Here is a 288,358-nt window from a genome sequence, read left to right on the forward strand (position 1 = left end):
GCTTTGTTCTCTGGCTTGAAAAGTCAGACTAGTTGGGTCTTGTGACTGCAGATCTGCCTCTTGATCATGTTTATTCCATTGCAGATGCAACATAAGGAGGCATAATAAAGGAGCCTCTATGCAGAGAAGGAAGGCATAAAGCCACATCTGAACCTCAGTGCACTTCCATGGTGATGCAGAAAACCAACAAGCACTGAGCCTGCCAGAAAAGAAACCAATTTTATTCCACAGTTGTGTCCAGACATTAAAACCCTTTTTTAAAGTGCATGCCAAGTGGCAATATCCTTCCAAATATTTATTGTGATGGGTAATACCAGTGCCACCTTCTTGTAACACTCCCCAGTGTGGGGAAGGGAAAATAGCCACTATTCTGGTCACTTACCTTCCCACTTTTGAGAGTAGAGACTCCTCCAAACGCTGATTCAGAACCACAGCCTAGTTTAGCTAAACTATGGGACTTCCTTAGTTTTGTTGGATGTTATCCCATTAAACATTTTATTTCATTTCCAAGAATTCTGTCCTTGCTCAGTCCCGTGTTTTACGTGTCTCTTTGGGTGCTTGCTTGTGGTGGGAAAGTCACATCGTTCATTACATCCCAGCCAGTGCACAGAGCCAGCACCCAGTGAGTTATAGGTGACCAAGGAGACTTGCTTGCAGGAAACCCTCTCTACCTCTCAATGTGAATCTTTCTCCTCTTCCTCTTTGGCAGCATGAGGTTGTTCCTGATCTTTTCCCATTCACTTTAACCTTTTAAATCCATTCATTGAGGCACTAGCACACTTTCTGTGAAAGCACACTGGGCTCAGTCCTATGTGGAGTGCTTTACCCAAGCATTTAGCTACATAATGAGTCTTGCTTAATAAAAGCTGACGTATTAAACACTGTTTCTGCTGAAGTACACTGCTCTGATTCTCCTGGTGATTATTTGATTGCAATGTCAATAAATCAGTCACCAGGTTAAAAAGAGAAACCAAAACAAATCGTTAATGTGGTCAGGCATAGGAATCCTAATGTCGGGAGGGAAGACACTCAAAAGGCCTGTAAGGTGATGTGTTGGGTCTTGTTTAGTGATGATCACATTCTAACCTTCACCTGCTCAGCACCAACAGAGCAAGGCAATCTCTCCCACTACCAATGAAGCTGTAAATAGGTGGGAACAAGGATTCCCTCCCTAGGAATAACTGCTAGGCAAAACACACCAGAAGAGTGTTTCAAATTGGAAGTGGCATACACCACTCTGCAGACAGTTACAGACAGGAAAGGGACAGCGCTATTTCCCCCTGTGTTAGTAACTTGCTGAGGTGCAGTTACTATGTGGATGCATCATGAAGATAGATGAGACCCAGTCTTTGAAAAGCAAATGAAAAGTGCATGAAGGATGTTCCCCCTTTAAGCAGAAGAACTCAACTCTGCTATTTCAAAGCAGAACAGTGAAGTAATCAGACAACTCCAGGCTTTGTCCACAGCAGTGAGTTACAAGGACAGCTTGGGCTTGAGGTCAGTACTGAGAGCAAGAACTCTGCTTTCCCAAGTGTGCAGCGTGCTCATTTTTCACTGGAGTGCAGTCAGAAACCCTCATGTTACAATCACAGCCAATGCAAGAGAAAAATGCTGCTAATAAGACAAAGAATCACTGATCACTTCTCTGATCTTGCATCTGCCTAATGACAAAAAGGAAATGGGCATAGATAATCCACCCTGCCCACATGCTGCTTTGTGGCCTGAAGCAAAAAACCGTCTCAACAAAACCAGAAGGAAAAGGTCTTTTACAGACCCCAGCTCTCATTCAGTTTCTCTTCAAATGGGAAGCTGCAGTTCTCAGTTTAGGAACGACCCACTCTACTTTTGCTAAGCTGCAAGAAAAGGCTTTTCATGCAGAACCACTTAAAACAATTAATAACTATTTCTGATTCCCACCCATCGTGGTTGCAGCACAGCACCTAAATTGCATGGGCAAACACCTGGACTACGTCTCCACTAGATCAGGCAGAAGCTGAGCACTCAAAGATGGCAGTGAAGGACACACAAAGCCTTCTGTCATCACTCATGAGTGGCTTTTCTTTGGTGGACTACAGACATCAACCATAGTAACCAAGAACTGCCCATCCTACTACATCCCCTGCAAGGAGGGGAGCTCTCTCAGCTCTACTTCCTCTGGTCTAACACATCACACCTTACCTGGGGCTTCCAGGTGGAAATGACACCACAGTGCTTCCTCATTCTTAACTTGAAACCCATCTGACATCACCTTGCAACATCTCACCCTACCTTTGCATTGGTGGTGTGATCTAACTCTTGCACTACAGCTTAATGGCACTAAGTCAAGAGGGCAGCCATCAGAATGCATCTTCCCACAGCAGCCACCTTGTTACCTGAAGCCAAGTGGGACAATTGACTGAGGCCCTACAGCCCCATTCCCCTAAATATTTGCTGTTTGAAAACAGGTTTGTACTTATCTGTCAAGAAAGATTGGTTTGCTCCCAGGGCATAGCAATGATTTTCTTAGTACCCTTGAGACTTCCTATGGGAACAAGCCTGTAGCAGATGCTGGAGCCCAGCTCACTTGTTTCTTTAATTCTTTAGTTCGAGTTTCCCTTTTATGACAAATTCCCACTGTGTAGTTTCTCCTCTCAAACACATGCAGCCATCTGTATCCACTGTATCACTTCCTTATCAACTGACCTTTCTCAGCGAGAGGAATTCCTTCAGGAAACATCATCTTACTAAATGCTATCTAATGAACTCCTGCAGAAATATTGCCTTGACCTTCAGCTGGCACCTCATCATAAAAGGCAGCTCCTACACAGCATCTACAATACCTAAGCACTCCTTTCCTTTGCAGTAGACAACAAGATGATGTTTCTTCCCCAAGGGAAGTAGTAAGCCCTTTCTCCTATATGCCAATGGAAACAGCATTTAACAGCATGTGGATTAGTCTCCCCATTTCAGGACACCTCCTACACACCTACAGGAATGGTAATTACCATGCTATGCAATGAGATTTGCAATCAGTTGGCCGCCTGTCCTATGTCATGATTAACATGTCTAGCAGTGCTATGTGTCAATAGCTTTCATTCTGCTGGGTACCTCGCTGAAACATGGGACTCATTGCAACAGCCATTACACTTACAGCATGGAACTGAAGTCCTTTTTGTCTGGCTCTGAACCCTTCCTGCAATAACTCAGTGGTGACTGTGCAGAGCTTGTTTCCAAGGAAATACTGCAAGGACTACATGAGCGTGGATATATAGACCACGAGTGAACCCACAGCTTAAGAAGGTCTCGCTCAATCAGTACTCTTTATGCACTCATCCTAAAAAAGAAAACAGGGCCATTTTAACAAGCAATGGTGACAGAGAACAACCAAGTTCTACAGCTTTACACCAGATTTATGGGGAAGTCACTTCCCATACAAGCCCAAATTGCAGCCGTATTTCTTCAAATTTCACTTTTTATCCAATAATTCATGCCTCTGGTGAGGAGTTGGAGCTGCCTTTATAGGTATGTCTGTAATATGCCACAGAAGCTCTCCAGTTTGGCTCTCACAAGCTTGACCCCTGCTCTGCAGACAGTTTTATGTATCTTGGAAGCATAGCAGACTATTCCTGTACCCTAGACCATTAATTGCCTGTTAAATCGCCAGTTTCAGTTTCAGATCCATCTCTTTCTGTTATAGTGGCAATAATCTCTAAACTGCTTTCCATTGCATAAGCAGGCCCTGATGAAATTTGTCTTCAGGACTTTTTTCTAGTTACAGGATTTCAATGATAATGCCTGAATAATTGGCAAGAGGGGGCTGGAAATAAGCGTGCAGATAGGACAACACTTCTGCAGAAGCTTAACATGCAAGAAGAGTGTGATACTAATGAAATATCAGGCTTCTCATAACCAAGTAATAGCATCTTCCTGCTGTCAGTCCAGTCACTTACCTACATGACAAAAATGAGCTAGCAGTTCACATGGCTAGACTGCAATAGTGTGCCCACTGCTCTAGATCTGGACCCCATGAGAGGGACAGCGGCACATGTAGAGCCTCATCTGACATGGAAATGACATGCTGCAAAAGATGTGCTGGCCCCAAAACTCCTTGTGGAGGAAGAACCTAAAAGCATCTGTCAGAACTGATAAGCCTGCTTCTTTGCCTCAGGAAGAGTTTGTATAGTTATTCAACTACATCTTGAGTGTGACACCAATGAACCTGTGAAAGCACAACTGGGTGACAAGGTGCTCTAAGACCTGAAGAGGACAGGAGAAATCAAGACAATTTTTCTATGTTTTGCATTAAAAAGGGCCTGAATAATTCTTAAGTGAAAAACCTGTTTCTTACCAAGATCTTATAAGCTACCTTAGCACTATTAGCCTATAGAAGAAGCAAGGTAATGCAACTTAAATACGTGTTCTTCCTTTGCAAATCAGGCAACAGCAAATGGCTTCCTTTTCCACAGTGACCAGGAATGCACGTACAGAAAGCTGGAGCCCAGTTATCACTCATGCTGTACTTAATGAACATTTAGTCAAAGCCCAGATGTCCTCTGGTATCTTGAGGTGTTGTAGCAAATGTGAGATGCCCATGAGGAGGCTCAGTCACGCATCACACCCAGGGCAGCTCCTTCACTCCTTACAACCTGCCCCATCTCCATGCAGTTAGCCAGCTTTCTGTCTCCAGGACCAGACATGGTGGCTCGCTCAGCATTATTAGCATTACCTAAATCCTTTGCAAGCAGAAAATCAAATTCCCAAGCCAGTTATGCTGATGCTATCATTAATAGTGGCCAATAAGTACATTATCAAAGCTGGCTTAAGCTACAGCTCTGACTGTTGGAAACATAAGCAGGTAGATGCATTACCAAGTACTTTATACATTTGGATTTTGCATGGAAGAGAATGTCAATGTATTTCTAAACCTAGGAGGAAAAAAACCAAACAGAATGCCACGGGTTTTCACTGGTTTTAAGGAAAAAAACAAATGCCTTTTCTTCAATGTTTTTTTCTTACTTTGAGTCCTGTAAGATTTTGTCTAGGAATTCATTTTGGGTCTAAACTACCTCTAATTTTATTTAAGTGCAGAATAAGTATTTCTATCTTCTGAACACTCAAGCGTATTATACCAATTCATCATGTTATAGCACGTGTTCCATAAACTGCAGGAAATACCATCATCTGAAATGCATGCTTCATTCAGGATCCCAGCTTATTTCCAGCACAGCAAAAAAAGATGAAATCGTAAGAACTAATAATCAAAGGCACTTTTATGGGTCTCAATGCTCCTGACTCTCCAATTCTGTAACAACAGAAACTCACTTAGAGAATAATGATGTTCTCAATATTTTTTCCCTGTTGCTGCCATTTATACAGTCCTAAGGGTGCTGTCTGGGAAAATAACAAGAGCTACTACAGAACAGCTCGCTGTCAGCATTGAACATCAGCCTAAGTGAAACAGAGATCAACCTGAAGCGCACTTTACAAAGCCTGTCTTCAGACCTGGGGTAAATGCTTGATGGCAGGAATTGCATCCGTCCTCCTCCCACACCACCCCCTGCTCTCTGCAAACTGAATCAAGGCAGAAACCTTTCAAGCAGCTGCTGAATGGGAACAGTTAACACTTGCCCTACTCTTCCTTTCTGCAGTGTGAAAGATCCAGAGGTACTTCTAGGGATAACAAGTGGGTAGCATACCTGTTCTCCACCAATGGTCTTCCCAGGTGAATGGTGGATGATCGTTGTGATGCCAGGTAAGTCAGACAACTTCAGCTTCACTGCAGTACCTCCTACCTAGAAAGTTATTTTATCAGACATGTCACGAAATACCCATCACATGGCAGATGCCATTAAGTAGTACTGGCTTGCTACGTCCTCTTATGCAGATCAATCAATGAAGTTTATACAGCTAGCAAAATTGTACCACTGTAAACCCAATATAGCTGGGAGGAAAAAGGCTTCTTGCATGCTGCCTGTTAAGCACATGCAGTTAACAGCCCTTATTTCACACGTGGTGTGCTTTTTTCTTCCATGTTCACCAAATGGTACTTTTTTCCCTTTAATGAGCATCCCTCCTCAGGTTTCGGATCCAGGGCTCTTTGGAGAATAGGTGGGAGAAGCTGCTGACTAGCACCAGGGATACATTTTGGATCACAAGCTATTCTGTTGTTCAGGAGGTGCCTGCAAGACAAAGAAGTCATCCCATTGAATCCCACCCCACAGCCCTCTCCGCACAGAGGCATAGTCACTCTGATGGCGTTCTCCCTCCTTCATTGCTCTGGCACGTTCAATAGCTCTACATTAACCTTCAGGGGTCAGTTCACTTAATGAGTTGGATGAACGGTTTCATCGCTTTGCTTTCAATTGATTACGAAAAACAATCTTAGTGAATTCATGAGTCCCTTTGTGCTCCTCAAACTGTAAATTAGTTAATTTATGCTGCACGTACAAGTTACATACTTGTTTATGCACTGGATTGCTAAAACCCTGAGAAGAGAGGGATAAGCATGTGGGAGTGGAGGTGAGTTTATGGACATAATTATACAGCATTTTCCAGCTTGTTTTTCACTATCTGTTAAAGCAACAACCCAGGCACCAGCAATCAATCCAGACAAACCTATGCACAGCAACAACTGGATACTGACTTCAAAGCCCTTGAATTTGAAGACAAGATGATGCCTACTCCATGTAAACTTCAAGGCTTCACCATACACTGCACCCCTCACGGACACGCTTATAGCAAGGGACTTGGCTGCCCTCCTTGCTTCTTTGCCCCTGGAGATGGACTCCTTCCCTGCATCACCGTATAGCAAACTCTTAACACAGTCACCTTGTACCACATGGCATTTACATAGCTAGAATATGAACAGCATGAGATTTAAATGGCCGGGCCAGGGTTTAGACAGCACATCATTTCTGGCAAACGTTCTTGTTAAAAGAGTCACAGTTGGACGTGTGATTTTCTGTGCATTTTCCTCAAGGATCAGGAGACTAAAAAGCCATCATCTCTGAAGGGCAAGACAGGTAACTCCTACTGATGTGTTTCCAGGGGAACCAATGTCCCCACTGACTGCAATATTTCCTCCTAAAATCTGCGATTTCACTTTTCATCACCCAAGCATTAGATGCTTCTTCAGACCTGTAAACAATTCTGTTTGCATCTCATCTCTTCAATTCCATCTTAAACTCATGTTTATCGCACTTTAACAGCACATCACTTTAAAAGTGTTCTTCTTGTGTGCCAAATGTACCCACAAGCATCACGTCAGCTAAAACCTTGAATATATACATTGAGAAAAATAATATCAACTTCTCTGGCATTTCCACTTGGCCAGAGCCAGTTCACACCACTCCAATGTTCAACTATGATGAAATTAAGTTTCCAGACAATTCTTCTCCTTCACAATTCATCTCTCCTCCAAGTCTGCTGTGCTGAACTGAATGAGTTTCAGTTCCCAATGGAATTCTCGTGCTTTTCTCAAAAAATCAGAATAAAAAATGCAAGTGTAAAAATGCAAGAAACACCCCAAAATTTGCACTAATGCTGTGGGGTTTGTTGTACAACCCCATTTATTGGATGTCCACACAGGTTCTTTCCTCCCTGAATTTTCCCATGGAGAGCTTGTCACCTCAAAGCTGTCGGACAACTCCCTCCCTGTCATCTGTGTCCTCTATTGAGAGAGGAGCACACACTGGTCTCATTTCTTTGTCCATATAAAACAGTGTCGACAGCCAAAGTTGCTGCCCATCCAGTCATCAGGCTGCATTAACAGCACAGTTGTATGTACTGCCTGACCAGAAGATGGCCCTATACAGCCATGTCCAGGGGACAACAGCCTTTTTCTTCTCTCATAATTAAGCAGGGACAAGAAGCACACCTGGGGACAAAAAGTGCAGGAAACAAGAAGTTCTCTCCCTTCCCTCCTCCCGATGCCTTAAGTAAGTATTCTCTTTATGAATTACAAGCTCTGGAAGATGAAGGCCTCTCCAAGGAGAAAACAGCAAAGACTTCTCCCCATGTATGGTTGATGAAAACAACATTTAACCAGTACCTGAAGTTCTGCAAGAGACATGAATGCCAGCCACAGAGCTTTTTAGATGGGTGACAGTAAAGATAACTCACAGAATATGTTGGTATAAAGCCTGCTTTTGTGTCACTTGCTTCTGCCTGTAGATCCAAGTCTTGTCAAATTTGCCTTACAGTGCATTGAGTTTATACTTCTCTAGAACCACAATGTTAATCTGTTGAAATCTTGATTCACATGGGCTGGTAACAGCTACAGGACCTGGAGATGCCTGTTCCCAGGAAGGGCAGTCCATAGGCAGACTGAAGTCACTGCTCGCAGATGCTTCAGAGGCATCAAGGGCACTCCACGGCTCATCCACTAATCCATGCAGACCACTCAGCATTAATTGCGTGCTGAGCTATCTAGAAATCAGTGTGGGAAGATGGTATTAACCAAGCCATCATTGGTAGCAACAAGTTATGACTCGAGTCCTCTAAGGATCTCCATTGAATTCAGGACCCTTGGAAAATCCTGGCTTCAGAAATGGACTCCACAAAGTCAGGAAGCTCCAGAAGTACATCTGCAGAGGGATCTGGCTGGCTTTGGTATTTCCTGAAAGCACATCAGTTACTATTACACACATGCACATAATATTTGGATGGATTAAAGCTCAAACCCAGGGCACAGGTGCTACCCAGCTCCTAAACATATGAATCCACTGGCTTGGTACAACCTTGAGGCAGTTTCTTCCTTTTGCCTTTCTTATGGATCTATGGCCAAACACAAACTTTCTTCTCCCCACCTCACTGTCATTTCAGGTTGATGCATTATGCGTATGGCCTTATTTCTGACATGCTTCCTGGGATTAGATGAGTAATAAGAAGTAGTGCACTCTTATGGGTCTCAGACAAAAAGACAATCGCACATGCACAGCCTGTGTTCTGTACAAAACAAGTCACATAATGAACACATGCACACTTTGGAAAAAGCACATAAACCAGGTAAATCATTGCCAGCAGCCTCTGGGGCAAGCCCCTTGCCCAAATTGCTCTATGGACAGCAGTTTAAGTTCTCCCCAGCTGGGTAATAAGACTGTGATTCAGTTTCCAATGCACACAGTTTAATCTGCCCTCCATTAGGTGAGACAGTCAAGACTAAATGAAGTAACATTGGTTTCCCAGGGTAAGCCTGGGTGCTTTGTGCCCTGGGTTCAGCAGCAGCAGTCATTTTTCTCCTTCTCAGTAGCTGGTGCAGTGCTGTGGTTTTGACTTTCAGCCTGGGAACAGTGCTGATAACACCGATGTTTTAGTTGCTGCTCAGTAATGTTTAGTCTGACCAAGGACTTTGTGAGTCTCATGCTCTGCCAGGGAGGAGGGGAAGCCGGGAGGAAGCAGAGACAGGACCTGACCCAAACTGACCAAAGAGGTATTCCATACCACAGCACGTCATACCCACTATAGAAATTGGGGGCAGTTACCTGGAAGGGTCAGATCACTGTTCGGTCGGGCTGGGTATCAGTCGGCAGGTGGTGAGCGGTTGTATTCTCTCCCCTTGTTATTTCCCTTATCATTATTATTATTGGTGGCAGCAGCAGTGGTTTGTGTTATACCTTAGTTACTGGGCTGCTCTTATCTCAACCCGTGGGAGTCACATTCTTTCCCTTCTCCTCCCCATCCCTCCAGGAGCTGGGGGAGGAAGTGGGGGGAGTGAGCGAGCGGCTGCATGGTTCTGAGTTATGGTTGGGCTTAAACCACAACACTTTGTTAAATCAAAATCTAAACACTGGCTGCTGTGAGGAAAACTAATTCCCACTGGAGAGGTGATGATCACTGTTACCTTTGCTGCCAATGAGAGTGAGCATGTAACCTAAGAGAGCCTGGTCTTGAAGCACAGGAGGAGTGCAGCAAGCACCAGGAAGCCCTCAGTCAAAGTACATTAACACATCAGAATCCTTTCATTGATTCCCTAAAAGCACTAAGTTGAAATTATCTTTGAAAATATAGAGAAGATTTTGGGAAAAACAGGTTTAAACATGAGTCTCTTTCCATGCCCAATTATGCTGTACTCCCTTCTGTCAGTGGCTTAACATGAAGGTAGTCACAAGCAGTTTATCTGGGGGAAAAAGGGCTTATATATTAAGGAAAAAGTCATGCCTGGGTTTTATACAGCAAAATAATACTGCTGAAACTACAGTCACCAATTGACCTTTGCTACATGCACACAAACACACCACACCTAGAGGCATTCTGACTTCTATTGCCATCATTCCCCGTTCTTCACAAGCTGCTAGCACCAGCACTTTTCCAACTCAAAGGCAACGTGGCTCATTACAGTCAGAAAGAGATAGGAGGCAGGAGAGCACATGTGTTTCTTAAAGGACTATAACAAGAGGGAATGAAAAATCCTTCAGCTCCATTAAATACATAGCATATAAAAAATTAGCCAAGTTGGAATTACACGGCCAAATTACATACACAGATAATTGGTACAAGATAATTGCTACTAAGTTAAGCTCCCATCTAAAGGGTGGTGAAATCACAGATGGGGGAAGTGAAATGAGGAGGAGGTGTAAAGTTAGCCCTGATTACGCCTTGTTTGACTTGACCATTTGAACAGCTAATCCTCTGCTAACATATCTGTTTTCAGAGATACCTCTTTTTAAAAGGCTGAATCAGTTTGTGCCTAATGTCATACTCAGGACGGTTTTGATGCGATCTTCAGTTTTGGGGGGTGGTGGCAGGTTGCTTTACTCTGCTTCAGATTGATGAATCTTTAATCACATTGATGGGGAAAAGTTAATAGAAAAATTAATGAAAACACAACAGCAGTGGCTGTGATTGTGTAAGGAATAATAATAAGGAGAACAACAGGTGCAGTCTGTTTGATGGCCCAATTTGGAATACTTCATGCCCAATTACAGACACACTCATTTTCTACAAGGCAGACAGTTGGATAAGAAAGAGATTATAATTTTCTGCTTTATGACTACTGTATAGAATACCTAAGGTCATAACATGGATGATTTATGGGAAACAATAGTTCTCATAGGACAGCTGCATGAAAAGGAGCCCAGCTCTCCCCTGCCTTGCAAAGGTATAAGCAGAAGGACCCCAGCGAGGCTTGTGAAGGCAAAGCATCCCAAGTGAGCCTTGGTTTACAACAATCACAACAAACAGAACAGTTTCTCCTTGAATTCAATGCCCAGATGCAGATTTCCTGGTGAAAGAAGGAGGCTGGGGTACAATCATGTCCTGCACATACTCCCCCCCCCACCTTCTCCACTCTTTCTTCCCTCCATGTCCCTGCTACGGGTTATATCCGTGCTCCACCTGCACTGCTTCTCTTGCAAAAGGGATACTCCCCCCCTTGAAAACAACCACCTGCAGGCCCTTCATTTGGTAGCATCCTCTTTTGATGTCCTAGATGGCTCCCTCTTTTACCCTGGCAGAAATACAGTTCTACCTTATACAAGGAACTGCAGGATCTCCGTATTGCCTCTGTCCAACAACCCCCCTGATTTTAATGCTAAATGAGAAAAAAGCCATAAAATGAGGAATGACCCCAAACCCAACAACCCTGTCACCAAAGTCCAGACCAAACTCCTCAGTTCAAAACTGCAAAGTACAACACTATGATTTCACCTTCCTCTATTGGAACCCACAGTTAGTAAATTCTAGGCCAAGCGTATCTGAAGACAAAATCCAACGGGTGGTTTTACCCCTCTGTTTTCCCAGGTTGGGTGGTGGTTGTGCTTATTTGGGTGGTTGATTTGTTCTATATCTTCCAAACTGAAACTTAGTTCAACCTCTGGTGAACCGATACTTTTGAACCAGAGAATAGACTGTTGGGAAGTCTGGAACTGGATATACTTCAGGCACAGCAGAAGTTCAATATGACTTGATGACAGTCTGCAAGATGACAAAGACCTTGCTTATCAGTATAAATATAACTCCTCAGATTGCTGCTGATCCCAATGAGGAAAGTCTTTGAATCCAATGCTAACTGCATCTGCTTGTGGTCTACGCAGGGGCAAAACACCTGAGAGAAACAATTGTTTGACTTATTAAACTCACCTGAAGTTTAAGGTCACTGCTTTAACAGGATCTTGTTTAGAGACTCTCCCTCTTATTGATTTGGGTAGAGCATAAGGGTTAGGAGTGGAGTGCAAAAGAAAAAGCAATATGATTTAAACTAAATTACTTCTCTTGCTACCCAGGGCAAAAATTCAATGAGGTCTGAAATAGGTCAAGTCCTGTTTTATCAGCTGCCACCTTAATCAGTCTGGATGTGGGAAGCTGTTAGCCACCCATATGGCTATTTTAGCTAAACAAGATATTCTGTATGATTGGGAGAGGCATTTTCAGGTTCATAAACTTGTAAATAATAATTTTTTGCGAGGGCTGTATCAGAAATGGGTTTCATGTGTTTCACTGCGTGCCCTACAGGCACAGAAGACGACGTTGATAAAGTCTTACAATTATACACTAGCAAAAAGGGGCACACATCAAGATTCATATCACGTTAGCTCACCTAGAAGGCCTTACCACCAGTTAAACAATAACCTGGTACCTGCTGACACTGAAGGAGAGCACAGAATCAGAGCAAAGCCAAGCCAGCACTCGGTTCTATCTCTGAGCCTGAAAAAAGCACTTTAGGATGAGTACAAGGATGGGAAGGAAGGCATTTCCTGTGCCTTCCCCACTATGCTTTTCCAGGATTTAAGGCTCAGAGGGCTTTTTGAACCAGAGACAGTGCCTTTCTCTACATAGTATTCATATTATTCTTCCAGGAGTTTGCCTATAAATTGTGGTCATCCGTGGCAGCACGGGGCAAAGAAGCCCACAACTTCACTTCGTATGGTTTAAAAGAGCCTTCTGAGATAAACAGGGAATGAGCCTCCAAAAGTTATTCCTAGACAGGGAACTGTGTGCTATCAACCTCCCACTGGAGCTACAGGGTTTTCCACTGTGTAAAGAAATTGCTAGCTGCAGCATTAGAAAGAAAAGACAATGTTATCTGAAGCAGTGCCAGAATAGCTCCTTATCTGTTTGTTCAGGGTGCCTGTAAGGTACACTGAAACAGGCAGGACTTGCATAACCCATAAATGCACGGCAGCAGAGCACTACGAGCCCATGCCACAGCAGTGTGTGTGCAGTATATATAAGTGAATATAGATCTGCAGTCTCGATTCTGTAATCATTGATGCAATCTAATGCACACGGCCACTTTTCAAGTTCTTTTTATATCCTTTGCTAATGTTCTCTCTGCTAAGAGGATGCAAAAAAAAAACCTCACAGCAGTGTGCTTAAAAGAGAAAGCTCTGCTTCTACTTTGGCTATTCCCTATAGTGAAAAGCTAAGGATGCCCAGCATTCAGAAGATTAAAAAACAGAGAGAGAAGCAAACACACACAAATCCCTTAAAGGTCTGTGGGGAGCCAGCAAACAGAGAGAACTTCAGAGCACTGCAGGTGAGCAGTAAATATTGCTCACAAAAGGGGCTCCTATCAGGTTTTCACTGGTCATTATTGCTAGGACACTCCTAAAGATGGCAATGTGTGCACTCACATTAAAGATTTCCACTGCCGAGATACTCCTGGGTCCTATTTAGCACCCATTCTACAGGAATACCTGCAAGGGCACTTCTTGCAAGGGCACTTCTGTGAGGGCAAGCCCACCAGTCCATCACAGCTGGAGAGCATCTACCATGATTGTACACAGCAGGAACCCTTTGCAGCTGATTGCTCTGCCCAGCAGCTGGACTGAGCCAAAATAAGCAAGAGCAATTAAGCAGGGTGTGAACCTGAGTGTGGAATAGCTCAAGGACTGCAGAGGTGGGGTTGACCAGAGGCAGGCTCCACAGCAGTAGGATTAGAGCAATGCTCTGTACTGAGGTCTCATAAGACCTGTAACAGGAGGACCAGTGAACTAGGAGAAAAAGGCAGGGACCCAAATCTGGGGTAATGCAAGGAAAAGCTTTGGAGCATACAGGAACTTTGCACCACAGCTCACAACCCGACCTCCCAGCACCCACATTATCACCTTCAAAGCACCTCCTGTATGGAGACAGGCTGAGGAAGTTGGGGCTGTTCAGCCTGGAGAAGAGAAGCTGCGTGGAGACCTCAGAGCAGCTTCCAGTGTCTGAAGGGGGCCTATAGGGATGCTGGGGAGAGACTCTTCATTAGGGGCTGTAGTGACAGGACAAGGGGTAATGGGTTCAAACTTAAACAGGGGAAGTTTAGATTGGATATAAGGAGGAAATTCTTTCCTGTGAGGGTGGTGAGGCACTGGAATGGGTTGCCCAGGGAGGTTGTGAATGCTCCATCCCTGGCAGTGTTCAAGGCCAGGTTGGACAGAGCCTTGGGTGCCATGGTTTAGTGTGAGGTGTCCCTGCCCATGGCAGGGGTTGGAACTGGATGATCTTAAAGTCTTTTCCAACCCTAACTATTCTATGATTCCATGATTCTATTTATTTCACAATATGAATCAATTCATTAATGCAGTACCCCTGCTTAGTACAGTAGGAAAAGCTTATCTCTGCCATACCAGCATGCAAGCCAATCCCAACCCATCACTTCTCAGATACTAGAATTACAGGACACAATAACTAGAACCAGGACTCTTACCTCTTTATTCAGCCCATCATTTTGCTTCCTTCTGGAGAACTCAAGCTAAGAGGAAGAGCAATTATACACAGCTGCCCCATCAGCATCACCAATGGCTGTAAGCAACCTGCAGCTGCTGCCCCAAGAAGTCAAGCCTTAATCAGAGAGTATCAAGCCCAAGTCCCCTTGAAACAATAGCCAAACTGAAGGATGTTTGTGGAACAGAGACTTTGTGCTTGTTAGTGTTCCTCTGAGGTGTATCTGTTCAAAGATTTAGTTCCTGAGCAAAAGCATAGCAATTGGCTAAGATGTTTCCCCATCTCTTTCTGATTTTGGAGTGTTGCTGTAAGAACAGAGAGGCAGCATGTGGGGACACTGACACATTTGCTGCTAGTTAAAACCCGGTTCTCTGCCTCACTCTCTTGTAGAAGTGTTTGTGGAGCAGGAGCTGCTCAGGAAACAGGGTGCTGGGTACAGGTCAATCCTGGTGATAGGATGCATGAAGTGGGTCCATGCTCCTGATACAGCTTTTCAAGCATCAAGCTGCCTGCTCAATTGCATAAAATGGTGTTCTCGGGGTAGCTGAGCACCAACTATGAAACACAGTCAGGCAAACAGAGATTTGGATCAACTCCTGTTGCTACAGAGGCCCCACCATCTGTGTTTAATATCAGCTCAAATCTCTATGCTACAGTCACCTCAGAAAATCTAGCCAGATGTTTGGAGATTAGATGGTCTCTAAGCACTGGGTGGGCATGGCTCCAAACCATGCACACAGGGGCACGGGGACAGAATGTCTGTATGGGCTTATTGTCATCCCTGGATGAAAGCAAGAGGGTGACACAGTGCTTTGGACAGGATTCCTTGACACAGAAGGTGCCTTTTAAGCTGTATTTCTTCTGTTTTCATGCTTAGGTGATACGTGGATATACTCCACAACTCGCTAAAGTTGTAAAGTAGGAATGCTTTATTCAGCGCTGAGGCGCATGGGGGATAACTCCTCCCCAGCATAGGTTTGTATTTGCACAAAATACCACTGGTCTTCATGATGCTTTTATATGTGCTTACCTATTACACATGCTAAAAATGCACCCACAGGGACGTTGAATTTAGTCACAGGCCCCACAGAGAACCTTGATGTATGTGTCCATGTAGGAGCATGGTGGGAAGTCGAGATGCACGAGCTACCAAAGAGTGACACTGGCATACAGGAAATCACAATGAGCCCTTCTGCGTGCTGCTGGGAGTCAGGAGACCTGAAATCTGTTCTTATCCCTGCCACTGAGCGCTGCCCTCAGCTGGGTCATTTCCCTCTTGTAGTTTCTTCTCCTCTTTCCACTTCTTTGAGATTAAAACTCTCCAAGGGGATAATTTCACAGACCAGCTCTGTTGCTGAATGGAGCCACCATTTCTGCTGCCTTATCCATAAAGCTTGTATAGCTGTGAGCAAACCATGGCATTGACCCTGGTTAAAACAACGTGGGTTTGGGTTTTATTCCTGGTTTTGGGACTGCTAAGGGCTTGTGCTGGGGGAAGAACAAGGGCAGGAGCAAAGGCAGAAAGCTTGTTCTGCCCCTTGGCTGACAGGAGCTGGTGAAAAGACCACCCATACACATGGTCTGCAGCAAGAGGTAACCTCCTGACCTGCCTGGTCTGAGCTGATCTCAGCCTGAAGGTCACAGCCAACAGGACTGCATTCTGCTGGTGCTGAGTTTCTTGGTTTATATGGTGATGCACTTGGAAAAACTAAGGAGCCATAAGGAGCCACAGCTGGGTCCAGATAACGATGCCCATCCGCCCTAAGTACATACCTGGACCCAATACTTTCTGGTGCCTTACAAATCAATGAGCACCTGGAGAAGGCTCACAAGCTGCTGAGGTGCATAACCCCCTCCTCATCCTCTGTGCTCACTGACACAATGCTGAAGAGGGAAGCAAAGGAACAAGCACAGGGGAAACATGCTTGAAATTGGACAAACTCGAGATATACTTCAAAGGCTCCACGGTGCCAGGCAGAAATAGTACTGCTCAGATGTATTTAACATCATATTAACACTCAGCCTCATACCCTAACGAGAAACAGTGTGACATTACTTATTCATTCTGAAATAGTTTATTGCTGTGATGGTGAGGCTGAACTATGGCTCCTGCAGAATCTTATTTTTCTTACCAGCTGTAATGAAGCTGGTTTCACAGGAGCCCTCTCCCAGTTGTAATGAGCTGCCTGTCTCCTGCCACTATGATTCAGTGAGAGAAATAAGACCAGCTGAGAAATACTTTATACTTTGATCTGTCTCAACAAATCAGTTCAAGAGCTCTAAAACAGAAACCCCAGGGAGAGGGAAGGGGAAGCGAAGTTCAAGCAGGGAAGTTTTAAAGCTGTATTTGATTTATTTCACCAGAGCTATGGTGGTTAAGAAAATCATGTCTGTCCATCTTTTTTGAGCTTTCTCAGCTCTCTCAAGACTTACTACACTCCTAACTTTAGACAACTTTATTTCAGAGATAACCAAAAGAACAAGTATCCATCTATATATCTATAGCTGTATCTGTCCTGGGTTGTGACAAGAGTGATGGTATATTGAAAAATGTGAGATCTGAGCAGGATGTGAATGGTATGGAATAAGGGGTGGATACTGTCCTGGGTTCAGCAGTAGCAGTCATTTTTCTCCTTCTCAGTAGCTGGTGCAGTGCTGTGGTTTTGACTTTCAGCCTGGGAACAGCGCTGATAACACCGATGTTTTAGTTGCTGCTCAGTAATGTTTAGTCTGACCAAGGACTTTGTGAGCCTCATGCTCTGCCAGGGAGGAGGGGAAGCCAGGAGGAAGCAGAGACAGGACCTGACCCAAACTGACCAAAGAGGTATTCCATACCACAGCACGTCATGCCCACTCTATAAACTGGGGACAGTTACCCAGCAGGGTTAGATCACTGCTCGGTCAGGCTGGGTATCGGTTGATGGGTGGTGAGCGGTTGTGTTCTCTTCCCTTGTTATTCCCCTTATCATTATTATCATTGGTGGCAGCAGCAGTGGTTTGTGTTATACCTTAGTTACTGGGCTGCTCTTATCTCAACCCGTGGGAGTCACATCCTTTCCCTTCTCCTCCCCATCGCCCTGGGAGCTGGGGGGAAGAAGGTGGGGGGAGTGAGCGAGCGGCTGCGTGGCTGACTGAGCTTAAACCATGACATATACATATATATAAAACCTGACATCTTGAAAAGTCAGGCCCTATAAGCTGCCCAAGTTGGATTTCTCCTGTTGCCAATATATCAACGACCCTGTTATCTACCTCTTAGGAGAAAGAATGAATTGAGAAAAGAAGTACAGTAAGAGAAGGAACGGGTAGAGCCACACACGTTTTGCTCCGTGCCTTTGAAGTTAAGCTGCTCTGAATGAGCAAGGCATGAATCCTACCTCTGGGATTCATCCTGCACCCTCCTTTGCAATGCTGGGGATGAGGAACTCATCATAGCCTTGAGCATTACCATGCTGATGTCTCCTAGCCTTAACATCAGCTACATGGAGGAACTTTGTATTTCTCTTGCACTCTTGCACTCCTTTTGTTCTCTGTTTTATTTTGTTGCCTGCCAACTTGCTGCAAGATCTTGGTCAAACCCCTTCACCCAAGTGGCTCCATCTGCTAAGAAGTGATGAGGCTTGCCTCCTTCCACAGGGAGTGTACAATGAAACATCTGGGGAACATTATTATCAAGAGTTTTGTGCTATTGAAGAGGTTTTGCTGGATAATCAGCACTTCCCTGAAAGAGGGTAGAAATTTTAAGACTTTTAGTAAAAGAGAGCAAGAATTAGCAGGCAAAACCCAGATTTCAGTTATGAAGCTCCACATCGTCAGCACCCAAAGCTATCCTCAGTCTCCTGTATGTCCATGCCACTACTGCTGTTTCCAGCACACACTGGGAGTCGAATCTGTGCTCAAAGATGGCCACAGAGGTGCAAACCAGGGGTGTCTTAATGCAAGTTCACCGCTGCAGCTCACACTGGCAGCACTTTGTGTAAAAGAGGGAATTGTAAGGACTTTGTAAACCCAGCCCACAGTTTTCTTGCCTATGTTTTGCAATGGACAGCACAACTGCACACATCCAACCACACTGCTCTTTCAAGGGGGCACGCCAACTGAAGTCACATTTGGTATGCCATGTATTTTAACCAAAGGCATATTAGCCAGCCTGAGTGCCAACAACATGTAAGATAACTTCTGTCAGGGGGGAAATATGTTTTCCAGTGTGTTGGTTGGTTTATACTTCTAATACCACATTCTATTTCCAAGACCATTTTGTAGCTGTGAATATTGTTTTAAAGAAAAAAAAAACAACAAACCTGAGGAAATTTTGAGTTTAAAATCTACAAAATTCAGAGATAAATTCAGAGATGGTGATAGTGCTTGAAAAACAACTCTGCCTTTCTCTTCTAACTGATGTTCAATGGTCAATGGGATTTTAAGGAAAACGCACAGCTCAGAAAACACATCAGAAGGAGGGAATGAAAACGAGTGAATAAATCAAATCATTCAAGTACAACACTAAATTAACTGATTACTTATACTTGTCCTTGTCGATGTTGGTGTTTGCACTGTCTTACGTGTGCTGCTGTCCCTAAAGATGTGCAAGGCTGGATGTGGCTCTGAGCAACCTGATCTAGTTGGAGTGGCCCTGCTCAGTGCATTGGGGTTGGAGCTGGAGGCTCTTTAAGCTCCTTTCCAACCCAAACCATGCAATGATTCTATGACCAAAGCCCAGTGGATTGCCCGTGCAGAAGCCTCTCAGCCCTGCCTTGCCACCATCCTCAGTTGGACCCATGAGGACACTGCTCCTCTTTGCTGTAGCTTTGGGGAGAACATGCCTGCTGTGACGGAGATTGGAAAAGCAATGCTGGCAAAGTTGTTCTGTCCATCCCCATAGGGCTCTGTTGCTTCTAAAAGCTGAGTGTGTGTGATATTTACACTGCTCACCACACCTTACTTCAGCACTGGGCTTTGCCCAGCAGTTACCAGCGTAGGCTAGGAGGAGGCAATGGTGCCTGCTGAAGCACGGCTCCAGATTCCAATGCCACAGGCACGAGGGGCTCTTAATGCCTGCTTCGGCTGCTGTAAGCAAGCAAGAGACAAATGCAGGCTCAAGTGTCACAGCAGATTACCGAGCTGGATGCCTGCTTTATCATGACTCCAAGCTTCGCAGATGCCAGGACGGCTCGGTCCACACAAGTGACCAGAAGGTCACATAGCTGCATGTCTAGGGCCGTCAGCATTAGGCGCTATTTGCAAGCTAAGTGTGGATGTGATCCAAAGCTGACTGATGGGAATGTGCATCTGTTGAGGCAGTTGGGCCCACAGATGACATTCGTTGCTATCTGAAAGCCACCAACAACGTGGGGCTCTGCTGTCAGGCTCTTAACTCCCTTCATAGGCTGGCGGGGGACCCAGATTCTCTTACAAGCTGCCAGCCACAGTTTCACTCTGAAATGGACCAGCTGAGAAGCCACACACAGATAAATGGCTGTTGAGAAGAAATACAGGGGGTGATAGGTTGAAAACCAGACTGGGTTTGACCCTTGGTTTTCTGGGATTCACAGGCACGGTGCACTGAATTGAAACCCCTCACTTCGTTAGCTGTCAGCAGCAAAGATCACATCCCAGCACTTCCCTTGCTCTTCCCACAGCTCAGGATCTGACTGATCTCTTAGTAAGCCATAGAAATAAGGCGTTCAGTGAGAGAGCATCCCAGACCTCTAGGCTTTTTCTCCAACCGCTACCCATGAGACACAGTGCACTGATTCATTTTTAAGAGGCTGTGCTCCACTTTGGTGAAATACCAGGGGGTAGAGGTGTGTGTCTTAATGACAGTGGGTGCAGGGTGCCGGCAATGCAGCGGTTGTCATTGGTCTACCTGGAATGATTTCTATGCCCTAGGTATCATTTATCCCACTTCTCACTGCCTAGAAGTTAGATGTCAAGCTGCACTAATTATCTTGGCTCCCCTATTGCCAACAGACAGAGGAATGGGGACTCGCTCAGAGCGATTCATTCCACCCTAGAATATTGCATCCTTACAGATCTCTGTAAAGGATATGTCTTTATTGTGAAAACCTGAGAATAATAGCTGTTCTTCTATCGAAATCAGCAGCAGCAAAGGGAAATGCTCTTTGTGGGTAGCACAGGCAGAGAATCTTTAATGGTGTCTTTTCTGCCTGTGTTTCTATGGGAGCTCAAAAGATCGGTCCTCTCCCACAGACCCAGTTCCACAGTGTGGTTATTAGCATCTCTTTCATCTCCCTTCTGGCTCTCAAGGGTGCCAGAGCGTTAGGAATCCTTTTCCTACTGATCTGATACATATTGCTGATACTAGAAATGCCCTCCCTGGAGGGCATACCTTGTGTGTGGCCACCACTGGCTTTTTCATGCTTCCACTGTACAAAGAGCACCACAAGAGTATTCACAATAGGCACTGAGAACAAGCAGTCAGGATCTGACTTCACTTCCAAGCCACACTGGTACCAGGTCACCCATGTGCCTTTACAAGCAAGCACAATGGCAGGCTCCATGCTTTAGCCAGCAGGTTCAGAGACTTGGCCACGCTCATCCCCAGGGGCTCAGCACACATGCCTAGAGCAAACAGCAGCATTTCATCTGCCCTGAGCCTCCCCCCATGCTCCCCAAACCAGCCACCATCACACCTCTCCTACTGTATTCAAGTCATTTGTTTTCTGTGGACTATGTTTGAAAGCCCCTTTAACTCCAGCTCCCAGCAGTACAGGCTTGGAACAAGCAATGCAGTGAGGAAGGGGATAAAAGATGCAATAAAGTTCCTCTTTTAGCCACTCGCAGCATCCACAGAGCTCATCACAGCAGAGCTGAGCAAAAAGACCTTGGCATTCCTGTTTGCTCGCAGGTATTGTGGCCCCTTTGGAATGCAGATTGTTCAGTTCTCACAAGTACAGATGCGTTTCTTTGCACAAAAAGTGTTCACTGATACCTCTGTAGTTAAACCTCACCCATTGTTTTACAGAAACAAGCTTTATTGATGGGATGAATCAATGAGATTACAGCTAAATTGCAGTTACACGAGAAGGGTCCTCTGCTCGGTGAGTGGTTTGGAAGAACTGCAGCTTCCCATTTACACACTTGGAGTTTGTTACTTGCCCTCACTAACAGCCATTTTGGCTAACCAGATACACGTCTGTTCAGACAATAAGCTTTCCCACTCCAAAACCCTCCAAACGGCATTGATCCAATCCCCAACCATATCTGAAGCTAAGAGGGGCCGTGCTTCTAGTTGGGTACCACAGAACATCTCTCTACCAAACACAACCCCAGTCCCGGGGAGCGGAGAAGCACATGAATAAGTAATAGAACAACTCTCAGATCAATTTTTTCCCCTGTGCTTTCTGAATGCTTCCTGTCCGGAGCTCATTCCACTGCTGTGTGACAGCTCTGATGTCTGCAACGGCTTTATTCACACATCAGCAGTAACTCCGTCCACCACATGCCAGCTACACATAATCCCCAAGTCCCAGTGGACTAGGAAGATAAAAATCAAGAAACACTCAAACCAAACCTTTTCCTCCTCCCTCCCCATCACCAGGACACCAGGACAGGAAGGATCCGGATTTACCCAAGCATCCAGATTTAGCCGAGTGTCCTATGTACAGTCTGGACCCCTTTGTCCCTTGTAACGACTCCCTGTTAATTTCAGCTTGGTGGAAGATGGCAGTGAGCCTCACGACATGTGGCTTCCTGATATCCAGGCCAATAAAAGAAGTTGAGTTTGCTGATGACACCGAGCTGTGTGGTTTGGTTGATATGCAGGAGGGAAGGAATGCCATCCAGAGGGACCTCGACATGCTTGTGAGGTGGGCTGATGCCAACCTCATGAGGTTTAACCATGCCAAGTGCAAGGTCCTACACCTGGGTGGGAACAAACCCAGGCACAGCTACAGGTTGGGCAGAGAAGAGATTCAGAGCAGCCCAAGGAGAAGGACTTGGGGGTGTTGGTTGATGAGAAAATGAACATGAGCCGGCTTCAGCGTGCGCTCACAGGCCAGAAACCAACTGTGTCCTGGGCTGCATCAAAAGGAGCGTGACCAGCAGGTCATGGAGGTGATCCTGCCCCTCTGCTCTGCTCTTGTGAGACCTCACCTGGAGCATTGTGTGCAGTTCTGGTGTCCTCAACATAAAAAGGACATGGAACTGTTGCAACAAGTCCAGAGGAGGCCACGAGGATGATCAGGGACTGGAGCACCTCCTGTATGGAGACAGGCTGAGGAAGTTGGGGCTGTTCAGCCTGGAGAAGAGAAGCTGCGTGGAGACCTCAGAGCAGCTTCCAGTGTCTGAAGGGGGCCTATAGGGATGCTGGGGAGGGACTCTTCATTAGGGACTGTAGTGACAGGACAAGGGGTAACGGGTTCAAACTGAAACAGGGGAAGTTTAGATTGGATCTAAGGAGGAAATTCTTTCCTGTAAGGGTGGTGAGGCACTGGAATGGGTTGCCCAGGGAGGTTGTGAATGCTCCATCCCTGGCAGTGTTCAAGGCCAGGTTGGACAGAGCCTTGGGTGAGATGGTTTAGTGTGAGGTGTCCCTGCCCATGGCACGGGGTTGGAACTGCATGATCTTAAGGTCCTTTCCAACCCTAACTATTCTATGATTCTATTCTATGATTCTAAGTGTCAAGCTGTGCATAGCCCATAGTCATGGGAATATGGTGCCCAACAGGCTTATGCACCCAGTAGGAAGCAGGGCTGTGGATGCCTGAAGCAGCTCTGAATTAGAGCACACTGTGTGTTTCATCTGTACAGATGAAACAAAATGAAAGAGTGGCCATTAATGCAAGCAGGAGCTTGGTTCAAGTGCCACGTGTGAGCTCCATGCAAATTCAGTCTGGTTTGCTCCACAGGAGAGAAACCTCACCTCAAGCTTAAGGGGGGTCAGGCCTTGGCTCTCACTGAAAATATGGGTCAGGGAGATTCTGGATGCTCCCTGGCCTCTGTTTTACTTCCTGCTAATGAGATTAACTGAGAGGGTTTGTGTGCATGCTCTAAACTGCTGTTTACAGGAAGCTTACAGACATCCAGCACTTACAGGTGTGATACCCTTGCCTCTACAATGGATGGCGCAGGGTGAGGCACCGACAGTGATTTGTTTTCTTTTCCCTGTGCAAATATCCCCTAATGTATTTGAGGAGCTTTTTTTATCTCAAAGGCAGAATTTGTCCAGATTTACCATTTAAAGCTCAGGGTTTTTCTTCCCTCCTTGGTTCCTAGATAAGACCATTTATTGTGCACATAACTGCATGAAGGTTTGCACATCAAAGGACTGTACGGTGACCACCCACCTCCTGACATCACCGTCCCATGACTAATCATGCCTTCAATGAATCAGCAACCCTGAGCGTGGAAAAGGGGAGCACGAGGTTCACGGGGAATTCTGTAAACCCTCTGTTTTTAAATGAAATGCTTCAGGAAAAAACAAGCAATCCTTTTTATTCCATCATGAAAGTTCTTAGCTACACATATGCATGCACAGGAGCCCTTTGCCCCCAGGGTTCCACCTGGCAATGAGAACTGATCCCGGTGAAATCACAGTTAACAGGAGCCAAGCAGAACATTTCCAGCTTTGTCTACTACCGATTCACTTGGTTTTCCTACCATGTACCTGCAACAACAGAAATTACTAAAGCATTTCCCATTCAGCTGTTTGCCATGTAGATAAAAGCAGGTTTTTATGCTGGCGGGGAGGATCTGGCATAAAAGTGCAAGCAAAACCTGGGTATGGCAAGTGCCTTGATTCACCCCCCTATGATTCACCCTCAGGGTTAAAAACCCCAGGTAGCCTTAGGAGCTGTGAAGTCTGCTTTTTATCTCCAGATACACAGCGCTCCAAGAGGCCCTTTTAAAGTGTTCCTCTTGGGAGGCATCCAGTAGAGTTCAGTGGAGATAATATCTGTACTGGGGGGGGGGGGCATATCTCTTTGCTATAACATTGTCTTCTACTCACATTTCCTTCCCATCACTGCCTTTTGTGTCTGCAGCATTCAAGGCAAAGAGGTTTTGACTTACGTTCCTAAATCTGCAGCCTCCAAAGTTATTCCTTAAAAACCCAAGGATGAACGGAGCTATCACTATATAGCCCAAAGGGTCAGCATGTGCCGTAGCTCAACAGCCCTGCGAGCTGAAAGGACACTGACCAGTGTGTGCTTTGCATCACTTTCGGGAATGCCAGCCAACAGTGGCGCTGGAGCACTCAATGGCTAAGCCAGGGCCACACTGCACAGCAGCTAATGGGGCAGAGAGCAAGAGGCTCTGGGCATGCTACAGCCTCGCCATGTAGTTCCATTCCTTTCTGCTGGGGTAATTCATGCAGTCTTCCTTCAGTAAAGGAAGCTGTTCACACAGAGCTAAGCAGAAACATAAGGGAATGCTGGTTTAGAAGGAAATCATTGACTTCTCGGGCAGCACAAAGGGCAAGACAATAGCAAGTGGCATCTGGGTTCTATTAGGATGTACAGCCTCTGCAAATTACAGCCCAAGTGAATTAGACCCACCTAAAAGGCTGATAGTGTCAACTGATGCAGGCAGCTTAGTTCAGGATACGCCTCTTCCATTTCTAAGGGCAATGTACTTTAAAAGAACAGTGGCAAATTAAGTCTGTGCAGGGCCTTGGGAGAGCTTTCCATCAGCTTCAGCATACAGAACAGGAGAAAGCAATACAAGTATGGAGCAGGTAAAAGGAAAATGCATGCAGTCCCTAGCACTGCAACAGGGCTGAGCATGCCCAATCCCAGGGGAAGAGCAGAGAAAAACAAGGAGAAGAGCATGTCCTGTACATCACTGCTATGAGGTGGACGCTGGATCCAAGGCAACCTATTGCCAAGTTGCTTGAACTAAGTTGGGCCAGGTGAGTGTGACAGCTCTCCTCTTACGGAGCGTGCTATAAAGGATTTCAAAGCACTGAGAACAATGTGTTGAGCTTCACCTACCAGCCTTTGTTGCATGTATTTGCAGGTCACTTCCTTTTTAACTCCTCACCTTTTGACGATGCTGAAACACCTCTGGTTTAACCAAGCAGTCCAGCTCAGAAAACGTCTATCAATGAACAAAAAGTTTAGGAGAAAGACATGAAAATATCGTATGATTAAAAAAAACCAAGGAATAATTTTTGTGCTTCACTTGCTATAGGCACAGAATTACTTCATTGCCTTCCAGTATAAATTCTTCAGCACAAAGCAGATCTGTGCACCACCACGTGAGATTCTCCCCCATGTATGTGATACCTGAATAATTAGGGCACTCTCTACAGCTGAGGGAGATCGAATTCAGTTTCCTCATATGCCTAAGGAGATTCAAACTCTTTGGAGAGTGAGACAATCAGAGGATGTAGGCCATGCTGAGGTGGATGGCTGTGACCTTCTCCTGAAACTGCTCAATTTCACCTAAAAAAAGTCTCATTTTAGCAAGAATGTGCACTAATGTGCAGGCAGGAGCTGCTGCCGCGTGGCTGAGACGTCAGTCAGCAGCATCCCTGTTCCCACAGCCACCTATGGGCTTTACACAAGCTGGCCATTGAAGTGCAGAGACAGGTAAGTCATGGGAGCCTGTGTGTGGCCATCACCATTGTCAAGACCACGGTCAGTCATGGGATATGCTGTTTGCCAAGGGGACATGACCAGGAGTGGCACGAGGATGCGAGGAGGGAGATGCTCTCCTTACTTGCTTTTTGACTCCCTTCCCCATCACTACTGAGACCATCTACAGCCCAGCTTGCCATTGACTGATGATGCTGAGAGCAGACTTTTTTCACCAGACAATTCACTCATAGCTCTCTGACAAGAAGGGAGATCAATAAGGTAACAGCAGTGCTTCAGAGAAGAGATGGGAACTAAATATAGTGATTAGCAATGGGTCTCTTCTCTCCAGACACTGCATTCATAGAGGTTGCCCTCCCTCCATTCTCCTTCAGCCTGACTACACACAACCTGTCCTGCACCAAGTCACTTGCAGGTCCTTCCTGCTGGACTCTGGCACCTACATGGAGAAGGATACCCATTCAATCAGCTGTCAGTCATTCGGCAGCAGCAACCCCATGATGTGTCATTATAGGACAGAAACCTCCATAATATATAAAACATTAAAAGGAAATAAGCCATACAGTGCAGGGCATCTGAAACAAGAGAGCAGGGTCATAGGCAAAATTCAAATGCAGGATGTCCATTTATAAAAGGAAAATCAGTAGGCTCTCCCAAAGCATTTCACATCTAATTGAGGAGTGAATTGTGTTGACTTACCTGCTCGTGTACTTGACTGCCCCATAGGAAATGATGTGATTACACTACATATATTTCAGTGTTTCTTATAATCCCATAGGACTGGATTCCACACTTTGAGACACATATATAAAAAAAAAGATTGAACTCTGGAGGGTACCTGTTCATTGCATTGAAAAGAAATATGTTGGGTTTAATTATGGGTAGTAGCTCTTCCACTTCAACAGCAGAAGCGTGCAAAGGAAAAGCCACCCATCATTAAAAGTAAAGTAAAACCTGTTTCTCATTCAGATTAACAATGATCAACAGCCTTGCAGGCTGCCGTCATCTTGTGTCCACTGTCACACATAGAGATTTCACACATAGAAGGATCTCAGGCTTTTCCATGACACACCTGTGTAGTTCTGTAGTGCTCAACTCGTGTTTTAAAGGTGTTTAAAACTGATCAAAACTGCAGCTCAGGTGAAAAAACAACACAGGTTTTTGCCTGGCAAACACATTTGGGACTCAGATGTTGCCATCACTGAAGCAGAATGGGGAATTCCATGCAGCATTTATGAATGAAGAATAATTTATCAGCACAGGCTGGGAACTGGAGTGAACACGGACATAATAATGAGAAATGACACAGGAAATAAAAGCAAAGTTCTAAAAATTCCTGGCCATCCGCTGTGCTGCTTGTTTTAAGACACAAAGACATTGTTCATCCCCACCACTTGAACATGATGGACCAGCTACTTGCAGCTATCTTTTTGCTGCAAAATGGCTTTATACTTGGAGTATCAATAACTGGGTCAAGTACGGTAGGAGAACATGGCAGGAGAACTGTGCTACATCAATAGCAACTGATCTTCCAGCCAGTCCTTTGTCTTCTTAGATACAACTGTTATATGGCCTCTTTGACAGGTATGACGTAGTAGAGGCTCGCAGCATTGGTGAATTGTGTTTGTGACATTACAGCTCCTAGGGACTGGAAGAGCACAAACTTAGTTGAAGGTGATCTGGTACATGCTGAACTGAACACTTTTTTAGTGTCTACATTGCAGTGGTCTTAGCTCTTACGGTCCCGCACGCTGAGATGCAGGTACATCACCTTCTCACCAAACTCCTATCAGCCCAATAACCATTAATCCACAAGACAATGCAGAACCAAAGGGAAGTTCACTCACTCAGAAACAGAGAGGAGACCAAGCAGGTGGTAGAAACATGACCTTTCTCCATGAGGTCAAATAGCTTTATTGTGATTAAGCACTACAATACAGTATATATCCATAAAAAACCCTCTATAGTGTATATAAATTATTCCTTCCATTCAGTAATGCTTTTTTTTTTTTAATTTCTTTTATTTTACCATTTCCATTACAGCTTTGGTACAATGTGATTTTCTTATATTTTTAAATACTTTTAGCTTCACAAACTCAACACAAAGTACAAAACTAATCCGAATCGGGGATATTACAATCTACACAGTGGTGTTCAGTGGTAGGAAAAAATCTTACCTCAATGAATTCATGTCACTAGCTAAGCTATAAAGGCATACCTAGCAGACATGACAAAAATATGCACCATTAACCAGCAAACATCTTTTTTTTTCATTTTTTTTTTTCAAAATTTATTATATTTTTAGGTTTTTTACAGGATTTTCCAGCAGCAAATCACTTGAGCATAGTCAGTACCTCTGTCCTCAACTGATTATCCTGTTGTGTTCCTCTTCGTTTGAAGGCCATGAGTTGTTAGTCAGGTAATGCACCACTACCCTCGTATATCCACACGGAGCCAGCGTCAGTACTTGACCTGCCAGCCTGCACTGTTAATGCTCGCACAGTTTGTCCTGCAGCTGGCAGAAATAACTGGAACGTTATTGGAGGGGCAGTGTGGGGCGATCAGCCGCAGGCTGTTCTGTGGGGCAGGAGGTATGACATTACAGTAGACAGGCATTCCAGTGGCTGTAAGTGTCCCTTGACCTGATTGATTAGGTAGCATGATTGGTTGTTGGTATGATTGTTGTGGCAATCCTTGAGAACCCTGGGTCATTGGCACCTAGGCAGGAATAAGGGACGTAGGAAACAAGAGTGATTACTAACCAAATGACAGTAGGTCCCATGTATTCCCTTCTATTCCCTTCCTTCTAGCTGAGCTTCAGCGTACAAGATGCTCTGCCAAAAAGTGTCATTGTCTGCTGCTCAGAACTGGTCTCACCCCAAGGATTATGTTAGAGAAGGGCTCAGGAGAAATCCCTCTGCTACCTGGTCTGTCATGATGTAGCTGAATATGGATTTCTGGGATCAGTGCAAGCAGAAGACTCAAGCCTGTTGTACCCAGGCCATCTAAAAGGTCTAAACCCTTTAACGTGGCCATCAACCTTTAAAACACATTTTCAATGTGGCAATCCTGAAGATGTAAGGGGGAAATTTTACCCACAAGCAAGTCCCCCATCTCCACCCGGGGTGCTGCAGTGTTTTCAGAGCAGCCGGGGGAAAGGCTGCTCAGCCAGTGCAGTCTGTTCAAATGAATTTGATGCCGTTTAGAGTCTTAAATTCCCAGAGGGAGCAGCAGGAAACACAAGCACAGGCTCCCGCTCACAGGTTCCTCACCTCACAGAAACCCGGTACAAAAGCTGGGTAAAAATCAAGCCACTGCCTTCCCTCTCCTCAACCCCAAACAACAGAATTCTATCTGGCTGCAGGTTGTTATAGGAGGCACGGTGAGATCCTTGGCAGGACTCTCCCCATATGAATAACTCTTATTGGCTCAGGAAAGCCTCCAGCTTCATTACAGGAAACAATACTGCACTGGCAAAAAAAGAACCCCAACCAAAAACCCCACATCAAACCAACAGCGATGCTTTGTCTTTACTTCCTTTCAAATTCACTTTCTTCCCAGGAAGAAGCAGAACTCCTTCATCCTTTGTGATGCTCTACCTGCACTGCAGGCTGCAAGGAATAGTTCAGTTGAAGTATTCCCAGCTCGGAATGAAAACTGGGAGCAGTTGAAATACACAAACAGGAAGCAAAGAAACCAATTTCAGTTAGAAACCCATTTACCCAGCTGCCACACACTGCCCTAATGAAGTAATAAGACCATTCTGTGATATGAGAGCTTGATTCAATTAAGCACTCGCCAAGAAAAGCAGTCTTCCTTTAGGGCCCCCCCAAGTACCTGATAAGACGACATGGCTGGATACTGCACCATCATGCCTTGCACCTGATTCCCCTGTTGATTATTCATCAGGTTCTGGCTTTGGGGTGGCTGCTGCATTCCCATGAGACCCTGGAACCCCTGCTGCTGGTTCGGCAGGACAGGCTGGTAACCTGGAAGAAGATAAGGCATCTTCAAAGGTCCTGTTTGCTTCGAGGGGCAAGATTAGAACTGTCCCAAGGAACAGCACGTGAACCCATCATTTCTCCCCGCATTCATCAGAAAGTTGTTCTGTTCCTACTGAAGCGTTACTGGAAGTGAAAATGGAAGGGGAATAAGTAAGAGCTTATTTGGCCTTCACCAAGGCTTAATCTGGTAGTCTTCTTTCAGGCCACGTTTTTTCTCTTACCCTGTAACCTTTATGGTAACACAGCTCCCGGGCATCATGTAAACAGAGAAGGCTCTATTTAATCAAGGAGGACATCTGTATACTCATTGATTCCTATTTGGCAAGGGCTTTTTATACTATTAGAGAGCATTTCCCACCCTACTAGTTTTGTGTTTGGCAGAAGAGGAAAACCATCAACCGAGGAGTGTCTGGTCCTCCCCATTGCTTGCTGGGAACACTGCTGACACACAAACGACTGCGCAGGGATGAGAAGTTGGTGCTTCTGCTTCAACCTGAGACTGGCTCTGGGTCCAAAGTCACCACAACAGTGCAGGTTTTCTGCTTGCATAGGACTAAGTGGGAAATGGGCAAAGTCTGGATGATGGGGAGGGCAGGGTGATGTGCGAGTGAGGTAGGAGCATGGATGGGGAGGGCAGGGTGATGTGCGAGTGAGGCAGGAGCATGGATGGGAAATGAAGTTTGGGCAGTGAGCTGCTCAGCAGCGACACTCTCTAGCCTGAGAATGGGCCTTGCTGGGTGGAATTGGGCTGGTGGGGGATGCTGCTAGTTAGAGATGGGGGATTTTGCAGAAAAAGTTGGGAAAGGGGGAAAAGGGGGGGAAGAAAGGGGGGGAGGAAAGGGGGGAGGAAAGGGGGGAGGAAAGGGGGGAGGAAAGGGGGGAGGAAAGGGGGGAGGAAAGGGGGGAGGAAAGGGGGGAGGAAAGGGGGGAGGAAAGGGGGGAGGAAAGGGGGGAGGAAAGGGGGTGAAGAAAGGGGGGTGAAGAAAGGGGGGAAGAAAGGGGGGAAAGAAAGGGGAAGGGAAGAAAGGGGGAAAAAAGGGGGAAAAAAGGGGGAAAGATTCCATCCTTGAAAAATGCAGCCAGGCACAGGCACTACAAGTCCATGAATAATTTCTCTCTAAGACATCCTGTGCCCTTTATTTTTTAGCACGCAGCAATGCAGCGCGCTGCTAGCCCTGTGGGGATGGTCTCAGAGCAAGCAAGTATCTGGCAAAGAAGAATTATCAGAAGGAGCAACGCTGTGTTGTGCTGTATGAAAAATGCATGTCACGTCCGCTCCGTTGATACTCATGACTACAGCACACAGCCCACTATACTGCACAAACTGGAGAGCATCACCTGGGTATTTCTTCATTGTGTAAGAAAAATAAAGTAAGGAATGCCTCTGTTTCTGCCATCCCATTGGCAACTGACAGCTTCCCTTCCAAACCTCCCTGAGGCCAGAGGAATGTCAGGCATCTCTGGTCAATGTTTTGGCATTAAAGATGCTTTTCCTCGGGTATGAGATTAATGCCTCTGGTCAACTGAGCAGAAAAAAAGGATAAATTAATTCCACGAGTGATTAACTTGGCTGGGATATAGCATCAAACATCTCCCAAATGCACCAGATTATTATACATTCAGATTTGCTCTTTTCCTATGCACAAACACAGAGTCAGCAGCTTTTTTAGTCACAAAAATTACCAACATCAGAAGTGCTGTAACTGAGTTTCCAGAAGGCTTATGCAGCAATAATAAAATTACAAGTCCTCTTCTGCTCCTGTGCACCAATTATGGGGTGGGAGAGAAAGGACAGAAATAAAAGATTTAGCACTACTATTCTGGTATTTGCAAGACACAGTTTAAGCAGAGAGGAGTCAACTGACAGCAGAAGCAGCAACAGATAATTCATCTTGTGTCACATGTGCTCGTCAAAGCAAGTCCCAGATGTTGGAATGAACGGCTGACGGTGGGCCACGCATCAAGTGATGCTAAGTTGGGGGATGCAATCAAACATTGGGTCTGGGCTCGCAGAGTTGGACCGTGATGCACAGGCCCAGGAGGACATTGCTAGAGTCAATCAGAGCGAAGTCCCTCTGTTACCTCTAGTAAATATGATTGCATTACCATGACTTTAGTGATAGAAACATCATCATGGTGTCATAGAGTGGTTTGGGTTGGAAGAGACCTTAAAACTCATCCAGCTCCAACCCCCTGCCACAGGGCAGGGACCCCTTCCACTAGAGCAGCTTGCTCCAAGCCCCTGTGTCCAACCTGCCCTTGAACACTGCCAGGGATGGGGCAGCCACAGCTTCTCCGGGCACCATGTGCCAGCGCCTCAGCACCCTCGCAGGGAAGAGTTTTCAGTGCACAGCCCATAAGAAATCACTGTTCCCCCAGAATTACTAATCTTGTCCACACACAGTAGTTGCAATCCTCAAGTCAGCTCTGCCAAGCTTTTGACATGCGATCAGCCTTGGGAACTGACCACAGCACATGAAAAGCCATGCACTGCTGGGCAGAGGTGGGCATTTTGGAGCTGGACACCGGTGCCAGGAAACAAGTGAGAGCAGGAAGTGGCACCATGGTTTCTGCAGCAATAGTTTGCTTCATACTTGCTCTTTTGCTCATTAGCTTTCATACTACATAAAGTGTAATCCTTAAAAGCCTCTTTACTGTCCCCTGAGAACATACATACGTGGGTTATTTTCTAATGGCAGTACACATCAGATGAACCACCCTATTACTGCAAGCTCCAGGGCCTCTTTACTGCAATTATGCCATCCTGCTCTATGTTATCTCTGCTACAAAGGAGGAGTTTTTAAATCAGGGCAAACATGAGAGACATTGTTAAACAACCAGAGGAACAAATCATGCACAGAATTTCAATGAATGCCTCTGAGGAAAAATGAGCCTTGGAATGCAGTCAAAATGGAAGATGCTGTCATTGCATCAAGGTAATTCTCTGAACCTTTGCAGCCTCTATCACCATGCCTACAGCCGGCTACCTTAAACATCCCAGGGGAGAAAGACCCACATATGCTTTAATTTCCTGAAGAGGCTATGGAGCTCAAAACCCAAAATGCAACAGTCTTGCATCTCTGCCAGTAACATCACTGTAGGCTGTCATTAAAGCAAGTCTGGTGCTGTGCTGGACGCAGCATACAGCCTTCCCGAATGGCATATCCCTATTTGGAGGTGCTATTCCATTGCTCATTTTAGATTTGAAGCATATATTGGGAAGAGAGCTTTGCAGTATGTGCATCAGCACTCCAGGTAAAGAATAACCAGCACTGAGCTGATGAGTGTAGCAGCCTGGCACGAGTCCCTGCACTCCAGATCTTACTGTAGTCTGACCACTTGAACACAGCCCATGCATCTAAGCCCATGCAATGTAAATGCATAAATTCACAGTGGTTTTGATGCGATCTGACAGCTCACCTGCTTCCTTCCCACTTCACTCACTGCAGTGCTGGGAGCAGCCAAGCCATTGCCACCACCAAACCCCAAACACAGGTACCTCGGCCACACACTGCGGTGGTGTAGGCAAGCAAAGCCCAGTAGACGTTCTAAAGGGAAACCTCAGCACAGCTAACTGGGCTGGGTGCGATGCTGCATAGACCTGGCCATGCTCCTGCCCGCTCTGCCACCGCTGCAGTGACTTCCCAGTATAGACCAGCTCAGCCTCTTCTGTGACTGCTACCAGGAGCACCTTGAAGAGACTGAATCTGAGCTCCTATGGGAAAGCCAAGGGGAGCAAGCACCACTTCTTGGTGCAGATGCAAGGGAACACTCTGTGATGTGCTGAAACCAGTGGACCGGTAGGGTCTGCATCCAGTGCTGTGCTCGCTGCAAGGGTTTACATCTACAGAAGGCTCCCCAAAAGTGCTAAGGGCTGAGAAGAGAGCTAAACAAATGATCTGAGGTCCGAAAGCATGCCTTGTCCTGGGAGACATAATGAGCTCATTCTGCTCAATGTATTCAAAAGATGAAGAGGAATCTGCAGGCAGATACTTCTTGAACAGAACAGAAAATGCTGTAATATAATTAAATGGTTGGAAGTTAAAACTAGAGCTCTTCAGATTAGAAATAAAGCACAAAGTTTCAACGGACCCCGTAATTAACAAGGAGGCAATTTATCCAGAGAGGAAACATATTTGCTATCACCCAAACCCTCTAAAATGAGGATGGACAGCTTGCGAGAAGATATTCATCAGTTCAAGAGAAGTTCTGGGGATAAAGATATAATTAGAGAGCTGTGTCCAGTATTATTCAGAGCATTAAATTGTATGTTCCAGGCTTGAAATACTCATGAAAATGTTAGCCAGTTAGCTCTTAACACTCTTCTTATCATCGCCCAAGGAAAAGGACTAATCTTTCGCATGCGAGACGGGATCTTCTTCCCAGTCTCCTCCCTTTGGTGATGTACTGACAATGACACCCAATTCACTGCACAAGCAGGCAGTTCATCTCTGTCTGTGGAATATCTGTGCAGATTCCAAGGGCAAATTCTGTCCTATTTTAGTTTCCTCTGCCCTGGAGCAGTGCTCAGTAGGCTGAAGAATGCCATTGCTATCTATTCCTTTTTGCTAGGCTATCGTTTTCTTTACTTTTTGAAACAAGCTATGGGTAAAGTGTAAGAGGGGCTGGGTGTAAATTTTACTCCATAATCACAGGAACTTACAACCCCCATGCTAGTTACTAACCAGAAAAGAAACAATACTGTTAAAACTGTAAATCAGTCATGCATGTATCAGTAAGCATGGTAAAGCTCTTGGCAAGCCATTTGCTGAAAGCCCTGAGCTGGTCCATCCTAAAGTACTTGCAAAGCTTCACTTCCTAGGTGAGGCAGGCCTTACTAGGAAGGAAAAAACAAAGCAGTTCAGCAAGATCAAACACTGTATCTTAGAATCATAAAATAGAGCCATAGAATTGGTTAGGTTGGAAAAGACCCTTACGAGCATCAAATCCAACCGCTAACCCAGCACTGCCAAGTCCACCACTGAACCATGGCTCTTAGCTCCACAAAGAACCTTTTGATTCTCAAACAGACCCTAAATGTTACCTGTAAAAGATGAGGAAGGGAGGCCATGCTAGGGAACTTTGAATTTAGGATAGTTGGCCAAGCTGTGGAAGGTGCATACTGCAATCCCTTCCCAGCAGGAATCTGAGGCAAGGGGTTTCCAGCAGCTGGAGCAAAGCATTCCAAGGGGTCCCTCATCTCACCTTCTACATGAGCAGCAGAATTGCCAGCTACAAAATACACTGCTCGCTCTAGAGAAGCAACGCTCCGGTGCATCGGGCTCAGGATTCAGTGTTCCGCGCTGGATTTGGGTGGCTGCTGAGGAAACAGGGGGGTTCATTGTGCGCTTGGGTCACTACCCAGGCAGTTTCACTGCAAACGATGGACTGAAAGTCTCACGGAAAGCATCAAATTAAGCTATAAATTGAAGCTGATTTTGACTGTAGCCTCACCCCACAGTGTCTGCAGTCTGGAAGGCTCCCACAGAAGATGTGCTAATTAATGTGTCCCTACTGGTGTGTTATTTCCTATGTGAGTCTGAAGATTTAAACCGCGTCTTGTGCAGCTGGAATCCAAACCACTTTGTCAACGATTCTGTAGTTTAAGCTTGGATCTCGCACCCAAGGCAGGCTGCAAACCCAATCTGCTGCAGTCGATCAATCCACTCCTACTGTGTCTGCTTCCTCACTGCAATGCACATAAAAACGTCTTGACCTGGTGAGACAGGCTTTGTGCTCCGTTTGAAGACATCACTTAGAATTTATGGGTGTGAACTGGATACCATGTGAGCTAGAATGACAAATACTCAATAGCTTAATGCTAAAAATCCATCCCTTTCCCCTCAAAACATGCAATTATTTTTCACATACACACAAAAGGAAACCCAAGAATACCCATGCCTGAAATAAGTCTTAAAAAGCAACAACGAAGTTGGAGGTATAAGGTGGCAGCACACAGCCTCCTTTCTTTCCCCACTGCACTCCGTAGGCTCAGACCCTCCAAACCAAAGGAAGCCTTTTCCCATAAGTGACTTACAGGCTGACTTCTTTCATTTCAGGCCAAAGAATGTCCCACCCCAGCAGTGCAGCCCCAGGGGAAAGCATGGGGCATTAACACCAGTTTTGTTCTCAGTATTTAAAACTAATGACATTGATCTTTCAAGTTGGGTGAGATTCAAACAGTTTTGCTGATGGCGCTCCAGTTACATTCCTGACAACACAGTCATATATTCCTACACTGATTACAGTGACGGTGCCTCGAACCATCTTCTGCAGAGCTGGGGTTATAAAACGGCAGGATTTTGAACTCGGAGCCTCAACATGTAACTGTTGCCAAAATTGAGCCCTCTGGTCCCCTAAATTTGCTGTAGCTTTGCTAAGAGCACATTCGTGCTTCCCAAACCTGGTACTAGATTGACAGCCACATCTGTTGGCAGACCCACAGAGCAAGAGCCATATTCAGCTGCATTAGGAACTCAGCACGATGTATATGCATCAGAGAGATGAGCCAGTAAGATCTGTGCTCACAAGAAGAAAAGTACTGGCTAGAAGACAGCTTGTCTGTCTTCCCCTCCCCTCTCTCCTTGGTTTACAAAGCTATAAATCCCACAAAAGCAATAGCACAAAAATATCTTCATCCAGCTCCAGAAGAAGAAACCAGATTGGGAAATTTGCTGCAATTTTGTGTTATTTCAGAGCGACCAGTTGTTGGATTTAGTAAAAACTGCTGATGGAAACGCTCTGATACACAATTGGTTTTGTGGTAGGTGATGGCTCTGAAATGCCCCATCTGGCTAGTTCTGCTGGAGCAGGATCTGTCTTCTCTTTGCCCCTCTTTGTCTTCTTCATTCATTCTCCCCCCAAAAGCCATAGGAAATCCTGGTTTTACTTGTTTTGCAACCCCACAGGCTGGCAGAAACCCAAAGCACAGAGCATCTGAGGCATGGATGGTTTCATGCGCTACTTAGAGACAACACTGCCAACCGGGGGCACTTTCCTACTGCTAACAAAATGGGGAGAAAATGAGGGGAATAACCCACCCTCCCAGTTCAAAAGCTGCACAGGATCAAAGCCTCACAAAGCTGTTATAACTCTGCCTGCCCTATATAAACCAGAATAAGGTACACCTTCACAAAAGCTAAGAGAGGGTTGCTTTGTGCACAGATGTCTCCTCAAGAATAGTCACCACGTAAACCAAATGGCCTTCTCTGGGTGGTGGAGAGCCTCTTGTTACGGTGGTTTAGATTCTGCTCATGAGAAATGATGAAAGCAGCTACCTTCAGGGCAAACATACAAAATCAAGGATACAATCGCCTTAGGAATCGCACAGAGATGCATACCCACCCCTCCGTTACTTCACAACGGAAAAGAGTCGTTTTAAAACTCGCTACCAAGTAAAAAGGCTCAGACAAACAAGCAGCATGATTAAATTCTTTCATTATACACCTAATGAAATCACATACTGTAACACCTTCTGAGACTACAGTTTTAATTAAGGCAGGCTGGCATTTTGGCTTCCTCCCCCCCCATGCCCATGTTCCGGGGGAACAGCAGGTAAGGTCAAACAAAAAGCTTATGTGATAAAACTGCGTGAGAGTGCTCCTGGGGGACCTGGCATTATTAACAAGAACAAGAAGAAGGGCACAGTTGAACAGTTCAAAAGATAAACGAGCGCGTTCAGTTTACTTTTCGCTATCAGCTGGAGAACTTGAGAGAGCTGTTATTTGACAAGAAATGTATATAAATAGGCAGCAAAAAGAGCTTGAAGGGATACGAATAAAGGAGATTCAAGGTTGGGGGAATGTTTTCCTTTGGTTTAAAATCTAGATCTATTCTTTTACTTCTCTGCACAAAGGATTTCCAAATTACAGGGACGGCTTTAAGAACAACATGCTTCTAGTAAGTGGCTTGATGCTGAAAATAAACCTGCTCTTGCTGACAACGTAAAACCGTATCATTACATGCCACTTTAATCACTTATTTCATCTCCTTTTCAATGCACTTTATGTTTTGAGGCCGCTGAGCACTGTGTTCCTGTTCTTCAGAAATTATGACACAAATTATTTGCTCTTCTCCTTGAAGATAAATCTGAGCTGAAGAGGGGCACCTCTTTCGGGCACGGTTTGGAGCTCACAGCTTCTGTAAGATTCAGAAAAGAAAATTCTATTTTTAAGACAAAATCCTTTTATCTCACTTCAGTAAAAATATCGAGGGATCAGCCAGCTGCAAGCCAAAATAATTGCAACACAATAATGCAGGCTCCATTACAGCAGCGTAATTCTGGTAAAGCAGCTGATCCAGGATCTTGGCACTTACCCAGACCCCTGGAGCCTGACTTAAATGCATTAACCCAAAGCATGTGCAGCTGTTTGGTAATCTGAGGCTTCTGCATTTTATTGGAGAGCAAAAAAAATAGCCCCTCAGCCAGCAAATGACACAGGTGATACAGAGACAGGAGGGAAGTATTTAAGCCTTTGAACTAAGTTAACCCATGGAGTGACGTGAACAGGCTGGGCAGCTATGGGGAGATGGCCTTTGGGAAGTGTTTCCCTTTGGCCAGCAAGAGGAGCAAGGGTTGACAGTGGAGCAGTGCATGCCCAAAGCTAGCTGAGGTGCCTGCAGGGAGGGTACTACAGGACCTGGAAACCATGGTTCTGAGAGGGGTGAAGCTGCTCCATCCCCACAGAGCTAAGCACTGAAGGCACGCACTGCAAGCTCTCACGCAGCTCTTGTGGCATCATGGAGGTCCCGAATAGCACTAGGCAAGACCCAAGTGCTTTGAGTCCCTGCCCACCAACCCTGGTGATGCTAATGAGAATCACCCATGGGCAGACAAACAGATCACCCTGGAGAATATGTGGGTTGCTCTTAATAGAGCTTTACTGCTTAAAGACCAAAACAGATGCAACTGGAGAAGAGAAGCTGCGTGGAGACCTCACAGCAGCCTTCCAGTATCTGAAGGGGGCCTATAGGGATGCTGGGGAGAGACTCTTCATTAGGGACTGCAGTGATAGGACAAGGGGTAACGGGTTCAAAGTGAAACAGGGGAAGTTTAGATTGGATATAAGGAAGAAGTTCTTTCCTGTTAGGGTGGTGAAGCACTGGAATGGGTTGCCCAGGGAGGTTGTGAATGCTCCATCCCTGGCAGTGTTCAAGACCAGGTTGGATGAGGCCTTGGGTGAGACGGTTTAGTGTGAGGTGTCCCTGCCCATGGCAGGGGGGTTGGAACTGGATGATCTTAAGGTCCTTTCCAACCCTAACTGTTCTATGATTCTGTGATTCTTCTTGTCTTTACCATGGACATCGACTGTTCTACTGCTGTAGTCTGCTGCAATTCCTCCTGATGGGATTTTTGAGTAGCTAATACACAACTAAACCACCAATGTAAAAACTTGTTAGTGGTGTTGGTGTTGACAGGAAGATTCCTTGAAAGCAAGATTCCTTTGGCATGTGATGTGCTGTAGGTCTTGCCTCGGGTTGAAAAGTGGCCTCTAGAGAGATGCCCTTGCCAGCAAAACATTCCAGTTTTCATTTAGAATGACTATATAGCATTAAGTTCACTAATTCTGCTGAATTCAGAGACAAAGTACCCACACACTGTCGCAGAAAACCTGCGTTTTCTTTAAAGCTAAGATTTACAGTGAACTGGGATGAAAGGAACCATACGAGTAACTATTTTATTACTATCCTTTTTGGAAAAACCAACCAAACCCAAACCAACACGTCTGGCTAAAGGCTGCACAAGCAAATGTCTCTTTTCTCATCCCTCTGCCCAGAAAAATCTACTCTGCAGAACTGCAAAACGTAACCTGGGTTAAAGATTTATTCATTTTCACATGGGATATTTTTCATGTGAAATGGTAACTTCCTGTAATTCAGGGCAGGAATATGAACACTGGAGCTGGGACAAATTTACACTTGGTATTAATTAAACCTCTGATTTAAACCAAAATGGCACTAATATAACTCTTGGCATGCAGACACATACACACACCTGTACCTGAATCAGTGGAAATGAGCACCACATATCATGTAGAGCTCAGAAAGTTCCATAGCAGCCTGTTCATTGGGATTGCTGAGCTCTAGCTAACCACCCACTTCATCAGTGGGATTCACAGCTCTCATTTCCAGCTTCAGGTACAGGCTCCTGCCCACATCCTATGCCCTGGAGGAAGGCTGCAGTGATGCATGGTTCACCGTGCTGTGTTACACTTTACTGAGGGCACAATAGGGTAAATAACTATTTATTTAGTAGCACCATCAATTCCCACTAACAGTTTCTGCTTTTCACACTCGTAACCTAGGCTTCATTTCGTGGCTCAGCCCCAGGAAGAGTCTTCACAAACACATCACCAACTGGAAATACCACCTGCAAGAAAGGCACGGCTTCTGTGTACACCTATAGGTTAATGTACCACAATGCTGAGCAAAAGGACTTGTATTTGTTTCTTTACCTATAACATAAGGGCACAGCAAGTTATGGGCTGCATCCCCCAGCTAGAGGCGAACAGACGCAGGATGATACTGAAGCCAACAGGACTTTGATGGAGCATATGTCTGCCCATATGGGTCCAACTGCAAAAATCTCATCTTTTCCAAGTGTGCCCATGCAGAACGTAATCCAAAGACTATTGGGGTTAGCAATCAGCTTTAACTGGCTTTGTACCATATTAGGAGCACTCGCCTGCAACACAGCGATTACACTGGCCCCTATACAGCAGAGCCCTTAAGCATTTGCTTAACTTTAAAGCATATGATAACCAATATACCATCTGATAACCAATAAGCAATTTCTTGATTCAAGAGCAATGACTTGCAGGCTTGAATACACTTCTGGGCTGAGGCCAGGGAACTCAGCCCCTTAAAGGAGGATATCTCCAGTAGGAGAGATACCAGAACATTTATTCATAGTGCATTCTTAGCATCCTTTAAAAGGCTTCTGACAAACTCCTGACCAGGCAGGTAGCAACACACCTAAGGAAAGAGAGGCCCCATTCCAATAAAATTCAGTTCTACTCTTCTCAACTCTTCTTTTGCACAGTTACTCCTTAATTCACAAGCTGGAAAGTGGGACAAGATGGCACTGAACCTACGTTCACACATGGCCCAATACACATCTATACGATTGTGTCTATGAAAGTGCCATTAGACTAAGCACTGGCTGTGCCCCAAGAGGTACTGCCAAGTAATAAGACAAATGGCAACCAGGGCTGAGTGTGCCCACTTCTGTGGCACAGGCACAGAGCGCTCCCAGTTGTGTTTGCCTTGCAATTAAAAAGCCTTCTCGTTTACTGGCAGACCCTAGTTTACTTCTCTTGTCTTGCTTAATTAAAAAGAGCTGTTAAAGAAATTGGGTTAGGACCTTTTCTTCTATTAAAGCAATCATCATCATCAAGACCTTCCATTCCCATTACCCCTAGAAGCACAAGGCAAAAGCAACGTCAGGTACAGATGTACTTTGTGTCTCTGTTGGAGGCACCTACTCCATTCTGTATCACTGCAGAAATGCGAACACCAATTGCAATTGCGCCGTAGGTACAAAAGCAACATCCCCGGTCCTTTCCAACCCTAACCATTCTATGATTCTGTGATCACTGCACCAAACCTGGGCTGTACCTTCCAGCTAAAGCTTTTTCTTGGAAGGAGATGAACAGCAAACCCTAAGTTGTAGTCACCCCAGTACCTGGTTTGCTTCACCTGTGCCCAAATCCTTTATCTTACAAAGGAGGAAATAAGTGAGTAAAAGCCAAAAATGTCTGAAAAAGTACAAACTTTCCCTTTTGACATTGCAAATAGAATAGAACCAATTCCTAAAACCTCAACAAGTTTAATTTCCACTTTAAAAAACATTTTAAACGCAATGAAGCGGTTTAATTGTCCATAGGTAATGTAAAGCCTCTGTTTCATCTTTCAGTTTGCCTTTGGAGGGGGCAGGGGGAGAAGTCTCATTGCACAGGACTTTTAGGAGGCTCTGCTGTAATTGGCCAAGAAACCTGCAAAATAACTTGTTGATACAGTTTTATAAGGTCTTTTTATAAACCAGGCAGCTCAATCTGCAGAGCAAGCCTATCTCCACATCCCAGACAGATGGATGCTCAACTCCTGCGTTGGGTGGGCAGAAGGATGCAAACATCTCATTCACAAAGGGAATGCCCTGAGGATGAAGACTTTCACCTTTGCCGTTTCTAAGAAGGGTTTAAGGGGCACTTTTGAAAGTGTGAGGGTTAACACCTGGAGACACCACAGAAGAAATGAACAGATACCAGCCCCACTGTCAGCAGCAAGCACCATGCTTTTCTGCAGAGCTGTGCCAAGACATCTTCACCCCAAGAGAGAAAAGGGAGGATTGAGTTGGCTTCCCAAGAGCCTGCTTGGTTTCTACATCGATCCCCAAGTCCCTGCTGAGCTGGTCAACAGCAGTGCCTGGGACACAGTCACCTCACCAGTCCCTGCCTCACTTGCACTAGTGGCAGTCTTTATGCGCACATGAGCAAGCCTGGAAGCAGAAGCACAGTCGATGGATGTCAGATATTCAGCCAGAGCATGGTTTAACTCAGCTACATAGAAAAAAGCCCCTCTCTGCCCTCACTCATCCCCAGTTGCCACTGTAGAGCACATTAGCTGGAAAACTCCCACTATAGCTAGCCCAGTGTTATTGCTGCAAGGGTGTTTTGGTTAACCCAACCAGTGCACTAGCCCGAGAAGGCTGATCTGCCAAGGAAAAGTGTTTTATGCAGACCCCATAGCGTCAGTCCTGATGCCCTTACCTGTGCTCAAAGTCTCTGCAGCTGTAAATGATGCAAAATTCACTTCACGAGCAAAAATCTGAAGCACGGCACAAATGTAACGGTAGGGAAGTCTCCTGAATGCTTGGGCTCTGTATGCTGTGGGGCTCTCCAGGGTGATGCCTGCTACCAGGAATCACTGGGGGAGAGCTGCAGCAGAGCATTCACTGTCACACAACACACTTTTAATAGTTTGCAACCCTAACAGAGCTGTGTTTAGAGTCTTCACGGCCAAAGCTATCTACAAAGTCTGAACTCGTGCTGGATGCCAGCTAAGCATTCAGAGCTATGGAAAATGCACAATAAAGACCCTAAACATCTGGAGCTTTAAATGCAGCATAAGTACTGAAGATCAACCCGGGTGTGTGGCCAAGGCAGATTTGAGAGGCAGCAGCAGAACTTTTTCCTTGCATACATCATAAATTTTGACGGCTTTTTGCTTGCTTGGGACAGTGCAGACTGAGCGCATCACTTCTCCCTGCATATTAGTTTTCCCACCTGTAAAATAAGGTTTTGAGGGGGGACTTCTTTGTGAGACATTCTGAAACCTGGAACTGCTGAGAAGTGCTACGTGCTTCCTAGACAAAGGCAATGGAAAAACAACTGATCTCCAATACAATATATCATATGAAGAGACCTTTGAGTGCTGACTTTGCTAAGAGTTACATACAGAGCTTTGTGGAATTTTCTGTTGGATGAAGAACCCGAATTTGATCCAAGAAAGCACCTGCAAAGGTAGGGCTGAATTCCCAGAGCTCCAAAGTCTGCCAATGCTGGCAGAAAGGTGAGGAAGAGGGAGAGCATAGTAAGAGCCATTTGCCAGGGAACAAGTCTTAACTACAGGTCTCCCCAGCCAACAATACAAACGGGCATTTTAAAATGAACCTGGAAGGGTTTGCAAAGGCTCTGCAATGCTCACTAAAGGCAGCTGCCAGCTCCCCAGGCTCGGCAGAGGTGGGAGAGATGCCATCTGTGAAAGGAGCAGGTTGCTTAGTGGTTTTTCACAGGCTCCCAAGCATCCTGCACATTGGGTTCCTCTGATCCCATGGAACGATCCACGCATGTGGGCAGGAGTACGCATTCCTACACGTGCAATCGCTGAACTTCACACAGAGCCGTCATCCAAGCCGACCTTCGGCTAGAATACCTGCTCCTCGCTTCCGTGGTCTGTCTGGGGCAGCTGATTCCACACACTCCTTCTGGGGCTGCTCAAAGTCAAACTGCAAAGCAGCTGCCAAAAATGCCTCTCCCTGCACAATTTCCAACGCGCGTCTCTGAAGTGAGGAGCCAATCTGCTGAAAGCGCTAAAAATCACTGAAAAGAGAAAATCACAGGATCCGCAGGCACATCTGCAGAGCGCTCTTTAGCAGCTACCGCTCGTTCCGAGTGCAAACCTCCAGCACAAGCACTGGAACTGAAAAAGGACAGATGTAAGTCAGCCTTTTAGACTGCTCCTCATGACCAGGAACTCGGTCTGCTCCTATACACTTTCCTTACAGTAGAGCCACTGTTCAACTTCCCACAATTAGCATAACTTCTTCAAGCTAAAACCCACCAAATATATCTGCTGCAAATAAATAATTTTCTAATTATAAAGCCTGACTACTTTATAGACCGTCTTCTCATATTCTGGAATGAGCTATTGCATCAATTAAAAGAAAAGCTCTTTTTTTCCCCCATCATAGAAGAAGCCATGGCAAATTGGTTCATAAATATTCACTGGTATTTTAGGCATGGCCATAAAAAGGAGACATTTTACTGGCTGTCCTGGAAACAGCACATTTAATGTCGGAGCATCCCTGAGAAAGGAGAGCTGAGGAGAGGCTCTTGTTGCAAGCAGTAACAGCGAGGTCCTGAAGCAGCCGCAGGACATGCTCACAGACAGATCTACCACTGTTCCAGGAGAAGTAAAACAGGATGGATGAGCTTGTGTCTGCCCAGAGCTTACAGTGATGTTACCAGACACATGTATAGGGAGAGGCTGTGCTGACGGATGGGAGCAATCCCACCCAACACGCCTGGGACAGGGACAGCACAGTTGGTCCGTGCCCAGGAAAGTGGGTTTAGCTGTGCTAGGACACAACTTTCCCTCTCCTCAGGTCACCACATCCCAGCTCCGAGTCCTCATACCACGCATGCTCCTGGCTGTTTGCTGTAATTCAGGGGGAAGGACTCCTACAAGAAGGAATTAATCAGACCTTATGCACAATTAACTACTTGTGACTTCCCTGCTACGCTAATCCTGCAGGTTTCAGGTAAGAAGGCTCGTCTGCAAGTGCTTTCAGGATTTGAGAAGGTTTCTTACCTTAAATCCACACAAAGATCAGCTTGGTGGGCATACTGCACAGAACAGCAAAGAAACTCTATGAGGCAGGGATGCTCCTGCACCCCCCCGCTGTCCTACTCACTGCAGAGACTCTGAGCAGGACAGAGCCTACTATCGCTATGTAGCTGCTCTTCCTGCTGCACAGAAGAGTGGGAGAGGAAATGACCTACAGAAACCCCCTACCCCAGCCTCATGAACTGCTTAAAAGAGTGAAAATTAACAAATCGAAAACCAACTGCAAGCGCTCTGAGAAATAATAATCACAGCTATAAACCACATCCCATAAAAATGCTCTCTTCTTTACAGAGCAAGGCAAAGTTTCCATTAAAACAAAATCAGGGCTGCTCAAATTTGTCTGACAAACTAAGTTATGACGCGTTAGAATCTACACATATAAAAGTCCCGAACAGTATCAAGACTATAAAGCATGAAGATAACATATTGCTCCGCAAGTGATAAAACTGCTTGCAGTGACAGCTGTGATTTATTGGAGCAATTCAAATGCACTTTGTAAAGTATATTAGCTTTGCCTCTGCCCACAAAGGGCACGTTTTAGCAGGGTAGGCCATGCGGGTGATAAATTACACACCAGCAAGGACTGAAGGCAATTGGCAACACCAGATGCCCAAAGGCCCTGAATTGCTGCGATAATGTGGTTTTTGTGATAATACCTCATGCAATGGCACCCGAGCACCTAAAGAAACACATCAAAGCTGTGTTTCTGTTGGCTTTTTTGGAAGATAACATGACAACGGTGAGAGTGGCTGGGACTCCCAGCTAATGCTGACACACAAAGCTATCACAAAGTGGCTCTGGAGCAAAGTTTGACACAGAGGGTCACAGTTTAGACATTACCTTTAAGGTGGAAGCTGCAAAATAACTGCCTTTGGCTTCTAGCTTGTAAGGCACAGAAACAAACCACAGGCTGTGGACCTACAGGCTATCAAACTACTGTAGACCTTGCCTGCTGCAACGTACCTGCTGCACCACTTTAACAGGACCAGTAAAGTGACCCAAGTGCTGCTGCACTTCAGTAGTGCTAATACCCAGAATGGGATGGGGACTTGGCCGTATTGCAGTCACCATGGCCATCCTGGCACCTGCATCACCAGTGCTGTGCAGGAAGCGCATTCCTGGGCACTCTTGTTCACTGGTCACACCAGTTCAAACCCATGCTAAGAGCCAGGCTTTTCCCGTGGCTCAGAGTAGCACTGGAAAAAGAGGACAGAAAAAGCACAATGCCCAAGTCTCCTCCCACAGCAAGATTTCACCACTATAAAAGCACAGAAAAATTACTTTATTTTAAGACACTTTGGGCTAAATTCTACTCTTTAATGTACCAGCACAGACCAAGATTGACTTCAGAGTTAACGTGAACTTCAGAAGGTGTCCTTTGAAGAGAACATGCCCTGGACAGTGCCATGGAAAACCACAAGGCAGACTCTTCTCCTTGTGTTACCAGGGACAGTTTAACAAATAGTATCTGCCCTCAATTACAGTCCTCTCATTCTCACACATGAGGAAGTACATCTTTGTGTCTTTACAGCTCCTAAATTAAGAGCAACAAGAGAAATGAATGACCTGGTGTCATGGCTTAAGCCCAGTTGGCGACTCAGCCACGCAGCCTCTCGCTCACTCCCACCCGTTCTTCCCCCCACTCCTGGAGGGATGGAGAGAAGAAGGGAAAGAATGTGACTCCCACGGGTTGAGATAAGAGCTGTCCAGTAACTAAGGTATAACACAAACCACTGCTGCTGCCACCAATAATAATAATGATAAGGGAAATAACAAAGGAAGAGAAGACAACCGCTCACCACCCACCAACCCATACCCAGCCCGACCGAGCCTCTCCTTTGGCAGCAGAGTGCAGGCCACAGTTTGCTTTTACTTGGAGGGGCGTCCAGTACACTTGGCACAGACTACCTCAGGAGAGGGTACTTCAAAGATCCAAAAGGTTACCTGGAAGGGCTAGGTCACTGCTTGGTCAGGCTGGGTATCGGTCGGTGGGTGGTGAGCAGCTGTATTCTCTCCCCTTGTTATTTCCATTATCATTATTATTATTGGTGGTAGCAGCAGTGGTTTAGTTTGAGTTGCCAACTGGGCTTAAACCATGCCACCTGGCCAATGCAGTTACATCTTGCTGTGGATTGGAAGGAGTTTATCAGCAATTAGACTGTAACTGGCTCATCTCCAAAAGGTAAAGAACACTTAAAGAGTTTGCTTCTGGTGGGCATTTTTAACTTCTATTTAATCCAAATACTCCCTTGAGAAGTGACAATGAGTATCTGTTTCTATGATACCCATTACCATATCACATAAGGACCTCAGAAATACTGCATATTATTATAGAATGAGTTCGTGTAACTTTTCAGATGAAGTTGCCCGCTTCTTGAGTTTATGCCAGTAAATACCTGAGAATTGTGTTTCTGTATTTACAGTCTCCTTATGGAAAATGCTCCAGTGACACCGTGACGGTAATGGTACAAAATACCTATATACAGGTTAATGTTTTAAGACTAAACTAGCTGAACGCTTTCTCCACAGGTGGAGAAGATGCAAAAAAAGGCAATACTTACTGGTTATTTTCCTAGTTTCCCTAAAGCAAAGAGCTCAGCATGGTTTTGAACCTGCCCCTTCATCTGTTTTTGCAGCTCTAATCTAATGATTAGATGAAAGCACCTTTTTTTCTTGGCTTGAAATTGTGGGTAGTGCAGATACAAGAGCACAGTGCGTGTTATCGCTTTCGCTTATTTATGGCTCTTCAGCACCATTCTTCTTCAAGAAACATTTGCAGGAATCAAATTGATTCTATGTTAAGTGTTATTCTTAATAGTTTTTTCATTGCTACCTAATGGAAATATGGATTCATCATTATTTTAAGCTTAATGCAGTGTAAAAGAATAAGTTTGGTACACTGTAATTACGATTTTTTTACAGCACTTAATAGACAAGGCAGAAATAGATTTCTGAAAGTAATGGAAAAGAATGGAGCATTTTGTTTTCTTCAGTAACAACAAGCTGAATATCAAAAGCTGTAACAAGGAAGTCACTCCTCCCCTTTGTTTTTCTTGTCTATACTCATCAGATTTACATTTGTCACTTATATAAAGGAACGTATTTGCAGCATCCTTCAATTCTACTGTACCAACAGACCAGAAATACATCTAAACTGGCTAAACTACCTCTGAGCAGGGGAGGGATTCTCCTCCCATAGCAGCAAATAGTAATTTCCACAGCCCCTGACTGAATTCAAAGACAGAAGAAATAAGAACACCCTTCCTTGTCCCATCACTTGCCTGTGCCTGTTGTCCTGAAGCAATGAATTAACCCTCAGAGCATTCCAGTGATGGAGGCAGTAAAACTGACCACAAGTTGCTTATTTCTACTCCTCCCACACCCTCTAACCCAGAACACATCCACTTTACCCCCTGTTTCCTGGAAAATTTAACTCTTTAATAGGTTCCAAATCTCGCTCCTTCCCAAACACCCATTTCTATGTTGCAGTGAGCGTGATGGACTGAAGAGTTCTTCACTCTTGCAATAAGAACACTAACCAGAGAGCATCATGCAAAGGAAAGGAGAAGAGGTGGTCTGCGCTCTTGCCATTTGCTCCTTGCTGCCTTCCTTTCCCCATTTTCTCCTTACTGCTCAGAAACTTGCTAAGGTACATAGGTCCCCTCACCTCCCTCCCTTTTCCCTAGGTGTTCAAGAATACTCAGCCATGGGTCTAGCAATGATGGCAATACAAACAACGTGTTCACATGAAAACTGGAAATACTCCATACATGCCAGGTTTCTTAGGGCTCTGAGGAAAACTGCAGCAGGATTCCCCAGGCCTAAGTCACTGGCTCTGGAAAGCTGCCATAAGAGAGTATATGAAAGGCATAAAAGCGAAGTATTTTACCACCTGCTTTGACAGCCTAGGAACTGTAAAGCATCTTTTGTAGTGCTGCCCTTCAAATGAAAGGAAAATTCCCCCCCAGTACATTCAATATTTCAGTTTCTGTTCTGTCAATATAAGTACCTTTTGTAACAAGAAGACAAAAGCTTCTCCATCTTTTTGGGGATCAGTATTATTTCTCAAGCAAGGACAACCGGTGTCTCTTTGTGAAGGCTCTATTTTAAAGTACTGCCAAAATACAAATACAAATACAATTCTAACTCAGTAGATGATAACCAGCTTTCCAGACCTAAGGCTGAAGTAGCCAGGATGGGAAACCTACATATACACTTGCATCATGCAGCATCCTTCTCTCTCAAGCCCTGCACGCAAATAAGGAATCTGATGGTGCAGGATGGCCTGTGCAGATGCATGTGTCCCAGAGGTCAGCTTACACCAGCAGAAGGTTAAGGATTGATGTAAAGAGAAGTTTCAGACTCCTTAAGACTCATTCCATGCTACCCCCACTCTTCCTCACTGTGATCAAGCAGTTTCACTACTGAAGGACCCTTCAGCAGGGAGCTGCAGTTGTTCCTAAAGCTAGGGATGCATGACTTGTAAGAAAAAGCCTGATAAATAAACCTGCAACAAACCACACATGGACATCTGTACAGAGACCAGCAAAAGTCACCCGTACCACCTTATTTCCAGTAACTGGGCTGTATGTGAATGAGATGCAATATTTAACTACCTAATAATCATATATGCTGCAACAGAGTTTGCCCTCCAGATTGCTGAAGTGCCCCACTCAGCAGGATTTCTAATCTTCGTATTTCCTATGATGCGAACCACAGGAGGACTTCAAAATGGTTTTGAGCCCGACAGCTTATAAAGACTTTACCTTGGCCCCTACACAGGTCTAGACACTGAAGCCTGACAAACCCCATGAGAAGTATGCTGAGCAGGCAAAATGAAGATCAAGCCTTGCTGAAATCTGCCTCTGCTCTTGCTGGGACACCTCGAAAGGGCAGTCATCTTATCAAGGGTTAACCTCCTCCCCTGGGGAGAGCTGGGGCTTGAGGCCCCAGGTTTTCTTTCCTCCTTGTTTAATTGTATGAGGAAGAAAGTACTGCCTGTGTATGTTCTCCTCATACTCGGAAGTCACAAATGTGGGGTACTGGTCAATCTTATAAAGGATGCTCATTTTTGGAAAGAAGCAGATTGACACACAGCATCCTGAAAAGTAAACAGGCAAAAAAGCTCCACACATACTTATCTGGTCTTGGGGTCATGCCAAAGCACAGGAATTGAAGATGTTAAGAAATCAGCTGCTGGTCGATTGGGATCAGAACAGAATCTGCTGTCCCTTAGGAAGCAGTATTGCTCACTTCTGCTCACGCTCTTGCCCCAGGTACAGGCACATCAATCCTGGGACTGGAACTGAACAGCAATTTCTACATTATGGCTTTTGCTTATCTGCAGCAGAACCCAACACTACACACATGACCCCTCCTAACTGTTGGACTTGTGGGTTTCACTCCAACAAGTTAGCTCTTAAGATCTTTGAGGAGAAGTCAACTCTTGCAAGTGAAGCAAGTGGTTTTCTGAGGACTGATTTCTGTAATAGACACCCAAACATTCCCCTCTTTTCCATATCCAGGAAGTCCTGCCTTCCCTGCAAGTAGCCTTCTCTAACCAGGAAGCTCTATGGACCTTGCACTGAACAATGGTTAACTGAGAGTCCTTAGATGAGGTATTATAAAATAAACCTCCCTCTCAAATTGCTGAACGAGAAGAAAAAGGAAATATTCTGGAATCTACTAAAGCAGAGCCTAAAATCAACCGCCTGCAGAGCAGATGCACCAACATCCACCCCTGCTCCATCACCAGCACGACAGGTCTGTCACCAACACTATATATATAAAAATCAAGCCGGATCACACTTGTGATGATCAAAACTTACTGAGATTTTCAAATTATCATAGAACGGTTTGTGTTGGAAGGGACCTGAAAGCTCACCCAGGTCCCACACTCTTACCATGTGCAGGGGCACCTTGCACTAGATGAGGTTGCTCAAAGCCCCGACCAACCTGGCTCTAAAAATCTACTATCATAAAAACCAGGTTATCACTTTTTTCACCTCCAGATTAAACATCCCCAGACCCAAAGGATTTGAAAACACTGAAGAATGCCGCTATAAAACAGGTATTCGCAAGTTTTTGACAGCCACCCTTTGGCTTGGTGAGCTCAGCAGGATTAGAGCTACTACAGTAACTACCAATGCACTTACACATCATAACCTAATGAAAAGAAGATGAGAGAAAATGGGTGAGATAACCTAAGGGGTTATCAGAGAAAGGTTCTGCTTTACCTGCCCATTTGTTGTGCCGTTGTTCTTGACTCACCTGAGCCATGCAGTAGCCTTTCACCAGCCTGTGAGATATGGGAAATGGAGGATTTCTTTTCAAAGCCACCGTTGCCATCATTCAGCAAAGCATCCTGCTGGGATCGCTTCACATAAACACAAGCAGTTTGCTCACTGCAGACTGAAGCTTTCCCCCCACCCCGTCTCATTTCCTCAGTTTCTACTTGATGGATGTGCTGAGTCTGTTCATTTACAGTAGGAAACTCAGGACAAGAGTTCTTGCTGATTAATTATGGCCTGCTTGGAAACAGCATTTTACTAGTCAATTAGAAACAGCTCTCCGAGGCAAACCGTACTGTCACGTGCCCACACACGTTTCTCCAATAAATCATAGCATTCAGTACTTCCACAACAGGCCATATTATAGCACAAATGAGCTGCCTAATGCATTCTGAACGCTGCCCTAAAGTCATGTCACGTATTAATCAGGACCAAGTAGAATAAGCAAATAAACTGAACTAACTGCGCCCTCCTCCAGTCTTCAAATGCTGCAGTACCACCGAAAACCTTGTGGAAGGCAGCACTGATGAAGGTGCCCTGAGAGAAGAGCAGGAAGTTGCTTGAAAGGTGTTAATACACCCGTGCACCTTGGGCATTACCTTCTCCCTCCATATAACAAGTCCTATCATGAGAGACTCGATGTCAGTTGAGCTGAGAGAGCTCAAGAGCATTTGCCTATGCCTGCACTGCAAGACAAAGCATTTGGTGATAGCTTGGGTATAAAAGGTGCTTTGTAAAACCCAACTCCCGAATTCTACACACAAATCACAGTCAAATTCACTCTTTCCTGGAATAAAGAACCTCAGGAAACCTAATTCAGATTTGGTAATTCCCTGCATTAAACGATAATTCTATTTCACCAAATTACTTTTGCCTTGCGATGTAGCTGCATTCATAATTATTTATTGCCCAGCTCAAGGTTAAGTGAATGAACAGCCTCACTGAGATCCCGTATAAGCCCTTATTTTTCACAATGTACTACACAAGATTAATTGCTTTGTATTTCTCCAATAGAGAGAATTAAAATTGCCATTTCATACAAACTATTAACACAGCAACCGCTTTGAAGTAGCCCATTGCTTCTTGCAATCTAATACATTTCCCCTCTCCTGCTTACTCTATAAAGTGCTACCTGGCAACCTTAAAAACGTAGTTTCTGGAAGTTCCTTTGCAAGACCTGTGTAAATCCAGGCTTTTGCACTCTTGCAGACTCGGTACCAGATGAAAAGTAGCTCTTGACAAAGAGCAAACTGGAAGCATAGCTTTGTTGAGCAGATGGCATTGAAGATGCTGCTTCAACAGCATGCTACTTGCAAACCCTGAGGACAGTGCTGAAGCATATAATAAGTTGTTTTGATAGCACAGGCTGGCAAAAAGAGCATGGAAATATATATATATATATATATAGATTACACATATATACACACACATCCCCTAAACATTTACAGGCAAAGTCCACTACTCAGTTCTCAAGATGGTTCTGTGTTTTCATTGCATAAGCAACTACAAGAAACACTGAGACTGAAGATGATGAGAAATCCAAACACTTGCAAAGCCATCCATGAATTACTCCAAGTGGCATTTAGGAGTGCACACTTAGGGATCCTACATGCCCGATCCCAAAGACTACAGCAGTCAGTGGAACTTTGGGTGCCCAAAGTCTTACAGAGGGTGAATGAATGAGCAGCTGCCATAGGAAAAGCTTTTCCTTCTTCTGATTTACCTAAGCTGTCTAAGGAACTTCTTAGAGATGGACAACAGCCCTGAATTGGATGGCCACCACAGTGCCTGCCTTAATGCTCTTTTAACAAGCTCTATGCTGGGTCCCAGGAGAGGAAAAGAAAATCTCTTCACATTGACATATCCAGTTCTTAGCACAGAAGGCTCTCAGGGCGAGCTGCGGCTCCTTGGTATGACTACGGGACAAAAAACAGCATTGGACAAATAGGTGCAATAATGGTTTTTCTGCTCCTTTACTTGCTCTTAGGTGCTTTTATGACAGGAGTCAAAAGCCTGTGTTTGTCACGAAAATATCAGGCTACTGCATTGAAAATAAAAAACAAGCCTATAAAAATACAGAAGGAAAATCTGTGTTTACGTACTTCTAATCCCAGCTCTTCCCAGATACACTGGGCAAAAAGCTTAGCTTCCAAGTATTCAGGTATGGTCGGGTCAGGCATTCAAACTGCTAAAAAACCCCATTGTGTAAAAAGGAATTTCAGTTCCACCTTTTAAACACTGTGCCTATTTGTCTCTCTATCCTGAAAACAATATTCCTGATGAGGGTATACTCATGTCTTGTCAGCAGCACACAAACAGAAGCTCTGAATAGCATTAACCAACCTCTATTCGTCAGTTCTGGAGTGAATTAATGTAAAATGACTTGCGTTTACAGCTGGGTCTTTAGACTGGCAGCAAAGGGGGAGTGAAGAATCACCTCGTTCCCTTCTCAGTCTACATCCTATCAGCCATGAAGGAACCCTCAGAAGAGTCTGCAACAAGAAAAGCTGCGTTTATCCTTATCATTCATAATGATGAATGCCAGCGATAACCACTGGAAGTGAAGCCTCGGCGGGGACTATGCATCACCAGTAATAACAGGAATAATCAAGCTGTTAGAACCAGACACGCAGACAGCAAACTCAATTCTTTTCATTCTCTGTCCAGTACCAATGACAGCTACCAGCCACCATGCATCGCAATTAGCTCACGCTGCAGGAATGCTCTCTGCTCTGGTACATAATGAGTGAGCTGCAACAGGGAGCAGGACCTGGGGAAGAGGCGAAGAACTAGTTGGAGAAGCATCACATACCCTTGCTGTTGCTAAGGAAACCAGCTCAATTCTTTGGGAAGACCCAAGGCCTGCCTCCTTCACACCCCCACTCCATCAGCCTTATTTCACTCGCAAACAAACAGAAGAGAAACTGAGACAACTGCTCACGAGCTATAGAAATGCATACATTCTATATGTTTAATGTTGGTGAGTCAAAATGAAAATGTCCCTTTCATTGCAAAGGGGTGAATGGCTTGGGTCAATGGTAACTGACTGTAACAAAGGCTTGAATAAAGTTCAGCACTGGGACCTTTTTACAGATCAGGTCAGCCAAACAGTGCTTCAGTGACCAGGACATGGTTCCTGAGTTCCTCTACCCTAGCACTGAACACATAGATTCATAGAATCAACCAGGCTGGACAAACCCTTCAAGATCAACAAGTCCAGCTGTTACCCCAGCGCTGCCAAGGCCACCACTAACCCATGGCACTGAGGACCTCGTCTACATGGTGTGTGAACACTTGCCCGTTCCAATGCCTGAGCACCCTTTGGGGAAGGAATTGTTCCTAATATCCAGGCTAAACCCACATGCTGTGGCCCTTCTTTCAGGCAGCTCATAACACGCACACACATTTCTTCTGCTGCATCCCAGTAAGCGTCCTGTTCTATAAGCTTTACAGCTGCAAAGGGCACTTCAATTCCTAAATTCTCCATCAATAGCAATTACAAGGCAGAGGCCCGCTCCTCACCCCCCAGTGCAGATCTCTGGTGTACGTTTGGGGTATCTCTTCAATTCTTAGCTCAGACCCAACTGCCCTCCTGCACTCCTTCATCCCACTGCATGCTTCCACCTGCAGGGAAAACCAAGCCCCAGAGCCTGTATCCATACTGTGAGCAGCATGCCTGAAGCAATGCTGGAGACGGCCTCTGCCCCTCTGTCGATGGTGGGTCTCCACTAGTTCTAGCCTAAATCTGTCTTTGCTCTCGAGGACTCCAATATAAACCTTTGAATTATTCAGAGCTGTAAAATTCCATCTCAAGAAGCGGGAGCACCGTGCATTGACCCAACACAGAATTAGCGAGTAGAAATGGTGTATGACTCTGTCTGGCAAAGAAAAGAAACATAAAGATCCTTTGTAGACACCGTTGAATACCTCAGAATGTTCCCTACATCCTAGTGTGGCCTTTGCAACTTTTACAGAGCCTATTTTGAAATCCTACCCCCCTGCACAATGCTCTCAGAAATCTTTTCTCTCTATGCTTGCTCCTGTACATTGACTTACATGGCATTAAAACATACTAATTCTCTAAAAAAGAATTAATCTTAAATCTATATTTTAGTGGGAAACCCCAGGGATGCTCTCAGAAATGGCTCGGATCTCAATTAGTGCTAGAGAAATTGCACAGAACTTGAGAAGCCTTGAAAGAAAACCACAAGTGAACGCCTGTCTTAAGATGCTTAGGGCTGTTGAGCCTGCTGGTGTTCTCTTCCCTCAATATTTGCTCTCTCTTGGTGTGAATGCTGAATAATTAAAGAAGTCATCCGAGGAAGAACAAAGCTTTTTGACAAAAGTGATTTTGCCTTTCAGCTTTCAGCATCAAGTGTGCTGCAGGAGTGTGATAGTATTAATTCTATTACTTTAAATTACAGATACTCTGTAAAGCCAAATGCTGGTTCATTACCGGTGCAGCTCTATTGCTTAATGTCAGAAGGACAGCAGGATTTAGTGTTCCTAAGGCTTCGAAGCCCCAGGCCTGGCTTTCTCAGCAAGCTTCTGAGAAGCCTTGAATGCAGTATTCACTCACAGCATCCTCCTCCAGCAGTACAGGAATGAAATCCAGGGTGCAAAACTCTAGGTGGGAAACTCCCTGTGGCTAGCTAATAGGAAACACTGAGGAGGTGGATGGGTCTTGGAGCTAATCTTAATCACACACCATACACAACAGCGAAATACTGTAAAAGCAAGACCTTAAAATTGCAAAAAGGAACCTGAAATATATAATCAGAACTACATTTCATGCTTTATACCCTTCTTTGTCATGCTTCTTTACACCTTTAAAGAAATCACTGTAAGAAAGATGGAGAACACCCCTGCACAGCAGAGATCCCCAGGGAGCGTGTTCCCTGCAGTGCACCACATGGGTTAAAACCCTCTCAGGCTGAGGTACCTGGCTTTCCCACACAATGGGAATGCCTCACATTGGAACCACATCTCTAAGGCAGCTAGCTGGCAGGCGCTGTGCTCTGCCTTGCAGATGCTCTTGGTCTCAGACACAGTACTGTCCAAACAAAGAGCTCACAGGTAAAGCTTAAAGTTTCTGGGCAATTTCAATGTAAAATACTTGCACAGAAACCAATGATATCATCAGGGATCACTTCCAAATCACAATTCTCAATTTAATCCTACAGCAATTGCTGCGAACTCTTCCCTGATCCGGCCCTACTATTCCATAAAACGCCCTTAAATTTCAAAGCCTTACAACAACACTAATGAACACAGCACTACACTCAAGTGTCTAACACAGTAGGGCTTTGTCTGTCCCCTTCCTATCAAGCCCCTGTAAAAAGGGATGCTCACCCCTTGCAATGCAGTATCTGTTAACCCACCCCCTAGCATTGAGCACAGATGGGACACCTTCAGTACAAAGCTGTTTCGGTAGTGCAGTAAGCAATCACTGCTGGAGAAATAGTTACTTTGGGTAATTAGATACCCACATATTGAAGTCGTTTATGTTTACATAAGCACAGACATTACAGGGGGAATTAGGCAAACAAATCTATCAGGGACCAGGAGCGCCTGTCGGGTTGCTAATGAAGGTAGAAAGCGGCAATCTTTCTTTATCAGGTTTTCTAATGGCCATGCTAACAAACCAATCTTCATCTCTCGCCCGGTTCCTTTCCTCTCTGTATCAATTTACAGGGACAAATGCTTCCAGAAGACAGAGGGGATGATAACGCTCCTCAATGATGCTGACACCTAAGAGATTAAATTAAGCAAAACCTCAGTATTTCACTGTCAATTTGACTCTGATTTCTACGTAAAGAGATTCATGGTCTCTGTTAAGGTACAGTTTGTCTTTGCTTGAAATTTGTTTCAGAGATGCATTAAAAAGACAATTACCTCTTTTTCCTTACTGGAAGCTGCAAAGGCCAATAACACCGTACTCCAGCAGAAGTATTACCTTTCCTTCAAGACAAATATTTGCTACTTACAGAAGTAAATACTTAATGTATACTTATGAAGAAAGCATTCTACACCCCGGCAGTGCTCAGCTATGTACTTTCCTCACGTAACAGCCTCCTTTGCCTACCGTACACAACCAAGTAGAACTGGAATTTTAGGAAAAAAGCAGAGATTTCCTATGCAATTTGAGCCTTATGCTATCTGGGCACTGAAACAGGTTATAATGGCCACATTTGTGGGTTCTCAAATGCACGGGAAACCCTAAAATCATTACATTAACTGCAGAAGTGACAGACCATCCCATTATGCCAAATACCATCTTATTTTCTCTGGAAACACTGTAATGCAAACCTTTGGCTGGAAGATTGGTTTACCAAAGTACTACAAGTCTTAGCTTTAATCTCCTCAGAAGATGATCTTCATCCCTGATGCAAAACACACACCCCAGATTTTTACCTTACAACTGTGTGATAAACCAAGCTAACTGCCTTTTAGAACCATGATCTAAATCCTTAAACAAGGATCTAAGTATTATTGTAATCTATAAGGTGCACATCGAAATTATCTGGTACACATAAGGTGGAGACAGAACGATGAACCAAAGCAGGAGAAAATCACATGATTTGTTGCAGGTTGTTCATTTGTGAACAGCAATAAGACCAGTTGCATATCCCAAAGTAATGCTCATGTACTTATCAACTCATGTTTATGAAGCACATTAAAGATGAAACGTCCTTGCGGTGCACAGCACTTGTTATACTGAAAGTAAACAGATACAGCGGTATAAAAGACCCCATTGCTGATTATTTCTATCATAATAAAATACAAAACGTTACTGATTTAGCAGCAATATACCTCTATTTTTCTATTCAAACACAATACCTAGGAGTGAAAGCTTTCAAACTATCAATACAGAGGTAATTACTGAAGAATGAAATACTGATGATGCTAGACGTGCAATTTACAGTGTACTGTTAGATGAAGACGCGGAAATAACATCTTCTTCTGCCTGGTTACAGAACTGGGCATGTCACAGGATGTTAAGTATCGTCTGTTAGAGAGGGCAGAAATGACTGATAACAATATACCCCAAAAGTATTTCTGTTTACAGACCAAACTACCACACTGTCAGAGGCCACATTTTCACCCTGGAGAAGAGTAGGCTCCTGAAGGGGAGACCTTATAACAGCCTTCCAGTGCCTAAAGGGGCTACAAGAAACCTGGAGAGGGGATGTGACAAGGACACGCAGTGACAGAGACGTGACAGAGGGGAGATTTAGGTTAAACATCAGGCAGAAGCTCTTCCCTGTGAGGGTGCTGAGGCGCTGGCACAGGGTGCCCAGAGAAGCTGTGGCTGCCCCATCCCTGGAGTGTTCAAGGCCAGGTTGGACACAGGGGCTTGGAGCAAGCTGCTCCAGTGGAAGGGGTCCCTGCCTGTGGCAGGGGTTGGAGCTGGAGGAGCTTTAAGGTCCCTTCCAACCCAAACCAGTCCGGGATTGCGTGATTTTGACTCGACACAAACGTAATTCAAACAGCAGAGATTTTTACAGAAGCTTCATGGAAACCTCTGTTTGTGCCAGGCTGATGCCAGAAATGGGTCATTTACATTCCCATCCGAGCCTGCACTTAAGGGGGGAAAAAAAACCAGCAGGAGGGGTAACCAAACCCCCACAGAAGTTCACATGCTTCTCTCCAGATGATCTATTGCTGCCACAGCCCTAATCTAATTTTGGGTGAGCTCATCCTTTTTGCTGCCCTGGAGCCGCTTTAACTTAATATCGCTCTCCTTGCAGAGCCACGAGAGAGCACAGGCTCCCTTTCCCACCGCAGATGCTGTGCTGACATTTCACTTCAGCTGTTTGCTGTAAAAGTCATCAATATCGCTCCGCTCCTGAAGAGACCTTTTCTGAGCAAAATGAAAACAAATTGCTGGCGTTAGAGCAAACTTTGACCTCTGCAGCCCAGAGGTGGGGAAAATAACACCTAAAGTCCTTGCAGCGGCTTTGAAAGCTTCCAAAAGCTCCTCCAAGCATGCAAACTTGTGTATGGTAATAAAACACCTCCTGAGGTGCCAGGCTCCCTGTTCACACCGCAGCGCATGCCAGCCAGCAGGTATAGGCAGGCAGTATGTACAGGTAGAGAGCCTGGCCTCCCATGGGCTCTCCTGCGCTGCACTCATCCTCCCTCTGAAGCATCAGCAAGTGCTGTGAGGTCTTTGGGGAGAGCATTTCCAACAGCATTGTTTCATCTGCCTCCTTCCCATCTGTTCCCCCTTTCCATTCACACCATTCCTGACCTGCTCTCTGTTCCACCAGTCCTCCTTCATTTCCCTGCCCTTTGCTATCCCCAGCTCCTGCACAACCTGCTCACATTCTGGTCTGAAGCTAAGTCTACATGGGAAGGGAAACCATAGCCTGAAACACCCACTTGTTGCTTGTTATTTTCCAGCCACGTACAAGCTTCTAGGAAGATTTTAAAGGGTTTCTTTTGGTTTTTTTTTTTGTTTTGCTTTATAAAAATGTTTTTTTTTAAGGGAAAAGTAGTGAGGTTACTTGGCCAGTTTTGCTCAAACAATCCTCATAGCAGTAACATTTTAAGTTCATTGTCTAATTTCTACCCCATTTGACTGAGAGGTGAAAGCTGCAGAGAGATGACACGTCCAAAGTTTCATAGCAATCAGTGTCTTGGAAGAGGAGAGATGCTCCCCAGCTCCCCTGTCGAAAGGCTGCAGTGTGAGCTCGCAGGGATTTGCTCTGTTGAGCTCCCACCACTCCATCTGCTGCAGTGGCAAAACACCATCTCTTGCCCAAAGAGATGAGGACTTTGCAGAGGGGCTGAGGGCACAGGTCACATGAAGAGGAAAATGTATGTGTGTGGGGAGGCTGATGCTAAGGAAAGCAGATGTGGTGACACAAAGCACGAAACCACCTGAGATCATCACTGAATCATCTGGGGTTTTGGAGTCTCAGTGCTTATAGTGAACCTTCTGCAATAAATCATAGCATGAATAATCACAGAGCCAACTAAGTTGGAAAAGACTTTTAAGATAATCAAGTCCAACTGTTACCACGAGACTGCCAAGTCCACCACTAAACCATACGCTTTCCTATGCCTTAATTTCTCTTTAATTTAAGTATAAATTATGTGACATTTTAGAAAGCTAGCTATTCTCCAAATACCCATGGATGCAGTGGAACATAAATACACATTATCCTTCCAGCATCTCCACGACAAGACCTGTAGAAAACTGCAAAGTGCTTCCTGTCATGCCTATTGTACGCTCAGGTGACGGCTGTGGGAAAGGATGTATCTGAGCCCAAAGGGATGGACCAGCTTGAGGAATCTATTCTCAACCAAGTCTCAAGATCTGAAAAGAGTTAAATGCTTAACATCACCACCCCAGCAGGGAGCCTAAACCGTAGTCACAATGTTTTCAGTCTTAAACAAGAGATAAAAATAATGTTTCCAACCGAGCAGGCAGCTGAAAGAGTGAATTGCAGGGAAAGGCTGGCATGCTAGAGACTGTACACAAACTCCTTGACTCATGTTTGCCAAACACGAGTCGTAAGGAAAACGATGCAGTAAACACAGAAACAAGATTAGCATTTGCATCTCTGCATTGTCTGTACCCAAACGTAACAGCTCCTGTGCTACAATATACCTTTAAAGCCAGGATTTTCTTAAGATCAAACAGCTGGATCTTCTCCAGAACATCACTCAAGTGCTTTAGACCATCCCTTGTGCACTTCATTTACCATAATCTCCGTTATGCTATGGATGTAGCATTAAACTTATAAATATAGCTTTATAACAACACAGTAGACCCAGATAATGTCATCTAGGTTGATTTGCACCGAGGTTCAAAGACCCACTATATAGAGATAATAAACATGGCATAGATTGTCAGGTAATAGAAGCTAGAGGAGACAGATGACCTTTGTGCAATATTTCACCCTCTTCCCTCTCAGGGATGTATAAAGATGAAGGTATGAAAGCAGACACAGTCAGGCACCACTGACACTGACCAAAATGCCACCATTTTTATTAGAACAGCTTAAAAAACAAAGCCAAAACCCCAATCGATTGCTTACTTATAGCTGTGTTTGCTGCATCTGTTTCCCTGAGCGTGGACAAAATTGCCAGCAGCCACATTACAGAGACAGGTTGATGGCTGGCTGACCCCATAAGTCTTGTTCACATCTCATGTCTGCGCTGCTGACTTGCATCTTAAAAGACTTGTGTATCGGGGCCTCTGCAGGGAACCTGCTTTGCCATTCAGAGTGGGTTTTACCAAACCCAGACAGAACAATGAACGCTTTGTCCTACCCGGCATGTCTGTAATTGCAAGCCCTACCAGGAAACAACATCCCCTGCACCTTGGAGTTACTGTCTGAGACACTGAACGAGGAGAGATGTGCACTAAAGAAACAGACAGCCAACAACTTAAACAGAAAAACCTCCAAGACCAGAACTCTTTATTCCCTCGAAAGGTGAGGACCCCTTCACAAGCACAACCCCCAACATGCACCAGCCCAACTCTGCCTGTGTCCCTCTTAATGTGGTGTCATCAGGAGTGGCACGACACAGCAGGAAAAGAGACCGGTTCACTGTGAGACCTGCTACTCACTCTCTTACAGTGTAACGGCCCCCCTTCCAGCTGCACCCTTCTGCGGGGAGCTGGTGCCGATGGGCATCAACCACATAGACCGCCGCGCTGTTCCTCAGGCTCAGGGGGAGCAGAAGGTGATGGAGCACCTTCTCCATCACTGCAAACCTGCCCTCCTTGTAGAGCCTTATAAATACTTGGGGATTTTGCATGAGGAAGGACAAGCTCCAACAGTCGGCTTGAATATGCAATGTACTGCTCACATCAGTTCCCCCCCACTCCTCCCTGTGCCCCAGTATGTGGAGCACGGACACTGAGGACACAACACCGTGTCCAGGAAAGCAGTAGTGAAGAACAGAACCTCTGCTCTTCCATTGCTCAGCATCCCCAAGCAAAGAGTTTCTCAAGTCGTAATTTCCCCCGCTATTTTCAAACAGAACAGCAACCAGCTTTCTCCTCTGCTGTTCAAATTCAAAATGAAACCACAACCAAGAGGTTTCACCAGCCAAGGCACTGTGAGCCGCTGAAGAAATGAGTAACAGATGCAAATACCTGCTTGCTGTGCAGTCTGTGGGATCTGTTGACTCCGCTGTGCATTGTACTGAACTGAGGCAATGGGTCTGTACTGCTGAGTTCTTGAGGTAGGGTACTGACCAGATGGGTAATAATACACTGGCATCTGCAAAGAAAGAGAACAGCAGCTAACTACAGGCCCTAAAGCTCCAAGATTCACAACATCAAATGCAACTGGAAGGGGAGCAGCAGTTCAAGTCAAGCAGATTAGTGGTAACTAATCGGAGGAGGGGGTTGCACGGCATCACTTCAAAACCTGCTGTTTGCTTCTTAGCTTTGCTAGGAAAAGGACTACTGGTGCCCAAATTTCTTCTCAGATACTTTAAGAAATGGGAAAAAAAAAAAAAAATTTAATTGAAAGAGACAAAACCATACAGGTTGCATAAAAAACATGTACCAAAGAAATCACAGTAAAGAAGCAATTGCTGCAGAAAAGAGGATGCAAACACCACCTTCCATATCAACACAGTACACATAGAGAGCATGTTGACCAGGAAGTGAACTCTGGCAAAACCAGTCAATTCACAGCAAAGAACAGCCTGGAGTAAAAACACATAGAAGCAAGACAGAGGCAAAGATAGAGAGGGTGCCCTTAACACTTGTAAGAAACAACGATTAAATCCCTGTTTTTGTTGAACAGCTACATGAACGTTTCCCTGCAGCCTCTCCCAAGGCTGGTGTGAATACAATTACAGTTCAAAACACAACCGTAACTTCTTTCTTGCAGGAGCTGAGGGTAAGCACCGAGCCAGCAAGTTCTGCTAGGTGGGCTTCTTTTTTGTGTTGTCATTGTCTTATAGAGCAAGGTGTACTACATCACTGCATCACGCAGAGGAACGTGGACGTTTGAGGGCGACTGGTGCTGCACGTTTGCTACAGCACTGTACTGAGACACTTGAGCTGAACAGCTTTCCACTGACCTTTGGCAAGTTCAAAGCACTCCAAGTCTTTCATTTTCATCTGCAGTGGATGCTGTAGTTACCTGACAGAGGTTGACAGCATACGGTATCATCAAACTGCAGAGAGATGCAGGTCTGGTTGAACATCGCTTCTCTGTTACATCCCTAGGCATTTCTTTATACAATTTACTGGTTTATTTTTCCCCTTGTGTGTAGCATTTATCCTACTCAGACCTATGCACAGAGTCCTACCAAATGCTTTTGGGTTGGGTTTTTAATTTTCATACAAAAATAAGAACTATTTTTGCCACTTTCATTTGCCTGGAGGAAATGCTCGCGACACAGCTCATTCAACTTGATCATGCATAAAGTATCAGCAGAGTAAAGGTAATAGCATCCTTGAGCATACTGCTAGGACATCAACAGAGACACTAGAAGGTTACTTAGAGACGCTGTCAGATGAGAAAGCACAGGCATAGACACAAAAGACTAGGTAAGAAGGGGGTATGGATGGCTACTTGGGCAAGCAGAAGACTGCTGAATGGCTAACTGGTGGGAAAAGTGTCAGGATCAACCAAGCTGAATTTGGTCTGGTTGGTGAAGTGAAACCCTCAGACCGACTGAGAGTCAACATCCCCTGTCAATCAAGAGCCTGAATACCAATTCATTCTTCAAGGTTGCTTCATTTTCCATTCAATCAATGGAACTCTTCCCCTCACTAATAATAGCAGCCAGCTTCAAATACCAGAAAAACAAGAACATTTTGATTGAAAAATGTAAGCTCTCCTCCCTCCAGACCTACCAAGTGGCACATAATAGCTACAGCCTGCCCTTGAGCCAGTTGGGTTTTTAGAGACTAAAGTAACCAAAGCAAAATGCCTTTGTAAAATGGACAAGACCAGGATGAACTTTGCTTCGCTCAAAGCAAAGCCACAAGGTATAGGAAAGCTGACCCAGGCGTTTAAGGTGCAAAATCATTCTTTAACTATCACAGCCATGTAAACTATGGATCAGGCAAGTTTAGTGTGATAAACTCATCTTGTGGAAAGGGGACTGCTCTCAGCAAGACTCTACTATAGGAGACTGGAAAGAAGCGAGAGGACTCAGCTTAAGTAAATTCAATGCAAAGAGCTGATCCTGCCTTGGAGCAGGGGAACAGAGCAGACATTCCAGCAACTATTCTGTATTTTCTATTACCACCTCCTACAAATCAAAGAATATTAAACCCCTGTGGAAATACTCCCACTTCTCCTGGCAGCAGCTTAATCTCACTTAAAGGATTTAAATTTATTTGATTTACCCTCAACTTCCTCATTTTCCCTTGTACAGATGAGCCCCTAGATAGTTGAGAACACATGAGCATATGAGAACAATGTGAATTATTTCTTGTGGAAAGGTTCTGTGGGTATTAACTTTAAAACGCAGCCTAAAGAACATAGGTTTTGGAGTGACGTTTGTATCTGAATAGGCTCAGCACAAACCCATCTATGCACGCTGAAGCATTTAGGGTAATTTGGAAATAGGTATTTATTTTTACCACCCAGTTAACACCTCAGTTAGTCAAAGGGTTTTCTCCCTTGCTCTCATTTTCTCAATTCATTGGAATACAGTGGCTATATGCCTCCAGCTTGTCAGAGTGCAATCTATCAGCCTGAAAAATGACAGTAGTAGGAGTGTTGGGTAAAAAAAAAATCATCATTTCACTGAGATTAATGGATGAATATGTCACTAATCGCACATGCGTGACTTGCAAAGGAGACGTTTAGGTTTTCCTGGGATCTTTTTGTTGTTGCTGTTGCCTGTAGTTGGTTTGGGGTTATTTATTTGTAGCTGGAATTGACTGGGTTTCCTGTGTTTTGTTAAAAGGTCAGCCATTAAAAGAAAGGCTTGGTGTAAAACATAGACATTGGGTAAAATAGGTCTTTCATGGTTGAGGGGCTTGCAAGGATCCATTTTCATTTATCTCGAGTACATCTCTGCGTCAGTAGTCGAAATGTGTTATTTGTCCTTTCTGCTATTACTTCAGTGTACAGTGGAATTAGAGGGATCAGAGATAACCAGTATCACTTACACCACCTGCCCTGACCCTATTGAATTTTTTAGTTTCTCATTGCATTGGCGTTACTAACACCTTGCTTATGTGCTCTTCCACAAAACCCGTCACGTTTCTGTAGCAGCCTACTGACACGCTGCATCAGACTTGAATTGCTCCCCCATGTGAACGCACAGTCTAGCCTTGGACCTGTTGCTCATGTAACATATTTCATTTACAGAACCTGGAAGTCTTTATTGCACAAACAAGCATGCCAACGCAACTATACGGTCATCCTAGATTTCAAAAAGCCCTTCTAAGACCACACTTTGATAAATGCTGCCTTCTTCAGTCTAAGAGCAGTTTCTTGATGTTAATCCTTGACACTGTAAAAAATCCCTCCTTTTAAATAACCACCATAGAAACAGTTGACAGATGATCCTTACCCCCTTGGATATGCTTATTTTGAAGGTGAATACCTTCCTTGCTTGCAGGCTGACTGTTCCAACACATACTGCTTTTTCTCTCATATGCAGCTTTTTCTGACTGGGCACACCACTTCAGAGACACTCATGAAATGGCACAAACAGGCATTTCTTCTTCCTCCTTCTAATGTGCTTTGTCCCTAGATGATAGGCAGGGACTCAATACAGCACTGGCTTTCTGCTTTGTTCTGTCCACATACTGTTTGTTCAAAACCCATTTCCAGGCTGGGTCTCCCTGGACAGCTCTCTGCAGCATCCCTTAAATTCACAGAGATGTTGTACATCTCCTCATGGTAGAAGCAGGATTCCACAGATCTTTCAGGTTGATTTTACTTCCCCAAACTCTCTTCCTACTGACTTACAGCTTGATTCTGACATCAGACAGATCTTCTGTTTTCTCTTAACATTGCTGATACCCAGTTAGGTTTGGATTAACAAATTCCTCCGGATGATTAGCGATGCTGACGCTATTGCTAACAGCAGCATAAATGGGAGCAAAGACAACAGAAACCACAGTGATGCATAGACACATGGAGGTACCATTTCTTCCCAATACCTAACTGACTGGGATCAGTCATCCTTCAAGGATTTTTCTCTTCCTCCCCCCCCTTTCTCTTCCCTCCTCCACTCCCTCCATAACATAATGGCCTGTGTACAACTGTAGGACATCCTCCAATATCATTTTCTAAGATCATCACTAAGACCCATTCACTTGCAGTGACTCACCAGCCTTCTTCACGACAAGCTTCCTAGAGGAGACATGCTATAAATAAAGATTTTGTCTTAAGGTAGCTAGGGACTCTCTTGGAGCGGTCTTATGGAAAGAGACAGCTAAGACACAAAATGAACTCAGATGAAAAATACCTGCACATGTGCATTACTTCTCCAAGGCTCTCCAAGGCTTCATGCCACCTCATTTCTGGACATCACATTGCCAGTTTGCTTTTCAGGAAGAATGATTCCATGGGGAAAGTAACTTTTAAGGGAGCATATCCTTTCCCATTGGCAGGGTACTCAGAGTTTTCCCATTTCTTCATTTGCAGAGGCAATGACAAGCACCACGGAGAGAGTGCTGCCAAACCCAAATGTGGACCCTTGTTCAAGTGCCTGGGCCCAGAAGTGTTACAGAAGTATATGTCAAAGAAGCAAATTGCAAATAGAAGAATGCAGAGAAAGTAAAGATGTATGTTTCCTATTTGTGATATAGAAAGCAAACAGGCTTTAGTTTCTAAAAGTCCCTTTCAGCAAACCCTGGCTAATGGTTAAGGTTTGTTTGTTTCATTTTGGTTTGGATGTTTGCTGGTTTTCTCCTACTGGCTGAGCAAAGGTCATTATTTTCAGGTTATTAAATCATTACTCTGTCTGCAAGCTGGGGAATAGCTGTGATGAAAGAATCAGCAAAAGGAAAGTAAGGGGTCCTCTTGCCACTTCTTAGGCATCTCATTTCAAGCTCAGCCTGATGCTGCTTTGATGCAGCCTGGGAGAGAGAATCTTGGAGAGCAGCCATAGAGCCATGTTTAATTGAACTTCAATACAAACCCTAATAATTTAAATGCAATACCCTAGGGTTTGTAGGCTTGGAGAGCATTTTTTTCTCCTCCTTTAAGATCCCAAAGGAAATGACCACACTCACAGGACCTCTACTAATTTCCAACAGCATACAGGACACCACAGCCAGCCCACTAGAACCTTATCAGCAATGCATTTGCAGGAACTAATTACATTATGACATTAGAGCCAAGCCTCTTTTTTACTGGTTTAAGTTCAATAGCAACTTTTAAGGTATAAAAGTGCTTTTACATTGACTGCATTGATGAATACATCACATAATGTTTTGCACGCATTACCATCTTAACTGCACTTGTTGAGCAGCCTCACTATTGCATTTAAGCCCAAAACAGTAAAGGTAAAGCAGAATGCCAACAGCCACCACCACAGTGAAGTTTTGCCATGGGCAGGATGGAGAGATGGGGTCTAAGTGCCCTACACAGAAAGCTAAGCTATTAGGGCAAAGGAACTACTGTTTCCCAAGGCTTTGCACATCTTTTTATACAAGGAACCTTCCATTGCTGTACACATGCCACAAGTAGTACACAAACCAAAGTGCCAAATTCTAGCTGAAGAGAATGAATTAAAGCTGGAGACATCGATCAGGGGTTCCTATCTGTGCACGTGAATGCTGCGACCTGCTGCACCCTCTTCCTTCCCTGCAGACTAAAGCCACTATTTCACAGTACAGGGACAGAGGCAGCAGGGACTGACATCCCACACACCCTCTTCCACACCAGTATCTGACAAGGATCTTTTAGAATAGCAATCAGCTGGAGACGGATGGTGCATGTAGTGCAGTAGACACTGACACCGCTGAATTTCTCGCCTTTCTATGCCCCTCTGAGGACAAACCATTCCCCAGTGAAATAATTGAGTTTGCTGCAAACCCCAAAGATATTTTTCTGCCCTTGGCAACTTTTCACTTTGTTATAACATAGGAGGAAAGTGCCTGCAAATATATTATTTGGGGTACAGAGACACACTGGCCATTGGACACAGCAGTACGGTACTGGTCCTACAGCATCCTCTACATGAAAAGACACCTCCTCATCGTTTGTCCTCTGAAGAAGTTCACCTGACTCTCCAGTGGTACCAGAGCAAGTATGAATGAGGGAAAACAGCCTCATAAGGTAACGCTATGCCAGACTGAATGAAAACTCAGATGCAGGATGGGATGCAGGATGCTGCAGCCCCCCCACCCAAGCAAACCCCATACAGCAAGGCTGGGAAATGTTATCGCTTTGTCTGCTGCAGTGACAGCTCATGAAATGGATGTGCTCACATTGATCCGGTTCACTAGGAGTGTCGGGAGGTTTGATTAAATGATGTCTGAAAACACTGAGGCCACTGGGGGGGTTGGTTGTACGTGAGGAGAGAAGCCCAGCCAGCTTCCACTTGCCCACTAAGGAGGCTGAGTCCAGGCGGGGAGATGGAATCTGCTTGTCAGGTCACCTTTTTCTCCCAGATATTTTAAAAACATGCTACATTTGGCAAACATTGAAATGTTTTTCTACCAATATTATCATTTTTGTTTTTACAAAAATAATCACATTACATTGAACTTCAGCTCCTTAGAATTATTTTTATTACAAGCCTTCTCTCAGAAAAAATGGCTGCGTAGGTTCTAACTACGGACATCACCATCCTCTATGGGGTGGCAGCATCCAGCAGTCCTCGGGTTTCTTTTGTTTTTAATTAGTGATCTCATTAACTGGATCTCTAGCTCACTTAAAACATTGTAACAGTATAAATTCTTCATTACTCTGGCAATACAGAATCCCATTAACAAACACAATTGGAGATTTTTAGTAAGAAGCAGCCAACAACCAACCCAGTAGGATTTACACTACTTCTACGTTAAAAGAAATGGTGATTTCTTTTTCCTTTATTTTTCATGTTTTCTTCCAAAGGATAAAATGAAACCAAGAAAGATACTATTAATGCCATTTGAAAGTAGAGTTTAAATGAAGTTACCCATAATTGCATAAAGAAATTCATCTTTTTAAAGTGTATGCCTTGAAAATGGGCCAGAAAGTCATCTGTGCATTTTACTTCTTGACAGTAATCACTTTCAATATTCCGTAAAGGTACCCAGGAGACAAGTGGAGATGTTTGGTAGTGAACAGTAAAACATAATCAGTCTTCAGGAAGACAGTTAAAATTACTGATCTGTGACATCTCACATGTTCAAGTCAATTAAATATGATTAATGACTACCTGGGCTGATGTGCGTGTTGCTCTTTTGGTGTATATATACAGGGAAAAAGGACTATGGATATTTATTCACCTCCTTCATATTCATAGAATCATTTAGGGTGGAAAAGACCTTTAAGATCACTGAGTCCGACTGTAAGCCTAGCACTGCCAAGTCCACCTGTAAACCACGTCCCTAAGTGCTATCTTAGTTGTACTTTGGATAGGGAAACAGGGTAAGAACAGAACAGCATCCAAGATCTTCCCCCAGTTCTTTAACCACTTTTTAAACAAAGAAACTTCTATATCCACAAATCCTTTTTTCCCTTTTTATTATCTCCCCCATCTTACATCTCTAATTGAGCTGAAATTGATGTTCATAATCTGAACACTTATGCCAGTCAGAACGCCAACACAACGCCCTGACAGAGGGGAACTCTTCCCTTACCATATGCAGGCATGTCCTGGAGTACAAACACGTGTTCAGAAAATGGTGTGAGGATAAGGAAGGAATTGCTGAAACCCAGGAAATGACAGAGGTTTTGCAAGTGTCCTGCTACCTAAAACTGTTATAATGAGCAACACGCCAAACCAATAGCAAGGGCTATGCGTACCTGAGCAGGTGGTGGTGGTTGTTGCACGAAGCCCTGGGGTGGAGGTGGTGGCTGCAGCACTGGTTGGGATCCTGGTGGACCTGAACCTGTAAAGCCTCCTGGGGGAAGCTGCTGACTTGGAGAAGCCATAATGTAACCCGTCTGCTGGGCAGGCTGCTGCAAGATAGGTGATGGGTACACAGGACCAGACGGCGACTCGGGGTTGTCTCCTGATGACTGACGACTCAAGCTCATCTGGTTGAACTGTGTTGTCATGTCATCTCGCTGCAGGGCAAAAGGCAGTAGAAGATGATGCAGGCATGATGTCTGCAGTAGGCACGCAAATGGGCAAAACAAAACAGGCTCAAACAGGACACAAAGGGGGAAAGGAATCACTTGGCTCAAATACCAAACTTTGCAGGGGGATCCATAAAAGCGGAGGCAGTTAGAATCACTATAAATGCTTTGGAAAAGACTTCCAGACTGCACGGGGAATGGCACCACATGGCACAAAAGCCAATTATTTTGGCTCTTACCCTGCTCCTCCATATTATTCCAAAGTGACAAGTGAACTTTACAGTGTTCAAAAGAAGACATCCTGAATATAAAGGGCACGACAGTAATGTTATGAATACCTCTTCCTCCACACACTGAATTCCTCAGCCAAACACAGGCTGGTAATGACACCTGTGTTTCAAAACCATCCCAAGAGGGAATCAGTAGGATTCAGGTGCAGACCTTTACCTTTCTGGGCTGTTTGGAAAACCCAAGGTTGTAAACACAGAGAAGGTAAAAAAAGCTGAGCCTTTAGATGCTATTTTAAGGCTTTTTATTCAGCGTTAGAAAGAAACAAGTACTTTATTTGACTGAAGGGGAAAAAAATAAATCTATGGCAGGATGAAAGTACCAAGTAAAGTCAATGGACCTGAGGCTTATTAGTGCTGGTAATGATACAGGGATTCTAGACAGTATCTCTTCAGTCTTGCAAAAAGATCCATACTAATCAACTCTCTCAAGTTTATTCTGTGAAGGTTGAAGATTTACAGACATGTTTCTATGCATCTTCACTTGTATCTGTATCACAAGACTTTTAAATACTCAACATACTCTATACCACAATGAATCCAGCATAAAACTCCTTTACGTGCCGATATGCAGATTATGGTCCCTTCCTCATACGCCCTCATGGATAGGGAATATGCACTACAAAAAGGCTTTTCACTTAGAACATCCATGCTATTTGACTTAACCTCCCACTCTGAGAGCAGATACCATGGGAGAACATTTCAAACACCCTCAGGTGATGTAAGAATGCAATGCTATTAACTTCACCATCCTCCTGCATCCATATTTAGGTACAGAAGCTGTTTGCCTGAAATAGTCTCTTATAAAAGCTACCTGGATGGTGAGCAACTGCAAACAAACCCTTCATTGAGCCTGGAATGTCTCTGGTTTTGTACAATAGAGACTAAGCTTCAAAACCCTGTAATTAATACCTTGTGTGTATTATGCAATGTGCCTTGAAGACATTAATTCAGGTGAAGTTTCGCTATTAAATTAGCCATTGAAAATATCAGCCTTCCTATGACTACCACTAGAACAACCTGAGATGCCTGCAAGACGCTTTTTGAGTGAATTAGCATTGAGATATGCAACTTATGTTCAGCATGGACCATTTTTTATTGTCCTTTAAATGGTACTGCTCATCCACTGGGCATTAATAACGTTCTTTTAGCTGCAAGGATCCATTCAGCTTTGTTTCCATCTCTTACTATAACTGCATGACATCTCTACCTTGGGAAAAAAAAATACCAGTCATAAACAAGATTACCAGAGCAAGAATAAAAAATAACATTAAAAAAGGAACCTTGCAATGCCTCTTCAAATGTGAGCTTCATTTTACAACGGCATAATGTTAGATCAGTAAGCACCAAGCCAGACACAGGCTCCAGGAGAGCACTCTATTTATCTTTCTTACATGTGTCCATTGGTGCTTTCTCAGGACACACAGTGTACCACACCTTCTGCAGCCGGTTCACCACTACTCTGCTTCCCAAGTGCTCTGGTACCACCAGGGAATGAATCCAGGCAGAGGGTTTCGTGTACTGAGAAAATAATATACAACACAAAAGAAGGATTTCTGGAGTTCTCTCCTCCAGTCTTTATGGATATGAGAGGGGAACAGCCCAAATCTCCAAAGCCCAAGTTAGCAATTTAAGCTTCCTCGACACAAAGTGGGAAGACACAAGTTCCTATCACAAGCACAAGAAAACATCTATCTGGATGCTCTGCTAACCAGGTAGACAGCCCTGCTCTTGCCATCATCCTCCAGGCTGGATAACCAGAACCAAGGGAAAGCTTGTCAGGACCAAAAGTGTTATGGCAAACGGGGCTCTCATGTGGGACACCCCTCTTATTGCCACCCAGAGGCTCTTGGGGATGGATATTCATGCTTACACACCCAACTCCAACATCAAGGAAAGGAAAAATGAAAGGAGAAATCTTCAGTACCACAGAAAACTGCTGCGTTGGAGAGACTGGCAGGAGGTGCTGGGGAGGATAAGAAACTGCTGGATACTGGACTGACTGAGAAGATGGCTGCATTGCCTGAACGGGCTGCAAAATAAGCACAAAGAATACACATAACACCGACCACCCCTGCCACCTCTGTTATTGAGAGCAAAGGTCTCAAACACAGCTCTGAAAATGCAAGCGGCTCATTGCCAGCCCAGGTACAAGAGGTCAGGTACTGCAATTTTCATCTTCATCTTAGCCTTACACCAAACTATTCTTTATCACAGATTTTTCTGCCTTTTCCCACGTATTTGATGGCTGCCAGATTAAATAAAGCCACAGCCACACCTTATTACTGATGGGAGGCAAAGCCACATTATGATTCTACATTTAATTTATAAAGATAAAATGAGAAAGCAGCACAGTGTAAGTGCATATTTGAATTCTGATAACGGCTGATTTAACTGATGAGGGTGTCATAGGCAAAGGAATAATGACTGTAAAGCTGCTTTGGCAGAACACAATAGCCAAAAAAGGAACAAATGATAAAGAACAGGTTGTGAGTTACCAAAAGACAGATCTGCTGTGGATGTTTACCTAAGTGTAATTTTCTACAGCACTATTACCTTGGAATATCTTTATTATTCCTTTTGGTTTAATCTCTCATTTACCATGAGTCTTACACAGGTTTGGTACTACCTCTGTCTTCAAACACTGCTGAAACCAAATCATGCGGTAAGAGCCACAAACACACAAATCCAAACCCAGTAAAATCCAAGCAACTTCCCCACATTTTAGCATCTTATTTCTGGGTAGCCTGGGATGAACTGTGCCACATTATAAAGCCACACAAGAACCACAGCAGATCCTGGCTGCTCTGCGAGTAAGTAGGATGGAGGGTTCTTGCTTGAGTAGTTCCCCCCCCCTTTGGGAGAGCAGACACACAATCCATCAAATTAAGTCTGCAGCAGATGCTGACCATGCTCAAACACATCTGGCCACGTGCCATGTTCAGCCAGGGGCCAGAGAGCTGATACACCATGGCACGTGCCCAAGCTATGCTGCTCTGTAGATCCAGAGCTTGGGGCTCAGAGCAGGGTCATGGCCAGAGCATGGGGTGCAGGCAGAAGACCCACGACGTTGGGCAGGGGTGCACAGAGAGGGGGCTTCCCATAGATCAGGCCTCATGTAAGTGGACACAGAAGGGTTTGTAGAGCCCTGTGCTGTACTTGACTCTTTGACTCAAACCCACTGCTGTCGGAAGGGACAGGGAAAGCTCCCCATCTCTTTGCAGAGAATTACAGACCGTGCTAGCTTGAGAATTAAATGCTTCAGCTTTCACCTGTGGGCAATTTTTGCAAGATAAATATATGTAGATATGCACCAACTCGCTCAAAAGTCCTTTGCAAAATGAAACCACGCTTTAGATGAAACTGAAAATGGAATCTTCCCCTCTCTACCCATGTCATACACATTGAAAACACAAACCATGGGCCCCACTTGTTTCAGAAGAAAAGAACATCCTGATATTTCATCTACCTGCATCCTTCCCTCCTACCCTTTAGGCCATCCTTCACATCCACAAGAGCTTCCTCGCTTTTTCCAACGGCCACCACACCTACCTGTGTGACAAGGTGACTTGCCATTTGCTGCTGTGGCTGTTGAACCTGCTGAGGCTGCTGGGATGAAGGCTGCTGCTGAGACTGCCCCACCATCTGGCTCCTCATCGTCTGCTGGCCACTGGGAGGATTGTATATTGCCGGTGTCCCATCAGGATTTACAAACGGTTGACCTGAAACAGAGCACCCTGCCTTTGCTCAGCACCTTTGAGAATGTTTTCTGTGTGAAAGCATGCAACCTTGCTTTAGCTGATGGCTGTTTAGCTGACCTGCAATACCAGTACTCATCACTCTCAATGCCCCATTAGAGGATCAGCCATCCTTTTCCTTTCTTTCTTTTTCATCTGCAGACAAAGCAGGCAGCAGGTATCTGTTTTGGCAGTATGACTTCCCAAGGAATGGGTGGCAGGTTACCATGGCTATGAATCAGATGCAGTGGTTACTTGGAATCATTCAATGATGAATCAATTAATGCTAAAAGTGAACTCTGAATCAAACACTGGAGGTAGAGAACATTTCATTGCCATGCAATAGCAGTCAAACGTGCACAACCACTCCTGATACATTATAGGTTGTAATGAAAGGAAAAAAATCCAAACCCATCCTCATTACTAGTTGATATACACATTCTAATGGCATAGTGCTGTACTTTCGAGAGCTGTGCCCTGTGTAATTAAAGGAGGCAGCACTGGAAGTTATCAGGAAGCAACACTTAGGCTGTCTTTGAAAATCTCTTATATACAGGACAAATCCTGGCCAAAGTTCTACTAAGTTGCTGAACATCTCTTGCTTGAGGTATTTCAGCTGGGCAAGAGCAATGTTTGTGGAAACAGAAATAAATTTACCCAAGTCATTGTTTTATGTACAGAAAAGAAATGGTATTTTTCTGTAAGGAAAATGTTTTCCATGACCTCAGTTCTCTTCCATCATAAATCGGTAAACCAAAGGAATTACAGATGTTTCCTTGAGAAGAAGGAATTTTGGCAGTGATAACATGTAGGTAACTAAAGTATGAATATTTGAGAGAAAAAGGGAGATCTGGAGGAATTTGGTGGCTGAGAGCAGTAGTGAATTAATGAATTTCTGGTCTGTACATCACAAGCATCTCTACCTGTTCTAGGTACTCCTCAGCCTTTCGGTTCCTCCCTCTTACTAATCGTGGTCAGGAACATATGAGGAGCACTGGCTAAAGAAACCCTGCTCGATCTCTAGAGCATCAGGACTTTGAGGATGAAGTCTTACTATACTGGGCACATCTCACACACTGAGAAAGGTTATCATTAGAGTGAATGGAAGCAAAGCACAGGGCAGTTCTGTCCACTAGCTGATCTCATGCTGTGAATATACTGGGTGGCAATGGCATAGACTCCCTAGATTTGGGAGTCTCAGGCTCTAGAAGTACTTTAGGAGACTGGGGAAGTCAGACTGCGTGAGCAGAATAACAGGCTCCCAAAACCTGTGCCAGATGCTCAAGGGAAACTGTAAAGAGCACTTCCTGTGTCTCAATGAAGGATGGCAGAATTGGAAGAGAAAAGGTCTAGAAATGCTTTTAAAGATGAAAAATAGACCTTTTACGAAGAAACCCTGAAATAAGAAATGAAAAGGAAAGATCATATGGTAACAGGGAAGACATTTGTAAGCTACGAACTGTGGCCCAGAGAGAAGGACACAGATTGTGATGCCTTTTAAAGGAGTAAGAATGAAATGTAAATGCTCTTAAATTGTCAAAGGGGTTAAGTCAGAGAATGTGGCAACAAGAATCCTTTAAAGGGTAAACCAGACTGCTGAAGTGGGTGAAACAGAGCAAAACAGCACAGCCACATAAATGGTGTTTCCCAAAGCAAGCAAAAAGTATCTTCATCTGGGGAAGGAGAAGGGCAAAGCAGAAGAGAGGAAACAAAGGAAACTATATAGACATGGAAAAGGAAGTGTGGATTGCCACCACCTGAGGAGGAGCTGAGAGGTATAATCAGAGCAGGGACATACTGACAGCATCTGTGGATGCCATTAGGGGCTTGCAGAGTCAGTGACTATTCAGTGTGAAAGGAAACAAGGGCCTTTAAAGGACATGGTGCTATGATCAAAAGAGAGAAAAAGACTGGAAGTAGCCACTCTGCAAGAAGAGAAGAAAGAGCTAAAGAATGGTGTTAGGGAAAGAAAATCTATTCATTACAGGAAACAAAGCTCCTTTCCCCTTTTCTTTAAACTGTCTTCTCTTCAGCTATGTTTTTGACAGCATCCATCACTTTGATAGTTGAGCACAGCATCCAGCAATCTAAGCCTCCTCCCTACGGAGCTTCTTTTGTAGTGTTACCCTAATAAGATGCAAAGATTCTGAGCCCAAAGAGTGGCAAATCTGCAGCATGTATTTTGCTGCATGTTAAAACCACAGCAGACACTGCAGTACACCCTGATTTCCAGCACAGGTAGCAGGGCGAAGCTATACATCTGAGACAAGAATTCCAACTCCAGAACTGCTCCCTCCATTGTCTTTACCATGTATGTAGTTACAAGGGAGCTACAGAAACAAAACAGAGTCTGAAAGAAACACTAAATTCTGTTTACACAAAAACCAATTGCTCCCTGAATGTTAAACACACTAATGCACATGGATCTCCCCATGATGCCTCTGCACACAATGAGGCACGCTAGGAGGGAAGACAAGGTGCTCTGGTCTAGTGACAGCACTGAAGGGCACTATTACCTATAGCAGAAAAAGATTTCCTAGGTACCATGAGCTAGCTGAGGTAAATTGCTAAATGGACAGTTCTATCACCTGAATTATGGATGACTTCTGTGTGGAAGTGGACCACATAGCATGCAGAATGCTGTCTTCTGTACTGGCCAAGGAATTCCAGTGTTACAGACAGAACTGCCAACTGCCAAACCAACAGCAATGATGGGTTTTGTCTTACGCCCATCTCCTACTCTGTCCTCTCCCCCGAGTGTTTAAGAAATGCCCCAAATCCCATTTACGCTGACTGTATTAGGCTCCCATGTCAATACTACAATAGCTTGGCAAAAGCACACGTAAGTAGTAAAAGCTTTAAAAAAGGCACTGATTTGAGCAAGTTACTAAGTCACCTCTCTGGAAAGAATGTATCACATTGGAATCTAAGCAAACAACTACTAATGCCTGATTTTACGCATGCTGATGGATATTGATCAGCCCCAGATACTGTCTCTAACTGCCTGTGGAGAGCTTGTTTTAATGGATTGTCAAGGCTATGTTTTTCTCAAATGCTGCAATTTTCAGTTTTTCTTGACCGAATTCTGACCAAAAAGAAAAGTATTTTTAGTGTGAGCTTCATGTATTTGCACCAAAACATTGGAACACAGGGGCGTAAGAGACACAAAATACTGGCTAGAAGCAAAAAGCTCCACATAAAAAGCTCCCAAATGCTCCATTAAAGACTTGGAAAAACTAGTTTGGAGTTCACTCTCAGCTCCCAGTACAACAGAACACATACTACACTGTAGGCTTTGTTATTTTAAACACGGAATAACTCAGCTAAGGTTGACAGCACAGCTAATCATAGTCACTGAAATAACCCAAATCACTGCAGAACCATTACGGTCTCAACCTCCCTGAGCCTTTGTAATCTTAGAACCATAGAACAGTTAGGGATGGAAGGGACCTTAAGATCATCCAGTTCCAACCCCCTGCCATGGTCAGGGACACCTCACACTAAACCATCTCACCCAAGGCTCTGTCCAACCTGGCCTTGAACACTGCCAGGGATGGAGCATTCACAACCTCCCTGGGCAACCCATTCCAGTGCCTCACCACCCTAACAGGAAAGAATTTCTTCCTTATATCTAATCTATATCTAATCTTGCAAAGTACAACACTGTGGGGAGTAATAGCAGAATGCAACCTGGACTTCATCTGGACCCAGGAGGTACCAAATTGCCTGTATCTTCCATCAAGCACTCCAGTTCAAGCTGAATAGTTTCTGAAGCATCCACAGCGCTGGGTGACTCCAAGTGCCTCACTTGTGTGCCACAGTGCTGCTAACTACCAGGAATTGCAGAGGTTACAGCTTGCTTTCAGCAGATTTCCAGTTTCAATACAATGGCTAATCACAGAGCTCACAACAAACTCTGATGTGCTAATTCAAATGCAGCCTTTTAAGCCTTTTGAAATTCTGCTGTCAAGCACAGTGCCTAAGACTTTGACATTACATTTCGGTTGCACCGAATCTCAGCATGCTTGGTATGGAAAAGTATTTGTTACTGAAATCAACAGAATCTCAGAGGATTCACAGCCAAGGAGTACTAGGACTTTACAAGAGTAATATCCTCTCTGGAACTGCACAAGTGGGCTTTGTATCACTTCCTACTTGCCATGCCACAACAGCCTCACAAAGCCAACCCAGCTGTGCCTACGGACATGAGAAAACACCCTGCCAAACGTCACTCCCATGTGTACATGCTTCCTTATCAAGTGTCTCAAGGAAAGTATCTCCAGAAACAAGAAATCTGTCAACTCCCCAGATTACACTGGAAACGCCAAAGGGCAGCATCAGGCAGGAGGGCATTGTACTGACCTGTGTGCGGGTTCAGAAGGATGCTGCCAGGCGGTATCCCTGCAGCTTCAAGTGGAAGAATGATATAGCTGGTGTTACTGGGGGCCACCTGGCCACTCATCCCGTTCTCAGGGTAGGACACGCTGCCTGAAGAGCTGGCCGTCACCCCGGGGACAAGAGATGCACTTTGGAGAGGCTGATGTAACCGTGACAGTGACCCTGAGGAGCCAGCGCTGCTGGAAGACTCTGAGCCTAACAGAGAGACACAAACACGGCAGAGGGGTTACAAGGGACCGCAGTCCCCATCAGACATGAGGGCAGCCCTCACCGGCTGCAAAGGCAAGCACTGGTCCATGCCCAGCAGGCAGGAGGTGGGGTTCTCACTCCCTGCTGAGCTCAGCATCCAGTGGCATTTCTACAGTTCAATGACCTCCCTCCTCCAAGAACTGCTTCCCCCCAGCCAACAAACAGCTTTATCAAACAACGCAAAGCACTCAGCATGTATTTATCATTCAGCAGTATTGGATCATAAGGTATAAAAAGGTATGAAAACTATATATATAAAAGGTATATTTATATAAGGTATATATAAAAGGTATAAAACCACTATATAAAGGCATAAAACCTAAACATGTTGGTTTCGAATGAAAGGAAAACCAAGCAACCAATTAAAAAGCCTACACAAGAGCAAATGGAACATCTTCTGTAAAGACAAACAAAACCCCAACCCAGCAACTGCAACTGTCACAGACAAGTAGCACAGAGGCTGTGCCATATGTATTTTAACTTAAACCTACCCAAGACTTCTGCCACTTGGGTGTTTCGGCACCTAGCCTATTAAAATGGCTCAATCAAGATGGATGAAATGTGCTAAAACACACTGCTGCCTGGGAGGATGGGGAGATGCATTATTTCAAACAACAAATACTATTTCCAAACTTCAGGGCTTTTACTTGATGAGATTTCAGTTTGCTTCGTGCAAAAATGACATGGATCTCTGAGAGCATAAGGCTCAGGTGAACGGCTTCCCTGAAGCAGCATGTTAGGACAAATACAAGGGAGGTATGAAAGCAAATACCCCTATGGATGCTTCCTCCCAAAAATAAAGTATATTTTAATTGCAACTTCTGTTACTTTACTTCTGTGCATTGACTATGCATCTTACAATAATTACTAACCTCCTTAGTGCCTTTCTGCAGGTGCATACTCAAAGAAAACCCAGAACCCAGACTTAGGTTTTAGCAAACATTTTAAAGAGCAAGTTACATCCTTCATATTAGGGATGCCACAGGAGGACTGCAGTGGACTGCTTAGAGCCTTGGATTCGTTTTCAGTAAAATGCATATTGAAATCGATTTATTGCCTCATAATTAGACCAAAATAGGTTTCTTCTGAAGAAAGCGCACCAGCATCTTGTTACTTAACAGAGGGTCTTTCCACAGACTAATATGGATTATTGTGCAAAACACATTTTTATCCATCTTCTTTAAACTTTATACTCATATGGCAGCTACTATAGACAGTCCTCTTTATGAGCTGTGCATTATTTGCCATCAGCAGGAGCTTAAATCTGCTTCTCCGGTACCTAATTGAGAGACTGGCAGAGATTTTAGATGAAATGTTTCATTCTTATATAGACACATCAAAGTTGTATTAGTTACTGTATTTTTCCCCCTCCTTGTGGACTGAGGCTGGGGAGTTAGAAAGATTATTCCTGCAGGGATAGTTTCATTTATTGGATCATTTCAGATTCCAGTGTTTCTACAAATTGCAGAGATATTCCTGGTGGTCATCCTCAGCAAGCTGCAAGCAGTATCTGCCATCTCCCTTGCTTCTTTGAGTTCTTGCTTTACTTTCTCCTCTCTTTCATCACCTATTGAATTCAACAGGTTAGAAGGCTAACTGGAGGTGCAGGAGGGGTGATGAGATTACATAATCCCTTTTTTCCTAAGCATGTATGCGGTATCAAACCCAAGTTCAGACTTTTCTCTCCCCTTTTCGTGCTATTCTGGAGAATGCCATGAGGATAAAAGCACATTGCAGCTCTGACATTCAACTGTTTGCTGCTTCTCCCCTTTTCAGCTGCTTTCATGGCAGAATCGTGGATTGATCTTTACCAGCTTCTGAATGTTAAAAGCCAAAGGACTGCAATGAATTCAGATGTACCCATCAAAGGGTAGACAGAAGCAGTGGAAAAACCTCTGGAGCTATCACTCCACCTTGGCCAACACAAGAGGTATGAGATGTCTGCCTTAAAACAGAGATCTGTTTTCCTATGTCAGCAGATCAAGGTGGTGATTCTGATAGACCCCAAACAAGACACAAATCCATATCAGCAATTTTCTGAATCTAAAAGAAAAATCCCAGAAATTAATACTTAACCAATTTTGCCTTATTTCTCATGTATAAGAATGATCTATTTTCAATTTTTTCCACCACTACAACTTATTTCCTATCATTTTAAGTCTACACATATTAAGCCAAGTAAATTCCAAGACTACTGTTTAGAAATTAACACCAATTAATCTTGTCTTTGTAGCTCTGATTAGCTGCTTTCACAGTGTCTAAACGTGGAATAAGAACTCACCACATGATGAATCCAGTACTGTAGCAAATGAAAAAAAGAGTGAACTATTTGACTTTATTCAGATTCACATTAAGAGATGTCTTGCTAAAGACTTCTGAAAGGAACTCGGGCTAAATGAGGTTTTTGCCCCCATTACACAACCCAACCTCTTCTTTTTCAGTATGGAATGATGGCTACTTCTAGATTCTTCTGTAATTTTCTTGCTGCTTCACAGCTGACATAATAATAACCTTTATATTTTCCATCGCTTTCCATTGCTCTAAAGTATTGAGAGATACAGCAGTTCAAAAAGAGTGACAGAAGAAAAAGAGACAGAAAAATCACCACAAGCACTTAATAGTTGAGAGGGTTCTTGGAGGGAAGAGCACAGAGGTACCATTAACTTCCCAATAATCTGAGTGCCAGTGAGTGATGTGCCATATCTTGCTCTGTTTTCTTTGGGACAGCATTCAGTATCTGATGACTCTGCTCATCCCACCTTCCACGCCTGAGGTATTTCCTTTCTTATCAACTGGACTCTCAAAATCTACCCACTACTTGTTCCAGACAGTCAATTCTTCAGGGACAGCAGAGCACTGACCACTTCTGGAGATGTCTTAGATGCAGTTTCTTGGCTTGGGAATATTTATTTACTACTTTTGTAAGGCACTTGCATTTCTGTGTATTACAATATACGTAGTCTTTAGGATAATGGTACCTGCTCATGTGAACACAATCATTTCTCTGCAAGTTGCACCTCTAAGAATAGGACTGATGCTTCAGTACAGCCAGTTGGTGCACAGAGTATGACCGGGAGCAGTTGCCTTGGGTTTTATTGCCCATACATCAACATTCCTAGAGTGTCTCCGACTCAGAAGATCCATCGGGCTAATGCTAAAAGGGTTAATATATTGCAATGCCTGCGTATAATGGTCCTTCCCCAACAGGAGTGTCAATGAACATCTAACAGGAGAGATTAGACTGGGGCTCCAATTACTTGGAGCCCCTCCAAGGAAGTTAATGATCCCTACAGATCTGTATCAACACAGCTAATGCCCCAGTGCAGACGGCTTTTGGTAAATGGGGAGGAAAGACACCAGCTCTAACAGACGTGCATTCCACCGAATGGAAAACACATTAAGAGAAGCTAAAGATGCAATAGTTACATCTTTTGAGTCTTCCATCAATTAAACAGATATGGAGATACTCAGAGGACATCTCTTTGAAACATATCATGTCTTCCCTCCTAATAATGTGTATTAAAACCTGTTGTTATGTGTCAGTGACAGTAACATCAGAGTTGATGAGATAGATTTTCTCTTATGGGTGTGTTAGAGACATCTTTTATGCCTACAGGGACATCTATTTCACTTGCCCCTCAACATGCTTAGTCAGCCCTGGGAAGTCTACTATATTACTGCAAGTCTGAATTAGCCAAGGTTTTTTATCACGTCCTAAATTGTAGTGTATGCAATCTGACTGCAATTTGTTAAATTATTAAGACTCCACTCAATATTGAATTATGGCTCAAAACATCTCTCCATACCTACTGAGCTTCAGAGCAACAAAGATGACTTTATTTGAGCTATATGGTCTGTGATTTGCAGTGGAATAAGGCTTTCTAAACCATCAACAGGTGCAGGAAAGCAACCATCAGAACCAGTAAGATAACCATGTAATGGGTTTCAAACAGCCACGTTTGTGAAGTTTGCAAGAAAGAAACAACATCATTCCTTTGCTAAGCTCTAATTCCCAAGCAGCTGGATGCAATTAAAGTCTAAGACTAATTGACACCACTGCGGGAAACAGCATGTTCTGTGATCAGTCTTTGCCTAAGGGGAGGTTAACATCTTTCTATGCCTCAGTTTCTGTTTGTCTGCTATGTACCATCAATTACTCATTTATCAGATGTTAAGGTTAAGGGCAGAACATTTAGTTTTGGTGAAAATATTAAAAATGGACATATTAATGCTGACACTGCATTGCTGGATATACTCTAAGGCAGCTGTGCACCATCTGCGAGAAGCCTGAAAGGTTTAGTACTCCCATGCTCAAGAAGGATGCTTGTCAATGCTTCTGCATGACTGTCACGTATGCAGAACAGCTTTCACATTTCAAATGTTCACATTTGCCATCATTCAGCCAGTGAAGAACATTTTGACCTACTCATGACTTCAGACTGATTTCATACATACTATATGCAACACAAAAATGTGTTAAATTTATTGCTGTGAATCATAAAGCCCTTCAGAGATCAGACTAATACTTTCTGCAGGGGAGAACAAGGACAGAATTGGTGCCTACCAGGTTCTGCCACGCTACCAGGGCTGCACGGCTAACATTTGTAGCTACACTTCTGCAACCCCATTTCAGCCGCTATAGTGAAAACAGCAGAACATAAACAAGATCCTCCAAAATGAAAACATGAGCAAGCTTTAAACGTGCAGTGAGCCTGGGGACATCCAGTGCTGCCTGCGACCAGAACACAGAGTAATGAAGATCGAATGCAAAACATGCACCCTGAAGTATCGCTTGGTACCTAATGTACCTTCGAAAACATATGCAAACAGCATGTGGGGGCTCTGACAGCTCTGAATGCACTCAGCATTTGTCAGTAAAGAGAGAACGCTTTATTATCAAGACATATTTCCCCATTGTTTTTTGAACAGTCATTCTTAATCTGCTTTAATGCCAATTCCATCATATTTTAGAGAGAAGGACAGAAATAGTGATTCAGATATTATTTCCTATGACTTTCCTCAGGCTGATGGACAGGTTGACTGAATGAAGCCCCCATGATCTAAGAGGATAAGGTCAGCAACCTCCTGCACCACTTAAGACACACACAGGTCTATAGGGCTGGATGTGATCCATCCTAGGGTGCTGAAAGGAGCTGGTGGAAGGGCTCACCAAGCCGCTTTCCATCATTTATCAGCAGTGCTGGCTACCCTGGGATGTCCCATTCACTCAAGGGATTCATTCACCCATCTAACCTAAACGATTTTATGGTTCTATAAAATTTTAAGCTGTGTTCAAGATACAGAGGTCCAAAATGTAGTTGCCAAGTAAAAAGCTTTATCGATTTATCCTGAAAAATAAAGCATCCCTTCCACTGCATCCTGAATCACGGTAAAATCACTGTACAGTTTTGGGAACAGGAGTGAAATCTGACCAACCCAGGTTTGATAAACTGGGTTTAAATGAAATACTGTCCATAAAACACTCTCAAGCTGGAAAAGCACTAAGTGCTAAGTATTGATTACCACTTGTCCTGTACTATATGCATCAAATGAACCAAACTGATGGAATCATCTGATGGGCTCATTATTTATTATGCACTTCTACACATAAATATAATGGAGTGGCTTAATGGCATGGCTTGAAGTTACTTTGATCTAAGCCCTGTGACTCACTCCTATGTTAATGTACCCATGAAGTTAATGCAAATAAATGCAGAATTCCCACCACGTTCCCAGTCTCCTGAAATGGTGCTTTCATTTAATGGGAACTAAACAAGAAAACCGAGAGATGAGGGGACCTCTGTGAGCCCAGCACTGCTGCCTGCTCCCACCGCAGCACACTGCCTCATCCACCAGCAGCAAGGGAGAGGCTGTATGTACTCCAGGATCCAGCTGGTCTGAATTTTAGCAGCGACAACAAAACGTTCTTGGATTTCTCATCGGATACACGACATTTAATTCCGCACGATTCAAAAAGCTTAACAAACAGGTTATGAACTCCGTGCTTTGTCTGAAAGGAGTGCCACCTTTTCAGGCTACAAGTGAAGACAGCGATCAAACAGACACGTACATACTCTGCTCCAGGAAAAGCCTAACTCACCGATGATCTGCAAACCTCAGGCACCAGTTTTCTTCTTGATGCCTAAAAACCTCAATACCGGGTACCCAGGTAGCTCCGCACATAGACGGACATACAGGCATACACATCTGCCAGGCACAGGGAATGCATCTGTTCATGTAAGCCACCATCTAGTTAAACAATGGGCATTGGACTCGATGATCTTTGAAGGTCCCTTCCAACCCAAACCACTCTGTGATACACCACACTCAAGCAAGCAGCAGCACAGCCATTCATCACCGCAGAACAAGTAGCCCTGTGAACCCAATACAGTACTAGCTACCTGTTTTAGACAGTTTGCCGGTACTTCTGTTACTTGATGAGCTATCTCCTCTCGTCAGGACGGTTATCCCACCAAAACTGGCTGTCTTTGTTATGGCTGGCTTCAAGTTTCGATTTGAGCTGTCCGAGTCTGTGCTGCTCCACGGTCTCTGGTGGTCTGCCCATTTCAGTTCGTTCTCTGTACTGCTCTGTCGACTGCCAGATGTCTTCCCCATGCTGTCCCTGTTACCCCTACAGACACCAGGAAACAAAGGTTTATGCACCAATAAAACCGTATCAGGGCAAAGCGTATCCTTGGGTACCGTGCAGTGAGACTAATAAAGGAAATACTCTGCATTTACAAAAGCATGCCTGAAATAGGGCACCTGACTCCTGTACCCATCTGCCTTCAGCAAGTGAACACTACTATACCCTTTTACATGCACAGCACTTACCACTGCTTCCCCTTTGCGTACATCCTAAGAGGACTCCACTGCATGGGGCTGATGCAGCGTTTCTGTTGCCTGCTGGCCCGTGTCTTCCCTCAGCAACCCTCTCACTACTTCTCCCTTAGCTGTTGCTATATTTTTCTCACTAACTTCACCTGCCCTGTACCCTTTGTCTTCATATCCATCCTCCTTGCTTCTATCACACCCATCATCTGCTCTGTAGTTATCCAAAGCCTTCCCCTAACCATGTGTCTTCCCAGAGCGACCCCAAACTGGCCTGTGCTAATGCTCCACTTAGAGATCCACCAGTTGGATGGGTTTTCTGCTTTCTGTTCCTCTGCATACAGCAGCTGCAAGGATCTCTGGGTGGAGGCTGTCTGTCCTTGTACAGCCAGTGTACTGTGAGTAACAGCACAGTAAACTGTGAGTAGAACGTGGAGGTGAACTGCTTGCAGTGTGCGGCCGAGATAAAACCAGCATGCCTACCACAGCTTAGTGCTCCACCACTGTTAGCCCAAGTGATGTTAATAACACTGGCTTTAGGATGGCTTTTAGAAGACTGGAGAACCTGCCAAGCTCTGTCACTTGGTACACGAAGGAGCAGCGTATCACAGGCGGGATCAGGCTGGCGCGTTCCTTGCCTGTGACCAGAGCCCGTCACAGATGGGATCAGCAGTATTAACCTGGTGACCTTTGCTAGACCCAGACAGTGGGGAAGAGAAACAGCACAAAAGCAGCAACACAAAAAATAAAGGAAAAATCTTTTTTAAATAAATTGTCTTCAAAATTTCACTGGAAAATAAAAAAAAAAACCAAACCAAAGTATATTATTTCCAGACTGTCCTTCTTGTGCTTAGAAATTAACAATGCCCTTAGATCCTAGTGGAAAAGAGAAACAGAATGCTTCTGTATCCCAGCTGTCAGTGGTTTGGGCTTACACAAAATTCCTTTCTGTTCCCCAAACCCAAGCAGATACGGGTTATTAAGAGTGTCTGCGCATAAGATGGCTCCTTAATCCTGCACGCTCAATCCAAGACTCTCAGATCACCAAGGCTAGCCCAAAAATGCATGGAGAAGAGTTTTTCTGCCTGCTATCTGTGGCCGGCATGAGTTCTCCATGAAAACATGGACTGACTCCTGCTAACTCCCTGTGGCTTGGGGCACAATTTGGGATACAGGACACATCTGAATGTTCTCTGGGCAGAAGGAATTGAGTTTGGAGTACAAAGTTCACAGAGAAAGCATTTCAAAACACTGCTGCTTTAGAGAAGGGAACGTCTTGCTTCTATTTCAGCTTTTAATAAACCAATGAAAGGAAGAAAGGTCAGTCTGGGCACTGGTCTGTGCAACGTGCCTGTTGTATAGACTAGAGCAAAATGAACTTCCACCAGTCACGGTCACCCCCAGACCAAGCAGCTGAAAATCCCATATGGCTCCTGAGCCAAAGACCTGTAAAATCCAAGGAAAGGGTCTCGTTGTGAGCTCCCCATTCACGGAGCATGGGTCAGATTTCTGTTGTCCATTCTTCTTTTCATCCAGCAAACTGACATACCCCCACCTGTCCGAGCCTCCCTCGGCGAGGACACAGAATCATGAGTGAGAGTTACTGGGAATTGAATATTAAATAAAGCCATACAAACCTAAAAAGCTGTCTTTTCTTATGGGTATCATTGCATATGCTATTGTCTTCCAACAGCCTACTGAAAAACGAAAAGAAAGATTATGGTAACAGACATGGCAATTCAAATTGATCTTATCTGTAAAGCTGTATTTCATTTCTAGCATCATCTTCCAACTTGTGCTAGATTCATAGCTTAAACAACCGAGGCTAAAATTGCACGCCCCGTAAGCGTGCACAGTCAACTGAACACAGACATGTCAGCCAGGGAGGCTGAAGGCCATTTAACATACCCTGTTACTGAGCAAGGTAATGCTCAGAAGCCAAGAAACCATACACCTGCATCCAAAACCCAATTCATTAAACTATCACCCAATAAGAACATAAAAAAATGCAAACCAGCAAAACTGTGCATTTATCATCTTAAGCACTTGCTAAGTCACTTGGAAACCTCTGCAGCTCAGAGAAGTGCTCAGGTTCTCTGATGAAAAAGAAAGGCAAAGCACTTAAACACATACCCCGCTTCCAACACAGCAAATCAGCAAGGCTGCTCACGTGCATGGAGCCAAGTACACATGTAAGTGCTTCACCTGGCCAAAGGCTGTAAGGCATGCAGCAAGTGTTCTGAGGAATACAGTTGAAGAATCCCTCTTGACAACGAGAGGGCAGGCAGTAACAGCAGCCCAGTTTCCATCCTGGCCTTTTACTGCTCTCCGCCGGGTATGCATCCTCACACCAGCTCTCAGGTTCAAGCAAAAGGAACCACATGCAAACAGCAGGACTGGCTACATTCTCCTGCAGGCAGGCGTGGGATGGAACGCATAAACCGGTGGAGGGCTGGCTAGGAAGTTCCTGGTTCATCCCATAAAGGTCCCCACCTTACCCTCAGCAGTGCAGTACCCGAGCACTTTCCATACTGACATGGGAATGGGAATAACTGCATCACGCTTCCTGTCCCAGTCTCTCCAGAGAGGGAAAAGGAGGCTTATGGGAGCATCTGCCTTTTACTTTTTGGTTTCCTTTGTTCCAGTTTTGATAAAACATATTTCCATAGTCATGATACAGAAGCAGCAGCTGAGGAAATAGCCTTGGCTCTCAGAATAGGAGTTGGTTGGAGGATAGTGGCCATTACCTCCTGAGGGCCTTCCCTCATTCCACTTACACGACTGTCCATCGGAAAAGCTGGTTTATACCATTATTGTGGAGTCATTTCTGTGAGAACAGCCTCACCCATAAATGCATCTGACAGACGTAAGGATGGACAGAGATAGAAATACTATAAAAGATAACCCCCCTTTCTGCAAAGGGGATGCTAAACAGCTTTAAAACCTGCACAGGGCAGACCTGGGCTAGCACTGCTCAAACTCTCGCCAGCAAAAATCCCAGTGTTTTGGTTAAAATCCTTACTTGCCATAAAGGTGCACAATTTCCAAGCTTTTCAACGCAGTTAAGCTAATTTATGGCTGCTACGGATCCAATACTTCACATTTTGTGGATCTTAAATAGTTTCTTCTTCCCTTTAGGTGGATTTATTATAATGAAAAACCCCATCCATAAGAACCACCACACAGTCATGCAAAGGAACTGCGTGTCAGGTGTCAGCATTTCATTACTACATAATTACTACAACATAGCAGGAAAGCAGGTCTGGGGCATTTGGCAACCTCCAAGAGCACGAGATGAAATCAGTGCTGCTGCTCAGCCCCACAGGAGAACAGGTTAAACAGCAGAAACACAAGCACGATGGTTCATACACACCATCAGCCAGAGTGCTTTTTAAAGATCAGTGAGTTAAATGCTAAAAGCACTCCAGAGATAGAGTGGGCATTGGAGATGAAACCTTAGGTGGGCTCCCCCCTCCCTCCCACAACCTGCTTTCTAAACCAGAACACCCCGTCTTGGGAAAGCAGCAGTAGCTCCTTATCTGCTCAGATACAATCTGCAAGGCAATCTCTTTCCCTCCCCCTCTTACAGCCCAAAAATCACTGCAGATAACACGGATTACAAATATGCTCAGTCTTCACATTAACAACTCTAGAACTAGAGAGAGAGAAAATAATAGAAGAAACAGCTAAATTTAACATTAAAAAAAAAAAAGCAAGCTATTTTTTTACCTGTTTTCCACAAAAAGGTTTTCCTGGGAGCAAACTGACTGAAAAATAAAAAAGGCATTGTATCAGACGTTCTAGATATGCTCTGCTGTCCCAATTCTTTCCTTGAGTTTAGAATTACCTCCCCTGTTCAGGCTTAAGGGGATTTCAAATCATGCATCATTTGCATTTGCAGAAGACAAGAGGGGTGGGGGAAAAAAGGTCAAGAATAAGGTCAGGCCAATAAAATAAACTCCATGCATTACAACACATTGCCAACGAGGGGTCTCAGTTTGGAAACAAACTGAAACTGCTCACTCCTGAGATCAGAAGAAGGTGGGGTGTGCAAAGTACTGGCAATTCAAAGGGGAAAAAAGGCTTTTCCTACGTAATGAGGCTCCAGTGGTCTGCCCTACCACCTCAAAAGGAGCCTGCAGAAGAGCACAGAGCCGCAGGTAGGAAGGACAAACAGGAAAGCATGCAGAACTGACAAAGCTCTTCAAAGGGAGAGAAGATACTGCAGTACTGAAAATACTGTCTGCTTTCACATTTTACAGCTGGAGAGGAAACAGTCGTACCCACATTGAGATACAAAATGGTGATAATCATGTTAGTAATAATATTAACATCAATAATAGCCTATTTCAAACAAGTTCTCTGCTGGAGGAATTTGATCCTGTGGAAGGTGAAGGGCTCGGAAGAAATAAATCCTATGGGCAACTGCGTAACTCTTTTAGCATTACTTGGTTTTTTATTTGGAGAAATGAAGCTGTGCTCAATTTCCCATGAATAATTCTCCCTCTTTGATTTTTTCATTCCCCTCCTATTTCATGTTCACTACACAAAGTGCCTCGTAGCTGTCACTGGATTATATCTCCGTGATGTAGAGAAGAAAGAACAATCAGCACTTGCACTGATTTTAAACAAAAGGGAGGAGGGCACCAGAGATCGTGCCCTTTACTTCTGTAACAGCAGGACTCAGCTGGAAGAATAATACAATGCCATCATTAGCTGTGTCAAATTTTAATGGTGTGGGATATGCAAGGATTAGGAATGTTTCTGTTTCAGAAAGGGCGAGCTAATGACCTACTCAGCACCAGCCAACACCAGAAGCTCATTCCCAGTGCTCAGCAGATGATGGGCAAAGTTTCCCCTTGCACCACAGCCAGTGCCATCCCATCTCTTCATACAAGGAGGGAATTTAGCTCCGAGAAGGAAATGTGGTTTCTCATTAAAGCTGTAATTCCCCATGTCCAGCATCCACACCAGGGAACATCTGACAGCTCAGTGGGCTTCCCAGCTGAGCTCCCACCCTGCACCCCTAGTAAACATGCAAGGCTCTGGGCAGCATCTGTGGCGAGTGCGTCTCTCCTTAGCACAAAGCCTTAAGATGTGAGGAACAAGTTCTTCGTTCCCAGGGATCAAATTCCCACCATCAACAGCAGACCTAGGGTTTCACCCCAGTCCGAGAGGAGACACAGTCTATTCCCTCTAAAACCACTGGAATCCTTTGTACCACTATGACTCTGCCTCTTCTCTCCTTTTATGTACCTTACTCACAAGGGTTCATGAACAAAGGTGGCTGTGCAGACTTCAGCATACTTTAAGTACCTATGAGCACAGCAAAATCACCCCGTGGGCTTCTACAGCCTCAACTGTGGGGCTGCCTTCCCTTTGAGGTTCATGATGGACACTTGTGCATTGACTTCACAGCTGTCACATTTCCAAAGCAGCACTATAGCTACTCTTCAAGGACAAGCAAGTAATCTCTTGTTAGACCAGAGTACTGGTCTGTGTTCCCACAAAGTCACAAAAGCAAAGGGGCACGCACCTGTCTGGATTTCTTTGCCAAGGTTTTACAGGGATTGGGGCACCAGCAGGATAAATATCTAGGGTTTATACTTCAATCAAGCAAGTGGAGAGGTCCGCTCCCTTTTCACTATCTCAATGGGTATCACTATCAACTGCATTACAGACTTAAAGACAGTGCCCGTAATAACTCCATTTGTCTTCCTGACTAATGCTGATGGCACAGGGCCACACCATCCCTGGAAACTATATTTCTGTACAGGTGTGAGGCAGAGAAGACAGGCACTTCTTTATTATGTTATTCTTACAGTTAAATATCAGATAGCTAAGCAGCTCTGGGTAGCAACTGAGCTACTACAAGGTCAGGACTCGCTTTCCTGATCTATAGCATCAACAGAGCTCAATTTAAAGCACCAGGAAAGCTTAAGTAGCCAGCATGAGAGCTGGAGTCAAAAAACATTCTTCAAATGCTTGGCTCTTGGATACTCAAAGACACTGGAAACAAACCTACAAAAGGAACAGAGTTTTGCAAGATGACCTACAAAATTCACCTCCCTGGAGGCCTCTGCAGGCACAGTTTCCATTCGGGTGCTCTGGATGACTGTCATTTATGAGATGAGTATTTCACTCTTCCAGTTTCCTAAAACCTTTTAAAGTCTCCACTGGAAAAGGTGCATCAGCTCTGCCAGGGCATTAGGTATACTGGGGGTTGCTGCTCTTAGTTTTAATTACGTTAACCAACATAGATAACTATTAACATGCAGGAATATCCTGCTCTGGATACCATCAGGTAATCATTTTCACATCAGTTAACAAGATGTGATGGATCTCAGGCTTCCGACTAATGCTTATTGCTTGCTCTGCAACCACAAGCAAAGGCTCTGTACAGTAGTGAGGGGGTTTTAGTACCTATAGGTTTCTGGTTCCCAACACAAGGCATGTCTTTGTTTTGTTTCTATTTGTTTTAAACCTTCTTCTTCCTAACCTTTTCCTACTAGAAGGATAGGAAAGGCTGAAGCCATGTTTTCAAATATTTCTTTCTTGAAACTCTTTAATCAGAGCATGATAAAGATCCTCAGTGGTTTCTTAAGAAGAGGAGTCATGATTATTTTGTCTTAAGGATCTGGCTCTTCAGAATACACTCCTAAGTCAAAACCAGGCATTGCAATTAACAAGACAAAGGAAAAAGCATGGTGTATTCCCTTTAACACATCCCATGCGTGCCATGGGCAATTCCAGCGTTTGTGCAAGTTATAAAACATGGTCATTTTTCAGTGAATACACAATGATGACTTGAGAATAGAATTATGACCAGTGGATGGTCCTTACGTGATTCTGGCTCATGAGGTTATGCGCTGTGTTAACCTTGAAGAATGACATTCCCCCCACATAATCCAATTGCTAGTCTTTAGAATCAATTTTCTGCTTGCTTAAAAGCCAAACGCAGTGTATCATTTACACACGCATTTGGGATTTTCCGTTAAATCTACAACTTGACTTATCAGAGAGGGAAAGAACATCTACCTTTTATTCCTTCAGATCGTTCTTTGTCTTTCTTGGACAATTACTTTTCAACCTGCTCAAAGCAACTAAAGCAGTTCAGACAAGAAGCTTCTCCTCTGCAAAGACCCAGGTACTCCACCTCCTCTGTTCCAGCGCACTTAGTTGTAAAATTCATGAACTGTTGTAAAACGAAGTTTCCAATGAAAAACGTGTTTTAAGAAGGAAGGTTGTAGGCTTTGTGACATAAAAAAGAAACCCTTGAAAACAGCTTTGAGCATAACAGAGCTCCTGCAGTGCTGCTTTACTATTAGCGCCTGAAAAGCTGGAGGTGCGTGTTGTAGATCTTATTTCAATAAGCTGGAATGATTGCGTTTATTAACTATTTATTTCTTCACCAATTCTTTTATTAAGATATCCCATTAACATGCTTCTCGATCCCTGCCGCTTGTTACGACTCTACACGACAGGAGTCATTAAAGCCTCCAGCTCCCCTTATCAAAATTTATGATAGCCAACACAGCAGATGGAAAGCTTGCCAGGAAGCGTAATTTAAACTAATATCAGACTAATCATCATAAGGACTATCATAATGATGGCATTATTCATGAACGTATTTATTTTGCTAAAACCTCCCCACTCGGAAAGGAAGCTATGTGATGCACTCGAGGGCTGCAAACTCAAAGGCAGGACAAGCAAGCCTTCTGTTGGCTGGGACGTGGGGTCCGGGGTAAGACATTTCTCACAGCACTTGAAACATGCACAGAAGGTTTTGTGGCCATACTCGGAGTGCCTCTTCCTCCTGAATTTTATCAGGGATCTGACTCCGGGGCTGATAACGTTAATCCAAGGAGTTTTGGGTATCTTGAACATGTTTAGAGAGGGGGTGCTGCGTGCAACATGTTACAGCAGTATTCTTGACCTTTGTGGCTACCCTTTGGAGACCTCTCATGCAAGCTCTCTTCATGCATCCTCTAATTAGAAGTGAAATATCTACAATCCATTTGCTAAGGTTCATAAGCAAGGCACTGATCAAGGCTTGGCTACGGCAGTGTAAACAGTATGGAGGTAATAAAAATGCCACGTAATTGATCCCTCTTTGCCTCTCTTCCTACATATATAATTTGCAGGATGACAAAGCTTAGGTACCTACCTCAGAGGAACCTGGGGAGAACTGGAATGATTAATTATTGCAGAGGGGCTTACAACTATAAAAAGCCTTACATGCAGTAAGTGGCTACCTATAATAGGAAGCCATTGCGCTCTTTCCTAAAGCTGACAAAGCCACCACCACAACCACTGTCATCCTCTTAAAAACCACCGCATATCTGGGAGTGCTCCACTCAAACCAGCTCAGCTGAGACATATGTTCCTAATAGTATTCATATAACTTGCTGCAATTCATCGCCCTACGATGTTCACTGACACCTGCAATAGCAGAGAGAGAGCTCAATGAGTGGATATGAGAGAGAGAGGGAGAGATATCTAACAGTGCTGATCTTTAAAAGTGCCCACTCCCAGTGCGCTTGACATGCTTGCCACAAACCACACTGTTACTTAGGTCTTGCCACTTGGAGATACCAACCCAATGGACCACAACGACCCCCTACTGTAGACAATGAAAATGCTCACTGCTCTCCCGTCTTTAAAACTCAAGTATCTAAAGATAAAACCAGCAGCACTCACATTGTGGAGCGAGTTTCAGCACTGTTCTAGCCACCTCCGTTTCCCAGCCTCGCATGTCTAGCTGCTGCTTAGGAGAGAAACTACACTGTATGGGCAACAACTGTCCATCTGGCATTTTTAAACAACATTTTGCCTCGTTTGAAGTCTGCTTTAAAACCCAAAGATTTCTTGGGTTTGCACAAGCTCCTCTGCAACCTGTTTCCTACAGGAAAGTTGCTGCTTCTAGCTTATTACAAAAAGGCTTTTACAGCCCTTGAACTACCCAGTTAACTCTACCATGTATACTGTGACAGTACATATACATCAGAGCCCCGTGCTGAAAGCAAAACACAAACTGAAGGGCCTCTGCTTTTACTGGAATTGTCTCAGCCAAGGAAGAAAAAATGAGGCTAAAACCATCCTGATGGGGCAAGCTACTTATTAAACAGCAAGCTTACTTATCGCACGTCAGACAACGTACACCTTAACACAATGCAATGTATTCTGCTAAAGAACTCGGACACGTGCAACTCCAAAACCAGAGCAAAAGAAAAGGATATCTAAACCAATACTATTAGACCTGCAACTACGAACAGCTTTAATTTAAATGGACACTGCCAAATATGATTTTCAGGAACAGTTTTAATCAGGTTTATCCCCATATTCCTCTAAGCGGCAGAGCTCCCGCTGAAACAGTAAAATGATAAGGTTTTTTTTCCCTTTTAGGACCCCATCATTACAACATTACAGCAAACTATGATTTTCTTCCCTTTTCAGGAACAGGAGGTATTGCTCACAGATGTTTCACATTTAAATGTTTTCCTCTCTCTAGCAATATAGCTTCTTGTGCATGTTCTGATTTGTTTGGTAAGGGCAGGAATTAGAATGCCTGTTTCACTGTATTCCTTTCAAAACAAAATCAATAATGTGACTCTTTCTGATGGCAGAAACACAGCTCCTTAACTGGTCATTTAAATAAAAACCCCACGCAACTCCATGTTTAACCTCTGGCTTATCTTTGTTCTTAGTGTTGTAGTGCTACAGCACTGGTCCAAAGAAACAAACCCATGCAAAAGGACACTTAGAAAATCTGATCCGGCTTGAAACAAACATCATAGAATCCCAGACTGGTTTGGCTTGGAAGGGACCTTAGAGCTCACCCAGTTCCAACCCCCTGCCATGAGCAGGGACACCTTCCACTAGACCAGGTTGCTAGAGCCCCATCCAACAGCCAACCTGGCCTTAGTTTACATGGCCTTGCTTTATTGAGAGTGTCCATTTAAATCACTGCTCTGCCTGTCAAAAGAGATGGCAAACAGAAGGAAACCTAGACCACACGAACATGAACAGTCAAAGAAATGGGATAAGCACTCCCCAGACAACATGCTGGGCCTGATCTTTCCTCTACCCTTCTCCCTGCACCGCTCATCATCACCTCCTTCTCCAGAAGCCAACCTCCACATAACTCAAGCTCCTCTCAGACCCTCTGCACCAATCTCCCTTCCCTGTCTCCTCCAGCCCCACAGGGCAGGTCCTGCTGCAGTGTTGGTGTTGGAGGGGGGCAAGACTGTCTGACTACCGGCGAAGGTATGGCACTAAAGAGGCAATTAAAACAACTACTCACATCTTGTGCAAATATTCTCTCCCTCACTCTCTGATACTCCTCTTCTCTCTCTTCAATTGATTTACTTCGTCTGTCATCTCTAAATGGAAGAATTCTGTTTTGCTGAGCAGAAAGAAAACCAGGAGGATTATATAAGTTGAGCTGTTAGAAACTGCCGTTAAGTAACTGTCAGCTGAGAATAATAAATGTTCACTCAAACAAACGAAGCATGGAAACAATAGCTGTAGTCCCTGCACGGAGCACCCTGCGAGGATGGGCACCCAAGGGCTTCCAGTCCACACAGCCAGGTGGCCAAAACAAGGCTTCCTGCATGGCTTGGGTGGACCCACCATCCTAAAACTGGGTGTTCTCACCCCAAGCCTAAGTGCCTTCGACCACTAAGACTTCTCAGCTCTCCTACTGCCACAAGGAGCAGGAGCACAGGCAGCGCTTGCAATCTGTGGAATCAAGGAAGGGAAGAGGGGAAACTAGGCTGGAAGAGCTAAACTGCAAACCCTAGAAGAAACCCACCAAAGCCTATGTGTAACAAGGAGAAGTCCCAGATATTTGGCACAGCACTCCCAACCGTTTCCGCACGGCAAGGAACCCTCAGCTTCAGTCTCGTTGGGAAAAGAAGGGCAAAAAGCCTGTGCCTCTCAGGAAATGGCTGTGCCATGGGAGAGAAGGACCCTCAGCAAGAAACACTTGGTTGGCAATTGGGTTTCAACACTGCTCCTTCTCCCCCTGCACCCCAGCTCCCCGTGAGAGAGGTCATGTTGCTTTCCTTTGGCTGATGCCCATATTCGCCGTACCCTAAAAACGCTTGGGGTTTGCTTTCAAAGGATGCAGCACAACTGGCAAGGCTGCTCTGGACCACTGGAAGTCAAGGGGAAAAGTTAAAAATATAAAGGAAAAAGGAAAACAAAAATCAGTCCTTTGCTGAAAACACGGAGCGTGGCAATGAGAGACTCAATGGCAGCTCCCTCCACCAGCACAACCTAAGCAAAGAAAGCAGAGGCTGTCTTCTTACCTGTGAGACTTCTCTCATAAAAGCGATACACGTAAGAAACCCTTTTTGATTGGTTCTTTGGGTTAATATATTCCACATAGGCAGCTTGCACTGGATGGGAACAGCCCAGCACCCGCTTTTCCAGGCAGCACAAACACACTCATCTCCCTGGCACTCCCCTACTCATCAGGCTCACCTCAGGTAAGGGCGTGTTATAGCACAGGCAACACAGAGGGGAACGTCTGCCACAGTACATGCACAACAAGCAAGTTAAGTTACACAGACAGTAAAAGGTGGCGAGAGCACAGGAGGAGAGAGGGAGGGAACGAGAAGGTGAAACTGCTTGATTTTGGGTCAAAGCTTAATTTAGGATGGGTTTGTTGGTTTTTTTTCAAATGAGCCTGGCCTCACCATCACATGTTTGTTTGGGGGATTTTGATTTGAGTTTATTTCCTCTCTCCTTTTTTTGGGCTGCATCAGTTTCTCATCAGTCCTTACTGAAATCCATCTCTGCATGGGTACCACAGAAGGAGGAAGCTGCAGGGAGCGGCACGACTGCCATAGTTAGGCGAGACATTGGGAAACGCGACTGACACAGCCTTCCACAGAGCCCGGAGCCGCCGGCATTCCCCCATCCCTTTGGCATGCAGCACATCCTGCGCCAAGCAAACCACCCATGCAAACCCACACACTGCCACGGCTGAAGCGGCCACGCCAGGGCTCAGTGCTACCCATGGTACGGATGCCAAAGGAGGCGGGAAGGGAGCAGGGAAGGAGGAGAGCAACAACAAAAGAACAACAATAACATCAGTCAGCCCACCTTCGAAAACAGAACAAATTGCAGCAACTCTCGAACCGAGAACCAACCTGATTGTCTTCTTTATCAATACTAGAGTTATCTCGCTTCAAGATAAATCGCTTCTGGGATTCTTCACCTTTTTCATCTTTTAAATGTTCAGAAAACCTTTGCTCTGGTCTGCCAGCAAAGTAAAACATAGCAATAAAAAAATCTTTCTTTTGGTTTCGCTTTGACCTTTATTTCTCAGTGCTCTTTTGTTTTCACAGAGGCATTCAGTGCAAAAGCAGTTAACAGTCGCGGTCATGGTGAGACGCTGCCTGTCGCTGTCTGAGGCTGCTGTATCGCTGCTAACTGTTATTGCTATAAATAGCTTTTGTTGTTGTTGTGTAGCAAGGAGCAGGAATCCAAAGTCTCGGTCACTGAAATATTTAGACTCTCCTCACTGTGACTGAAGGACAGGGAAAACAAATTAACATACTGCATGTTAATTTGCTTCCTTCGGTAGCTGTGGCCTCCAGCAACACTGCTGCAAGGGAAGCCTGTCCACCTTTGAAAGTAAGGAAAACCGGAGAGAAATCTTAACACAAACCCTAAAGTTCCCTCACTTCTAATAAACACAACCGGTAATGGGAGGGACTGATGGCACATTGCTTAAACAACTATTGTCTCATCACCATGAAGCAAAGAGAACACTCCAGAACAATCACAGAGTATCAAACAGTTCACTGAGTTAAACCCATCCAGACATTCATTCATTTATCCACTTGATTTTAAGCCAAACCCCACTGCTTAAGAGGCTGAAGCGTGTCAGGTTCGGAAGATGCCGGGATGCTGGTTCCACATTCCCACATTGTGCAAAATGCAGCACCTCACGGCACCTAACCTGGCACAGAAAAGCAAGTTTTAAGAAGTATCTATTGTCACCAAGCTGGTCACTGCCAATGCTTTGTGGCTGTCAATAAATACCACTCCTGTCTGCACCACCCCCAGAGCCAAACCTGTCACGTTTTAAGCCCCAACGATGTCAAGAAGCAGACCAGGGGCCTCGAGAGTTGAGCTGGGATTCAAACATTGCTCTCAACCAACTGAGGGGCTGCCAAGGCACAGGCTGGGTTTTAAAAGCAGTAATACCCTGTGTCGTGCTGTGAGGTTTCTATCAGGGAACACAAACTCTGTCCTCTGCGCTGAAGGAGCTGCTAACAGCAGTCCTGGCGGCAGATGCTCTTGTCTACAGACCTACATAAACAAGGCACAAAACATCCCCTGACATTAATGGACCAAATGTGAAGAAATCAAAGGGTGGAATTTACAGACATCAGTGCCTTTGTAAATAAAAGCCCTCTGCTTTGTCTTATTTCAGAAAGGAAAAATCCGACCAGATCTGTATATCAGCCACCATTTTGTTGTCAAAGCATTCAGATTTGCACTTAACTAATTAGCAATTGATGTGAAATCACAACACAGCGCATATTCACACCCTAATTACAGTCCATTCCAATTCATTGTCAGATGTGCAGAAAACATTTGTAATGAACTGGTAGAAATACCACACTGAGAGACAGAAGCTCTCCCGCCCCTCTTTCTGTGTGAATTTGAGGGACTCCCACTTCTGCTCACAATTTGCTTTCTTCTGACAAAGTGACAGAACAAACCAGCCCCATTTCCAAGGATTCGGAGCATTCAGGAAACCTTTGTCCATCATCTGTAGGTGCTAACAGGTACAGAGCCCAACGCAGGAAAGACCGTCCAGATGCCCTACTAGCCTTCCTTTGAGCAAGCCAAATGAAACACGGCTCTCCACACAGTTCTCGAACTCAATGGATGATTTCTGACATTTCCTCAGCACCAGCTGAGGTTTGCATCCTGAAGCACAAGCACAATTTCTGCAATTATACTAGCAGTGCATAAATCTATAGCTGTGAACTATGTGCTGAGCATCTAATACACTGTATGCCAAGTGCAATAAACTACTGGGATTTTAACGCGCAGAAAGGGAAAAAAAAAGTCATCAAAAATTAGAGAAAAAAGCTTGAAAAAGCAATTTGGGAAAATGTCTCCCCTAACTTAGTTACACAGCAACACAGCTTTAATACTTCATGGAGTTACTTTAACTTTTAAATCCCATTTCCACTTCATTTACTATTTATAAGATGTTTCCACTTGACAGCAGGCAAAAGGAGAAGCACAAGAACAAGGCACAAGCCTCAACTAATGATCCTGTATGTGCCTGTGAATAAAATTAATCAGGTGGCGATCAATGTCCAGTTGGGAAAAGAAGTTTGCTTGGGCAGAGGCTCTGGAAAGGTGCAGGGTGTTTCGGAGCATCGTGGTAACACCAACACCATGAGAAGGTCCTGCCCTCCCCATTGTCCCTGCAGTTCCGGGTCACCACTGCCAGTGAGGCTGTAGTTGTCAAGACAAGCTCGGTTAATAAGGATACAAAGCCTGAGGGATAACTCTCAGGTGAGGAATAAGATGCATAGCAACAAATAACTTCAGGAAGGCCTCCCTTAAATGTCAGTTGAAATAAATGCAACTTCTTATAAAGAATAGCGATGGTTACACACATTTGTGCTCTTTTCTTCAATACTTTTTACTGCCTTTTTTAAGATCTATAGCAACAAATGTATTATTAGTAGGATGCAGACGGCAAATAGCTTAAAACCATTAAGTGGAACCAAATGCTCTCATCATTTAGGTAGAGAAGAGGTTGACTCTGTAAAGGTTTGTGTCTAGCTCTCTGACGGAAGTCAGTGCTAGCTCCACATTCACAGCTTTCAAGTTCCCTGTAACCATACAATGCATTTGCTAAAAGGAAGCACAGACATTCTGGTTGTCCCAGGGAAATCTGCTGCATCGGTTTATGAATTTGCAGGTGAATCAATTGCTTGAAAATGGAAGAAAACACCAGGTAACTTTGTGTAAGATGCAGTACACTGTCAATGTACTAATACAGTACATCATTACAGTAGTACAGCAGATACAGTGAATTTATCTCATGTGAGTCCTAAATTAATAATAATCACATTTACTGCTCTTCTGAGCTTTTCTGCCCTGATACTATCGTTAGCAGAGTCTGCACAACCCACCAAACTGTGCTCATGCATGTAAGGGAGTGAATTTATCATGCTTATCTTCAGTACTGGCATAAATAAAGATCTAACTCAAGTTAAAACACAGTTTACAATTATAATTACAACTCAGTGTAAAATGAGGAGAATATTCACTATTACCCCACTGGGTATACCATTACCTAATCTGCATCTTCAAACCCTCACCACAGCTCAGTTTAATTTTAAGTGGTAAAAATGTGATTTGCATAGCCTTTTGGGAGAGTCCCTGAGCACTTCTGAAGACCTCATCACTAACCAAGTACGCTAAACTATTTAAGGAATCTTCTGCAAAACCACACCCAAAACATCCTCCAGTACCTATCCCGCACTGCTGCATTGACCCTGGCCACATGGAGCATCCCTCTGCATGCTAACAGCCATGTGCAAAAAAGCAGACACAGCAATACGTGCTTACAGAGTGCTGCCTGCCTCTATGAGATGCAGCATCTCATTTAGCCCCCATGTCTGGCATCAGTGGATCACTGGAGAACCTCAAACCCTGGTACTCCAGAAAAAGCTTAGGGAGGAAATAATTCCCTTTTAAGTCAATAGGATTTGTGCACTGAGAAGACCAGACAGTTTTCCAACTTACACCTTAAAGGCTCAGAAACCAACACATGGGGAGGGGGAAATCACACAGGCTAAAAGATGGAATGTTTGGGGGGGTTTCTGTTTGCTTTGGTTTTATTAAATATAAATTTTTGATCATCTAACTTTTTATTGCCCAACAATAACGGGTGGAAGCAAAACATCTGTGCCCTAAAAATGCAACTCCACCAAAACATGATCGTGTATGAACCCCTTTCATATTTCATACAGTTGTCAGGTCACAGTCAGCGCAGCAAAGTGTGCTCCCATCACCCTATCTTTGCAAACATCTTTCTCACCATCTTCTTTCCCAGTGTACAGAAGGGAGAGGATGGATTATGAAATAGCCTTTTGGTGGGTGATCAGTTTACCCAGTTGCCAGACACATGAAACAGGCATCATTAAGCTTCCCACCCACTGTTCTTCCCTGGTTCAGAAGCACTTCTGAATACTTCACTGCAGTATTAGGAGCAGACTTGGGAAGAGTATCCAGGCAAAACCTCAGGACAATAGTGCTTTGCCATTTCTAGTGCTTGTGATCCCTTGCCATGCAGCCAATGGTCATTTTGCCTCTTTGAGCCCCATCTGTGTATTGGGAAATCATTCCAACAGTTACCTCAAGATATGCATCAAGTTTCTTGTTTGTGTGCTTGGAATCCTTTCACAGTGAAGGTGATCAAGAACTGGCACAAGAGGCATCCTTGGGATGGTCCTGGGCATGGTCCTGAGCAACTGGCTCTAGATGGCCCTCCTTGAGCAGTGGTGTTGGACCAATAGACCTCTACAGGTCCCATTCAACCTCAGCCATGCTGTCGCCTTGTCAAACACTGAGTCAAATATATAGTAACAAATCCATAGCAGAACAAAACTCCATCAGTATCTCCTAGATGCTGTGTCTGCTTTCTCTGTTAAAGTTGGCTACTATCATTTACCTTTCTCATTTTATAGGTACTTAAAAGCCATCTACAGTCCTTACTTAAGCAGAACCTGAACAACTTTTCTGGGCTCATTCCTTACAATGAAGCCTGTACTTTGGAATGGTAAACTTGGGGTAAGCAGCAAAATATCTGTGTGTGTCAGAAAGCAAAAAGAAAGTTAAGATTTTGATAACATCCGATATAAGGTTTTTCCCTACTATCATGATGGTGATTTTAACGGGAGCTACTTCCATTCACTTCGGTAGTGCTCCTCTCAATTTATCTCTCTATGACAGAAAACAGAGTTTGCCCCTCAGGCTTATTTTCTACATGGACTCTTTAAGGAGAATTCCCCATTACATGCCTGTTTAATGCTTTGATTGTGAATCAACCATTGTAAGTAGTAATGAAAAAAGAGACCCAAACCTTAAGTACCTTAACCGGGTATTCACTCCTCAATCAAATTCCCTATTTTTGTAACACATAGCAGGGTGGCAATAGCTATCAGGAGACATGGACTACGGAAATAACAAGGCATTTCCTTGTATCTGCTGTGTTTAGAAGCAAGCTAATGCAGTTTTATAGACCTCTATTTGCACGGGAGATAAGAAATGAAATACCGGGGGGGTGGGAAACCTTCACTTATTTCAGGTAAATTAATCAGCTCTGAAATAACTGCCTGAGAAAGAGGAAGCACAGACACCACACCAGAAGGACAAATGGAAAGAGACAAGCACGGGCTTTGAACGTGATGGTTCTGAAGACTTAGTCACTGTATGAGCAGAGCACACAAAGAGCCTGGTATTGTCAGGGCTGACATATACAGCACATAAATCCTTATCATGAGGCGTATGTTTCTGACAGCACCGTAGCGCACAGGCTGTTGCAAAATGCCTTTGGAGAGCAACAGCCTCACCACGTGTGAAAAGATGGGTTTGCCAGTACAGCGCCCGATGCAGGTAAAAGCCTAGCAAGTGCTGCAGTGCACGGCACCTGCGAAAGCTCCCCAGGTCAATAGTGAAGCAGCAGTCCAAAGGAACACAAGGCAGGAAAGAGAGTTCAAAAGTGGAGATCCCTGCGGTGTGATCAGACAAGAGCCTGAAAAGATGAACTTGGTATTTACAATGCAGTGGTGATCTAGCCCATGTAATATGGGACAGCATGGGAATATCTCTCTCCTGAACAAACAGCAACACCAAGTGAAAAATAGGAAAGGTAATGGGGCTAGGAACAGGCAAAGTAACACCCTGGGTGCCTGCAGGACCATCATCTGCCAAACAAAATGAGCAAGCAACAACATGCTCTTACACAAGGATGCTGTCAGAAAAGCAGTGGGAAGGTGAGAGCAGAGCAGCAAAGCTGCTGACAGGGTTCAGGGAAGTTGTGAAGATTCAGGGCATTCTTACGCAGGTGTTCTGATGGTTTAACGGCGTTTCCTTGTTTTTTGCACTTGTCTAATTAAGCTTACTGCTCAGTCCAACATCACATCGGTCTCCATTCTGAAGGCCTGCTGTGCCACAGTGTGCTGGCCTTTCTTGCTTTGCTAGTTTCTGAGTATCTACATCTGCCTGCTGTGCTTTTTTGGTTTGATGCTGGAGGCTTTCCTAGGCCTTTGCATTTAGCAGCACAGCAAATCTACATAAGCATTACTCTAGCTTTACTCTACCTTGAGGGCTACAGCTCTGCTGTCTGCACTACAAACAACTGTTCTGATTATGCAGGCATGGGAATATATTCTGAGAGCTCAAGAATTCACAGGACTTGGAAGCAAGTATCATCGTTGTCAATGACAAAAGGTACAATTCCAGCCCTACACGTTAAATTATTTGATTAAATTATCGCAGAATAATGTTTTTCAAGAATGAGGGCCTGAACTGCAGCCTTCAAATAGGTTTCGAGGATGTAGGGGCTGATGGATGCTAAAACGTGGTTTCAAAAAGTCAGAATGGGAATTTAAATACAGATAATTGTTCAAGTACAGTGCAGTTATATTATCACAACTTAAAACCACTCAAGATGGCATTTCAAGCATTCGAAGGTAAATGCCTCATTAACAGATTGCTGCTTTTACAGTATGAGTCACTAAGAACTTCTGTTGCAATGATAAAAGCACATTAAAAGCCATCAAAAAGAAAAGATCAGCCACGTACAAGACAGTTCCTTTAAGGTGCTGCCTTTTCTGTGCCACAGGACTGAAAAAAATCCAAACCCTCAATTGCCAAATGCCACATTGTTCCTGGCTAAAGACTGTATCTTCATTAACAGCATCTGAGCTCTAAGCATGTTCTGTATTTATTACTAAACAAGGATGTGAGAAGTCACAAGCTATTTTGACAGGGATTCTCCCCCTCAAATTGGGGTTGAGGATAAGCCTGGCAGGACTGAAGAGCCAGTAACACTGCATGGCAGCGATACCTCCCAGTGCTCTTTGTTCAGCGAGCGTGAGGTTTATCCTGTCACCCTTGCTCACTCACCCTTCCAGATGCTCAGCTCTAGTAGCCCCCAGCAGCACGATGTCAGTGGGGCTGGCACCAGCAGCATTTCCCATGATGGAAAACCATGGTGAAGCTGCAGATAAAAGTCAATGCACACCGAGTCTCTTCCATGCCAAGTTATTCTGTGTGTGGTTAAAGCAGGGGCCTTATCCTTAAGGCTTTCAAAGTAGAACAGTATTTAAAGAACAGAATCTAATGTTGAGATATCACCATACAACTCTTGGCCCTCACAAGCTTTTCTAAAGCTGAATTTAAAAACCAGAAAATCATCCTAGTTTAATGTATGGATGCAAACTCACAGTGTATCTTGACCCCCTTAGAGTCTGCCTGAGTATAAGCTTCAATATTCAGCCCAGTGTTCTGGGGCTAGAACATGGAAATCTAGCTCTTAACTCGGGGAAGAAGCTGGCAGGCCAAGGCACACTGAGATACCTGCTCTGTTGCTCAATGGGGCTGAAGTGCAATGCCCCAGACAGAGACCATTTTAGGAGCTTCAAAATGCTTTGCTGCCCTATGATCAAGTTAAGATGACTTCTGGACCTGAAGGACCCAATTCTCCTGCTCCCACTCTCCTGGATTGGATTGAATTCTTGATACTCAGGGTGTCAGCTGAGACTGAACATCTTGCACAGCACCGATTTATTTCTAGCTAGTAGAGGCTCGTCAATGGAGGCACAGTTTGTTACCCAGTTCATTAATATTTGATGGCAAGGATGTGGCATACTCGGCAAGTGGCTGAAAATGACAGCGTTGCATAACTGCTGTGATCTATTTAAAATGACATTCTTCTACCTTAGAATCCCAAAAATGAACAAGAGAGAAAAAAGGAAGGAATTCAAGATTTGAAGGCTCCCAATGAAGGTAAGACAGCTCCCCAAAGACAAAGGGCTAATGAAGAAACTACGAGTCCTCCTGAAATGCCCCACGCATACAACTTGAGACCAACACAAGTTCTTGTGCTTAATTCTGCTTCAGCCCACGAGCGTTTTCCCCCGTCTCCACCAGGAAGACTCGTGGATCAGAAGTCATCCCCTGATCAATCAGTGGCCTGAAGCAGTTAAACTGTCAGAGACAGCGCTCACCTTGGGCACCACCAGCAGAAACAAGAGACTTTGCTTATACAAAGGTTTGATAAAACTCACCATGCTTCTTTCATTCCTAATGCACCTATTTCCTATGTTAAACAGTGGGCAGGCAACAGCAACGCAAAAGGCATTTCTAAAACCCATTTGGACCACCTCCAAAATTGCCTTGCTTGCCTCTCAGCACCTCATTTCTGAAATGCCCAGATTTAAAGCCGTTATTTCACCTACTACTGATGCACAATCACAGCTGAGGAGAGCACAGGAGGGCCACTGCAGATTTCCAGATCTCTCTCCAGTGGTTTGAAAGCATAAAATGACCAAATAGCATCTTGATTAACGGGCACTTTCCTACTACAGCTTAGACGAGCATGTAAAGACACAGGTTAATTACTCATGCAAGGAAGAGCTTCCCTCAACTGAATTACCTGCTTCCTATTCTATAGCATTCTCTTCCTGGCTCACCTCCTATATGCACTCAAAGCAGGTGACAATAACCTTCAAGGTTTAGCAAAACTTACACCGTTAAGTGGTGCGATGGTAAAGATTTAATAAAGAAATAGAAAAAAGAAATACTATAGATATATCCTGATTAACATCTAACTAATATTTCATTATAGTATAGAACAGCTGTAAAGAACATGTCCACCTTAATTATAAACAATTTACTTCTGATAAATTACACTAGATGAAAATTTAATATTGGAGCTATTAGAACCGGTTCATTAACCCTAACATCTCATTTACAGAGTAAGTCATTTCCATGGGTCCAGCATAAGGCTTACAGTGATTGAAGGAAGAACAAAGCCAGGAATCAAGGCTTTGTGAAATTCGGCTCAACTTCAAGCGTACCAAGTATTTTTTTCCCCTCTTGTATCTTCCATTTAAAACAGGCATGTGACTAAAAGGAGAGAATGCTTGCTCAGAAAAAAGGCTGTCCTAATGCAAGTATCATTAAAGAAAATAAACGCTAAAAATAAAGGTTGGGAGGGGAGGAAAAAAACCCCTCTATCTCTTCCAGATGAGCATCAAGCACTGAAACGTGGAATATGCACAACCTCAAACAACGCATTTGGAAGAACAGTGGCAACTTTAGGTCTGAAACAAACGCCTGTAGCGTAAGAGCAAGATATTGCTAAAATCCCCACCATTTATTAACATATGTGCATCCTGAATCACTTCTCCAATCACCATGTGACTGGGTAAAAGAAAGGCAACTCAACTCCTCCACATCAGGTGCTTCTCTCCTGGGATAAAAAGCCAAGGCACTGTAGTGCAGCAGTTCTCAGGAAGTTCCCCGCTCTGTTTGGGATGTGACAGCCTTCCCCTGCTCGGCATACAGGGATGCGCTGCCCAGCTCTGGGCTCCAAAAAGAAAAGGCAGGTAGGAGCTAACGGCCATCATCTAAGCATCACATCAATGACTACTGGGACACTGGGCTCCTGCATCCTAAACCCAATTCCTATTGCACTGAAAAAAGGTGGTTTTGTCTAATCATGTTCCTAATTTAATCCCAGACTGAAATAAGCTCACAGTTACTGTTATACGTTCTTGGTTTATTGATATTTCTACCAAATTCTCAGTTGTGTCATGTGTTAGTTCATCTTAAACTGGAACAATGTCTCAGACAATTCCAGTGTTAGTTCCCAGTTAAACAGTTTTTCCATGTTAGCTGCATACTTTCACCATGCACCCTTATACCTCTCTTCACATTTGTAACAGATGATGCTCATATACTGATTGGGCAGCAGCAAGTGTAAACCAAAGGGAAAGCACAGATTATCTCCAGTACAGATAGCCCCAGTTTCTGCTTGCTTCTTAGCAGTCAAGGAGCAAACATTCTCTAGTAAAGATGGGAAAGAGGGAACTACAATAGGGAACAAAGGAATTGAGTTGACTCCACAGCCCACTGAAAAATAGTAATGCAAGACTCCAATGAAAAAGATAAACTCAGAAATAAGGGTATGCACATGTTTTCCTGCTTTATGTGGCTCATAAAAGCAATTCTGCTCTCATGAGATCATTACTCTGTGTACATATATGATAATCAAGGATAGCATTAGGAGCTTAAAAGCAGATGCAGTACCATACAGCAAACCATTTGCCAGGTAACTGCTCTGTATTACAACAGCAGGCAGGGAGCCAAAATTGTGCTTCAAACACTGGCAAACATTGAATTGCTCTGACTGAGATTTACAAGAGACACATGCATTCAGGTATGAAGTTGTAACCACCACCATATACCTAGATAAAAAAGAGCCATTACAAATTGTATGTGGAAAACACCCCATCTTTCCCATCAGCAAACAGCTGCTTAAAGAAATTGAATTGACACTGGATACGTGATCCAGTCAAAGGGAAAGGCATACTTTTCTGCATGCTCCAAAGGCTGTAACAGTGGGCATCTCAAGGAAATCTTCTTGGCACTTCAGCCTGGGATAACAAACATTTCTAGATAACATTCCTTATGGAACCTGCCAACGTTCAGTGAATGCCATGTTAGTGGCATGCATGTAAGATCCTTATCTTACGGTGGGGAAACGGGCACAGTACACTTCTATTGGCATAGACATTATCTACAGCAAGATCACTCGCTTAATAGAAACCCAAAGAGAATTTGGCTTGCATTTCAAACCACCCTTCCATAGAGGAAATAGAATAATACAGCTTACACGTTGTAACGATGAAGGTCTTAGAGGTTATCCAAAGGATATAGTGTATGCTATGCCTCCTTCTGCTGATACAGTTAGAGCTTATAAGGAACCCTTGTAATACATATCCTATGTGAGTACTGCCCAAAGTTTTGGATGTATCTCAATGGCACCAGAAAAACCTTTTGACTGGGCCAGTATTATATTAACACATATTAACAGAGTAGGAAGAAAATTAGATATTACAAGGATCATAACTCACGATGCTCTTGAAGAAAAATTAGTCATAACTGAAGATGAGTATAAAGTTCATAATAGGTGTGTTACACCCTCAGAATGTATGAAAATGTCTAACTACAACCATTATATATCATCAGCACTGCACCACTCCACCTTCTCAACTCTGATGAGCCCTGTCATTCATGTTGATATAAAAATGTACATGAATGCCCACGTGGGCTGTGGTACAGACATACTTGTCACACGGATGATGAGCTCAACTAAATGAAACCCCTTTCCATTTACCAAGCACACCAAACACACTTCCCCTGTATTTCTCCACCTATCTACAGCTAATGAGATGAATGAATCTGACTGAACCAATATACATAACAATAGGAACAGTGCTGCAAAAAAACTCTAAAGTACTTCCAGTTGTTTGATAGGAATCAATAGGCTCCAGTTTATGATGCCCCATCTAACATATTGCCTCAATTCCAAACTTCTGCCTATATCATATTTCACTGCCTTAAGTTCCCCTTCCATTTCTGGGTATCTCTAGATAGATGACAGGCAGACACAGGTGACAGGCAAATATACATTACAATGGTGACACGAGCAGTTTCACACTGAACCAAGCAGACGGCCCGTTTTAAGCTGTATTTGAGCTCTTTGACTATAAACCCAAAGCAACAACAACAACAAAATCCTCCCTCATTTTCTGATGAGCTTCTCTCGTGTATGGTGCTGAGATTTCACAAGCTGGACAACTCAGGCAGGACCTTTGTCATTACAGATACGAGACCATGAAAAATTACACTGAAGTTCTTTTTCTTCACCTTAATTTCAAAAATCATGCAGAAAGCTAATGCTTTTAAACCTACTATCCTGTAATGACAGAGAGGACAGAGACTTCCCTTTACAAAGGTTACAAACATTTGGGCTGTGGAGCTCATCCCTGTGCTTTAAAATTTCGTTTCACAAAAAAAGCTTATAAAATACACATCCCAATAAATTTCAATAGGCACCTTAGAGTAAGCTCATCAATGCTCTTCAGATGGCTAAATTGCCATTGTGGTCTGAGCGGACTGTTAAGAGACACTTCACGGAGAGTCCACAGAAGCTACAGGGTTGCAGTCCCACAGACATTCAGGTCCTGATGTATTTTTACCTCTCTGTAAAGCAGCACGGGTGGCCAGACAAGCCACAGCCTTACTTCCAGCTGCAACCTCTTCAATAAGCCCTTTCTGCAATACCAACCCCCTGAAAAGCAGGTACTTGATAGGCACAGGTATATAGAAGTGGATATACATCGCCCTAGGATGGCAAATCGATGAAAGGAATGAAATGCTCTAATGCCCTGCTCGACAGAGCCTACTGCACCTCGAAGGCAGCATTACCAAATCTTCCCAACCACTCATTCATCTCAAAGCTATTCACTCTTCTGACCCTTGTACCTGCAGGCAGCAAGATGTGTGCTGAACAGAATAAATGCACCTCATTGCCTGGAGGCAGGGACCAACGCAGGGTCTGCAAGTGTCAGCAGGGATGTACACGAACTCTCGCTCAGCCAGAGGAAAAAAGGCCACAAGCTGCTTATTCAACCCACTCGGTGACTCCACAGAGCCATCTGCTCTTTCCAAACAGATACACACACACATAAGACCCAGCCTGTGCAGGCTTCATGAATTCTTGAGCATGCAGGAATATTCCTGCCTCTCCTCAGCGTACAGCTGAAGTACTTTGGAAACCATATGCCATAAAGAGGAAATCCCTTGTCAAAATGCAGACCTTCAGGACATTTGTCTATGGAGGCTCTCCATAAATTCACATCCAACTACCAAGGCTCAGGCTTGCAGCCCAGCATGACCACCTTGAACAGCGTTCCAGCAGCTCTCCACATCCTCCGGTATTCTGGGTACTGCCCAAGAAGTAATTAATAGAGTCAACACGTTCCTGGGATTTGGTGGTGATTTTGAACCCACAAAATCGCTCCTGTGAGTAGTGAAACGCACAACACATGAAATCCCACCGGCCACTTCCAGATGTAGGGCTTAATGTTTGCTGCAGATACTAAAACCTCATCAGCTCTTATTCAAGCAGGATAATCATAGAATAGTTAGGGTTGGAAAGGACCTTAAGGTCATCCAGTTCCAACCCCCCCTGCCATAACAATCTATTTCAAGTCAGAGCCATGTTTAAAGAACCATGCCATCTCCTCCGGTTATGAGGAGAAAGAGCTGCTTCTACAAAGCTTTATTTTACAGCAGTACCAAAATAGCACTCTGGAAGCACCACGTTGCAAGGAGAGCTTCGCGTGATCCAGTTACCTACCACCAAATCACTGCAGATGGGAAAGAACCTGCAGTTTGTGCAGGGCTTACAAAACAGCTTCAGATCACAGTCGACAGAGGGGCAAAGCCCTGTGCTTGTTTCTGGAAGATCTACCCAGGAATGGTGTCAGAATCGATTATCTGGCTGTGCCTCATCTCCACAGCTGAAAGGGTCATTTGATCCATTATACCCCTGCAGTGTCCTGCCTGCTGAGCTTGCCAGGTCATGCCTGGTGAAGAGCCTTGCTTGCTCATCCCCGCCATGCAAGAAGCCCCAGCTTCACTAGAACACTCAGAGACAGTTCTGACTGCTGAAAACAACTTCAGGGGCCTCTCCGGAAGCACCGCACAAGCATTTCCAGCAGCGCTTCCAGCACTACCCATCCCTGCGATGCACAGCCACCCAACCCAGAGAGGCGTTATCAGATATCAATGTGATATTATCACATTATCAAGCCAACCAGGAGAAGGCAATGCTGCGAGGAATGAGCTGTAGCAGCTGGTGCACTACAGAGGTGACACAGATGTGAAGGGAAAAGGGAGGGCAGTGGAGAGGAACGCCTAAAAAGCATTCAAATATGATCGACTGTGTTTTGCTTGTGAGGAAATGTTTCTTTTTTCCCCCTAATTTACTGCTCAAAAATGAACATCAGTTTGCTGCACACCCAGCTTTTTCTTACCCATACCCAAAACATAGTCCTTGACAAGGGGCAGGTATCCCCAGAGCCTGAGGCTAAGCCTTCGCAGCCTGAGTGTTAAGTTTTATCGAGCTACTTTAATTCTCTTGGCATGTGAAAATCACACTGTTGGTGCATGCTTTATTCCGACCTTTAAACACATTAAGGCTCAAGTGTTGTTTCTCAGGGAAAGCCCATGAAAAGGATCTAAAAATAAATTGTCCGTGATCTACAATTTACTTAACACACATGGAACACGTTCAGGACTCGGTGAAAGAGCAAGTACCAATGTGTTTGGCTCAGGGCTCGATCCTGCAATATTAGTTACTGCTTCCAGACTTTTACAGGAGAGGCTAATACCATTTACAAGAATACTCTCTGCAACAGCATCTAAGCAACTCACCTAACTATTGGATATGTAAACGAAACAAATGGTTTTATCTCTCCTACTAACTGAATACAGGAAGTACACAACTTTCAAATGGGGCTTTCCCGTTCCAATGTCTTGGTATCACCAAAACTCCATTACCCAGCTGTAATTATTTCCTCTTCATTCATAGTTTATAGATAAAGGAGGAAGGCTTCGGTTTCCTTGATGGTTCATACACACGTGGCACTGGGCAGAAGTGATGCTGGTTAGACGAGGCCACACAACTGCATCTCGGCTGAATTAGCCAGGGAACCTGGTATGGAGCTTTTGCTATCTTGCTACAGGTTCATGGAGGACAGCCTAAAGCATGCCAGCACCTGCTGAGCCTGCCAGGAATTCCACCATGCCTTTGAGCCATCAGAAGGAATTTGTACCCACAACAACTCTGTGGTCAAACAATGAGGTTTGGAGAGAAAATAAAGTGGAACCAGGAGGGGAGAAGAGGAGAAAAAGGGAGTGGATGGTGGCAGGTGGTGGAGGGGACCCAAATCCTAAATAAGCAGGTTGGGCAGATAACTACTCTTGAAGCAGGGAGAGTCAGAACAAGGGAAGAGGCAACCTTCCAAATGTATCTGGGCTATTTAAGAACATAGCCATATGGTATTAGGCGACGTGTACAGCAACAAGCTCATTTCTGTAGCCTACCAGTGGCACTGAGGTGGCAGGGAACAAACTGGATTGATTTCCCCTTTTGCACCTTTACATCCTTAAATAACCTCACAGTGTGAGCCCCACTGTCCCCTCCCACCCTAGAAAGCGATAAACAGCACTCCTCTTGCTACAAAAATCAATAATAACAGCAAAGCAAATGCCACACAGCCATGGTACAAACCAGCTCTTGTGAAAGGGAACAAGTGAAAACACAACAGCGCTGCTACTTACATTCTGGTATTGCTGGTCTTGTTGATAATGACAGACTTCCCAGTCTGATCCACATTGTGGTCCATCCCAAAGTAAGCTGCCACTCTGTGCACCAACATCCTCTGGTAGGACGACATCTGAGGGAACTTTTTATAGTGATTACTGGAAAGAGAAAACAAACCACAGTGATAACAACATTCCCCCTGAGCTATAATTAAATGAGAAGAGCAACACATTCAATAACTCTGTGGGCAGAAATCTAACCAAAAACTTGCCCTTTGTGCATCTACATCTGAATGTTTGCTACAAGAAGGCAGAAAATAAAAAAGGAATTACTTTTTGAATATCTAACAAGGACATTTCCATGTGCTGCGCCGAGACAAAGCTCATGCTTCATGGTATCACCAGTGTTCTGTCTATTGGGAAGAGCTTGCCTCCTGACCCCATGCACCCACTGCACAAACAACCCTGCAGATGTGAGAGACACTGACTGCAGCTCTCTGCCTTTCCCCCACAGGACAGATGCAGGGTGATGCTGAGAACATCTAGCTTGGCAAACGCTCCTGTTTCCTCTCTTATTGATAAAAATGCTTATTTCCTATCAGCATAACTTCTCCTCTGCTATTATTCTGACACTCTATTCTCTAAAGACACAGACACATTTCATTATACAGAGCACGTGGCAGCAAGAAACCCTCTACCCAAGTTCAGCTCTATTTTACAATGATTTAGAATACCATTCACACAAGGAACCCATGGGGCAGCGTATCTGATCCTCCTCTGCACTGAAAGCTTCAATTATATTTTTGGACCTAATAGAGCAGGGCCAATGCAATTACAACATCATGAAAAGCAAAAGGTATCTCTTGTATTTTAAGCAGTACCACCACGTGTCAGGAAATAAAAGCCTGATGGGGTCCGCACGAGTGACTTCAGAACCAAGTGTGGAAAGTCGACTTACTTGTTGTCACTGATAAAATCAATAATTTCCTGCTCCATTTTCAAGAGAATCATTCTGTCCCTGTCAAAAAGAAGAGCAAGGATTTGTAGCATCAATGACCCATAGACATTTTGGTTGAGCAAATGAATACATCAATGTTCTTAAGGCAACTTTGCAAAGGCTGAAGCCATCTTGATTCAAAATGAAAGATGCTTTGCCCTGGCACAAGTAGAGAAGGTTGCTGCCCGCTTTTGCTGACATACGTGACTGATTTTGATCTTTCTGAAGCTCAACTATGGGGCTGAGAGTGCTTCTACCCACACCAGGCTGCGAGCAGCAACTACATAGTAAGGCTGACTGCTATGGATTGCTTTGCTTCACCTTTTTGTTTGCTGGAGAAGGAGGTTTCCAGCTCACCCAGCTCTTGGTGAATGAGAAGAGCTGTTACCCACAGCAACTTCCAACATTTTGTCTGAGACACATCTCCCAGGAGGCATTGATCTGCAGGTGAGAAGACTGGGCATACCTAACCTAGATAGAGAGCACAATACAGAACACCTTCGGATTTTGGCTTCCCACGAGGCAGTGATGCAGCATTCCTCAGTCAAAATGTTCTGGTTTCAACTGGAAGTGCTCAGATGTGCTTTTTTCTCTTTCTTTTCTGCCAAAAACATCCCAAAATTCCCACACACCCATTTTTCCTAAGCTTCCAGAGTCCCTCACTCCTTACTTCCTCTGAATGGTCTCATTTTGTGCAGATGAACCAAATTGAGGACCTTTGGTCATCAGGTTATGCAAGCTGTTAGGTACCCAGTTATCCCTAGCTCTCCTATCACTGCAGAATCATGTGGTACCTATTTAACAGATCCAACCAAAATGAACGTTGAAAATAAACATATAATAATGGTAGATATTCTTCCTTAAGACATTTATAGGCAAATTTATCACTGAGATAAGCTTGTTGATCCAAATGGAAACCATGGGAACAGCAAGAACAGGAACTGGCACTGCGCACAGAAACAGAATTGTGTACAGCACTGCCAAAAGAAAGCTACTTCATATTCATACACAAATCTCCCACTGCAATGGCAACAATACGTTACTGCTAACATCACGCAGAGCTATGGGCAAGAGGTAAGGACGAAGACCAGATGTTGCTGAAAGTGAAGTGAAGCAATGGGTGACTAGATAGGGAAGGAGGAGCTGATGACTTTTTATAGCTTTTTGCTCAGTTATCAGCCTACTTCCTTTACATTTTCTTTCATAACCATCTCCAGAACTAATAAAACACCGCTCACAGTTACAGGAGCTCCAAGACTGCCAGCTATAATTTCAGGAATGCCAGCTCTAATGCAGAAAATACCTACCTGGGGTTATTCTTTAGTGTGTTAATGAGAAACTCGTGCAAATCTATGCCTGTTGAGTCCGTATACTCTTGACTGCAATCTGAAAGATAAAAAACAAACACCCCCCTCTCATTGATTTCATTTCAGCAATTACGATTAAGCCATGCTATAAACCAAAATCCATTTTCCAGCAACAATCTGAGAGCGCATGCTTGGAAAGAAAATGTTCATTTGGAGTTCCGCCAAGGAAGGTCCTTGCTTGGAAGCCTGGGGTGGACTCTCACAGTTCCTCTGTGCTGCTCTACTGTGAGCACGGCACCCAAAGCAGCCACCGACAGAAACCTCTGGTCATTGGAAAAGCATGGGAAACCTTCAATGCCTCTGCCAAGTTCTTCCTTTAAACTACTAAGGAAAATTTGATAAAATAAGAATTAAAACCCACCCTTTATTCATCAATGTCTCTCTGAATCACTTAATAAGTGCTGTACATGTGGCAAATGAGGCATCGCGCCAGCACGGATTTTATTTGCATTGACAGGCTGAACTCCAGTCACGCCTGAGAGTGGGTGGGTAGGAGGGATGTGTGACAGTAGGCAGAATCAGTTTCTCAGCCTTGCTGTATCACTTGACTCAAAGGCACACACACATCCTCACGCTGGTGTGAGCTGCGAGAGCTCCATTGAAGCCAAGCGACAACTCACACCAGCTGCGGATCCACACCCAGGGTAGCAATGATTATTTCTGGAGAGGTTACATTGCACCTTCACACCATGGGCTCATAAAGAGATTATGGGGTTGTTTCAAACACCAAATTTAGACACGACATCTTTTCTGAACAAGTAGGTGATAACAGTAGACTGCAATGCAGGTTACATGTCATTAATGGATTTCTTTATAGCATCTAAGAGAAATTCTCCATCTCCTCCACAGTGAAGATTACTCTCTATTTGAATTGCACAAGTGACATGCCAATATGTTATCAACGGGGAAAAAAGCGCATCAGTTTTGCACTTACCTGATAGAATCAAACATACATTACCGTATACAATCACATTTACATATATATATGTTTATACCAACACAGTTAATGTAAAATCATTCCTCTGAGTACTTAATAGCCTCTAACACCAAACCTCAATCTGAAAGGTTTCCTCACTCTCAGAAGCCAATGTTTGTATGTAAAACACTCATGCATGCACATTCCAGGTTCTGAATTTTCTCACTGTATGAAAGCACTTCTGTGTATGTACACGTAATAAAGAAATACATGCTTATAGAAACATACCAGCAGTAATTACAACAATATAAATACTGTTAACTTCACCTTTTGATAACATTCTGATCTTGATTTTTTCACTGTTTTTATCTTTATTTCTTTCCTTCTCTTTTTCTTTCTCGGACTCATCTTTACTAGATTTATCTTCTTCTTGCAAGCTAGGAAAACTTGAAAGGTGTAGCTGGATTGATTCCTGTTGGGAAAAAGAGAAAGATAAATTCAGGGGCAGAGTCAGTAAGCTTCCCATGGCTCCCAACCTGCAGAGAGTTGTGTTTAACTGGGTGTAATTGTAACTAGAAAAGCTGAAGCCAGATACATTTCTTTCCTATTTGACAAATGATTTCTTTTTTCCAGGAGAATAAAGATGTTTTCAATGCCAGATTCCAGTGGTAAGTGTATCTCTTCTCTCATATTTGAATACTATCAACTTTTAGTCCACCTCTGTTAAAGGCACCATATTGTTCTACACTTTAGTACTTCTCACTAGAATTAAGACTTATAACAGTGAAATTCACTTTATATGGGCTTTAAGGAAGTCTAATTTAATTAATACTACACGTTAGGTGATGATCGATGGACAGATGTCTGAAAAATAGAACTTTCTCGCCCCTCACTAGAAGTCCTGCATGTTCATATGAGCTGCTTAGACACTGCAGTATGAGTTAGACTGAGCTACTGAGCTCAGATAGCAGAGGAATGCCTAAAAATTGTAACTCAGTTGTATACAAGAGGGCTTGCTACCTGATCAGGTACTTTAAATACAAAGGCATGTGCAGGCGTGCCTTTACAAAAGGGATGAAATGTGCCCTGTGATTTTCAGACAAGTTGTGCTAAGTGAACTTCTCCAAGACATCACAAGTGTGATCCTCAAAAATGCAGTATTTCAGAGACTCTGAGTCCCTTTGAAAGCATACTCTGGCTTTCCAAAGCTAATTAAAATGGAGAATTCAAGCTGGTTTGCATTTTCTGATTTGCTTTAAAGACGTTGTTCCCCACTTAAACCATTACTTTAACAAAATACAACTTGTTTTCTTCTGCAGTTACCATGGCATTATTTAGATATTCCAAGAAAAACCAGTCTGGTTGGTCAAACCTGAAGGAAGCATACTGTGTGGTCATGTGCTTTTGGAGAAAAAGATGGACAAAATAACACTATATGCTTAAGTAGTGTCAAAACGCGCACTTGAATTAAGCTGTGCCAAAACTCCCTGATAATTCAGTATTCCTTAATAGAGTCCTGCATGCCTGATAATTATTCTTTTTGGGCATCACTTTAATGAAAACCAAATTCAGCAACACTGGAGAAAATCCAGTTTCTTGAATGCTAGTAAATCCCTTTCTCCCATAAGCTTTCAATGAATACTAGCATACCAAAATACCAACACAACACTCTAAAGGGGATGGGTTTGTTTTTAAGCAACCAGACCATTATGAATTCAAAAGATGCTTTCAATCAGTCATTATTACAAATATTAGGTTTCTGATTTTTTTTCTACAACTACAAATCAGCCACCACAACACACGGAAGACAAGCTCCTAACAGAACGAGAGCAGCATAAACATGCCACAGGAAGACAGAAATTCATCAGTCCTCATCAAGTGACTTTGTGTGAGGTTTGAATGTGGCACAAAAGACTTGAGATGAAAAGCACTGTAAAAGAGAAACAAAGCCCTAGAGCCAAAATTTATCCTGACCTACTGCCCTTCATTCCTACTCCTGTTAGTTTTAGCTGACAGCATCAGAAAAAATGGAGCCTACAGAGGGAAAGAGTGGGAGCTCTTGGTCATTGGAGGCAAGGATCATCGGATACATAAAACAGTGCTTGCTAACCTGCTTGGTTGCACTTGGAGGACTAAGGTTATGCCTGCTTTCTTTCACTTCAAATGGCAGTTCTATTTCTCATTCAAACAACAAACTTCGGATCAATCCCTGGCAAAAGACCCCAAAGGATTACTCTGATTCCTGCACTGCCTGGAGCAGAGCTTTTCAAAACAGGAGAAAAATGTAACTGGCCATGCTGTTCCCAGGATATTAATCCTAACCTTGACAGTGTCCATTAAGATGCGCTTAGGAAAGGAAAAACAAGACTTGACATATAAGCACACAGAGGAACATACAGTAGCTACTGTCTTACATATAACGTTACTTGTATATAGGCACTAGATGAAACACACAAAAAGGCTGTCGCGTCGTGAAAGCAAAGCTACTATATATTTTCTTATGTTTTTATTGATTTTTTTTTCTCAATAGTAAAATACAATGTTAATAAATACATTGATACAAGGTAAATATAGTGAACAACAAAATAAATGTTCAAATTGCAATAATACACTTCTTGGTCAATAGTTTAACATGAAAGGCAACATTCCTTTGAAGTAAGGACATAGTGAACCATCAGGTAAGCGTTCAAGATCAAGTAATACAGGTAAACAAGTCTTTTCCCTATACAGGAAAATGAAGGCAAGTGTTCAAATATAAATACAAACATCAGGTCTGCAGTACAATCCATACTCAGTCGTTCTGGCAATGTACCGTACATTCTCTGGTAATCAGGTCCCTGTGCTTTGTAAACCATTAAGATAAAATAATAACGAAAAAATAAAGAAAGAAAACCTAAACCGAATCATGAACTACCATGCGCTGCTTAATACAATCTCTTGATGCTATTCTCCTTTTCATTCCCCACCAAACAATAGAAAATACAAATGAAAGCAGAACAAAAGCCACACATCTTGAGGAACGCGAGTTGAGCAGAAAGCGGATACCTACAACAGAACAACTGATAAAATAACCTGCCCGTCTGCTGCATAAGCATCATTGTAGAGCAGTAGAACATCTACGTGTCCCCCTGCTAAACAACCTGGTTTTTTGGTCTTTAAAAAAGCAATAAATTAAAAAAATAGAAAAATCTCTCCATACTTCTGAGCCAAGAGGAGAGCTGGATTTGTTCCATTTCAAGTCAATAGAAGAACAGTGAGAAAGTACACTTAGATGTGATATTTTGTTTTTGTGCTAAGCTCACAAGAAGTCACTTGCTCAAGCTCTCTCGATGGTTGATCTCATTTGCACACAAACAGCTCATAAATTATAGGCAGTGCTCTTAATAGTTAGCTTTGGGTTCTTTTAATCCTTACCCGTACCAGGCAAGCAAAGAGTATTTGAGGTTTTTCCTTTTGCTTTTTGGGCTGTTTTTTGCAGTTGGCCTACAAAGACTGCTACCAGTCTGAGAGGAGGGGGGCAGGGGACAGAACTCTGCCAGCTGCTGGGAATACAACACTACCAGCACAGATAAAAACTCATATACACGCCTTTTGATACCGGGAAATCTACACCAAGAGTTGAGAAAACAAGTGCCACTCAGGAGGAGGCATCCTCAGCTCTACCAAGGTATTTCAGAGAGCAAAGCACCTGTGCGTTATGTGTGAAGGGGGACACTGATATGAACTGGAGTCTCAGAGGAACCAGAAACCAGAGCATATTCATAACTGTATCTGGTGCAGCCTCGAAAGAGATAACCTTAGAGAAAAGATCATATTAATATTCTGATTGTCACTACTTTTTTAATTTTAGAATCTGAATTCTTTTCCATTTGGTGAAATTTTCAGGGGGTCTGGAAAAAAAAGCAAACAACACCCTGTGATATGGCATAAAACTGAGATTTCAAAATAAAATTCACGCTAAACCAGACAACTTCATAAAAATCACATTCACTGTCAGATGTCATTTCCCCCCACCCCAAGAAAGACATTGTTAAATGCCCAATTAAGTCACGTAATCATGCAACTGAACATAGACATCAACCATGCAGCTAAGGGCAATGACTGCAAGCGTACCTGATTGTCATGAAGATTCTCCGCCGCCGGGCGCGGGGATGACTCTTCACACACAGCAAGGCTCCGGACAAGTTTTCCTTTAGCTCCTGACTGAATGAGAGAGAGAGAGAAACCAAACCAGAGAATACTGCTACTGACCCCAAGTCACATCAGCTGCACCCCTCAGCTGTCCCTAAATACCCCAGATAACAACTACCCACTGAGCCAACAAAATTGGATCTGCCTTCGATGCGCACAGAAGAGGATTCCAAGCAGCAAGTCATTTGCACACAGGGGAGGTGGTGGGTTCCAGTTTGGCTTTTAATAAATCTCTGCTACCGTTCACCCACTTCCACCAAAAACTGTAACAGCAAAGAACAGATAATCCAATACTGAAGGCAATTTAACCTTCACTACTCTAGTACTTCAGTATTTGAACTCAAAGGTTCCTTTTGTAATCTGGGGTTTGGTTAGTTTGTATGCTTGCTTGCTTGGCCTCCCCCCCATCTTCTTCTAGAAGGGTTATATCCAAGGAACTTAGACAATAAAATGGGCAAGCTTTATGGATCTACACTTGGAAAATTAAAAGAAGGTTTTTAGGGGTTTTTTGCTCCTAACAGTTCTTCCTTGCCCCACTTAGGGAGCTCCTCAGTCTCTGCTTCTTTATGTCAAGATTAGTCCATTAAAATAAAATTCAAACAAAACCCTTAATTACTAAAGCCCAAGGAACAAGCTTTTCCCTTCCCCAGTGGGTACAGAAGCACACATCCCATGCTGTCTAACACAAGTGCACGGCGAGCCAGGCAGCATGAAAGTACGATGGATAAATAAAGGGGAGCCTGACACATTTTACCTAGCAGAAGTCCTTTGTGCAATGAGATTATGGGGTTAAGGGAAGGAAAAGGACCACAAAAAAAGAACCACGAACCACCACACACGTGATGAAAGGCCATCATTTCAATGGCAGACAGACATTAGATCGACATTCTTTAGCCTACCAAGGCATGTAATGCCAAACAGAGACTGACCCTTACCTTGGATCTCTTTTTCTGCTGGTTCTGATTTCCACCTCGTTTCTGGGGATAGCAAAAAAAGAAAGCAGTTATCGCTTCAGTGGAAAATATGCCCGACAAGAGCATTACCAATAAAGAAAGACACTAAATCACTCCAAACCAATACTTTAATCAGTTGATGCTGCAAAGAGAACTCTCCCAAACCCAGTTTGGAAAGCAGGGAAAACCAAGAATCATCTCTGCTCACTTTATTCATTTTAAGAACAGGTATAAACAAAAGCCACACTGCAGAGTGTTCTGTAATTTTGCATATAATAAACATGTAAGAAAAGGCACACTTAAGTAAACACTCCCCCCCTCCAAATTCCTCTTAAACTGCAGTCTCTCCCTTTATTCTTATATTTGTTTGAGCAAAAAGGAATAAAACCCCCTCATCCGATAAAGTCTTCTTCTCAAATTACCTTCTTAGGCTTTGCATACCAACTTTTTGTTGGCAGTAACACCTACAAACCAAACCACACATTAAGTAATTATTCAGTATTATTACCTGTAAAGTCACGAGATCAAGGCAGCTTTCTAAATCCCCAAAGAGGGAAAACAGCCAAATATTTCACCAAGCTCTAACACAGACATCTAGCACTTAACTTCTCAAACCTTAACGACATGGACAGCAGCCTAAAGAGCTTGAAAGGTGTAACAAATAACAGTATTTATTTCACAGGGAGATAAAAGAACCAGAAAGAAAAATAAATAATTAAAACCATAAAACAAAAGGGTCTCAAAATTACAACAGAGAAACCAGGGGAATCGTAGGCAACGAAGGATCACAGAAACGGAAAGGCAACGGTAACACACTGATATGTAATGTGCCCATTCACTAGTCCCGTCTCACCTGCAGCTCTGTCTTGGCATCACTCAGCTTCTCCTCCTTCTCGTCCACTTCTGAGCTTTCAGATTTAGTGAGGATACAGTTGTCCGGGTTCGCCTCCAAGATGGCAGTCTCCTGCTCCTTCGCAGCTTCCTCTGCCGTCTCCTGGTTCAATTTACCTTGCTCAGACATTCTTCCAGACAGAAATGAAAACAACAAGATTTGGTGACCTGAAAGGTCGAGATACCACGACACAAACACACACACAGAAAGAACACCGGAGGTGAATTTTCCCTTGAATTCCCAAGCAATTTCATTTCCTTTGATGAACAAATCAAAACATGCAGCTCAGGAGCTGAGAGACAGACACATGTTCCAGTTGAAGAGCTGTACTGAAACGACAATAGTGCCTAACGTGGGTTTTGTACATGGTAGAAGCCCATGGTGCTCACTACCAGTTAAAAAAAACCCATACAATTTGAAGAGGTAATAATTCCGTGTAAATATGAAATCTAAATTTGGCAATAAAGCTCTCGGAGTCAACGCTTTCAGGCATCAAATTGACAGCTCCATTATTAAAATCCTAAGCTTCTTCCCAAGCCCCACGTTACTCTCCAGTACTATGAAAATCCTGCAGGAAGCCCTTGGCAGGTATTTCTAATGAAGATATCTTCACGGAACTGCATTTACTCTCAGCTCACAATGGGTTGTTGTACAGAAGCTTTAAAGGCTTTTCAAAGTTAAAGCCTATTATTATTTTCTCTCCCTTTCTCTCCCCCAGCTCCCTCTTGAAGCCTCCCCCACTGATCAATTGTCAAGCAAGGCTCATGAATTATTTAACTTTTCTTTCCCCATCCATTTGGCTTAAGCAGTATCTTCAGGAAAAACAACTGCAGTTGAGAGAGGGAGTTATTTCAGAAAGGGTCTTTTGCAATACCTTGCTGCTTCTCAGCAATGAAACAGCGGCTATGAAACAAAGCCACACTTGGCCATGTTTCTTTTTGCAGCCTGTAATTAACATTCAACAGGTCTGGTAACACTTACCTTCATTTTTAAGTGATGTTTAAGTAAAAAAAAAAATAGGACACACCAAGTTTTACAAACTCACATCTTCCAATTTTTGCTCTGGCTTTGGATTTGTACGCAAATACAACAATAAAACTTTCCCTACATCTTCCTTCCATTTGAGAAGGGTTGTGGGTTTCACAAGAAATGGAGCTGCATGGCTTGTAAATGAGCCAACCGAACTCTGAAGCTCACAAATTAGCTCGCAGCAAGACAAGTGGAGCTTCAAGTGGTTCTCCTCCTCCCACCGCCCTCCCCAGGAAGTCCCATGGCATTGGCTACTCTGCAGTTACTACTGAGACTTGGACGCCTTTGCTACGAATTCATGAATGGTGAGACCTGAACCTTGTCTGTTAAATAAATAACCCTTCCTTTGTTCATGATTTCCACCAAGAAACACACACGCACGCACAAGCTCTTCACGTTACCCCATGCCTCACCTGCATGCTTACACAGGGTTCACAAAACCATCTGCACTTAACAGTTTATCAGCTGCACCAAAGAAGCCCTTTACCTGAAAGTCTGCTATAATTCCCACTGTCTTCCTATTGTCTTCTGTTGCTCTTCGCTGGTTAAGTCCACACAAGTGATCAATGACAACGTGAGTCCCATGTCCCCATTAACAGTTCAGAGTGCCAATCTCCATGCTGGTCCTTCAGAGAGTTTGATGGATCATAGTCAACCTGGAAAAAGACGGAGAGTGAGTAACAATGGCAACAACCATGGCACAAGGTAAGGACGCAATAGAGAGAACCAGATTTCTAACACGAATGACCAGCTTCGAGCAAATCACTTTCACAGCTTGATCCAGCTCCACCTGTCTCAAAACTGCCTGCTTCTTCTCTAATGAAGGCTAGAGCCGGCTGTTCAAGTCATAACAGCTCCTACGCAAGGAGCTAAAATTAACAATTGCATTATGCACCGAAGATTACTCACTTCAATTTTAACCTTTTTTAGTGAATTCCAACACTTTTCATTAAAAAAAGCATTTATACATATTTATATATAAGCTCATCTGTTTGCTTCAACAGAAATCAATGAGGGTCTGAGGAAAAAAGGACTTGCTTGCTTTTTAACCACGGCTTCTGCTCCAATTAGAATTTCAATAGCCAAACACTACTGGAAAAGTGGTTGGAAAGAAGCCGGGTGGGTGCTTTTAGAAAGTGACCTGCTTTGCTGGGATAACGAATCGAGATGTTCCTTTCAGAAGCTCAACAGAACTTGGAATGATCCAGAATGGGAGCACAAGAAGGAAGAAATCACGTTCCCCAAGAAATGGCCACCAGAAAAGCTTTCTTTCGAGGCACTGTCTGAGGAGGAAAAAGCTCCAGGCTACAGTTTGGAAAATGAACCTGAGGGAAGAGTTGCCTCGGCAATGCAATTGATGCCGCTCATCAGACTCTGTTGCCAGCTGAGCAGCTGATCTGACAGGAAAGGAGCATTTTGGGATGAGTCGGACTCATTTACAAGCCATGGCTGTGTGCCGAACCGCCTCAATCCAACAGGCACCTCTCCTCAAGGCTTGCACATGAATCACAGTTGAAGCAATTAGTGCAAATACACAAAACCAGCAAACAGGAGGAAACGTGTATCCTTCTGCTTGAGGGAAGGATATGACACAAAACCAACATTAGACCCCATGTTTCTGAGGCACGTTTTCCATCCTGTGCAGTTGTCATTGCTGTACAGTATGTGGCATGCACTGGAACTCACCACACTGGAAGAGCTGAATTTCATGCACCAGAAATGGAATCTAGTCTTTCAGAAACCACTCTCTCTATGAGCTCAGGCACAGGGAGCAGTCCAGCAGGCAGTTCAATAACCTACCACTGCTATCCTTCATATTTACATACATAAAAGTATTTCTTTTCCTCAAACCACTTAGTAATGTACACAGACTAATACAAGTCAAGCCTTTCCACTCACTTTTTGGTATATCTCAAAGGGCATTTTCCGAAATACTATCTCACTGACAAGCAGAGGATCATGATGGGAGTGGAGGAACAACATGGAAAATTCTGCCTAAGCAGATGTATTTCATGGAACCAATACACAGAGAGGAAAGAGTGAGTAAACCTCAACTGAAAGAAAAACTTCCAGCACAACCATCTTCTGTTAACCCTTTCCCTCACACTTCTAAAAAGAGATTTAGGGCAACCAAAACCAACCACACACAAAAACCCCAATGAAACACAGCGCATGCATTAGAGGTTGACCTGGAAAAAGACAGCCAGGGGACAGACCTTTGCAATCAAAGCCCTTCTAAACTAGGAAATGGGTATCTGTACCAAAATGGGGACACACAAAAATGATTTCAGGATTCTTCAGTGTTACCATGTCCTGTGAATTAACTATTTATAAGGAAAACAAACAGCAAAACAAAACCATACCAACCAATCAAAGCGTATCATATCCAGCCAGGTAAGAGACCTGCCAAGACTCCAATAAACAGCATTTATGGTCTCCTGCCACAGATGCTTAAAATAATCTTACCATGCTTTACCAAAGACATATTTCTTCATAAACCGAGTTCTCCATATTGTTACGCTTAAGATCTCCAATGCCAATATCATTTTTCATGGACAACGTACAAGACTGCCACTGAATCTCAAATTAAAGCAAAAAAACGCCATTAATTTCCCCAAGAAAGCATAAAGCAAGTGGAAAAGCAGCTTACAGGGTGCAGCAACCACTTTTCAAACCCCAATGACAGTGCTTCTTAGGTTGATGCTCTTGAAAAATCTTTCATAATTACCTTATCAAGGGAAAAAACCCCAAGGCAGGAAGAACTGAGACATAAAGCAGCCACACTGAAGCTCTTCACCTTCCCTCAATATAAGTTTCTTCCTCCTCCTCCTCCTCCATTAGGTAATTTACAAGTGATGACTAATCATTTACATACTACAATACGTAAAACATACTTCTGGTTGTTTGGGTGGGTTTTCAAAGGGACTTGGGTTTCTATAAAATACTTCAGGGAGAGCATAAATAGCAAAAAGGAACCAGTCAGAAAATAGCCATTGGGAGTGAGACGCTTTGATTGAAAATAGGCCTGCTTCTGGGATATCTGGTTATTCAGTGATGAAAGAACTTGTTACTATTGTCAGTCCCGCACGGACAGCACTGCTATGGAAAAACATACTGGATTGTTCTCTTCCTTGTACATCAACGGAAACGTCAGCAATGATTTGACTGTCAAAACCTTCAGTGCCAACGTTGACGCAAAGGGCTGAACAAATGCTCTTGTGGGTTTGATCCTTAGGTAGAAACCACAAAGCTTGTTGCTAGGTAAAACCCACCTTCTTTATTTGCAAGTGAGCACAATTCCATAGCAGCGTTGGGATCTTGGAAGTGGTCTACAGGAGCTTGAGGCAAAATTGCAGCCCCTAATCTCTTAAAAGAGCTTGAGTATTGCACGCTGAAACGCAACAGAAAATGCAGGTGCTCACCAAGCCATTTGTAGACCCACTTTAGTGGAAATAGAACCTGTTAGTACAGGATTTGCAAGCCCTAGCTGATCAGCATACTCTGTGGGATGGAAACGGTAGGGTTTTTCTTTGCCTGCTTTATTAAGGGGATTTGCACTTTATAAGCTGAGGGTACTACCCAGCTTGAGCAGCTACTGCCAGAGCTTAAAAAGGACTAGAAGAAGGCACATATGGTCACATACATTCATACAACACATACCACGCAGATACCAAGAAAAGTCAGTGGGAAGGAATACATTTCATTTAATGAAGGAGTTTAAAACTATACCCAGAAGAACTGTCAAAAAAGCACAGAACAATGAGCAAAGACATTAGAAAACCCTCCTCAATTAACATCTGATGGCTACCCTGAGAGTATTGCACTTACCACCACAGGCAAGTTAAGCCCCTTCTCTACTATGTATCAGGAAACGTTTTGATGGTCTCAAAGGCATCACATACTGAAGCAGGAATTTTGAGGTCCTCATGCTTCCAGTAAGTTTCAACATGCTCTCTCCAAGAGAGGATGAGCAGGCTTTAAGGCCAAACAGCGCACTCTTAACTGAGAACAGGCACCCTGTCAGAGGGAAACCCAAGGGCTTTTCTCTTCAAATAAAGCTGCTAAGCAGAGAGGTAAAATCATTTGAGCCTGAACAGCTCCTGCAACTGAAAACTGCCTGATGTTGGCAGTACCTACATGTCAGGATCCTGTTCAGCCCACAGTGATTCTCCCCTCACGTGAATGGCTTGCAGATACAACCCATGAGCTGGGAGCTGAGATGTCAGTCATGACTGCCACCACGTGACATACACCTCATGCAGAGATATAAAGACAGCTTTGACTCATTATTGCTAACCTAACAGATTCCTGGAAACCATTGGAAACGGACTACGGCACTATCTTATCAGTACACACAGGCAAAGCGCCCAAACTCTCATGGCTTAAAGCATAAACTTCCTGTTATTTGATTGACTTAAAATATTCCAGTTCCTATCATCAAGCAAACTGAACAGAATCTCAGGTTTCACACTGAAAACAAAAGCTTCAGCTCTCTGTGGTGGCTTCGAAACAAATCTTCAGGATAGAAACCCTACTGTTTAAACACCCTCCTCCACCCCAAAAAACATAAATCACCATTAAACCCCCCAAGTAAAATAAATCCTGGAGTTTTACTTTGAACACACGACTCCTCCATTGTCAGCCCTAGACTTCAGGACCTACATCATCAGTCAGGCAGTACTGTGTGCTCACTGTTTCCCATATATCCCACAGAAATACGTGTATGCATTGTGAAGCTAAGTGTGCTGCTGCATATTAGCATAGCAGGGGAATAATCCATGCCAAAATGCTTTAGTATGGAAAAAAAAAGCCAATTAAAAATAAGATAAAAATTAAGGCTGTGAAATACACAGAATCCCACAAGTTGTTAAGAGACTGAAAACTAAACCTTAAAAAACAAGGGAAAAAAGGTCTCTTTAAAGGAAATGTTTGAAACCACATTTCATTTCCCACTTCCCCTTGACTTCATGTTGCCCATTCTCCAGCTTCACTGCAAAAACAAGTACAGTGATTGACTACATCTTCTGCTCCATATGTGCCACAGACCTCTATGGGTAAAGGGTTATGCAGACCTCCTGTCAGCAGATGCAGTTGTTAATCCCAGGATTTAGAGGAACATGAACATTTGTGTGCAAGCAACAGCACAAAGCCCACTGACCCACCTTGAACAGGCCAGCAAACAACCATCAGCATCAAATTTGATGAGAACAGGGTGGACTGGGATATACTGGAGACTTCAGGTCTTATACAACAACCAGCTGTCTTTTAAAAAGGGGCGACTGGATGGCATATGGAGCAGCACCCCAGCTGAAACCTCTACCTTGGAATAGCACTGGCTTTCCTCCTAACCTACACATGAAACCCAGGGAAGAGAACAGGTCAACAACTAAAAAAGAAAGAAAAAACCCAGAATCATAGCACTTTTTTTTTGGGTGGTTTGCACCTATATTCTTCTTCTCAAAGGGGTCCTCTTGTTCCTAATGGATTAACACCAATATTTTCCACTTCAGTCCCCTGTCAGAAAACCTCGTGTCAATGTCATCATCCTCAGCCAAAGAGGAATGACGATGATGTTCCCTCTAGCTTATTACATTTCTCCAAAGCTAGAAGCTTTATGCAGGAAAATAAATACAGATGGCCTATAGGAGAGCCTGTTTTGTTTTAACACTTAAGAAAAGGCTCACAAAAATGCTCTTTTATCTGTCACAATGACCACTTGATCTCTTCCAGGATCAACAGACTCAACCTATGAGCCTTTGAACCATTTGGCTTTCAAACACATGTGCCAAATTGTATCTCATCCCCAGACATAAATCCGACCAATTTCCCTACAATCAAAGCCATTAAACTAACTGGTCTCACTGGTAGGGGGTGGAAAACAACTGTGCTCCCATGACTCAAAACACAGACACGCAGTGCTCCCAGCCATCCTTCAATGCACACAAGTCTTGTAAAGCACAAAGTAATTTTCCTCAAATCCTGTAATGAAAACCACAGCCAATAAAGGCAACGCACAATTCAAAGGGAACTGAACCTCACCTTCCCACATAATCAGCTCGATTTCTCAGCTATCAAAGATGATTGTATCACAAATTCCCCTTTAGAGACTGATAGCTTTATTTTGGGATTAGAGGGGGTCTAGGGAGGACGCTTCAGTAATCTCACTGTAAGGATGTTCAAGAACCTCACTGCTTGCCAGGACACTTTCTCCATTACCCCACTGTATATGTCAAATACTTTGTACATTTTAATTCATGTGTCAATAGCTATTCTTTATTTTAAATAGCTTTCCTGATTTCTCAATAGCTCTCTCCTGTGGGAAACAACTGTACATCACCTCATTATTTACTATTAGGCTTAAAGAAACCAATTCCTTTTAATTGTCAGTTAACCAGGTATATGTTATTTCCATTACCATCTACATCTCGTTTAATTGTTATCAATTATCAGTCTGCTTCCACATTTCCTTACATCTCTCTCATGCTCTTCCTCCATGAGGACCACACTCTGTGGGAACAGGCATCCCACCACCCATCAGTGCACAGTGGTGAATGCACTGGAGAAGCTCTGTTTTCACAAACACCAGAACTGGTTTAAAGACAGTGACTACGACAAGGATAATCCAGAAGGAATACTATTGTTTCAGTATGAAATACTGATTAACAACAGTATGAAACACTGGGGGTCGTCCGTCCCCGCCTCCAAGCGGTCTTGGCAGTGCTGAAGGGCAATCAGGGCTACTGCAGTGTCTGGTGGGATGGCGGATTTCCAGCACAAGCTAGATAAGATAATTAAAGCCATTTGTGGAAGGCCATGATACGCTGTTATACATAATGGAATCTGGAAGAATATAGAGCTTACACGAATTTTAATCTGAACAAAATATATATTTGAGTTTAATGCAGATGTCCTAGAACCACGTTTTTGTTCCTCTAAGATAAGCTATCCCTACTCTTTCTTCCTTCAATACTTTTTCTGACGTTTCTGTTCTCTCAGGTAACCATGGATAAAGTCCATTTTGCTTTACACACAGGGACTGTAAGATCAACTTGATCTATTTCTTCATTCAGTTTAAAGCTTAAGGATTTGACCAGAAAACCCAAGCCCCACACATCCACATTTTGAGCATACATGACTTTGAAGAATTCAGTCCAAGCAGACTGCAGGTAAAACAAGTGGCCAGCTTAGCCATCGTGCTTCATTGACTGTAACTAACTGTGCCAAACACAAACCAGTTGAGACCCAGGAGGAAACAAATAAAACCCCAAACCAATGCTAACACAGAAACAATATTATACACTACACTGAGTCTTTGCACAGAATTTTCTGGGCAGCTTTTCCCAAAGCAAGTTTTAAAACACATAATAGTCAGGACATGGATGGCCCATAAATTATGGCCAATTGCTTTATACTTCTTCCATCACTAAGGGATGGACACATAACTACAACGCAAATGCTGCAAGAACAGCCTGAGACGCACTGAGGTTCAAAGATGCTCTTGCTGATTTTGTTCTTTCCCAATTTACATCATGGTCCCTGTATTTGATCCTGCCATTTCTTGACAAATGAGGTGCATTTTCACTTGTGCGAGTTTAACTGGCAAACCCTGAAAGAAAATAATTGCTCAGAGCAAAGCAGCATTATGCTGATGGAACAGACCTGCGGTCAACAGTTAGAACTGCCTTAGCAGACACTGACTGCAAAACAGCACAAAGCTTTCCCCTAACAACCAGAACACAAAACTCCCTATGTTACTTTCCTCCAAAAGTCTCTTTTGATTACTGGAATTCAACCTAGTAGCTACTCCTGTTTGTCCCAGTACCATTGTCTGGAACAAAACCAGTCTGCAGCTAAAGAAAAACCCTTCCTTCAGGAAAGTTATACATCTATTGGGTTGGGGTTTTAAACCTTAAATCACACACAAACACACATAGATATACAGTACTAGAAAATACTAAGAGATATTTCCTCCCATTTAACTTTGCTGCTCTGAAACCATGCAATTACACTCTCCATATCCAAAGACAATCGGTCTCAAGCTTATTTTACTTCAGAGTAAGTTTGCCAAGCTCATATTCCAACCAACTTGTATAGCTATAGCTCACGTCTCCTCTAGCAAAGGCAACAAAAGCTGGACCTTTTGAGAGTTCCCAGTACAGTATTACCTTCTGATTTAAAATATATTATTATTAATAATTTAGCATCAGGAACACTTTAATATTTATTCTTCATTGTGTTTAACAGAAAATACATTGGAATACAAATGCTACGTTGATGGCTTCTTTAGGATATTGCTCCCACTGAAGGGAGCAACATCAGTGATAATTTACATAGACAAAAACCTCATCAGGTTAAGTTTCTGACACCACTCTGCTGTCCAAAACCTTGCAAGAGTATAGAGATGAGATTTTGGCTATTTTCAATCAAATCTGGAGATAATTGCTGTTTTTAACTTGGACTCTCCTAAGGATGACTACTACTTCTTGTTAGAGCCAGCTCCCCCTGTTCTTTCATGGTCTGAAGCTCTTACAAAGGAAAATTAAGGCAGCTCTTACTGTCCTAATACTATACAGAAATAATAAGCACAGATGCAAATATCTATATATTAAAATGTGCATTTTATGTATTTAATTTATGTATCTTTGCATTTTAATATATGCATATTTGCATTTTCTGTAAATACATTAATCCCATTTCGTTGGCATCATTTTGGCTGGTAGCAGGCAATACAGTGAAGTATTAAACACCACACATTACAAAAAGAAGCCTTAAGCATGCTATGGATTGCATTCAATGCTCTATATTGCGAAGGCTTCAAAAGAAAAATGTCAATTACAAGTATAAATTAGAAGTGAAAATGCCCAATGAGTGAATGTATGTTACAGAAGCCAATGAAACCATAACACATTTCCACACAATGCTCCAAGCCCTTGAGTGTCAAATGTCCTCAGCTTATGCTCACTTGTAGAAACAGAAACCAACATTTAGATCTTCTGTAAACGCCCTTGCCAGCTCTAAAAACATTAAAAGGTTCTCCCTCCGTGTTAAAAGCCTTATTAAAACATGTTCTGATGATGGAGGCACCTTACATTTCCTCATTGCAATGTATTACACAACCCAACTCCTGAACAAAAAAGCATCCAACAATAAAATACCAATCAGGTATCTTACACTGGTCACCCTAATGGCCAACAAGAAGAAATCCTCTTCAAAAGCAGTTGCAAGAGTCAAGAGAGAAAAGGCAGAAACACAGTTGACACAACCAGCAATGCCAGTTCATAGATTTGCAGCTTTGGCTCCTGCTAATATCTTGCCAGAAACCCTGTGGTTTCTGCATTATGTTTGCCTTTTCAGTGGGTAGCTCCAGGCTCCAAGCGATCCTGTGCACAAAAGGAAAGGCAGGAAAAGCGTTTCGATGTCTGTTTGTGTTTTTCAGGGAAGAAATTATGACATATGCATGAGAGAGGGCCAAGCAGTTCGGTTAAAAATGTAATTGGCCACTCCACATAGGCCTAGCCAAGCAAGCTTCATGACACACAAACTAATAAAAGAGAGCAATGAATACACAACAGAAATCAAATATTCAAGCCAGTATCTTCAAGGAATATGTCCTATTAAATTTAAACAAGGAAAAAAGAAAGAGATATATTTAATCACAAAGGACATTCAAAAAGCAATCAGAAGAACAGTGAGATTTTTGACTGCTTTAAATCTCATTACACAGATTGAAGTCTCCACAAGTTCAAATATGATTTTAAGAAAACTTCTATAACATCCAAAATTGTGTTTACCTGCTGAGAAACAATCTGTCTTACTTGGCACTAGGAGCCACTAACTACATCAATGATCTAAAAATACTGAGATTCAAATTATGGGAGAAGCGCGGGACTGAAACACATTCAGTTTCCATTGCAGAATGGCCATAGCATCACTTCTTCCCATCTCTGTGCTCAGAGGAAGAGAGCAAACAAAACCACACTTAGAAAACACAGCACTGGAATGGTAGAGGGGAATATGCTTTATGAAACGTGAAGAAGAAAAATGGAGGTGGTGGGACTTACTATGATGAATTTATACATACACACAAATATATATATATATATATAGGCATATATATACGCAAAAATAAGAGATGGCTCTATGCTACAGATTCTTTAAAGTAAAGACGTATTTCCAGGCTTGAGTCCCAGCCTGGACCTTAAACAAGGCTGTTAAATGGAACCTTCATTTAATAGTTCTTGGAAAAACAAGAGGCTCCCATAAAATTTCAACAAGGCAATGCTGAGATTTTGGAATTTAATGACTGCTTTGGAACTTCAGCTGCCCCAAATTCTTCGTATTGGCTGAGTGATGAATATTTCAGTAGTATTCAACCACATAATCCAGTGACTACCCCCCCCCCCCCCAAGCATTTAAGGAAGTCCACCTGTAAATGAAGTACTTTCCACCCATTTAACCATATATTGGGGTCTAGGCTGACCTTCCCCATCCAAGAACCAAAGCCATCATTTTGTGTAAAACCCAAAGCCTGTTTGGTCAATGCTTCTCTAACATGTAATGCTATGCCATTGGAGCCTCAGGATTTATTTTGATACCTTCAAGATTTTTAAGGCTGATGAAACATGACACAACAACGAGAAAGGGCAAGTCAATAACCACTCCTGTCACTGTAAATCCAGCTCTGAGGAGCTGCGATCCTGCTTGCAAATCACCCTTCCTAATAAAAAAGACCTTATCCTTTGCATGTCTTATTGGAACCTGTCAGAGTGCAATGGCAAGAATTTATGCCCTTGTCTTTCCTTCCAACATTAAATACTATCTGCCCGAGACCTTCCCGCAAAAGACAATAAATGAAGCAAAACGAGCTTGCTGTAGGGTTTGCTTCATTTACGACACACTCTATAGCAAAACAAACCTCATTGAATACTGATTAAAAACCTGTCTCTTCTGATTGAATATTGATTAAAAACCTGTCTCTGCTGTACAACTTGAAACCCTGAGAAGAAGGGAAGGGGAGAATCATAGTGTCATAGAGAAGAATAAACCAAATGAACCATTCCAGGGTATTATAAGTGCCGCAGTATCTCAAAACCACACAAAGCAATGCTGAAATTTCACACAAACCCCCAGTAAATGCTTCCCTTCAGGATATGGTTAAAACACACAGGGACCTGTTACATACCATTCTACTGTCTATTCTAATGCATATATGTGACAACTGCAACCAAGCTCGCAGGAGCAAGCATAAATAATCCCACACTACCAGCTCTGCTGGAGAACCACTGGACTTTGATTAATGCATGACTTCCATACAGAGCCATACGGTGGAGTGAAATCTTTCACTCCTTTATGAAAGTTAAATTATCCCAGCCAAAAATATCCAAACTTTTAATAAGAAACTTTTCTCTGTGACTGAGTCATCACCTGAGGGTCTAAAACCGATGGCAGTATCTTACGGGAAGACTTGACAGAAATAATCTTAGAATAAAACCTCTCTGAAGTTGGCTTCAGCTGCCTCAGAATTCACTTATTTTCCACATTTCTTCACTTAAAGTAGTTGTATGCGTGCAATGTTCTCTATCTTCTCCTTAAACTTCAGACTTCCAGCACATCACTTGGATTTCTTTTTGCTGAACAGGGTTACTGGGCTAAAGTTGCTTCCTTTTCCTATTGCCTAGGCTTCCACGTTGCACAGGTGATTTTTCACAGCTCTTGCAGATGGGCACTGGCTTTGATATGTATGTACCATATATACAGAACAACCTGATGAGTTTCATTTGCTTCCCCTAAAAGTGCAACAGACGATAATGTTAATAAAACTGTTGCATAAGTCAAGACTAAAGTGTTGGCAGTAACTTCAGTGCTGTAATTTGAGTGGGTCCATAGTTATCCTGAATCACAAAACTTGTTAGCATAGTATCTAAGTAACTTATCTTCAGGAAGGACCAAGAACAGGCCCGCCACAGCTCATGGTACTGCACCATGCAGTCCAACATCTTAAAGGCTCAACTGAACACCACCAGCAAAGCCAAGCTTGTTTTGAGACCTGATCCTCAAGCTCCTGCGTGCAAGGAGATCTGAACCCACCTCAAGACTATGATCCCAGCGTTAGAGCAAAGGAATACTTTCTGTGTCAGAGAACAACTACATAGACAAAACCTCAAAGAACAGTAGTATTTCTGTCTTCTTGCTACCCCTCTTCTGCACCCAGGTTCTCCTGGAGATGGCTGTTGGGTCAGACAGCCAGCTTATAGAAAACAAGCACACAAGTTAGCACCTCCCTGCTAGTATATGACCATAAAAATAGCTGGTTTCATTAAGAGTCCACGTCCTCTTGACTTACAAGCAAGAAGCCTAGAAGTTGTAGCTGCCACGGCTACTTCCTCACAGGACAACTTCCAATGCAAGTTTACCGGCAGCTGCAAAGTAGCACCTGTAAAAGCAGCTGCTTTCCAAGTATCCCAGCTAACACCACGCTGTTAAAGCCTAATTTCCCATTTCAACTGGACCTACAAAATGAAATGCATTGTGCATCCTGTCTGATGAGGAAAACACTTATTAAATCAGTGTTTATCCGGCAGCCTCCATGTTTTGACAGGACCTGCTTGGAGCTACCACAACACAGGAAACAAAACCACCAGGCAAAACCAAACAAGAATGTGGTGTGTATGCTCAGGGACAAAACCAAATCTCTACTAAAAACTGTAAAGTCCTATCAGCATCCTGTTAATCCATGTTAAACCTCAGGTTCTCAAAATGCAGGACAATAAGGACTCTAACACCTTCATTAACCTCCAAGGAGAGTTGAACACTAAAATATCCTTATGACAATCCAGCCTCTTAAAATAAGATACAACTAAACAGGATTTCTGCATTTCAACTCCAATTACAGCAAATTAAACAAAATCACTGTAAATGCAATAGCCTGCTGTTGATTACAAACGATCCTGCTGCTCCATCCGAACTCCTCTTGATTTCAGTGGGAGTCAAGGAGGATGATGGCAGAAAGCCTGAAGCACAACGCTAACACAGACACAGAAAAATGGAGCTATCTTCTTCAGCTGAGCAGAAATAATCAGACCTTTCCATCACCAGTTGCAGGTCAATCCTCCTGGCCCTGTAAGTTGCACATTAAAAGCTGCATTGGGCTGACAGCTCAAACATACAAACATCAGAACCAAGTCAAACACGATAAAGGAAAGATGAGACTGGGAGCAGACTAAAAGGAGACGATGACGTCCCACCACTGGACAGGGTAGGGCTTGCTATGCTGCTATAGCAGCTTGGCGATGTCTGCTTCAGCAATCACCCAGACCAGGTCAGTGTTTAAGTAACCCCCTGCCTTCTACATGGTGCAGCGCTGGCACTGGAGCTGTGAGTTGGACAGCAGTACAAGAACCAAAGGCTGCCTGGACTGCAGAACAGTACAGCACTTCCCAGTCAGCAGAACAGAGCTGTATTTTACGTATCCCTTTCCGTGCGTCTGCAAACCAATATTTCAATCTGTTTTTCTAAAAAGCATTTATCAGAGGTTAGTTGGAATGTACTGAGATGCAACGTGGCCGTAATGGGAGCTCGCTGCTTCACGTTTTTCATTTCACTGCATGCTGTTATTTATTTCTTCTTCTATCAGCTTTCATTACAGAAACCTTAAATGGAGGACTGGTTGCTATGCAGAGTTCACAGGCATAGCAAGGTGGCACTCATGGCCTGAGCTTTACCACCAGTGGGCACAGAAAACAGTTTATATGCAGAAGGAAAAACACATTAATGTTACATTTTCAAGGAGATTTTAAGAACACAGAAGTCAAGATTTTCAAAGAGATGGCTCCCACAGCATGCATAATGTGTTATAAGGAATATGGCATATTGCTATATTCTGTGTTTTATGCCTTAATACATATGTGCAACTTAGCCTAGTTATGATTGTTGTGGGAACCATAAGCAGCCATCCTGACAATTTCATTCTCAGCTGTAATGTTGCACTAATGAAGTTTTGGTACTTAATCTCCTTGTTTGTTTCAAAAATGAGGGAAGAAAAGAAAGGAAAAGATACAGGGAAATAGGGCAAAAAAAAAAAAAGGAGAATATTATCATTTCTATGTGTTCTAATTATTCGAGTCCACGGTGAATTTGGAATGTAAAAAAGAGCTGAGCCTGTCAAGTATTGGGAAAACCAGTACCTACACTAATGTACTTCAAAGACATCACTCAGGCAAATAAACCCACTATCCCTTCTATGTATTACTTTGCTATGACAAGTCCAGGGTGCATTATCACCAACACAGATAGATCCCCTTTACCGCACTCCCAGTGTGATGCAGACAGCCAAGACAAGACCTGTTTGCCCTCAGCCAGCTTAAAAACCTTGCATTTTCCATTAACAGGAGAGATGCAAACATAAAGAACCTCAGACCTCAGTCCTTTAACTGGAGACTAGCATGTCTCTCGTCTCCAATTAGACTAGAGGCATGCTAACATTTGTCTGGATTTAAGATTGTAATGGTGCGGATATGGATTTGGAGGAGAATTTCACTTCGACCAGAGATGGGAATCTGTGTTTGCTGCGGCCAGAGACAGGTGCAAAAGCTGCCAAACATAATTGCTGGCATGCTGCTTTATGCTTAACTGTGCATTTTTAGCTATACAACCAAAGGTTAGGATGTAAAAGATTAATGGTCTCCTGAAAGATATTATCTGATAGAAGTGCCCGAATTTCAACTGTCAGGTTCAACAAAGGGTCCTTCTCCTTTCCTGGAAACCTTACTGCTGGGAAACATTTAGGTCTCACAAAATCAAAACACCAAGGCACTGACAGAATACTGAGGCAGACTAAGCAGCATCCATGCTGGTTGCTTCATGACTCAGAATGAAACAACGATGCAGGACTCAGAGTGCTAACTGAGTCACACTAGCCTACCAAACCCAACATCTCTCAAACATACTTGCCTTGACCGATAGAACTTCAACTTCCAGAAGACCAACAGGTCCTGAAAGATTCACCTACCTATGCACAAACATGTACAGGATCAAGCTTCTTTCACTTATCACCAATTTTATAAAATCAAAGGAAGGACAGCCATGGCAGAGGAAAGGCAACGATGGATCTCTGCAATTGCGGTTTTAAAACCAACAGTGAAGGAGAAGCTCAACACTTGTAAATACTCCACCTATCAAGCACCGTTCTGATCCAAGCTGTGGATCAGAACCAGCCTGCAGCTGGTAGAACTAGAGTGCCACAATGAGAAAGAAGCTTCCGTACTTATCAGGTTTCGCTCAATTCTTGTCTACCTTGTCTTCAACCCCAAAATCTTGCATCTCTCATGTTTTGGCTACAATCAGAGCATGCCAAGAACGTTATTGTTCTGCAGGCGATGGCATACAGCCGTTTTCATACTTAGGACAGCCGAAGACATGAAGTATCTGACATTTCAGTATATTGCATGTGTACACATGGGACACGATAGTTTGCAGTCTACAGGGCTGCCTAGTAATAGTCATCATATTACGATATATAGAGCTAAGGCTATTGATCAGAATATTGGGCAGTACTGAAAATAAAACAAACCAGGAAAGAAAACACCAAGCAAAACATAAGTTTCAAAGGTATTTTTACTCCTGTAACTTTCCACAAATCAAGTTTAGGTCATCATTATCATCCTATGAAGACATACTTCATTGGGAAATGCTTTCTTACTATTAGGAAGAATGTGATTTACCTTCACCAAAAAAAACCCCAACCAACACTGATGCTACAAATGCATTTGCCTCCCATGCTCTGTCTGCATGAACACTGATCTCTGTTTCTCCATCTGTCTCCCACCTACGTCTGTTCAATGTAAAGGACCCTTTTCTCAGTGTGTGGCACTAAAAAGGGAGAAGTTTAACCAGCTTTTGATCTTGGCTGTAAACTCTAGGCACAACTACAAAGTATAACTGCTACGGCTACTCATCTCAGGAGGCTCAAATCAGTCTTTTGAAACCATTTGTAAGACTTTTCTCCTCCTCAAAAGGGCTTCTCAATACAAAACTTCTGAAGCACAAAGTCTCAGGCAGAGCAGGGGTAATGAAGAGAGGCAGTTACCATATTTTTGGTGGCTGTCATGACTGGCATTGTAACTAATAGGCTACTCCCTGAAGAAGGACAAAACACTTGGCTGTCCAAGCATCATTTGTAGAGCCTTGTCAGCTGGCTTGCATAACGTTGGTAGTGCACGTACCAGAAGACCTCCTCCGAGGGATAATCTTTCCCTTCCCTTCATTATCAGATGCCTTACTATTACCCTCTGTAGTGTAAAGAAAGGTCTCTCAAGTATTTAACTTCTGGATAGCCACTTTCTTTGGGCTGCCAAGGGCTTAAATGCAATAGGAGAAACCCGTTTCAATTTCAGGGGAAGCAATTTTCTCAATATGTGAACATTTAATATCTCGTAACAATTGATTCAAATATCAGGCTGCACTGACTGCTTGCCACAACAGAATCAGCAGCAGTTCAGCTGAAGTTGTGCTTGGCAAAGCTACAACTGAAGCCCTCCCACAGCACGGTCCTGTGCGGCTGCTGGCTGTAATTCCACCCATGTGCTGCACACCCTCACGATCAGCTTACCTCCTTCTACACTGAAGATACTCTGCTGCCTTCTACTGAAATCAAAGCTCTTCTCTTTCAAGTCCCCACACTAAAGAGTTAGCATGAGCAACCTAACAAAACTGACCGAAATAGGACAAACTTTCTCTTATAAAATAATACAATCATAAAAACGTCTTCAGGTTTTATAATCTCTTATGAAGAAGGCTTATTGACTTCACCTGCTAAATAGCTGTATCAATCCAAGTACATGAACCAGTGCTGTACAAGAACAAACTTCCTATACCTCATTGGGATCTCTGGCGATTCAGACAGGGGAGAAAACAAAAAATGAGTTATAGTAACACAGAACCTGAGGTCTGAAGGGATAATTTAAGTACATTAAAATTCCGTTTCAAGAGACACACCATAAAACTTTTCAATTCTCTTCAGTTCCTCTGCCAGGCACTTCTCTGAGTACGTTCCAAACTCAAAATTACCTCCCAGGAGAGCATCTCAGGTTGGAGCTTTCTTTCATTGTTTCTGGGTTTGCTCCTATATTGTGGATTATTGCTTCCAGATGTGAACTGGGGATGGTAAAAAGCCTTACCACTACCCCAAGTTTCCTTGGTCTTTAGGAGATTCTACAGGAATTAAAGGGAGTTCAATTTGCTTTTCAGCTGTGGACCGTCTCTTGGGGAGGTCTCAGAGATGTACCATGTAACTCACAGGCCTCTTTCTCTCTCAAAATGCATGTTTGTGGATGCTTCTTACTGTTCAGTTTGGTGAAATCACCAAGTATTCATGCAGTAATTTGGAGCCCTTGACCAACCCTTCCGAAAATAAAGCCGCCACAGAACCTGACTGGGGCCCTTCTTTTTTAAATGAAAAGTGGTATTACAATACTGATGTTTTTTTGCCTTTCCTTCGCAAACACCAAATGACAGGAGTGCAACTAGTGTGCAAACCTGACTTAGGAACTGGAAACATCATTGGCTTACCTGGTTAAATTTAACCAAGCATTTTTATACCCTCCTTTTATCTTAGCTCTATTTTACTGCTCATGACCACAGTGAACGCAAAACTTTAGTTACAGTGAAGTACAGGTGAGCATTCTACGTACATACCTGTGCATACATACAAGAAATCAGGGCACGAGTAAAACAAGCAAAACAAGCCACTGAACCCTGACTGCAGTGGTGTCTCCTTTCACATGTGGAAGCTAATGGCAGCTGAGTACCATCCTACTGGGGACAAATGGGTAGCAATGTCCCGTACCCACCGACACACACGTAATTTAACACTAAACCCTTCACAACTGCTCCAGCAGATCAGACCTAACTATTTGCCAGCATTAAGTCCTAAAGAAACATGGATGCAAGGCTAACTAGTGACACTCGTGGAAGGCAGCTTCTGCTTCTGACACATGATGTAGAAATTTACTCAATGCACGTGCACTTTTAATTGCTCAAGCATTGGGTACAGGTTCTCACCAGACAATCAGAAAGCCAACACAACAGCCTAACTCAACCTAGGACAACACCATCTTTCAGCTTGCTGGCTGACAAGGTTTAGCAGGCAATCTTACCTTTCAAAGAGCAAATTAATGCTAAAAGCATTAATGTTTTACTGCTGCCACGGGCTTATTTGATTACCAAGCCTGGCTTTGGGCTTTATGCCTCTGGGTATCTGGGTTTTGCAAAATGTAAAACGCACCACACGTTTTCAAGCACGTAAGATGCTATTAAAAAGGCAAACGAAGCACTCTGCATGCAAGGGGAGCTGCTCTTGCATAGACAGGGAAGGCACAACTGTCATAGGGGTGCTCTCTCATTGACAGCAGAAATACCAGAAAACGCAAAGGAACTCAAGGGCAGGGACTCAGGGTGTTACTCAAACCAAAAAGAGAATGGCTGGAGTCAGCTGCAACTGCAGCATTTCCAGTAGTAACAGAAAACTTGGAGACCAGGGCAGGCACAATGCTCCAGCTGGAAAAGAGAAAGGATAACTCCTGGTTTAAATTAACCCCCTTTTTAATAGCGCTGAAGACAAAAGTGGAAAAGCAACCAACACGCTTGTCCCAGCCACCTATCCATGGCTGGTACCTCAGTGCACAGAGAGAGGGGATGCAAACCCTGGCACAAAGGAGGGTATCTGCATCACAGCAGTCAGGCCTGCTCCTCAAAATGAGTCTTCAGCAGCACTGAGAAGGATTGTAAAAAAGCCTAAAACTAATGGCATGGAGCAGTTACAGAAGAAATAGGAAGTGCAAGAAGAAGAAGAAAGAATTGTATTTTTTTATTGTTTAATAATTGTATTTTTATCCAAAAGCCACTGATTTAAGCAGCACCTCCACATACAAGCCAGTGGCACAGAGAACTGGTCATCTCAGTGCACAAACTGCAGTGGTGTCCTGGTCACATCCAAGAGATTCCCTGATTCTGCAGCATCAGGGGTAGCTTTACAGGTAAAAGCCAGGACCTCTCACGTACACAGAGCCCAGCAAACCAGACAAAGCCTGGGCTTAACCATAAGCCAGCTTCCAGAAAAACCCTATCAAGGGAGTATTTTTCCCTCGATATTAGAATCCTTGCAGATTCTAATGCAAAATAAGAGCCTCAAGGTCAAAGTCCACAGGGAGATGTAAATGGCGATTAAACTCTTACGTATACCTATACAATCACTACAGCATCATGCTTAAACTGTTTAGAGAAGCATTTACATTCCAACAGTAACACACATACATAAAGGATCCAGCTTAAATAGCAATTATTCTCCAGCTGTGCCAGGACAAGGAACAGGTTTGAAACATTCAGCAGAAGATAGCACAGGCAATTCTAAATCATCACGGTTCATTAAGGGGGATGACCTTTGATAAACACACCACCCCAAGTGCAGATATAGGCACAAGAGAGGAGTTCACACGCCTGTAATGGAAAAGCTCAAGTCTTCTTTGTAACCATTTCAAAAGCTTCTTTCTGGAGATGCTCTGTCTCCTAAACCTTGTCTTACAAAACAAACATCTGCCCCCCCAAGTGAACGCTGAGCGCAACGCTCACAGCTGGCATCTGTGGTTTGACTTGTAGGTACCATGGGGGTTTAAAAACACAAACAAAAAGCAGCCCCACGCTTGGAAACCTCTCCTGGATACAGGCCTGAATGTATGCTATAACAGAACAAGGGGTTTCCTGTGAGACCTCACCTGGAGCATTGTGTGCAGTTCTGGTGTCCTCAACATGAAAAGGACAAGGAACTGTTGGAACAAGTCCAGAGGAGGCCATGAGGATGATCAGGGAACTGGAGCACCTCCTGTATGAAGACAGGCTGAGAAAGTTGGGGCTGCTCAGCCTGGAGAAGAGAAGCTGCGTGGAGACCTCAGAGCAGCTTCCAGTGTCTGAAGGGGGCCTATAGGGATGCTGGGGAGGGACTCTTCATTAGGGACTGTAGTGATAGGACAAGGGGTAACGGGTTAAAACTGAAACAGGGGAAGTTCAGATTGGATATAAGGAAGAAGCCCTTTCCTGTGAGGGTGGTGAGCCACTGGAATGGGTTGCCCAGGGAGGTTGTGAATGCTCCATCCCTGGCAGTGTTCAAGACCAGGCTGGATAAAGCCTTGGGTGCCATGGTTTAGTGTGAGGCGTCCCTGCCCATGGCAGGGTGTTGGAACTCGATGATCTTAAGGTCCTTTCCAACCCTAAACTGTTCTGTGATTCTATAACATAAATCAGCTGAGAGAAACCTGACAAATCCTTTTGAAAGAGCCAGTTTTGAAAATCCAACCTTTACCTGGGGTACAAATTCTTCACCGTTATCACCTGCTAAAACTCCAAGAAACACGTTATCACATCATTTGTCTGGAAAAGAATCACTGCATAAAAGCAGGAACACCCAACACTGACAGCAGCAGCAACAGGAAAGCGAGTGTCTTTGTATCTGCAGTGGACTGAAGGACTACACACAACTAACAACTGTGACTGATCTAACTTGTGAAGGTACCATAACTTGGCTGTATCTGCCAACAGTAGCGCAATAGAGGCAATGGGTAATTCCTATAGTGCCTCTTTTATAAGAAGTGCCATAATCTCTAATTCATACAATCTCAGCCTGGTTTGGGTCAAAAGGACTTAAAGCTCATCCATCTCCAACCCCTGCAGAGCAGCTTGCTCCAAGCCCGTGTCCAACCTGGCCTTGAACACTGCCAGGGATGGGGCAGCCACAGCTTCTCTGGGCACCCTGTGCCAGCGCCTCAGCACCCTCACAGGGAAGAGCTTCTGCCTAAGGAGAAAAGGCCCATTCAGGCAATGTAAGTACAAAGGGCGAGTATTTCCTTCCTTCCAGATGAGGACTATGAGGAATACAGAGGTTAAATGAGGAACTAAATTGGTCAAAATAAGACCTAGAAGGGTAACCAGCATCCCCTTTCCCAGGTCCATGGCCATCACTCTCCAGAGTCTTCCATCCTCCAGTACCTCCTTTAAATCCAAACACTTCTGTGGCAGGCAGCAAACGTGTACGTGAAAAGGAGCCACTAACCAAACTGTATGCACATTCAAAACTGGTTTTTGTCTATACATGAAGATGCAGAGCATCAAGAAGTAACAAGAAACCCAGAAGTTCAGCACTTTTAACTGTAGTAATACTAATGCAGAAAAGCCTTCCATGCTTCTTTTGTACGGCCTCCTGAAGCACGCTTCAACTTCTGGACCAAATAGTTTAAGGAACTACTACTACTACTACAAGAAAGTAGGTTGGAAAGTGAAAGAGTGGGAGAAATGGGTTTATTTATGCAAAATTCTGCCTACAATATCTGTTTTGCTGTGAATCTATTAGACTGAAATAGCACTTACAAGTAATTTGTAATAATGGCTCATTATTACACATGAATGAGCTAAGAAATAAGCAGTGTACAAGCCTGCATCCTAACACTGACAATAAACACGGGGAAATACAAGTAATCACACCAGCACCTAAATATCAAAGTGATGGCATTTTAGTTATTTCCAACAGACGCAGTATTATAATTGGACAGCTATTCTTGATGTTTCTTCTACTGGCCTGATCAGCAGTGCCTACACTTCCTAAACCAGCTTTTCACATCTCATTTGCACAAAAGGGATATTGCTCTGGAGTATCTTGAGGCTCAAGTACAGCAGATGTATACCCATTAGAGCACACGATAAAGCATCAGTGAAACTCAACAAGGCAATCAGCTCCATTTCACTGCAAGTCTGTGTTCATTACCCAAGTTAGAATTCACTCCTGGCGCTTTCCTAAGCCTTGCTGGGAGCATTGATTTATATCACTGGGTTATCCTCCTTGTACTAGCACGTAGTACAACCATCACCATACTGTACAGTCGTGCTTGGGATCATCAGCTAGCGGCTGGACACCTTGCTTTTCACTGGGGAGCGAAAACGATGCCCAAAGTGCATTTTTTGCTTAAAAACACTTCCTTCTGCTTTATTTTCTTCCTCTATTCATTCCCCAAATGAATGTTTGGTAAGAAGTTCCACGCTGAGGAGAGATGGCTGGGTGCCTAGCCTCCTTCCCAAGGGACATCCATGCTTCCTAAAGCTGAGCGTGAGGAAGGGAAATTCAGTGCTTCAGAATGTTAGGAAGAGAAACAAGCAAACAAATCTGAACAACAGGGATTCCTATTGCTTCACTGTCTTTCTCCAAGTCACTGTCTCATAGCAGACCACTCCTGAAGCTGTTCCATGTTAACTCACAACACCCCCCCACTGATCTTTTCTTCTTGGGAAAGGCCTTTCTTGGGGAAGCTGTGTTTTTTGTGAGGATGTTGGCACAGCATACAGCTCCCCAACTGGTACCACCTGTGGCACTGGAATTTGAGGCTATTCCCACTGTCAGAAAGGCCCCTTTTTAAGACATAAATCTTTTCCAAGAGCCTTCATTGGTAAAGAATAACCCAAAATCTCCCAAATAAGCTCAAGAGAAGCATTTGGAAGTACTGAAAATCTGATAAGAATCCCAACAAAACTGACACAGTATTTCACCACAAAAATCCTTTAAAAGGCAGTGGTGCCATTGCTCTGCAAGTGACTCAGCGAACACATCCTCTCTCTTGGCAGACTAGTTAGCCCATTTATACACTCTTATTCACAGTAACAGGATTAGCCCAGTGTCATCCTCCTCACCTTAAAGCTTGGGGTTTCTTGTTTGGTTTTCCCATCTCGTCTTTATTGGAATGCCAGCAAAAAGTAAGTTTTGAACAATAAAGCTTCTTTTCATTAAGCTGTCGCTGGTGAGCACGAGAGCAGGGACTGTCCACGCTGCTTTCTGCATCTGCAAGTCATTCTAGTGGGCTTAAGACCACAAAGCAAGGTTACCGTTATAGCAGCATCCCTTACCACAGCACAGGATGTTCAAATGTCTGAATTTAGCAGGAAGCTGGAAACAAGTGTTTTGCCTGTTTTCTTCCAAAGGCAGTCTATGGTTCTCCTACCCGCTGCACTGCAAAGGCACTTCAGCAGCAGGCCAGTAATTCAGTCCTTTGGGAACTATCCCTACTTAGTTTTACTCAGAAAGACAAACATTGTACCTTCAGAGACCACAAAATACATGAATGCACACCTTGGAAGGATCTGCTAGCAATACCAGCTTCCTCCTACAGAAACAGAATCCACTTGCATGCGTCTCCTAGTTACAGCAATAGAGTTATAAGGGCTGACAGTTTCATGGCTTTATTTGCAAGCATTAAGACTGGATAATTAAGTAAAAAATAAGCAAGAGCTTAAGCGTAGGCTACGTGAAAAAGCAAGCCCACCTCACTGTGGTCCAGGTCTGCGCTACTACAGACATTCACACACGTGCTTCAAAGCCACCAAAACAGAAAGCCCCCCTTCTCTTTAGCAAACAACCCAAGAACACTGTTATCACTGAGGAGATTAGCATCATTAGTTGTGGAATAAGCGATTTGTTAGTATGACATCCCTCTGAAACATGGAATGACTCCACACAACACTGGATTTTGCTCATGAGAGACTTCTGCAACTATACGCTGCTGGGGGATAACTGACTGTCCACCAGCGTGGAGATTAAGCCATCAAAATACATCAGTTCGTAACTACTATCCATCATCTGCTCAGGCTGCTGCCATCATTTCTTTATTAGGCTTTGGAATACTCAGAATGTTACTTTCATCATAAACTGACAGAGTACGGTGGGCAATTAGTGAACTAGGCACTAATGGCAATCAGATTACTGAAAAACAAATAAGGGAATTAAATCCGTAATTGGCAGCTGAATACAGGCGCTCATCCTGCTCTATGCGAGCAACACAAACACACGCAAGAAAAAAAGAGAAACAAAATATAGACGGACAAAAAGGATTAGATTTTCAGGAAAAAAACACATTTCAGCTTTCAGAGGAGGGCAGCAAACCATGCTCCTTCGAACACAGCAGTCTTGTGCTCCAACGAGGCATGCCAGCCAACAGCTCCTTTACTTCCCTGTCTACACAAGGAACTTCTATATAGGTATTCCACAAAAATGGATTATGTATGCAGTATGTGTCCTCAAAGGCAGACAGCTAGATACCTTTATCAGTAACCATCTTTACCATCAACCAATCTCCTCCACTTCTGACCACGTCTGTGGCTATGCAATCGTTCTAATCACAGCCATGAGAAGAACACATAGCCATCAGCTGTTGGGGCTGTTGCCAAGCTTATTCGACAAGCGCACAGCCATGAAACCAGAAATTCTCCATATAAGAACTCCATCCGTTTTCCCCCTCTTTTCATTGTACAACCCAGCAGCGCAGTAAACTGCGTCCAGCGTAACGCAGGAGGTGCTACGCTGGCTGTTGGGATCTGCTCCCATGACACACAGCTGCCCATACAAAAGGGCAGAGAGCCAACGTGTAAAAAGCCTTTTGCAGCAAACACGCCACCAAAGGCATTTAATTCTGTGCCGTTTCCGTTACGCTTTATTTTCTAAGCGACTGCCAAACATGAACTTTACTGAAAATACCACTAATCCAAGAAAAAAAACTCTACATAGATGGAGAGTTCAGGACACAACATTTTCCACGCGCACTGAACACACACACAATGCCACGGAGCTACTGAAGCTGAACAGAGGCCCCAAAGAGACCCAGGCAGACTGATAGGAGCTGCTTACATGAAGAAGTTCAAAAGCACGAGGTCTTCTAGATTCCACCACAAACCCTTTTGGTTCACAGATGCAGTCAGAGCTGTTCTGGCGTTCCCTCCTTAGGGGATACCAAAACAAAGTCCAAGAGATCTGGGAACTGGCATGTTTAGAATAATGATAGCATGTTTTATATAACGTGTTTATCATAAACTGACTGCCCAAATACCTATAGAATCTGTTAATTTTAAAAGTGCAGTACTATATGATGAATAAATCACTTTTCAGCCATTTCAAACAGGGGCAAGAAACTGATATAGACAGTTAAGGGAAAAGAGCTAGAAAACATGAGCAAAAGTTGAAAACCCAAGAAGTCAGAAGGGTTGGTTTAACACAGGGACATTCACACAAGGGGCACAACTTACAAAAGGCAAAGGTCCGTTACGGAGAATGGTCACGGACAACTGATGCACACGTGGAAACGGCCAGGAAAGAGGCACAAACCAAGGAAAGAGTCCCAATGGACTGCAGTCATTTGTCTAATTCAACTTCCTGCACTTCCAGGCTGGTTTTAAGGAAGATCCCTTGTTTGTATGTTACACCTAAGGATGCAGTAAGTCTCCTAACTTCTAAGTGCTTTACTTCACACGCTGCTGTTGCCAGGATAATACAATACCAACTCCCCTCCATATCTTTTATTTTCCCTGATAATGTTGTCAGGCTACTTGAAATTCTGCTTTCCAGTTTTCCAATGCTTAACAGCAACAGCATCTTGAGTGACTTGCCCCCAGATAAGGTCAAAAATGGAGCCTCTGAATTCCTTTTATTAGAATCATCTGACTGGCAGTGAACAGACACTGAAACATTTGCACATGCAGCTGCCATTCCCAGCAGCACTGGTACCTTACACCATCATCTGCCAGTCCCATTCAAAGTATCAGGCACAGGTAATAAATTATACATCCCAGGGGAACATTTAACTGTGCATCAGAAGCACTCGGACCACTCCTCTGCCTCCTTTGCTATGATCTCGAGTCAATGCTAATCTAGCAAACACATTCCCGTGCCACGGAATTTGCTCATAATAGAGAATCACAGAATGGTTCGGGATGGAAGGGACCTTAAATACCAGGCACAACTGAACGGCTCAGTCTGCTGTCATTCTTGAGGCAAGCCAAAGACTTGCAGGTGCTCTCCGAGTACTGAAGTGAATAGAAATGATTTCCTTTTCCACATGTTGAAATTGTGCCTTTTCATCAATAGAATGTTTTATTAAGAAGGGCCGGTATTTCACTGTCTTATCTTGTGACGCGCTCGTACACCGATGCAATTTCATTACAGAAACCTTTGAAGTGTCTGGCAACAGCAATAAAGACGTGACACAAGTGTGCATTATTAAATAGACACAAACAGGAATAAGTGCCAAAAGAATCTGCATTTTGACTCTCATTGCCTGGACACGGGACACAGCTGTAACACAGAGCAGAGTTCGCAGCGATTCTTTGAACATACAGCTCTCGAAGAGAGGAAAAATCCATCATCGGCGTTGGTGAGCACCAATTACGTTATGCGTTCTCCTTCCCCCAAAAAACCCTGAGGAGCAACGTGCACATCAAAGAAATCCGTGGGCTTCGCAAGAGGCAGGTGCTTGCCGCATCTTCCTCCCGCATTGCGGAAATGATCACAGCAGAAGGAGGAGTGGGCAGCGTGTCTCTGGGAGCCACAGCCCCACCACTATGGCTGTGTGGTCACCAGCAGCACAAGCACAGCCAGCCAAAACGCTGCGTCAAGGCTTGTCTCTCAGTCTGCTCTTTTCGACAAAGCCTTCCCCGTTAACACAGAGCCCTTCACAGTGAATCTGTGCAGTCACAGGGCACATCATGCTATTTCAGTAAATACCTGGCTAGTTTATGAGGTTACTGGCATGGCAAGAGCTATTAAAGCTAGAAACCAATTTATTCTCATAGAGGAACTACCTACATATGACAGTCCAGGATCTTACATGCCTCCCCAGGACTCGCCCACCAGCTTCACGCACTGACATTAAGCCAGACCAAGCACCACCTCCCACCCTCATGGATGCTGCTGTGTGGCTGCCCTCGAACCCCGGCAACAATATCACCTTCCTTTCTCTTCTGCCAGGCAGGTGGCAGAGAGGAGCAATTCTGCAACAGCAAAATTGGGAGACGCAGATCATTTGCAGTTCCTGTAACCTCCGATTTGAGGAGACCAAGAGCGAATGCAGAGGAGTTGTCACTTGGTCCCGATCCTCCATACTGAGACAGGGATCTCATGTGCACACATTAGGGTCTTTTTTCAATCAGAAAACAAATGATGCTATAAGGCAGTCTATAGGTTTATATCTGTATGCTCATTTGATTCAGCATCATTATAGACCATCTATAAATTTTCTCTGGGTGATCCAAAACTCCAACTATTTCATCATCAGGGAATATCTCCTTAAAGTCCTCCTTCCCTTTGCTGTCCTCCTACTTATGATGCCCCATAACTCGACTTCACATTACAAGCAGTACTTCTGCTGTTAATCCTCCATTATGCCCCCCCCCCCCCCACTCCCTTTATCCTAGCCTCTGGTTTTGAGATGGTTACTTCAAGAAGCAGGTCATTCAAGGACTTCTTCCAAAGGCTGTCATTTCCATGAGTACACAGATTAAACAAAAGTTACATTATCCATCACTAATAATTAATTGTCTGTAGTATCTAACATGATTCTTACGCTGCTTGCCACAGTTCCTGTCACTAGAGACCACTCCATTTCACTGCTCAGATGCAGAACAGATTGCAGTACTGTAGTGGAACAGCACAGAGGTACATAAAGCTGGTAAGTACAATGCATTTTCCATATCGACTTGTTTTCTGTGAATTAAAGCTTCCTCAAAAAACATACTCAAATCAAACATGGTTTCATTATCATTTTTCTCATGGTACTATATGTAATGAAATACGGTACTTAAAGATGCCTTAACTTACTCGTTATGCTTCCCTTTTAGATCTAACGTTCACAATTTTCCTGTTTTTTTTTTGTTGGTAGGAGAAAACTCTGATTTTTCTTAAAGGAAGAAAACCCACAAGCATGAGAGTCAGACCTCCTCTCTTTAGATTTCATGGTTTATAAAATACACAAATTATGACGCTATCAGACATTTCCTGGCCTTACATTAAAATCTGTAGTGAGCCTTCGGAGTGGAGCAATTTATTTGATGTGTTTCTCCTAAAGCTTTTATGGCACCATACACATTTCTGACTCCATGACAAACACTTTATAATACATTAAGCAAGCTCAAGCTATTTTAACTGTTATGCCAGTGGCAATGTATTTAGAAACAGAACAGTCACTTGAAAATGGAAAAACCTTAAAGTCTAGCTTGAACCCCTGCTATTAGGATTTACTTCTGTGCTGCTGAAGGCACAGCATTCCAAGTTCAATGGCACAAACACCCCAAAACCACAAAGCAGGCATATTCTCCACAAGGACATTGTGCTGTACCTATTCTACATGAGAGCAGATTCCCTAGTAAAACAGGAGTTTACTGGGGAGTTTGCCCTCCCAGTAAAACTTGCTATTGCATTCAACAGTATTTAGCACAGAGCATTTAACTGCAAGAATTTAACTGTACTTGTAACATACTTCTAATCGCTGCAGTTAACTGCATTAGCTTCATCCGACTGAAAAGCCTCCTTTACTCAGGACCACGTTGTGGTAACTTCCTTCCCAGTAAATAAACTATCACACCACGAGAAGCCCTGCGAGTCACCAAAGATGCACGTGCTCCCTGCGAAGAAAAGCACCACAAGCTGACTGCTCATATTTAATGACAAATCAAAGCTTACAAAATGCTTTCTGTATTGAAGGCACAGGGAAACCTCGACTCACCAGGCAATAAAAAATGCAACTGCTGCAACAGGGTTAATGACAAAATTATTAGCTGTTCAGGCACGCTTTTGATGACGGAATTCAATTCCTAGGGCATAAAACTGGCTCTGATGATTTTATGAATCCAATAAAAATCACTGCTGCGTGGCTCTTAAAACGGGGCTGAAACAGAAGCCTGAAAGGAGCTGGTTCGTGTATACTTGATTTTCATGTGTTAGCACAGATTAAAAACAGAAGGCAAAACCTTTGCTAAATAAAAGCCAGAGCATTCAACAGTGGAGGAAGGGGGATGCTTAGGGGGTCCTGTTTAATTGCTTATCAGTTTTTAATACCATCCTGCTGACCATTTAAGTTTTCCTTTGACTCAAAATCCTGAAGGCATCCAATTTAGGAAAGAGACAGTTTCATCACTTGGAAGATGTTACTGAGCTTCTACACTTTTAACACGAGCCCTGTATAAACAGCTCATAAATAAATCACGTTATTGCTCCAGACGAAATGAGAAATACACTAAAAAGCATTAAGTTACAAGAATACTTTACACAGGACTTGGCTTTCTCGTGGTATTCTTCTTGTTAGCTGGGACTCTTGGCCTGAAAAGCTCAAGAGCAGACATCTGATTTGGAGAAATCAGCCTAAAAGCGTCCCAGTTTCTCCGGAGCAGTATTTTCTTTCACTTACAAAAACACACTCCTCACCTTACATACTTCAACATAGGCTACGTGAACGTGCCTGCCCCAAGAACAGCCTTATGCGGTTACTGCCTCCATATATTGCCAGAGACTAGAAAACACTCTTAAACCCGCTTCAGAAAGTCACTGGATATCCAAATCATCAGTTCCAAATTCCCAGCTGTCGCTGCCTAACTACGCCTTCTGCATTTCAGCTAAGTCATGCTGTATGATATTATCACCCTCACACTGCATAGCTTCTTCAGCATTAGCAGGAAAACCTGTGGGCTCTCTAGGATTGGGTATTTTTCACCATGTTCATCACAGCAGTTACCTCATCTAAACAGCCCGTATGTACTCACTGCTGTAAAAGAGGCTGTTTTGTTTACTCCTTGTTTCTCTGCATTTCTCCTCATATTCAGACCACTTCTTCCTCTGAGGAACAGGGAATTTAGGTGTAACAGGGGAGGGGAGAAAAGCGGCATAACGTTTTCATGTACCGGTTTATTACTGATTTAGGAATCTAGAACAATCTAACGTGGGCTCAAAATCTCACCACAGATTAAAACCCGATACATCTGAATGAAAGGAGACCTCCTCAGTAACCCCTTTTTCCAAGGGACCATAAAATAAGCGTACTGATGATGGATTGCCTGGAAGCCACAACAGTGAAAAGGGAAGCAGCAGTAAACACCAGCAACGTTATTTACAGGTAGAAGAGGGCAATTGTGGTAGGACATTATGGAAGTGTTTGCTCAGGGCTTTTTCCCTGAAGTTGACACAGAGCCCCAGTGCTCTTCCTCTGGAATTAATGCAGTTTGTCATTTCAGATCGCATACGCTACACCTTAAGTATCAATATAGATAATTCATGTATTCTTATAAATGAAGATAAGCTAAGAAAAACCATAAAAGACCTCTATATAGGGAGCATTCTTACACAGGGCCATCAGCAATGCATCACCACGTTTAGCTACTGTAAAGCAACCATATGAGCTAACGTGAAGTTTCAAACCTCTAAGAAAACGACGAGCAGTTTAGCTCTTAAGTCCTGTAATTAAGTGGTTTGGACCTCCACTGGCAAATGAGGACTTCCTTGCCAAGAACTCACCATAGATGTTACTTATAAAACAAAGAGTTTTCATTAAAGCAGGCAGTACTGGAGGTTTATAGCGTAATGTCTGGTTGATTTTCTAACAAACTGTGTGTGCATGCACACTGATACGCTCACGCAAAGCAGGGTGGCCATTGTTCTGATCTGGGTTTAAATCTCCTTCTTAAACAGAGCCCAAGACAAAACACATCCCGTCCATGAACAGTAACCAATATGTCTACCTGCACTTACAGGCATGTTTAATATATTAAAAAGCAAAAAAAACCCCAACAAGTCCAGACATGAGTCATTCCTCACACTTGTTCTGAAGGCACTTCCTTGCAAGAAGGGCTTATCATTAAATTAAGCAAAACCAAAACATTTGCAACCATTAAAAACCAACAGGTACAGTTTATTTAGATCTACATGTTTCTGAAAGTCATCATTTCATGTATGAGGTGGGAAAACCCGAAAACAAAGCCAAGCCCATCAATCAGTCAGGGGTGACCCGTGTAAGGCTGGAGACTGGAATAGATCTCATTTTGATGGTGGTCAAACACTAGATTCATGACCTCACATGGTTTGCATAATGTATCCGCAGCTCAATTCACTCAGCATTAAAATGGGGAAAATCCTACTTACCTGGGTTGCAGTTTGCCATCAAAAGAGAACGCGCCCTAGAAACGCATGTTACCAAACAGGCACAGAAATGTTCATACCCAACACTTTTAAGTCTTCAGAACCAAGTGCTCTCCACCGGAACACACAGACTCTTTACCATGTATTACTTGTTTGATGACTCTTTCACTCCTCTAGAAGAGAAAGTGACCCATTTGCTTGACTTACTACCTGCTGACAGTATTAATGAAGACCTTCAGATCTAATAAATGAACGAGCAGGGGACAAACTGATTTTGCAAGTTTATTGCACAGTAATTACATTGCTTCTCAACTAGCCAACCTTTAATTATAGTTTTTAAAATAGATTCCTCAATACCAATAGCGTTTCCTTTAAACAATCACGGAAGTTACAAATTCTCTTTACCACCGAGGGAATAAATGGAGCTGGGAGCACTCACTGGATCAAGCCACTCATTTGTGAGTGGTACCTATAAGCAAGGATTTGCCAGTCTGCCAAAATCCTTTTCCTACTCTGAAATTAACACCATCAGAACCGATAATACCACTCAGTGCAAGTTACAGATCCTGCATGTTACAAGCAGAAGGGCGTATCATCAGCTGGTGTAAATCTACACTGGTCTTAAAGCCAATGGAACTACATCAATTTACAGCTGCTGAAGATTTGTCCCTGCATCTGTCTGTAGCACTGATAAAAGGATCGAACCAAACCCTGGATGCACTTCCAAATTTAAGGCTCCCACTGATGGTAGCAAGAGCAATGCCTACGAGAGGAAATACAGGCTGTAAGTAAGCCATCCTAGGATCAGTGCACTTCTCCCCATTTCCACCAAGTTTACGGTTAGTTGTTAAATTCATAACCAGGGAAGATGCCGAGAGCGCAGCAGATCCTGAAACTTTCTGGGTTTCTTTTATGTACCCCCAGAAATTCCGTTTAACAGCAGAGATTTATCAGGCCAAGTCCAGTTTACTGCAACCGTGCCAATAACCCCAGTAAAGCCCAGGGGGAACAGCAACACCACCAGGATTTGGCACACAGCTTTACTCCAGCAGGATGAAGTTTCCAACTGACTGTTGCACCGTTCTCTCCCCGAGACCTACCATAGCACCTGTGTTAAAACCATCATTGCGTTCCCCCTACCATCCCAATGCAATTCTTCCTTCATGGGTACGATACAGCACAACACTTGCCTAAGCAACCCTCGCTTGCACGCTTAGCCCTGGGGCAATCAAAGAGCAAAAAAAGAAACAATTGCTTGAGAAAGGGCTTTGCAGGATGGGCACACAGCCATTTCTTAGACCTGCATCATGTAAAACTGCAGGCAACACAGCAAATACAGCTGGTTTCTACAAGACATCTTTAATCAAGGCAAGTTTCTCCACACGATTCTTAGAGCGTGCTACTTGCAAATAGCTCATAAATGCATTTCTGACTGCAGATACACAGCACTAAACAAGGCAGGCTTCCAAAAGTATCTTCAAGCATCATGCATAACGGTGTACACTGCATTCATCTAGAGGTATTTCCCTTTACACATAGATTGCAAGAGGTTTAGAGCTGCTGGCACTCTGCGAGCTTTACATGCAACAAGGATTTTTAATATCAACTGAAATAACTTTTAACTGTGGGGAATAAAAACTCTAAAGTCCTGCTTCAGGAGGCTACTGATAAGAATATAAATACCTCACCATTGAAACCAGTTAGCGCCAGAACAAATTCAATATTAAGATGCTTCTTAGCACTACTCCATTGGAAGACACACCAACATTAAAAAACCCAAAAAGAATAAAAATGGCATATTCTCCTTTGACTTCAGCATACCCACACACAGTCAGATTTGCCAACAGCACAAGATCAGCTCCTGTCTGCAGTTTGTTTCATACAACTTTTGAAATCATTTCTTCTATCATCTTAGACACCACCAAACGGTCTGACTAACCCCAGCGAACCGAGCACCCTTCTGCACAGCTGCATTTTATTTCATTAATGGAATAGAAATATTTCAGGGATTTCCATTTTTACCTTTGCATCTCTCCTTTTCCAGTATCCATAACCAATCACCGCTCTGCTCTTCCATTATGCTCCGTATATTGCAGAGTGAGAAGCATCTTCATTAAATAGCATTAAAACCAGCACACACCCGCTCTCCCCACCGGAGCATGCTCCAGCAGTGCTGATCCCACAGCTCTCAAGGTAACCATGCCCAACTGGGAGCCGAGAGGCAAAGGCACTGCGAGATTACCAACGTGCAAGCCTAATTGTGCACACAAACTTGCCTCGATCCGTGACGAAGACTGCTAAAACAAAAACCAGCGTGCAGTTAAATTATGCGACTGAAGAGTTGCAGGTCAGTTTACAGCAATTTGGGTTGCCTTTTTTTTCCCCTCCCCATCACCCTCAGCTTCAATTTGTACTTGCCTAAAATCTACATATGCCAGTTACAAGAGTGCATGCATCTACCTCAGCGCAAGGGTAGAGAAGTCAAAGAGAGGATGAGCAAATGGTAGAGAAGTCAAAGAGGGGATGAGCAAACACTTGTGCTGCTCCTGAACGCCTTTATGTGTATGTGTGTCGTCGTCCCCCCCCCTCCCGGCACATTCACAGCAATGAATTCAAGCAAAACCGCACACACCTGGAAGCGCAGGGATGGGAGAGCAGAGCCACAAAAGCACACCTAGCACGGGAAATAACGCACCCGAACCGGGAGTGTGTCTCCCCCACCAGCCAAAACGGTGAATGAATGCCCAAAACCAGTTAAATAAAAAGAAAAAGAAACACCAATTAAACAAGGCTGCGCAATGGCTGCTCTGGATGAGTTGGTCAGATCTACAAGAGCTCTCGCTGAAAGGCACAGACAATGATGCTAAACAGAGCAACATGAACTATATTTTTATGAAAGCAAGCTGCTAGGATACCCAACAATAACTCCCGGGCTTGCGCTCCTCCTTCACTGCATGCAAAAAAGAAGAGATGCTGAGGAAGCATCAACTACATCCGCCGCCCGTAAGAACAATGCCAGGCAAACAAGCCCGGGCTTTCCCCCACCCAGCTTTTTAAAGCGGATCCTTCGATGCTGTTCACAAACCAGCGAGTGGAAGCTGGGTTCTGTGGGGCTGCTTTTTCCCCACACTTCGATGCATTTCAGCTCAAGGGACCGCTGGGAGGAGGGAAATGTCCCGTCCGTCCCCCCCCCCGCCCCGTCCCCAGGCACCGCCGAGCTCCGGCCGCATCACCTCACCCCCGTCCCACCGCGCACAGAGCAGGGGCAAGGCAAGGCGGCAGCGCGGGGTCCCTCCGCCCGCCGTACCTGCGTTCCGCCACCCCGGCGCTCCGAGGCTCCGGCTCCAGCACCGCTCTCATCCTGCCCCACCGCGCTCTCCCCTTCCTTCCTTCCTTCCGTCCTTCCTTTCCCCCCCCCCCCCCCCCCCCCGGTAAATACCACATCTCGGCGCCGGGCTGCTGCAACTGCTATAAATAATTGCACATCGCCCGTCCCAGGCGCACGCCCCAGCGCTCCATGCACGGCTCCTCGCTCCCGTTCCCACCGCTCCACATGCTCAAAGCCGCCCTGACCTCCAAAATTAAAAGCTCGCGGGAGGGAAGGGTGGTGGGGGAACGATCCCAACGACATGACAGAAAACACATGCTGGAAAGGGGGGGGGAGGGGATACACAGTATACAAATCACCGCAACAACAAAGAGCATCACGCCACACAGATCCTGGGTTTGGCTTTTTCTTTCCATTTTTCTTTTTTTTTGGCTTTCTTGTTTTTTGTTTTTTTTTTAAAAACTTGCCTGCAAACGCGATCTGCCCGCAGCGCCTCGGGTTAATTTTTGTTTGTTTGGTATTTTGGGGCTGGCCGGTTAGTTTATTTTGCTGCAAACCACGCTGCTGTTACAGTACAGTGCCTGGCTTCCTGTAAGGCATCGTCTCTTCCTCCTCCGCCTCTCCCGGTGCCCGACCGGGTCCCCTCACGCTGCTCTGCCCCCGGCCTCCGTCCTTTATGTGCCTCGCTCCCCGGCTGCGCCGCGCCGCGCTCTGCCTGCGGGTCTCTTCCCTCTCCCTTCCCCTCTCCCCGCCCACGTTGCGTGCCGCGCCTCGGACCGCAGGCCCCGCCGCCGGCCCCGCAGCCATTGCGGGCACCCCCCGAACCATCCCTTCCCCGATACCCGCCCTTTACCACCCGCAGCCGGCAGGGCGCTGTGCGGGGTGGGGATGCCTGTCGGTCTGCCTGCCCGGCCCTGCGTGTGCTGGGTGGCTTCCTGCCCGCCGCTCCCCCTCGCGTCCTCCCCGTCAGCCCATCCCTCAGCCCAGAAGCACAGACAAAGCACCCGGGAGCAGCGCTAATAAGGAGAAAGCTCGTTAATCTCCTCAGATCCCTTGTTATCTGCTCCCACCCACTCCATATCGCTGCCTCCCCCCCCACCCTCCCAGAAGAAAAAAAGGAGGAAAGAAAACGGGCCCTTGGCTCCAGATTTAGTGGAGGGTGGTTTTGATTATTATTGCTGCTGATCCCCACTGATGGGTTGAGCTGATGAAAGGGGGGGAAAAAACCACCAACAAAAAGGCCTGCAGCAGATTTGGGGTATAGGAGACGAACCACTTAAAATGGGGCACATGATCCCTTTCCCCTGCCCTCCCCCTTCCCAGCACATCTCTATCCAGGATCTGCCGTGATGATGCTTATCCATCAGCCTCACTGCACACCATCAAGGCAGACGGAAACAGACAATGCACATAAACCACATAAAACCCCTGCTATCCATTTAAAATCTGAGCCTCGCTTTACCCAACTGAATGCATCCCGGCGTTCATTCTGCACTCAGCTGAGAAAAGGGCATTTACCTCTTTTCTAGGTGGCTATTAATATGCAGTGAAATTATAGCTGTACAACACCAAATGTAATTGCCATAGATCACTTAGAGCAGATCCCGCCATTCAGCTGCTGGAAATGCATGCTCTGTGAATAACCATGCATCTGGTACAATGCCCTCTACTACAATAACCTGAGAGGAGACAGAAGCGTCTGGTACTGGCTGCAATTAGTAATCGTAAGGATGAAAAATAAACAGTCAATAAGTAAAAAGCAGCAAGGTCCTAGGAAGTGCAGTCATTGTTTCTGTCTGCAGCGATACAAATAATCCAACTCCCACAGACAGACACTCCTGATTTAAAACACACGGCTGAAAACGCACTCCTTTTGTTATGTGCTTCCAGAAGGTCCTTGGTACAGAAGGCAGTTTGCCACAATTAACCAGTCATGTACCAGCCAAACACAGACAAATGCATGGGAGGCTGGAGGGCACCACGTCTGCTTGAGTGGGAATTCTCCAGGCACCCCTGGAATCCCTCTTTCCCCTTGGAAGCAAACCCTTGCTTTCACCAGGGACTGCTGAATGGCATCTGACTGGAAGAATACAGTGAGCAGTGAACCACAACAGGGTGTGCATCAGCAGGCTCCTGGTGCACGCCTCGAGTGATCAGTGGCGTTCAGCTCTGTGCACCAAAACCTGTTCCGCTCATGCACCTCCTGATGGGGCTTAGCATGGGCTCCTAGCATGGGCATGTGTGGCTCCAGCTGCTTTTCATTTCATATCCCCACCCGATGTGCTACAAATTGCATCTGAAAGCGCAAAAAAACCTAGCAGAAAGGCTCTAAATGGCACTAGTATTCTACAGCACACGGGGGAAGGACCAGCTCTTTGCTTCTGGAGGATTTCTTTCAGCCATCTCCACTGTGGACCAAAGCTTGTATCCCAAAATGACCATCTTGAACATGCACTGGAATGCAGAGGACCTCTCCTGGCTGCTGCACATCATCCCCCTCTCTCCCAAGCGAGGTACCCAGTTAATGACAGGAACGCAGGCTTGATCAGGATGATCAAGCCCTACTCACTCATGCCTTTGCTAGACAGCCTGCAACTCACCTGCAAAGAGGAGAGGGAGTGAGGGGAGTGAACAGCACCTTACCCCAGTCACTGGACACGATGAACATGGGAATCAGCCACGTGTGCACAGCTTGTCTGCCACCGCTGGGATACTGGGGTGTCTTCAGAGTGGGGAGTGCCAGAGCTGTGTGTCAGATCTGTGAACAGACAAAAAGGCATCGAGCTGTAGTCCTGGCAGTTCACTCCACTCCCTCCTGCGGGGCAGGATGCGCTTGGGGCAAGTTAGCAGATGCTAAAAGGTATCAGCGACAGCAACATCAAAGGAAATACTCAGAAAAAAAAACCAAACCCAAGTCTCACCCTAGTATCATGCAAGCTAGTATTTCCAGTGAGAATGGCAAGCAGCATCAAACACAGCATGTGCAAAGAGGTGAAACTGCCTCCCTTTGCTGAGATATCACCTCAGACCTTCGCAGTCAGCTACAAACCTAAGGGAATATGGATTCTACATCCCCTCTTCAGGGCTTTTCTTTGCAGAAAGAAAACTCACAATCACTGCACAACCATAATACTCAAGAGGTGGGGAGCCACGGCAATGCTTTGCAGCTGCATGTGCTGATTTGTAAGCGTGCAGAAGGACAACTGTCCATTAGAGCTTCATGGAAGTCGGTAGAAGCTCTGTGTTCAAGCACAGGCAGAATTTGATGAGCTCCTCAGACCTCTGACACCTTTTTGTGGCTGTTGCATTGCCAGATTCTGGCAGTCATTGGGGAAAAAAAAGAAGACAGGCAGACACATGACCTGCTTGTCCAAATACTTTCTGGAATAAAGCATTTAAGTAACCCCCAGCACATGCTTTCTGGGACTCTGGTCCTGCAAAGTGCCCTTGTGCAATAAGGACCATGCTACAGCAGTGAAGCAAAGGTGTCACAGAATAATCACAGGGGGGTTTGTGTCCCATGGGCAAGGACCCCTTCCACTAGAGCAGCTTGCTCCAAGCCCCTGTGTCCAACCTGGCCTTGAACACTGCCAGGGATGGGGCAGCCACAGCTTCTCTGGGCACCCTGTGCCAGCGCCTCAGCACCCGCACAGGGAAGAGCTTCTGCCTAAGAGCTCATCTCAGTCTCCCCTCTGCCAGTTTAAAGCCTTTCCCCCTTGTCCTGTCCCTACATGCCCTTGCCAGAATCCCTTCTCCAGCTTTCTTGTCGGCCCCCTTTAGGTACCGGAACACTGTTACAAGGTCTCTGCAGAGCCTTTTTTCCTCCAAGCTGAACAAGCACACAAGAGGCAGCACCAAACCCTTCAGCTCAAGGTGTTTTCAGAGCACGACAACAACAGACTGTATTACTTGCTCACTGCGAGCACACTTTCTGACTCTGTTAACTCAATTTTCACTTAGGAATCGAGGAAAAACCTTAGTGGGCTCTCAAAAACCAGCATCAGGGTTTGTAGGGGATGTCAGACAACCATAGGGAGCTTCATGCAGTTCTGCACTCACAGGAGGTTCCTGGAATAGAAGGTGTGTGGTGTTACTGAACACATTAATGAAAGCCTGCATGAGTGGCTGCACATTTCTTCTACCTCTAGTCATTTCTCAGTGAAGCAAAGCTAGCGTATGAAGTGTATTGTGTTTTGGAGTTATGGAACGATTCCGATTGAGGCACAACAGTATAATAAGCTAACTGTTGATGGATTTTACCATAACCTGTACGAGAGATCAGTCTTAGTTGTTTGCTTTCAACTTTTATTCCATTTTTATGTGTGACAAACAAAATAACCAGGAAGAATTTGGAGAGGAACTTAAAAATACTGTGCTTTATCGGGAATGGCACTTTACAATATGGAAATACAGCCAAATTGCTGCCGTTCCAAACACTTCTCGGGAAGAACCCAAATATTTATTCCACCTATAGCATTACCAATAAAGGAAAATTAAGCAAGCAATTTGTGTGCAGCTTGTCCTGGTAGCTCAGATTTGATGCAAAAAGAGAAGCTTTCTGCTGTTCCCACTGAAGTCAGTGGGAATTTTGCAGTGGACTTCATTAGGATTAAGATCAGGCACCTAAATCTGGGGCTGTCTCTTTAGAGGAAGATCAATGAATAACGCTTTACAACTATAATCTGTTGCTAGAGGGGCTGAGGAAGGTGTTTTCCCCCCACATCATTTCTTCGTGTTTAACATTTCAAATCCCCTCTTTGTTTCTTTTGGAAATCCTGAAGTGTTTGACGTGCCGTATCTGTGTCCCTTCAAAAGGATATTCCAATGTGGACTTCCTCACCCCATGAAGAGTTCTCTGACCCCAACTCAGACCAGAAACTAGCTCCGAATCACTGCTCAGTTGTGACTCTTACAGGAAGATGAGCAGGAATTGCAACCCTAGCTTGGAGAGCTGTAGCACTGGTGCAGAGGGACTCTTGTGTTGTAGCCTTTTCCTTCCTTTATTCTATAGGCAGAAGGACTGGAGGACTTCCAGGTCAGGGTGTTGGGGGGGCAGTGGACTGGTTCTGAAGTAAGTCAAATGCTACCCAGAGGGCTCAGCCTGGCATCCTTCTGACTCAGTCATATGGCAGACAGCATTCAAAGAGCTATGACAGGTTGGGAGATCAAGGCAGTGGGCAGCTCTCAGTTGCTCTGGACAGAAGCACATCTCTAACGTAGGAATTTAGCATCATAGTGGTTTTTATGATATATATATATATATATATATATGCAGTGTGCACGTTAGGGCAAAGAGACAAATAAAAAGCAGTGGTGAGGAAGAGCAGTGAGAGAAGAAAGTCAGCAAGAATGTTGTGAGACGCGGTGTTAGGATGGGCCGGAGAGAAAATGGTGATAAAAAGAGGAGGAGGGAGAGTCCCAGGCTATCTTGGCTATCCTGAGATCTGTGATTCATTGCGGGGAATGTGCAGTACCTACACGTATTAGAGCACTGTAGGGAAGAAATCAGGCTGAGGAAATTCCAGTCTTTCAATAGGATTTATGAGCTTTAATAATCCAACGGCTCAGGGTCACCCAAGAGCCCAGGAATTGCTTGGCTTACAAGTATGAGTGGCTCTAAGGAGATATATGACAAAGATAGCATCTGCAAGAGGGTAGTTGCACTCCTCAGCAATAGGAATCACAAACAACTTCACTAGCACAAAGCAGTTTCCCATCAGAATTTTAGCAGGAAAAGGCTTTATTGCAGCCCTTTGTCTACAGCAAAGTACAAAACCCTAGCTTTCCTCCTGGCACACCTAGAGAGCAGGCAAGCACTGGTCACGAACGCTGCTCAGGAGGAGATGAGATCATCCACAGTGAAAACCATCACAATATTCTGGCTAATCAGTTCCCCTCACAATCCACGTTAAATGAGGTGGTTGCCCCCTTTAAGGGCCTGTGATGCTTTATGTGCAAAAGAGCGTGCAGATGTGCCAAAGAACAGGAGCAACCAACAAGAACCCCAACCCAACCCAAAACTCAACACCTGGGCTAAACCACGCTTTCCAAACCCAGCCCTGTACAAACTACTGGAGGCAATGGCAGCCTCTTTCTACACCTTATGTATTGTCACATTAGTTTTGCTTGTGCTCAGCAAATATGACCAGGAAAGGCACAGACGTAGCCATAATTCAGCATAGTCAGTGTGACTATGCTGAAAGATCCCAACAGCAGCCCTACAGTAAACAGAGAGTAATTCTTGCTATGTGTCACTTGAAAACCCTCTCAAGTTCTCTCAGTGATAAAAGTAGCAAAATGTGGCCTTTGTCATGTGGGTGGGAAGCGTTAGGGGTCTTCCAAGGAGCTATGGGTTAAAATCCTACAGCAGTAATCATTTGATAAGGTGTGGGGATTGCTGTGGTGCCCTTTTAGCAAGTTGCAGTGTTTCTCTTAAACACTTTGCAGTCAACTTTAGTGTTGGTTTAGTGAGCTGCAGAAAAGAGGCAGCAAAGAGTGAATGACTGCTTATGTAAAGATAGAATCATAGAATAGTTAGGGTTGGAAAGGACCTTAAGATCATCCAGTTCCAACCCCCCTGCCATGGGCAGGGACACCTCACACTAAACCATGCATTCACCATGAAGGGATGGATGGGGGCAGTAGGAAATCCCACAGCGTTGTACTGCAGGGACAGAACACAAAGGCAGATACTGAAGCTTCCAGCACTTTGAGGTCTTGGACCTTTCAGGTCTTGGATGCTTAAGCATAGTTATTTCTCAGTCACTGCCCTTAAAATAATGCAGTTCCCCCCATTTTTTTCCAGCTGCCTTCCTTTTGTTTCACATTGCCTTACCCACTAGACATATTTAAATTTTCCTTTGTTTGGAATCTACATTTTTTCACGCCCTAAAATTACAGCCTTTGCGATGTGCAACACTGTCGAAAGTCCCTTCACTGAAAGAGCAGAACATGGTACAATTTTAGCATTGTATAATTTCCTGCATAATTGTTAAATCATTCTCTCCCTTTCCTCCCTCCCCCTCTCTTATTTTATTTTCTTTAAGGAAAGAAGGATTCAAAGTGCATATCCAGAGAGAGGGACAGCCAGAAAACGGCTACGCCGCACCTCACCTTTATTGCAACAACAATCCTGCATCACTGACAAGACATCCCCTACCTATTGCTTCGATTGCTCAGCACTGGACTCTGTACTCTGCAAGGCACCATTGGCTCACGAACACAAACCTCCCCGTGTGTTTGTGACGCTGTATTCCCAAATATCATAACCATGAAAACATGGAAATGAAACCGTTCGTGCCATTTTCCTGTGCACCATCTGGGTCTTGCAAGAAAGCTGACATTATCTGTCAGCCTAAAGATAACCACATTTTCCCTCTTTTGTATCGTTAATGTTTGTCATCGCAAATTTCACTTTAATGCTCCAATTACGTTATGACATTCTTACAAACTGAATGGCACTAATGACTTTCATTATTATTTACACACTTTCTTAATTATAAGGCTCTCCCTCTCATTCACAACACGTTCTCTCGCATAACACTCGCTCTGATATAAAGCTAATGAATTTTAAACTTTCTGTTACATAAAGGCTCATGATTAATTACCCAGCTTCCCAATCTCTTTATGATGCACAATACAGGGCTCTCCTGCAGTGCTGCAGCAAAGAGGAAGAAGTATGGAACTTTTACACCCTCCTCAGTGAAAGCAAATGGAGTATCTTTCTCTTTAAAGTGTCATATGCAAATGTAACTGAAAACAAATACGCATCAAACCATTCCTCGGGAGAAATCTAAATCTCCCCATATTAGCAGCATGTAGCAAACAGGATGATAATGCCTATTATTATCATCTTTAATTTTTCATGACAACAGTTTTTTAATCTAGTTCAAGCAAATGAGACAGTAGAAGTAAAATTCCGTGGCTTTTATGTAAGACATCACAGTGTTATATGCTGTATCACCAAGATCAACTATTTATGTCGGTTTAATTATTCAAGACACCGGACTCCTCCACTGATAAAAAAGACAAGACACAGAAGCCCAAGGTTGCACCACACCAGATGAAGGGCAGTCGTGACAAATACAAATTACTGCGCTTCAGACTGACAAAGGTTAATACAATAAACCAGAGCCTGGAAGACCCTGAAAGACGTTGTGGGGGCACCGAACAGCCTAACAGTGAAAGGCATGGCTCAGGATGCGCTAGGCACAAGCTCTACACGTCTCAGTGCCTGCGCTGCCAACAGAAGCTGGGTTCCCACAGCCAAGAGTAAACTTGCTGACAGCCACAGGGGGGAAAATGGGGTAATTAAAAGGAATGGCTACTGTCAGCCCTTTTGTCGAGTACCGAACTTGACCTTAAGATTATGGGGAACATGTGCATATAAAAACCTATTTCCTGCCATTCCACAGCAAGTTCCCTTTTATGCCTCTCCCTGTTAGTAAAGCAGGAACCAGTATCTGTGCAAATACATAACATAATCCAAATAGGGATATAGTCTCAAATGGGACAGAAGCACATTCTGCCATGCCTGAATCGATGGAAAGCAGGCTATGAATGACGTATTTGCTTAAACCAAGCATGGAACACCTAGAAAGATGAAGATTCGTATGCTAGAGCCATTTACCTATCTGTTGCCTTTGTATTAATTCTTACTGCTGATTTGCTGCTGGAATAGATAGGAAAATCAGCTTTTTTTTTTGTGACAAAAGACTGTTCTCTTTCAAACCCAGTTGGTTTTCTTTCTAATGCTGTCTGCTTTAAATTTCTAACCAATTTCCAGCGTCACTGAAAATCCCTGTGCAATTTAATGATTTCATTAATTACATTCAGTAATTCCCTGAAACACTTCTTGGTGAATATGGCAACTGCGTGGTCCCACAGAGCAAACAACTTCAAAACATTCTTTCTCAGCATCGCATCCAAGGCCTGATCCAATATGATTATCCTGCTATATTCAATTAAGATCCCATTCCAAGGCTGCTATTCTACCCACCAGCATCTCAGTTATCTGATTTATGAAACTTTCTAACATCAGGCAATGTTCTGTAGGGGGAAACAAGCAAGCAAGCAAACAAATAAAACCAAACCTGAAGGAACTGAAAATTGGTCCTTCCATGCTCTTTAATGTATTCTTACATGCTATGGACTTAATGTTACTAGGAGTACATTAGGAAGCAAAACATATAACCACTCCTATTGTTTCTTTAAATCCAAACCTAGAAAGCAGGCTTTGGAGGCAGGGAGGCTCTTGGCAGAAAACAAACAGAGGAAGAAGAAAGAGAGAGAGATGCAGAAAGAGTAGGTCTCAGAATGACATTACTTTCCCAATTCTAATAAAGTTCCTTTGCTCAGCATCCAAAAAATCTGACAACTTCAGTGCTATTCCAGATTCAATCCACTTGTAATGGAGGAAAATACAGTATCTAAGGGCAAATGGTGGGACTGTGTAAATAGATGGAGTGCTCCTGAAATCTGTTTGCCTCGACACTCGGCTGCTCTCTGTGGCTATTGCAGTGCTTCATCTTCTGCTGCTGATGCTGGGGTCAAAAGCACTGGGTTAAGGTACCTATAGGATATGCAAGTTCACATTCAAAGCCTCCTGACATTGTGGGCAGAGAGCGTCAGGCGTTCACAAGGGGTCAGATGATGCTCCTCAGTTACATGCTTATCATGAAATTTCAGAACAATCCTGTTGAGAGTCAAGTGAATGCACACACACAAAAAGTCCTTTGACCAGCATCAGAGATGTCCTATTTGCTCTTGGAAGGTTGGACAGTGACCCTAAGCTCTATGCTTTTTGTTGGTGGTTTGTGTTGAAGACAAACTTCCTTAAAATACAGTGAATACTGAGCCACAGTAACTGTTAATCTTGATTGTTTTTTACATGTGAAATAGTTTCTGTATTTAGACACATTAATCATTTTCCAGTATCATCAAGGAATAATTGTACTCTAAACACAATGGTGTAGTCCTTGGACACCTTCATGTGCTTGACTGTTAGTAACAGCACTTACACAAAAGAAATGAAGCATCAAAGTCAGACACAAACACAATAAAACAGTCAAGCTGATCTTTATACAGAGACATAAAAACAACTGGAGAAGGTTGATAATAATGTCAGAATAGGTAAAATGAGTCACAGTTTAGTAAGTGGCATGGAGATTTGCAATTATAATCTTATGGCCCATTCCTCATGCAGACCAAGCTCGTGCTAAACTTACAGCCCACTGGATCAACTGGTTAATACGACAATTAAAAGACAAATGTATTTTAATGACATATGGCAGCATCCTTATGTTGTGTAGCTTTCAACAATATTTTTGTTTATTGTTAATACTTGTGTCATGAAATTCTAGCTGTTTAAGATAATTAAATGTGTCTGTATCACCACATTCCCCTTACGAGGAGTTAGACACAGGCCCTCCAAGATTCCTCATGAAGAAGAAAAGATTTATTAAGCAATCTGGAAGTGAGATAGGCATGGCAAACAGGAGCCTTGTTTCAAATCTGTAACTCTATTACATGGTCCTGTGATCCGCTGCGTAGATGAGTATGTGAAGCAAAGAAGCCTTCTCCCTCTCTTGCCTTTCCTGTCAATGTCAGGAGAGCTTCCTAAAAGAAAACGCCAGCAAAGGGAAGTGCTTCATGAACGTGGAGATAGGGCAGAGGGAGAGGCGAGATGCCACTAGGAGAAGTAAGTAGTGGTAGTGGGGAGCAATCTGCTGAAGCTTGCTCTTACAATTGAGTTTGTTGTTGCACGCTACGTGAGATCTCCACAGCCCAAGAAAGATGAGCCCTGCATCACCTGGGAAAGCTGCATGTGAAGCGGCGCCATGAGGCAGGAGCCAGCGCGTCAAACATCTGATCCCCGTTCTACCTGTTGTGTAATGGATAATTTTGAACAATTCAACCCATCTCCCAGTGCTTTTATTTATTCTCCACACCTGTTTCTTCTGCTCTTTCTTATGGCTATTGTAACGCAGGGGAAAGAGCTATCCATCACTGCGAGTTTACGTAATGGCACTCTGCAAAAATGGAACATCCTACATCCCCGTCTGAAAATAGCTCCATGAAGATGATGGGAACACTACACTGATCTTGGCAGCAAGCTCGCTTGCCGGTAGCATCGTCTCGATGTATTCCTTCAAAACGTTTGGTATTGATTAACGCAGGGTTTAAAAGCACAAACAATAAACTACTCATTTTGATTTATAAAGCAGTTCTAGTGTTTATCACAGGCAGAGTATTTTCATACAAATATGCTTAGTAAATAAGCCAAAAAAAAACCCCAACAGATCAGCTCTTCCCTGCATTGTAACTGTAATCGCTTTCCTATAAACAACACTGGGAACCTCTTTCCCAAAACACCACAGGGAAAAAAAGATGAGCCTTGCAAACCAAGAAAGCCAGTGAAGCCCATAAAGATAGAGCCTGCACGGAGAACGTCTCACCTGCATTGAAGGCACAAGCACATCTGCCTGTTTATAATACAAGGGCATTGGACAGATGGTACTAAATTTGCAGGAGCAGAATTACAAAGCTCATCAATTTTTGATAGACCTGTACATCATGAGGACCTGGATGAATTGGATTCAGGGAAAATCAAGATAGACCCAGACATCTGGAAATACTGCAAATAAGGTCCTTTAGTCATCACAGCCTGCTATGGAGGGAAGAACATTTTAGGGACGTGAATTTTGGGGACACCCCCCCCCAAGGTAATGCAGTAAAATCTTAGCTGTACAAATGATGTCTTCTCACGTCTATCCTCATTATTTTTACCATACTTGCATCTTCTGCATCCTGCCTTTCTCCTCCTAGGAGCTGGCAGCTTTTAAGATTGACCACAGAGATGGGGCAGGTGCCCAGCCTTGTATACCTAAGCATCGCGGCCAAAAGTGGCGTGCTTACTTCCAAAACAGCAGCAGGGGACTCATAGCATGGCCACCAGTACAAGCATCACAAACCCCTAAATAGCAAAGCTCTTTCCTTTTAATTGCAGTGCCCAGCATTATTTTTTCAGGGGTGAGCAGTTCTCCAGTGTCCCCTGTGGGCCTTTTGTCAGCTTCTATGTACTCTTGGTTGTTTTGCTGATGCTCCTCCGCAAACATGATGATAGCTGGTAAAGCCATACATATCCACCTGAGAAAATGGTCAGAATTAAAACCAGACGGCGTTTCAATGCCAGTCCTCTGCATTTGCATCTGACACCTGCAAGGGAGGTGACTGCCTCATGTCTAGAGCAAGATGCCATGCTAAGAGAACAAGAAAAATTTGATTCTCCAGAGATGTTGGAATTCACTCACAAAGCATGAGGGCAGCACACCCTGGGGTCCTCCAGCTCCATGATTTATGCTGTCTACCTCTTCTTCATTATCTCCAGTACCATTTACCTCTAAAAAATGAAGCTTTCAGGCTTTCTTTGCCCTTCTATTCCTCCATTCTCTGTCCTGTGTCCCATGTAGTTTCCTCTCTCCTTTTTCCTTTCCCTCTGTCCGTATTCACGCCGGAGGGTATATCATGATGAGGCTCTCTAATCAATCGTCTGACTCATTGCCTGATGGCAGAATATTGCCATGGCTAATGACTAATATGACTGCAGGATTTCCAAATGCTGTCTTATAAGATCTTGCAGACAGCCTATTAACTATTTTTCAGCCTTACCAGGATGAGCTGGGTAGCAAAGTAAACCAGTATGATGTAGCACAGGAAACTAATTTCTTAGCAGCTGACTTCTATTTATAGGTCTAACCTAAATAAAACAGTATAGGACAAAGTATTTCCAAACTGAGAAACGCTCCCTTTGTGAACAGCTTTTCCAAAGGTACTCCAAGTGTTCGTTTGCACAACGAATGACAACAAATAGTGGTTGAAACTTTCTTATTCCCGAGAGATGGCAATTGATATTTACATTCATATTGTGAGTCATTATGAAAGCAGAAACGTGTGAAACTGCTAAGACAAACAGCTACATGCATTGTGTTTGTTGATCTGTATTATGCATAGCAAACACTTTTCCCTCCGCATTATAGTTTTGTGATGAGCAAAGGAGTAGCAGAGCACTTTTTCTCTCTGCGACTCCCATGTCCCTGTAAGTGAAACTATTTGCCCTTTCAGTTAAATGCAGTTATTCTAGGTCAGCAACCGAGTTTCATTTCAGATTGATGTGAAAGCCATATACTTAGTTTCAATAGTAAGAACTTTTCACACTGGTAAGGCGTTATCACCAAAAGCAGTAAGAATAGTCACAAGGAGGATTTGCAGATGATTTTGAAACCTGACAGTGTACAGAGGATGCTTTGCTGAAGTCCTAATGGTGCCTAAGAATATCCTGTATTCTTTACAGACACATACATTAATCCTGTTATTCTTTCCTTGCCATGGAGCTGCAGACACACTCATCCATTTGCCTTTTCCAGATTGCTGCACTGGCCTGAACAAAGAACTTGATAATCACAGGATTTGGATACTTCCTCTGGGCAATCAACTGTTACCCTCCTGCAGTTTGTCCATGCCTGAAAACACAATGATGTTTGACCAGTTCTCTTGCACAGAACTAATTTCAGCACTGACACATTTCCCAGATACCCATTTATAAATACTGATGCCCTCTTGATCAACTCATCTGGTCACCTTGCCACTGACAGTAAAATGATGTCGATGTGAAATGAACATCCTCAGAGGTATTTTGAGAAGGGTGAAGTGCTGCTGATTGTCAATGGATTAACAAGAAGCATTGTCTTGGGCATAAAAGAACAGAGCCTATAGCTAGGGAAGGAGATACAGCATCAAACTGGGAACTATACTATAAAGATTAGTGTTAGAAAACTAATGAATAATGTCACAAGACCTTAAAGTGGCTAATCTCATTGAGAGAGCTTGTTAGATCATCAGATTGCCTAGCAGAGAAACCTGCTTCCATTACTGCTGTGTTTGCGGTGTCAAACCCAAGTAGTGTTCCTCCACTTGAATTTTCATTCATTAGAGTTGGAAAGCCAAGCAGAACAAAATGCAGGGGCACTGAATTTGTTTCCCTTTCGCTAGCAGAGTTTTCTCAGTACTCGGGTATCACATACAGGAGAAACACACACTGAGCTCAGCTCGAGTCGCTGTCACGACTCGGCCCCTTCCCCACAGCCCTGCAAGCTTTAGCTGCTCTAACACCCAGCCTCTAGCACAGAAGCAGTAAGGAGTTCCACCATATGAACCTGAAAAATCCAACATAGCAGGAACATTTCCACCTCTCAACCCTCAACCCAGCCAGAAAAGGGTAAGCCCTCCTCCAGTCTGACAGTGTTTCTAGTTCATTCTCTGTATGTGGCTTTGGTTCTTTTTCCCCCCGAAGCTGAATATGCAAAGGTAACCAGTGCTGACTCTATCCTGTGGCTGCAACTTAGCATGCTCCCATCAGGTTACCACATCTGAAGATAAAATAAGAGTCGTTTCCCTACCTGTATTTCCTCTAAAGCCAGCAGCTGGTAGAAGAAAACAGAGTTTTGGCAGCTGGGTAAAATCAGAGCCTTGCTGAATTCGTGCACTGATTTCACCTGAGCCTAATTCTTACCACCCATCCTTACAGGAGTGTTGTACAACACTGGCTATGTCTTAAATATTGCTTCTTTCCTGTTGGGTAAGGAAAAGCTTCTGTCTTAACTTCATGCAGTGCACCTAACAAACTGCCATAGAAAACTGCTGCAATATGAAGGCTATTATGTTGTCTCAGTTTTTAAAGAGCAAACACTGCAGTCATGTTTGGTTTTTTTAAACTCAAATGCAAACCCTTCCAGGCGTTGAGTTTATAGCGGCATTTTCAATGTTCTTGAAGCGTTAGGAGGGGAACCTGTGAATTTTAAGTAGTGACAATCAATAAGGTTTGAGAAATATATTGAAGATTAAATCTCAAGCCCATGATCCTGACAGAGCTGACACTTGGTACGCACTCAGTCATCATCATTTGTATCATTTTTCCTCCTCTGTGAAAACAGTGCTGATCTTGCTTTCGCTGTTGTCTATCCAAGCGTACTCTGAAACTCCTCATGTAATAAGATAAGCAGTTTTTAATGGGATTTAAAACTAGGTGCCATGCAGTCAACATCAGACACTGGCATAACTCTCACATTAAAGTCCGTATTTGTCATCAGAAGTTGGGGAAAGGGTTGTTTGGTTTTTAAAGCATCTGATAGCAAAGGTTCTCTATTCAGGAACACGCTTTAAATTAACTTGGGGTGCTGCTAAAGAAGCCTACTCCCTCCAGCTGAACTGAAATTAGGTTGATCCCTTCCAGTATTTTAACAGCCAGATAATCTGAATGTTCGGTTTTGCATCTGTTACACAATTCCTTCTTTATTCTGAGTCATTTGGTAACCTCTAAAAATAGTTCACTCTTCTTGAATTAGCAGCACACTGTTATAGATCATGTAGACAGAAAAGCCTATCTCCTGGCTTCTGCATAGCCAAGATGCTACAGGGCTCCAGCATCAGAAAAGTCATTGCAGTGTATTCTAACTCCAACAGATGTTATTGCTGGCCTCTTTGAGGGGCAAAAAGGAACATAAAAGAAAGAAAAACAACGGATTACAAGCCAACCCTATTGCTCAATTCCAACAATAAAGCGCTATGTCCATGGAGGTGGACTGTGACATAAAGATGTTTGCTTAGAGCAGCTCGCCTTGGAGGCACAATAACTGATTTTTTCAGGTCAGTATTTGACTGCCTTATTTTTGCACCTGGGATAGAAGTTGATACTATTTTGGCAATAGAGGGACTATTTGTTCTGCAAACAAACCCCAGTTTCTGATGGAATCAGATGCTTCGAGCTCCGGCTCTGCCATGGATGACGCAGGACATGCACACGGGAGTCCCAGGAAGAGAGGAATATATTCATTTGTTGCTCTGGAGTACTGCTAAACTATTATTTGATACTCAGCAGTAGGTGTTCTACGACTGTTCCTCAGCTAAATTAGATTCTCTTTTTTTATTAGCTGTATGATATGTCTCCAGAGAATTATTTCCCAGTAAAAACATCTGAAATAGCCGCAGCAAGCTGGTGAGATGAGAAATGGCAGCTGGGAACATTACAGAAGTCCAAGTGGAAGTATGGGTAATTAAATCAGAGGCAGACAAGATCCGTCAGGAAGTTAGAAATGACTTTCAGATGAATGACAGGTCACTGTTACCAATCCAAGCTTTGCTGGGTAAACAAAGCAATATGAGTACAAAACAGAACAAGGTGCTGGAATGTCATGCATGCGGTATAAATACAGTCCATGCAGTTAATGCACCAAAGGAAACAAAACAGGTATTTTTTGTTGTTCCAGCTTGTGGGAAAGCCTGTTTTCCACCTAATTCTGCAGAAAAAAGAAACACTTGTGTCTCACCTTCCCCTTGCTCATGTTCTAAAGGGGTCAGAATGTTCCTATACATTTTCACTGAGAATGCAAACTGGTCCATTCTCCTCCTGAATCTCGGGCTTCCTCAAAGTGGTGGTGGTGGTTATTATTTGCCATCACTCACACCATATGAAAGTTTGCCCCATCTCTGTTCCTTTTTACTAAAGGGTGTGCTTCAGAAACAATTTTAACTGAGATTTCTTCTCCCTCTATGTAAAAGCCTACAAAAATAAGGCTTCTCCTAGAGTCTGCAGTGTTAGGGTGGAAAAATATTGTTTTGTTATCAATGCACTTCTTATTTCCTGTACAGGAAGGGGCTTTTGTGAGATGTGCATAGAAATCACAATAGTGGATGTGATCCTATCAGAATCCTACCTCTGAGCCTAAAGCGAACTGAAAGAAATACCTGAATAACTCTTCCCAAGCTCTTCCCTAGGGCTAAACTTGAGGTGTTTTTCTTTACCCGTAGAAATGACCAAGATTGAAGTGTATGAATTTCACTAACAATGTCCCATAGAACGTTGATGTCATGCTGAAGAGTTTCTTTTCTTATGTTAAACATCCCCATTTTTACATTCTACCCGCACTGCAATCTACCTGTTTGCAACCATTCACTTCTTCGTGGGCTTCTTTATTGCCTTTGCCTCTGAATCTCCTTATTTCTAAGGTAATGAAGTTTTTCACTTCATATGAGAGCCCAGGCCTTTATTCACTGTTGTCATTCTTTTCTGCAATACCCTCTAACCCCACAGGATCCTCTCTAAGATCAAGCAACCTGTTCCATACAGGTTACTCCAGCTGAACATATATTTGCAAGCCATGTAACAACATGTCAGCATTTATCTTTATTGTTCCCTATCACATTCCTAATGACTCTTAATCCATCACATTCCTCATTGATATTTTTCACATTCCTAACTAATATTTTTAGCCACAAATGCACACTGTCAATAAGCCTGCATTGGTGCCCATTTTCCCATGTTCCTACTGGTAATGCAGAAATCCTGTCAGGGCTGGCTAGGAAACAAGAGACGTGTTTTGGCAGATTGCAAAGATTCCAACATTCCCTTTAAAACAAAGCTCTCAAACACTGCAAGGAAGAAATGTGAGAGGAAGTGTGCACAAACCCCACACAAAAGCTGGAATCTCTCCCTGTGCTCTTCACAGTCTCCCAGTGCCCATGAAGCCACCAAGTAGCTCAGCTGCAGAGGATCACAGCCTGAATTGAGCCAAGCCATCATGCAATCTCCTCTCTTTCTTCTCTGTGATAAAGACTAACAGATGACTGAGGTGTAATTTTGTTTTTCAAGAGATTCTGGAGATCCTGTATATGTTGCAATTTCAACCCGAATATTTGGAACAAAGATTTTCTTTGTCTATACATTTAGATATATACATTAGTATTGAACATGGTGAAGTTGATAATGCAATAACATTTGAGTTTAACCTTCATACAAAACACAATTTTAAGTGAAATAGTCAAAATGGCCTTTTCTTTGACCAGTCCGGTTTGGATAATTAGAAACCAGTGACAACCCTCTCTGATTTGGATAACCAGAAATCACTGAGAACCCTCACATAAAGCCAATACCCTTTCGTACAATCGCGCTGTATGTCGAGCGCTCTCCACTTCCTAACTTCTTCACATTGGTTCCCTATTTTGGTCAGTTCTTTGTTTCATTCTGCAAGGCAGAAGAGGAAAGGAAAATGAACTCACAGCAAAGATTGAGCTCGAGTGAAGCAGTTGATTGTCTCCGGAGAGAGTTACTGAGAAAACTGCTAGCTTCCAATTGTTTCCTGAAAACTAATTATTGCTAAATGACACTGTAAAATCTTCTGTGTATAATCATGGTGTACGTACGAGGTAACCTTCATTTAAGGCTGGAGGAGCCTATGAAACAGCTTAGGAAAAGAAACCAACCTGGCATGAAGCTGTACCCTTTTACTTTATCCTTTTTATGACTTACTGAAACATCCTTCACCAAAGGCAGTTAGTAGTATGAGTAGCAACGCAGTGGAGTGCTTATGGATATGGCTGAAGGCTGCAGCCTCCTAAAGAGATGCTCAGAGCTCCAAAATGAGAGTATTCCAAACAACCTCTTTATGTTTTACATAAAGGAATGCATCTCTTGTTACTTTCTGATTTTCAAACCTTTCGGCGCAGGAGCACATTTGAAGACCTACATATACAAATGTGTGTGAACACATACCCATAAACCCATGTAACAAACTCAACGTAGAAACTCCCCCTTCCTTTTCTTGCTTAATCATATAATCCCAGGCAACATGCAAACATTTGACAGCTGCCTCCCTATGTTATCTTTTCCATCCAGAAAGGAGAAGGACTTCAGCTGAAAGTCTTGCCAGACACGTCACAAAAGTCTGGTCTACTTTTGCTTTCAATGTCTTATTTCCTCTTGCAATAGAAAGCAAGCGGATGGATCCTGCATGGAATGAGGCATGCAGTTGGGATGTACCCCAGGACCTTCTTTTTAATAGCCACCTCTTTTATGATCTTTTAAAGAATAAAATCACCATTTGTGAGAGCTTCACAAGAGCTTTAGCTTTCACCAGCCTTAAAAAGTCCAATGCAACAGAAATGTTACAGATACCTATAACAGGTTTTCATCTCTTTTAAACAAACTGCTTTGTCTTTAAGCAATCTTTGCTCAAAACCATTTCGTGTCCTTCTCGGAATTAAGATGTGCTCAGATTTCTGAGTTCAAAACATGAAATCTGACTTGAAGCTTCTGTTATTCCATAGTCTATCACAGACTCGCAATAGGCAGCTCTATGCATACGTGTTCACTTACATTAGAAGATTACAGGTATTTATTGTCTTTTTATTCTTTCAGGATTGCAAAAAGCTGGAGAATTCAATTTATACCCAAATCTGCCAGGAATGATGGCAGAGCCAAGGGTGTGAGTTGCTGGGATTTTCCATTGTTTAACTTTAGAACACCCTTCACTGGGATATTTCCTGGAAAATGCAGAAAAATCTACCTGGAATGGTGCATCTCAGCTGGGGTTTTCTCCTGCTTCATGAGAGCAAGGCAATATAAAGAAGCTATATTCAAGGAGGCTGCTGAGTTATTGAATTGTCAGTTAACTTCTATAACACATAACCTTAGAAAATAAATCCTATCAATGCTTTGGCCTGCACTAGTCAGAATGTAAGGCTGCAGTACCTCCAGTGTTGTATTATAGTGACTGATTGATGCTTCCTTTAACAGCAAAACCATAGGCATCAATACACAGTTGGCTGCAGAGATTCACAAAGAGCAGGCTTGTACAAAAACCTGCTGCTTCATTCGTCAGTTCCTGTTATTGTCTGCTTTAAAAATTCCATCAAATTAAGGCTTAATTATAAAGAGAATATATAACAGGACACCTGTCCTAATCATCTCCATTATCTTACAAATGAAGGCATGAACATGTGTAATTGCTGCTGATAGCAGGGTTTCTCTTCAGGCTTTTTATTTAGCACTTCTGCTGCCCTCCATTTAGGTTCATTATTTACCTGAATCTCCTTGGAAACTTTCCTGCTGCTCTTTGAATTTTTCCAGCAAGACAAATTTCCTTCCTGGTATCTACAATCCCCTGCTTTCAGTCGCTCACTGTTACTGATGTTTTCTTAATCACAGCTTTTATTCAGCTCCCACCAAATTCCTGTTATTTGCCCAAGTGGGATCATTACGACAGCCAGATGCTAAAATACCAACCCCTTCCATTAGAAACACCTACAAAATATTTGTTGTGTTGTAAATCATTATCTTGGCAGAGCGAAACGCAACTTTAGGGCACAAAAGCACCCACAAAAAGATGCATGCAAACATACGGCAACTGCACATTAAATGGCAATCGAGTATTTCATGGTATTTTTCCATCAGAGATATACTTCTTCATCCATCCACAACCTTCCAGAGAACAGATCAGGATGTGAGGGAGCAATGTGCGAAAGACATTGGCAATGAACAAGATGATAGAAGACCTTCACTGAGAATCCTGCACTCGCTGTGCCGAAGGAGAAGCCCAACTGTGGGCTTCAGGTAGCTGTGGAATGAGGGGGAAAGGGCCAGGCAACTTTTCTTGGCGTCTTCATTGGATATGGAATGGAGGAGGGACAGCTTGATTGCCAAAGACATGGAGAGGCACTTGGCAGCACAAGGAGAGGGCAAGGTGCACATACACCTCATGGTCTTCCTCAACTGTTTTAGTGCTGCACTTTCCTGATGCCATTTGCCAATAGACCCAAATTCTTCATTTGACGATAAAACCATGCTTTCACCTTGTGATTGTACCACCAAGTAAAACCTTACCTTTCACAAAATGACCACTCTTTTATTTCTTTCTATCTCCTTGTGAACTGACACCTCACACACCCCCAGTCTCCAGCTATTTAGATGCAGCATGCCCTAACATGTTAATTAATACTGTGATACCGCTTTGCCTCCTGGAACAACTAAAAGCACTTGAAGCTGTGATCTGTTTTCTTCCTTTGTTTTTACTTTCAGGCATGTGCCTCTCCATTTGTAACTCCATTACCCAATCCGTTTCCAATTAAACTTCTAATTGATGGAGGTGGCCCTCAAAGCATAGCAGGCAGGAAAAATAAAGCAGAGAGAACTTCATGAATGGCAGCAGTAGCACAGAACTGCAGGCTTGCTAAGAATATCCACATATTTTGACTTCCCACCGTGGCCTCTTCATTTCCAATGGTTTTTTTTAATGTACTGATTACTACTACGCACCATATTGTAGCACAACACCACGAAGAAATCACACCTGCCACATGAATTATGTATGCTGCTGCCAAAACCCCAAAGAAAAAGACAGAAACAGCAAACGATGTGCCTGGAATGGTGATATAAAGGTTACTTGATGTAGCTCACTAGTCTTGCCAAGAAAAGTAAGCCCCAAGCGAAAGGAGTACTGATATCAGTGGACAGGAGGCCTTACAGATGCTCTAGGATGGAAAAGCCTCCCTGAATGCTGTTCTAGCAGAAGAGGGGGGAAAAATTTACCTACACATGAATTTCACTGCCAAGTCACTGAATTGTGACAAAATAAAGGATGAAAGGGGGTTTCATAGAAGTTCTGGATCTAAAATGGCCCCATACATTGCGGAACGCCAGTAACTGCCTAAATACAACCTGCAGTTTCCAAGGAAGCCCTGCAGAAGCTCAGTGACAGATCCTAATTGCTCACTCTGGCTCACACTACTAGGGCAGCCAAAGCCATGTTGTATATTAGGCTAGGTCTGCTGTTGAGAGCAACCTCTAGAGCTGTGAAAGTAGAGAAATGAAGGATCCTAGACTATTCTGAGGTTGTAGTAAAGACTCATTGCTAAAGGCCAGGTTTTTAAGATCTTTAGCAGAGAGCCCAAATACAATTACATCCTTCACATTACGTTAGTCACACTGTTCGACAGCACCCACCTCATGGAAGGGGTGAAAGACCATATTCGAACTAGGCTTGCCTATGAAGGTATACAGCCCCCTAATGAGGAATGCTGGATCCTGTTATGATGTTGAACAGTTCAGGTTAACTGAAACGAGGTCTTGTCTAAATTGGGCAGAGATTTAACTACAGCAGAAAGATAACTGGATTTTCTGTGGATTGGTGTTTTGTCGTTGGTTTGTTTTGTTTTTTTTTTGTACTTTACTAATCTTAATATCATTAAGGTCCACAAATTCCCTAGAGAGAAATCAGGAAGGTTCAGTGTATCTTGTAAACTGGTCACTTAGACTCTTTTGCATGCATTCTTCTTAAGCCCCTGTGTAAATGTGTACTACAGGCTTCAAGGAGCACCTGGATGATGCTCTTAGTTATATGGTTTAGTTTCAGGTAGGCCTGCGAGGAAGCAGGGAGTTGGACTCAATGATCCTTATGGGTCCCTTCCAATTCTATGATCCTGATTACTATAAACTCTTAAAACATAATTAAAATGCAGCCATATTAATGAACAATTGTGCTATGACCATGCTGGGCCATCAGAGAGCATGTCAGATACCTAATCCTTCTACACTATCAGGTCTTCTGCAAAGAAATAGTTTCTCAGAAAAGCTGTTAACTGAAAATAAAACGATTTAACTTGCAAAAGTACTTTTCAGTACATTCCTCGTGAGACCCTTTTTTCTCTTGTTTTCACTTGGCAACAAATTTCATTACAAAACTCTGGCTCTGCTTTTCTTTGACTTGGCTTCTCCAACATTCTTCATATGACCAGAAATGGTTTTCTCTATCATGAGAGAAGACAGCTCTTAGGAGAGAAAAAAACCCCACCAAGAGAAGCGTTGGCTTACTATTGACACCCATATAGTGCCTGCTGTTTCATGTGCCTTAATTCTCCCCTGCTAACCCTAGACTCAGTGGCAGAAAGCACTCAGGTGCTCCTGACTGCAAATCCAACCAAACTTGCAGGACAGCATTACTCAAGGCACTTTCACAGCAAAGCACAGGCCATGATCACTCCTGGCATATTAAGCCCTGCTTTGCTTGGCTCTCTAGATCACCAACAGGACTGGAATGCTCGCAGCCTTGTCAGGGAGTTCTGACACATTCCACTAAAGGAATTAGAGCTGCGTAAAAAGGAAAGAGGATTCAGAACCAAAAAAAACCAAACCCAGAAGCAGAGTAATGTTGGTTTATATTGAATTTGGATTACAGTTTCCTTGAAAAAGAAAAAAACAACAAAAACTTTAGATAATGAATTGAGTAAAGATTGAGAATTTTTGATCACAGTGAGCTGAGTACTGGTTGTAAGTGTACATCTGGTTGTAAGAACCTAGCGTTGTGAGTACCAATATGCTTCTGTTGTTTAATAAGAGTAGAAGGCCCCTTCATAGTTCAAAGGAGCTAAACAAGATTTTGAGCGCAGGCTAGGAGGCGAGTTTAAGCGCTTAATAAATTAATTGATCTTTTCTGATGCACTCCAGCCATAATAGACCATTCAAAACAGTCTCCTTAGGTCTGACTCAACACAGGAGGTACGGGAGAGCCTCCACATCTGCACATCTGCTCCTGCTTATGCTTTGATTTGATGCTGAGAATTCTTCTTTCCACTCACGTACCCCGCGTTCCTTTGTGTTACCCACAAACCGAGCTCGCCGTTCACATGAACAAACCCACTCCGTGGATGAGCTCCGCTGTTTCTAACCGTTAGCACCAGCTGCTCAGCCCCTCCAAGTGACTGAATGCACGCGTGTGATGTCTGCTGAAAGCGCGTTTCACGGGAGGTAAAAGTCAGCACCGAGGCAGAGGTATCAGTCACAGCTCACAGTGCACCACGATGATGCGCTCTTAGCGAGACTACTTGTAATTAAAACAGTTTGTTACAAACCAGCCTACAGCGGAGATGGAGCAGGCTCTAGGATTCATGATTAGAATAAAGGGTAAATCTACGCTACTTTTTTTTTCTTTCCCAAATAGATCAGTGAATTTCATTTAGGAACAAACCCCATTTTGAGTGATGCTGAGAAGCAGCACATATTAAAAGCTCTCCACGAAGAGTCACAATTAGTAAAAACCAATAAACAAGATAAATCACAGTCATTCTCCTAAGGAAAAAAAAACCACAACCCTTGATCTTATGGATAAGTTTTCTGCAGTTACAGATAAGTCCGCATTAGCATTAGCAAAGAGTTTTTAATCACATGTCACATACTACTGCTTTGCAGATCCTTGCACCATACACAACACACAGGGTGGATGGTACCCACTTTAGGAGAAGCTGCTCAGTATTTTGTTTCCCATGAGTATTAACGCTTCAGCTTTGTACTCTACTCTTTACTCTGAATATAACAATCTGCTTACAGGCTTTTCTTTGGCACATACCGCTATAGCATTCAATCAGTTTTGGAACTACTACTTTTTCTTTTCAGGAGCCTGTGGAATTAAAAGGTGGTACTACCTCCATGTTCCTGAGCCGAAAGTGAAAACACTGCACTGCACCAGCTACCAAGGAGGAGAAACATGACTGCTACTGCTGAACCCAGGACACTCCATTTTAAATTACAGCAATTGAGGCTTAGATTTTAATAACCGAGGCTAAAAGAGGCATTCGGCTTGCTTAGAGAGTTTAAATGTACTTAGCATTCAATGGCATCTTCTATGTCCAAAGCACATTTCCCACCGATTTCATTTGACACTGTGGGTCCTCAAAACCCCATAGAGATGAGACCCTCACGTTTCTGTTACAGCAAAGCCTTTTGATTCCAAGTTGAAAGACTGGTTTCAGTGTGGTGCTGCTGCTGCTGATCCTGGAAGCCTTTCTGACATTACTGTCTCCTGACTCCCAGTTACCACAGCTTACATGGAAGTTATTATGCCTTTAGGTGAAATGGAGTAAGTGACCACATGAACGTATATGGATCCTGCTCAGTGTAATGTAGAAAAGCCTCACTGAATCCATTACAGAAGCAACCAGCGAAACAGCATGGAAGCTTTCATGTAATCAGGGACTGAATCTCAGTTAAGGAGACAATATTTTCCGTGTTACAGCAACAGTTTATGGAACTATTCAAATGGGACTTGTAAAAGCTTCCTGCCTTTGCCTTGATTTAATAAATACTGCATCCGAACAACACGGCAAAAGCAAGGAAAGAAGCCTTCAGGAAAGCATTTCACCAGGAGAATTTTCTTTCCCCATTTCCAGCCCTGCTAGCCAATTCCTGATTTCTGCAACAGGTGAGGCAAGGGATGTGCGGATAAACAGCATCCTTTGCAGCACAGTGCGTATCTGTCACTGCAGCAGAGCTATTCTTTGCAATGAGTCCAGAGGGAAACATTTGCTCATGCAGTTAAATTCTGTTTTGCAAAGAGTAAATTATTTATGTGGAGAGTAGGGAGGGGCTAATTAAAGGGACACAGCAAAACTAATTCTATCATTTCCTAGTGGGGATGAAGTAGGTTAGCGTCGGCGTTCAGGTGCAACACCACTAAAAGGGAATAAACACATACTTTGCTGAAACAGAAGTTTCTAAAAGCAAAGCTTGCATCCATGAAGAAGGTTCTAGAAATACTGCATGTGCATGGATTCAAGCGTGATGCTCTGTTGAAAGCTCCTGGCTGTGAATTTATCATAGAATCCCAGACCGGTTTCGGTTGGAAGGGACCATAAAGCTCATCCAGTTCCAACCCCCTACCTTGGGCAGGGACACCTTGCACTAGAGCAGCTTGCTCAAACCCATAGTGTCCCACTAACCTCCTGTAACACGTTTTTGGATGGGATGGGGACTGGGACCCACCTTCCTTATCATTTGACCTATGTCTGGAGGACAGAGCTCCAGTTGGGATAGAGACCTGTATTCACCAAAGTCAGTCTTTTGAGCCAAACCCAGAATCAAAGTGCCAGGAGAAGCAGATACAGCTGTTGGGTTGTCAGTGACTTGAGCGATCAACCGTTCCAAGGAAATTAGGACCAATGGAAGATCTGTGCAGGTAATTAAACATGTTATAGGCAGCAATGCATGCTAGAGAGCTGGTAAGACACACAGTCATGGTGTTGAGAAAGCCATAGCTTGCAAAGACCCTCACGAGAAATGTGGTATACGTGATCTGTGCATGCCAGTTTCAGATACTAACAGCATAAGCCAAAAACTTCTGTTATTATGACCCAAAATAGACTGAGGGGGCAGAAAATCCATAGTCCATTAGTATTTCCTTAACAGATCCACAGCAGCGCCAAGGCTGGCTGCTAAACCCCCCTGTACAGCTGCAGCTTCAGACAGCTAAATTATTTAGAGGATTTAGCTTACAAAATGTAAAGGCACAATGAAAATTAGCTCCTGGAATTAAAAGCCATCTTGCCTGCCCATGCCTGAGCGGTAGTTAGAAACCTTGCAATCTCAGTGCGTGCTCATGGGAAGAGCAAAAATGCACTTCTCCAAAACAGCCGCTGCTTCCAAAGATGTGAATCGGGTCCTTGGGGAGATGAGGATTTTCAGGAAAGCCTGGAGAGTGCCTCTCCTCTTTCTTTGGTTTCAATAAGGGAAAATCAGCCAATTTTTGGCCTAGCTTTGTTCTTCGAAACAGCCATATAGTATTGGATGAAAGCGCAATGAAATTTAGCCCAGAGCATGCACTTTGGAATGTTCCTACCCAGGGAATGGTGGATGGATAGGCAGATCTATTAGTAACTGAAATAAGAGAGAGTTTTATTCAGGTGGTCTTGTAGTTTAAGGGTAGTGTCTGGCTGTGCTACCTGCTCTATCTACAGCAGAATCTAAGCGAGACAACAGCCACACATCAACTCTAAGGGTTGTCTTCCTCATGGTATAAGAAATAGAGTTTGTGAAGAAATGCTGTTCCAGTTTTAGGCTGGTGTTTTGAGGGCAGCACTAGAGAAGGTATTGTAGGTATTAAAACTTCGATTCCTGCTTTCTTTTTCTATTAGTCATTAGATAAAGGCGATGCACATATAAGCACACGCACCCTTCATATTCCATGAATATGTGTATAGACAACAATAAAGTGTAAGGATCTAGAGGTCTTTCTGTAAGCCTTGCCTCCATCTTGCCATATTCATGATCTGCATCTATACAGATCCATCTCAAGCACTGCCTGAAGATATATTTGTTTCTAAAAGCCTGTTAGGTCTAAACCCTCATAATTTTACAAGTTTGCTGAATTAGGAAGGAATTGCTCCCTAATTCTTAATATATATTGCTCAATAATCCAGCCTGGCTCTTCAGCTTCGAAGGCTGCAAGCAGGTGTTTCTAATAGCATGAAGAAACACCAGCAGCTTTTGTGCTGCTCAATCACACATTCCTCCTTCCTCCCCAGGCTGGGATATGATGCTGCTGGGCACACCACTAGCGCATCACACCGGTTCCACTCAAACCAACTGGTTTTCTCCCCAAAATAGTTACTGGAGCAACATCTTCCCTGGCAGCTTTGCTGTCTGACTGTCGTGCTCATTTTATATTTATAGTGCTCTCAAACCCCTCATTTTTGTTCCTGTTTGAAGTAACGACAGTAAAGCTTACAAGATCCGACCATTACATATTAATGAGTAACAACTGTAAAATAACTGCAAAGACCTCTCAGGAGCTCCATTTGACTTCAGAAGCTGCAGCAATGCCAGGTTAGCACTTTATCTTGAATGGGGCAGCAATAGCATAAAACCTTCCTAACCAGTTATCTAGGGTCAGCCTTAATGGTACCATAATATTTCTTCAACATGAAGCAATTTTTGCTACCTGAGAGTAAGTTTGCTCTACGTGCATTTATACATCTGAGTATCTAATGGAAATAAATTAGCAAGAAGTACCTATTTGCCCAAATGTAATACAAAGTCTTAACATTGCTTACTAGTCTGATAAACCCCTCTTACGTCAAAGAAACATTTTCAAATAGAGGAATGAATACGTAAAAAGCACCAGAGTACCCATTTATATAAACTCTTCAAATATACATTTATATGTATAGATTATGTTCATGCCCCCTTACTCAGTTTGAACTGGCTTGCACTTCAAGCTGCATTTAACCACATTGCTGTGTATGAAAAACACTGCTCAGGCTCGTAATACTGATGCACTTACACTTTCTGAACACAATTGATACTTCCATGTGTTTACAAGTAAATTCCTTAATTATTTTCTAAATTAAAATATGATTTGAAATGGAGCCTTCAGTAAATGCAGCATCTCGCAAGCACCTCCTGCGTTGTCCCAAGCAATTCTGATAACATAACATTGAATAGACTTTGTATTTCCTATACAGTTAACAGTCAGATGCCTCCTGCTGTTTCTACCTGGCTAGAATGAAATGGCCATTTTCTTTCCATTGTTTTCCACTTCTAAAGATTTATTTTTCACTATGGGGCTGCTAAGAATCAGACTAGCAGAATTTCAGTGTCTCTAGATTAACACACAAAGCAATGGTCATTTTGAAATGGGTATCCTAAGACAGGCTAACGATTGCAAGTTAGCTAAGAACAATCTAATTAAAGACAATGGCAGAAAGATGCTGTTGTGAAAACAGGGGCTTCTCTCAAGCTTCCATAGTGGAAAAGCCCATCAGCCTCTGCAGAAAGATGCATATTCAGCTACATGCGTAAAAGATTATTATATATCATATTGTTAATCTTTGCCATAAGATACCGCCAACAATATTTAGTGTAGAAATCACGTACAAAGACACCATTGCACTGTACTGCAGTCTAGTGCCCGTGAATATAGGAGACTTGCATTTCTTACCTATCTCCCTTTCAGCACATCCTTAAATGAACATGTCTTTTATCAAACGCACAGATGGTGCAAGGAGGCTGTGACTGGAGCTCTGCTTTGATACAATTCCTGTCAGGCACAATTTAATGCACTACCTTAGTGCATCAAGTGAGCCTAAAACCTGTGAAAGCCTTTTTGCCTCTAGAACAGGAGCCTTTGCCAGCTGCACACAGAAAAGACCTCAGCAGGAAGAGCAGTAGGCTTTCCCCTTTGACAAAATACACCTGAGGCCAGATTAAATGATCCCTCTGACAGTTGTCTCCATAAACAAATGGGCATGAAGAAGTTCATTAAACCTTAGTGGCTGAACACCGAAGAGGTGACAATTTCATATGCAGTCAAAGGCAATGGGCACCTTCCCAACAGCAGGTAGCTTTTACTTACGTCATCAAGGGAGAGGTATTTAGTAGGAATCAGTGTTACTACTTTAGAAATCTATGGTGGAAGATGTCTTTGTATTTACAGAGAACACTACAGGCGCTAACAAGGTCAAACATAAAGGATTTTCCAGGTCTATTACTATTAGCTCTGTCTCTTCCTTTTTGGAAGGCTTAGGAGAAACTGAATGTTAAATTCCTCCTTTTCTCCCTTCACTGAAAAACAAAATTAATAGACAAAACACTAATTCCCGTCACTTACTGTTCAGAAAAAGAATGTTAAGAAGAGCAGAAGTAGAGTTACAAGCTTACATGAGCAGTTAGGACTCATGGGCTTTCTAGCTGACACATACTCATAGAATGCTTTGGGTAGGAAAGGTCCTTAAGATCATTCAGTTCCAGCCCCCCAACCATGGGCAAGGATGCCTCACGCTAGACCATGTCTCCCAAGGCTCTGTCCAACCTGGCCTTGAACACCACTCTCACAGTAAAGAGCTTCTTCCTTATATCTAACCTGAACTACCCCTGCTTAAGCTTGAACCCGTTACCCCTTGTCCTATCACTACAGTCCATGATGAAGAATCCCTCTCCAGCATCCTTGTAGCCCCCTTCAGATACTGGAAGCTGCTATGAGGTTTCCATGCAGCCTTCTCTTCCCCAGGCTGAACAGCCCCAAATTTCTCAGCCTGTCTCCATATGGGAGGTGCTCCAGTCCCTGAGCATCCTCGTGGCCTCCTCTGGACTCACTCCAACAGTTCCATGTCCTTTTTAGTTGAGGAAACCAGAACTGCACACAGTAGTCTGAGTGGGGTCTCATGGGAGCAGAGTAGAGGGGCAAGATCACCTCCTTTGACCTGCTGGTCATGTTTGTTTCAATGCAGCCCAGTGCACACATTCAGGTTCTTAAGATGATCTCAAACCTGATGCTCTCCTACAGTGGGCCTAAGGTCTTCATTCTCACAGTCCCTGTATCTGCCTTCCAAGACTTGAGCAGTGTGGCCACAGCACTTGCTGGTGAAGACTGAATTCACTGAGAACCTCAGCTTTCTCTAAATCCAGGCTAGCCAGTTCTCCCATTTCCTCCTGGAGAAGGCCCACATTATCCCTAGCCTGTCTTCTGTTTGCGATATAGCTATAGAAGCCCTTCCCAAATACCCCCAACTAAATACCTGCAAATACTACATAGATCTATTCAAACTCCAGAGGAGTCAGGCTTGAGTTCACAGCAAAAGCCACAAAGCCCTCTTTGCGACCACAGGTCCACTTGAATCTTTCCAGCACGCTGCAAATTCCATCAACTCAAGTTCCCAACTGGAATTCCTGAGGTTGGATTCAGATAATTCAGAGGGGCCAAGTTCACCGTTCTGTGGATGCTCTTTGTAGCTCTAATCCCTCCAAACCAATCTGAGCTCATTTCCAATTTCATGGGGCCAGTTGGCTCCTGCAGCTGAGCTTTAGGAAAGTCTGTGAAGTTGAAAATTGCCATTCTGCTGAACGCCTGCAAGTATAATGATATATGGATATTCCTACCTTTCTGCAGATAGATATTACTCACATGTATTCTTTGCATATCAGCCAACCTATAAACCATAAACAATGAATTTGCTGTGCCAAGGAATTCATGCTCCTGGTTTTTAAAAAATACCTATTTTATATTTAGCTATAACTCCAGCACTGACGCGCCACAATAAATAGAAGCCAACATTCAGGAAGCATAAAATCAAAGCTGAAGCTGAAAAGAAAACAATACAATTAGTTTTTTATTGCCTGCTCATACTCCTCTATCCCTCACTTACAACAGAGGTAACTTTTCCTTATTAGCGGGTGAGTCTCCAAAGTTCAACTTTTTTGTTAATTCATTATTCATATAAAAGCCCACTGTCTAGCAATGATGTTTTCCTCTGCTTAACATTTATAGAGTGCTATAAACATTCTGTTATGTATGACATTCACGAGTTCAAAATGTTTTCTTTTAAAACTGAAGGCAAAATGTATCTGTCAGTGGACTTCTGACACCAATTTGATCACACAACTGAGTTGCCTGCACCCTGCTTAGTGTCATTCCCTTCTCCCCTCTGCTCCCCAGAGAGCTGACTTCTGGCTGCTAGGACAGAGCTCTCAAACTTATAAGGTCTTACAAATGTCATAGACAAGGGCAGGTAGGCAGAGCCTATGCCATTGCTCGTAGCAAGGAAGACATAGGTAAACGTCAGCCACTGTGTGTTCTTTCGGCATCTCTTCCTTACCTGCTGGGAGCACCAGTGAGGACAGAGAGAACACTTTGATGAAGCAAGAAACAGAGGATAAAAGAAGAAATCCAGAGCAAAGCCATTCTGCTTTTCAGGAACTAATGAATTTGCTGCAATATCCAACACTTTAGGCTCAATCTTTCTATCTCCAGGTTCACAGAGGTGCTGTTGGAAAGGACAGAGTGCAAGGGAGGGACATGCTATAGTCTAACCTCCATCTCTTCTGCGAAGGAGATCTGGCCCCATGCTCTGCTGCCTTTCCCCCATGCTGTTCTGCCATGCCTGCAGTCACTGATCATGGGGCTCAGCCCTGGCACTAGATCTCTTGGCTGTCTGTCAAATACAGCACATACCCCTCATTGCTTTCTCTAGGCTGCAGCAGACATGTCCTAGACATTTCCTGCACCTCATCTTGCTCACATCCAGTCTCCAGAAACGAACAAGGTGCAGGAATCGGGGTATCTTGGGCTGAACTCCCTGCAATAACATGGCAGAAAAGCATGGGTCGCAGGCTGGACAAAGAGTCCTTCAGTCACATCACAGTCTCTGGATACAGGTGTCTGGAAAATATCAAGTACCCATGGGTCTTACTTCAGTGACAGGAATTACTTTATTATTTATGAACACGACATCCTTGGGTTTAATTTTCAGGTTAGTTTGCCTGCAGACAGGCAATAGACACTTCAGCGCCAGCAATTGGGATGCTATCTGCACATTTACTGAGGAGCAGCTCATCCTGAGCCACAGCCTTCCTTACCTTTTGTTTTCCTTGACAGCTCTCAAACTAAATATTCTGGGAACCTGGCCAACATACACAAACTAGGATACAACGGCTTTGATTTGGTCAGAACCCAGGAGCTTAACATTTAGTTGCAGTCAAATGTCTTTAAAAATCAGTCTTATTACAAGCAAGACAAGAAGGGCAGAGTATTTGGGCTTTATTTCCCTTCAAAAGGGAAATAAAGCCCAAATAAAAACACAACACAGAGAAGTAAATTAATTTTAATTGATGTCAAGTAATTAATTTATTGAATTTCAAATAAAGGTCTCTCCAAACCAGGTCAGAACAGGAGAGAAGGCTAATGCTGTATCATTATATTTCCAATACTTTTAGTGCACCTTTATGGCTTAGGCTGCTATAATTGCTTTTGAAAGAGAGCCTTTTCACTCTGACAGACAAGTCGTTGAAACTTGAAGGGAAGCCAATAACTTTGACATCAATGTCTTATCGTAGGGGTATTTCTCATATCACACTGCCAATATTATTAGTTTATACAGACTGTCACAGAAGTGGAAGAAGGTGTTATGAGAGAAGAATCAGAGTTCAAATATTAAGGAAAAAAAAGAATCTAGTATTGGGAAAAAGCTTGAATAAAGGAATGCTGAGGGGAATCTTCAGTGTGCTGAAAATCAAACTTCCTAAGAGACAAGTGCAGCTTCTTTATAGTCATCATCTACAAAGGTCCTACTCCCACTCCCAGTGGATCATTGTGTATTTTCAAGCTTAGACCCAGTTTTCAGTCACTCTGAGCAGACGGGGTCAACGCTCGGACTGGTTGGTAAGAAACATCTTCAGTTCAGTCTTCTTACGAGTTTTATGTTTAAAGGAAATATGAGAGAATAGGAGCCGGTAAAAAGCATTCGAATTATCACTGTGTTGTAATGTCACACTGTGAGATAGGAACTGAAATTTTATGTCTTTCAAGGCAACCAGTACTTAGTGCTAATCTTAACACTACTTTCTTTTTCTTTTTCAAAGTATTCCTGTCTGTGTAGTACTGAAACATGTTAATATAAACCAACTGACTTGGAACTGGAAAGTACATGTCTGAAAGCCTTGAAGAGGACTTACCCATGCCATCAGGTTTGGCTGTCCCATTAAAAACACTACTGCAATATAATGAGAAATAAAAACATTATCTTCTTGTGGTTTAACTATCAATGTTATGATGTATATAGCTCACTAAAAATCGAAATAGTATGGCATTAATGCACAAACTGCCATGGTAGCTGCTGCCCGTGTGTTTTCAAGAGATGTTAGACTGTGATACGTTTACGCTGGGTTTACTGTCAGCACCTCAGGTAGGTCACAGCCAAACACATCAACCACTGACAGTACCACTGGAGCTCCCTGGGGTTTGCAGGATTACTGCTTTGCTCATGCTTTGCATGGTTTGAGCTATGGTTTTCCTCTGTAACCATTCTCCCATCGCAAGGTAGAGGCAGGCTGCTCTCTACTAATTCACTGCTGATCTTGGGCACTTGAGGCTCTCTCCTCCTAAACCACCCGGTAACGGCGATCCCTCAACATCTGACCAGATCTAACACATAAACTCTCTCGATGGATTTTATTACGGGATGTTTTCATTTCCCCCTGTGCTCAGTGTGCTGCAGCATTTCACCTTTCCAGGGGAGGGGGGAAAGAGGAGCGCAGTGTAATGTGCTTTGATTTAAATTATTACCCTGGTGCAGGGTTTCTCCAGGATGCTATTTTCCCTGCCTGTTCTGACTGCTGAGCTCCATCGCTACGGCTCAATTATTAAAGGGAGTCTAAATACAGTGGCATGCAAAGCTGTCTACAAAGAAAAATCATTCAAACACAGCAAGAGGCATGGCCTGGGCAGTGAGCTTTCACTGCTATTAGATTCTTAATTCTTTCTTTTTTAATCTGTTGCTCTTTTCCCTCTACCTTCCCATTTTTCCCTTCAGCAACAATAAGTAAGAGGGACCTCCGAGACCTTCTCTCTGCTACCCTAGAAACTGGGGTTGGGCTACACATGCATTGATGCAACAATGCACTTCCTTTTTAGTGAAATGCCAGCGTTCACTGACTCAAGTTTTGAGAGAATCGTGAACCTGCATGCACAGAATAGCCAAAGAAAAGAAAGAAATGCCAGCACTAGCATTTCTAGCTGTGATTTCTTTTCATGCCCTCTTCAGCGAAGCTCAAAACAAGGGCATGGTTAACCATCTGGAAACCTCAGAACTAATGTTCCCCTGCCAGGGATGTTCACAAGGCTGTGATTCACTTGATGATGATTCCTATTTAGGAAAGCATTTAGAGCTATCCTCAAATCTCTAATTAAGCACAGGTAAGCGCTCCCCTCGAGGAAGGTCTCTGTTGTTTTGAATCACTAGGTAGGAGGGGAGGTGGGAGGGAAGGTGACTAGGGGGCATCAAAGAAGGTTCAGCTTATGGGTGATGTGGGTATCCTCATTCCTGGCTACACTTTCAAAAGACAAATAAACTTTAAGAATTAATAAGGAACTTAAGGCTGGTGCAGAATAGTGATGTAAAATAATGATGTTAGTTTCTTTGTTCTGAAAGTTTCCCAAATGCCTTCAAAACAAACAATGGCAATTACAACCAGATGCAGAGCTGTGGGAAGGAGGGAGGAAAGGCAGAAGAGGAGGAAGAGACAGGAGGAAAGGTTAAAGGCTTTTTGTCCTCCAGGGTGAAGGCAGGGTGGATGCACAGTGTGCATGTGTGCCTTTCACCCCGAGGCAGAGGCCACGTTGCTGTTTCTGCCAGCAAACTGCAGGACCTTTTTCACACCAATTTCACCTGGCCAGAGGCATCTCTGGTTCGAAGGAAACATCTTCCTCCCCCTTCCCATGTACATCAACCCCACATCCATTAATATTCAGACTAAGTCTGCAGCTACAACCTCCCCATCAGGCTTCACCAGAGCTGTGAGGACTGCAGACGTGTCGAGGGACCCAGCCTGAAAATTGAAGTCTGGGGGCTATCAGCTTAGAGGTTGCACGGTGAGTGCAGGACAGAACAGGAAGGAGCGAATATGAATCCTGTGCTACTGACAGCTTTGAATCGTTTCACTCTGTTTTCGCAGTGATCTTAGGTGGCCATACACCTCTTTGACATGCTCTGTCATGCACAAGAAGGGTGTTAACTGCTAATGCCAACAGTGTGAAGCTGCTCAGGAATTTTTCTGCCAGCTTTTGCAGCAAGGCAACCTATTGACGGAGCATAGGATCCTCAGGCCCTGTTTGGCTCTGCTGCCTCTAAAGCACGCACAAACAGACAAATGGTCATATACGTCCCTTAGGAAGTTACTGTCCACGGTCAATCTGAGCGAGGCAGCTGGAATTGAACACATACATCTCCAAAGGAAAACACAGAGAAATACAGGCTCTTTGAAAGCTACTCGGGTATCACCACTCAGTCCTTATCAGGTTTTAATACCAATTCCAGCTATCCAGGCATGAAGAACAACCATTTGCTAGAACAAATTATACTTCGCATTCAAACTGGTCATTTGGGATATACAGTTGCCATCGTGAAGAATATTTGAGTTCACCAGAAAACTACCTTTGAGGTGAATTAGTATGGGGGTTTTTAACCATAAAACAAATATAAACAACAGCTGATGAATATTTTCTCTGGGGTCAATTACACATTGATGAGGCTAATTCTTGCGCAGCAATGTCTACATGGTCAATTAATAGGAAGGACCACTTAGGTCAAGGGAAGCAATTGGATAGTGAACTCAGTTTCTATAGAGCTTATATGCTTTAAGTTCAGGAGGTGACTTACATCACAGAAGCAGCAAAAGCACTGAACCTTAAAGCAGAGGAACTGAAATTCACTTCTGCTCGAGAGCACCCAAAGTAATTTGTACACCACTGCCACAAGCACCAATATGACACGGCCAGCATCTCCCCATCAGGCTGACTGTGTCTTAAAAACAGGATAAAAATATTTTACTCAATTATTCCACCTCGAAGTGGAAAAAATATGCAAAAGAGCATTACAAGGAACTGAGCATAACGTCTGTGAAGTACTGCTGATTAGTAAAAATAATAAAAGTCAGATATAAAATACAGCATCCCTTTGTTAATTACAGATTGCTCTCTCTAATTAAACCACCATAACTAATTATTGGCACTTCCTTTAAAAAGGCAGAGCTTGCCAGAGGCACTATAAATACTAATCATTCACTCCACAGATACTAATAATTGCTTTCTACCGAGGTTTTCCTCCATCTGATCAGCACACCAATGGAAACAAGGGCTGGGAATGGTGTTTGGTATGTGCTGCGAGCAGGGCGAGGGGGCTGACCTCCCCTGACCAAGGCTGCAAGGAAGGCTGGGGGCAGAGCAGAGGGATGGATGGCTGCTAATGCCATAAAGCAAAGAGACTTTTGTGCCAGTTTTCACAGCGATACGCAAAGAGCAAAACACGTTTTCAGCCTGAATGGCTTCAGTGAGATGAGGGAAAAGGGAAGTGCTCACCATGCCTCCACAAAGAGGGAGCACAGTGAAGAGCACCACGTGCCACAGCCACCGTGAGCCTGCTCCAGCTCTTGCTGCCAGCCTCTTTGGAGACACACTGAAGCTGCCTTGCATTTATAAGGCGCAGGACAGGCAGCGGAAGAAGGGGTCTCAGGACATCTCCCCTGTATTTACATAGCTAACACTACATCAACTCCATGCCTGCCGTTCAAGACCAGCCGTTAAGCACTGAATGAACCAAAAGGAGCTAATCTGCAATACTTTTTCGTGCCATAATTTAGTATGATTTGTTGGAAGTGGCCTCCTTTGACAGGCTCATTTACTGCAGAGAAGTCATGCCTTTCAGATGTTTACTGTGAGCGATAGATCCGTGCAGCAGCATCAGCCTTTGCCGATTTCATTATTGCACTGCCAGCAGAACACAGATGTATCCTTCAGGTTTTATGAAAGGATGGATGAGAGGATGAAAGAACTCACCCAGCAGCACTTTACCTGGGTATTTTATATGTGACCTCTTCTATTTCTCACACTTCCTTTGGAGACCAAGTTTGAAAACAAGAAAGCAAAGCTGGGAATCACTCACACAGGGAATAGCTGTCCTACCAAACCCATGCACACGACATGGAGCCTGATGTTCTTCTGCCCATCTCCCTGCCCACAGCCAAATTCCCAGTGCTGGTCAGGGTGGGTGTTTTGGGGGCATTTGGTGGCTTTTTGAACCGTCATGAATTCTAACAGAAAATGAGCTATTAAAGACGGACAGCTTTTTCTTTTTTCACTGTTATTTGTTGGCTCAAGTGTGATACACCTGCACAGGACCCCACTGGGGGAGCGGACAAACCTGCTCCGGTAAGAAATCCATGTTGAGTAATGCTGTATTACTCCTTTAATAATCTATATAGAATCACAGCCTCGTTGGTGTTGGAAGAGACCCTAAAGCTCATCCAGCTCCAACCCCTGCCACGGGCAGGGACACCTTCCACTGGAGCAGCTTGCTCCAAGCCCCTGTGTCCAACCTGGCCTTGAACACTGCCAGGGATGGGGCAGCCACAGCTTCTCTGGGCACCCTCAAAGGGAAGAGCTTTTGCCTAATCTCTAACCTCAGTCTCCCCTCGGGCAGGTTAAAGCCATTCCCTTTGGCCTGTCCCTACATCCCTTGTCCCAAGCCCCTCTCCAGGTTTCCTGCAGCCCCTTCAGGCACTGGAGCTGCTCTCAGGTCTCCCCTTCAGGAGCCTTCTCTTCTCCAGGCTGCCCCAGCCCAGCTCTCTCAGCCTGGCTCCAGGGCAGAGCTGCTCCAGCCCTCACAGCATCCCCATGGCCTCCTCTGGCCTCGCTCCAACAGCTCCACGTCCCTCTGGTGCTGCTGCCCCAGAGCTGGATCAGGGCTGCAGGGGGTTCTCCCCAGAGCACAGCAGAGGGGGAGAATCCCCTCCCTTGAACTGCTGCTCATGGGAAAATATGGAGAAATACAGAGAATACAGAAAATACAAATATAGAGGATACACAGAGACCCCAGAAAGGTTCATTTTTCCTTTTCAGCTTCCGATATACATACACCCCATTCCCACAATAAAGAGGAATTTCACACTGCTACGGGAGTACTGGAATACCCAAAAGAAACAGGAAAAAGCACCCCAACCAAACAACAAAACATGTCACTATTGCCCAATGCCCATGATATTCTACACTGAATGAACTACCTCGGCTGCTCATGAGGACAGTACCATACAAAACACTTGGCAACAAGGAGGTCACTGAGAGCACTTCAGGCTGAAAGCACCCCCAGTCTATAATGCGTGACCCATCTAATACACCTGGCTGTTCGCTGGTCCGAGTCACAGCAGGGGATTAAAGGTTTCTGTATAGCTCTTGGAATGAATTCATCCTGGCTGCAATATGAGGGATGAATTACATCTGGATTTTGTGTGTATTTGGTAAACTGGCACTCCAAAGCCTCTCCTTGCATTTAACGTAACTGTGGACGTTTTCAGCTTCCCAGGCTCTTTGTTTTAAAAGGAATAATAAGGTTTTAAAAGCATTCAGCACCTTTCAGCGTGAATTCTCCTTTGGCTTCCCCCTCTTTCTCATGTTTTAATAGATAACACCTATTTTAAACTATCCAGGCCAGAACGATGATCAGCAAACACATTAAACACTGACTCAGACTGAGCCTCGTGCCAAATGGCAAACAGCCCCATAGAAAGGCGCTTTTAGCTTCTTCTATTTATCTCTCTCTGCATTGAAATCTTCAGTATTAAAGAGCAATGAGATTTTGGGGACAGCTAGGTAACATGCTGGGAAAAAGGAGCAAAAAGACCATTTTATTTTCTTGGCATATCCTAGCTACAAACAGGCTGCCTACAATAGAAGAAGAACAAATGAGCAGCTTCAGAAGAAAACGGACAGCTAAAGTCTTATTAAGGGACTATTTATGTCTGGGAAAAAAGATGAAACTGATGTAAAAACAGCATCTGAAATAAAAATACGCGAGGGAAATGCAACACAGAAAATGACTTCCCAATGTTAACAGTTACCACGTCAGTCAGAGCACCTCGCTTTTTGGTGCTGTTTTACTGCGATATTCCAAGCTGTGGACAAAGTGATGTTTCATTATACTGATGGTTGCTGATTCTGTTCTTTATAGCACTACATCTACCAGCCGAGAGCTTGGACAGCTCAGGTGAGGACTTGGAGCCAATAAAACAAAATGAGCTTTTTCCCAAGACATCTTTTGCAGTGAGAAGGAACTGCCCTGTACCTGCCAGCCATGGGTACATGGGTGACCTTCCCACCACTTCAGTCCCTTCCTTCAGACTCCTTTAGACTACTTCTGTCTTCACTGGTTGCTGCTTGGTCTCACATGCAGGTCTGGGCTGACTTGCAGGGTTCAGAGCTTACCAGGGCATTACTTGCCTTATGGAAATGGGGTTTATCACCACTGGCTCATCTGATGCTTCTTTTTTACAGTAGCCTGCATGCCTTTTTGTGGGACCCCTCCTCACCATGTGTGTTCTCACTTCAGTCAGCTCAGTTGATGGAGACTGCTGCAAACCTACAGCTGCTTTTCGTACCATATCCTTTGCTGTCCCTGAAACCATGGCTTTTCCAAACCCCCAGCATCCCTCTGCAACCGGGATTGTTGCCTTAAACCAGTGAGCTTTAGCAACCCTGCCAGCCCCAAAGCCTCCCGCACAACTCCAAGTGCCACAGTCACGACGGTCCCATAAATTCTATATGGCTCTTTATCAACCCATATTTTCATCAGTGCCTAGAAACATCCCTGTACTCTGTTCAGCCGAGAAGGATCTGAACAACTGGTCTTTTTCTTCCTCTGTCAGAGAGATTTGGGGTTTTATATGCTGAGTTTAGTCCCATTGGTACCCATCAATGAACAGTACTCTTGCCTTTCAGCTGTGATAATCTCTAATTAATCCAAACTACCCTGTGGTTTTATCATCTGTCTGCACATGCCCACTTGCCTCAAGGTGATTCTCTTGGCCATTACAAGCATCTGATAGCCCAAGCTCTTCCACGTTAGCTCCAGGGAGTGCCTGGTTTACCCATCAGTCCCGCTCCCCCATCTCCCAAGGTCTCACCCACCAGCCCACAGCACTACACCTCCTGTACCCCATGGTGAAGCACAGCACGGCTCCACTTGACGTCTCTCAAACTTCAGAGAGAAAAGGCTTCCTAAGGTTTCTAAACTGCAGTCACACTACATCCAGACAGCTTCCCAGAGCCTCCTTCAAACTGTGAGATCCTCGTACTGAGCTCCGTATACGCTGTCCTCACCTCCCCAGCTGTAAATGTGTTTTTTTGGGAATCTGTCATGCTCTCAACACTTTGCCAGTCTCCAGACTGGCAGATGCTGATGCTCACAGATTAGCACAAAAAGAGCAGGGACCTGGAGGCTGCAAGGCAGTTCTTGGGTTTCATCCTAACACACTGCGTACCTCTCACTGGGAAAATACATCACAAGGAGAGGGGAAAAATGCATTCTTCCTTGCTTAGCATATGCTACTCAAACAACATAAATAGATAGCATCCCCCATGCTGCACAGCGCACGAACGTGACTCAGGGAGCCAAATGTCTAAAGCAAATGCCAGTGAAGGCGCACATCACTGAGCTGAAGGGATGCTGCTGGCTGGAGCATCAAACCAGGCAGGGCCCTTTCCTTCACACTCAGCACAGCCCTTGAACGCTGCCTTCCCAGGATGAAATCCTGAGCCTGGGTGGGCACCGAGAGGGAAGGGAGCTGCTGGGGCTGGGGAGGGAGGGGAGGCCTCGCAGTGCCTCTGAGCACTGCTGGTGACATTAAAGGGCCATCAGCAGCTCGCCAGCAGAAACCTGCATTTATTACAGCATAGCAAATCTTCAGAGATGAGCTCCTTTCATTTAGGTCTGCAGCTGCTTCTGACATCTCCCAGCTGAAAAGGGCTGAGCGTCCTCACCATATTAAAAACTCAGCTTCTTTTCCTCTGGAAGCTGTGGAGGGGAAGAGCAATAAAAAAAAAATGAGAGAAAATAAATAGCCTGCTGTGTCCTGCCTGTTTACTCGCAGGCAGAGGAGGACTGCATCAAATATAACGCAACAGAAAAACTGGAGCCCAGGTATTTGTTTCTAGAATCCATGCTCTCACCGAGTGCATATAAACCTTATGAAACTGAGTACGTGGCTCTGTTTTTTAGGTAATGCTGTGAGTCATCGGGTAATGGTCAGTGTCCCCCGTTTGGAGCTCATTATGGGGCAAGACTCATTACAAATAAATCCTTTCATCAGAAGAATTTCAATTCCCACTGCTTGTTCCAGGTGCCGAAATAGCCGGGCTCTAATTAACTAATGATGCTGGCCAAACTGCAAAACCAATTTGTTTACCAGATGATGACACCATGCATACATGCAGCATCCTCTGGCAGCAAACTGGGCAGGATAAATGAGAGATCATGGCTTTAAAAGCTCGTTTTCCAGAGGCACAGGTCAGAGATGGCAGGGAGACCACATTTGTCATATAGCCAGCTGGTAAATGAGACTGCACCGTACAGCAGCCTAGATGTACACACAAAGTATGTATTAATGGATCAAAAGATGACTCTTGTCTCTGTATCACGTCACTCTGCTCTCACGGCTGTGGGGTTGCTGTTTGGCTCTGCAAGCGCCTCGTTCATCAACACTTGTTGCATTTACCACCTTAATGCCACAGCAAGATGAAACCCAGGAAAACAACACCACTGGATCAGACAGAAGCATTAATATCTCTCGACCAGACACAAATTGCCCAAGGGGTCTGCCTGATGCCTCCAAGCAGAGGAATGCTTTGACTGAAACTAGGCAAGGCATGTGTCTAAAGAAATGTTTGATGCTGGATTATACGGTCTAACAAAATAATGCCGTGAAAACTAAACTAGAGAGCCTCCTTTTTTAAACAGATATAAATCCAAATGTATGGTACCTAAATAGACACCTACAGAAAAGCTTAAGCAGAGTGGAAGATACTTTCAGCTATAATGTAGAAAAGGAGCTCCGTGATCTACAAGCGATGATGCTAAAACGTGCCAGTCGACACCGAGTAACAGCTGCTCTTATGATGTAAAAAAAGAATTCATTAAAATGAGTATTTCAGCTATGGCAGAAAAGACCAAATGGAAGAGGGAAACCAGCGCTGTGTGCTACTGCCGTAACACAGGAGAATACAGAAAATACATTCCGCACCAAAAAGCCAGTAAAATAGGATGTTAAGTGAATCCTTAGAATTCTGTGCCTTGAGAAAGTCAAGAGCATTCTTGTTCCCAGTTCAGACTGAAAACAACGCTTAGGCTTTTCTCTCTGATGTAAACGTGGAGCTCTCCCCCCCAAATCTGGTATCTGTGTTAACAAAGGCAAAAAGACCAGAGCGAACCTGAAGAACCACATTGCTGTCTGCTTTGCTTTCCCAGTGGAGGGGTATGTTATTATGCTCCTTGCTTCACCTGACGTGTATGGGGGACTCCAGACAGGCACCGTGTCCCCAGTCCCTGGTAGGGGACAGGGAGAAGGCTGGGAGAAAGCAGTGAGGATGAATAGCAGGTTATGAAAAGCACTGCAGTTGCACTCCCTTTCACAACCCTGTTGTCTCTGCTCTGGCAATGAACTCCTTGTAAGGACATTTGTGGATGAAGAGAAAGAGCATCTTTGATGTTACCCTCTCCTTCAATGCAGGAAAATCATGGTGTGTAGGTCCCAGGCAGGGCAGATCCTGACATCTGCATCTTAAAAGGCCCTTTCCTTCTGAAGGACGGTTCAAAATGCATTCATATATGAAAATACAGGCATATATATATGTGTGTGTGTATATACATATATATAGGGTTGGGAGGGAGGTATGACAGGAAGTGAAACGTGCCAGAATCTTCCTCACCCAGCTCTCACCAAAGGAAACAAGACTCTTGGTTCAAAGAGGAGGCTGCACTGACGCATCTCTCCAAAGCTACATTGCAGATCCAGGTGGGTTTGCAGCGAAGCAACAGAAGGCTTGGTTATCGTGGGGCAGCTTCATGTGCTGCTGTTTACAAGTTGCTATGTTGCTCAAAGAAGAAAGGGCTTTTTAATGATTTTTTTTTTTTTATGAAACCATCACATTTTGCAACTGCAGCTTTTTCCCCTCTCTAATTAATTGAAAGAGAAAATCAGACAGGAAAAATCTTTTCTCCAGACTAAAATGAACTTTTTTCCCCCCATGTTTTTGTAAAACCCTACATGGTTTGAGTTTCCTTCTTTTTTTACTTTCCTATCTCCAGAAGAGGAAACCTACATTTATCCATCTTTGCTGGTATTTTAGGCCCTGGAATGCCAAGAGAACATTAGCAGTTGATTATTCTGGCTCTCTTGTTTGTTTAAAATTCTTCATTACTTGCCTATTACACAACAGCTGAAATGTTAGGACCAGATTAAACACAGTTTTTCTTGTTAAAACAATGAATACATGCATTTTTATTGCCAAAGTCTTTGGCCACTGAAGTACAGCACATTCACAGCTGCCATTTCTCCTCTCCTACCACACAGTGATTTTCAGTATCATTTATCATGTCAAAGTACTATCCTTAATATTTATGAATTATTTGACTGAAACAAGAGTTTTTCATGATATGCATTTTCTGATTTAACCCCATGCCATGGTTTAAGTCCAGTCAGTAACTTAGAACCACGTAGTCACTGTCTCACTCCCCCCCCTTCCTTCCCCCAGCTCCCGGAAGGATGGGCGGGAGAATCTAAAGAATATAACTCCCACGGGTTGAGATAAGAGCAGCCCAGTAACTAAGGTATAACACAAACCACTGCTGCTGCCACCAATGATAATAATGATAAGGGAAATAACAAGGGGAGAGAATACAACCGCTCACCACCCACCGACCGATACCCAGCCCGACCGAGCAGTGATCTAACCCTTCCAAGTAACCCCCCAGTTTCTATAGTGGGCATGATGTGCTGTGGTATGGAATACCTCTTTGGTCAGTTTGGGTCAGGTCCTGTCTCTGCTTCCTCCCGGCTTCCCCTCCTCCCTGGCAGAGCATGAGGCTCACAAAGTCCTTGGTCAGACTAAACATTACTGAGCAGCAACTAAAACATCGGTGTTATCAGCGCTGTTCCCAGGCTGAGATTCAAAACCACAGCACTGCACCAGCTACTGAGAAGGAGAAATGCTGAACCCAGGACACCCCAGAACTCCTACTGCTATAGATAATGTCTGTGTGCTGCAGTGCTCAGCTGAAAGCGCTCAATAGAGCTTTTGTTGAGAGGATTTGGCACCGGGTTTAAGTCATTTTATAACACACCGCTCTTGTAAATGTGAACCCAGTTCCCCTCCTGCTCCACGGAGCAGCACAGCCACCCTCTCCCGAACAGAAGAGGCTCTGCTTGGACATTTGGAAGCGTCTTGCTCGTTTGCACCACCACAGAGAATCAAAGCCTCGGTCCTCCTACTTCTTTTCTCATTTCAGGGGCAGATCAAAACCATTCACAGTTCCTAAACAGATGGCATCATTTTAAGTTGTGACCGCGTTACCCGCGTGTGTCCCGTTTACTGCACGGATTATTCGACACAAGGGCTTGCTGCTGTCCTTGTGCCTTTGTTCTACTCCTTGGAGCTTCCATAAATGTGTCTCTTCCGGAGCAGTGTGGGCTGTCTGTTGCATCTATGTCAGCGGAATGTGTGAAGCCCTGCCACGTTTTAATGGTCTAAATAGGAAGGAAAGGCAAAGCAAATACAGTAATAAATGAGGACACGCTCTCCCCCTGTTGCTATTGCCAAGGTACTTCTCTCTTTTAAGCTAGGAGTGCCTGCTAGAAAGGTGATCTGACGGGTGGAGGGGTTAAAAGGATGAATGATTATTGTTTTAAAGCACCTATCCTGCCAGGTTTGCCAAGCAGATGTGTTCACACCATGAGATCCCTACCTACCCCTCCCAGACTACCTGACTGGAGTTCCCATCAAGGCATCACCATGAACCACAGCACCTGAGTGGTCACAGCCTCCAGCAGCTAAACTGAAGGGATGTAGTTCATCCAAACTAATACACTTGGTGTGTATTTTTTGAGCTCTAAACATGATTTGGGCTAATTGCAAATAGCAGCTTTGCTTCAACTGCAATCTGTTTTCTGTTACTCCTTTCCTGAACATTCATGTGCATTAAGTATATTCAAGGGACTCTGTCCACTTAGCACATGTATCTGAATGAGCAGAGGAACTCCCCTGTAGGTAGAGGGCTGTTCTGCTTCCTTGGAAGTGGTCTCTCTCTGCCTGTAGGGTGACAGTCGTCAGGCTACAGGGATCTTCCGGAACCAAATTTACCTACCTATTTTATAACCCACTGACACAAAACGAAGAATAAATGCCTTAGAAACCAAAAGCTTTTTGGAGGAGTATTTTGCAACCAGAAGATAAGAGGCAGAAATTGTCAGATAAATTGTTTGAGTAGTTCAGCCAGCTCCTTTCCCTGTCTGCCCTTGAAGGAAAATGCTAAGACACTGAGGATAGATTACCTTCAACTTCATCAACTGTGCCTGAATCAGATCATCACCCCCCTAGTACTAAAGTAACCCAGGGTACTGAAATCAGTGGAGGAAAGCTGCTTTGCACCAGCTGAAAAGGCTTCTTATGCTTGCACCAATAATAGCTGTGAAAAAAACCCTTCCTTAAGCAGGTTTACTCATGGGAGAGGGAACTGGGGTGGAAGCAGTTTCTCGGCAAATCCCAAATCCTGGCCGAGGATCCAGAAGGGGATTATTCTTATGACAGCATCCCTCTTACGGGCTGTGCTGAGCTGAGCTTGTCAGAAAGGTGTTAAACCTCCCTCTGCCAAGAGCACTTTGCAATAATCAGTTTATGACAAATTCAATTTGGCAGCAAACCCCTGGCGGTCTCAAACCAACCGTGCCTCTCCCACCCCAGCCACAAGTGGATGGGCAAAGGCGGCTCAGCGCATCGCTCTGTCCTCCCCCTGCTCCATGGCCTTGAAGTTTGCTCAGGAGGAGGGGAAACGAAGCAGTGTTGTGTAACTGGTCTCCAAAACCCAGAAAGCCATTAAGGACAAGGAGGAGACTAAGAAGAAGTCAGAAGCAAAAGATGACCAGCTGCAAAGCTTCTGGCAGGAGCTGCCAGGTATAGAGTCTGTATGTGCAGGGAGCAGCCTGTGCCCTGTCATGACAAAATACCCACCTCGACTGGGAGAAAAGGTAGATGATGCTGAAGTGACAATGAGCACTCCAGTGGGTTTCATCCTGAAATGAGTCCCTGTTGCTGCCAAAGCTCTGTCAATTTGATTGCTGTCACAGGACAAGGAGAAAGCTCTCAGGAATGACACCCTATGCCATGGAAGAAGAGATCCACCAAGCCCAAGCAGTGCAGGCAGCAAGAACATCTTCCCCATCCGGCTGGGAATGGGGCTTCCAGCTGCCTCCTCCAGGGACATGCAGCGGTCCCTCTGTGCACAAAAATCACGGTGTTAGGGTGCACTGCTCTGTGTTAAGAGCTTCATAACTGTTTTTCCACTAGAAGGCATTACTGGGGCCAAGGAGAGTAGGCTGAAGAGAAGACAGATGGTATTTTCTCTCTAATTTTGGTGTCTGAGAACAGACTTCGCACAGTTTGTTCCTCAGTGAACCCTTACTTTCAGGATAAAGCACTGTTACCTGCTAGAACATGAATGGGTTTGAAACATGCAAGAAAGAAAAGCATGCAGAGAGGGAGCTTTCATCTTAAAGAGCTACCAAATTTGCATTCCTGAGGTCTGATGCTATGGTTATTAATCAGATGCTTTGGGGATATTAAAGACTCTCTGGCACTAATATCAAATGCGAACATCCTTTCTTCCTCACAATTTCCCAACAGATCTTTAAAGTCTTGGAGTTCCTTTCATTCTTAATATGCACCGTGATGATTACCTGCAAGGTCTTCTTTACACCTGGAGTTTAATATCTCCCACTACTCCAGCAGATCTCCTGTTCCTTTAGCTAGGGCTACATTTTAGATAGCTGCTACTCTAAAACCCCATTGCCCATTTATGTCAATATGTGCCCTTGGAAGAACAGAATTTGGAAGCTCAACCTGACATCTGCTGTGCCCATGCTCTAAGTTACACAACATTATCCTGTCGTAGGAATGTGCAGCCTAAGTAAAAGCCCCAAATGCAACTAAGTGAAATCTCTTGCTCCATTTGATGGGGCCAAATGACTTTGTGTTGCTGGTTCCCATCTACCTGGCTGTACTGAGAGATAGACAAGGAACACGGAGCCTTCTCTTCTCCAGTCTGAACAAGCCCAACTCCCTCAGCCTGTCTACATAGGTGAGCAGGAACTCCTGGTCGTGCTCCTCCGACTCTTCCTCACAAGCACACACACACACACACTCATTCACAGACATCAGCTTAATTCAAAGCCTCCAAAACCAAAACTCAAGCATTCCATGTGGCCACAGTGAACCAGATCAGCAGCTGGGGTTCAGAGAGAAACAGGGGTTTTTAATCGCTCCAGTGCCAGGTAGCAGGAGGTGTGTGGAACCACGCTGACAGTACCCAGCCACCTCCTCCTGCTCATTGGCGACACAGTGCCTGGCATGAACCCCTTCTCCCCTTGAAACCCTTATCTCCAGGCAGCCCCCCATCATGGGGTAGCGCTGATGAAAAGTACATTTCACATGGAAAATGTCTCTTAGCATCACCACCGCAAGCACTAATTGCCACTTCCAGCACAGCACTGAACCTATTCACACAAGGTGTAATTAACTTGTGACTCACTGCCACAGGATGCTGCAGAGGCCAAGAAGTATAAAATAAGCCTAAAAGGGACTAGACAAATTCATGAGAGAATGTCTAGCAAATAGGATGGTCGGGATGCTGCACCATTTGGGAAGCTGCTCCTAAAACCCTCGATGCTTGAAGGAGAGAGCTGCAGAAAGGAAAGAAGTTTTAGGTACTTTGTGTCCTATTTCTTTCCCAGAGCCCCTGCTGTTCCCCAGGATCCCAACCCAGATGAACATGTAGTCTGTCACCTCCTCACTCTGCATACCAAACAGCAAAATTAGGATGAACTGTGGAGCTGATGGCTCTGAAGCTGAGCAGTGCAGAGGTACCTCTCACTTTAATTAATGATGCGGAGGGGAGCACCCAGGGCACCAACATGACCAGCCCTGTGCTGCATTTGACCGTTTGTCACAAGGCGCTTTCCAGTTTCTGATCTTCTCCTGTGTGGTGAAGTGTGGAAAGGGTTTTAATTTCAAGGCAGAATTCCTCAAACTTAATTGTTATGTGAGGCTTTGTATTTAGCCTCCGGTCTCTCTCAGAACCTGAAAAATACATGTTCCCAGCTTGAAAACATTGATTTTCTTCCTCCTCAGTATTTCTTTTTCCTAAGTGAAATGAGAATCAGCAGAGATTTCCTTGTTTAACACCATAAGATCTGGCACAATATACAAGTATCACCTTGTCATGACAAATAAGCTTTACTTATTCATGGGCATTAGCAATGTCCACGCAGCCCTGGGAATAGCGTGCTGTTTCAGCTCATTACTGCACTGTCAGCAAAAAGAGAGAGCTGCAAGGGCTGAAATTCAACCCCCAGATACGTGTGTGCTGTTTGGAGCCTGCAATGAGAAGCAGTGTTATGGGTGGCTGTAAAAATGTCCTTCGGGAAGTCAAAGAGGACACAGCAATAACATGGGTGGCAGCAGACCTGGTGCTCCCCTCTGACTGCTCTGATCTTCAAGAGGTTGGATCCCTTATCTGTGAAGTGGGGGTAACCCTATTCATCGAGAATCTACAAGGAAAAACAACAGTAGCAAACCAGATAAACCCACTGCTATTGGATAACTGTCTTCTGGGGAAACTTCCTTTATCTCTCAAACAGGTTCTGGTAATTAAAATGAAGATGATGTTGGAACCAACGTGTGTTGTATATGATTATCTATTCTCCCCCACCCCATGTTTCCTCCATTCCCTTTTTTTCTTCTATGTAAAACTGGGTACTCTTGCTTCCCAACGAGATTTAACCCTGTTGGTGTTATCTGTCATCATTGATCATTAAAAATACAGGGGTTAAGGAACAGTGGATTAATGAGGATGGAATGTAATGCAATATTATGGAACCTATATTTCAGGATTTAATGTTGTATATTCCAGTTGTCAGAAGTCCTGCACTACAATCATAGAACTAACTAGGTTGGAAATGACCTTTAAGATCATTGAATCCAACCATTACTCATCGAGTCCAACCATTGTATGCTTGAAGGAGAGGAGCTGTAGAAGGCAGAGAAGGTTTTGGTACTTTGTGTCCTATTTCTTTCCCAGAGCCCCTGCTGCTCCCCAGGATCCCAACCAGATGAACATGTAGTCTGTCACCTCCTCACTCTGCCCACCAAACAGCAAAATGAGGATGAACTGTGGAGCCGATGGCTCCGAAGCTGAGCAATGCAGAGGTACCTCTCACTTTAGTTAATGACGGGGAGGGGAGCACCCAGGGTATCAACGTGATGCCAATGCTGTACTGAACAGCAAGTAATCCTAAAATCCACTTAGATTTAGCTCAGTGTACTGCAGCAGCGAAGGAAATAGCAGGATTCTATCCAGTCCCATTGAGCCACCATAGTTACGGGACATGCTCAGGAAAAAATGCTTTGCTTTGTTTTGCAGAGATCACTTTCCAAATGTTGGCATCGGTAGGTCTATACAGCAACTGTTGGGCCATTGCCTAATACTGTAAGTCAAATCATAGGTCACTGCATGCCTATTCCAAAATAGTCCTCCCTCCCTGCCAAGTCTTAAGTCCCAGAAACACTTATGGATGAGAAAACAGGAGACATGCAATCCAGTGCACGAGGCAGCGCTGAACTGACAAAGCTTCTATAAATACAAATGTATGGAAACACATGCACATGGACAGCAGGAGAGCTTTGTTACACGGACTGGGATTCACAGTGGGGAAAAAAGCATAAGAAGTCCCTCCCAAACCACAGAAAGCACTTTGAAATGCATTGTACAGGACCTTAAAGGTTGAGGCCAGGCAGATAATGTCAGTACTCTCATTCCCTGGCTGCTCAGTAACACTCAGACACAGACTGGGGAGGGAGGAAAAGCAACGCTGAGATTTCTTATGCATTCCTTAGGTGTTTATAAGGAAAATGAAAAGGAGGGGACGTTGTTCCACTGCTTGCAGGGGCTGTGGATAAGACTTCTGAAGCTACCTTGTAATGGTGTAAATACAGCCAGGGTATTCTCCCCACTCTGTTGTTATAGTTGCTAACCTTTCTCTTGAGCAACCTCTTCCTGATCGCTACATCAGTTAATAGATTCCTTAATCAAAGTCTTTATTATTTTGCAATGCTTCATCCAGGTAATATATCTCTACCCAGCACAAACTAGCCCAGAGAACCTAACGGACCAGTGCAGCAGCAGCACAGGTCTGGTTTCTAGTATTCAAACAAAAAAGAGCAAGAGGAAAATTCATACAAAAATGGGAAAGAAAAAAGAAGTAAAATGCCATAGAAAATAATAAACAGGAACGCTTGGAAACTCCAGGGCAGCAGCTGAGTCTGTGGCCCTCTCCTATGTATTACCATGTATCACATATAATGAGTCAATGCCTGGGGCAAACTGTCTGATTGTCCTGATCTTTGTGGCAGCCCTGATAACAAGTGCAAGGAAAGAGGATGTTTTAACCATGGATACAGCAGTGGCCCCTCAGCTCCAGACAGTGACATGAGACGAGCCACAAGGGAAGTTGCTTTGTAATCTTAGCTGTGACAACTGAGAACCTAGAGCTGAAGCAGTACTTGACTGGGATCTGGATCAGCCTTAGATTACACCAACTGTATGCAGCAAGCACAGTTCTATTCATGCCTGGCTATTACGAGTCCCTGCCTCCCTACCTTTTTCCCTTAGAGAAAGAAAATCAGAAAGCATTTCTGCTCCAGCACTGCCTGGAGGATTTCTGGCAACATGATCTTATTTATTACCCATCACTTCTATGCAAACATTTCCTACTGTGTCAGACCAGTCATTTATTATATCATTTTTCTCTGAGATCTCAACATCATCCATCACCAGCAGTCACCTACCCTGCTCCTTCCCTGGGCCTTTGCTCTGCTTAGGGCTCCACCAGGGAGCCTGGGAGCTGTTTTTCACCGTTTCATCACTCTTCCATTACCACCTGACCTACCTGGGGCTGCCAATGTGTTGGGAAGGGTTCAATGGAGCACCTTCTCTATCAACATCCTCTTAATGTAGCAGATGTCAACCTGCCTGCTTTCACCTAAACTCTCTTCCTCACTGCAGGGAAGGGGTGGGAATTGAAGCAAAAGTGCAGTTGCCATTGTAGCAGTAAGGGAGAGATGGCTGAACTCACCAGAAAAGTAACAAGGGAAATTAGACAGATCTAAGACAGATCTAGATTCAAGACAAATACATCTAAATGTAATCACTTACAGTAAGAACACATTACTGTTACCCTAGTTAGCCAGTGAAGTTTGTCAATAACAAGTGAGATGAGACCAAGGGATACCTTGCTTGCATGTCCAGTTACCACCAGCTTTACCAGGAGTGGTGTCAGGATCCATGCTAACACGGTCAGTTTTATGAGTCACTAGCTTTATGCTTTTATATGTTAAATAAATCATATACTGAAATGCATACACATACGCATAGGTAAACGTTTGTAATAGTTGAAGCAGCAAAAAGGGATTGCCCTCCTCACTAGCTAGGCATGTACATCATTAGAGTATATTCTTCTATTTCCTTAACACCAAATTAGAGTAGCTCTGACCAGGTAACATGTTTACAGTAACGGTGGTGATTCCAATCCTGCTCGGAATTGTAACTGGATTTTCTCACTGTATGTTGCAGTGACATGGCAAGCTAAACGCCCAAGAAATTACTGGAATGATGGGAGGGTAAGTTATAAGTACAATGTACTGCATAATGTAATATGGGAACCCCTAAAACCATAATGCCAGTTTCTCATGAAATGATATATAATTGTATTTTTAATAATAATAATAATAATAGTGTAGATACAGCAATAATTGCACGACCTGCTTGGATATGAAAGGTCAACTGTAACACTTATTAGGATATGCCCTCTAACTGCTATCCAAGTTCACTGATTCATATACAAAGGGGGAGAAACATGTTGCTCTTCTCAAGCTTCTGTAACACTGTGAGCATTTTCTCACAATGGCTAAAAGAATAAATAGCCATTTTTATTAATGTGCTGTCCTGTCCCAGCGCCACTGGAGATCAACATGCTCATTTATACAAGAACCTTTGCAAGGCAACAGTATTGCCTCTCGAGGGACGCAGATGGCAGCACCTCCTGCGAGGGACTCTCAGCTGCTGAGTTTAGTGGCAGTGAAATCCACTTTCCTCTTGTATTTAAAAACTAGCACCAAATGTACAAATGGCTTCTCTGTGGGCTCTTTAGAGAGGCACTTTCAGCGTCACACGTAAATGTCTTTCGGTGACAGATGGCCATGCATTTTCCCTGCACCTTGGCATGTGCAACCTTCAGCAAAACATCAGCGCTGGCCCATGCCTGGGCGCAAGCTGCAGCTCGGGCATGGCTGAAGCACTGGTGTGAGCTGCAAAATCTGCTTCATCTAGCAACATAGGAGGGTGGGTGGTGGAAAGCCAAGAGGGAGCTGGATAAAGGTTTGGCTGGGAGCACGAGTCAGGGCATGACGAGCTGGATGGGATTAGCATAGTTTACATAGTGTACTCATTGCCAACCAACCACATCAACTCCCCAGTGCGGAGCTGGCTCTAGAGAGGCCATGAGCAGCAGGACTGCAATAGGGTTCCAGCAGCACAGTGTCCTCAGGCAGAGGTATCAGCCCAGGAAGGATTTCACAACACCCAAAATGTTTCAGTTCCTGCAGTAAAGAGCGAGCCTCCGAGTGCACTTTGAGGCATGACCCCATATGTGACTGTCACGCCTAGCACTGAGAAAATGCATTTTCTCCTTCTATTATCTGACTGTGTTCAAATATTAATGACCTCAACCAAAAGCCTCTTCTGGAAGAAATTTAGACCTAGACTATGCCTGGAGACAAGTGACATGGGTGAAGCTGGACCTTTCCCATAGAATCATAGAATCCCAGCCTGGTTTGTGTTGGAAGGGACCATAAAGCTCATCCAGTTCCAACTCCTGCCACGGGCAGGGACCCCTTCCACTAGAGCAGCTTGCTCCAAGCCCCTGTGTCCAAGCTGGGCTTGAACACTGCCAGGGATGGGGCAGCCACAGCTTCTCTGGGCACCCTGTGCCAGCGCCTCAGCACCCTCACAAGGAAAAAGGCAACAGAAAGGGAACAGAAAGGCAGAAAAGGATGTGAGAGACCCTAAGATGTTGTCCCTGAGCATTCAGATCAGATACTTTCAGAGCACAGCAACAGCACTACTACCCCTCCCCACAAGAGCAGTCAGCGCATTTGATGTCTTTTCCTCTATCTCTCCCGTGCTTGTTATTAAACCACGTCATCGCCATCTAATCCCCACTGGAACTGAAAGTAACTTTGCACAGGAGCATTCCAAAATGAGAGAACGCCGGCTGAAATGAGCGCGAACCCAAAGCGCCAAGAAGCTACGGCCAACAGACAAGCAAATGCAACCTGGATCTGCTCATCTCACGGTGCTGACACTTGGCTTTCAGCGTTTGCTTGTGTGCGTGTGTCTCCCTCCTCTAAGAGCAGCTCCGCAAGGTGCCAGCCAGAGACCTCCTCCTTACCCCATCCGCACAGCAGCAGTCCCATCCAGGAGCCGCCTGCGTTCCCCTCCGGAGGAGTCACGGCTCCCTCCTTCCCAGGCACCCTCCACCCTGCTCCATGTCCCGCAGACAGCCCAGGGCATCGCGGCCCTTCCTGATATAATGGGAATGCCGGTGCCAGCGCCGGCATTGGAGCAGGCGGGATTCCAGCACCGTGGCTGCCGGCACCTGTCACAGGGCACCAGCCGGGACAACCAGCTGCACGGCTAATATTAGCCACCCGCATCCAGGGACGCACAGTGGGAATGGGGAGTGGGATCCAGGCGCAGAGCAGCTTACAGGGCAGTAATTGTGCAGCTTGGACTTAAGTAAAAAGGAAAGCAGAAATAGGAATGAGTAAGAGTGAATAAGGCTGAGAGAGCTGGGCTTGTTCAGCCTGGAGAAGAGAAAGCTTCCGGGAGACCTTGTAACAGTCTTCCAGTACCTAAAGAGGAGCTACAACAATCTGGAGAGGGATTTTTTACAGCTGTAGCAACAAGACAAGGCTTTAAACTGACAGAGAGGAGATTTAGGTTAGATATAAAGAAGCAGCTCTTCCCTGTGAGGGTGCTGAGGCGCTGGCCCAGGGTACCCAGAGAAGCTGCGGCTGCCCCATCCCTGGCAGTGTTCAAGGCCAGGTTGGACAGAGGGGCTTGGAGCAAGCTGCTCTACTGGAAGGTGTCCCTGCCTGTGGCAGGACCGTTGCAACTAGATGAGCACTAAGGTCCCTTCTAACCCAAACTATTCTGTGATCCTACGAATATCCCACCAAACAGAACCAGCACAGAAGTCCTAGAACCCTGCACAGTCCTCTCTCCTTCATCACATCAGCCTGCTTTTCCTTTTCCCTCCAGCAGTGGTTTTGGTCCTTCCCAAACTGCTGGCTGCAAATAGGAAAGGCTATGTTCACATTTACTGTCTCTGCTACCCCAGCACCAGCCACCTCAGGTCCTTCAATGGCCAGAAGAGAAAGGCCAGGCTGAGCCTCAGGTGATAGATGCACATCGAACCCAGTGGCGTGCTTTGATTTGTGCCTTACTGGGAAAGCACCATGACAGACGGTGCTGCTGCATACAGCAGGAGGGTGAAAGAAGCTGATGCTGTGAGTGAGTCATAAGAAAACAAAATCCAGAGAGCCCTCCTGCCCAGCAAACCCCGCAATGAGAACTGAGCGTGTTCCTGCCCTGCCTAAAATAGCCCACAGAACTGGGCCACCTTTTCTTCTCTTAAGGAATTCTTGCGCCGTGTGATGTCCTCTGCTCCCTGGATGTCACAGGGGTCTCCTTGGCACCAGGGAATGGGATGAAGGCATGCACTGCAGCAGCAGCAGGCACCAGAGGGCAGCTTAAATACAAACGTGAGCTCCAACTCCAGAGCCTCTGACCGAGCAGCTTACAGCAGATCTCGCACAGTTTGAGCTGTAAACTGCTCTGATGCATCCATTTTGCTTCCCATAAAATGACTGTTTTAGACGAAAGGGATGGAAAAGCAAGAGGTGCAAGGCCCTGCTTTCTGCAAGACCTATCCGGAGGGGACGGGACCCAACGGTGGCAGCGTTTGTGGAGCAAGAGAGGTGGAGAAACTCTCGCCCTAGGCTGTGAAAGGTCTGACTGCTGGCTTCGTGCTGGCTGCATTGTTATTTTAAACCGTGTCAGGGACCAGATGGTGCCTTTTTTAAAAAAAAAAAAAAAAGTGATTATAAGCTAAAATTTAAAAATACACCAGAAGCATTTGTGAAACCGTGGCAGAATTAAAGGGACAAACACCAAAAGTAAATGCGGCGAGACCCTGGCTTCTGAAGGGGAAAGCTGCTGCAGTCTGAGGAAGATAAATTGAAATTGGATGTTTCCACTTCTGCCAAACGTGGGAGGCTCCCTAGACAGCTAAATTAGAGAGAAGATGTGACACAGCTGAATCCCTGCATCCTCTGAGTAACCCCTTTGATCCTTGGGGAAAAGAAACTTGATTAATTTCCCCAGCCAAGTCTCTCTGTTGATAGCAATATATAGATCAGGCCAAGGTCTGGGCAGGTTCTCTCCTCCCCTACTAGCTGCATTGTTTCTTTTCCCTATTGCCAGTCTGCAATAGTCAAATAGTGTCTGCTTATTCCTTGACTAACCATTGGAGTCATTCAGTTTAAGAACAATATTCTCCTTTAGCCAGAACATCTCTCTTTAGACTGAACCTTTAAAACAAATATTTAACGTTTCCATCTTTCACAGAGCATTATTGGGAGATTTGGAAAATTTTCTTTTTGTTTTACAGCCTTTCAGAGAAAAGATGTCAAGGGATGAAGCTACACGATCCAGCCCTCTAAAGAAAGGAACAGTTCTCTTAAGGAACGTGGATTGAGACTGACTTCTTCCAACCCTTATAATAGGCACCAAGCTGGGACATGGGAAGCCTGCTTTGGCCTGGTGTGACACGCTCTGTGAAGTGACCACGTGCAGCCACTGATACAAACCACTAACTTTAAATTGATCCTTGCTTTGTTTGGTTTCTGTCAAAGACATCAAGCTCACTGGGGAAGAAAATCACAGCTCTCCTTAAGAGAGCAAGATCAAGTGAAGCCCACATCTAGCTGCACAGCCTGAGTGCAGGTAAGAGACTACCTCACCTCTGAGTGTATTGGGATTTGGCTGTCTGCTTTAAGCCCCTATGATATACAGGAAAACATGCCAGCACATGCCATTAGAAGGTAAAAGCATACCAGGACAAGAATCTGGCATGCAAAACCATCATCTCCAAGATAATATCTCTAATAAACAACAGAGGGATCCAAGAATGTACTGATTTCTTTTTCAGCCTCTGCTTCCAGCCCTCTTGCTTTTCAGTCCAGCAGCAGCAAGCCAACCATTCCTGCAGGCACAGTGTGTCCCCTTATGGCCACCAGCGAGCTGTAACTCAAGAACCCGAGCACAGCTGGTATCATCACTCAATATTGCACAAGCTGTTTCATGCACAACATGAAACAAGCTGCTTGGACCCTGGCATGAGGCTAGTGTTGGACCTGGATGTGCCTGCCTGCAACTCCCACAAGAGATTTTACCCCACTATTGAGTTTTCTCGTGTATATTGGGGGTTTTTATGGTATTACAGATATCCTAACGAGTGTGTGGTCCCCTGTGATGCTGTCTACCTCCCTTGCTGTGTACTATCATAGGAATCAACACTACAATGATGAGAAGAAAAGCATTTTTTAGTCCAGCCCCTCTAACCCCTGTACTTTGAAACATACACCCAAGGACACCAGATGACAAAGATAGATATGCTCAGATCCACCAGAGCTGGACACTCAAAAGCCACACTTGGCTTCTGCCTTGCTGTGGAGGTGCCTCCAGGTGCCCTTCCAAATAACCTGGGTGTACTAGGTTGTACTTTGTCACAGCAGCACAGAGCAGCTGGGACTGTAGCTTATATTGAAGATTAGGCCAATCAAGGGCACAGATGATGTCTCTCCTTTGGTTTCTTTACATAATTTGGGTTTCATTCCCTGCTAAAGGGAACAAAGAGGCCACCAAAATGCCCTACCCACCAAGCCACAGCTACAAAACTCTCCAAGGGAGATGTCTACCATTTCAAACTGTTGCTACATTGGTAGAATAGGTAGAATAAATTCTTGTAAGACAAAGGCAATATGCAAGTTTCCAGCCAGCGTGTGCATACAAGGCAGTATTTGCATCCTTCCACAACAGATCTTTAGCAAAATGCATTAATCACTAGACCAGAAGCTGTCAGCCACCCTTTAATTACCCAAACAAAAATGTGACTGTTTTGATGCACACAGATCTGTTCTTATCTTTGCTTGCCTATAATCATCAAGTTTTTGTTCTGTTTCGGTTTATGCATATCAGTTCATCTGAAAAACAGTAACACAAACACACCCAGCTCTCCAGCCAGCATGTGTGTGACGTGCAGGGCTGTGCTGTGGGAGATAAGGCTGAGCAGTAGCTCCTCTGAACTGCTTGGGTCCTGAAGTGAGGTTTCCAGAGCATCCCCACTCCATCCCTATGGAAGTCTGTAATTATACCGGCTCCACCAACCCGGGGAAGGCTGGATTGATCATCAGGTCAGGACAAAACTAATTCCAGGTCAAGCCTTATGTGGCAGATTGGCTTAATAGCCCCTAAAACAGCTCCTCAGGACTTTGGTGCACCTATGCTCAGAGGAGCAGCCCCGCGCTCCATCAGAGCACAGCGCTGCTCCAGCGCAGTAGCTGCGAACACACATCTGTCAGCATCCTCATGCTTCCCTCATTAGGATTCACCATTGCCACCAGCAGAGGTCAAGGCAAGAACCTCATCGTAGAGTTGCATGGACCTGTTATTGAGATAGGCTGAAGAAATTCACACAGCGTGAGCTGAAGCAATGACAGTCATGGAAGGAAGACAAGCACATTCAAACGTACGCTATGTATTTACATGCAGGCGAGAGCACACCTCCCAAACAGCACAGAGGTAAAAAGCTCCAATGCTTTTTGCTTCCAAGCCCAAATAGAAAAGGCCCCCGAGTCATGCAAAAATTAACTGGAAAATAAATGTTTTAAGTCAGAAAAGGAGTTTAGGACAGCGTAAGGAGTCTCACTGGAGGAAATTCATGTCATGCTACACAAAGAATATTCAGGTCCTAGACAAGGAATGCAATATACTTAATTTCTATGTATATTTTGACATGCTGTCTCAATGCTGTCTCAATGGCAGCAGCATCACTGACAAAGGCAACACCTGGTTCAGCCCTGTCCTGTGTACTGCTTTGCAGCAGCTTCTGTACCTCCCATGGTGGTTGTGTCACCATTTGGGAATCCCTGTGCTTGACTAAAACTTTCCGAGGCACAAGCTTGTGCTGACCACAATAAGGTCTCCCAAATTTCCTAGCAATTAACATCACGGAATCATGATTAACAAAACTGGTGACGTGCAAGGGCAGGGAAGCAAAGATACACAGGCAGGGAATAGATAACCAAACCTGACAGGAAATTCAGGACACAAAGAGAATGGGGGTCGAGGAGGTGATACTGGATTGTGACCCAGTTTGTGAGCTGTGATGCAGCATCGGGTAGGGGGGAAAACGATCCCATTGCCTCACATCTTTGCTCTTCCAGAGCACAGCTTCCCCAGCTGCATCTCAGCCACCAGGGACGTGTGCACCTTCTGCTGTTTGACAAGAACCTAGCTGTGCTGAGGAGGTGACAAATCCAAGCTGCCTCCCGCCCCCAGCCCCTGCTGCGTGCCAAATTGCTCTGTGTGCGCCTGTGAGCCGCTTTGGATCCATCTTCCGTGCTTGCCAAGCAGGCCCCCCTCCCCGTCTCTCCAGCAGCAAGAAGCAAGCAGAGAGAGGGAAGTTGGGGGGGAGGTGGAGAGGCAGAAAGAGAAGGAGTACGCTGTGCGCTTAGAAAGCCAACTTTTATTTTTAGAGACGTGAAGCAACGCTCGAGCACAGCTTGTTTTCACCCCAAACGGAAAAGACTGAAAATCAGATGGCAGATTGGTATTAGACAGGTACCTAAAACCGCCCTTGAATGATGCAAGAGGCTAGCTGAAACAAGGGGGAGAATTAAGCTTCCAGGAGTAGAGATGAGGGCACGCATAGCCTGCTGCAGGTTCCCATGGCCCTGCACCCTGCCTGCTCCGCAGCGTTCATAAACAGCTCCCCCAGAACACAGGCAGGCAGGCTGCTGTGGCAGAGGTTTTGGGAAAGACCCCTTTGGTTTGACTCGCTCCAGGCACCATGGTGCTACCCCAGATTGCCACTGAGACCCAGGTTTAGGGAGCACTGCAGTCCTGCCAGGAGGAGGAGGAAGCGCAATGAACTGCACCAGCTGAAGAGAAGAGGAGGCAGCAGGAGCAGAGGGAGTGGGCAGCACAAGCGTGGCATAGGAGCTGAAGGTGAGCTGCCAAAGGGTCAAGGGATGAGGCAGCAATGATTAGAGATTAACAAGAAAAGGAACACCTGAAATATGCCTGGTGAAACCAGGACCGTATCATTGCTACGTGAGTATATTTATCTGTGTCCTGGCTGCTTTTACTTATACGTTGGCCTGCTTGACACAAGGAAGCAGGTTCAAAAAGAAGCCATTCTGACAGAGTTAAGAAATACTTCAAGCCAAACCTAGCTCGGCCCTAGTTAATTCTCCATCTCTCAGAAAAAACATGGTTGAATGGCTCTGAGGGTGATTTGGGGGAACCTTGAGACTTTTCTGTCTCTTCCTAAAAGAATACGGACTTTAAAACAACACTAAAACCAAGAATACATATCTCTCCAATTGCTCTCCCGATGTCCATACACTGCAATAGTTTCCTCCTTCATTCCTTTTTGGTAGCACAGAACAACTGTCCATAAGTGCTGAGGGGAGGGGTGACACTGAAGACTACCAGGGTAGCGACAAGTCAGAGGTGGTCCTCTGCACAGCACCATCACTTGGCAGGTGACATGCGAGTCCTCGGAGGTCCAGCTCTGAAGGGCAACTTTAACTTCCAACGCCTGTGTTGGGCTGCTGTCTGGGTACAAAAGCAGCAGAGCATCGGGAGCTTGTTAAGGATACTTGACTAGATTCATCATCATGGCTTGTACAGTGACTCCTATTTATAAGCAAGATGAGTTTTCCTGAAATATAACCACTTCCAATGTATTTATGTTTTTCTCCCCATTCCCAAGCAGCAGAAAAGGGAGCTCTGTAATGAAATGAACAAGCCCATCTTCGGATGGCAAGGCACACTGGGCTTAGACCTCTTCACCACTGGGAACCTTAAAAACACCCCGGGTTCATATTTGGAGGAATCCTTTGGAATCTTCTCATTTGTGCAATGACACTACTCACGAGGTTATCACTGTCAGAAGCTATCAGCAAGTACAAATGTCTTACAGATGAAGAGCCTTTACATTGTCTTTTAAAATGACAGTGGTTTTATATTCTCAGCATTCACACTCACATGTCGGTTAGCAACAGCCTTTCCAGCTGCACTGAAAATGTCTTCACAATGGAGGGAGGAGAGCAACTTCCAGGGAGCGTTAGCAGTCAGGAAAGCCACAATTATATTTCACTCACAGCACCCCTTGCACCCCCAAATTGTGTGAGGCTCATCCCCTTCCACTCCTAGATCCACCCTTAGCATCACTTATCAGGGCTAACTTGCATTTTACCACTGCATTCCCTTCTTAGAAAGCTTCCTGCTTCCAAGCAAGAAGCAGAGCAAACAAAAATGATTCCTAACCCTAATCCCTGTTTCTGATCTATCACAATCGTCTCCCACTCATTAGCGACTGCCTCCAGTATTGGATAGAATACGACATCCTTGTCTCCAAAAAAATCACTTTTCCCCAACTCATGGCACTATTCCTATCACATGTGTATTTATAGATCACTGCCCACATCTTTATCTGGCACTAGTCAGCTTAACCAGCAAGACTAACACTGAACTGGACAAACACAAATTAATCACCAGCCTGGAATACATAATACTGTCATTCTGGTATTCATATCTCAAGGCCAGTGAATCCTTACATGGAATCAGAGCATCTATTTAAATAGCCCTGTATTCTCCTGGAAGTCGGCAGCACAAATTAAAGTTTACTGTCATCCTCCTGCTGAAGCTGGTTTTATGAGTGACTGTTTCTGTGAAAGTCCCTTCTGAAGGCTGTGATTTAACCACTGAAGTCATAATAAAAGAAGTATCATGCTGCCCAACTGGTGATGCTCTCTTTCGGATGTTATTAGTTTGCAGAGCAGCAGCACTGTATTACAGCTTGCTTTCTCAACAGCTCTGTGTGAGTTTGGGGATCGGCACTGCACAAAAAGCATGGCACAAAGGATACCCTGAAAGCTTGGCTCGAGCACACAGAAGCAGATGTTGCCCCCTCCCCTTTCTCTTTGCATTCTCAAGTTTGCATAACAAAATATTTATGCAAAAGTACTCGCTGCCAAAACCCACAGTTCCAATGATTTTCAGACAAGCAAAAAGGGGAGGGAGGTCGACCAATACCCGGCTATTTTCAAAGACAGCACTTTCGGTCCCCATCCATCCCCACAGTTCAGAAACTCAGCCACAACAAGTGTGGCATTGTCTGCTCCCAACGGTAGAAACCCATCTGTCAAGTCAGCTTTATGTGTTAAAACAAGACCATGGACCATATTGTGCCATCCTTTTTATGCAAACCACCTCCCTCCATCTAAATTTCAGCAGCAATGAGAAGGGAGCTCAGCTCTAAACCGAGAGCAGGATACAGTCTGTGGGCTTCTGCATAATGCCTAAAGGGTATCCAAAATGGGAAACACTGGGACAAATCTACAAGGAAACTGTTTCCTAATGCATGATGGGGCATTTTACAAGCTGCTTGTGATTAAAGAAAACCAAAACCAAGCAAACAAAACAAACCATCAAAAACCTCCATCCACCTTCCCCTCTTAAGCCCCCTTTCCGTACAAGCTGTCTCACCCCTTCATTGTGTGTTAGGGAAAAGGACTGTTTAGGGCAAGCAGTGGACAATCAACTTTGACTCCCTTTATGTCTTCTTATACTTCTTGAGACACCTTTTCAAGGCCAGGTTGGATGGGGCTTTGGGCAAGCTGGTCCAGTGGAAGGTGTCCCTGCCTGTGGCAAAAGGTTGGAACTGGATGAGCATTAAGGTTCCTTCCAACCCAAACCAGGCTGTGATTCAATGGTTCTATCACACCCTTAGGGTTGGTGCAAGGAACTGGGATTGTCCTTCTTGTGCCTCGCAGCCCTAGTGTAAGGAACAAGCTCTAGGTTTGAGTGTGAATGCATTTCTGCAACCCAGACCTGGTCCATGTACATTACACAGTGAAGCCGTGTTTAAGAAAGTAACTGTAATGGGAAATGGGTTCCACTTGGGAATACAAAGTGCCAGCCAAGGGGGAATGGAATAGCATGGAGTGAGGCAGCCTGAAATGCCATGGTAAAACATGGAGAGGGAAAATGAGCCCAACAACAAGGTGGGGCCAGCCAGGGCTGGTGCCCCTGCCAGCCACCTTGACTGCCTTGTGATCCCGTGCCATGCCTTTCTGGCTGAGTATCTAGGGAATCAAGAGGGCTGTATCTCATTGCAATCCCTGCCTGCAGCTGTTCCATAGAATCATAGAATCAAGCAGGTTGGAAAAGACCTTTCAGATCATCAAATTGAACCATTGTCGCAGCACTGCCAAAGCCATCGCTAACCCATAGCACTGAGGGCCTCATCTACATGGTCTATGAACAGTGATTTCCCCCACTGCTGGAGGCAGCCTGTTCCAATGCCTGAGCACCCTCCTCTCTGCGAAGAAGTCTTTCCTAATATCCAGTTTAAACCTCCCCTGGCACAGCTTGAGGCTGTTTCCTCTTGTCCTATCGCTTGTAACTTGGGAGAAGGGACTGACTCTCATCTCACCACAACCTCCTTTCAGGTAGCTGTAGAGAGCAATAACATCACCTCTGAGCCTTCTCTTCTCCAGACTAAATACCCCCAGTTCCTTCAAGCCATCCCAGTAAGACTTATTCTCGAGACCTTCACCAGTTCCGTTGCCCAGTGACTCCAGCCCCTCAATGTCTCTCTTGCAGTGAGGGACCCAGGATTTGCGGTACAGCCTCACCAATGCCCAGGACAGGGGGACAATCACTGCCCTGGCCCTGCTGCCACACTGGCGCTGATACAGGCCAGGATGCCACTGCCTTCTTGGCTGCCTGGGCACAAGCTGGCTCATGTTCAGTCGTCCATCAATCAGCACCCCCCAAAAGGAAAAGAACCACCATGAAGAGCCAGGATGGATGATGCACTGATGTTTTAGAAGTAAATAGCGAGCTCTTTATTAGAGGAACACCTACCATATAGGTTACTCAGGGGGGCTAATAGATCATGGGCTTAGTGGCAAGAGAAACCAGGACTCATCTTTTTAAATGAGAAACTATGAGTGATAATCCCTCTTCCCCATACTACACTTCACTGCCCTTGGTCTTTAAATGACAGTAATAAAGGACTACAGTTTTGGTTGCTGAGCTTTATCAATGTATTGGTATATATTTGTATTCTTTAATACTTTTTAAACACTACAGTATCAATTTATTCGACATCCTCTCATGGCAGAGCCACAAATGGATGCACTTTTAGTTTAAAATGGATGACAGTGGAGAAAGAGAACAGAATGCAGAACATGAGGCAATTGTGTAGCCTGACAATTTATAACGCTACCTGCCTTCTGCTGCCTAGTTATTGATGGTCAGGTGGGGAGATAAAGGAAAGAAGGATAGTTGCAGGGAGGACAGCTTAATTTAAAACACTGTCACTTGCTCCCACTAAAGTCAGGAGTCAGGTTCTCAATATAGGTAACAGGTACACTGCCTCCGAGCAGATGCACTAATAACAAAATCCATTTAAAATGAAGTGTTCCTAAAAGAAAGATGACCGTGGAGGGAACATAAAAACTAGGATGCTCCTTAAGTGTGGACCACGACATTTCAGCTGGGTGCTGCTGGCCACCAAGACACAGATTAAAAACATCCTCAGTTTCCAGCCCCTTGTCAGAGCAGCGGCTCTGCACCTGGGCTCTCCCAAGTGCCCTCTCCCATTAAACACATCTTCTGACTTCCCATGTTAAAAGCCTGTGCCCAGCACTATGGGGTCGTATTCTGTACTGGCCCTCAGATCAAGGCTTCAGCCTGCTGGGTCTGCCTCCAGAACTGTCCAGCCACACAAAAGGGAACAGCCAGAGGCAGCAGGATGCTTCTGGGATCACCCAGCACAAAGGCTGCAGAGCCACAGACAGACCAGCTCTCTGTGTGGTTTGCAACACAACAAGGCAAAATGCCTCAGTGACAGAAAGCTGCTACACCTTGGACCTGGGGGTTAGCAAGAATAAAGGACTATCACTGTTGGGATCCAATTACAGGAACTGCAGATCATCCAGGTTTGGTTTTTTATCTTTTTCTGTCCTTTCCTTCTCCACACCCACTCACCAATCCCTAATGCTACCTGGGTAGGTGCAGCTATGCCCGTAGATACAATAGCCTGCAAAGTGTTTTAATGCTTTAAGTAGGAATGTTTTAAGTATTGCCCACCCCAAACACACACAAACACATCAAACCTGACATTCATTATGAATCTAACGTGGGTAAATATCACCACTTTCTTTTCCTTAAAAAAAAACACAGTACCTTCCCTACCTACGTGCTCTCTTTATGGTTGGTGAGAATTCGTTAAATCTGCTTACATTAACATAAAAAAATGAGAATGCAAAAGAAACATGTAAAACATCCACTGAATGCAGGCAGATTTTGCTCAGTTCTTCACTGCCATTAACATCAGTCAAGTTCATCTGGACTGAAGTCGGCTGAGTTACACTAATGTAAAATGAAAAGCAGCCCCATCACTTTTAACTTGGGCCCTGGCCACACTGCCATTCATCCACTGGAAAGAAAAAGGAACATGCACTCAGTCATGGTCCAGACTTCATAAAGGTAATAAAAGTGCTGCAAGCTCAAAACTAGAATTCATCAATCAACTCTGTGTATGCATTTGGAGGTTTCAGTTTCACATCAGATCTCACCAGAAACAAAAATGCCAGAGCAGTGACTACACAGAATCCACCATAACCAAAAGTGCTCTCAAAATAAAGCATAACAACAGACTCATTCTCAGGTCCAAGACTACCATGAGACCACGAGATCAGGTAATATTATACTGCATGACTCCGTCCTGATGACAAGGATTATAACCAGAACAATGACGTGGATGAGACTCACATGAACAGCATCAATAGCTGAAGAAAGAATTATTTTTGCAACTGGTGAAAGCCAGCCAAAGCAGCCCTCTCCTGATTTATTAGTGCACAGCGATGCGCTAAAATGGAATTATATCCTTATTCTATGCTACCCTTGTTATAATAGAAACAACTCTTACACTGACCAGGTAACATTTGGATAGGACATGACAACTGTTTTCTGTTCCCACTCCTTATTTAAACACTTGCTTCCTATGGTTTCTCTTTCATTTTATTAGGATTATTTTCCAAAGACCTCACAGAGGAACATTTACTCTTCTACCTGCGACAGGAGTTACTAACACCCAGCCTGCTGGCAGTAACTCACCTAAAGGAGCATATCCTCAGAGGGCTCTGGTGCCGATTCATTGTGGTATCAGCTACAACCCCTGCCTTACTCTGCACACACAGCCAAAGCAGCCTGCAGGCAAGCTGTATCTGCTGCACTACCCTCAAACCCTTCTTCCTGTGCTGATTATGGGTTTGAAATACGCAGAGCTGCCTCTCTTCTCCTCTAAATTCAAGCTGTCTTTTACTTCTGCTATCCTCTCCTCCTTATCTCTCCCCCACTCACACCTTCCTGGCTTTTGGGGTAATCTGATTTCTCGCTAGATGCCCCCCTCCACCCCTCTGCTGAACAGCATCACTCACTGCATTTGCAGGGCCTCACTGTGATTTTACGACAGTCCCCTTGACAGGACAGTCCCCAACCACGCCGTTAGCTTAGTACCCCCCACGCCTTGGACCAAGCCATCTGTCAGCAGGGCAGGGACCTAGGACACAAAACACCCTTGGGTAACATTTCAGCATGAAAACCGCTATAGATACAGCAGAATGGAACGTCAGGTGGGAGCCCCCAAGGGTTAAAAGAAGAAAATCTCAACTATTTAAATGCGTTTTGCTATAAACTGCATGAACACCTTTCATTTTTTTCTCTCTTTTTTTTGACACTTGTCCTTTTAAAAATACATTTCTGTTTTGACGTCCCAGTTCTGAGCATATTTCACTCCTGCCAACCCACTGTTTGTGTTGTGAATAACTCAGAACAGATGAAGCCCTGATCCAGAGACAAGAAATCCTCCAAACATCTGTCACCAACCTCAGCCCCAAGAGCTGAAAGCAAGACTCCAGCAGTTAGTTCTGCCCATCCTGCTGCACCCACAGGCTGTGGGGTTGTCAGTGTGCCTTCACAGGCAGCACCGCATGAGAAACCAGCATGACAACATCCAACCATGGCCAACTACCCAACCAAGGCCAGGGTGGATGGGGCTTGAGACAACCTTCTCTAATGGAGGGTGTTCCTGCCCATGGCAGGGGGCTGGAACTGGATGAGGCTCTCCAACCCAAGCCATTCTGTAATGCTATGACACTGCTGTGGTCTAGTAGAGGTGTGAGGTTCCCCATGGTTTGACCTAATGGGTCCCACCATTGTTCACCCCCTTTCCCCATGTGCCAAGACTTCCTCGTAGCATCAGCAGAGGTCCATGTCTCTCCCCTTCACCACACTCTTACACAAACACGTTCACTCAGGCTTCAAAAATTCACCCTTAAGTATTAATACAATACGTCTGTATATATCAGTAACCTTTTCTCATGTTCACCCAATGCTGAGAAACCACATAAAGACCAGGAGGTATATATGTGAGGCACAGGTTTCTGCAGATGCTGTCGTAAGACTCCTGTTCCCGTGTTGGAGAAGAAGGCTGACATAAACTCATCAGAAATGGCATTTCTCACTGAAAGAGAATGTACAGCAGTCCCTTCCTTGCTCTTACAACAAAATGAGTTCCTCTTTCTTTTCCAAGCATTGCATTTTTACATTAGTTCTCCATCTGCAGTAAAGCTTCAAGAAGATTCCTGGCCCTTCAGGAGATGCTAAGCCCTTTAGCGTTGCCTGCGAACGTGACAGATGCAGTCAATATAATCATAAAGCAGTGATAAGGGAAGGAAAACCCTTGAAACACCATTTACATTTACAGCCTTGAAAACAAAGAAATGCCATGAGCAGGACAGAGAATGCTTTCCCGAGTGGCAAAGTCATTCCCAAGTCCTTTGGCTGCACTTGTTTGCTTGTTTATTCCCAGGAACAGCTAAGGTGTCTCAGCGAGTGAAAAAGCATCGCGTCCCTGAGGATGGCGGCGCAATTGGATTCCTGTTGCTGTCTCGAGAAGTGGAACAGCAGAGAGCAGCAGGAGACACGGATAAAATAATGACACTCGGTATTTAAATTCACCAGCAGTCTGAAATGAAGGAGCAGTGCTGCAACCACGATAGGCTTGGGGAAAGACAGACTGCAGCTTTTACAGTCCGTAACTAACGCTGGTTTATCCGGTCACTTCTGCATCTTGGTTACTATTGACATTTAAAAGGCATCTGCATTGAAATGAACCAATGCAATAGGATTTCTGTGTGCAAAGCAGTCCAGTTATTTAGGGTAATCAAAATAATACATTAAAATAAGTCAAAAAATGAGAGGCACAGCTTCATCAAGACAAAGCCTAAATGTTGACAAAAGTAAATAGACTATTCTGCAGTAAAGTTATACTGAGATAAAGATGCACAGCTGAAAACTAAGGAGAGATCCTGGGATTTAATGCCTGTTTTAAAAGGTACTAATAGTGAGAAAGCTGTTTGGCCTGGTTTCTTAACTTAAATAAACATATCTTCATGAAAATAAAACCGACAAGACAATTAAAACATAGCAGTTCCTTAGTTAACTCAGCAATAAACAACAAACAGGAGAAACTGGGCCAGAGGAAACTGGCAGGGTGACTGAACCAGGTGTATTTTGGGAATAAGTAATAATCCAGCATCTAAAGCATCATGGTAATGAAGGAGCTGAATTCTACTCTTGGCTCTATCACAGACTCCTTATGTGACCATAAGCAGGGCGTAGTCTCTGTGCCTCGGTTTCCCCAGTTGGACAGTAGGAAAGATAAGACTTTGCTTCTGCAAAGTGCTCAGGCTCATGAATGCATCTTTTAAGGTTAAGTTCAGCACTTCCTAAACCCAAATAACTTCTGCTTTCCAAAGTGGAAGCTGCAGGAAGAGTAGCATCAGGCTCTGAAAGAGCAGTGAGAATCCACATTCAGTTCTCAAGCATCCTCTGCTCAGGCAACCAGCCTGCAGGCTACCTCTGGCTTTCATTTAGTAAAGAGATTGCTCCTATTTTTCAAGTCATCCCCATCCTCATCCACAAAAGAGCCAGCAACTTTCCCTTATAGGTACCAGCTCCTTGGTCCTCTCCTGCTTTGGAGGTTCATCTTGCCATGTGTGGGGTGAATCATGCGGTTTGCTCCCCTTAACCACAGCTCTGAAAATGGTGGGTTGACTGCTGCAGCTTGTTGTGGAACTGAAATGCAGATCAGGCATGCTGCTTATCACAACTTGTAATGCTTTCTTCAAGGTGCTACAACCATCTCTAACACCTGCTGCTTGCATCTGTCAAGGCTTCCATGTAGATATAAATACATGGATGCATTTACACACATACACATGTATATGCCTATCTACCACCATTCATATATTGTGTAAACCAGAACTCTTAACAGATACCCAGCCAAGGCTGAACAGGTCATAGAGGTCCTTTAAAACACAGTGAAGTAGGACCTGATGAGCATCTCTAGTCATAATTATCCTAAAAGCCAGGACCCATATGGCTGCCAGTTTGTCCCAGACTGAGCCGTCCATCCCAGGGCAGCAATGAAAGGAATGATGGGCATACATACATACAGTCTGCATAAAACAAACTTATTCTGTCCTAGATACTGCTGGGAAAATCTCAGCCCGAAAGAGAACCCACCTATCTCTTCTATTATTGCAGTACTTAAAGAGAAAACAAAAGGGTATGAGGAGCTGGCCAAAGGAGCGGTTGAGGATGCAGCTGAGTAACTCCAGTCATCCTTGCACGTGTCCTTAGATGTGTGGCACGAGACACACATAAATGAGAGGGGGTTTAGTCATCTGCTTTTTAAGACATGAGAGATGTCTTAGAATGTTCCTAATTCAGTGCCTCTCACAGGCACAGATCTCAGTTTTGACCATGGGGCAAATGGTGAACAAAAAGCCTATCTGCAAAGTACCTTTTCTCTTCAGGCTGAAGAGGAACCTATACTGAACTCATGCTGAGGTCCTTGGATGGAAATGATTAGGTCCTCACAACAGAAATTGTGCCTTGGCATGAAATCTTTAAGTCATCAAAACTCATTGACCCGACCATGGGAAGCCATCCGATTCCTGGACCTCTGCTGCAAAGGAGCCTGCTCAGCAATCATCAGCGCTCCAGAAACTCACACTTGGTTTTTCATCCCCTTGCCTCTTGCTGGTCCTCACTGATGCTGCAAGGCAACTCAGGTACCCCGCACTATTTCTTACCCAACTTCCCTTATTGACACTGTTTTCTTTCCTGGTTACTGCTTTGCTGTCACCAGCCAAGGTGCTTGAGACCTGCCAGGAGCTCACTGCAGCAAATACCCGAGTGCTCTCTAGCCTGCTGGTTCTTTGATGTATTCAAAGAGAGACGTTACAGGGGCATCTGGACAAACATAATTCCTTCCTCACCTCTAGGAAATACAGGGTGCATGGGATTTCAAGCAGAAGAAGCCTGTGTGTAAAGAACAGCGCTCTGTGAAACGGGAATCACAGAAGCATAGAATAGTAAGGGTTGGAAAGGACCTTAAGATCATCCAGGTCCAACCCCCCTGCCATGGGCAGGGACACCTCACACTAACCCATTCCACCCAAGTCTCTAGAAACTATTCATCCAGTGGCACTAGAAGTACATAAATACACGCATACAATCAGTTTACAGGAGCATTAAGTCATTCACTGTATTATTTTTCACGTGAAACTTCTCTGTTGCCCATGATGCTCTATATTCCTGCAAGTTTATGACGGGATAAGAATTACTTTAGGCAGGCGTTCAGCAGGAACAGCAGAAAACATACCATTGTTTTAGAGCTTGATTATGCAGATTGGCTTCGCTCACAAGGACATTAACTCTATGCCACAGCTGTGGGGATTAGAATTACACAACAATTGATATTTGGAAAACTTTGAAAATCTGCCAAAGGAGAAAATTACATGATTGAACAAGAGCTTTTGTGGGACCGAAGTAAAACATTTCACTAATGAATTTGTTCAGGGTTTTGTTCAAAAAATTTAATCAGCAAATTTATTCTCATAGACCCAACAATTTGGCCAACCACACGTAGTTTAGGAGTCCCCGTTACAGAAAGAACAAGCTAAAAAGGAAGTCAGTGCTTGTTTTCTAGGCCTAACACACAAAGCAACCGTTTAATGTGTTTCTGATCGGTTTGAGTTCTGTAATACATCTGATCTGGGGAAAAAAAGATAAAGCACAAGCCCCATCCCATACTGGTTTAGCAGGAGAAAAAGGAGGAAGCCTCAGGAAAAAGTAGAATCAAAAGTGCAAAAACCACTTTGAATATTTTGGAAGGATTTAGGGTCCTTACAGATTCCATCTATTCTAGAAATAACTGTTCCTAATAGCCCCAGGACTGTGGCTTGCTATGATAAGAAATTTCTATGCTTCAGTTCCCTGAAAGCAATGGCAGCACGATGGGGCCACTGATGGTAAGCAGCCGGATGAAAAGCAGCCCACCCTCAGATGCCTTGGGTACTGTGCAGCCACCACCAGCCCACAAGCGAGAGATGCAACTTGATAAAGAGTTTCAGTAAACTGGCTTCCAGACATCAAACCTGCTGCTATGGGTCTGTTTCACATTCATTATACCCGAGTTATTCCAAGGCCCTCCAAACAGCTGTCTTGAGTGTCACTTCCATCAGCTCGGTTGCTCATTTCTAGCAGTATTCCTTCCCTTCCTCTGAATGGAGCAACAACACAATGAAATAAATGTGCTGCATCCAGCATGTTCAGGTGACAAAAGCAGGGCTGGTCATATCAATTCACCACAAGATTGCTTTGGAAGAGACCTGTACTAAGGGATTTAATAGCTCGGTAATCACCTTATAGCAGCAAAGGGAAGAGAAAAGGAAATGGTATTATTTCTTTCTCCATCACCTCTTCTCTCTTACTTGTGGAAGGAAGATAGGAAGTTTTAGCTGTTCATGACAACACAGAAATTAACCAAAGACAGGGTCATAGTTTATAAAACAGAGCCCTTGTCAAGTCACATTGCTTTGTTACTGCAGCTACTCTAACCAGAAGCCAGCACTTTACAACCCAGGACAGCCAGGCTTGCTTTGCTGCTTAACACCACGGGCAGTGCCTCATACCACAGACCTACCATTCATTACAGGGAACCAACTGACAGCTTCTTCCCCTAAGGAGGCCAAGATTCCTTAAGTCTGAAATACCATACCCTGTCAACACAGGTGTACAGGAAAGAAGCTCCTATAGTGACAGGTTTCATAACACATTAAAATAGGCACCGCACAAAGTTGATAATCAAAATAAAAATTAAACAAAAAGGCTAAAAATTAAAGAAAAAGATTAAAACCAACCAAAAGGCTTGGTGCTGGGCTGATAAAAAGTTCGTAATTCCCCATTTGTTTCCTTGGGGCTATACTATTTAAGACCTGCAGAGGATAAACTGCCTCATGCATCGCTTGCAGACCATTGAGCCTGCGGGCACTATACACAGAACAGCATCTGTAGGATGCTCTTGCTGCGTCATTGCCAGTCTCTCGTATAGCCATGAGCGAAACGCAGTGCGTGGCACAGGGATGTAGGGATGCAAGAGGTACAATGTGTAGCAAGCATCTAAAATGACTTACTTCTGTTATAGAAAGGTTTCACCTAGACCACTGAACTCTGTCTAATTACGTGCATTTATTCTTCATGCTAACAGATCCCCTTAGTATAGCCCCTGTCAAGTGCTGGTGTCAAGCACATCATTTATAAAGACAGGATTTGCTGAATGAGAGGCAGTATATTACAGAACCCCACTGCATGAGGAAGAAGTGAGGCTGGAACTGTGAATCCCTGCAATACTACACACTACTTTTTTCCCCTGATTCTAGCTCCACTTGCTATTCTTTTGCTTACCCCTCTTTTCCCCACCCAGGAAAATGCCAAAGGTTTACAGAAGACCCGTTTAGTCGCCCTCCCTTTGTCCATTTTAAGCCGGAGCAGGAGAACATTTGCTGACCCAGACATATAAAATCGCCTCATTACCTAATGAAGTGTTGCAGACCTCATTTGAATGTAGCTGACACTGTGAGGAGCATGAATCTTCCAGTCATTTAGACAGAAGTAGCTCAGGATAGGCAATATTAATTTGGGGATGAGTCATTGTGTTTAGTACCAGTCTGGGGCCTAATGATTTGATTCAAATTAATTTAAATCACTGGGGAGAAAAAAAAACCAAACCAACCAAAACCCTCAAATTACACACACGCCAAAAGATCAAAACAACCTTTCCCAAGATCTGAAGCATTCAGGGGCTTGTCATTGCTAGGCTGAAATTTCCTTCTTCACGTTGCATTGTATGAGCACAATCTTAGAATTACAGAATCATAGAATAGTTAGGGTTGGAAAGGACCTTGAGATCATCCAGTTCCAACCCCCCTGCCATGGGCAGGGACACCTCACACTAAACCATCTCACCCAAGGCTCTGTCCAACCTGGTCTTGAACACCGCCAGGGATGGAGCATTCACAACCTCCCTGGGCAACCCATTCCAGTGCCTCAGCACCCTCACAGGAAAGAATTTCCTCCTTATATCCAATCTAAACTTCCCCTGTTTCAGTTTTAACCCCTTACCCCTTGTCCTGTCACTACAGTCCCTAATGAAGAGTCCCTCCCCAGCATCCCTATAGGCCCCCTTCAGACACTGGAAGCTGCTCTGAGGTCTCCACGCAGCTTCTCTTCTCCAGGCTGAACAGCCCCAACTTTCTCAGCCTGTCTTCATATGGGAGGCCCTCCAGTCCCTGATCATCCTCGTGGCCTCCTCTGGACTTGTGCCAACAGTTCCATGTCCTTTTTATGTTGAGGACACCAGAACTACAGAGAGGTCTGAAAGATTTTATGCCAAATGAAGAAAGGTTTCTGCCACTCCCTGATGCAGGTGATACTTTAGAGTAACCAAAAAGAGAGAAAGGACTGCAGAGAGAGTTCAATTCTAGCTGATCCCTGATGCTACAGAAGGGAAGATTGGGAGTAATCAAACAGAAATCAGAGTTGCGTTTTTCTCTTTTCCAGCTACCAGGAAGGACAGCTTCTCTTCACACTTCACTGTGGAAACACATTGTCTTCACAGACATCAGGCCAAACAGACCCAAAGCCTCTGGGATCTGCTACGCAGATATATTTGCTCCATCTGTGTATTCATGGAGAGCTCACGGAGGAGTGAGACAAACCTTCCCATGCCAGCAAGCTGAACCAAAGTCAACAGATTGTTTATTTGCAGAGGTGTCCCTGTGATAGGTAATCAGAAAGAAAGTGCTGTTTAATACTTCTTTGCAATGTTTTACTCCCTGTATCTCCTCCCATGCCTAGCCTTAGGGGAAAGTCACCCATGTAGGGGCATCCAGCAAAGCAGGCAGGAGGGCAGGATCAAAGCAGTGCAGTGGGTTTACACAGTGTTCTGGACAAGGGTCAATTTAACCACCACAAGCCATGTGATGTTCATCCATAGTACATGGTCAATAGCAGGGCCTTGTTCTGCTGTTTGCCTCGTACATGCCTAGCTGTCAGGATGCTCTTACAGCAGGGTTCCCGTAGGAAAGGGGAACATGAAGCAAGGGAGAAAACCCACAATGTCACTGAAGATAAAGCAGAGATACCTTCACAAATCTGCTGTCACCAGAAGCTGTCTCATGGGTGCTTTGATCCTAAGCTGCTGAAGGATACTTAATTCTGCTCTCCTTCAAGATACCTCGAGGGAGGATTACTGCTGTTTACCTCTTAGATCATTGATAATAACGTGGATGGAGGTGCAACAGTGACAATTTTTATGCTTCTGCTTTTGAAAATTATAAAAAAGCCTTTGAATTAGGAGCTTGCTTACTTGTATTTTAAGCAGAGGACTAAATACACACCAAGTCAGTGGACTGGTGCCTCTGCACACTGAGCCACACACTATGTACCGCAATTCCAGAGTGACGAACTGATGATACAGGAGATCCAGCCCTTTGTTCCCCATGCCACAGTGACCTAGACTCAAATCCCCAAACAACAAGATTAGGAGGCTAAAGTGAGAAAGCAATTCAGGGTTGTGACCCACAGATCTGGTTTTGTTGCTGATCCTGTCGGCAGGCTGGGGAGGCGGAATCAATTCTAACGTGGTCATTTTCCTGCATCTCACTTTCCCTCTCTGCGCAGTGCAGCCCATGATATTAATCTCCTTTGCAAAGCACCGAGAAGACGTGACAAATAAAATCTTTCCCAACTACATGTGAATAAGAGGCAGAATTTAAGAGCAGCCCGCGCTCAGGCTGACCAAAGGTAGTGCTTTAACAGAGGGCTCCAAAGAGAAACACCCACTAAAGGAACTGACTGCAGGAGTTATCCCTCTATGAAGAGCTGACTTCGAAACGCATGCTTACACTTGGGAAACCTGATTTTCAGCGCCAGCTCCACTGCATCATTTTCAACCCTTCAGGTCCTCCTTTGCTGCAGCCAGTCAGCGCACCCAGCCTCAGTGGCAGTGCCCACACAATTTCCCAGGAGAAAGATGAATGACCCAAGCCTCAAACCCGGGGCTTGTCCACCTCCACGCAACGAATGCCACTGCACCAACGCTGTCAGTGGATGCGTGATCCGTGGCTCTTAGTCCAAGGGATTCCATAACCATCTGGCTTTTGTTTCCAGCAGCCTCTATCCGGTTCATTAAGAGAAGCTGGTAAATGCCAGCCCTGCAAACAGGACCAAAAATGATTCAGTCCTCTCTGTATAATCTGTCTAATAGATTCAATAGGTGTCACTTTTGTGGAAGGGTCTCTATACCTTAGCAGTGATTTGTCACCAAGAAACGGTTTTGGGGCGTTTCACAGTTGTGTGTCAGTATTTATTCGAGGCCTTATCTTCAATGAACATTTCTGGCTAAGAGAAATTAATTCCTTGCATCTGTCACTATAGGAACAAAGCAAATGCACTCTCTGTAGAAGAGCCATTATTCAGTACGTTAAGCTCTGCGATGACAGTTCTCCTCATCCCACAGTTGCACACAAGAAGTAACCTCACTCATCACTAAGATTTGCAAAATGCAATATTCTGGAGGTAGATATTTTCTTTTTTTTTCTTTTTTTGTTGTACTTTCAAATACTTTAACCCTGATGAAAAGCAAATCCCAAAACAAAAATCCCACCCCTCCAGTAAATGCTGCCTCACCATTTCAATTCAGCACCGCAGAGCCAGGCAATCTGAAGAGCAATGGTAAGATGATAAGGGTTTGCTGAAGGGCATAAGACTTATAAACTACACTGAAGCATACTGGAAGTGATTTCAAATGAGCAGATCTGTCTGCAGCATGGCTTCTGCTCAACTCTGACATTCCAGTCCTAGCCTGCCCTCAGATATAATGGCCTGGATAAATTCCAAATCAAAAGCAGTTGTTGTGGACAATGTTCTAAAGGAAACAATTAGATACCAAAAAATTCAGTTATAACAACTCAGGGCATCATTCAAAACTGGGGAAAGAAAGGAAACGCTAGAAACACCAGGAAAGAAAAGCAAGGAAATTACTTGTTCATGCCATGAGGAAGAACCAGGGAGATTCACATGCAGAAGCTTTTCAATCCAGTGGAGTAGAATGAAAAGCAGAGAAGGAAAAAAGAAACTATAGCTGTTCCTTGTGATTGGAGTTACTGGTTTCCTGAAACACGCCGGTACTGTACGAACTGCTGGGTGATGAAATCCAACAAGCACAATAGCTGCGTTATGAACTCTGACTATCTGGAACAAATCTGCATGCACCGAGCAGTCACTGAAACAAGAGAAGCAGTTGGTCCCAGCTGCAGGTTTTCTCAGTGATGCCAGCAAATGCATTTATTTACAAACCTGCTTGCTAATCAATTTAAGCAAACACTGGAGGTGAAAACTCAACTGGGATGCGTTTAAGCAGGCACCACAAGAAGCTCATTCTGGGACAAGCCCGCAGTCAGAGAGATACTTCCATTAGATTTGTGACAATAAAACATTACCCAACGCACAAGTCCGGTCTAAACAATGTAATAGCAGTTGCAGATCATCACAATACAGAAGACCTCCTTTGTAATGCAGGTACCAGCTGCTAACGCTAGAAATGCGATGCAGGCTGAGTTGTTCTGTGCACTTCAGAACTAAAGATGCCCATTTTCTTAAGGGTTTGTGCCATACATTTGGTTCTAACTTACCTTCAGTGTTTCCTGCTCCTGGGCTACACTGCCATTCCTCCTTCCCCTTCTCTGTGTCCTCTAATCCCTCTGTTGCTCCATAGATCTCTCCTCCTCCATCCCTCAGCTATTGATTACACTTCAATATATCATGCTACGACCAGATTTGGGTGGCAGGTGTAATAGTTTGTTGGTTCCTCCCTATCCCTCCCTTTATTAGGCATTAATAAGACCTTTTCTCCTTCCTTGCCATCAAGTTTCACTTACAATACATAGGAATTCCAATACATAGGAATCTTCATTGAGGTGAAGTGAAGGGAAATTAGCAAACAGGTACAGATAAAGCCCAGTGGTGCTATTGTAAAACCAAGCTAAGATGAGCTAGGAAACCACCAGTGAGCTATGACCCTTTCTTATTAGCTTAATTCTGGGATCAAAACAGGAAGTTATAGTCAGTGAAAATTAATTTCATATCATTAATTTCATCTCGGTACTGGCAGCCAGCTTGGACTTTGCAATATATATAGCTTGAATTGCTCCCTGGATTTAATGAATTAAACCTGCTCGGTTTATCTCTCATATAAGCTCTTAGAAGAGCCCCAGAGTCATGCTGCATCTTCTGCTTTCAACAAGCACTTTATGGCAGCTTGGGATGAACCAGGCCCTCTGCACCCGCAGGCCCTCTCACCAGCGCTGCCCCAAGGCCATACATCCTTCACCTCAAGTGTTTACATGCACCACAGCCTTCAAATACCTGAATTCACCCACTTTAAACCAAAGAAATAGTGTGAAGCAGCACTAATCCTCTCTGAGGAAAACACTCCTGAGAAATGCTGGGTTTTGGTCAGTAACATTCCACTCATCCAGCTGAAATCTCATATTTAAACATAACTGTCTATTAGCTGCAATTGCTTTCTTTTGGCCACGTTTTTCAGTCACATCTGCTCTGAATTATCAAAGGCCACTGAATGTTTTCTTAATGACTTGCACATCATCCCTGCAGCACTTTGCAGCTGGTTTTCTCTCTCCTATTTAAATCTCTACAACATATTTGAACCTCTAAATGAAGGAGGAATTGCTCTGGTGTTGGATGAGCTTCCACTGCTTTTTAGCAGCCACTATTTCTTTAGCTAGGTCCTGACTCATTCCAGAACTGTAATAGCTGCTCCAGGGTCAGGAGTCTTTTGGACCACACAATCACAGTTGCAAAGTAAGACTTTTCTCTTTCCAGGCTTTCTCTGGCTGGCTGGCATGCCAACGTGTTACTGCCACATACACCAAGTGCAACCACTCTCATTTAGAGGAGAGCCTTTGAAGAGCACAGAGAATCCAGTGGCATTTTAGCTACTTGGAAAGCAACATATGTTTAACTTCATGGGATGTTCTAATTTTTCTTAAATGATTCTATGAAATTCCAAGTGGCTGAAAGAAAAGGATTATTTTCCAAGTCAGCGGGAATATTTCTGTTTATCGCTTGAATTCATGTTTTCTTTGATGGGTTAATATTTTGCCATTCTCACATGCTCTAAAATTTAAAACTCATTTGTCCCCCTGTCCAGCTGCTGCCACATGAGACCTCTAGTAGCTTAAAAATACAGAAAGAGGCTGTTGGCTTAACAATATTCTATTGCTTAAATCCGATTATTCAGTATGCCTGGAATAATGACAATAGATTAATACATAATGATCATTTCACATTTATCTCCTTAAACTTTGTGTTTTTCACTACTGCCTTAGCGTTCAACACTCACTGCCAAGCCTTTATCCAGTCCCAGGTTCATAATGCATAATTTGCATTATGCATACTACAAATATATTGAAAGGGCTTGGTTTTTTTTACATCATGCTTTACCAGAACAATGCAGACATGCCATCCGCAACAATCTCCTCCTCACAACAATGCACACAGAAGCATTCTTTGTTTGCAAGGCTTCTTTGTCCCGTGATGCTTAATTAAGCATATAATGGAGAATATTATAGCTATTTTAGAGTAATTCGGAAATAATGATGCCTGAGGCAAAGCACGGAGTTCTGTTTAACTCAACATGCAAGTGTTGGCAATGGCCTTTACAAATGGACCCTGTTGCTATTACAATTCTCAGAAATGATTTGCAGCTCCCTTTTCCCCCTCCATAATAACTGTTCTTTTTAATTTCTTGGGTGCCTCTCAGCAGCATAAAGCTGCATTCTGTAAAAGCTCATCTTTCTCCCTTGTTTAAAGCACACCTTGAAACCATTTTACGCTGGCATAAAGTCTTCTTCCCAGAGGCACATTGCCTGTAGTGTCTACCATGTAATATGAACAGATGCAACTCCTATTGCATCTATCAAGTTGGTGACGTGGATCACAGAAGCACAATAGCCACTTATGCTAAATAAAGCTTTAGAGGTGAATCAACCAGCTGGAGTCCATGAAGACTCATCGCTGTTTGATGGGTTTTCCAAGAGAAGGCGCTCTCAGCACCTCAGCCTGGTGCTGAGGAAGATCACGGTGAGGTTGTTACTCAGCCATGAGAACATGCTGTGATATGCAGAAGCTGAAATAAAGACACAGCCACAATCAAGCTACAATCCTGGGCTGCCATTGGCATGGTTTGAGCATCCTGGGAACGAGTTTGCACGTGGGTGTTTTGTCCAAGCTTGTTCTGCTGCTATACAGACCCTGCCTTCCACCCCTCCAGCTCCACTGAGGCTAAAAGGGGAATCATTTTTGATACGCACAGCCTTACCATAAAGGCTTCCAACATGTGTATTTTCCATTTAAAACATGCTTTCATAAAGGGTATTTGGACTGTAATAAAATAATGCAGTTTTAATGAGCATTTTACAAAGAAATTATACACCACAGGTTGATGTGGGGGGAGATTAGCTGCTAATTCTAATGGAGATTTTAAACTTACCGTGCACTCAGTTCTATTAATGTCTTTAGCAATGTAAGGAATCAGAATAGGAACCTTAAATTCTCAATTGGAGCATACCAGCCATGCAAGGCTGCTCCCACAGAAGGAGCCTGGCTAAAGCCAAGCTATAGGATGGTGCAACAAAAGACTGTCCACACTCCAAAATATATCCCCAAATCTAAGTGAGATTTCTCCAGTGCAGTTGGTGTTTCACACTCACTTAGCTTCTCTATTAAAAGTGGTAAATTTTGATGCATAAACACATTCACTGTGAGCTGGAGTGTGGCCTTTAAGCTCCCATTCCCAAGGGAGGGCTGCTAGGCACAGGGTAGGTCATTGTACTCACTTCTGACTGGAGGCAGGTCACAGCTGCAAGTTTTGTACTCCAAGAGTTAGTAGCTCTGGAAATCTTTTGTTAGGGAAGTAGTACACCCAATGGGCTCATCTGAAACTTTATACCTAGAGACAGGGGTCAGACAAAATTCTCCAAATTGCTTTCCAAAGAGAGGACATCCCATTAAAAATACTGGCAGCTCAGGAAAACCAGCAGGAAAACCTCCAGAGTCCTTTAAAAACCCCAAACTGGAAGCCAAAATGTAAAATTCATCTGGCATTCCCAAGCACAAGTGTCTGGATAAATATTTCCTGACCATTACAAGGTCAGCTTGTGCCCAGCACAGCTAAGGCTCAAGGTGCATAATGCAAAGGGAACAAATCTCATCACCGCTCTGGCTGCTCTACATTAATCCAACCTGCCCTTACTGATTGTCCTGGGTTCAGCAGCAGCAGTCATTTTTCTCCTTCTCAGTAGCTGGTGCAGTGCTGTGGTTTTGACTTTCAGCCTGGGAACAGCGCTGATAACACCGATGTTTTAGTTGCTGCTCAGTAATGTTTAGTCTGACCAAGGACTTTGTGAACCTCATGCTCTGCCAGGGAGGAGGGGAAGCCAGGAGGAAGCAGAGACAGGACCTGACCCAAACTGACCAAAGAGGTATTCCATACCACTATATAAACTGGGGGCAGTTACCCAGCAGGGCTAGATCACTGCTCGGGTCAGGCTGGGTATCAGTCGGTGGGTGGTGAGTGGTTATATTCTCTCCCCTTGTTATTTCCCTGATCATTATAATTACTGGTGGTAGCAGCAGTGATTTGTGTTATACCTTAGTTACTGGACTGTTCTTATCTCAACCCATGGGAGCTACGTTCTTTCTATTCTCCTCCCTATCCCTGCGGGAAGGAAAGGGGGGAAGTGAGAGAGCAGCTGCATTGTTCTGAGTTACAGCTGGGCTTAAACCACGACACTGATCATCTTCAAAGTGCTCCCCCTAAATGCAGGGCCATGTATTCATCTTTCCTTTTGGTATATTTATTTGTATATCTAGCTTTGTTTCCCCCCGCCCCCCAACTGGTATATTGCCTCTTAGGCTACAGAAATGTGATAAAATTAATTCTGGAGCCATGCACTCCAGGGCACTTCATATTAAACGGTAGACACTACAGGCAACTAGATAGCACTAATAATACCTGAGGCAATTTCCTTTCCTATGTTTCTTCTCAGTTGCCAGCTGGAGTCAGGGCTAAAAATATCCTTGTCATGACAGTATAATGAATCCCAGAGATAAGTGTATTTCTCAGCAACGCAATGAGGTCATTATCTATGCGCTAATGGATGAATGGGGTGGTAAAGGGAGGGAAACTGTTATTGGGTGGTACAATAAAAATGCAGAATGAATGAAAGAAACGTGAACAAACGCTACTCAAAAGGGTCTGAAAAATCACAGCCTGCTTTCCTGTTTGTGCTCACACAGGAATAATTTACATGGCATTAAAAATTGAAAATGCTCCTAAGAAATTCTTCTTAGCTGGCAATTTGTCTGCATAAACAATTACTGCTTTCTTGGCTCGGTGAAATGATTCTCTTTTATCTGCAGGACATTGCAATAATTGTACCATATATCTGATAGTTACAGTATCACTAATAGTAAGGGAAGCATAGTCCAAAGCAAATCTGCAAAAAGACCCAAACCAAACCAAAAGCAGACAAGCCTCAAACAACAAACAAAAACCCCTAAAACAGCCAGAGAGCTCCAGAGGAAGTCACCCAGATCCAGGAATTCTCTACTACCTGTTGCCCAAACTATTTTCCCTGTTCAAAAGTTCAGGTAAATAAAGAACAGTATAGCTACGTTCTCAGTACCGAGACTTGAGCTGAAACAGTACATCTGCAGCTAGACACAGCTGATGTAGAGAAAGGATTCATTTAAGACTAAGACTACTCAGGGAGAGGGGGAAATAGTCAAGTTATTGCTGCTGTAATATGCCCAATATCACTAAACCCAAAAGAAACCATTCTTTTTACCTCCCAGTATGTTGATTATCATCATTTGACATAATTTGCCTCCTGGCAGTTTTAGTATTTCCCCTCTTTTTATAAACAACCGATCATATCTTTCTTCACTGCCTTCAAACACAGCACTAAGTCAGAGAAAGTGCATTTTAATACTCATATTTAGAGCTGATACTCCTTTATCTTTATGAAGGAAAGAGCTGAGAGGTTTTCACTTGAGGAACACGTTCTCTTTCCACTTCGAAGATTCTCTGCATGACAGTGCCTGAGGGAGACAGGATGCCACGTACATAATGGACACATGCCAAGGAAGTTGACGAGGGCAGTGAACGAATGATACAGTCAGCCCAGCAGGTATAGGAGGGGGACCTGCACTGCAGCACTTGCAGGGAGCCCTTGACCCAAGAAAGCAGAGAGCCTGCTAGGTTTGAATTGAGCCGCCTGCCTGGACCCAGCGGCACAGTTTAATTGCTTATTGTGCAACACCATCAGAATGCAGATTTGCTCGGTTAGAACATTTAATACAGCATGACTTTATGTCCAGGACTCCCATGCCTTAGCAGGGAACAGCACAGCAATTAGGTCTTGCATAGGAATAGGATGCATAAAAAACAGGAGAAAAAAACTTCTGAGGCAGAGCAATTATCAGTAACACGCAATGTAATGGCAACGCTTCAGACTAAAGAACAGCCTGATACTGCCAGCATTTCTTATTGTCCTGCTCTTCCCTACCAGGAGTATTCTTGGGATTTGGTGAGAATTTGCATAACAGTCAAATTAAACTATGCATCATATTTCATTTCGGAAACAAGCACCATCTACAGTCTCCACTGTTGGCTGTGCAGAGGAGAGAAGAGGAGAAACAACCAGAAGTCATCAGAAACCTTCTCTGACAGAGGTCTTGGTTTTCTCTCTGGCTGAGGAAGAAGAACAGACATTATCACCAGATCAATTACACAAATGTTAACGATCTAGCGGTCAGGATATTTTCAAGTTGAATAGGTTGGCATAGATTGACCCAATAGACTTGGACTCATCCCGTTTTTGTCTCGGTTCCCTTTCTTTGGAGGAATGCCAGGACAATGAGCCTTCTTACAGGAGTCCTGAAGTTAAACACCTAAAGATAACCCAAACCCGTGTTTCTGTGTGCTAACAACAGCCATCTGCAGCTTCTAGAGCCTGGTTTCCAGTGCAACTATTTCAGCCTGTGCATTCACATACCCTTTGCCTCGTATCAGCTCCAAACACGGACTTAGAGAGAAAATTCTTTCTGCAGAACCTTCCAGAAGAGGATTTTGCCCCACGTAAGTATAGAAATCAGGCTGGATATAATCCTTCTTTCCATGTACCCTGTACATCTGTTACCGCTGCAGACAATATATTCCAGGTAAGTGGTGTAGGTAAAAAGGAGGCAGTTTTGAATCTCTCTTGGAAAGAGAGATCAGGTTTTGAATTTCTACCAGCTGAGAAGTGGTTAAGGAGGAATTTCCTGAAGCACAGCTGAATTGCTGCTGTGCACAATGCAGCATGAAACAGGGGGCAGAGAGGAAGGAAGCATATTAAGGAATTAAAAGTTTCCATTACAGGCTCATATCAGCACATACAAAGTATTTATCTTCCTTCAGGAATTTTGCTTTCAAGGATATTCACACTCCTTGGTATGAAAAAAAACAAACCACTCCAAAGCTACCTGGTTTCATATTTTGTCTCTCTATATATGTCTGATACAACAGATGCGGTCCAATTACACATCTAGTAAAGCAAACATCTTTCACATAGAACTATCATTGATGCTGAGTACCAGAGATGTAGGGTCATGCATTAATATGCTTAAATGGAAGTTTTAATACTTCATTTTCTAACTGTAGAATGCAGCTGCCACTTCCCAACTTTTTCTCCTACTGACACTATATCCATGTGTCTGCACCACTGTCTGTCCTAGCCATGTTTAATACAGTTTCAGGGCTGGCTCTTGACAAAGATAGAGGCCAGGCCATGTCTCCACTATCTCATATAATCATAGAATCATGGAATCATAGAATAATTAGGGTTGGAAAGGACCTTGAGATCATCCAGTTCCAACCTCTCTGCCATGGGCAGGGACACCTCACACTAAACCATCTCACCCAAGGCTCTGTCCAACCTGGTCTTGAACACTGCCAGGGATGGAGCATTCACAACCTCCCTGGGCAACCCATTCCAGTGCCTCACCACCCTAACAGGAAAGAATTTCCTCCTTAGATCCAATCTAAACTTCCCCTGTTTCACTTTTAACCCATTACCCCTTGTCCTTTATCTTTTCACCTGCAACACCATGGGGAAGAGAAAGCAGCGAGACTACTGCCAGCACTGGGGTAGGCAGCATTAATTGCAAGGTATAACATCTGGAGCAGAAGCAAGCACGTCTCGGAGAGATTCCCCCATAAGCTTCATCACATCACACAGCACATCGAAGAGCTTTTTGTAAAGGGAGCCAAATCTGAACACCAAATTACACCTATTCAGCAGCGTGCAATATTGCTTTCAACTTAAGGACTGCAGCCCTGCTGATGAAATCTTCTAATTTAAGCTGCTTGATTGAAATCCTGTGACTAACGTAGGCTCAGATTAACAGCTCAACCGCACGCAAGGTATCCTCCAGTGCGGATGCGGACAGATTTATCCCATATTGCGTTACAGATGTTGCAGCCAGACACTACCAACAGCTTCCATTTTGAGCTTGTGCGTCAGTCAAGCACTTATTAAAAGGTGAGACTGTTTGGGGAATTTTTCTCCAGTGACAACAAAACCTGCACTCTTTTCATTGCTCTAAAGAGGTTTATTTGCCCAGTCAGGCTGCCTGGCTTTATTGGTTCAGAAAACAATAATATTCTCCAGTGTCTCTGCTTGAGATGCTGCATACCACGCACACTGACACTGGTGTACATAGCAACTCAAAGGTGTCAGAAAAGCAAGTCAAACTGAAGAGACCTCCCCTCACAGCCTTACATGCTGCCATACCAAAAAGGTGCACATGTAGTTATTCATGTGGTGCAAGCTTCCCTGCGATACTGAATTGTAGGGGTGATATAAAGCTACAGGTGAGGTACAGATACATCAGGGGAAGCATACGCAGATTTTGCCATGAGGGCAAATGGATGAAATGAAAACCTGCTGAGTAGATTAAGTCCCTGTAGAGTGCACCTACACAAATTTCTTTCTTCCCTCTTAAACTGGCACAAGCCATAGAAATTAGAGCAAAGCTGAAAATGGATCCATTTCTGTCATGAAGCCTCACCTAGAGGACACACAGCAATCCTGCATCACCCGCAGGCTCCCATCCAGTTCAGCTGACCATATATTTCTCCAGAAAGGTACATTACCACTTCCTGAAAGAGTCCTTTCCGAGGGGCATTTGTCCCCACAGTCACTCTAGATGGCGAGGTAAATGTCAGGATGGTTTATCCAGTTTAATCGTGACAACTGCTCCAACATCCCTTCCCATGGCAAAGACAAAACGCTTTGAACCACAGCCTCAGATCTGCTCTGGAGATGGTGCTGCATAGCTCCTGTAAACCCTATTAGAGAGCCTCAAAGTGAGCCTGGTCTCACATAGCCAGAGCTCAGGGGTCAGCTACTGCAACCCCCCCAAGCAGGGATATGCTGTTTGTGATGTCCTGCTTGGCTGCTTGGGTAAACACCGGGGTGCCATGAAAACACGTAGCATATGAAGATGCTTTTGTTCTGGGCTTGTAGGATTTAATGTATTTTTAGAAACACAGAGAAAATGTGAGAGACTGTGACTTGTGGCATCAGCTGAGCATTATGAATCGGATCTGCTGTCATTTTTAAGCAGATCTGATTAAAATCAAGAAGTCTATAATAGCAGCCATTACTTCAACATGGAAATTAGGGGTATTGTTAATTCTTTTCAACATGTATCAGCTCCCTTCTAATTGGATCTATATTCATTACCGAAACTGGAATTAAAGAATAGCTATGAAAGGCTTTTGATGTCAGCTGTATATATCATGCCTTGAATTAAGTTACAAAAATGGTTAATGCATTATATGAATCTTTAAGTACCCGTTTCATTCCATTTAGTTGCACATGTCCTGAGAGCCAGTGTTCACTGAGGCACTGCACTAATCCAGCAAACTTTTAGGATGGGTGAAAGAGCCTTTTGCATTGTAATTGCTGAAAAACGCGCCGCTCATGGCACCAAACCTCCCTGAAATCTGTTGGTTCACAATTGATTTGTCTGCTGGATGCAGGATCTGCTCAGTAATAAAGGCGCGCAACAGGGAAGAAATAAATCCTTTGTGTTATTGCCCATCAGAAATGCCACAGGAATACAAAGCAAAAGCTGCTGGAATTGGGTGAGTGTACTATGCCCTGACCCCTGCAAACATGGAAAGGAGAAGTTTGTGCTCACTTTCAGAAGATGTTTGGGTTTTTTTTTTGTGATGGGTCAAAGCAAGTGCATTGTGCCAGCCTCTCAAACTGCTACAACCTCCTTTTGCCCCCTTTTTGCCACAGAGCAGTAAAATGCAACCATTCATTCTTACGCCTTCAAAACCTAAAACCCCACAGCATCCTTCCCGTGGGGCACAAAACCAGGCAGAAGGAGAGCTGAAACCTTTCCCTCATCTTAACAAACCCAGACTGGAAAGGCAGAGGAGGGAAGAAAAGGTTGCCCTGGTCCCGTGGTTTGGTCCCTTTTGAACGCCATCCCATTTTCCAGGTCTCAGCAACCAAGATTTCCACTAACTGGACAAGAGAGAAGAGCTCCTCTTGCCTCGTGAGGCTGGATAACACAAGGAAAGGCAGCAGCAGTTACAGCATGCAAGTTTGCTGCACCCTGGAGCTGTCTTTAGGCAGTTCCAGTGAGAGCTGGTGGGAAAACAGGGGGTGCAACCCAGAAACTGCCTGTCTGTGTGCTATAAAGCAGGACCTCCCAGCAGAGAAACCAGGGATCTCTTACTCGAATACTCTTTCTTCCTTAGGTCAGGGGTCTTTATCTAATGCTTACAGGCCCCTGAGAGAGGCTTTTAAGAGCTTTTAATAAGTATATCAAAGCTGGTACATGTTACACTTGATTTTTGCATGTGGTATTTATTACTAGAGAAGGCTACCCTTCTGCTAAGGACTTTTAAAGCCCTCAATCAAAACACATCTTTATTCAGGTGCTTTCTCAGAGAAGCCTGGAGGCCAGCCTTCACTGGGCTTTTAAACAACTTTAAAATAGTAACATACTTATTATAAATGGTATAATAATAATAATATTAACCATAGAATCATAGAATAGTTAGGGTTGGAAAGCACCTTAAGATCATCCAGTTCCAATCCCCCTGCCATGGGCAGGGACACCTCACACTAAACCATCTCACCCAAGGCTCTGTCCAACCTGGCCTTGAACACCACCAAGGCTGGAGCATTCACAACCTCCCTGGGCAACCCATTCCAGCGCCTCAGCACCATCACAGTAAAGAATTTCCTCCTTATATCCAATCTAAACTTCCCCTGTTTCAGTTTGAACCCGTTCCCCCTTGTCTATCACTACAGTCCCTAATGAAGAGTCCCTCCCCAGCATCCCTATAGGCCCCCTTCAGACACTGGAGGCTGCTATCATCATCATCATCATCATCATCATCCCTATTCCCCCCACAAACCTAAACTGATCCACTAGCGAAATACAAGTATAATTTCCAACCCAAGCATCTTTCCCTTCTGGAGTGCCAAGTTCCTTTCACTGTGGGAATACCCCACCTGAATCTCCCTGCAAGAGCTGAAAAGGCTCCTCAGTGGCAATTGTTCCAGTCCCTGCTTCCCTTCCTCTGCCTGCCCTTACCTTGCCTGCTGCAGACTGACCCTTCCTGCCTCCTCCAAGCAGCACACCTGACATTTGCTCAGCCTTCCAGAGCAGAGGTGGACAAGCCATCTGAATTCTATTTGACCAGAACAAAACCTTGAAGTGATCGATGTAACGGGAACCTGGGCTGAAGGAATGGTATATCCCATTTATGCCAATTAGCCTGGTTATGGTTCACCAGTTTGCAGTGATAAAAAGCCAGTAATGAGCTTTGCCGATGATAGCATTACTTTCTAATCTTAATTCTTTTAGGATTATTAGCTTTAAAGCCTCTTGCATAAAGATAAGTTAATTTATCCCGAAATTAAATTGAAAAGCAACGCTTAGGTGCAGCAGTAGCTACACAATAAAGCAGCACCACAAACACTCACTTGAATAAACCCCACTAATTCACAGCCCCTGAAGGTTTGTTTCCTGTACCACCGTTTTCAAATAAATCACAGCGATCCATATGGAACTAGTAAAAAAAACCCCAATCTTTAATCACATCCTCTGATTTTCTACTGACTTCAAGGCTTGTGTGAGCTCTGCTTTCTCCAGCATGATGAATATTTTTCCTTGCTTCATCACTCTGCTTCTCATGGTGCTTGTTAGAAACTCCTGCTCCTAACACAGCAGCCCCTCTGAACATCAGCAACCTTGCAAACCCACCTTTGTCCCACAGAACCTCATGACAGAAAGAGTTTTAATAGGGAGACTTTTAGCTAGAGACAGATGAGATCAAAGCAAGCAGTGCTTGAAGGCACTAGGGTAGGAGATTTAAATGCCATTCTGCTTTGGCTGAGAGTTGGGTATTTTTATCTAAGGAGAATTTTCATCCCTCCAAGCAACAGGTGCTTCTCTGGAGCATTCCTGATGAACTTGAGGGGTATGCTACCTCAGTAGTAAAGGCTATAGCCAAGAAAGGCATGCAAACTTGCCCATGATCCCACAGTAACTTTAGACCTCTGAATTGAATTCCAGAACAGAGAGACAAACCTCCATATGTCTAGATTTAAGCGTCTACCATAATTTCTACCATCATTTAGACATCCCTAGGCTTGTGGGGCATCCATACAAAGTTAGTGGATATAACAGGTAACCTGTGCTAGGCAAAGACTTTAAGTAATAGTGTTATTTCAGGTGCCTTAAGGTAACTCTACCTCTATTTCCACTCCTGACTTTCCCTCTCCCCCACCTCCTTGTTCAGTATGCGGAGTGAATTAGATATCTAAGAATATGATTCAAAACCATCATCAACTTCATAGAGATGTTAATTAGTGTCCCAACAAGAAAAGCTGAGTACAGAGCAGGACAGAAACATCACAAGTAGTTAGAGGAGGCTTTAACCTCTACATTTGTGTATTAATAAGCTGCAGTATAGCACCTTTGCCTAGGATTTACCTGGATGCCAGACTCACAGAGTAGGCGCTTACCTTCCTGTAGCCACATAGATGCAGGGCTCATCCTTCCTCCTAGCAAACCAGCTGTGTGTGGGACCAGCTTTAACTTGTTATGCACTCAGGGGCTGCCTCCCACATCCAGCCCCCTGTGATCCCATACCCTGGCTGCACATCCAAAACCAGTGCTTGGTCACAGATAGGGAACTTGCACGTTAAAGATGAGGGACTTGTTCAGGCACATTCAGGGCTACGAGGCACCACCATTAGAGAGGAGATGGCTGTGAAAATGCCTGAGTCGAGCTAGAAAGATGTTTCATCAGCTGAACTGATTCAAGGCTTGAAATGATTCAGGCTAGAAAGACCTGCTTGGAAACTTCTCTGCTGCAAGGAAAGCGAGGACTTGAGAAGCAAGTACACAGAACAGTCCTTCTGCCACCCCCGTCCCCTAAAAAAAGAAAAGGCAAAAAGAGAGCTGCCAGAACCACACAGGTGATGCTGACCCATGCAGAATCCTAGCTGGGCCGTCTGGCACAATTACTCAGTTGCACAGCTGGAAGCACAGATGCTGTGTACGGTGAGAGGGAAGGGGGAGAAGAGGATGGGCTGAGCAGGCAGGTGGTTCCTTCGCTAGCTCATCACCCGCAGTTCATGCACTCCAGCAGAAAACACTAACAGGAAAGGGCTGTCTTCACCTCCTTGTTCCATCCCAGCAAACACAATCCTAGCTCACAGATGTGCACCTAATTTGTGATGTTGCAGGTGGTTTCATTGGTTCCATCACAAGAGCTCTGCTGCAAGCACAGTGCCCTGCTAGGTGCAGTGTAACAGAGCTTAAATAATAGAGAGAAGACTGTAAATTCTGCCCAAAAGAATCACTGTCAATCTTTTGCTGAAAGTTATGTCAAATTCCTTGCAAAGGAAAGGAGATTTGAGGTTGAGAAGAATTTTCCTAAGCAAATGTCCTGAGGCTTTTTGCTCATTAGTATTCTATACTGAAAGGGAAGCAAGTATTAATAAGTAAATGAGCTAAAGGAGAAAAGGGTATCTTTGCTGCTTATATATCGATCAACGGCTCACTCCCATGGTGAGAGCTACTGGGCCAATTCCCTTCTGCTTTCTGCTGGCAGAATCCTACGACCTTGGGGAAACAAAAATGGGAGTTAAGGCTTTAGTCAGGATTAGGGAGATATTCTGGGCTCTATCCATACAGTTTTTGCTGTAAGTATACACTTCTGGTCAATAAAAATTGCACTGCTTCCCTGCATATACATATATATATATATGGCTAGTGCAGGGCTGATGATAAGGAATGGGGCTTTCAAAACTGCCCAGTTCAGCTACAGCCTTTGGCATCAGCAACCCTTTTCAGTGGTGGGAAGGAGAAGAGCTGGAGCAGCTCTGAGCACTTCTGAGATTTCCATCTGCTCCAGTAAGAGCTGGGGCATGGACGGAAGAAAACACAGGATAATTTGCCCCACTGTCAGGGGATAAAGAATTTCAGTCTCCAGGAATGCCAGGTGTTCCATGGAGTTTGGCTCTTCATGATAACAGAGGGAAGGAAAGAAAAGGTCCTTTAAAGCTTTGTAGCTAAATGTGGGATGCTGCTAGACGCAAGTGAGCTGCCAGCTTTCTTAGTGAACATTACAAGTATGCAATCAAAAGCCCTCTGAAACCACCACTTATGTAAAAAATAAAACAAACCCCCACAACACACAAAATAACCAAAACCAAAACCCAGCTATAGAAAGTGCTGTTATTCTGTATTGTGCCTCATAATTATGGCTAATACGGTTTTCATATTTATGTGATTAAAGCACTGCATCAAGCTGTTCAGATTTGCTTTTATCTTTCTCAGGACAGAGAATATATGGTTTGAGCACAATCTTTGCACAAAATCTACATGAAATATTGACAATTATTGCTTTTCACTTATTTCTTGTCATAATTAAATACAGAATGCAGCTCAAAAATAATTGTGGACAAGAAAATTACCAGTAATTAAATCTGTGCCGTTGCCATTCCCTGGTTTTTTGGTGTTTATTTGTCTTGAAAGCCTGGTTTTTAAAGAACAAAAGCTTCACCAATCTCCTTCTGCTCATTGGGCCATTTTCTTCCTCTGAACCTCTGGACCCTTTGGTTAACTCAAAGCAAATCTGAGAGAGCAGCAGAAACCTTAAAGATCATGATGTTCCTGAAGGTTTCATACAAAGGCATGGCTGGCTGGGGTGAGAGGAGAGCCAAACAGGTTCTTCCCAGGAGGAAAAGGGCTGCAGCATGAGCTTAACCATCATCTTGTGCTTGACCTGCCAGCACTCACACAGCACTTTACCTACTCAGGACTTGGCAGCGTGTGCACCCCTTCTACGTGCAGCTACTTGCTCTCCAGGTGATCAGGGGACATGAGAGTGAAGCACGAGAGAGCAGAGCCCTGAGGAGCACCCAGTGCTGGGAAGGAGCACAGGGGTTACTATACAAAGCATAGAAAAGCTGGCATCTTGCTCGTCATGACCTGACCTTGTTGTCTGGGAGGTTTTCCCCTTTGCTGTACAAACCAATTTCTGTCCTATCTGAGAAGTCCCATTCCTCCCTAAATCAGCCGTGCAGCTCCAGCCCACTGCGGAACTGGTGCACATCTTTGCCATTCAGTGGGACAAAATAAAACGGTTGCTTTTGTATCCTCCCCATTAAATCATGCTGCTTATGGCAACCCTACTGTCAGGACTAACCCAAAATGTTCAAAACAAGAGCAGTGGGGAGCCACAGATATGACTTTGGCGAAGAGCACCCAACGGCAGTGGTTACTGCTCATTTCTCTGACTGCCCAAACAGACAACGGGTGCTCAAGCATGCTTTACAACCAGGGAATGAGATCTGGGGAACATAATGTGCCAGAGCTGCCTTGGTTGCGCCTGTCCTACAGAGAAACAGATAAGTTTGTCTCTAGGGGCATCAACCTGACATTTTTCTCTACGTTTTATCCCAAATGAAAGCTTTCTGAGATGTAACTTGACTAGAAAATGAAAACAAATGCACTTGGGTTCCAAGCTGAGCAGCCTCTTCAGTCAGCTACAACACAGCTTTTCCTTCTCTCTGGCCGCAGAACAAACCAGAAACTCCACAAAAGTTATATCTTTTTCCTTGAGGGAAGAAGTCTAAGATTAAGTAATAATCAATAGCAGACAGTAATAAACCAATCTCTTAATGGATCGCAAAGGGACTTTCGAGGTCTTTGTACTGCACGGCAGCCACTTCCAAAAGAACAGGCAATTGTCTTCAAAGAGGGGAGGCAAAGTGTCTGCGCCAAAGAAAGGTCACACTCAACATCAAAAGTACACGCTAAACCTCAGAAAGCCTAAAAGGAGCTGAGGCAGTAGGATGGATCATTCTCTCTCTGACTGGACAAGGCACCCTGGAGCATACTTCTGAAGTCACCGCCCCGCTGCACAAAAAGCATTGCAATTCCTAACGTCAGGCCTATAGAAAGTAAAAGCCCTTAAAAATAATACAGAGGTCAATACAGTGCAGCTCAGCCTTTGTTAAGAAGATCCTAGAGGATTAGGAAACAAACTTTCTCCAGGTGAAATGCAGTTGGAGGCAGTGCTGATGATCCGACGCAATGTGCACTTACCTGTATTCGCAGAATAGCCACACTTGCTGTCACAGAAACCAAGGTTTAGTGTCCAATCGCATCAAAACCTGACTAATCACAAATACCCAATATTCATAAGCACTAAAACTGTTACAACTGAATCCTAGTCAGATCTTACCCCGTGATTTGTTATTTGTGATGCTCTCTTTCTACACCTTTGCTTCTTTCCAACTACTTCTTCGTTACCATCCTCATCCCCTTCCTAACAGCCAGGCCCTTCTTACTCTTCCCCATGGGCCCGATTTTGCTGATTTTACACTCTTATCTGATATTTGTGGTACAGTAATGTCAATCCTGGTCTGCAGTTCTGGTAAGCTATCGCCCCCTGTTTTGTTACACATATAGTGTCTCTCTTTGCTGCAGCTTCTCATTTTGTTGGAAGCCACGGCTGGCCTTTTGTCAGCATAACAACTGCTCTTGCCTTAATTCTTTATCTGTAATATGGATGTGACCATGGTTATCTTTTCTAATGCTGTTTTTCTGCTTTGTCCATGTAGACAAATGGACAGGGGACACCCTTCTCTCTGTTCATTCAAAGCACCTGATTTCAGATGAAGGCATTCAAGTGACACTGATGAAAAGTTAGGCAAGCAGACAAGTAACAGTAACCACACATCCCCTCAAACCACTGTGCTACCTAAGCAGAGCTGGAAAGTAGAGCTCCTGTTGTGACCCAAATTGAAAGAGAGCATACACCCTCCAGATTATTGCACCTTGCAGTGATACTCTTCCTCGACATGCTCCATCATTGTTTTCTGCTTGGGAAATCCCTACTTCTCACATTCCCAGGTTATTTAGGAAAAATAAACTGGGGAGAAGATAGATGAGCTCCGCAGGACATGAAAACTGTGTTCCTATCCCCTGGATGCTTATAACAGCTCTGCTGTTGTGGTTACAGGGAAAACAAGCATGAGGCTCCTATAGTTGCCTATATTCAGATGACAACATTCAGCAGCTGCTGTCTACCTATGCCAAATACTGAATCTATCCATACCTTCCAGCTTCTTGGAAATGCATACAAGAGAAGCAGTAGTAGATCTCCATCTCTCATTCTAGATTGTAGAGTTGCAAGAATATGCAATAGTTTAGATGCCAATAAGCAATAAAGATCTTTTTCTCTTTGGTTTTGGCTAAGTTTCATTATCTCCTTGCTGTAGTCTATCTTGATTAAGCTAGAGTGAGTTTGTACTGGTAAGTACCTATCTCATGCCCTAAGCAGATTATCCCTCAAGCCTGGCGATTTTATTCTGATGAACCTAACTACAGATGTGGTAAATAGGAAGTCCCATCAGGATTTGCTTCCCCCTTATACCTTGTTGAATTGCATTGACTGGTTGCTCAAAACCACAACCTAAGAAATGAAAACAAAATAGTTCAAATGAAAGATGCTGAGGCAAGACAAAAGGAGCTTAAAATTCACAGCAAACATTAAAGAAACCCACTTCTGGCTACAAGTAAAATACAGCTGAGCTGTGCCCTAAATTAAAAGCTGGCAATACCTTTGGATTTGATAAAGTGTGATGGTGTCATGAATATTTAGAAGTACTACCACTTTTCATGGGGAACCAAAGTCTCCATGGTATCATGCCCTTTGCTCTCATGGTGTTAAACTGAAAAACTCACTGATTACAAATGTGTTCCTTAAGCTTGGGATAAAGCTGAAGTCCCTAGCTCAGATACTTGATTTTTGCTGATGTTCTGCTCCATTACATGGCTGAGAAGGTAGCAGATGGTTGTAGAAGATTTAGACAAGTATCTAGCTATGGGAAGAGCAAATACAGCTGGGTTATTTTATCATCTGTACTGCTCCCGAGAACACGGAAGTGGTTAAAAGTAGGAGCTGGAAAGCGATGGTGTGGAGTGGGCCCCATCTCAAAGCAACCTGAAGATATGTTGGAATTCGTCACATTACTCTGGATTTCAGACAAATTCTTCATATTATTCTGACTCCATTTATTTTCTAGAACGTCCTTTCTTGATGATGCTGGTGCCCTATGGCTTTGGCTCTACATGCTCTTTGTTCAACAGAGCCTTAACACCAGTATGGGTTCTTTGAATTCTCATACAGACACCAAACTTCCTCACAGCTACTTACAGCTTTAGGACTTAATTTAAAATACGAGTAGCATATGGGAGGCTAAATGTGAAAGAGTGTACTCTGATGTGGCAAAGCATTTTGCTATGTACATATAACACATTAGCTTAAAAACCAAGAGCATTTTATTTCTTCCAGTGTGAATATTAAATCTGAGAAGGTTAAATCAGGCAAGTTACCAGTAAGGTGAAGTAGTGCCAATAATAGCTGATAGGCTTGATAGGGAAGCTGCAGGCTGACTTTGCTTGACCTCAAGAAGCAATGGAACACACTGAGGAATCATGGGGTGGGGGTAAATCCACCAAAGCACTGAGGTGTCAGGGCATGTTAAACTGGCAAACCAAAAGTCACAGCCGATGGATGTATCAGGAAGTGAAAACCAGTTTGGATAAGTGAAGAAGACTGCTAAAAGGTAGACAGCAGGGGTATTGCGATTTAAAAAGTAGGCAAGAAAATCAGTATTAACAATAAAGGTCTGCTGTATGGGCATCAGAAATATGAGAGGTCAGGAGGCCATGGATTGCTATACCAAGATAGTTGAGAGCAGACAGAGCAAAGCTGTGATTCCAACCTTCCGCAGCAGGGAGGGAGACTTTGTGGGTATGACTTCAGGTAACTGGAATGTTCCCTGGAGCTGCCATTCCCCTGGGGTCTCATTTATGTTTGTTTATTTGACTGTTAACTCCTCTGCTAGCTCTCCTCTTGATTTCTGCCATGCTATTCTCATTTGTGCTTTGCTGATTTGAAACACTTGTGAGCTCTGGAAGGACAAAAGAAGACGTGCTGATGAGACCCTCTGCTGCAGAGAAAGAGGAAATGTGCATGATAATGACAGCTCTTATGGGTGACCTAAAGCTTTACAATCAGAACAACTTTGGACATCCCTGCCTATCTGCAGGAAGTGGGCAAAGCCTCTGCTACCTTTCTGCTATCAGAGGCGCAGCACATGAACATTAAGAAAGGTACCACCTAGAAGCTGTATCCTTTGAGGTGCCTGAGGAACAGCTGGGATAAAACAGAATATGGCAAAAAAACAGTCTAAAACTATACAATAAATCAACAGAAAGCAGCAGTCAGGCAAGCAGTAAGCCATGACAAACGCAGGTATGAGAAATAAAGCCATACAGGACTGAGGCAGACATCTGGTATGTATCTCAGCAGGTTGGGTTTCTTGCAGAGCAAACAGCAAAGAAACATAAGCAGCTCATTTGTGATCTAGTTCAACATATAAAACACATAAAAATGAAATTTCCAGATGCTAATAACTGTATGTTTCTAGCAACTTAAGCCATGAAACTCACCAGCTTTACATCTATGAGCAGCTTGGTTTATATGACTTTCTTTTCAAATCAACTGATTTTCATGGGGACTGATTTTAAGAGGTATCTTTCCCAAAAAGCAGTCGTGTTTGGTGTTTAGATGGCACAGGTTTTGCTCTCTGCATGTGGACGAGGTAAGAAAAGAGAAGGAACAGTTAGATCACTGGGCATTTGATCTGTTTATGGAGAAAGCCTAAGTGGTCTGTGCAGTTCAAGCTGAAAACGAGACAGCTGCCCAAAATCTTATGCCATTTCCTTTCTGGGTTGCTGGAACTGAACACTACATCAGATGGCCATTGTTAAAACAACATATAAAACATATGAAAAGGCGGTTTCCATATCCCTTTTTGTTTTCTCTTGGAAAGAGGAGTTAATCATTTCAGGGCTGACCCTCCAGAGACTTATGTACAGAAACACCAGTAACCATAAAAGCCAGAGAGTGGTGATGCCTCTGAACATAAGGCCCTTACTGTAAGCACGCAAAGGGACAGAGCCAGTTCATTCAACTAACGATGTGCCCATATATCAAACCCTGTAGGATAAACTCCATAGAAAATAGTTATGTTCTATTTCTATTCATAACCCTTAAAAAACACCCACCACTGCTGCTAGAAGAACCCCAGAAGCAATGAAAATGACCTGAAGATCCAAAAGCACAAAGTGCACTGGAATGCTGTAGGAGTGAGCAAGCTGCTTCCTGAGCAAGGTTCTCCCTTCCTCTCTCCCCTGTTCCCTGTGGAACTGGCACCCCTTCAGATTTTGCCAGCTGTCAGGCTTAGTGCCTTCAAAGGGATTGCTGTACCAGTTGTTAAACAGAACTGGGTAACCTGCTGACACACACCTTAAGTTAAAAGGTCTCTCTGGAAGACTGGATAGCCCATTGGACCATGCCTGTCCTGCAAGAACAGAACCATCAAGAAGCAGCATCAGTGTGTGGTCTAAGCAATGAAGAGTGTCAAACAGTGACATTCTGGAGGAGCCCAGGCTGAAGAATTGTACAGAGACACAGACCATCAGCTTGCTTGTAGAGCCATTTCTGGTAGGGATTGACTCATCTGAAGTACATTGTGCTCTCTCCTTACTTATGGGGGTTACCAAAGCAATGAATATGTACCTTCTAATTTGGGTAATTATTGTGGCATGCATGAAATACCTATTGATTGCCAAAGGATTAAGAACAAGTGGAAGCATTTTCATACAAAACAGAGTTCAACAATCAGTAACTAGGGAGAGATGGGTTTAACTGAAATATTGATAGAGACACTCATTACGTGGTCTTTTGTCCTGTATGGAATTGCTCTTACATCAGGGTTGCAGAATTTCCTAATGAAACTAATTGCATCCACATTTGAATGATGCATAGGTTTGGGTAGTTTCCTGAAAAGGGCTCCCAAGGAATGGGAAGCCTGAGCAGCACCAGGAGCAGCAGCTATTCCTTGATGTTTGCTTTTGTCTTTACGTGTGACAGCTGGAAGACTTTACTTCCTTGAAACTGAATATACATTCCTGGCAGAGGATTGTCAGTCCTTCTGCAGCAAAGAGGAGAAAAACAAGAGAAACTGAAGAGACAAAGTCCAAGCATGCATCTTCTGAATTCCTTCTAAACCTGCCCTGGTTTGAATGTATCTAAAGAAACCCTCATGTAACTTAATTTGCCAGCCTGCAGCGTAGCATAAAATAAACCAGTCAGCGCGGGCATCTCTGGAAACCCGTAATTCTTGATAATGTTCACATCTGGTTCTCCACTTGCAAAAAAAAAATCAATTAAACCCTTGTTTTTAGCTGTTTGCTTTTCCTCACGCGTTGTTGCAATGCAGGCTTCCTAGACTTCGGGTTTTCTCCCTACTTGAGAACAACAGCCACAGGAAGATAGAGCGTGATGCAGAGGAACTACACAGAAAGACACCTTGGCAGGGGTGGGCAAGAGAGGCTCGTCTCCTGATAATCTTCACTCCAAGCCGCCTCCTCTTTTTCCTGCTAGAAAGACAAAGCCATGTACATTTCTTTCAGCAAGCCATCTACTGACTGGCTGCAGCCCTCCTTCCTGTTGGCGAACGATCCATGTGCTCCTTTTGATTTTCATTAATTTGCTGCTTATTCAAATACGCTGAATGAATGGTTTATGCAAATGTGACCGTGGCTTTGAGAGTCTGCTCATTACTCATGCCGCGTGATTGATTGTCTAAGTCACAGGGTATTGTTTCTGCTCGCGGAGTGGAGAAGCCCTACAACCAACAGCAGCTTTCGAGACGGCCAAGCACCATCGGGGGGACTCTTCACAGAAACATCAGCTATTGCCAGTGTCTAAAGCATTTCCTCTTTGTGCAGAAGCGTTGCAAACAACGCCAAGCCCTCTGGTATACAAAGCACAGGGAAAAGGGCAATTAAATGAGCCTGTTAGTTTTCCCCTACATGAATTTTCATCATTATGCAGCACTCACCCAAGATCAATCTTCGAAATTATTGGAATAGCCATTTGCTAATACATAAAAATGATCTATCGTGTAGGAGATCTCCAAAGGAAAAGTCTTTGAGACTTGGTCAGTGATTTTGCGGAGCTGAGAAGTTAAGCTACCTTAAATTACTGCTCTTTCGTAGATGGTTTCCACCATCAACAATTGGATAATATCACCCATTTTGTATGGTCACAGAGCATCACTTGAATGTATTTGCTCACCAGGTGCTGACAGCCGGTCATTGACAACCAGAAGCTCTTGAGAAAGAGCGACGAAAGCAGCCAAGAATATCTTGTGTAAAGAAGTCCATTGCTTATACTCAGGATCATATAGATATGATCTGGATGCTGAATGGAAGGTACTTTGGCCTGCTCTTCCTCAGTCTTCGCTCTTGTGAGCTCTTACACAGCAGCTACACTTGTGTGAGTCTTTGATCAAATAAAGAAAAGCATCTAGTATGTGCTTTGCCCACTCTATCATGCAGATTAATAGCTACTGGAAGAAGATGCTGGGGAAGAATTCTACACATTATTATGTATAGAGGCAGAAACCTGGGTCAGATAAACCCCCAGCATGACTCCTAAAGTCATCCTTTTTGTTCACTCATTATTTCTTCATGTAAGGGTGGTTTAGGGTACTTCCTTTCAGCAAAAATGTCCACCTCTGTGCACTATATTGCTTTCTTTAAATACAACATAGGATTCCCCCCACCCCCTTTTACAGAGCCCTTGCATTATACCACAGCCAGCATGAGAGCACATGGGAACAGATTCAAAGCAACACTGCTCCCAGAAATCTGGCATTTCCCTGTTCCCTAGCACGTTTTCATACTCCAAATAATGTTCTAGCAAGCAAGCACTGGTATATATACTCCTACGGTCAAATGCACTAAAGGTCTTTTTAAAGTCATGTGGATACTGCACCTCAACAGGAGATTTGCTCTTCTTATTACCTCTATTCTGCCCCATTTTTGAGCTCTTCCTGCCCTTTTGTCACACCCCCAAAGAGTCACCTTGTGCCAACCTTCTGCAACCCCTCTGCATCAGCTGACCTTTACTAATTTAACTTAAAGCAGTCTCTGCCCTCTGTTCTTTCTCCCTGCTTCAAAATCCATTTCCTGCCCCACTGTCTTTATAGCAAAATGTATTGATCCCCACAGAAAATCCATGTTGTTACTTCCTTCCCCTGACCCCTGTTTACTGATGAGCTTTGGAGGGACAGGAACTTTATACATCTGAAAAGCACCTGCAGCACTGGAAGGATTCTCAACAAAAAATAACCTATAAAAACAAGAGACCCAAGCAGCATTTGGAGAAAACATTCCAGTTTATGGGAGCCAGCACTGCACCAAGAACACCCATTGCTCTTCCCCTTCTAACAGAAAATTGTTAGCATTATGTGTGAAATGTGTTTCCTTTTCTACACTGAACAACTTTGCCCTTTAATCTTTCATCTAGATCTCAAAGTGCTGTATCTGCGGCATCACAGCTCTTTGCTTCAACTAATGACTGAGCTTTCTGATCCCAGACATTTAATCTCTGTATGTAAGCGTATCAAAATAACTTGGAAAATGGGAATTGCAAATCACATTCTCTAGAATCGAAGCCAAAGTCTCCCATTACACAAGCGACATGATTCCCCATTTTATCTGAGCGGACAGGTGAAAAGTGACATCTAAATATCAAGCATCAGTGAATATTGCCCCCCTTGTTTCCCAAAGAAAAATCAGTGCACATAATTCACACGTTTACCCCAAAAAGGTCAGATCTGTTCCCTGTTACCTTCCAGCATGACCCACTTGAAATTGAGGCCATGCTGACTTCCACCTGCTAAGAATTTTGCCCCTGCATTTACTAGCACTACTGGGACATTAATCTTTTGGCTGTTGGCTTTTCAATTAGTTAACTAATGTGTGACTTATTTTGACAAATAGTACCACTGCCTCACATTTGCTCTTGTAATTAAGGTACATGATCAACCACTTGCTATTCAAAACCACGATGAACTGTTAAGGTCTGTTTAAGGAGGAAAAAAGCACCTTCCTTGTACAGCAGCATGCGGAGGCATTTTAAAAGCTACAGAGATTTAGAGAAAACAGTTTTGAACGCCATAGAAACTAAGGACTTTGCACAGGCCCATCACAGAGCTCTTTTCCACTTCCAAACAAGATCAGCACCTCTGTACTAGAAGTAAAAGCATAAAGGCATTCAGGTTTAGGTGGCCAGGAAGCACACATTCGCTGCACAAGTATTCCCAGTGTTAATTCAGATGCACTGCAGTCCTGGCTGGAAAATAAAATATTAGCCCTATTCTAAGGGAGGTAGAGAGAATGTTGAATTCCGTTAAAGTGATTATTTATTTATTTTACTGGTATATTGTATTTAAGCATTCCCACTGAATCCCAACCTCTGCGAATACCTGAAATCATCACACGTCCGATTCAGGCTGGGTTTGTGGCATTTCTACCCGGGTCTGAAGCAGGAGAGGTTACCTCATGAGGGAGCCTGCTCCCAGGTAAACTACAGGTACATTCATGAGACTCCTTTCTGTGCCTGAACTTCTCTGTGCTTAACTCAGCTTCAGAAACACCCACACTTCCTCTGTCACTGCCCCAACATTGTCTTGAGAAGATGATGACTGCTGCATCCTTATATCACAGCAGCGCAAAGAAGATGGCCTTGAAATGTGTGTGATAAATACGCTTTTAGATATGGGTAAAAGTTAACCAAAGGCAAACCAGGGCTTACCCTGCCCTAATATTTATGGGAAAGAGTAAACTGTTTACAAGGCCAATGTGCGTATCAGGAGAAAATGATTGTTTGCATTTTTATCTGGTGAACTAAAGCACAAAAGAATCCAGCGACTTGCTTTGAGACCCACAGAATGTGACTGTTGATCTGATGCTGCTTGCAACCAGACACATTGTTTTACCTATAGCTCAGGCACGACTTCAGTGTCAAGTTCAGCTCTTCTTTCCTCATTCTTTTTACTAGAAAGAGTTGAGAAAAGCCACTGGAAATCTTATTAAAAAACATTCAAAGTTAATCCATCTCAAAATTATCGGGTAATACATAACAGTGATCTTCACTGCACTGTCACAATTTGCTAAAGTTTTATTGGAAGCTGATGATTTAACAAGTGTTCTGCATTTGGAAAAGAACAAATACAAGGAATTCTTTCATGGAGCAGAAAGACGGGAGCAATTTGCAGCTTCCAAAACACAAGGTTCTGCCCAACGGAGAAGTACCTAGCAGGAACACACGCAAAAGGGTTCTAAGAATTCTTTTCAGTAGAGGGGTTTAGGTGAGGAGCAAAAGCCACAGGAAAGCACAAACTAAAGATAAAGGTAATAGCCTGAAAAAGGAGCACAGCTCTAAAGAACAGTCTAGAAAGGGTACCATCTGGGCAGAATTATGTCTAAAAGATGTTGGCAAAGAAATATGTCCTATTCCGTTCTTCATATGCTTACGAAAATGGGGTTTTCTGCATTTTTTAAATGAAGTTTTTTGCATCTTTTGTCCACCACAAACCAGCAGGATCCTAAATCTGACTCTTCTAAAAGGGGATAACAGCTCTTGTTTATTAGACAAGCATGGTTATTTGTCTCAACTAACTGTTTTAAAACCACATACTGTAAAGGTTTTCATATGATTTCATCGAGCCAGGGTAAAGTCTGCAGTCCTGGTAATAAGTTTGGGCCTGAATTTTATGCAGCAAAAGACTAAGGTTCAGACCTTAGACATGTATTAAAGCACATAAATAAACCGAGTGATTCAAGAGTAAGCAATTTCAAATCAATACACACAACAGGCAACTCAGCGCTTTTAAGTCAAGATACCTTCAAAGGTTTAACACTGAGCTCTGACTTTCCAAACGTCAGCATTTTCTCCCTCAGGGAAGAACCTCTGTTTGCCAAGTTGCTGCATATCCCTGCTCATCTCATCCGTAAAGCTGTGCCAGAAATTTTCAGAGAGGAAAAGAAGCACCATCTTGTGTTGAGGGGAAGTTCACACACTGGGCTGGTTCAAACCGGTATTCATAGAATCATAGAATAGTTAGGGTTGGAAAGGACCTTAAGATCATCCAGTTCCAACCCCCTGCCATGGGCAGGGACACCTCACACTAAACCATCTCACCCAAGGCTCTGTCCAACTTGGTCTTGAACACCACCAGGGATGGAGCATTCACAACCTCCCTGGGCAACCCATTCCAGTGCCTCATCACCCTAACAGGAAAGAATTTCCTCCTTATATCCAATCTAAACTTCCCCTGTTTCAGTTTTAACCCGTTACCCCTTGTCCTGTCACTACAGTCCCTAATGAAGAGTCCCTCTCCAGCATTCCTATAAGCCCCCTTCAGATACTGGAAGCTGCTCTGAGGTCTCAGCATGGCCAAAGAACAGTCCGGAAAATAGGAAAGCCTTGAGATATTGTCCGGCCCTGATCTTGGATAATAGAGTTGCTACCTTAACATTGGCTACAAAATCTACTGCTAATTTATGATCTCAGCTTTCAAAGACTCTTTCCACCTTAATTTTGGGGGTTCAAAGAGCCCAGGTAAGGCCTGGATGACTTAAGATACGCATTTGAAGAAACACAAACCTTCTCAAGCTCAAAACCAATACTGATTTTGAATTTCATTCCCTTTATAGACTTTATTAAAGACAGCCAAACTAAGACTACAAGCATCAGCTCATTAGCAGAACAGCATGAGGTTTGGATTCTCTCCACCAAAGCAAACACCAGGTGCTGGCACCGGTCACATTAGATCTGTTTTCTACTTCAAACAATATTTCACAAGCCCATTTCCAAAAGCCGATGTTGCCAGTTCTGAACCCCCCAGGTTCATCTATAGTTTATGACTCCTGAATATTCCCCCTGCCTTGCTCACTCTGAAGTTGTCAGTAAAACTCACATCCTGCCCACATGACAATGCTAAGGGCATAATCTCTCTCCAGATTCATTTACATATCCATCCGCTCCCTGCGTTCCCCTTTGTCATCAACCCATTCATATGCTTTCCCTCCCATCTTTCATTCTTTCCTCTTTTCCGGTTTTAGTCTTATTTATTTTGCCCATTTCTCTTTATTGCTTTAGTTTTCTGGTTTTCCCCTCTATATATTTATTTGTTCAGTTTTCTCCTCAGTCTTTCAAAGTATTTCAGCCATCTTTTGAACTGTCTTACATCCTACTCCTACCTCCTTTTTTGACTCTCTCCCTTTCAACCCATTGTCTCCTGTTCTGTTATCCATTCCCTTTAGCTTTCTTTTCAACAGCTCTGACATTCTCAGAACATTTCCCTGGAAATACCCCAGACATCTTCCCACTATTTGAGCCAAGATGATGTCCCCTCTAGAGGTGAAACAGCGACATGGAAACATGGACTGGAGATCAAAGGCCCCAAAAGATACAACCTTTGTTAAAAGCCCTCCTAAATGTTCAGAGGAATTTGTAATGACAATAAGAATTGCTTTTGCACCTATAATGTAAAATTCCAGTGTTGATTAAATAGATGCATGCTGCAATAAGCAGACTTAGTGCTATGCCCTAATAATATATGTGTTGCTGTCTGAGAAAAGAAATACAACATCGAACAGCAGCTGAAGTACTCCAGGGAAGCACAATTTAAGGGACTATCTGGCCTGCTGTTATCCACAGATTTGAATGCAAAATGCTACATGAACATCAAATTACAATCCTACTGAAGGAAAAATAAATGAATAAACCCAGCACTAATTTTTATTAAACTTCAAATTTTCTTAAGCACATCCAGACATAGAGAGATCATTTTTACTGTGATAACAACAGTACATATGCATGCATATAAGCTGGGCCTGGCTCTTATGGAATACAGTATTTAATAGTCCAGGAAGCACAATATACATGCTGTGCTAATTGCACTTTGAAGACATCCTCTTTGGTTGCTGCCAGGAGCACAGAAAACAGCTTGGGCTTATTGTTTCTTACCTGACCAGTTCCATACATGAGCTTTTAAGGCAGCAGGTCTCTATTTAGTTCTGGCAATCCTTACTGCTGTGAATGTGGGACTCAATATTGTCAATACTAGCTTAGAAAGGATAGCATAATAATACAGAAACTGACTTCTCTCTGTGTGTATTGGAGACTTTACAAAATGACTCCTCTCCACACTAACAATTAACTTGTATGAAAGTGCTTCAGTCTGTCTTAGCCGAGTTTGAAAACGTAATTTACAAACAGAAACATCATTTTCAGTCTGGCTATCTACAACAGGAAATTTCATGTAGACAGCAACAGCGCTATAGCACGGCCGTACTGCGCCATTCAGGCATGCCCTTTCTATTTTAACACAAGCTTCACTGGTTTTCTCTTGACCCATCTCAGCAGAGCCGTTAAGCAGTGCCTGAAGATCCTTCTAGAGCTGGATTTGAAAGCCGACCTCCAGCATCCCCACCTGATCATAGAATAGTTACAGTTGGAAAGGACCTTTGTCTCCTTACCTCGTTCTGCCCTTCGCTGCTGTTCATCATTTGCAGTCACCACAACTCCTCTTCAGACTTGCAGAAACTCCAGTAGGATGCCAATGACTGCCCAGAGCACAGGTAAAGTGCAGGCTGACTTGATTGCAGCTCCAGTCTGGGAGAGTGTTTCAGCACATGTTCAGCTTTGCCCTGATACAGTGCATTTCCTAGAAAAAGAGAAAAAAGTGACATAACCCATTAGTCATTTCTAGTGATTCTGATGGAATCATGAGGACGAGGTCCCTCTATAACAGAGGTCATCATACACTGGGATTTTCCCAATAAAATATTTGACTTGTTTAGTATTCCCTTGTTAAGACTACTTATATCTCTTAAAGCTATATCTCAAACGATCTGAGAACATCATTAGTGCAAATGGGTTAACACATGTGTTAAGGGTGTCATAGTATCTGGGATTAAGCTATCTGGTATCTAAACTACCCGGGATTAAGAGGTCTGTCTCTTAACTGTTAATATGTACATGGTGACTACATCCTTGTCAGGTAGATGTAATCAGCTAAACAAAAGTAGTATTTTCTTCAAGATGCTTAGGGCCAGCACACACCATACATAGCCAAGAGGAAACGAAATACAACACATTTGTTAGAAAACCTCAATTAGCCTCACATTAAACAAACAAAACAAAACCCAATTAATTTACATTTACAGTTCCAGTGATGAGCAATTCTGTGCTAGCAAACAGTGACGTTTTCACCTCTTTCTTCATACTCCATCTCTCTTCAGAAGAGCTAGCACTTATCGATTGTTATTAGAGGGGACGGAAAGAATATATGGCTAAAACAGCAACAGTGGACACAGGTAACAGTTGCCTGTTATTTTTAACTCAACTATATGAAAGGTCATTTGCGCAGTCTGGGATTGTTTCCTACCCAGGACTACTTAGGAGAAGCCATGTGAGTATTGCAGACTTAGAGGCACAAAGCAAGCTGGCTTACATCAGTGAAGCAGATGATGAAGGAGAAGGCTGCGCCCATGACCGAGGGGTGCACATGAGAGCTGCACATGCTGATACCATTGATAGCCACCAAATACATGTGACACAACACATTGGAAATCTACTGTTGTGATTGTTTATTGCAGAAGCTGCAGAAAATACAAACAATATTCTTTCACTTAAACACGTGCTTTATTCAGAAGACATAATCTTCACAATAAAGCTGTTTAGAAACGGATTTTGCTTGGTTCATCCAATTAGATTTGGATGTTTGGCCTGGAAAGGCAGCCATCGTCAGTTTAGGACAGCATGGCACTGCCTACCGAGAAGTGAGGACTGCGAAGTTAGCTAAATTAGACACAATGAACCTGCCTGAAGCTTTCAATGGGTTCATTAAAGCACACCATGCAAAACCCTGCCTAGCCAGAAGAGCTCATGTGGTTGGAAACAAAAAGCATAGCTAGTTCAGCTCAACCAGAAACAAAGTCTGTTGGCACAAACCCTGCTTTGGGCACATCCGGCAACCTGGACCTTGCTGTCCATGTCCTGTAGCTGCATAGCATGAGAAGCTGAAAGAAAATGCAGAGAAACAGGAGCTCGAAGCCATTTGAAAGCACCAAAAGCAGCTCAGTACTGAAAAAGCAGCTGAATCTGAACACTAGAGCCAGCTGCAATTGTGGGGACAGCAAAAAGCAGCTGGAACAAGACAAAGCAAGAGGTAAGCCAAGCAAGAGGTGGAAAACTGGGCTGCTGCAGAGGCAGCATTCAATGTTCTATGAGCTGTTTGCCAACACCACTGTCCATCCTTGCGAGATGTGAGCTTGCCCTCTATGAGAGGACTCTTTTCTGTAGACTCTCTCATGTGTTATACACTAACAGAGGCAGCAGAAAAAAACACTGTATATACCTGGTTTGATTTTTAAGCATGAGTGAGGAGGCCAGGAGGAGGGTGCTAGCTATTCTCAGGACTCCAAGCCCAGACATTGTGCCAGATGTTGGAACAGTCACTGCAGTTAAAATCACAACAGATTTCTCTGAAAGCAACTGTCACTGCAAAACGTGATCCAAGAAGAGAAGGGATAAAGATGAGAAGGCACAAAGAGGAGCCTACCACCGAAATGGATAATTAATGGAAATGATGGGGAATCTTGCAACCAAACGCTTTCGCTGTGATTCACTGATTCACAGCAATGAACCTTTTCACAGCATGGCTAGGGGCAAGCATCCGTTAGGCTGAGACCCTTAGGTACAGTGACAGCGCAGACAGGAGAGAAACCCAGTCCACAGTAGTTAGTACTGCACACATAACATTACCTAAATTCAGGCCGTTTGCTCTGGGTATTCTCATTAAGCACCCTCATCTGTAGGCTATGTAGTGAGAAGTTTACCTTCTCCTTTCCTTACAAGCACTGTGTGTGTGTGCAGACACTCATGCATACATGAAAACCTCAACAGAATATTCAGTCTTTTCCTTGTGTGACATAGGAACATTCTTCCAAAATTTCAAAAACTTCTGAGGCTGAATAAAGCCATTTTCTACCCAGCTCTATGAAAATAAGTCCAATAAAACTATAATTATATCTACTAAACACTAAACACTTATTAACTCTTCCAGCTAACTGGTCTGGAACATGTGTGAATTAAAGCAGGCTACATCAAAGATATACATTCAATAACAGTAATATGAGCATCCTTGTAAATCAGAGCTGATCAGGTGCCAAGTAAGCTTGAAGATATTTCACCTTTACCTTGCTCAACTTAGTGTGAAAAAGAGATCTTTGACCTTATGAAGCAGCCTTCATATGCAAACCTGGAGATTTCTAATTTTCACTAAGCTGAATTTGTACTAAGTTGTCACTGATGATGCACAAAACACATCATATGGGGTTTTCCTCTAGGGTGTAATATCTTTTAAATCAGTGTACACCAATGGAAAACTCTTGTAAATGTTCCTCTTTGGCATGGTATCTGGGATTTAAACCTGGAAAAAGGGCAATTGTATGAAAGGGTGTGGAGATCTACATGTATTTTAACACTCACATCTCACACATGGCCCCAAAAGCTTTTAAAAAGCTAAAGAGGCATATTTTCATGTCATTTTCTAAGTGTATATACTGAGAGAAACACCTTCCAGGTTCGTTTTCACATATTTACTACAAACCCACAGTAACAACTCTGAAATTCCAGAAGCGTGAACAAGATCAACATCTTAACAGTCGAAACTTCATCGTGTTTACAGAAAAATACCTCTTTTTTTCCCTTATATCTATTTTGTATGTTATATTACCTATCTTAGGAAAGCACACAGCTGGGGCTTTTTTCATCCCGTTCAATGACAAAGGAAGGTAGCCTGTAGTGATTAAAGACATTTAATCCAAGCTTAACAACTTCTCTCCTATTTGTAAGATTGCTAATGAGTAGGCTGTCAGCTAGTGGAAAAATATCTTTACAATTAGAGACTCGACTTCAACCTAATTGTCTTCTGCAGGATGCTGTAGATCCGCCCTGAAAGCTGTGGCATTATGATGTAATAACTTAAAAGAGGGGGAAGAAAAAGTCTGAGTCACACGTAGCCAGACCTTTTGAAGGCAGGAAACTATAGCAGTGGTAAAACAGTTTGGTTTTAATAAGCCATTTCTATTTACTTCGAGAAAAAAATCAAAGTCCTGGAAAGTTGTAATGTGACTGAAACCGAACCACCACAAAATTAATTTAGCACTGAAAGAACAGGGAAAGGAAACTTCAATTCTTTGTCTACATTACAAATCAATCACGTGGAGAGAAGCCTGGATACACACAGATGCATGTCCTGGCACACCATCCGTTTAGCCACCTTGCTCAGAAAAGATGGAAGAAACTTAAAGAAGTCTCCTCATGGCTCAGTTTCCAAATAACTCCCTAAATCTTTTCATTTCCTTAAATGTGCCATTTTTAGAGCTAGCTGGAAATTTCCAAGTCCTGCCTCAAAAATACTTCTTCATGCCCTGAAATCCGGCTTTGTTCCTTTCTCCTGCTTTACTCGTTCATGAACACTCACAGTGGCAGGTTTTTGTTTGCACATATGTTTAGGGAACATCTGTTCTTTCTTCCCATCTGATTGAGATTATCTATGTATCTATGCATGAAGAAGGCAACTGGTTGTCTGCTACTGTCATCGATTTTTACCTGACTTCATGAGCTCAAGTGAGAGGGAGCAGGGACTGAATACAGCAGGAGTCGACTGGCTTGCATAGCTGGGGAAATGCCTGACTTTACATAATGCATACTTTCAGCAAGCAGCTATCAAGGCACTTTACTGAAGGAGGCAAATAGAGATATCACTATCTTGGAAACAGAAAAATAGAGAAGAAAGGTCACTGACTTGGTCAAGAGCAATCACCAGATTAGTGGGAGAGCTTAACAGTTCTGCATCCCAGTTCATGCCTCCCCTTTGCTCTACACTATCTCCCTATAACAAAAGGCTGAAACACCATTTACCCCCCTCAAAAAAAAAACAACCAAACCAAACCCAACCCTAGGTTTGAATCCAGTAAGAGGAGAGTTACCCAAACAGAATAAAGTGATCAATTATATTGGATAAAATTGGGGCAACTAATAATTTCAACAGCACATCCTGTCTGAATATACAATTCCATTTGAATTATGATTGATAAAAGCACTCGGGCACCAATCAGCATACAGGACCCCGCAACAGTGACTTTTTCTTTGTTCCATCACTGAGGATAGCACTGCTTCCTACACTATTTGGGTATCAGCAAGTCAGAATTTTGCTCCAACAATACTTCCTTTAAAACTGTATGTGTTCTCACAGGTGCCCACCATAAATGAACTGGAATATACTGGATAATAATGTTTATTTGCTACAAGTCATGTTTGTGATTACCTCTCCTGACCAGCACAGTGTAAGAATATGTTTAACTACGGATTTGATGGAGGCTGACAGGTTTTTATAACAAAGGGCTTTTTTCCTTCCCAAATTCTGCTTTTAAGTGTCTGGTATTGCACAGCAGAAGCAATTGTGGCAGAATGAAAGTTCCTGCTTTTTATCCCCATTTCTATTTACCTGTCTGCAAAACAATCTACATTTTCACTGCAATTCTCCTTGACATTTCCTTTATCTATTTTCCTTTCTCATTAGTCTGCCTCATGAGAAAATACAGGTGCAGAATACTGAATCAGCTTTATGGCCACCACATCTGGTGCATAGCGACAGACTGACCCCGTATGCAAGTCTTGGGTTTCAGATTTTTTTTCCCACCAGATGCATAAGAACATGTTCTTCCTGAACTGGAATATGTTCAAGAAAACCCTCTGCAAATAAGATTGTTATTCACCTAAAAGGAAGCAGGTGGCATCATTACAGCAAAGCAATGTAAACATATAAAAAGAGAAGAGAAAGATGTATTTTCTCTCCTTCCTCTGATTATCCAGTTGGCTCGTTGATTTGTTTTACCTTTTCAATTATATGTATGAGGTCATTTTCACCAAAAGGCATCCCAGGAGGAATTGATCTATGTCCAAGCACCTGCAATGCTTTTCCATTTTGCCCAGGAAAGGCAGAATACACCATTGCCAAGGGTCTATCTCTCACAGTGATGCTGAGTGAGTGTGTATGTCTCAGTAAGATCTGCCTTCTCTTTTCCAGGCTGAAAGAGTCCCAGCTCCTTCAGCCTCACAGGAGGGATGCTCCAGACCCATAATCACCTCTGCTGATCTCTCTCCAGTGGCCTCAGCTATCCCTTGTACTGGGGAGCCCAAAACTGCACACAGGTATGTACGGCCTCCCCAGTGGTGAACAGAGGGGGAAAATCACCTCCTTTGACTTGCTACTGCAGCCCAGGAAACCATTTGCCTTCTTTCCTACAAAGCAAAGTTCTGGTTCATGTTCATCTTGGTTTGCACCAGGATCCCTAGGGTCCTTTCCTGCAGAGCTGGTTTCCAGTTGGGCAGCCCCAGTATAACTGGTGCATGGGGCTGTTCCTTCCTAGCTACAGGACTTTGCACTACCCTTTGTTGATCTGTTGCTGAACTGCAAATGAGATAGAAACTCTTGAAGTCTTTGGAGCCCATAATAATTCAATTCCATGTAAATCCAGAAAAATGCTGTTTATGAAGGCAAACTCTAATCACATCTCTTTATAGAAAAAAAAGTCAGCATTTCAGAATAACAGCAGAAAATCTAAGCTCCAATATAACTGCCACTTTAGAAACAAATACTGACTTCATTTGCCTGAAACCATCCAAAATGTAGATATCCATTTATTTTAATAAGCTCAGACTCTAGAAGGAGATATATTCTGTTACATGTTTTTTGTTCTGCAAAAATACCAATTTGTCAAGATTCAAAGATGCAAAAATATCACCTTATGTTTAATTTGACAGGACACAGATGAAATAGCTTAATTTTAGCATTAATGTGCATAATCGTCTGATTTTCAAGACCCAAAACATCCTCAGTCATTGTCGGTAGCTTTTGAAGGAGCGGTATTATTTAGAAGGCTGCTACAATGATTTGTTAATTCACCCAAGCAGTGGACAAAAGTAGATTGGATGTAAGGAGGAAATTCTTTCCTGTTAGGGTGTTGAGGCACTGGAATGGGTTGCCCAGGGAGGTTGTGAATGCTCCATCCCTGGTGGTGTTCAAGGCCAGGTTGGACAGAGCCTTGGGTGATGTGGTTTAGTGTGAGGTGTCCCTGCCCATGGGACTGGATGGGCTTGGAACTGGATGATCTTAAAGTCCTTTCCAACCCTAACTATTCTATGGTTCTATGACTTGTCTTCCATAATTTTAATCTGGCTAAGCCATTCCAGTGTCCCTGCATCCCCTTTCCCACCCACAAAGTGAGACCCTTAGTCCCCTGACCTCCTTGTCCCCATGACGCTATTGACACCATTTCCCAGCCTTGTTTCACTTCCAAATCTGCCACAAAGCACTGGGATGCACTCAAGGGCTCAGAAGCCAAGCTGTAGTTATCTGTCACCTTAGCAGATTCTTTCTCACTTTAAAAATCAATCTTTGGATGGATGTAACTTATGTAAGCAGCAATCACAGCCTTCTTTCAATGTTTATTGCTCCCTGTCTACTCATCGTAGAGCCAGACCAGGAAGCTGAAAAAGCATGCCAAGGAAGTTATGTAGGAAGAATGTAAAGCAGAAGTGGAGAAGAAAACTTGCACCTCAATTGATTCAACACATCCTTTCAGACTGAAGGCAATTGTATCCCCAATTCACCTGCCATTTTAATTTCCTGTAAAGAGCACACCAAAGTTCCTAGAGTAATTTTGAAAACAAAGAACTACAAAGACAAACTACAGGTGCTTTATAACTTAAATGCATACTGTTTCATACGCCACCCTGATTAGGAATGGAAGGGGGTTTTGGGTGACTTTGGATATTCTGTGTCTCTTCTTCAACACCAGTGGGATATGGGAATGCTCAGCAAGTTGGAGAAGATGATCAGCCCTTTGCAGGACTGATTCAATTATCGGTAGATAAGAAATGTTGATAAGCCACTGTTTAAAACTACCTCTGCCAGTGTGATTTACAGAACACATCACAAACACACCTTCAGAATTAATACAGTTATTCAGATATTGGAAATGGCACTGAGTTTAGCACATAGGTATGCATGCTTTCTGAGAGGCAGGACAAGAGGGAAGGGGAAAACAGAAGAAGGAGAGAGTGAGGATAAGGAAGAGGGGAAAAGGAGAGGAAAGAATATTCCCATAGGCTCAGTCAAAGAGGAAAGATGAGAAAGATGCAAAGAACATGCTAGAAAAATACAATTGTATAAATTACAGCTTTGGAAGACCATGAAAATACGTCGAAACAGCAACACTGAAAGCTAATGGGCATCTCTTTTGAGTCAAATCTTGCAAGTCTTAGGCAAAAAATACATAGCAGTAAATGTTGAGTAGGACTTGCAGATTTCACAATTTACTAGCAGAATTTATAGAGATTATTCTCATCTGTTTTTCATTAATATTGAAATGCCATGTGAAATCCTAGCTTCATTGAAGTTAATGCCAAAACCCTCTTTGACTGCAACAGGCTCAGGATTTCTGCAGCACTAGGTACTACTACATGCATTAAGTAGCTTTCAGGAGTATAACTTATTACTTTAAGACAGGTATTTCAATGCATTCAGTAAAAGAGCCCAGGCTAAAAGGAAACAAGAGACACTTGGATCTTTAATCATTGTCCTAGTTAGCAAAACTGTAGCCAGATTTTCATGCATACTTTGAAATGGCGTGAGCGCTGCTGCCAAAAGAAGTCAACAGAGCCATTCCTGCTGCATGGTTTCGATGAATGGGTTTTCTGATTCAACCTGCTGCATAAACGTGCTGCTGAAGGGAGGGAGCAATCTGCACTATGAGAGGGAACTAAGTCTTCCTTTAGTGAAAGTGATGGTTTGCTCCAGCTTAGAAAAGGGTTTGTGAAATTGTGATGGAAGAGGGATCACAACCTGTGTTTTGTCAAGTGGTCTCAAGGTACAAATGCCAACAGACAACAGCATGTCAAAACAGTGGATGAGAAACACAGTACTCATTTATGATATGCATGGCAAAAATGGCATACCTGAATTATGCCTCAGAAGAGCTCAGGCAATGCTACTGATGCTGTTACTACGCTAAGGAATAGGTATGCCTCCATGGTGCTCGGGTCCCCACTGCAGAGGCTTGCCCTGCACAAGCAACTGAAGACTGTAAGCTATTTAGGAAACAGAAGCATGTAGCTACAGTCAGCCTTGAGAGCATCAAAGGTCCATTGAAACATAAAATATAGTAGCTTCTAGTCCACTTGGAGCAAGGCAGAGAGCATGCTTATGTCTGCCTGCAGAAGGCAATGCAAATATAGCCTTCCGTCTCTTTCTTCTGCTCTGGTTTATTTGCACCGAGAGATCTCCATCACAGCAACCCTCTCTCACTCCAGATCCTGCTTGGACCCCTTGCTCCTGCACAGCCCCAGCAACAACTCCCCACTGCTCACTGTCTCAGGAAAGGGAAGGTTTAATCTGATGTGTCTCAATAAGCCTGCTCTGCAAAGCTGGCAGCCAACAGGTAAATCCCTCTCCAGCACCACATTTAATTCCCAGTTTCCAAGGAGTGGAAGCAGAAGGTGAAAGCTGTAGCAGGCAGGGAAAAGCAGGGCATGGATTTTCTCACACTCAGCACCACACAACACCGTATTGCATATGCAGCAGATCCAAATGGCAAAGTACAGTGATGCCTCTGACAACTCTACCAGAGACAGGAGAACCCCAAGAACATCTCAGCTGAACTCCATTGACTCCAATAGGCTACAGCAAGAACTGCAGATATCACCCACTAAGAAACTAATAGTGGATAGGGGTCTTTTTTACTCCCCTGCCTATTCAACCTGTTCTATAAGTAACTTCAATATAGGTAAGAAGGTGTGTGTAAAAGACAAAGTAAAAATGGGATTTAGAGGAGGAAAAAGAATGGAGGCATTGGGAGAAAGGAAGGCTGGCAAATTAAATCTGACCCTGATTATCTCATGGTTCTAATGATCTGAAAAGCAGGGGTGGAAAGAACAAGGAAAAGAACAAGGAGCTTAGAGTAATTAATTAATTCATTGTTTAGATTGTCTCCTATTCTACAGCGCAGAAAAAGAAATCAAGATTAAAAATAAGAATGAACGTGAAAGTTATTAGAATAATTAACTTGCAATTATGCTGTTGTGCTGATTTGTTTTTGTTCTAACCATAAAAAAAGAAGCCCAATAAATCCTGCTTCATCAAGTTATTTCTTTAACAATTTATTTCTCAGAGTAAAAGCTTTTGAAGTGTGCAATTAAATGCCATTTGAGAAAGGAAGGAAGATTGGTGTTCAAATTACAGGATGAGGCTGTTGACTGCTAATACAGTGATCAGCCCCGCAAAACTCTAATGTTAGCTGCAGATAACACTAGCCTGGAATGCCCAGGATTTCATTTATTACACCTGGTTATGTTGCCTTCTTGTTGATGATGTTCTGGCTGGGTGATTTTTGGTAGTATATTTTTTAATTATTATTATTATTACTGTTATTATCATCATATACGTCCATAGCCCCTGCAAATACTGAAGTTGACAAAATGTCTACTGCCTCCTTTTGGAGGGGAAGTTGGTCATCTGAATCATTGGTTAATTTTGTCTTCTTAATCTTCTTATGTAGCTCACACTATGACAGCTTTTTACCCCAATAATCCTCATCATTGGATCTTTTCATGTCATACACAGGCTGCGTTTTCCAACACTGCGCCAAATTTGACTTGATGTAAGGAGTTCAAGGAATTGGGAAGAAACGAAAGGAAACTGCTCAAGACACCGCTTGAATGGTCTGTGATAGACAGCCTTATGCATGCAGTGAGTCAGGTTTTCAGAGGACACAAAGCTGTAGTGTGGCTGAAGCTAGTAGACCTGTACTGGGAGGTAATAAAACATCCTATTAGGCACAAAGAGATTTTAAGGTGAACTTTAGTTTTCCAAACTGCCTATCCTGGCTAACTTCTTTCAGACATTTGAGAGCTGATCAGAAGGAAAACATAAAGCCCTCAACAAAACAGATGCTGTAACATGGGACTTTATGACATCTTCAGTAGACATGACACACTTTAAAAGTTGTTTCATAACGCAGTCGGTTTTATTTCCGCCTCTCCTCTGCACTCTTCAATTATTAAAGTTAAATGCACAGAATTCCTTGGGGACTTCCACATTTCTTAACAAAGCATTTTATGCTCTAACAGAAAATCCCAAAATTAGGAGAAATCATTTGCAAGCAGACAACAGCTGTTACAGCATTAGAACTTTAATTGGCAGCCCCTAACTGATCCTTGGGTATTTCACTCATTCTCTTAAGGATGCACTAATCCTTATATTATTCAGAAAGAGAACAATTTGGTGCACATTAGCACAGATTGAGTGTGCATGCAGACGCAGATACAGATGGGGCCCTGAGAAGACACTGAGAGTCAGGAACCTGAATTCTGACTTTAGACAAGCCATTTCTAGACCCACTTCTTGCCAGGGCATCTTAAAAGATCTTCAGAAGCAGGGGTCACCTCTCACTACCCTTTCTATTAGACAGACTTCAGCTGCACAGTAATGACATTAATAACAATGATGATTTGTTAACACACAAGAACGTGACAAAGTGATTCCTTGTGCACTATGCAAGTGCAAGAGAAAGGTAATTTCTGACGAGGATCTGTGCACAGTGAATGAATACCAAAGCAATACAGATCAGCTCTGACAACGCATCCATCATCCAAATTCTTCTATAGTAAAAACAAGTTATTGAAGAATGAGGCTAGTGACTGAGAGTCAGAGAACACCAGTGATGAACTTATTGGTGGGCAGTCTCAATGGCACGTTTGGAAAATACAATAGAGTGAACAGAGTAATTGGTACAGTAAACGACCTCTGTATTTCAACATCCATTCATCCAACCCTTGCAGTACTGGAATGAACATTATTTTCCACCTCTAAGCATCATTGTCACAAAGTCTTCCCTGTTTTCCTGCATCTCCCAAGCACCCAAAATAAAACAGTCATGGAGAATGCCAGAGAAGGTGATTAAAAGTGGTATTTAAAAAATTGCCTTGGGATGGGATTTCATCTCATAAGCAGCTGCTTGAGTGTTCTGCTGATCTTGGGTCTTAGAGGAAGATTCGCTCCAGTGGTAGGAAATACATAGTGGTTTCACAGCTTAGCCACACTAATAACAAAGTATATAAAATGCTTTCTTCATAGCATAATAATGAAATTACTTATTTATTCTTGTCTTGCTTTTACAGGCAACCCTCCTATTAACTTTGGTAGTGATGTGTCGTTATTGCATGTTTCTCTCTGATCAGAGCTGGTCTCCATCTTATCACAGAATGGTTTAAATTGGAAGGGACCTTAAAGATGATCTAGTTCCACCCTCCTGCCTGGAGGCCCCATTTCTGTTGTGAGCATAAATGCCAAGCTCCAAGCACAAACACAGACCTCAATTTAACTCTAAACACAGATCTACACTGAGGAACCTTTCACTCCACAGAGAGCTTGTAACAGGCTTCAGTGCACCTTTTGGCAAGGGAAAATCCTGCCTAAATTCCAGTCATCTCTGTCTGATATGCATGCAGTTGCATGAAACACTCAGGCTTTTCAACATCCATCAGTTTCTAAGAAATAAAATGGCTGCACTGGGACAGCTGAGCCTTACAAGCATCATATCTGGGTGCAGCAATTCAAGTGCACCTTCATGCAAAGGGAGATCTTTCATCCAGAGAACACAATGACAATAACTCATACCTCTTGTTCTGCATTGTTAAGGAAATGCTGCAGAGGAATTTGTGCTTAGTGCCACTCTCACAGGTACTGCTCAGCTGTGCTTAGCAGCAGCAGAACAAATCCATCAAGAATGGCTCAGAGGGGAAAGTTGACATCAAAACATGAGTGACAATCCTATTGACTTACCCTCAATCACTCTTAACATACTTTATTGTATATACATGCATGCAACAGCGTTCATACTTCGAAACAATAAGAAAACCAGGCAGAATAGATGCATTTTCAGTTTAGATGCGGAACAAATGAAACTGCTGAAGTCTTCACTGCATAGAAGCCTACTGGCTCAAAACCAGTATCAGCATAAATGGGAATCAATCCTATAGCCCACAGATTGCAACTCCAGCTTCGCAAGGTTTCTTCAAGCTTTCTATATGCATCTATACACATAGTGTAGTCCATCCTCAGTATTAACAGTTTGGATGGCATAACAATACTGTCTCACATGAATGCTGTAACTACATGACTTGAACCTCATCTACCTGCATAACATTTATCAGTAAAGTCTGCTCCTTACTTGAGGCAACACTTGGCAGCCCTTCTCTCAGGTTGAAGCGCAGGAAAGACTAAGAAGAAAGAGTGTGGATGCACTGGAGCAGGACTGCAGCATTGCTTCACCTTTCCCTGACCATAAGCCAAGAAGCTGGGTAGTTGCATGCCAAAGCTTGCAGAGGTATTAATGAAAATAATGTGGATTAAACACATAAATTCTCATGGACAGACTTACTTGCTGGATCCCCAATATGAATAAATGCCAGAGGAGAAGTAATCTAAATGGTTATTAACATAATTTGAGAGCTGAGTGCTGTTCTGCTCCAGCTACAAATGTGATTGAGACATATGCTTGCTCTGACGGAGGAAATTAGCAGAGGATTACCTCTTTCCCTAAGAAGATTAAACCAAAAAGAAAAAATAATTTGCTTTCCATTGCACTGCTATACCTTCTACCATTAAAACAGACTACATTAAAAAAGACCATCAGGGTAATGGAAAGATTATTCTGACAGTTGCCAGCTTTACAGCCTGTTCAGTCACGTAAGTCAAGCCAACATAGGAAGCAACAGCACAAGCTGCTTTACCCAGACAGCAGAAATGTAAAGAATTTAGAATGAAATCATTAGCTGAAATCAGGAATTTGTGCTATAGACTCCTGCATCATAGCACCATTCCATCCTCCCATCCCAAAAGAGGAGCCTATGCAAAACTGCTGGTCATGGGAACTGAGGACAAGGATGATCATGTTCATCTTCATACTCTGCCAAGCCTTCCAGGTATGTTATGGAGTTCAATATCTATGTATTGCGACTGAAAGTTGAAGTGTGAAGTAGTGAGGATTATAACACTGTCAATCCTGGTATCCTCAAATCCGTATTTCATGTGTTGCATGCTAGTCATGGCAAAGTGCACAGGCTGCAGTGTCCCTAGTGCGCTGCCAACGATGCTGGAGGGGGCTGTACATGCCAAAGGTGGAAGGACGTGCAAACACTAACACAAATGCACCACAGCGCTTTTCCCCCATTACTTGACAAAACAGACCCTGTGCACTCACAGGAGTGTGCAGAAAAAACAGAAGAATTTTGCAGGTATTCAGTGTTGTCACAAGCAGGATCTGCATTTTCCCCCTTTGCTACAACAGCTGTAGCTGAAAAAAACTACTCAGGATCCTACTTGCTTCTGGATGCTTTTTATAAGCACCTAGGCTCTTTCTTGAATTGAAGGGGTTGGACTAGAATACAACCAGAAAAAAGGAAAGGCAGAACCATGGCCAAGCTCCAACAGGCCTACACCCTACCCCATACCTGTGCACAGTGCTCCTACTGCTGCTTTCAAGTTCTTCAAGCTGCAGGGAAGGATAAACATTGCACAAGATCATCCCTGTAAATTTGGGTCCAGTGAATGTGATCCCATTTTCCAGCTCTCTAAGGAGCACAGTTCAGTGGCAATTGTGTCACAGAGCAGGTCTCATATGTACCATCTCCTTCAAGATGAGAGATTAGGTTATGTCCAATTTATGCTGCCTATTTATATTAATTTCTGCATTTCTGTTCGAATGAACCAGTCAACTGAACTTAACCTCGGTCCACAGTACAAGCCTGTCATATCTAAATCAGTTGTATTGCTACTGCTGTGCTAAAGAAAAACCTTTTCACCTCTCCTTACACAGCTCACTCATTTGTAAAGCGGATAAAAGACAGTGCTGGGAGGCAACTTGCACTAAAGCTTGTGCCTGATTCTAGGCACAGCTCTGAAGAAGTGCTAGGAAAAAATACCCACAAACTAAAACCTTGCACTGAAAGGATGCTGGCAGAGCAGACTGGGAGGCGTTGTGACTCAGACACACTCGGCTGAGTCACCATTCCCCCGTGCTTCCCCACTGCTCTCGTCTGCCTGTAATACACTGAAGGTACAAGCAAACCAGCAATTATTAACCACATCCCCTGGCCGACCCTGTTCCAGATTAGCTGTGCTTCCAGCTGAGCACAGACAGAGGAAACAACCTGAGCATCTCACTTGGATGTGCAGCCCAAGATGCTACACAGCCAGTTGCCACCTTACAGGTTCAGTGCAGCATCACAAAAAGCCAACAAAAGGGATGTCTAATCCTACCTTCAGTGACATAGAGACCCAATAGAGACACCACAGGCAGGTGTAAGACTAATGTTTGGGTTTTAATTAATCACATTTATCAAACAAATGGATGCTTTTGAGGGGCAGAGGGGGAGGTACTTTTTGCAGCAGAAAACATGTCTGTTTCTACAGTATGAGAGGAGTTATCTACATTACATCCTTAGCAACAAGGCCTTGTTTACCCATTAAATACTTTGCCTTGTTCCAGTTTCACTCTTTGCACAATGAGTGTTCAGTACCCGAGTATAACCTGGTTACCTGTGTTTTCTCTTCAATGCATCATTTGGCAATGCCAGAGAGCGTAGGATAGGGCCTGGGGATGGCCCAAGGGGGACTGCCCTCTTGCAAAGGAAGCATTCCTCATCTAAGGACAGAGAATAAGTAAAAGAGCTCCTGAGAAAAGCAAACCACTTGCTAAAGGTGATGTTTAGCAGCTGTTTCTTACAATCATATAGTGATAGACTGGTTTGAGTTGTAAGGGGCATAAAAGCTCCTTAGTTCCAACCCCTGCCACGGGCAGGGACACCTTCCACTAGAGCAGCTTGCTCCAAGCCCCTGTGTCCAACCTGGCCTTGAACACTGCCAGGGATGGGAAATCTGTCCATTTAAAACCAGTTCAGCCCCCAGTTTTAACTTTAACAGCCAGTTCATCCAAACACAACCAAACTGCTCCTAGCAAAACCCCTGTCGTGTTGCCAACATGAAGCTTTCCCCCCACCCCAGCCTGAAGGTTCATTCTCTGTGGGTATGACAAGACAGTTGACATGCTGCAGGGAGAGCAAGCGCTCAGGACTGCCTTTTTGGAGCCAGGAAAGGGACTGCCTATATAAAGAGATGAAGTAGAGGCATGGATCATCACAGTTCTAAGCCCTGTCAAAGAAGGGGAGAACTGCAGGGGAACAAACTCTGGTGTATGTGGCCCTTCTGGATGTAGCACAATGTGCTTAAGACAAGATCGCATGAGGGAATTGCCAGTGATTCCCCTAGGAAACTTCCATCTCCGTGGCTACCAAGCTGAAACCTTTCAGGAACAGAGATAAAAAACTTTCAAAAATTGAAGCTGAGCCACCTGGAGCAGTTTTATAATTTTACACAGTAAAAACAAGAAATATGTAATCAGCAATCTGCTTCTCCAGATTCTCCCTGCCATGAATTCAAGCTGACCGCGTTTACTTGCTTCCTAATAACACCGTCTCAGAAGTGCACGGTACCCACTTTTCCAGGGCCAAAACACACTCTGAAGCAAGCAAAGTTGATTTGGTCTTCTGGAAGGAATACTGATAGGTTTACGCTATCTAACAGAGCAAAATTTAACCCTTGTTTACCCAAAATGGGGCTCAAAACAGACGGTAGCTCTTTACTTTTTTGATCTGATAAAATGAAACAGAAGCAAGCATGGACTCATTTTTCACAAAGTGGAAAGCAGTTTTCACAGTGCTTTCAGTTCGGTTAGCAGGGATGTCACCCTGATCCCATGGTGATTTTATTGTTGATCTATCTCTTTTCTTCCTGATAATCCTCGAAGCAATTCCACGATGGGAGATTCAGATGTCTTGGTCCGTTCAGCTTGCTCTGGTAGGTGCTGAAGCCCTCCGTTCAGGCTATCTGCCACTCTGAGTGTACATACTAGAGGATTTCAAGTGTAATAGTACATGTCCTCTCCTTCAGCAAGTGGAAAAAAGCCACCCATGTGAGTCTCAGCCTTCACAGCTCACAACCTATGAACCAACTGATAACCTCACTTTACAATTCTCTTAGTAGAAACTATAAGGCAGAGAAAAATTGAGCTTCTCCTTGCATCTTTAGCCACCCAAATGTCTGAAGCAAGCATAATTAAAGAAAGAACAGTCATTCACTATGTCAGCCTCGTGCAGGACAGAACATCGTTCCATCATGCCCTGACAGCAGCTTATACGAGATATGGGAAGCGATCATGCTGGGTCTCAGCCTCTCCTCTTTAAATCCACAGGGATTTAACCACTGTCTGCAGCAGGGACAAGAACAAACCCTTGCTGTTGCTGTGCTCACAGTAGCGCTTTCCATGCCACACGCTCTCTCTTTGCTTCCTCATTAATGTCCTGTAATTGCAATGGCTGTTCCAGGCTGGTTTACATTGCCCAAGGCGAATCAGGAGATGCCCACCTCTCCACCAGAGGGTCATCTGCATAAACAGCTAATGAAGAGTTGCTGCCCTCAGCTCATGTCCTGTCCGTCAGGTTGATATAACCTAGGGCTAGTTAGATCTTCTGAACAATGATCAGTTGTGGCTAATGCTCCACTAGACTATTAAACTCCTGTTGGCAGGCTAAAGCATCAGACAAACATAGTGGGCTTTTTGATTAAAATACCGAAAGGACTGTATCCTGCTGTCAAGGATGGTTTTGATCTCCTAAAAGAAGAAAAATACCTTGTGGCAGAAATGTAATTACAAGAGAAACACGGTACTTCCCTGGTTTAGAGCAGATGGAGAAAAGGTCAGCTATCAATTAAGCTGGAAGATAAAATATCCTAACAGAAAGAGGAGAATAAATGACAAACTTCTTTGTATGAAAATACATGTTTTCCGTTTCATTTAGTCTGCAAGATGAGCAAGCAAAGTTTAGAAGAAAAGCCATTCACTGGCAAACTTCTAACAACCCCATAAGACTGTTTTAAGACTGAGGCAAAACCAGAGAAGTTCAATAGTGTGAGTATGGAATAGCCTCGAAAGCTGCGCAGTGCCCATCCCACACAGGGCACAGAGGATAGCAGAGTATGTCACAGGCAAATGGTGCCCAGGAACAGGAAGAGAGACACACGAGATTAACTAAGCACATTAAAATCACCAGGTTAGATTTGCACTAGGTGCAAATCAGGGTATCATTTGGCTTACTGACCTAGGACAGGGAAAACTCACCTCCCATTAAATACATTTTTGTTCCCAAATGAGCCACGTACTTTTGATTGCATTCCACGTAGTCTTCAAAACCTGAGGCCTGCATAGTGTACCCTGTCCTGCACATGGTTGCATTTTCTGTTCCTGCTCAGCACCATCTCAACTGGAAATTAGAGATATTTCCTAGCAGAAAGAATAGGTTCTTGATATTGAATTACTGAGCCTGTCGGTTTACATTTAAAGTCTGATGTTGTTAGCAGATTGAGCTGGGTCAAAGAGAGAGAAGCTCCTAGTGATGAAGGTTAATTGGAGGGAAGGGTATGATTTCAACTGAACAATTCCAAAAGCACTATCTATTTTAATAACATTTCATTAAATAATCAGTAGTTAGTTGAGTCAGGCTCTCATCAATACAGCCTTTAAAAGTCATTTTTCTTGAGTGCATTTCTCGAAAGATCACATTACAGAAGTGAAGGAGTGATTTTTACTTTCCTCCTCTTTTTCTGGGTATGCGGAGAGGTCTTGCCCTCAAGTTTTCGTGCTGAAGGATGGCCTCTGCCTTTGGAATATCTAAGTCAATTTTGTAAATAACTGAAATTACCATGGCAAAAGTCTCCTTGATCTTTACTCATTAATGAACACTTCAGAGGAAAAATGATTTTTATGCACTTCAGAAATACCCCAAGAATACATTTCCAAGTATTTTTAATAGATGTGCTGGGCATCTTCTGCATTAGAAATGTGCATGTATAGCATGACTTAGGAAGAAACAACCTTCTCCAGTGTTTAGCAGCTTCCTTTGGTCGTTCATTGAAGTTCATCCTTTTGAGATTATTACAAAAATTACATTAAAAGTAATCACAAGCAATCCTGTTTAAAGTTTAAGGAATTAATTACTCGATATAATATTGATGAATGACAGTTTAGCCTAAAAAACTAAGAGCATATGTTTACTTGAAGTGCTATGAACTTGCCTCCAACTTCTATTGTATTTATTTCTTTCATTTCTCTCCCAGCCTACTTATCCAATGTGTTCAAATAATGGCTAAGAGTCAGAAATATTCCAGTGCCAAGCAGAAGTGACAGGTATGCACAGACATGGGCACACTGCTTTGTGTTATATAAACTACAATACCCCCAGTAGCAAACTTAACGTTAAGTACAGGTTATTCTCAAAGGGAAACAATGAAAATGTGTCTATCCTTTGAGGACATTCATTTCCTATTTATGATTGCTCTGTGAGCTAGATCTAATGCAGACCCCAACATATAGCTGGGCACTACTTGTTTAGAAAGAAGGCCTCTTTTTCCCCCCTGGTTTCCATAGAATATAAATAGAGACTAACTGTTGTCAAAACATCAGACTTGCAGAAGATGATCTTGCTGTTGCTTATGCTGTGATTCAATAAGCTTGTAAGCTTTTGTTGATTTAATTTCACACATGCCAATCACTTTCAGGACTCTGACTCAAGAAGTTAAAAACCATGGCCCATCAATGCCTGCGAACTGTGGAAGAGTCACCTTCAATGGTCCATCCAGCACCCAGCAGGCTTCTGCGTACTCTAAATAAGCATTAATGACAACAGAAAGTGTACATCCCTGAAAAGGATCCAAAGAAGTGACATATGAAAAGATTAAAACCTGCTATTTCCATTTCCAAGAATGTATCTAGTGTAAAAAATGAGAATTTATTTGCTTTTCTTTAGTACTATAAACCAGAAGTTTAATTTTGAGCTCTTTCCTCCCAGATGTACCCCCCTTCACACTGTATAAAAGGAATCCAGCTTTAAAAATGGTGATAAATACTATAGGACTTGACCCACTGCACACTTCACTCCATCCTTTCTCATAACTGCCCAATTCCTTCATAAAATAACAGTAAATTAGATCCAAAGCTTCCTTTCACATTACCCAGTAAACTTTTATAGACTGTTCCCTGCTAAATCTATCAGTAAATCCACTTTCAAACCTACCTACTATCTTCCACAAAGTTAACCCTTCAAGGCAAACAGACGTGTAGAAAACAGCAAAACCTGTTCTATTCCGTTCTAAATCTACACATAGAAGATCGAGCACACGCTACATCATGGGCACCATTTATATTTACACTGCACAGGTGAATAAAAGCTTGACTTACTTTATACACCGTGTTTATACCAGATATTTTAAACCTGTCATCTTAATTGCCCAAATACTAGATCTCTAAATTCCAGTCCCACCAATGCAAACCTGAAAATACAGGACTCTGATAGCTTCAGGCTTTAACTTACACATGAAACATCCCACAAAATGTAAATCAATTGCATCAGGGATGAAAAAGCTGCTTACAAGGAGATGAACCACATCTGAAATATTTTGTGTAGCAGTTTTTCCTGGCACAAATTAACCTTTATTTGACAAGCTTCTACTACTCGTGATAAACCAGTGCAGTCCACAAAGCTGCATCTATCATTATTCCTTGGATCAGCTCTCCTTTGATGACTTGAGTGCCTTGTTTTGTGTATGCTTCTGAACAGATGGAGGGTGAATTCTGATGTTGGTAATTAGCAGATGGGTCATTGAACGTAATTTTTAGTTAGTTAATATATTAGGGTTTGTAAAATAGAGGCTTAATGAGCTATCATTAGTAATGGTAACTATATTATTCTGAGCAGGCAAGTTGCATAACTCTTATGTATTCAGTAAAGGGGCAAAGGTCCCTCAAGCAAAGCAACACAGGGTCAAGCCATAATGAGGAACCTTCACGGTGACAGGCCATCAGCCCTGGCTTGCAACGATGACAGCTCAGCTGTGATAAGGGAGGAAGACACATCCTTCCACTCAGCCATTTACATCCTTTTAGCTACCTTTCCCTTCAGCGCTACCCTGTCCAAGACACTGCTGTGCGTTTCGCCCCCTGCACCTCCAGGGAGGGGGAAAACCAAACAACAAAACCCCAACAAAGCGAAAATCTACAAATAATCCATAACTTACCAAAGCAGCATTACACCTTCTGCAGAGCTGGGAACTATATAGAAAAGAGGAAAGAATCAACTGTTCCCAAGTAACTCTATCATGTAACTATTTATTATTGCATCCATTCCTCAACTGTTAATGGAGGTCAGGGCAACTGAAGAATCATGAAACTGCTCTAAATTACTTTTTGGACCTGGATCGTTCTTTACAGTGCTTAGGAATTTAGCACAAGGTCATTTTTTTCCTCTCTTCCTTAGGTGCGCTATGGATCTGACACAGCTGAGGATCTTGAAGTAAATCCCTAGGAGGGGTGTCAGGCAACTCTCAGCATCACAAAGCAAAGGCAGTTCAGTGGTGATCAGAGAGCAGGGGAGCCTCTGAATCAGGGCGGTGGTTTTGCCTGTTAGAAAGATTAATTTAGACCTGGCAACCAGAAAATGCCCTTCAGTTTGGGTTATTTCTTGGGGTCTAATTAAATTACCCTGGGTGTCTTTCTCTCTATAATGCTCCTCAGAAGGCTGACAGATTCGGTTCCTGCATCTCAGGAAAAACTGCATGCATGTGTCAGTGGAAAAAATCACAGTCTTCAGTCATGGCTTTGAGAAGCATCGTATAAATAAATAAAGCCACAGACCTGTTTTCTGTGGGATGTCTCTTTTCTCTCCCTAAAGAATAGGGGCTCCTCACTGGGCACGAGGCCGATGCAAACGTGAAAAGTGACTTTAGGGATGCAAAGTGCACCCTGCTTGCGCTGAGGTTTTCAGACTGCCTTGAACAGATTATTCACCATGTATGAAAGCCAAGAGAACAATATGGAAAGCAGATTGGCTGTGCACCTACAGCCTGATGCCAGTTTGGCTCTCTTTTTAGGGGCTGACATCATCTCTTGAAAGAGCTGGAGCTACAAATTAGTTTAGCCTGAAAGGAGGACACTCAACTCAGCTATAGGCAGGTCCAATTGCAGCATGCTCAGGCTTCATGGCACAGGGAGTGATTAAATACCTATGATTTGGAGGGAGGAAGAATTTACCTTCAAATTATTGATATTAGTTTGGCATCAAGTGTATGCTGCACTAGACAGCTGGTACTAACTCAAAGCCTAAAGTACTCATATAGAGAAGACAGACAGGATATGGCAGATGCACAAAAAGACACTGAAAGTTTACTACCTGGAAAATGCTTTTTAAAATCCCAAATATAGAGATTTGGGGCCTCCATATTTTCATTGTAGTTCCAAAGATGCATTTTCCCAAGGAGGCAAAAGTAGAGTTAAAACTGGAGGCTAAAAGGAAGCACCACAATAGCGAAACAGCTGACAACTGCTGAGCTGTAGGGTAAGAAACGTTCAGATGCCATTCAGACTACACGAGATTATCCCATTAGTCTGCCTCCTAGAAAAAGGAGAGAAAAATAGAGAGAGAAAGGGAGAGTGAGTGAAAAAACAGCCCCTGCGAGTGAGCACTCTGAGGCAGCTGAGGGTACAGTTACTGAGCGTTAGGGGATCAGCCGGCTGAAAGAGTTCATTATGGGATCCTAAGACTTCAGAAGATCAGAGGAACCTTGGGGATGTTTTCACATCCTGGATTCCAAAATGCCATTGCTACTGAAACCTGAGGATGAGCCTGAATAGCCACAGACAGACAAAGGGATAAGGTTTGCCTGCCTACAGTGATTTTATAGAGTCATAGTCATTTAGTTTGGAAGAGAACTTCAAGCTCATCAGTTCCAGCCCTTACTCCAGCAGTGCCAAGGCCACCACTAACCCATGGCACTGAGGCCTTGTCTCCATGGTGTGTGAACACTTGCAGGGATGGGCAGCCTGTTCCAGTGCCTGAGCACCCTCTGGGGAAGGAATTGTTCCTCAGCTCCATCTAAACCTGCCCTGGTGCAGCTTGAGGCCGTTTCCTCTTGTCCCATCCCTTGTTCCTTGGGAGAAGAGACTGACGCCCCACATCACCACAACCTCCTTCTAGAACTCCATCACGAGTCAACACCCACAGACATCCTAGCAGGAAAGGAAACACTGAGCAAAAGAGAATGGACAGAGTACTGAGAAGCACTTTTTGGTCCTTCTATAGCTGCAATGAGGTTATCCTCCAAAGGACAAGCAGGTGGTGAGTTCTGTAAACCCCACAAATGATGATTTCTACCTACAGTCCAATCTGCATAGATTAAAATGCACAGCAGGCCTACAGAATCCCAAATACTTACATTTCTTTGTTTTTTTTCTTTTTACGTAGAACCCTTTTTGTGAGTCACACCAGAAATGATATGTAAATACAAATGATGTTTAACCACTGTCCCTATTTCTCAAAGATCTGAAAAGCTGAAGTGCTAAAAAGGTATTTGGGGGGGAGGTGGTAAATGCAGCTGATGTGTACTTCAACTGTAACCAGCAATAGAAATGTGTATCGCAGATGCAGACACACGAACACAAACACACCTCTCCACTTGGTGTCTGCCAGTATAATGTAATTTCAATGTAAGCTCTAGCCCTGTGTAGCTTACAAGGAGCTGTATTTCAGCAATATTTACAGCAAAGGTTTTCTTTAAACCACCACAATCTATCAATTCAGGTGTCACTGTTAATACAAAGAAAGTAACAGGAACTAATATTGCCAATGTAAAGAAAATACACAAACAGCTCAGCGAGTTGATGTACGTTGCCCCAAGAAGCAGCTTGGCAAATGTATGGGAGCCGTGTTTCCTTTCAGGTGGGACACAACCCCCAGGTCTGTCATGCACAGCTGTTGGGGTAAACAGGCTCTGTTTGCCTTTAAAAGATATATAAATTTATCAAATCTTCCTTAATAAATAAAGTTAATTGAAAAGAATCAACGCAAACTCATGCGGCAAGTTGGAGAATACAACAGCATGCCCTGGTACAGAGAAGCAATAATTATTCAAGAGGAAAAATCATAGGGTCACAGCACGGGTTGGGTTGGAAGGGACCTTAAAGCCCATCCAGTTCCAACCCCTGCCACGGGCAGGGACCCCTTCCACTAGAGCAGCTTGCTCCAAGCCCCTGTGTCCAACCTGGCCTTGAACACTGCCAGGGATGGGGCAGCCACAGCTTCTCTGGGCACCCTGTGCCAGCACCTCAGCACCCTCACAGGGAAATCACTGTGGACTCCACCAGTAAGGAAACTTAAACCATGAAGCTCTTGTCATACTTTGAAAGGGAATAAACACATCGCACCACGTCTGTTGCCGTCTTGCACTTTTGTACCTGCGGGGGACTGAATTGCCTGATTTCCTGTAAGCTCAGAAAGCTCTTGTGTAGCTCCAGATAAATAGACGTTTGAATAAATATACCTCTGAGTCATCAATCAACCTCTCATTTACTCATTTAGTGGGAGGGTGAATGTCTTTTATGAGAGTCTGGTGCAGCATGGAGGTTATGAACGCGCTCAGTCTGTTCTGGGCTCAGTCTCCACAGAGCCCAGGGAAGGGAGGGGGATTCCTGGCCTGAGCAAGGAGGGAGCCCGACAGCTCCATCTGACCTCCCATATCCCCACTCTTGCAGCCTCCAAGCGGTGTCTGCCAATCACACCCAACCGTGGAGTGAGTTTGCAGCAGTCCATAATACCATACATTTCAAATGGCAGGTGGAGACATCTCTTTGTCAGAAATGTGGGTGCTGTTACAAGCTCAAGTGACAGAACATACCTCCCCATAAACTGCAACACACGGGAAGCAATCAGACACCCAAGGCAAGATTCTCATCTCCCTAGAATGAACCTACTTACTGAAGTCAGCAACACATCCTATGGATTACACTGAGAACAAGTCCAAATCTGAGCTTGCAAATCCACCTTTGGATTTAGGCATTTCTATCGGCTTTGATTGCACGTGGCTGCTTACCACTTCCAGTAGCTCTCAGCAGCTCAATGCTGCTGCAGTGCAAC

The 288,358-nt window shown here is 43.8% G+C and overlaps 1 protein-coding gene and 1 long non-coding RNA gene across 26 annotated transcripts; both read right to left on the reverse strand.

Moving 5' to 3' along the window:
- Positions 1-10,861: 10,861 nt before the first annotated feature.
- LOC130611166 (uncharacterized) lies at positions 10,862-12,134 on the reverse strand. The gene is made up of 2 exons (XR_008975186.1): positions 12,058-12,134; positions 10,862-11,200 (listed from the first exon to the last, which is right to left on the reverse strand). It is a non-coding gene; the product is annotated as an uncharacterized LOC130611166 (long non-coding RNA).
- Positions 12,135-28,060: 15,926 nt separating this feature from the next.
- On the reverse strand, positions 28,061-212,275 carry ARPP21 (cAMP regulated phosphoprotein 21). 25 transcript variants are annotated; one of them, XM_057431659.1, is made up of 23 exons: positions 212,147-212,275; positions 161,044-161,158; positions 124,584-124,752; positions 123,029-123,234; positions 122,598-122,639; positions 122,158-122,199; positions 121,145-121,234; positions 117,359-117,503; positions 116,056-116,134; positions 114,710-114,769; positions 113,770-113,910; positions 98,451-98,559; positions 96,596-96,697; positions 90,022-90,059; positions 87,930-87,989; positions 85,860-86,092; positions 79,177-79,407; positions 74,630-74,799; positions 73,005-73,109; positions 70,515-70,778; positions 62,720-62,846; positions 30,021-30,172; positions 28,061-28,901 (listed from the first exon to the last, which is right to left on the reverse strand). In XM_057431659.1, exons 4-23 carry the CDS (start codon positions 123,194-123,196, stop codon positions 28,644-28,646), a joined length of 2,616 nt encoding a protein of 871 aa, XP_057287642.1. In that variant the 5' UTR covers positions 123,197-123,234; positions 124,584-124,752; positions 161,044-161,158; positions 212,147-212,275; the 3' UTR covers positions 28,061-28,643. The 25 variants fall into 25 exon arrangements, with proteins under 25 accessions (XP_057287642.1, XP_057287644.1, XP_057287641.1 ...); XM_057431661.1 differs by lacking the exons at positions 161,044-161,158; positions 212,147-212,275 and adding an exon at positions 158,512-158,650; XM_057431658.1 differs by lacking the exons at positions 161,044-161,158; positions 212,147-212,275 and adding an exon at positions 158,380-158,469.
- Between the last annotated feature and the right edge of the window lie 76,083 nt (positions 212,276-288,358).

Source organism: Pezoporus wallicus, unplaced genomic scaffold (genome assembly GCF_028554395.1).
Source record: "Pezoporus wallicus isolate ANWC-B61680 ecotype Strahan unplaced genomic scaffold, APGP_CSIRO_Pwel_v1 scaffold_11491, whole genome shotgun sequence".
NCBI lineage: Eukaryota > Metazoa > Chordata > Aves > Psittaciformes > Psittacidae > Pezoporus > Pezoporus wallicus.

Bases quoted from the DNA above. Each gene is read 5' to 3' on its own strand.
- ARPP21 (XM_057431659.1), bottom strand. From the start codon at position 123,196: ATGTCTGAGCAAGGTAAATTGAACCAGGAGACGGCAGAGGAAGCTGCG. The intron at 87,990-90,021 runs GTAAAAAAATAG...TTCGTTTTTCAG, and splicing joins AACCTTTTTGTGGAAAACAG to TAGGCTGTTGGAAGACAATA. The intron at 62,847-70,514 runs GTACGCATAGCC...CTTTCTTTGCAG, and splicing joins AACCACCACCACCTGCTCAG to ATGCCAGTGTATTATTACCC.